The following is a 246,358-nucleotide window of genomic DNA, read 5'->3' as shown; positions in this document are numbered from 1 at the left end:
GCGGTGGGGCCCACGCGGTGCGCGGCGCTGCTCAGCCCTCGGCCCGCGCCATGGCCGCCCCGGCTGCCGCAGCCCAGCCGCCGCGGAGCCCAGGCTTGTCCCCAGCCGGGATGTCCCTGCCGTGCCGTCCCTGCCGTGCCGCTGTGCCTGGCCGCCAGCACATCCCCACCGCAGGGCTGCTCAGGGTGCCATTCCATAGGAGGGGCCCATCTGCCCTGGAACCAGCTCACATCTGGGCCACAGCTGACCCTGGGGACCAGAAGTGCCCTCTGGAGCCTCCTTTGCCCTCTCGCCCCCCGGCTGGGCTGTTACCTTGCAGGGGACCGCCTGGGCTGTGTCCCCCTGGTGCAGGGCAGCTGTTTGTCCCATGGGATCTGTCAGACACGGCCAGCCCCGGTGCCTGTCACCGGGCACAGGGCACAGGGGTGTCCCTGCCAGCGGCTCTGCCACCAAATGTGTCCTCAGCTGTTCCACGGGACGCTGTATATCCAATCCCTGCCAAATGTGCCGGGCCACTGGGAATAAAGCACGTTGCTGGTGTAAATCCATTTCCCACCGGCGAGGGGGTCGCAAATGGCTTCAAAGCTGAGCATTTAGACCAAAAAAAGCTCAGGGCGCGCAGTCAGGGGGCAAAGGCTCAGACATGGCTTCAGAAGCTGGCCCCAGCCTTGCCTCTGGGTGAGGCTCGCTGATGGCCGCTCGCAGCCAGCAGGGATTTAGCAGGAATTCCCCAACTGCAGCCTCAAAGCCGCAGACCGAGCCATCCAGAGATGCCACCCAGTAGCATCCATTACAGCACCCAGTAGTCCCAGCGCCAGGGCCACCGGAAGCAGCTGGCTGCCTTCTTAGAGGGATGAGCATCCTACAGCACATGCAGAGTGAGGGTGATCCAGGTCCTTCCAGACTTCCCTTTGCAGAAACCCTGTGTGCACAGTGGGTCCTGCCAAGAGACACGCGGGTAAGGAGACAGTGATGGGTACCGGCTATCTTCAGGTTGGTTTGGATTTGGGATCCCCCACCCCATTTCCCTGCCTCCAGAGTTCCCCTCTCACTTCATGCTTTGGTGGGACATTGGAGAACACTTCTACCTACTGCCTGAATTGTGTTCAGCACAACCTGGGCCTGAAATGTGGCCCCAGGGCAAATAATAACAACGTGATGGGGCTGCAGCCGGTGTGCGGTGCCCAGGGTGGCTCAGGACACCTTGCTTGCCTCTGCTTTCTGGGTGAGGCCCCCACAGCCTCTTTGCCATAATAAAACCTAGTTCTGGGTTTGGCTGGGCGATCCCTGCCTGCATGGGAAAGCCCACAGCCAGGCCACCGTGGGACTGGGGCTCACCCTGTATCACGCCCTGACCACCCCCCTCCATCCCCGCACACCCAGTCCACAGCTTCTGGGGCTTGAGCGCCAATTCCTGCAAAGGGAGTGGTTTGCCATGTAGTTTCTCTGCCCAGCCTCGAAGCCCACAAGCTGTACATCTCCTCCAGGGTTTTACAGGCTGTCCGGCAGCCTGGACCGGCGGAGGCTGGGCAGGGCAGTGCGGGATGCGTCAGAGCTGCTGTCGGCCGGCTGAGCCCGTGCGGAGGCAAACCGCTCCTCAAAAAGTCAGTGCAAAACTATTTGTGACTCTCAGTTCTTTATAAACACAGGCAGTATAGAGCAGCCCCCCCGTGACAGCCACCGTCCCCACCCTGGGCAGGGCACAGCCCTCCTGCAGGGGCTGCTGGGGGCCCCCCATGCCCTCCGCTGTGGGTGACCTGGGGAAGCTGGCTGGTGTTTAGCAGGATTTAAAAGTGGAAGGTGGAGGGATGGGACTGAGCCAAGCTGAAAGATGCGTCCTGCTCTCTGCTGAGAAACCTGCTGCCTCAGGACAGGCACTGGCCCTGCTGTCATCACACCCTGGTCTGGATGATGCCATCTCCCTGCCCAGCCTGGAGGAACGTCCTGGGCAAGGGAAGCCCCTGCCAAAGCCAGGCTGGGCATCACAGCCCTTCTGCAGCCAGCAGGAGCTACCTGGGGGGGCTGTAGACAGGACCCTGTTGCCCACACAGCTCCCAGATGCCCTCCTGCCAGTGCTGGGTGTCTGACGGACACCGGCAGGAGCAAGCTGCAGTAAGCCTGCCTGCGTGATGGGCTCCCCTCCATCAGGATCCAGCCCCATGGGGGTGTCCCAGCTCGCACCAAGGGGGCCACAGAGGCAGTTTTTAGCGGAGTCCTGGCACACAAACCTCAACAGCCCCGAAGCCCTGGTTTTCCCAGTCACTGCCGGACCGTTGTTACCCTTTGCCAGTAGTCTCACTTCAAAAGCCCCTAGCCCTGCCCTGAAGAGATCACCACCCCCACCAGACTCCCTGGCAAAGTATCAGCATCTCTGCTGAGGCCCCCATTAGCACCAACTGGGCTGCACGTTCCCATGCGTGAAGGGCCACCAGAGCATTGCCCCACGCCCTGCAGAGCCCAGATGTGTGCACACTTGTCACCAGGGTCTGGCATTGAAGTGGCATTGGGTAGCACAGAGGGACCTCGTCCCCGGGGAGCAGGGACGTGTCCCCGGGGAGCAGGGACGTGTCGGCTGGTCCACAGAACCGAGGTGCCTTCATCGCTGCAGGCAGGGGACAAGCGGGGCCGTGCCTGGCAGCTGGCACCAAGGACCTGCCTCTGCTCTCCCAGGCAGACTCGAGTGATGTTTAACCAGCCCGCAGACACACGGAACCTCTGTTTGCTGTTTAGGGCTGTGGATCCCACTGAGCTGATGGGAGAGGGAGAGTGTTCGCACAGATTTACAGAGCGGTTGGCTGTTAAAGTGACAGCTTCCCTGCCTGCCACTACCCCGTCCCTGGTCCCTGAGACACTCCTGGGTGCTGTGGCACCCAGCCCCGCACCTTCCCCAGAAGCCTTGAGCCCTCCAAAAGTAATACAAAGCGATGTGCTGCTTGGGTCGTTCATAACTCAGTTAACCAGCCAGAGAGAAGCCATCACTGCCCTTCTGTCCCCCTTCCATGTAAGCCCAGTGAGGTGGCTTAGCGTGATGGCCAAAGCTCCCTCCACCCTGCTTCATGTGACTAATGCATTGAAGGCCTTTGCTGTTGTTTTAGGACTGGGTTTAAGGATACTACAGGGTGGCAGTAGCCTGGTTTGCAGCACTAAATCTGTCTGCTTGTGGACATCCCCTGGTCTTGACTGGGGTGGGAGAGAAGGGAAACCACCCCACGGAGGAGGCACGACACAGAGGTCCCCACGGCCAGTTGCCTCCTGACCCAGCCCAGGGCACACTGCCAACATGCACTGCTTGTGTCCAGCCGTCCCACACACGTCCCCGCTGCAGTGTCACACTTGTCCATCCCACACTGTCACCTGCCTGCTCTGGCATCCTCGCAGCCCAGTACCTGTTGGGGGAAGGTGCACATGTGCGTGCATGGGGAAACCTCCCATCCTCTACGATTACCGACAAGGGACTGGGAGCCAGGTGTGCAGCCTGGTCTCCACAGCACACAAAGCAAGTTCCCTGCCCCAAGCACCCAAGCAGTGGAATCCAGCAACACTGGATCCAGTCACTGTCCAGTTCTGGGCTCCCCAGTTCAAGAGAGACAGGGAACTACTGGAGAGGGTCCAGCAGAAAGCTACAAAGATGGCTGGAGGACCGGGTGAGCATCTCCATTATGAGGACAGGCTGAGCGAGCTGGGCCTGTGTAGCCTGGAGAAGAGAAGACTGAGGGGATCTTAATCCATGCCTACAAATACCTTTAAGGACAAGTGTCAAGAGGATGGGGCCAGGCTCTTCTCAGCGGTACTCAGTGACAGGACAAGGGGCAACGGGCACAAACTGCAGCACAGGAAGTTCCAGCTGAATATGAGGAAGAACTTCTGTACCTTGAGGGTGACAGAGCACTGGGACAGGCTGTGGAGTCTCCTCTGGAGATGTTCAAAACCCACCTGGACGTGACTCTCTGCGACCTGCTGTAGGTGAACTTGCTTTAGGAGGGGGCTGGAGTAGGTGATCTCTGGAGGTCCCTTCCAACCCCAACCATTCTGATTCTGTGACACCCACGTCCCACACTGGCAGCTGGGAACAGGGCTGCGATGGTGTGCTGGATGCACAGGTGGTGATGCCCTTGTTGGCCCCTTGGGACAGCTTTGCCCTTGTGCGATGGATGCACAACTGGGGCGCCTCCTCAGGCAAAAATTCTGGGCCTTCTCCCTTCCTCCGCAAACCTAAAGCATGGGGCAAAGCAGATATTGAGAGCTGGCCAAGGGGGACTGCGGGGGGGGGGGGGGCGATGGAGGGGAGCTCCGCTTTGGCCCAGGGCAAACCCAGGGTGGAATGACCCAATCTTGAGTTTGAGTGGCCAAATCCAGAGTCGCACAGCTAGCCATGGAGCGGGGGTGATGCTACAGGGCTCGCTGCCTTGGCTGGCCTCGGGGTGCAGGTGGGTGCCAGCGAGCATGGCAGTGGGTCCAGCAGCTGCAGGGCTGGAGCCCGGGGAGCCGGGACGGGGCTGGTGCGGTTCCCTGCCTAGTGGGGTTTCTTTCTATGCAAATGCCTGGGAGCAGCTGCCCTGCCGGCGTGACTCATTTCCTGCTCTTGTGTCACATTCTGGTCAAGCCAGTTTGGCAAACGCTTTCTTCTCTCCCTCCCCGGCTTCTCCTCCTTCTTTCCCCCACTGCTGAGGGCTGGGATGTGTATTCACTCAGCCCCTGGCAGGATGAGGCAGGATTTTCAGGAAACTGCGTCAAAGCCACAAAACCTCCATATATATATATATATATATATATATATATATATACACACCAAAAAACCTCCAACCAAACAAAAACCCCAGCACAATTTAATTTTTTTCTTTTTTTTCTGAGCACGAGGGAGACTGGTGGCCAGACGGGCTCCTCCACTCTTCCCCCCGCTGGGGCAGCTGCTTCCCCTGAGATGGGATGGGACTCGGCAGAAAAGCTGTAAAAGTTTGCTGGGCAGCCAAGGGGAAAAAACCATGAAGCTTGGTCTAATTTTACCCTCTGCTGCCAGTGGGAGAGGTGTTGCTGGAGCCGGGCTTTAACAGGGAATGGATGGTGTGAGCATCTGGGGGAGCCACCAGCCCTGGGGTTCACCTGGCATCTCATATTCTTTTGGCAACATTCTGGGGCAGCCTCGCTGCTGCACCCTGAAAAATGAACTGGCTAGGGTGAAACTCATTTGTCTTAGCGGGACTGGGAAGGGATGGTAGCCAACACCAGCAGACCCCAGTGTGGTGGGCCTCCCACCATCGGTTGGGGCAGGGGAAGGTGGTGCCAGGAGCAAACCCTCCAGCTGCTCCCATGGCCCCACCCCGGCTGGTGCTGCCCTAAGCCCAGGCTGTGCTGCAGGTAGAAAAGTCACTTTTTGAGGCATTTCCCAGCTGGTCTGTGTTGTAGCCTCAAGGCCAGGATTTACAGCTTCTTGGGTGGCCATGCAAACCCTCCTGCCCCAAGGCTATTGCTTTGCTGTTCCTCTGTCCTCTTGCTTCGCTGCTCCTCTGTCCCCCCGGGTGCAGGGTCCCGCACACGCACCCCTCACTGCCCGCAAGGCCAGGGCAGAAAGCAGCAGCCCCTTGCCCCGAGCCTGTGGCCACTGATGACCCCACTTCTCCCTCTGCGCCAGCCCTTTCCCCTGTGCATCCAGCTCTGGCACAGCATCCCGCACCCACCGTAGCTGGGCATCTCCCTGGGGGAAAGACAGCGCAGCCCGCACTGCCAGCCCGGCGACACACTTGGGCACACAAAGCTGCCAGCCCTAGATCTGTTGGTAGGAGGCTGAGGATGGGAGCAGGGTGTGATCCCACCACCTCCATTCCCACTCCCAGTTCAGTTCAGCTGCCCTCCCACCAGAAGGCCCCTGTGGTCCCTGCCCGGGGCCAAGGTGTAACCTTCGCAATCTTCACTCTGGAGCAATTTCTCAGCTGCCTGCTTCCTCTTCCGCATGCTCCCAGCAATTAAAGCTGGCTGCAGCCAAATGACCCAGTGCCACATGCATGCTAAAAAGCCCCCTGCCAGGCAGCTACCGAGCTTTCCTTTGAAAGGCAAAGCATCCGCCGCTGCCGTGCCCTCTGTGACCCCCAAACCCACAGCCCCCAAGCTCAGCAGCACTGCTGAACCCCGGCTCGGTGCAGCCAGGGGAAACTGAGGCAGGGGCTCACTCCAGAGCTGCAACCTGTGCACCCACCACTCCCGGGGCTCTCCTCCCTCTCCAAAAGCCTAAAGGTCTGTTTGCCCACAGCAAAGGGAAGAACATGAGGGTATTGGTGTAAATTGGGTCAAGGAAGCATTGCTAGTAAACTGTCACTCCTGGTTGTGTAATGGGAACAATTACGGCTTGAGGTCTTGTTAAGACATCAGGAAGGAAAACACATCTGTCTGGGGGTAGGCGGAGTGTGATGGCAATCGAAAAACGAGGGTCCAGTTGACAGAAGGATGAAGCTGCCTTCACTTCTAGAGGTGTTCCCAATCCCATCCTGGTGGGTCTGAAGCCTGGGGCTTGGATTGACTCCTGTGCAGGGGGACGCAGGGAATGGGTTCCCAGCTCTTCCTGTGCTCTGCTTCTTCCCCCAGGCACCAGGGCACCAGGGCCTCAAAGCAGCCAGTTTTAACCCTTCTGAAATCCCTGGTCCCTGATCCACCCTCCTGAGCTCAGCACTTGGCGCCCAGTGTTCCCCCACAGCCCACCCCTGGGGTCCGATGGGGACCCGTGGGTGGCAGGACCAGTGCTGGGCTCTGCCAGGCAAGCCTGGGAGAAGTGCCTGAGCTCTTCCCACCTGTGCAGCTGCTGGTGGCCCTCCTGTCCCCAGGGGGCTGCCAGGCTTCCCTCGCTGCCCACCACCTCGTGCTGCCCACTGCACTGCTGGGCAGCAAACGCCTCTCTGCCCATCCCTCCCTGCTGCCGGGGTGGCCTTGAGCCCACCGGGCAGGTCCCTCCCAGGGTCTCCAGAGGGATGCTCAGGCACTGCTGGAGATCACCCAGAGCCTGGCCAAAATAAACCCAGGGCTCCCCGTGAGCAAAACCCCAGGGTGCTGCCAAATGTGGGGTGGGGGCCCCCTCCATTGTGCCAGGCTCCTGGCGTGCCACCGAGGGGCCGGGACAGCCAGCAGCCAGAGTTAGCCTTTAACCGCTCAAAATGTGGCACGGAGGGAGGGGAAATTCTTGAGGCTTCTATTAACAAAAGAAGAGTCATACTTTACGTTCAGTCCCACTTACAGCTTATGAATGATTCTGCATCTTTTAATAAATGGTTAATCAAGTGTTAGAGTCCAAACAAGTTGATGGGTTGCTTATTACCACATTCTATAACCTTTTATGAATGCCTTCTGTCGATGTACTTATAAACATCCATACCACGTACTTCTCGTGTCTTGACATGTTGGTCACATCTGTTCAAAGTTTATTAACTCTTGAGCTGCTCACTAAGGGCAGCCGGCAGGGATACCCCTGGTTATCTGCGTTCATCTATGTGGCTCAGAAGGCACACCTGCGGGGGAGGCACCGGCCAAGGGGCGAGGGGTGCATCCCCCTTCATCCCAAAGAGGTTAGAAGCCAGTGGGATGCAGCAGCATCCAAAATAAGTCGGCAGCAGGGTGCTGCTCTCACGACTGGGTTTTTTTTGCCACCAGGACAAACAGCCAAGGGAAGTCGGTGGCAGATTCTTCCTCTCTTGAAGTCATCAAGCTGAGACAGGACGTCGTCCCGGACTGCCCGCTTCAATCAAAACCACAAGTTACTGGGCTCAACGTGAGAGGAGTTGGGTGAAATTCTCTGGCCTGCGAACACGGGAGGTCTAACGGGATGATTTAATGGGCTCTTCTGGCCTGGAAACCCACGGAAACATCTTTGGCTGTCACTGTTCATGTGCAGCCGAAACCCCCCTCGCATCACGTTGCGAATAATGAAATGAAACTCTCAATAAGCTGAATAATCAGAAAACAATTTTCCAATAAAAGCGTCCCCTGAAATCTCCTTTTAAGGCAAGGACTGGGATTCCCACCGCCGAGTGTGTTCCTGACGCCTCGCGTTATTGTTCAGCGCCTGCACCGGGGCAGGCAGGCTGCCACCCCCCCCACCCCCCACCCCCCGTGCCCTCAGGGATGCTCCCCGTGATGCAGCCCAGCCAGCCCCCCTGCTTCTGAGCCCTTTTTGCCTTTATTTTCCCTCTTCTGCTGGATGCTTTGGATAATTTTCCTGCTCAAAAAGCAAGCAGGGAGTACAAGGTGCCACAGCCCCACGTTCGCCCCAGTGTTTTTCACAGCCTGAGAAGGGATTTGTGCATTGAGCAGACGGGGACGGTCCCAGTCCAGCGGGAATCTGGGTCTCCCCACTCGACTTGGCTTTGGACACTCCTGGAGATTTTTTTAATATCTAACAGTGCTTTTCCCTTTGCTCCCTGCCCCCCAGCCCCTCTGGAGCAGGTACCCTACCGGCACGGAGCAGCCTGACTCGCTGCCCTCCGGTGGGTTATTTGTGGCTGGAGTGTGCAAGGTCTGAAATGTGAGTGATGGAAAAGGGCATTAAAAATACTTTTCCCCTTGGAAAAACACAACCAAACCCGAAGTACAGTTTTTTGGAAAGCTGCTGGGGCAACGGCTGCTGCCTGAAACGCCGCCGCTGCCAGCGCATGCCTGCAGCAGGTGACCAGTGCGGGGACCAAGGGAACAGAGCCCACACCAGCCATGCTGCCGTAGCCTGTCTCCTGCACTGCTTCAATTAGCGCGAGCGATGAGGTGTCGGGGAAAGGTAAGGCCATTTTTTTCTCCCATGCAAACTCTGCCTGACAGCGGGAACAGGTGCTCTGAAAGCTGTTTGGAGAAGACAGAGCTTCTGGGCGTGCTGTGGGCTCCTCGGCAGGGAGCTGGGGCATGCAGGGGGCTCCCCTGCAGCGCTTCTTCCACCTCTGCCAGGGCCTGGATGCCTGTGTGGACGGCGAGGCTGTGGTTTGCAGTGGGGTGAGGATGCTTGCTGGCTCCCCGCTATCCCTGGAGCTTGGCCATGGGGCTGGGGGGGCTTGTCCTGTGCAGGGGAGGGGAGGCAGCAGGGCCTGGACCAGCCTGGCTGCTTTGGGCCCCGCTCTAGTTACGGCTTGACCATGGGGCCCTCAGGAGCACGGGGCATTAATGTGTCAGGCCCTGTGCACTGGGCTGTGCTGGAAGCCTTCTCCCTGCACCGAGGTGTGCTGCTGCAGCCAGCTGTGCCATCAACACTGGCTGGGCAAAACAGCAAACAGTAGAGAAATGAGGGGAAAAGAAGGAGAAAAGAAAAATCTAAAGGGGCCTGGTGTGCCAGTCCCCCAGGAGCCCACGTTTCTGGGTGCTGCATGACACATCCTTGTGGTCCAGATGGGCTGAAGCATGGAGAGCCCCTCCCTTGCATGAATACACCATCCCACCATAGGCTGGGGAACATGCCATGGGCTGGGGGACACGCCGTGGGAAGGGACATGCTGCAGAGGTGATGCTATTGGAGGGTGTTTGGGGGTCAGGACCATCCCTGGGTGCCCAAGTCCAGCACAACCAGCAGCCATGTCATCTCTGCCCTGGGTGGGCAGGGAGCACTGTGGAAGCCGGAGCCCCTGGCTGTGGGGGCTGCCTCCTTGTCCCACCTGTGGGGACCCCTCTCACCTTCCCCTCCTGCCCTGCAGGTACACCCTTTCCCCATCAATGTTCCCAGGTGCCGCCATTCACTTTTCAGATGGGAAATGAGCCCCAGCCCTCCCTCCACACTCCAAAAAACCTCCAAAACCAAGCGAGGAGAGAAATAAACAAACAAATCCCTTCCCTCTCCTGGCTTGGCATCTGCTTGCAGCCCTTCCATTATTAATTAGAGAAGCTTCCGGCATTATTAGCAACAAACCGCTCCTAATGAAGTTCAGAGCCGCAGATCCAGGAGGGGCTCCCAGACACGGCTTTTCAGAAACCTTAATTAAATTCACTGCCCGAAGGTGCTTTTGGCTGGGGTGGCGGCAGAGCGGTGAGGCTGCCCAGGCCAGGCACAGCACGCTGGTGGTGGGGCTTGGGGTGCAGGGTGCCATCAGGAGAGGGGCACCCCGCTGTGCTACAGCCCCAGGGACACCTGGTTCCCTCCAGGTTTGGGGCTGAACAGAGGGATGCAAAGGGGGTGCTGCCTGGCCACTGCAGGGATGGCAGAAGTGGATCATTTAATTCATGATTTAAATTAACCGAGTGGCTGGCAGGGAGGGTTCCCAGCACTGCGTGAGCAGCAGGGTCCCTGGCCGGTCCCAGCTCCACCATCCTTGCTGGGATGTCCTGGTGGGGCAGCCCTGTGCTTGCAAATGCTTCAAGGCTTGGGAAGGCAAAGGGGCATGGGGGGTCTTGGGCCAGGGGTCCAGCTGTGGGCGGCCGCTCATCCCCCAAACCCCTGCCCGGGTAAACAGCCTCGCTGGGGATCCCAGTTGACTGTCAAGGTTTCCTCAAGTGACACGATGACACCCAGCCAAGCTATGGCCATGTCCCCTTCAGCACATCCAGCATGGGTTGCTCTGCACCAGTGCTCGGAGACCCCACTGCTTTACCCTGGGGCAGGGACCGTTCAGGCCTGGATACGCTGCGGGAGAGGTTCTCCAGGTTCTCCGGGAAAGGATGGTTTTCACCCCCCACTTCAAAAGAAAACAAATGCTCACGGGAATGCTTTCTGCTGATTGCTTCCCTTTCAGTGCAGGGAGGGCTGAGATAACACCCTCAAAGAGCAAGCGCAAAATCTGCCCAAAGCTGGATTTTGGCTTCCCACGCATCCTTTCCCTTCCCTGTCACCCCCCCTCTGCACACAGGTATCTTCCCTGCCCCACCCCCTCCCCCCCCAAGATATTCCACCCTTTCTCTCTGACCTTAAAGGAATTTATTACCGAGGAGTGTAAAACGATTACTGCAAAATCGTTCTGCGTTACTGGGAAATCATTGCAACATTAGCTCAGTAATGTTTTTTCATAAGTGTTTGCTGTGTCTCTTCTCCGACATATTCAGTCTCCACGCGCACGTCCACACCCCCGCAAATCCCGCTGAAGCCAAGAGGCGCTTGGCAGAAGATGGGAGCATGGACCTGACCCAGCACTCACCCCGGCTCCCTCCTTCCCATGCTGGCAGATGAGGTTGCCATCCCTCGGCCGTGTCCTCGGCCCCACGTAGAAGCTCTCCCCATCCCCGCTTGTCCAAACGGCACGGAAAACCCCGGCTGCCAGGGCACTCGGGCTGCCTTAGCTCAAGGGGTTTCACCAGCAGATGCTCGTGAAGGATCCCGCACCTGGCAGGGCCCAGGCATTTTGATGACTTCTTCCTGGGAAAAGGAAGATCCTCGGGAGGTCTGGGCAACAGATTCTGCTCCCCGGGGCTGGGGGAGAAGGTGCTGATGAGGAGAAGCGGGGCTGAGCAGGAGGCAGGCCAGGCAGTCCTGCTGCCTGCAGAGAAGGACACTGACAGTTCTGCAAATACGTTTAATGAACTTAGAATACACGAAAGGAAAAAAAAACGTTTAGTGATTCACAAAAATATTACAAAAAGTCACGTGCAGGCGAAACACACCCAGCACTGCAATAACAATGTAAGAATTTACATTAGAAACTAATATAAAATATTTAAAAACCTCTGCTAGTTTAGCTTTCCATTTGTTTTTTGTCTTTTATAAAAAAAAAAAGGAGGAGGCGAAGGGGAAGAAAGGCCATCTACAAGGTACTGATACAGCGGCTGCAGAAATGTGGGCTCCTTCCAGCCCTGTCGGTAGCATCCTCGGGCTCCTCGCTTGACATGACCCTGCACACGCAGACTGTACATGTACACACACACACACACGCACACACACACACACACACAGCTGAACTACAGAAAGGTTCACCTCTGGGCTGCCAGGGCAGCCCCAGTGGTCAGGGTTTGCTGTGGTTCTGCTCGCCCCACACGTCCCCTGCTCTGGGAAGCTTGCCTTTGCTCTAGGATTTGCAGAAACCATCCAGCATACAAAACAAGTAGTGTCTCCAGTGGGTGGCAAAACCTCCATCCCTTTAAAAAAAAAAAAAAAAGGGAAAAGCCGGTGTGCCCAACCTGGGCTGGATGAGAAGGGTTTTGAATGGCTAACCCTGGGTTTGGAGCATGACCGCGGCCAAACCTGGGAGCACTGGGACTCCAGGGCCAGGTGGGTGCAAGCAGCACCCTGGCATGGGGGCCAGGGCACCAGTACAAGCCCCCAGCAGGACACCGCCTGCTTCCACCGGGCTGCAAAGTGCCGCTTCAGGGAAAGCCAAAAGCCAAGACAAAAGGGCCCGGAGCCCCCCAGCCTGCGATCAGTCACTGCTGGGACGCCAGGGCCACTCACACCCACCTCCCCTTCCTCCGCCCCACGCGGGTTTTGCAGCCCGCTTGCTGTTGCAGGAGGAACAACGCAGGAGCTTCGTCGCCAGCACCACATGGTCCTCCTGCGCCCATCCTGCCCGCAGCATTGTCAACACATGTCTTGTTTATGTAGGACCTACCACACACGGCGACAGCTCGGTCCCTCCCACCCTCGCCGCTTGTGCAGCCGAGGGTTTCCGGAGCCGCACTTTCGCTGCAGTTGGGCCCCAGGGAAAGGAACAAAGGAGCCATTTTCATCTCCAGCCTCGCCGGGAGCAGAGGGAGAAGGCGAGAAAAAAGACCAGTGTTTGCAAAACACAACAATCGGCAGGAAATCTTCCTCTGGCTTTTCAAGGCTGGTTTTTTTTTTCTTTTTCTCTCTCTTCCTCTTTTTAAAGAGGGGAGGCACGGCGTCAGGACAGTTTAAAACCAACCAGGCACTGGGGCAGCCACATCTGCCACGTGCAGCACGCTCTGGGCTGATGTTTCTCTCCTGCTAACGGGGCCCTACGAGCCGAACGATGAACGATGCCGCGGTCTTTCAGCGAAAGGGAAGGGGCTACCTTCATGGCAGACTAGAAATGATGTTTCTGAACTGATGTGCCGCTTAGGATGATTTTATGGTCTGTCAGTGATTTTAGGGAAACAGAATCATAGTAGGAATGAAGAGGTGGTGACGCACAATACACGACAGGTTCACTGCCTGAGAGAGACAGATCGACATGGGGCTGCGTTTAGAACACATCTGCAACCTCAGGCTTATTCTCCATTTGAAATTTTGGACTCGTGTCAAACACAAGGTTGTGTTATTTTTTTAGAAGAAAAGAGAACAAGCAGACACTGCACAACAGAAACAAATGTTATAAAAATAGTAGGCTGCTACAGAGCTCGTTAAAAACTGCCACGGTCCCAGAGACCTAAATCCACCTTTAAAATCTTGGGAGGTGAACCCCACTGGCAAACGTGCATCCCAAGATTGTTTTGGATACAGTTTGGCTGCTGTGCAGGCTGGCGTTTATCGATAGGGACAGACACGCAGAACGGGATTTCTAGTCGCTCGACATTTCATCTGCCCTTGCAGCTTCACTCACAGGGAGAATTAAGGCATAATACATACTCTAAACAGAGTGCAGTCACATAGAGGACCAAGTTCCCGGCAGGTGGAAGGGCTCTCCTGGTGCTGGACCCCCTCCTCACCTGGCCGTGGTGCCACAGGGGCTGAAGCCCCGGCCTTGGGGAAAATCAGACACGGACCTGAGGGCCTGCTCTAGCCTGAAGGTGTGAGGATCGCCTCTCCCCACCCGACGCGATGCTGCCTTGCGCCCCGCCAGATACAAGCCAGCAAAGCGGGTCATGGACCCAGATGCCTGCCTAGGAGGGAGGAGGCATCAGGGCAGATTAAACAGACGCGCAGCCGTGATCCCACACCAACCGGCCACCTAACCCAGCGTCCTGCGAAGCGTGCAGGCAGCCAAATGTTTTCCAGGGAAGCATCTGAGAAAGGTTTTTGTGAGAAGCTGGGGGGACATTTTATGTAGGGAACGGATGGTGGTAAAGCAACAAAGCTCGCTCAGTGACCAGCCTGGAGGTTCTCACGAGGGGGTAGCGGAGCACAAGCTCCACTCTCCACCCCACAGTAATTAGAATAACAAATGAGACTGAAGCAGCCACATTGCCACTCCCCATCTTTGACTCAACCTCAGACGCAGCTAAGGCAGCCATTTGCAGTCTCTACCATCAGCGACAGGTCCAGGCCAGAGCGCGTGAACATGCACCGGGATGCGCATGGCCGGCTATTTGCACCCGTGCAGGACCTCAGCAGGTCTTGGCATGGAAATGAGAACTTGCCTGCAGGGACTGCACGCCGTGCTGAGGCCCTGATGAGTCTCACTTTGGTTTCTAGCTTCCCTGCACCCACGTCAGCTCCCTTTGTAGTGCCTGAGATGCATAAGGACTGTGCTGCCCCGAACCAGCCTGAGCTGTGGGAGCAGGAGGGAGGCTGCTAACCTGCTCCCCCACCACACAACCTCTCCCCAGCAATCTGTCCCCTGCAAGCCAAGCACTGCTTTCAACTGGGTTTTCTTTTTAAAAGCTACACCCCCTAAATATTTCTACTGGTTGCAGATGAAAAACACAACCCCCACTTCTTCAAAGACCATTTGATGACCTGATGATGTAATTTCAGAAGTTATCCAAGGGCAACTGAATATTTGAAGTGAAGAGCTTGGGAATATCATTTCAAATCACTGCTGGCAAATCTATGTGCAGTAAAACCAATATATCACCATCCTCAAAGACATTATACACAGCAGGCACCACCTATGAGCCACTGAAAATATCACTGTAGGTCACACCAGCTACAAGACTGCTCTGCTCAGATCATATCCCACATACTTTAATACTGAAACTATACAATCCTTCTCCTGTTTTTAATCATGAGTTGAGAGGGAGAGTAGTCCTGGCTTCTGGGTCTTCTCTTGTTTCAGAACTGCTGTCACATGTTGGATTTTCGAGGCATTGTGGGTCTGTCATAAGGCTCTTCATCTTTGGAAATATCCTATCAACCTGCATTGCAAGATTTCTCCAGGAGGATGAAAATCTGTACTCGCTGCTTCTAAACTGCATTCATTTCCATCCCGATTACTATCTTTTGCCAACACAAGCCTCAGGTTTTGGTTTCATACAATCCTGCTTCAGGCCTACACAATCCAGAAAAAATCAGCACCACTGGATGGACGTACCATCTCAGCAGGTCTGGGCTAAAAAATTACTGTGGCGTTTATTAACACTGATGCATTTCCCTTTTTTAAACTACTTGCTCGCTAAAATGCAAAGGTTTCTTTGCCATTTCCTTCACACACAGGCATGTCCTCTTGCCCGAAGATGAAAACATCCAAACTTGAGATCTCATTTACTTGCCAATGAGTAAGCCTTTGGCACAGTTGCAAACTTGATGTGAATCAGGGGAGGGAAGGTCCTGTGGGTGCACAGCTCTTCACAATACTGAGGAACATTCAACTTTCTTATTCTTAGATAACTGTTGAGAGGCAGCGACATGACCTCGGAGCTTAAGGGCTGACTTTCACCAGTTTCTCTCTTATAGCTGGTCTAACAATAAGACAGATATTTCTATTTTAACAGTAATTTGTGTAATATTTTTCCCCTTAACTAAATACGATTTAATTTCCTTCCCTTCAAACCTTCCCCTCAATTGTTATCTGGCTACCAGCAAAGATCTATGAGAATGTGTCTAAGAAATAGAGATTTCTGGCATGCCACCTGTTCATAACTCAAATACACAGAACTATATATAAATACATGACATGGAACAAAAATACACACACACACAAGGATACTGGGTGGATTTTCAAATGCATTCAGCGTGCTCCCTCTGAAGTCAATGAAAACCCAACCCAGAGCGTCTGATGAGAGTAAATATGGTGAGGAAAACAAACACATGAGAAAGGCAGAACTGGAGCACAAGCAAGCTTGGAGGAGGTGCCTTCCCTGCATACAGCACCACATCCCTGCTGCGAAGGCTCGAAGAGTTCGTAGAGCAGGAGGTCCTAAGCTTTCCAGATGTGTGCTGGAGCCCAGAGAGGGTCTGATGGATTTCTTTGCCCCGTGCTGATCTCTGCAGGAACAGCAACAATTGACCTTCCAAATGTCCCTTTTCTCCACTAAGATGCGGATTTTAAGCTCCTTTTAATGAGAGTTAGCATCTGGAAACAAGGAAGAGCAGCCAGCATCGTGGCAATGGGCCAGCTCTGCTGCAGACACCCCCAGCAAGCTCATACGAGAGCAGTCCATGGGCTACTGTTGGTGGATGGCTTTGGGACAAAATTGTAGTTGTTGTCCTTGCCTTTTTCCCGATTGCCACAATTGTCTGTTTGTTCATGATCTTGCGGTGCGACACTTGGGAACGTCGTATTTGATGCTGGACTGGTACATTTTCATGCTGCTTTCTCGCCCACGCTGTCCCCTGCATATACATCTACAGTGCAGAAGGGATGCTTAGTGCTAACCAGGACAATGAAAACTGGCCAAGAGATCCCACGGATGAATGCAGTCTGCCACAGCACAGAAATCACTCTGGCTGGCACATGCAGATATCTGAAAGTTTGTTCTTTCGCAGCAGGATTTTAAGATGATCCTCTGAGTTCAGACAAAATGACAAACTCATTTACATGTAAATTGCTTTCGTAGCTTTGCAGAAAGGAAGGTTCTGCCGAGCAGTGTTGGACCCTGCATTTGGCCTGCCTTAAAATTATAATATAACAACAATTATAATAATACAAATACTACTTTGTACACAAAGCACGCCCTCCCCTGCAAACCCTGGCATGCTTCGGTAGGTCCTACAGCCCTCTAGTCAATAATCACCCTCTCTGCACAGAGAGACATTGAGTGACTTGCCTGAGGCCACAGAAGAATTCTGTAGCAAGTCCAAGGAAAGCTTTGTGGCTCCTAGCTCTGCTTCTTGACCAACATTAACCAGCCTCAAATATATGCAAAAAACATCAAAGCTGACTGAGCCAGGAAGAAATTAAATCAGAAAACAAACAAAAAAACAACCCTGGGGTACTGTGAGGCCTCCTTGGACTTTGCTGTTTGATCAGGGGAGTGAAGTGTTAAAAGCTTTTGTTATACTTGTATTACGATCACAGAGCAAACTGCACATAAATCGCCAAGTTATCTTGTAGGTAGAAAGGGGTGGAAGGAAAGCTGCACCTCCCCCGACAAGGAGTGAAGAGCTGTCACCAAAAGACAATGGGCAGAGGAAGGCTGGGAAATATGCATCAGAAACAACCTGCAACAGCAGCAGGGGGTAAAGCCTGCGGTGCTTTGCTGCAGTATATCCAGGGGGGCCAGCATCTTGATGCAGAGACACAACCTGACCCTGCAGAGACAGTCTCCTCCGCACACCACGTTTTGCTCCAAGGAGGAAGCCACAGGGATCTAGAGAGAGGGTCTTTTCAAACTGATTTTCATGCCCTACAGTTCAAATCTATCTGAAAGGAGGGATGTAAGCAACAAGAGCCACCACAGAGAGGCCAGAGGGGAAAATGGAGCTGCACTAGGGCACAACCCTGCTGGAACAGGGAGAATAGTTGGCTTTACTGAGGCTGAATCTCCTCTCTGCTACACTAGGGCAGCAGAGATCTCCATTTCATATGCTTTCAAGCAGCCCTCTGGATCCTGCAGAGCTGCTGAAGTTGTCCCTGTGAACAAATGGTCCTTTCTAGCTTCTCAGATTCTGTACAATAGCAAGGAAAAAATACTTGACAGTATCTCTTTAAAGATAAACACACTGTAAACAGGAGATCTCCCCCGCCCCAGTAGCTTTCTTCCTCCTGCCTGTGCAAAACCAGAGGTTGCGACCTTCCCTGGGGTTCAGGCACAAGGACAGGATGCGCGAGAATAAAGTTGCCTCTGTTTGCAGCGATACCATAGCTAATAGCACCAAGACCAACACTTAAAACATGCCTAATTTGAGGGCAGGGAGGATCTGGGTTTGTTTTTCTTGACTGAACTAGAAAGTTCATCTTTAAATCTGTTCGGCTTCAAGCATGTGAGCTTTTGGCCTCCTTTAAACAGGGGAAATACCATTCCGTTTCTGAAAAGAAAAAAAAAATAGCACATGGAAGAACAGTTCTGCAGTCAGTAAAAGTTTGGCTAACAAAAGGACTCCAGAGTCACGTAAAGAACATTTAATCCATGGATTATAGGCTCGCACCTGGCAGAAATGCATGTGTAAATACAGGCGTGCAGAGCGTCTACACCCTGGGCTAAGGCAGAGGGGAGTTCTGTAGCTAGGAGAGAGAAAGGATTCTTACTACTAATTTTCATAGTTAAATATTTCTCACTCACACTCACACATACGCAGGCTGTTCCCAGAGAGCTCAGCCTTGGGAAGGATAAAGGAAAGGGCTCAGTTCGGTCTGGGCTGGTGCTGAGTAGCTCCTCTTCTGTTTGCAGTGGTTGTACAGCAAACTTTTATTTGCAGGCAGAGTTTTTACTGCATTAATTATCCTGTGAGTCACTGGGTAATGGACAGTAACTTGGCTCTCCCAGTCGTTAGAAGGGTGTAATTCAGCTCTAATGCAACGGGTTGTCGAACACGGCATCTGGCAAGATGGAAACTTTCAGTTTCTTTTCAGGCCAGCTGTACTCCTTTGGAAGTTTAAACTGTAAGACAGTGAAAAGAACCAGTTAATGTGTATCTCTGCAACCTGCACAGAAAACCCAAAATCATCACAAAGGCAGGCAGCCCCATGTTATTATTATTTTTTAAAACAAGAGGCCACCAAGAAAACATTTCCCCATCAGTATGTTTTGGACAGCAGTGGACATTAGATAATGTGGCCTGTGCCTCAGCTGCCAAAGTAAAGTTCTGAGCTTTCAGCTCAAGTGCTGTTTATTTCATCAGACAGATTCTGGAGGGTTTCTATCCCCATCACCATTTCCTCTCCCCAACCTCTCTGGAAGTTTGCAGCTGAACTATCTCCCCTCCTACCTGACCACGTCCCTTTCCTTTCACCTACTCCGGCCCCCAGAGCCCCCATTTGCTTTCAAGGGAAACTTACGGCAGCTTTCAAACTCTTGCTTGTGCGGGGTGGGATGTACGTGAGCTAGCATGGCCCTGCCGGGTGACAGGCTTGCAAAGGGCCATCACCTGTGGGAGGGCAAACTGTGCTGCCCTGGCTGGGGAAAGCCAGCGTGCCTGAACAGCGCTTCTGCTCCAGCCCTGCCCATCATTGGTACAAAGGCTTTGCAGAGCGCCCATACAATGCCTCACATTCACACAGGCACTCGGCTGCCCCGGCTGTTTTGCAAACATTGATTGAAGCACACAGAATGGAGATTTTTTTGCCCCAGTCTGGTTTACACAGCACTGTCTCTGGCCAATGTTTCCCAAACAAGGCAAGTGTACTGGTCCCATCCTGATGTCACTCCAGGGTACGCTGCCTTAGGCTGGGAAGTCACCTCAACATCTCTGATGCCAAACGCAACCATGTAGGGACAGAGCTTCAAGGAACCTTACCGCCAACCCTTTTCACAGCCGCATTTGACCAGGGCCCATGCATTCATATAGATCTCTCAAAAAAAAAGCTCTGGGGAGGGAGGTGGGAGGTGGAATCTCTTAGGCTACAAATTTGCCCCATCCACAGCTGAATGGCAACCAGTTCTGCATGAGCATTTCACACAATCCCAGTGCCCAGCCTGAGGCTCCAAAACACACAGGGGACAGCTCTGTAAGGCAGTCTGCAGGATCATTTTGCTTTTAAAACTCTGCTGCACCCACAGTGTAGCACCGTGTGACACTGCGAGTCCCTGTGGGAGGGATGGGACTCCCAGGGAGGAATCTCACCAGGATCCCATACCACCAGTGACAATCTGACCTGGAAGCAGCTAAATCAGAATGGTTACAGATACAGTGGTCCTCTCCCAAGAGAGTCCTCAGACCAAGGCCAGCAGTGCCATAAGCTTCCTAGGGGCTATGTGAATTAGAGAGTTGGTGGAAGCGGACGGTGACCTGTGCGTCATCTATCTTTATCCAATTACTTGTTTTTCTTCCCCTAAGCGCCCCTAATGCACACCCAACGGCAGGTTCCCAGTAAAGGAGATGCCCGCCAGCTGCCTGCTCCACAGAAAGGATGGCTCTAATGTGAATTTGCTCCTGACCTTGCTCTGTTTGCAGCTGTGTATGAGGGTTACCTGCAGCTGGCACCCACTGACCCTAGTATGTCGGGTTGGAGGTTCAGGGTCTGACCCATGACCCAGGCATGGCAGGAGGATCCTCCAGGATAGCAGCTACCATAAACTCCCACTCTTTCTCCTCTAGGAAACATAAACAGCCCAAGTCCTACTTATGGTTGTTTTTTTTTAAACTCAAACCCCGGGTATAGCTTGCACCATATAATCTGGTGGCCCTGCACTGCCCAGGGGATTCTTCTGCGTTCAGTGTCCAGGGTATGTGAAAAACATGCTAAAGATATTCAGACAGATCATTTCACTGAATTTCATTTAACACAGGTGGCTCTTTATGCAGCGAACTGTCCTTGCAGTGCTTCATTCTACCACATGAATATCAGCAGCAGTGGTTAGGGTTGCTGAGGAACGCCTTCAGTTGGCCCAAACCAGGGTCCTGCAAGTTACAAATCCTTGGAGGAATCTGGATGCTGAAAGATCACATTTCATCTCAAGTATTTTCCTTTTTATAAACAGGAGTGGTTCCAAAGCAATCCTCTTGGAGAAGCCATCCTTTGCATTTATTTGTTTTTCACTCTTTAATTTAGAAAAGTCACAGTAACTCAGAACCAAATGCCCAGTCCCTGTGCCAGGAGCTGCCATGCTCATTGCCTCTGCCTCTCAGTGGAAAGTGAAGGACTATGAGGCATCCAAAGCCTTAACTAAAGGGCCTTCAAACCAAAGTGCTCCTGGGCTTCCATGTCGCTAGCAAAAATGAGCTTTGGATTAGGTTTAACTGGATAAAAGCTGGCCTGAAAGTCACTGCACAGCCAGCAGCATGCTCCCCTCACTCACACAGAGAAGAACACCCTGGCATTAAATCAACTCTGGATTAAACAATTAGAGCCCTGAGATTTTCCTGGGGGGAGGGGAGCAGGGTGAGCGATGGGAGGGCTGCTCTACAAGCCAAGGAAAGTTTCTTTAGAGTCTGCAGGGAGCTGTAAAAAATGGGATTAAAAATATTACATGTCATTTCTGCCACTGCTCTTTGAAGTCAAGCAGAGTATTTATATGGCATGCATGGGAGACAGGGTGTTAAATGTTCCCCAGGAAGAGATCACATGGCAGGGGGAAGTTTAGTACTGTACAGCAAAGCTTTATAAAGCTCCCTTGGCTGCTGCTATAACACTTCCAGGCTGGTGATGGTCCTTTGCACACCACGCAGAGGCGGCAGGTGAAGGCCAAGTAGCAGATGTGCAAAAGCCCCTGCCTGCCCCCCAAACCAAAAAAAGGAGGCCTCTACAATAGATTGTTCAGCACTAAATGTGTTGCCACCCCTTTCAGCCTTTCTGAAAGCAGGGAAGGTGTGTGCCTGGAGCTGCTGCCGAGGACACTATGCATGGCATGGAAGAAACCCCACCACCTGGCCCAGACACTACTGCTTTGATCCAGGGCACTCAGATACCATGTTGGGAAAGACACTGATGGAAAGGAAATAGAGAGTTTCCCTTAATATCCATCCCTGCCCTGTTTATACTGCAATCCCTCCTCTCAGTGCCTCAGTTCACAGCAGATGTGAAAGTTTAGCAAGGCCTTGAGTCTACAGGGCAGGGCTTCAGCCTGTGAGTGGAGGGGAGGATCAAAGGCAAGCTGCAGGATGGGCTGAGCTCTATGGGACAGTACATGGGAGATATGGGAATGACGCAGCCTTACTTCCTCTGGAGAATTCAGATCTTCTAAATCTTCCAGCATTCTCTCTACAAACTCTTCAGTCAATAGGATCTGCAAAGGAAATACAGTAGTTTACGCCTTTACACTGCTAGTTTTAGCTAAGTGCCAAGAAACAGAATGACTTCTGCAGAAAGCAGACTGTACCATCTCACTCCTTCCCCTGTGCCCTTCTTTCCTGCAATACAAAGGTTTGAGGGCAAGGAGCTCCCAACTTTGCCTCCCATCCCAACCACTGAAAAAAAATTATACAGCAATCTTTTTGACCCTCAATTATCCTCCTCTGTCTAAAATTAGAGGCTTGGCTTTAGACAGTGTGGGGAAGGAGAAAAAGGGGTCAAGATAACAACTGTTGGAGAGACAGTGGGAGACAGCCACTTTCATCTGATCCACTGAAGTTAAACTCACAGTTTAATCAGGAAACAACAGCGCAGGGAGAGCCTGAGACCTGTCCAGAGCCGGTGCTCCGGGCACGGGGAGGGCTCTGACCCAAGCGCAGCACATCGTTCAGATGAAGCGCATGCTGGGTATGGCAGATGCTCCCAGAGGTGCCCGCAATAGGCACCTCCACACTGTACTGCACATGACCATCTCGCACACTTGCGCTGGGAAAAATTCTGGCTCATCTCAAGGTCAGGTTAAAAAGCATGAAGTGGCCAAGGAAAGCAGCTGCCAACAGGTCAAAATTCCCAGCTGAGGGCCACGGCCCTGGTTCCATGGAGCCCCCCAAGTCACACATACCAGAGACACTGGGGGGGAAACTAGCCCCAGGAATTCAAGGGGAGGAACTCCCACCCTCTTTAAAAAAGCACGTGATAGCCAAAAGCAAACACATCCTGCCTCTCTTCACAACAGCCATAAAGGCCAGAGCTCTAGGCAGGCCAGCTGGCTTGGCACGGGAGCAGAGACGGTAGTGTGGGACCAGGCAAACATCCCCACACAGTGAGGGGGCCTTGGAGCAGCATTCCTGGGAGTTAGGTTGCAGCAGTATCATGTGGATTATTCCCATTTCAACCTACAGGTTTGTTTCTTACCCCCTGCTCCTTCTTTCCTTCCTTCACTCCATCACTTCATCTGTCTCTGGCATTGCTTTCCATTCTGAAACAACCACCATTTCCACGCCCCCTTTCTCACCCTTCCCCGTTCTCCCCAGCCGTGAGGGTCTGTGCTCCCTCCCAGAGAAGGGAGCGCTCCAGCACCAAACACTGATGGAGCTAAGTGCCCACTGATGGAGCTAAGCCCCACTGCTCTCCACTGTCCCACCTCCATGCAGGAAACCACCTTCCATCCCCACCAGCTCCTTGGTACCAGTAACACCAGTGGGGAGTGAATGACCACAGGGATGCCGTGGGCTGTTTGGCAAGTGGAAGCCTCTGGGCTCCATTTTGGTAACACACGAGCAGGGCTATTGGACAGAAAGAGAAAGGGAAGCCTCTCGTCTCCCTTTCTTCCTTTGGTTGGCAAGAAAAGAGATCCGAAAACACCAAATCCAGATCCAAGAGCTACCAGGTGCCTGCAGTTCTCTCCTCTTCAACCTTGCCACACTGCTGCCACTGCACACAGACTTCCCAGAGGAGCAGGGAACTGCAGTCTCCCCTTTCCACCACATTCCCGTCTTCACTTAGCTTCAACCTGCAGCAGGCTTCCAGGCCAGGGTTTACGGCTGAGCTGCTCAGCATGGATGCAGGCACCTCCATCAGGCCTTTCTGATGGAGCCTGAAAAAAACCTGCTTCAGCTAGGAGCCAGAAGCTTGCTGCTTTGGACAGGACTCTGCAACCTGGCACCAATCTGCAGACTGGCAAGCTGAGAAACATTGCACTGAAACACGCAGTACCACCGCAAACTACTGCAGTCTCCTTGCAGGAGCCTGTAACTATTCTGCCTGTTGAACTGGAGGCACTCGTTTGTTGACTGTTTGCAGGAGGAGGAAGCCGTTTGTCCGTGTTGGAGGCAGGAGGGCAACCCGATCGCTCAGCTCAGGAGGAAGAGCTGGGTGGGGAGCTGGGGCTCTGCACCGAGCAGATCGCTTTCTGCGGAGGTGCAGCCTGCAATGGGGTGAGGGAATGAAAACAATTTGGCAGACATCAAAATCTACAGAACAGCCGGAAAAAGGAGGAGGAATTGGTATTCACAGCAATCAGGCAAGGAGGAAATGAATATTCAGCCATCCGCGGATGAGCAAAAATGCCAGAGGTTGGGACGGGTGACAGAGCAGGAATGAGGAGCCACAGCTTTGGCAGGGGAACTAGAAGACAAGCACAGCAGGAAGACCCCTGGGTGCTCCCAAGGTGCCAGAGGCAGGAGAGAAATGGGAACCATGTGTGCGAGGCAGCCAGCTGCTCTGAGGCTGGAGGAAAACAAGACAGGGTATGCAGGGGTAAACAGCAAAGGGTGGAGAGAGAGAAAAGGGAGATAGGTCAGGTCCTGGCTAAACCACAGACTCCCAGAGTAGGAGCAAACCTACATGGAGCACTGTGGCTAGCATTAACCTGGGGTGCAACCCTCTGAGATTGCTGAAGCCCATCTGCAGCTCACTGCCCCCTCTCAGTGAATTTTAGTAATCCAGCTGAAAAAAAAACCAAATTCCACTGATGCAGTGAGCTGAACTGGCTCCCTAAAGGGTCTGACAAGTGGAGTATGACAGGGGTCCACAGCTCAGCTGTCTTGTGGACTGTGTGGGATCAAAGCACTGGCAGTCTGCTCTATGCAGCGCACTGAAAAAATATTGCAGTGCCATTCTGTAAGCCCTGCATAGATAGTTAACTTTGCTGGAGGGCAGGCATCACAGGCTGCAATGACAAACTGCTGCAGTGACATTCACACAGTGTGTCACTCAGAGCCCATCCTTAACAGCCCGAGTCAGAAAAAACCCACCCCAAACCCTACCACCCCATGCTGGTGGGGAGAGCTGCTCTCCTTCCTGGAGAAGAAGAGAGTCTCCGAAGCACAGGTGTAACCAAACAGCCGTGTCCCTCAGCACAGGAATCCAGCACTCTTGAGCTCTCCCAAGGATACAGAGGCAAGGCATGTGTCCACAGCACACCAACAGCTGAAGAGGGCTTAGAAGCAGGAAGTACTGTCATCCTTGAATTTGCATGTAGACAAGATTTCCCCTCTTAAAAGTTGCCTAATCAAAATGGCTCAAGAGCATACAGCCCTGTGCTCATAGATCAGGCTGCCACCCCCACCTGCAATCAGCAAAACCACCTGCACGCTGGTCAGTGAGTCTTTGCTCCTACGGAGAAGGATGAGAATAAATCCAATCCCGTCTCAGCTCCCCTCACTCACAATATTTCAGGTTTCCAGTTCTTGTAGCGTGCCTGCTCCTGCACAGTATGATACCCCATTACATTAACACACACACATTATATGTGCATGATATTAAAGGTGACATTCCCAGCAAATAAACATGACAGACTGCCATTGCTTTAGGCACCTAATTTAATTTCCTCTGGGATTTAAATGTTAGAAGCTCAAATTAAACAAATAGGCTCCGTTCACTTTATATTTCAGACCTGAATCTAGAGTTTTTCTCCGATGCTGTTAACTGATCTTATCAACAGGACACTGCACAAAGATCACAATGATGAAGCAGCTTATTCCCTTCCCAAAGGAAAACAGAGCCCTGCTGTTGTGCTGCAGCCATGGGAAAAGCCAATGCAATCTGGAGGGCAAATGAAACCATCCCACGTGCACTGAACAGGCCTTTTCTCCCATGAAATCTCTCGGCGGTGCTGAGGAAGCAAAGGAGCTTTCCCGAGCATCAGCGGGCATCCAAGGTGCCACAGCAGCCGGGTGCTCGCAGTGCTGTGTTTTCACAGCTCTGCACAAACACTCTCGCTGGCCCAGCCTGCCGAAGCTAGTTATAGGGTGTAGCTGTCTTTGTAATGGCTGTTTGCAGTACGAACAGGGAACGGCCTTGCCAGCCAGCTGCGGGTATCTGAAACATCTCCTTCAGCGCTGCATGGTCCTGCTCGCACCAGGATCATCCTGACCTGACCCAGAGAGGACCAGACACGTGCTATCCCTTCGCTAGCAGATCTAGATTCCATTTTCTGTGTGCTTTGTGGCTGTTAGTCATGCTGCAGATGCCTGGAAGATGATGGCTAGCCAAAAGATAAGCCCTGTTTTCTATCACAAGTACCTACCACACAACCGGGGTCCGAAGTCTGGGTTCTCACCACCTGACTAACAGCTGCATGTGTCCAGACATGTTACAAAATACCAGGCTAGGCTGTTTTATTCAGGTGGACGCGTTCAGGGAACACATGGGCTGCATGCATGATGTCTCCCTCTCGTGGCAAATCTCACCTGAGCTTGCTGAAACCTTGCCTACAGGGCTCACCTACGGATCAACTGAAGGAGCTTGTGTTGAAGCTTTCAGTGTTGAAGCTTTCACACCCGCAGATAGTTGAGAAGCCTGTATTGTGACTTGTTACAGGTATGCGGCCGCAAGTGTATGAGAACAGGCGAGATCTAAAAATGCACACAAGGTCATGGGGCTCCAGAGTAGTTCGGCTGACTGTGAAAGCAACTGGTGCTTAGTAAAACATTAAATAGATACCAACCACAGTTAACACCCCATCTCTTACTATAGGGTTCAATACGAGACCGTGAAGGTTGAAATTCTTAGCTCAGGAAAGGCTCGCTGGGGCCAGAGGTCACACTGATGTTGAAAGACTGGCACAGCTGGCAACTCTTTGATCAAGGAAGACCACCAGAAGCTGAGCTAGGAATTGAGCTGCAGCTCTGTCCAACTTCAGGAAACATGCTTTATCCAGGGCAAGACACATGCGATTGGCCAAGGGACAATGAAGCAGGGGTGCTTTTACCGATAATACCCAATTTTCTTGCCTACCTAGAAACAAACCAATCCCACACTTTGCCCCAGTGCTTTGTTTGCATTAAACACTGCCACTTGCTTTTCTAGCAGGTTTGTCAAAGAAAGGAAACCATGGTTTATTAGTTCTGGACTTAGTACAGAGCTGGCTTGTATGGCTCAGCCAGAGAAGGTGGGGACACATAGCAATAAACCCCTGTGTAACCATACCAACCCTTCTAAGAAGGGGTTCATCCATCCAGGTGCTATGCCTGGAATGGGTGGAGCAGCTGTACCCTAAGCCATCTTATGTCATCTGTTACATCTGCAAATATCCAGCAACTTTAAGAAGCCCTTTGGTCTGAAAATGTTTCAGCTTAATTCCTGTTGACAGCACAGCACAAAGTGAAGTTAAAGTGCGTCAGCATTTCTCACTGAAATTAAACATTACCAGTAAAACCCCCTGATGAATCATGCTTTGTGCCACAAGCGTCCCCCAGCCCATGTCTCTGCTCTCCCCTTGGCTTGGCCTTCTCTGCGCTGCTTTGCTTTGATTGCAAGTGGTTCAGGGCAGAGGCCCTGTCGCTGCATCCTTCTACGTCACACCCAGCCCTGACACTGCCTGAAGAGGCCACCTTCAGAGAAGCGCCTGAGTCCACCACAGTCCACCGCAGCTCTCATTACAGCCTCAGAGGTATCAGTATTGCAACAAACACCTTTGATGGGAAATTCCACTGTTGCTCCTCCAGGAGACTCACAATCCTCCTTGTAAAGGAACAACATCCACTCACGGATGCCTCAGGGACCCTGTTGCTTCACACCACCATGTTACAATCCCAGAAGAGGAAGTATATGATGACACTGAAAGATTTTGACCTTGTGGGATCCCTCCATGACATTCCCAACTACAAGGCTGATACTGGGGACCTGGGCTTCTCAGAGCCAAGACTGAGAAGAGCCGCTGTCTTTGCAGACAGGTCTGCATGGAGTGAACACGTAAAGTTTGGCTCAGTTGGTGAGAGGGCTGACAAGGGAGCCAAGACAACAGGCAGTACTAATTCTTTCAGAGTGAAAAAGCAGAGGAAGAACAGGCATTTCAGTGAATGCTCCAAGTGGGTGGAAAAAATCCTCCACAAAGCAGCCAAAATGTAGTTTGAGTAGCAAGGGAGGGGCATTAGGTGGCAGGATAGTCAGCCGGCTTAAGAAGGATGAAAGAACTTGACTCATGCAAAAACTAGCCTGGACAAAGTACTAGAGAACATGCTGCAGGAGAGCTGATACGGGGAGGATCGTGACGACCTGATGGGACATTTCTACCCTAGTTTAAGTTTCTTCCAGTGTCTCATTCAGCAGTGGGGAAGAAGAACACAAAGGGATAATGCAGCAAGGTTTTGGGAAGCATTTGGGGAAGACAATAAACTTACTGGAAAAGTGTTAGCTTAGATTTCCTAGACCTGCCCAAGAATTTGTGGGAAGCCACCCAAAAGATTCTGAAAAAGGTCTTCTTGAGGTAGATGCATAAAAACGCTTTGGAGAAGAGCAGGTTGTAGTTGTACGTGACTTCAGCCAGTTTGTGGGTGTTGTCCTTAAGCTCACTGTGCTAGGCGTAACACATCTATTCAAGTTTGGGGAGACCCAAAAATCAATCCCTATCTGTTCAAGAGAGGACTGGACCCATAGCTGCCACTTACAAGCACACATCTCAAGCATCAGAGTAGCTCATTCAAACGTTGCTTTGAACCTCTGCTGCTGCCATTATGCCAATGTGCATAAATGATTTAACATGTGGTATAGCAGAGAGAAGAACCAGATGTGCTCATTTCCAGGGGAATGTCCTAACTCTACCGGAACAGAGTCATTCTCTTGTGCTCTCTGTCTCTGTGACTAATTCAGTGTTTATATGATGTGGAACAACTCCAATTGGATGAGCTGAGGAAGAACCAAAATATAGTTGTGGTGCCCATAAAGCCAAGAAGTAGAAACAGGGGTTCAAATAAAAAGAAAGAAATAAAATATGAGTTTCTCATACCCTACATGAGTGCTTTATCCCTCAAAATTCATTAGAGAAGGCAAAACTTCTAACAACTCCAGCTCCGTTCTACAAAACTAGATTTTTTTTTTCTTTTCTGTTTTTATTGAAGAAAACCTATTTCTGGTTTCATTCAGCACAAAAGATTTTTTTTTCAGCTTTTCGTCTCTTAAAGGCTTTTGTTTCAGCAAGAAAAACTGAAAATATTTAAAGATTGCGCTCAGTTTGATCTTCTTTCCCAGATTTTTCACTTAGGTTGCCAAACCAAAAGAATGGATCATCTCCCATGACCCTGCTCACAGTAGTCCCCCGCCTCTGCTGCAACTGCCAGCATAGATAGTGCATGTTGATAGTTCATGAACGCTGGATGCTTCCCACAGCCTCCATGTACCTATCCTGCCTACAGGCACATTTAACATTTTCTATGAGCAGTGTGACCTTGCTGTCCTAAGCCTCAACTTATTTTTCCATGCTGGATGCCTTGGTTTTGGTGGGGTTTTTTGTTTAAAGGTTTTTAGAGGAAAAACAATCAGGTTATCCCAGAGAGGTTTTTTGAAAAAAATAATTTTTTGACAGTACTAACAAATGAGTACGATCATTTTGTTGCAAAGCACAAGAACTACCCTTATGAGGAACGTGATGGAGATTAGCAAAAAAGTGCTCTGGAGGTCAAGGGAAAGTCTTTCTCCTGATTGTGAAAATGCTTTGCCAAGTCAGAAGCCTCTGAAAGTCACTGTTTGTCCACTGCCTTTCAGAGAAAGGCAGAAAGATGTACTGAAGAGCTGTTCTTCATAGAGCATGTCCCAGCCTAAGGCAGCTCTGCCTTAGGGCAGAGGCAAACACAGGGCAGAGGCAGCTAAGGAGCAGTTTTCCCTCTGATCATTCTTCTGAGTGGCAAGGATTGCTATGGCACCAGGCACATCAGGACTAAAGGCAGGGAAACTCTCCAGCACTCAGCGTTTCTGCTGGAAGTCAGGCCGTGTGGAGGAGGAGGAGAAGGAATCTGCAAACTTAAATGAAGGGGAGGAGAGGAAAGCAGAGACGGGCCAGGATGAGGGGAAGACGGAGACACAGAAGAACAGGATGGAGGGCAGATCAGAGGCCAAAGCTGGAGGCAACACAAAGGGCAGGGAGACTGGAGGAGAACCTCATTTCCACAGCTCCAGCATCCACATGCTTTCTGCTGGACATCGCAAATCTACTGGCACAGGAGGTGAGCAGTGTCCTCCAGCAGCAGCTAGTGCCAGAGGATAATACCCCACCACTGCCGTGAGCTCCTCACCTCATGCAGAGACACGGACCTTGTGCTGAGAATCGGAGGGTGCCAACTGCAAATGAACCATAGCCTCCATCTGCCTAACAGGATTCGTCCTGAAACCGAGTAAATTACCTGGAAAAAACCCTCTACACTTAAGAGATCAGTGACATCAGGCATATAAAGCTTTGGAAATGGCTGCACAGAGATTGTCTGTGCCATGCTAATTTGGCCCCAGCGTACGTCTGCCTCACGAAACAAATCTGTAATCACAGGATCGCCTGCAGTTTTTCTCCCACAAGACCTCTGCCCCGCTCAGTCCTCAGGACGGTTCTGCTCACTGAATGCAGCATTAGTCATCATTTCTTTTCATTATCATTCAAGTTGTTTCCCTGTTCCCTCCTACTCTCTTCCCCTTTATTTAGTATGCTCCATCCAACTACTGCCAGCATGGATTACACTGGAAGTACCTAATCTTACTGTCCTTACCACTCTCACAGCCTCTGACGTGCTCAGCCTCACACTTCTGTGAAGCAGGGAAGCACTCCTCTCTGTGCAGCAGATGGGGGAGGGAGGCTAAAAGAAGCTAAGAGACTTAACAAAGTCACAGAGAAAATCAGCAAGAGTAGGGAGCTGAACATGGGTTTTCGACTCCCAGGCTGACCTCCCACCCCAGAGAGATCCCTTCTCTCTCCTGACCTGCAAGAACAAATTTTAATCTCTTCCTGAAACTGTTTCTGGTGTTCATCTGTGGAGCTGGAATACTTGGCAAGCACTGAATTAATCTTCACAGGATGACTGGAAGAAGGTTGTCCTGAACAGACATGGGAAAATGAATGAAGACAAAATTGAATCTGAATGTCTACTTCTCGCAGGTGACCATCTTGAGACTTGCAGGTCCCTGTTTTCCAGCCTGTTCAGACCTTGCAGGGCACAGGGGTAACCACTGAGGAATTCCTCCCTGCCTCCTCCTGCCACTGGGAACACAGATCAGACCTCAGGCTTTGAGCTGGGCATCCAGAACATGAAGAACACAAACTCAGTTGCCATGCGAGAACATTTTAGCTCAAGACTCTCAAACAGCATTGAGAAGGAACAGAGTAGTAGAGGCAGGAACGGGATCCAGTTCTCCAGGGCAATATTTAACAGGCTTTGCTATAGGGCTATTGTGATTTTTCTGCAATGACCTGCCTCATTCATTACACACCACCTAATTTTGACAAAGTGGGAATCCTATAGGCAAGAGTCTACTTTACTCCACACTCTTGATTCATCCCCCAAACACATTGCATCTGCGCACTGAATGAGGCAGGCATGCTTTGTAAAAAGTATGTACGATGCTTCAATTAGATGTAGTATAAATACACGTGTGTAACAGGGGCAAGGCTAAAGTGCAGAGATACTTCTTAAATTGTGTGCTAGAATTTGCAGTTAACAAGGACTCTCTAGGTTTGTTTTTACTGCACTGTATTGGCTCATATGTCAGAGTCTGCAACAATATCTGATGCATAACATGTACGTTGCACATGATCAAAGACTTGAGTGTCATCTTCTTCCCTAGAACAATGACTGCCTAAAGCAGCAGGAGCAGAAATTATCTAAAGGTAATGTTAAACAAACCTCCTTCTCCCCTCTGGGGAGAGTAAGCAGCCCAGGTGAGCAAGGTAGGAGGGGAGAACAGTCTGCTTTGTGCTAGACGGGCAGAGAGCTCCACATAAAAGCAGAGGAGCTTTGCAGAAGCATGTCCTGACTCCCATCACTGGAGACTTAATGATGGTAATTCCCAAAGGATGATGCATGCTGACAGGCTTTGACACAAACTACCCCAGGATAATATTAATATGTATTAAAGGCTCAGGCAACTTTATTGGGATGGGCTTGATCAGTTACACATTTCAACAGAGCATCTCAATCATCTGCTGGAACCTCAGTAAGGGAGGGAGGGAGGGAGAACACACACATAACCTCACCTTGCTTTGGGTAGGTTTTAGAGACAAATAAGGTTGATCTGTGATGAACTGCACGCTTGGCACAGCTCAGATGTTGGACCAAGAACCTTGGACACTTCACCACGAATATGAATGTAATTGTGGGGCAGTTAATGTCAGAGTCTGTCTGCATGATCAGCAACCTCAACCCTCCAACATGTGGCCAGACACATCCTGCGCAGCCCTTCTTTGTGCATCTGGAACATCTGCTCCTTGGAAAGGAGAGGAGAGGTGCCTAGCAGGCAGTGTGGGGGCTCTGCTGTCACAGCACTGGGGGAAGGGGAGTGGAAGAAAGAACTGTGGAAGCCTTTGATCACGTGTAATGTTAATGCAAGTGTTACACATCAGAGACTTTGCCACGGTAACTAGCATATAAACAGGAGTCTAGTGTTAACAAGGAGGACTTCTTGAATATGTTTGTACATTTCTGAGTCAAAGCAATTTCCCTATTCAACAATACATGACACTGTGGAAGAAGTTCAGAAACAAACCAGCCTGACATGCTTAGACCTTTAATAGAATTTAGCTTCTTAGAACTAATTAAATGTTACTTAAATAAAAAAAATATATCCAAGTACTTGGGAAAGGTGCCAATTTGACAGCTCTGGAGAATGAAATAATCTAATCATCCCCAGAGCATGGGCAGCAGCAGGACAGGCTTCCCCTACTAACATGCCTTGAACGTGACCTGGAAAGACTGTTGATAGAAATGGGGCGTACAATCTCTGTGGTCTAATGACTCCTTGCCTTTTCTGCTGAGACTGCTAAAACGGCTCCCGCCGAGTACCAGCTGCGGTGGTGATACAGACACCTGCCTGGTAGGAACGGCACTGGGACCTGCCAAACTCCTGTCAGCTGCTAACCCTTCACTGGAGCCCACTGACTCTCAACTCACTGTTCAGCCTGGGCAGCGGGGGCTGACAGACTGTGCAGCAGCTCTCTGGCCTGTCCCACCCTGGACATGCTCCACTCCAGCCCACGAGATGTAAACAGGAGGTACTGTGTTTAGTCTGCAGGTTTGGGCTTTCACTGCACCAAAGCTCAGGCTCAAGAGAAGTCAGTCTCTGGCTGCTGCAGAGTTGAGGCCAGGATTTTTCAGGCTCTTATTTCTCCTGTAAGATAGGGAAAAAGTCCACAGGAGGAGATGCCTGCCATCTCTCTTCCTCTCCATGGTCCCTCCATTTACTTGTCTTTGCAACAAGCCCCTGCATTGCAGTGATCTGTTTTCAGCCACCAACTCTCCCTGGAGCTCATCGCTGTGCCTGGGGTCCCAAGCGAGGGAGGAGGCAAATCCTCTCTGGGCCTTGCTGTGAAAGCTTTGCAGGGCTTGCCAACTCAGCCAGCCCAGGCCGCAAGGGACTAAACCAAACACAGCTCGCCTCCTTGGAAATTTTATGCACCACAACTGCTTTAGTTCTGGAAAGCAAAGCCACATGAACCTCCCTCCTCTGCTCCCAACACCACAAGGGACTGCTGAGCACGGATCAAGCCTCCCATTGCATACTAAGCCAAGAGCCTCAGACACGCCCACGTGTATCTCACACAACCGGGTGCTCCTCCTGTTGTCCCAAGCTGCTTTTAGCCTCCCTTCCTCCCCCACCCAGTCTGTCCTTCATTCTTGTCACAGGACAGGGCAGGAGCCAGCAGCAGAGCCAGTCCTATATGCTGACCTGTGTAGGAGATAAGCAAGGGAACTTGCTTCTCCTTACCACTCAGAGGCCAGCAATTCTTCACCTTTCCCTCTCACCTACTCCAAAAACCTTCTATCGTATTCAGCAACAAAGTAACAGGCATAGAAGCATCCAGATTCTTAAGGGTTAACTTGTCTGAATGGCGACCTAATTATTGCCATTCTTCACTGTTTAGAGGCTACCTGACTACTCTACACATCAATACATTTGGAGATGCGATGTAAATGCAAACAAACCTATTATGTTTGGAGTTAATACAGTCACAAGATCCTGTGTATCATGTGTTGGCAAGCATAGGAACCAACAGCAAATGACCCACCCTTAAACCTGACCCTTTGCTGTTAATCATTACAGGAGTGTTGCGCTTTCCAGTCAGTACAATCAAAGCATGCAAGCTCTTTGAAAATCCCTCCATGAGATGATTCTAGCCAAGATCAGCTCCTTTACAAGTCATACAGATTTCAAGGTATGATGTCCTCCAGACGTATGAACAGGGGCAGTGGAATGCCTTGAAAAAAGTCACTGGAAGGTTAACTGCAACACTGCAACGCTAAAATGAACCCCTGCCTTCGAAACAGAGGGGAAGGCAGGAGTGCCCCTGTAATAGTGAAGGCAGAGACGTAGTGCATGCATATAGTGCATCACTGCTCCACAGGGCTGACTCTCAACACCAGGCAGATGGGGAGTTTCCAAGGAAAATCTGTGATACAGAAAAAATCTGGGTGCAGAAAATGTGTGGGTGCTTCAGACATCAGCTTTTGTCAAAGAATCAATAGGAAAGAGCTAACACTGAGAGAAGCAGTGCTCTCTGCGCTGCTCTCCTGTTAGGGATGATGTAAAACTGAGATCTTGGCTCTGTAGGATCACAGCCCCACAGCTTTTAAGTTTTTCCGCCCTGGCTCCATTCTTGTTTAGGTCATTCCACTCTGCCTCCCCAAATTCCCTTCTGGAAGAAATCAAGAGTAAATACAGCCTGTAAAGTGTTTGCTGACTCCAGGAAATGGACACTACTGTATTCACAGATGATTTTTTGAACTTTCCAGCCACTGTTTATCAATTTGAGTTCCATTAATATAAATAGTAACAGTTCACCATTACTTTTTGAGTCCGTAATTACTGAAAATATTACGCAAGAGCTATGAGAGATGTTGCAGCAGAAAACACAGGTTTGTTACACTTTTAAACCACATAAGCCCTTAGCAGGATTATTTTTAGGACACAGTAAAGGAAGAAGAGGGAGAAAAAGGAAGAAGGCTCTCTCACTTGTAACCAAGGTCCATGTGCTGCATAAGGGTGCTCTTCTGTAGCAAAGGCTCCTTCTACTCCCGTTGATACAAACGTGATTGCTGTATCCCCTGTAATACTTTTATATGTAAAGTGCCGTCCATGTAACAGCCTTCCCCTGGGGAATAAAACATGCATGAATTGAGAGGGTGTGAGCAGCGTTCAACAGAATGATGAAGATATATCGCTACAGCTTCTGCCATCAGCATGGGAAACCATTTTGAAGGCAGCAACGATTCATTTTTCAGGAATATACAATTTGCTCCACAAAACAGGTCACAAGCCTCCTTCTGAGGCAGGGAGTACCTCCTTATCTCCCCCCTTAATCTCAGGGCCTTGTTATAGAACTAGAACGTATCTAAAGCCCACTGCATGTCTATCCCCATGATGAGATGCCTATGTATGTATGGGCAGGGGACTGCCAGGCTTTCAGTAAGATGAAAACTGCAGAAGAGAATCCAGACTCCACATCACAGAACCCTTTAGGTTGGAAAGGACCTGTAACGTCACTGAGTCCAACAGTTAACCTAACACTGCCAAGCCCACTACTAAACTACATCCCTCTCCCACTTTGAGGCGATCACATGTTGGCAGATCTTTATTCTGACCATGGAGTGCTGGATTCCAGTGGCTCCTCCACAGCTGTGACTCTGCTCCTCATCCTTCATGGTCACGAGTGACCATATGGCTTCAGAAGCAGCAGCACAGTATTAAAAAACGTGAAAATTTTCAAAAGCCTACAAGAGAATGTGAAGATGCATTTCTAAGCAGGCTCATTGGTGGGGCCAAACTTACCTACCGTGACAATACCTAGTAATCCACTGCCCTGGAGCTTGACAAATGTAACCTGTGTTACTTAAACAAATGCTAAAAATATGGGTACATGAGCATCTATGGTATCATTTCCCTTTTTCTTCGCTCAGTGATTTACATAGGGAAAATCATGGCTCTGGTATTTAGGCTCTGAGCATGTGTGACATGCATGCATGGCCTCCAACATACAAGGAGGAAAACTTCAGGTAAGATACACAGCGCTTAACAGAGTCACAGTTGCTTGACGAGTTACTGCTGGTCAGCTGAGCTGTGGTAACTGATCAGGACAGACTGTTCACATGTTTGTGATATAAAATAAAATGTGTTCATGTTAATTATTCCATTGGTTTCTCAACAGGCACAGGCAAGTATGCACCCGTTGCTGCTAACTCTGATACTACAGACGTAACTCATTAAGCTAAAGTAACTCAATCACCTACAATCATTTGTCTCTACCCCGTAGTTCATTTTTATGTTAAGGACTACAACATTTGCCACAGGTATTTTTAGAAACAGTGCTGACTGAAATTGTAGAAACCTAGAAACGTAACTTACAGTGGTATGCACAGCCTGAACCTTCAAAAGACAATGTGTTGAGAATACAAGCAATGTTTTGCCCCTTCAGTCATACAGGGGATGTAATTTGTCTAAAAAATGTACTTGCATGCATAAAGTGACTGCAAACAGACTTTGCACAACTACTTGTGTCTGAGTCCATAAGACAGAATTAACAACTTAAGGGATTTCTATGACAAAGTACATTAAGACATCCCTTTGTTATCACAGAGTTGCCAGTATTAGGCTAATAAAAAAAATCCCTATACTAACCCTGTCCTGTTTCAGCACTCAAAATACACTGGAGGACATAAAAAGAATGGGAAACAATCTTACCATGATGAACACACATGCAAAGAATCATCTGTTTCTAATGTGTTTTGGCAAAATATCTCAGCTCTGGCCTTTAAAGACCCATTGCATGCATGTCTGTACGGTGAAACAATGCCACAAGGCAAAAGTGGCACGTTAAACGCAAGCTGAGGGGAGGACAGCTTCACTTACCTTAGACAGAGGGGAATGAGTGCTCCGGACTCCTGGTTAAATTTCAGGTGTACACTCTCCAGCTGCCTCGTGCGGATTAGCTCATGAGGAATGATAGCTGCTGAGCTCTCGCTTTCTAAACTGTCCTTACGGCTTCTAAGAAAAGAGGCAAAATACATGTATTCAGGATCCCAGTGCTGTGTGCGATTTCTGCTGCATTTCAGAGTGATTGTGCAAATATTGAAGGACATGGGAGCAAACTGTTATGAAGACTCATCTGAGTTTTCATCACCCCTACAGACACAGTCTCCCTCAGACTACCAGTCCCAGCATGCAGCTCTTCACCTTGATTTATCGACCTAGGATCTGAATTTGTGCACACACATGGTGCATCCCTTCCCTGCATACAAGAAATACAAATTCTGTAAAGAACTGGAGCAAAACAACACTCTCAAAAACCCCAAAGCACTATAAAATGGCTTGGAAGAATTACCAAGTGAGCCCCCCCTCCCGCTTTTGCTTTACCTTAGGATTCTTTAGGCAGTGGTCTGCAGGGAAGAGTTGTCCAGTCCCCTGTGCCCTTGCCTGAATATCTTTGAGGTCTGAAGCATCTCTACAATTGCCTTCACATGATTTCTTTGCATGGTTCAACTTAAAGGTTTTGAGAACCCTCTGCTTCCACCAGCATCAAGTGCAACAGCCAAAAGATAGACTCTACATGTGATGAGTAGGGCATCCCCAAACTGTTTTCCTTTTTAAGTGGGGCTGCTTTAGGACAGTGCAGTTTTGCTTTCTTATTAATTCAATTCTGCAAGACCAGCAGAAAGCTACAACTAAAGGTTATGTTGTTACAGGATTAGGAACTTCACCAGACAGAATCCTCTAGACAATCAAATGGTATATCTCAAAATACTTGACCATAAACACTTTATATGTTCAAAGAGCATCAGCATGATCCCTTAACTGATAGTCCAGAACAAAGAATAAAGCAGGGTGGTGGTGGTGGGTGGTTTATGATTTTTGCAGATGACATGAACTGATGTGATGCGTCTGATACATGATTTATATTTTTGTCACCTGGTGTTCCATGTGAACTTAACAGAGGTAAGACTTTGATAAGAGTTTCTATAGTGCAGAATCACCAGAGGAGAGGAACAGGGAAAGCAGGAGGGAACTGAAAGATGCCACATTGCAATGTTCCATTGTGCCAGACAGACCAAAAGCCAAACAAGGTTATTGGCCTGTGGTTCCATTTGGGAACACTGTTAAAACAAGCCTGGATCCTTCCTCCACCCAAGTGGAACCACCTCTAATGTACATGTGGAAATGATTGTAAAGAAACAGCTTGACCCTCGTGAGCTGACTTAGATCACACATCTATGTGATCTTACATTTGGGTGCTCTCCCAAAATTACTCCCATCCACCATACACAGAGTAATACAGTTCAGTGTGGCATTGCTTCTGCCAGGTCACCGAGTCCCAGGTGAACCTTTCAGCCAGGCTGCTGAGCTGCCCACTCTAAAATGAGGATACAAGATAAACTCTGGTGTCTCACAGTGCCTTTCTCCAAATACTCTGCACGGCCATGTCAGAGACATGCAGGAAAAAAAATCTGAGCAGCTCAGCTCTCTGCAAGGCAAAAACTGTAAAATGCATCCCATGTTCTGCCTTAGCAGTGCACAAAAGCAATAATGGACCCAGCAAGGACACAGCAGGTCAGGATACAGCTTGTGCTCGGGGTGGGCTGATGGCCTGACAGTCAGCAGAGTGTCAGTCTAGCAGGTTAACCCTGAAACAAAGACACAACATGCTTTGTAGTCTATAGGTGGCATTTAAAGGTATGCTTAATCTACTTCAGCAAACATTTTACAGCACTTTATAGGTGGGGTCTTCAAAGAGTGGAGTGGGCCAGCATTTTGCAGGCTGATTACCTGAGAAGTGCAGTTACAGTTGATTAATGATCAGTTGACCTTAAGCTAAGCTTTGCCTCAACTTCCTTATCAGATCTTATATACACAGTGAGCTGTGGGAAAGTCAGCCTGTGGTCTACAGCTTCCAATCATTCATTTATCAATCCCTACCAAAAGGGTCAGCCATTAGCAACGCATGATTTTCAAACAGGCCATAAGCTTGCACTCTTAAATGCAGTTCCAGAGTTTATGCACCCTGAGGCAGATCAGGAGTTTTACAGCAACATTACTGCTACAGACAAGAGACTACCCTTCTCACCTGGACTGCCTAAAGTGTGCTGGGCATGTCCCATAACACAGCCTCCCAGGCAACTGCTGCTGTAGGATCATGCTTTGGAAGGACAGACAGCCACAGGACAGTTCCCTACACCCCTGGGCTCCAAATCCCCTCCCCCCGCCCCGAGCTGAAGGTGGGTTTTTAGATTTCCACCACGCTAGCCAGTAGAGCTGCTAGCACAATGGAGTTGAAGTCCAGAGGGGAAACAGCCTCCGGTTGTTAATGCAATAATAGGAATGACGACAATATTCTGGAGACAAGGGGCAAAGCTTTCTAAGTCTTATTAAAAACAGCAAATGCTGTTTGTCATTACACGCTCAAGAGAAGATGTTGACTAATGTGTAACTATCAAACGGAACTGTCATGACTTTAAGGCTGTCAATAATTATGTCTTCACGTTAATAAGTAACCAGCCCTTCTGTCAAAAAGGTGAAGGAGTGAAGCAAAATGGTAGTTAATACTTTGAATGACATGGAAGTATTAATCCTTTCCACAAAACTTTTCCAAAATAGTCACAGTCTCAGTGTTTCTTGTTTTACTTTTGCGGAGCTCACACAATTTCAGCTATTTAAACTTAAGGGCAACACTCCAACAGCAGAAACCAAATAAACTTCAATCTAAGCTATACTTTTCTGAACAAGAGTTGTGTGTTGTGGACTGCATGTAACACATCAAGAGGCCACAGTGCCATCACTTTCAGACTCTAGAACACAGAATCATAGCAGGTCTCAAGTTGGAAGCATGACACACGGACTCGGCAAGACCCATTAAAATTCTCTCTTTGGGAATGGAAATCCAGGAGCTGACCCTTCTCAAGAGTGATGGCCCCGATGAAGGGTCAGCAGGACTTCTAGGTTGTTATTAATAAAAAGTTCATGTCATAACACACATTGTGATCCACAGCTTGTAGTTTTCAGCCTCAGAAGAAAATGTAGAAAATGCTTGCTTTCTAACACTTACCATCCCTGGTTTTACAACTGTCAGTTACCCATAAGCCTTTGCTTCTTCCACCCCATCACCAAATAAATCAGCAGCATAAGCCAGTGGAGTTTTACTTGTTATGACTAAGATCTAGCTATCATGTAAAATGTTGCAAACTTTGTCTATTCCATATTTAATACTTCATCCAACCCACACAAAAAATTTCATATTTCTCAGTGTCCAGAAAAAACAAGTCTGCAAAATCCAGGGCTGCTGCATTAGGAAAGGCAGTAGATTTAAATGGAAGCAGCATGCCGGAAATGCCCCAGTTTAAGGACTGCACATCTCGTGTTTTGTGAAACTGGAGGGGAGTTGGAGGAGATTAAAGCGCATTTCCCTCTGATTGGGAGCTTGTGGGAGGTGTAAACGTGGGCAGTTGTCAGATTAATTCTTTAGATGATTACATTCTTTTTGTTTCTTTAAAGCTGTTTGTAGTTGGGTTTGATGTCTCCTGTTCTGGGCAAGTGTATTGCTGCAGTTACCAAGGTGACTTTAGCTGACTTTCAACTATTTTTTCCAGCTTCGGTTTCTACCAGTAGTCTGCTTCTGGGTGGAGAAGAGAAGGAGGAAATTCTGTTTGTTGGGGTTTTTTTTTGGTTTTTTTTTTTAAATATTGTTAAATCTTATTAATGCTGATTAACAGTCCATGGACTTAACCAAAGCTGTATTTGAATTTTTTTTTTTTTTTTTTAATTTTGGAGAGAGAGGGATGGTCAAACTATTGCAAAGGTATCCAATGTGGCCTGCAGCTTCCCCAGACTTCTGTCAATAGGGAGAAAGGGCCCAAGGAGACTACACATCCCAGCGTGCTATGCTCCTTCTCAAGGTGAGCAGCTGCACGCTGGAACCTGTAGCCTCCTGGGGGCCCCCTCTGTATTAAAGATGAGGGTAGCTGCAACCTGCTTAATTTTATGCCAATTAGCAGCAGCCCATGGGGAACCTGGAAAATGGCCAATGCAATCAATGGGTTGCACAAAGTTTGGACGTAGCCTCCTTATAAGTCATGTTCATAGCAATCTCTTCTCAAGCAAGCGCTGGCAGTTATTTTACAGGATTCAAGAATATCCAGGTTGATCAGATTAAGAAAGGTTTATTTATTCTTGCATTTGCGTTGTGCTTTATGATCAGAGTGCTTGAGATCGCATGGATCTGTCACGGAAGGAGGTCTCTGTTCCCTTCCAAGCTTTGTTGCTGACATGGAGCATAATTTTGCTGTATTTCCAAGTTACTCTCCCAGGTACCAAAATCACAAAGGAGACACTGTTGGAAGCTGGCCAAGGCAGGGGCTCTTTGTAGGACTGGGTGCCCACTGCATCATTAACCTGAGTTACAGTCACTGCTCCTTGCTTCCTCAGTACCAAACCCAGCACCGTGAGTTTGCAAATGCAAACAATTAGTAAAAGCTGACAGAGCCGGGAGAGAAAGGTCAGAGCACTTTTTTCCCCTCCTCCTTTCTTCCCTTCCCAACTGTGGCTATTCCAAACCTCCCCAACTCCCTAATGAAGATATGGTCAAAGATCACTTAAATGCCGGCAATCTTCCAGCGTCTTTCCCACAGTTTCCCCTGAAGGGCAAACCAGCAGTTGTGGGAAAGAGCCCTAAGCGTCTTGGCACACAGAGTTATGGCACACGTCACAGACAGACAGAGGCAAGTGCAGAAATGAGGAGGACACAGTTACACAGTTCCTGCTGTGGTCACACTGCGACAAGGCTAGCCTGAGTGCTCATCAACCTGGTTAAACTGGATGGTGAAGATGTTCTGTGCCCATTTCCCAGCACAGAAGGGCTCCAAGGACAATGCCAGAAGCAAAAATCTTCTTGCCACTCACATACCTCTTGGAAAGCTGCATAATAACTACTGTCAGTGCTTGCAGGGGCCAGACTGTTCCAGACCTGCTGCTGAACTGGGATTGAGAGACTTAGGCTGTGCTACTGGCACCCTGCAGACACATGAGCAAAGTCAAACAACTCGCTTATATTTCAGGTTCCCCGTCTGTAAAACTGAGACATTTTTCCATGTAGGGGTGTTGCAAGGATTAAGTCAATGTTTGCAAAGCACTTTTGGATTCTTAGATGGGGAAAGCTATGCAGAAGTGCAAATTATTAGCATGGTGACCGCTCTGCACTTCTACTGACACTGGTTTTCCAGACATTTACTGTTCTAGTTCACAGGCTCGTCACCCAGCACTCAGCCTCATGCTGAGAGGCGCTCCCTGAAGTATACTGCCTCCCCCCAACCAGCATTCCTTACTCAAGCAAGACACCACTGAATGGCGTCTCGATGAGAGAGCATGCCTAAATAAGCAGGACTGGATTGGAAACTTACTGCTTAGTGGTTGCAGAAACAGAAAGTCGAGCCAGAACTAGACAGTTTCAGAGAATGCTGAAATGCTCCCCTTTATGTAAAAGTTTGCCTCCAAGAATTGAAGACAGGAAACCAGCTACAGACAACAGCTCCCCTCCGCCCAAGTAAAGCAGCAATCAAAACCCAGCGGAACTGGGAGAAGCAAAGTGCGGACTCGCCTCAAAGCAAATCCTACATCTTGCTATTACCGTCAGAACTTCCTCAGAAATGCTGCTCAGATGGAGCTTGTTAATGTGCATTAACCCAAAGCTACTCACTGAAAGCAGAAATCAGCTTGCCCTATTTACCAAGTCAGAGGAACTACATGGGCAGTGGACTCCAGTCCTGGAAGTGGTGCCACTGTTAGTCATGCGCTCCAAACGAGGCACACCGTGTGACAGCCCGGGGTTATCCTAGGAGGACTTGGTGACACAACTCCTCCCTCTTCCCACAAGGGAAGGGCAACAACCTGAGATGTTCAGGGTGCAGTGCAGCACAAGGTCACAGTCAGGCCAGTCCTGCCAGCCCCACCTGCCGGAGGGTTGTTCCCTGCTCCATTTGCCAGGAACCTGCCTTCATTTCCCCGCACAGCTGGAAACTGTTCAGGGCTGGATGGAATTAGCACATGGGCACAGAGCTACCATATGTTCAGGTTTCCCTAGACTCAACCTGTCTGCCTGGAAATTGAATGCAGATAGGATTTGAAGTCTCTGGGGCATCTGTTGTGGGTCCCTGGGCAAACGACCATGCACGATGGCACCAGCACATGCACAGTTACTGGGGAGATCCTAGTCAGAAATACGGGAATCAGGCATGTTGAACCACACCACTTTACCCTTCTTGAAAAGGGAGAGAGCAATAAACAGCACAGACATGCTGGAAAAGCCATGTCAAAGTAACACAGCCTTGGGAGACCTTTTCTACCACTCAAGCCTCAACTTAAGACACTGGGGATGTGTGTGGGCATTACTTGAATCCTGGCACAATGAAATGTAGCAATTACCAATAATTTTAGTCTCAACGGGTGCAGTAATGCAGTGTGCTAGCTCTGGGTTTCTACTCCGTATCTCAGCTCACAGGAGCAGTAGAATGGTCTGAATCAGCCAAGGGGCAGAAAAACATAACTTTCAGCAATGCTGCGTGATCAAAGGGACCCTTGAGGGGTGCAAAAGGTCAAGAACTCCCCTATCCCAACCCTGGCGCTTGCTGCAACTGTGGCAAATTAACCCCTCTGTCCTCATCTGTAAAGTGGAGATACTACTCATCCACCTCACAGGAGAGCACTGAGCTAATTCCCAAGGACAGCCAAAGACTTGGCCCCAGAACTTATTAGATTAAGAAATTAAATAGCGAATGTAGCAAGGTCCACAAGCGTCACTGAACTTTGACATCTGGAGCTTCCAGCCCACTGGGGTCTTAGCAGCAGTGTTTAGTCTGACATCTAAATGTTGCCTGTGGGTAACAGCTCATCACATACAACAAGAGTGAATCTGCACAGTTCAGGAGACTGGGAGCCTTGCCCTTCGGTCTGTCTGAGCAGCCCCTACTAAGCTGATGGGTTCTAAGAAATAAATAACGTGCCACTGTAAAGTACATTTGTATTCATACACGCCTCATTTTTCCAAGCAGTAATTGAGAGTATTATATTACCTATGGTCAAAATGATTAGTCATGTTTCCAAAGATTAATTTACATGTTCTTTTGTTTAATGCATATGAACTGATTTAATGGCTGCTTATGAACTGAGCTAACAGTCATTTTGAGAAACAGATGTCCACTGCAGTTTTAAGCATTAAGAGTGCTTTTATTCATATTCTTAGGAGAAAAAGGGCTACACAGTCTACAGTAATAACACTAATGAGTCAAAGTACTACAGCTGCCCACAGGGTTTTGACAGAAACCAGCTTTTTCTCAAAGGAATTTTTTTTTTAGGACTCTGGGACAGTGAACAACTGGTAATATGCATGCTTAACATGTAAGTATGTGCTTTGCTGGAGCCACAACACTGAATCAAGCCCTATCTGCAACCAAACAATGTGAGGCTTTTGTGTAAGTGCTGAAAACTGTAACTACACAAAGACAGGGAAATCTGTATGGAATCTAGATTCTCCACATTTCATACAAATAAATATTCAAAAGTTTGAGTGTTTCTGATACTATCTTGTGATTCTGAATGCAGAACAGGTTGTCTGCTTTAAACCCTGATAGATTATTGTGTGTGGGTGGTAGGGTTAGGACAAAAGAAAGGGAAGAAAGCTACTAGGAAAGCAGTCAGTGGCTGCAAATCAATGGTAAATAAACAGCACATTCCTCTCCTGCACAAAGCCATTAGAGCCTGTGTCAGACTTCAACATCCTAATGTCAGCTGGGTGCAAATTTGACAGCCTGGGGTTCTGCAGTGCTCCCTATGGAAAGTAGTTTTGGAACAATCTGCCATGCCCCAACAGAGTGTTTCTGTCAAGTTCCTAAGAATGCACCAGTTATTCACAGGACCCTTGCAACAAACCACAGGTTTGATGTTTTATGGTCTGGTGTGTACAGTGCAGGATATGATTACACACAAGCCTGCTTCCCATCAGCCAGCACCTCGTAATCATTAATGTATTTATCCTTGTAGTGCCTCAAGAAGATGACATTGTTATTAGTCCCATTTTACAGATTCAGAACTGAAGCTCAATAACTAAATGACCTGCCTTCAATTACACAAGATTTACAGTGAAGGACAGAACTGAGTCCCAACCCTACCAGGCCCAAGCAAGGGTTGCACCAGAAGAACTGTATCCATATGCAGAGCTGTCCATCTCAGCTGCTTGTAATCTGATGAAGTGACTGTATCTGTACTAGGTTTTGTGCTTTTTATGTCTCAGCCTTTGCCACTGCAATTACAGTAGGGAATATGGATGTAGATATATTACTACACGCAAAAGCTGAACGCCTAAGTTACATCCCTCCACAGCAGCTGCAGACAAGAGTCTCCAGATCATGCTCACGTACTTAATAGCACATTGAGCAACTTTGCTGAAATGCCTAAGACATGCTGAGACAGGGTATTAAGAAAGGCTGAGACCTAGGAAGATCTTCCTCTTCTGCTTCGTCTATACCACACTGGGCTGGAAAATATGTTGACTGATAAGTTTTAACCTCAGTAAGGGTAATCATCAGGTTTGATTTAAGTACCAGTTAGTTAGAGGCTGCGAGTAAACACTGCTTTCCAGCACGAACCACCCCTCTCAGTATGATCAATGCATTGAACAAGTCCCGCTGTATCTGCTACATGAACTGGAGAACAGATGCCACTGCACAAGTAGAAAAAGACCTTTTCCAAACTCCTCTCAAAGTAGTCAGTAAGATGGATGAAGAAAGTATTACGACACACTGCTGTTTTAAGTTGAGGGGATCTCCTCTGTCCCTCTGATACTAATTATCACCAAAGTAATGCTGGCAAGGATACACAGCTTGCTCTCCTTAACTGAACTGCTATTATGGAGACACAGGCTAGCTATCAGTTGCCACAGTGGTAACCATGGACCTCAGAGAAACGTGTTGATCTTCCAGGAGGCAAATACTGGGAATTTCTACTGCTCAGGCTTCATGAAGCGTGGGCGGGTGGGCAGCTGCTACAGGTAAGAGATTTGCAACAAAGAGCACTGTTATGGATATGATGCTCTGAATTTGACCTGCCTTCCTCTCTGTCTCAGAACAGTTAAAAACCCAGGTAAATATTTGTGTGCTTCATCTTAGACCTCTGCTAACCTTTCACCGCTCTGTCTTGAGTGTATCTCTGTTTATCTTACCCTGAATAACATAAAGCTTTCTTATCTAAGCAACAACTGCCTCCCAGCATTAAGGCTTACCCATCAGCTGCCTCCCTGAACTGATGCACACCCCAAATGTTTCTGGTCATCCCTAAACACTGTGAACTCAGAGCTTTTACTGGGCATGCAGATTCATGCAGGAGCCCAATATCTGTGAAAAATCCCGCTCAATCCTTTTGAGCCTTCCACGGCTGGATATGATTTGTGCAGATCAGATGGTATAGTTTTATTTTTTTAGTGGGGCTAATGGGACCAACCTTCAGACAGGGAAGTACTACTCAAAATCTGAGTCAGGTCAGAATCTGGCTGTTTATAATTACTATATAGCAAAAGCAAGATTATTCCTAAAGCAATAATAAAGCCACTTAAGATATGCACCAATACTTCATCTTACTTATAAGTATACAGCATCAGCAATTGAGATAATACTTTCCCCTAAGGATTAGGCAACTCAGAAATGTTCATATATAAGGTTCATCAGAAGTCACACACTAAACGGAACAAGAAAGGACATGAGGGTGCTAACCAAATATGAGGAATATTTTTCTCATGAAATGCTTGAAACAAGAAAGAAACAGGAATTAAAACAGAGCAGGATGCTGTCCCTGTCTGGCGCTACAGGAAAGAACTGATGTCATTATTGTCTTTACTCTGGGAACAAGAAAGCAAAAACGTTCATTGGAGACAAGGAAACCAAAGAAAACACGAAGAGGAAAGTGTGCAGCAAAGATGCATATTATCATTTAGATGAAAACATTAAAATGATGGGAAGACATATAACTAGCAACTGAAATAAGCCTAAGAAGGGATGGGGAGAAACCCGAAAAGATAGAAGTGCAGATAATACAGATGGCTTGAAACTACAGGTAATTTCCTACAGATTCACTGAAAAAGTAACTTTAAAAAATAATTAAAAAAAAAAAAAAATCAACATTTTAACCAAAAGGTTTGTAATTATGAGCTTGAAAACAAAATGCTCAGGGAAAAAATATTGGCAAACGCCTCTATGCCACCTAGCTCTTTGGGTACCATAGCACTGTTCACTGCAGTACATTTTACTGGGCTCAGACCAGTCTGATTTAAAGAACTGTACACCATGAACAGTGGGTTCTACAGAACACAGTCAGAGCCACTCTGTGTTAGCAAGGTTAGTCCAAAACCCTTCTAAAAATCTGCCCTCCTGAGTATTAGCCCATCAACCCAACCTGAACAACTCTTCTCCCTCTCTCCTTGTGCCTTGCAAGTATTTGCTGCTAGCCTTCCTTTCCCCATGCCAAGTTTTTTCCCACCAAGCTTTAACTTTGCTTTCCATGCTGAGCTCTGCAGCCTCCCTCTGTCCACCGTCTGAGTGTGCAGGGTGAAACTTACGGTGCTCGGTCATGGTTCAACCCGTTCTGTCTTTGTGCATTTATTGGAGGTAGAACAGGTTTGCTGTTAATCTCAAGCCCTCTCCGCAAAGTCTCCCTGATTTGCTCTGTATCTGCAAAGAGAATTTTTTTAAACATGATTTAGAGTCCCCAGAAACATCACAGACACAAGAAGATGTCAAACTTTTTTTTTTTCTTTCTGTTTTTGTGGTGCGTTTCATGTAAACCCTTCAGAAATCAATGAAGAGATGCTAAAGGTGACTTCTTAACAGCTCTTCCTGCATCTTTATAGAGTTATTTCACTTTATAAAGTTAGCTTGAATTCTCTTGGTTTGGGTTGTGATGTTATGTCAGACAAGGAGAGCTGGAACATTTGGTACCAAGCCCTCCCAATGAGGAAATTCTGAGTAGTTTTGTGTCCTTTCATAAATGAGGTGTTTGCTCTTTCTGCAGCTCTCACAGAACCTCCTGACACTTCCAGCCTTTCCGCTGGAAATCACTTTTCCCATTAGGCATAACAGGAATTTGTTCCTTTACGGAATGAGTGCAAGGAGGTTCCCAAGTTTTTGCAAATCTGTTGATTAATTTACAACAAGATGCACAAAAGAAAGGGATTTTATGCAGGGCAAACTCTAGCCTCAAGCTCACATTTGAAAATAAACTGCAAATTATGCAGTTCAGATGCAGTCTTTTAATTTTTTCATTTTTCTCTAAAGTCTAACAGCCAAATACTTTAATAGGATGCTTTCCTACCTTTCTTACAAGTTTCCTCATCGTTTTTTGAGAAATGTGGGAATCAGGTAGAGAAAAATATATCCAAATGGTTTCAAAATCTTTTGAAGGATATGCAAATATCACCGTGTACACCTGTCTTGCTCTTTTCATTTGCAGAGCTTAGGGAAAATAGCCTTTTTAGATACAACGCAGTTCAAAACATTTGCACAGATGCCAGAAGGAACTGTATATGCATTTAAGTATTTTTTTACCATGGACACAAAACCAAGAAAGACACCGTTCCTGTGGTAACCATCGTGAAATCCAGAAAATCTCAAGCCCTCAAATTTTACATTGCTTCACCCATTTGAAAGGTAACACACATAATTTCAAGCATATGTAATGGCTGTGACATCTGTACCGTGAGATGGCATCTCACTGCAAAGTAGAACTCCACCATATTTAATTTCTTTTTTCCAAAGTTCCGTACCTGCAAGAATCACTTGAATTCAGCTACAGCAACATGCAGTGTCAGTCCAACTTGCCACCCAAGAAGTGACAATGTTAGTAAGGAAACACAGCCTGGGAAAATGCAGTTGCTTCACCTTGCAGGTGTTCACAGTCCTACTTTCACCCAGTGCTCCGTTTAACTTTGCAGATTTAGATTAGAAATAGCCTAAAAACTGGAAGAAGCGTTTAGACAAAACAAGAAGGAAGATCTCTTTTCTTCTCTTCTGCTTTCCTCAAGGAGGCCACACCAAAATTCATTTCACTCCCCTGAGACATACTGAGCCTTCCAGTAAATGTGGCGTTTGTTATGAACCCCAGGATGCTGCATGACTCAGCCTGCTGCCCAGACCCATCAGAAAACAAGCCAAAAGGCCACAACAGTGACTCGGCCCAAGACCTCATACCTTTTCCAGAGAGCCGCCGTGGCTGGGTCCCAATGCAAATGCTCCTGCTGTCTTCATCATCCTCTGGGGGTCGGCTGAGATCATCCCAGGCACATTTGGCACTCACTCCACTCAGGTTTGAGCCATCTGTCTCAATCCCTTTATCGACTCTTTCCTGCTTGAAAAGATCCAAAACCCCAAGACTTTTTTGGGCGTAGCTTGAACCTGAGCTGGAACCCACGGCTCAACCCAACCTTCGGCAGTTCCTGCATATCCTCCCCTCGCAGCCAGTTTCCGCTCTCTGGCCCCTGGGCTTCGATGTATCAGCTAAGAGTGACTGCACACTGAGCCAAATCAGGGAGCTGGTACAAACTGGAACCAACCCTTTCCACAGCAGGTCAGTCCAAACGCCTGCCCCTTCCCTGCTGCTTCACTACATGGCCCTGTCAGGCACAAAGCAGGGAACGAGAAAGGTGGAAATCAATGGTCTAGGGTATGAAGGGTTCTTTCAGCGTTAGCTCCAATTTACATCAATTCTAAGTATTTATGACACTACATTATACACTCTTGCAAGAAGCACAGCTTGGCAGTCTACCTATTCTATGTCGATGATAAAAAAATCTCTCAATAACTAAACTTAAGTTCTCTTTGCAAGCTTACCAAGGAGTCCCACAACGAAAACAGCTCACAGAGAGACTCATTCACCAGAGTTCATAATTTGCAAACTGGCCAGCCAGCCGCTGCTTTTCAGTGTGCTGGGGTGTTCAGTGAAGGACAAACATGCAAGGAGACACAAGCCTGTTCACAATGTCAAAGATTTTGCATAGCTTTATCAGCAAAATACACAAACTCCGTCCCTTGCAAGTTGGACTTTCCAAGCATGTAACCACCGTTTGGGTCTCAGAAGGTGTTACACATCAACCACAAGTAGCTGGATGCTCTCAGACACCATGCATTTTCTCAAGGACACGTGCATGTGTCACCAACAAGACTGCCCTGCTACAGCCGAAACTCCCACAGGACACCTACCCGCCCGGGGAACTGGCAGTAGTCTGAATTTTCACCTATGTCCCACAAGGGGGTGATGTTGAGCTGAACAGACTCAGGACTAAGTACACCAAGGAAGGGCTGCTCTTCCTGCTGGCACCTCTTCCCTGGCACCAAAGCAACCAGGTTCGTTTTCCCCTCTTCTGAAGGGGTGTCACTTCTGGTACCGCTCAGTGGCACCAGCAAGATCTCCATCTCATGCATACATCTGGGTCACGTCAAAATAGGTGGTAAGTCCCACCGCTTGCGGGAAAAGAAACTTTGAAGATTTGAGGGAAGAGCAGAGCTGTGTTACGCACAACAGGAGCATCTCTCTCTGCTCATTATTACTACCCTCCAGTTTGACCTTGCCACTGGAGTCAAGAGACAGTGGGAGCATCCAGTGCTGTGCAAAATCCGTTCCCTAAGCAGCATTTTCTAAGCTAAACCCCACATACATTCCTCTCCTTGCCCAGCTGTGCATGCTGTGCCCTAGAAAGAGTATTGCCCGTTCTTGTGACCATTCAAGAGAGGATTTGGGCAGCTCAAAGATAAGCACAAGCACTCAGGGTGTGGTTGCACAGCAGTTTTAAATTGATGTAATTTGCAGTGGTTGTAGTTCCACCCTCTTCCATGTGCTCCTACCCCTTCCCTCGAGCCAACTCCTTTTATTTTTTTTTTCAGCTGGATCACCTCCCTAAACTGGCTGTTTGTCCCAACAGCAGAGAGCTTGTGGCTGGGGGCAGGACCAGAGCAGTCCTGACTTGGATTTAAGCATTCAAGAGACTGCCTTCCTTCTGCCTCTCCCCCTGAAAGGCTGCTCCTCGTTGGGATCTTTGTCATCAGGGGAAACTGGCTTCTATGAAAACGTAATGGGAAAATCTGAGCAATAATAAATCTGCTGGGATTTTCTTTTGTTATATCCTAAACATAAAATTAGTTGTTTCACCCAGAAATAGGAGTTGTGGAAAAAGAAATAAAAATACATCCGATCCTACATATGCAAACAATGCTCTAAGAGAGATTTAGCACGTGTCTCCTTTGGGAGCCCTCCGTGGCGCTCTGTGAGGACCCAAATAAGCTGGCATGGGGAGGCATAGCTCGTCAGCAGAGTTATTTTTCACCGGCATGGGAGAGCCACCAAACTTGCCCTTGAGCTGGGAGAAGAGTCCAGAGGGCAGAGGGTCTGGCGGGATGTGCTTCTCCATCCGTGCAGCCAGGGCCCCTGCTCACAGGCACAGTCAGGGCCTCTGGACAGTGCACAGAGCCTTGGGGAGGGGGAGAGGGACTCATCATCTGCATCTCAGCTGGTTTGCAAAGCACTTCCTCAGGGGAAGAAGTGCTGCTCTGTTGACTCCCTTGGAGATCAAGGGGGGCTGATGGAAACGAGCTGGCCTAAGGCAGCCTAATTTACATGCCTGTTTTATAACATTTGCAAGTATTGATGCTGAAGGGGGGGCAAAAACCCAACAAAAATCTAACCAGTGCAGACTTTCTGCTGGGACAATGCACAGCTTCACCCCATCTTTAGCCAGCAAAGATGTGCCTGGGCTGAGGGGCTGTTGTTCTTCCTCCCTTGAAAGGGCAGCCTGAGCAGGAGGTTGGAGGAGCCCAGGGCAAAGGAGGTTCAGTTTTTTCCTTCCTCAAAGAAAGGATGTTTCTGTCCCATTTTCCTCACAGCATGTGGGAGGGATGCTCTGAGGCTCTTATAAGTCATTGATCCCTTTCTAAACACGCCAGAGCACTGCAGCGTGACCCACAGAGCAGCAACCACAACTCAGGAAATTCAAATCAGCTTTATTCTCTTTTGAGATATCTGCTAAAACAGAAGCAAAGCACTGAGAATCAGCATAGAGCTGGGGACCAACAGGGATTGTTTGACAGTGCTGCCAGGGAAATCTGAATGGCCTACAGGGAAGCCTGGCTGAACAGAAAACAGCCAGCATTGCCACAGTGTTAATTGCCGACATCCTGGGATGACATCTTAGTTGGGAGACATTCTCAGCAACTCCGAACAGAAAGTACAGCTGCTGCTGCCAGGGCTGGGCTTAGGCCTCAACCAATTCCCACAAGAGACAATGCAGCTCAAAACAAGCTCTGCCCGCTTCCCAGACAGGCAACGTGCTTGCCTGCTCCCAGGAAAGTCATCCATTTTCTCTGCCTGCTCCCTCCACCTATCTTCCACTGCTGCCTCACAGCTCTCACACACCCTGAACCACCACCAAGAAAATGCCAAGCGAATGACACTTGATCCTTTTGCCACTAAGCAGAGCAGGAGGCGCATGAGATGGCTGAGCCCAGCCCAGCACAGCCTAGCTCGCTGCACTCGGCAAAGGCTCTTTGCGGGACTCAGCACCGCAGCAGGTTTTGCCCTGTGAATCCCCAGGGGCTGCGGCAGCAGAGCAGGAAGGAGGTACACACACACACACACACCCTGCGCATACGCACTGCTGCAAGGGCAGGAGAGAACAGAAACAGAAATGTCTTCAATGTGAGAAAGTCTGGAAAGACCACAGACACAGCAGCTTTCTGTGGCAGGACACACTGGTGAGGCAGAGGTACTCTTTTATTTGCCTTAACTTGCCTTGGCTGACTCAGATTCCAGTAAGCTGAGCTACTTTTCATTTACAGTAAATTGAAAACTCTGTTGTCATTAGGAATCACCAGTGTGCTGAACAGAAACACCTCCAGGAGGGGAGAGGGCAAAATTTTGAAGAGCCTAAAAACTTCATAGGACTTGCCGTTGTATTAGTTCCCACATTGTGGGACATTTGTGGAACATTTTGTGTGTGTGTGTGTCTCTCTCTCAGACTGCAGTTATTTCAGATGAACACATCCTTAAAAACAGTAAAAGTAGAATTTGGGTTTGTTCTTAAGCTTTCAAAATAAAAGATGCTGTAAGGCAACTGAGGGTAATCAGATGCAGACACACAGACCATAAGCAAATGCAATAGCTTGTACAAAACGTGCACACATGCACGTGCCCTACCAGGCTAAGCCATAACTTCTCTGTTAAAGGCAAATACTCAGTGATTCACTGCAACTAGGTCAGCACCACACTGGATTTGCCTGGCAACCACGTACTCTAGTACCATAACTCTGCTGAAGGGATGGAGAACTGTCTCCCAAACGCACAGATCAGCAGTAGCCCAGGGGACAGTAACCCCTCCCCATAAAAGTCCTATTGTGATCTTTAAACTTCAGAATTTAATCTGAACTCTGAACAAGAAGATTTAATATATCTTCCTGCATGGATTATTAATAATTGCATGAGATACTTTTGACTTCCTATTATTTCTCAGACCACACTCACTACTTGGCCTCAAGTGACATCCTACAGGAGTGAGCTACACTGTCACATTTGCTGTGAAAAAGATACTAGTTAATTGGTTTTGAGTTTTCTGCAAGTTATATCTCCTTATGTTTGCATATAAAACAAAGGAGGAATTTCCTGATCTCTAAATCTTGTACTGTTCTATGTTCTTTTATCTTCTATTTTCCTCCTTTCTAAAATATGCATTTCAAATCTTGTCAATTTGTCTCACATGTGAGATTCTGTTTTCCTGGTCTCCCTTCTCTAACTTCCTATAGCTGCCATCCACCTGGGGACGGACACGTGCATTCTTGAACAACTTCTGAGAGGGCAAAGGGAATCTCTAAGAGTTTTCCAGGATTACGGCAAATGTTGAGGAGATCTCAGCAACTTCACAGAAAATAGAACTGGTTTATACCATTAAACTGATTCTCTCTGGCTACTATAAAAGACATGACATTTTATAAACTGAAGGCATACTTGCAGATGTGGGTCAATCTCGAATATTGTCTCTCCTCTTCGCATATCTGTTATCAACCAGGGGCCTCCAGCTCTACAAAGAAAGAAAGGTAATGAACCAAACAAGCACTTTAGCTAGTGCTCCCCCCAACAGAATCCTCAGAGTGGGCTTTTACTGGAAGAAAGCACAAGAGTTTAAAACAAGCCTAGAAGGCCCTCTGTGTTGTGTGCACATCCCATAGCATGCATTTCTCCTTTTCATTTCCCAAATACATAATGAAAGCCCCTCCATGACCCAGCTGTTACCTGCCTAGTGTCTGGCACCAGCAGGTCTTGCAAAGCAGTCAGGATGGACACAGACTATCATCCCCTGTGCGGACCCACTTCATACAAGACTGAACTGGGTTTTAATCTTAAAGGTAACTGAGCTGGGACTGAGCAGTCCAGTGTAGCCTAGGCCTAAGAAAGATGGGCAAGGTATGGGGTCAAGACTTATACCTCTATTACACATCTAAAGATGTGCAGGGTCCCAATGGGACTGCACTTTCTGCTGAAATCTGAAGTCGTGTTCAGTACCATAAAAAGCTTATTGCCCTGATAAATATTCTCACAACAGATGTTTTGTCCAGTTGGTCCTTAATAGCCAAATACTCAGATAGTTCAAGGAAATCTTTGTTTTCATTAGCAATAGAAGTCAGAATGGTCAAGATGTTTCCCAACAAAGGTGACAGAAAACAGATTACTGTGAAGATGAACTACTTGGAGACTTGACTTTGGGTCACACTGCAGGCAGACTGCAAAAGTCAGCCTTAGATGCTGCTTTTCATTTGAAGTAAAAATTGAAGTATTTTGGAATTGCCATTAAAATGTTCTTATTTTTCCACAAGATACTTTGTTATTGCAGTCAAAAGCCTCCTCCCTCTGGCCTTGTCTGGGTTACAGTCTCCTAAAGCCTGTGTATTGGGAGCAATAAAAGTTAATATTTTACAGTTTTTCAGATGCATCGCTAGCCACTCTTTTTTCACATCACTTTGGAAGCTGTTAATTATTAACGGCAGAGGTGTGACCTGCTTCAGTTTCTCACTGGGATGCAAATGACTTTGACTCTGACTCCATATCACCGGCTTAGTAGTTTGCAGCTTTGCCTTCAAATCAGGTACGTTTGGGTTTCATTTTATCCTTGGAAAGGTGCTTGTACCACAGCACAAAAGCCAAAACCCAAGAACAGACTAAGGATTGGGTGTTGTATCTGTATTGACTTAAGAGTAGCCAAGGGAGCTGCAGGCAGTGTTTACTGGGGTCCCAGAAACAAAGCTTGCAGCTGGACAAATTCACTCACTCTAGGGCATTCACATGAATTATCTGCACTTGTGCCTAAAAGGGAAAAGTTCAAGTTTAGGAAGTCCAGCAGCAAAGGTTCTTCCAAATAATCAATCAATTAAAGGCCACTGTGACACTAGAGAGTGTACTACTGTGCCCAGGGAACACATACTCAGAACCATTTTGTTTTAAAAAAATAATAATCTTCTGAGCTACAATCACACTGCAATAACTTGCACTAAACATAAGAGAAAAAAGTTTAGCTGCAGCTTGATGGCAAATAAAGCATCAATATACCATTTAACGTTTAAACCCCATCTCCTCCTTCACCCAATGACATCTTTGTTTTGCCATGGGAGCAAGAACAAAGAACTTCACTTGCATGAACACTCCTGTTGCAAACTGGCCCACCAAGAGCGGGGCCAGCCTGATAGTGATGTTATCATTTTCAGAGAGCACCCAAGCTTTGCTAGGTACTGTCAGAGCCTCTCCCTTCCTTTCTTTTCAACTACAGAGAGAGGACACCGGTAACAGTTATCCCAGCTCTCTCAGAAGAACCAATGAGAAAAGACTACAGGCATAAGAGGAAGGAAATCAAGCTGTCTAGATCTCATGCTCTTTCACTCTGAACATGTGGACTTCCACATGCATTAATTTGCCATCTAAATGTCTGTGCATGAGAACAGATTTGTAATGAATTCCCATCTCTTGCTACAGCATAGGATTAAATAAATTCCATCAACAAGTCAAAGACTGTTAATAAAAATAAACAATTGAATTGTTCTCTATGGGAATGCTCCCCTATATGGGCTATATGAGCACTTACACTGGGACAGTTCGAAGCAGTTCCAAGATCCCTTGCCCATTCCACTGCTGAGCTGCATGTAGTTCCTCAGTGCAAACCCCAACAATCTGAAATAAATGAAAACAGAGAAACTAAACTGGATGAGAACCGTGCAAGAACTGTACAGAAAATGTACCATGCAGTGCTGGATCAAACAGTACAGATACAAAGCATAATTTGTTTAAACTAACTAGATGAATGGGGACAAATTGAGTATGAGACAACAGAGATTCTGCAATTCCTTATGCTTTCTCTCTACACTTACCACATGAAGTTCCCTAGTCATGTAACATTTAATCTTGCACAGCATGTGTGAACTAACTATGAGGAGGGCATGGTGACAAATGAGGGTTTACTGACAATCCACTAGTTTGTTCTCACTTTCAATCTAGTCCGCACAAGACAGGACAAGTTAGGGTCTAAGCACATGTAAAAGATTGCTCTGTTAGCCAACTGCTAGGAGCAAATGCAATATTGCACCCGCAATTTCAGTCAGGCAAGGGACTCGCTGCCACAAGGGAGTGCTTTGGTGCTCATAAATCCTTGACCAACTCAGTTTGCTGACTGGTTACATCTCACCTGGCACCATAAAGTAAAGCTGCTTATGCATGGCATAATCCACTCATCACTGCAGGCAACTGCAGACTTTTGCCTTCCTGTATAAGGCAGGAGGTGTTTGCTTTTCAGGATAGGAGCTGCCCCACTGAGCAATACCAGATGTCTGTCTCACAGCAGCTGAGATCAGCTCCTTCTAATGAAGGGGTGAAACACCCCTCCAGCTGATAGAGGAAGGCAGTTTCTTTCTGATCCATCAACCACTGGTTTGTGCCTTGGAGCACAATGATTCACTCTTTGGCATGAAAAATTATTTTAGCCATGGCCTTCTATTTTCTTCCTCGATACTCTAAATAAACCTTTTACAATGACACTGAATTTTTGGTCAAAATCTGTTGTGGTTTAACCCCAGCCAGCAACAAAGTACTATGCAGCCACTCGCTCACTCCCCACTCCCTGCTGGATGACGAGAAAAAGGTAAAACCCATGGGTTGAGATAAGAACAGTTAAATAATGGAAGTAAAAGATAATAATAACAATAATGATGAAAACGACAGAGAGAGAAAGTAATAAAGCCCAAGAAAAAACAAGTGATTCACAATGTAATTGCTCACCACCTGCTGACCAATGCCCAGTGATCAGCCCCTCCTTGCCAACTCCCCCCAGCAGATGTACTGAGCGTGATGTTCTATGGTATGGAATATCCCTTTGGCTAGTTTGGGTCAGCTGTCCTGGCTGTGTCCCCTCCCAACTTCTTGTGCACCTGCTCACTAGCAAAGAAAAGTCCTTGACTTAAAAGTAAGCACTACTTAAGAACTAAAACATCAGTGTGTTATCAACAATATTCTCACACTAAATCCAAGACACAGCACTGTACCAGCTACTAGGAAGAAAATTAACTGTATCCCAGCCAAAACCAGGACATCTGTCCAACTGATGTTTTATCAGAAAAGAGGAAACCTGAAAACTAAGTGCTGAAGAGCAGCAAGCAGAAGTGCAGCATGTGCCTTTGCCGCAAGCACATACCTGCACTGATAGAGATCTGCATGGAAAATAACCAACATCAGCGCATACCCAGCTCTGCACACCCTGCCTCCCCTGCCCCTTGCAGAGCTCATTTTCTCAGGACCCAGCCCTTGGAGATGCACTTCATCCCCACCCATGTCCCAGGCTTCCTCCATGAACAGCCAGAATTACCCTCGCTTCAGGACACCCCTCCCTGGGCCTTCACTCACTAATTACAAACAAACAGCAAGACTCTAAACAGGAAATCATATTTTGTGTTCATGCTTTTCTTTTTGCAATCATTTATCCTCAAGGGTCAAAATAAATCCATAACAACAAGCATCAAACAAAGGGGAAAAACAAGTCAGTCGTCTGTGTTGTGAAAGATTAGAGGCCAAAAGCCTCAGCATGTAAAAAGTTGACTGTCTTTTAAACCAGATCAGCTTGGCACAGAAGAGACATGGACTAATGCAGCACTAACTGGGGAGTCAGCCAGGAATCACCTAGCTTAGCTTGGCTCTCTGTCTCCCCTTCCAGGTCCTACAACTCACCTTTCACTGATTAATCCCACACCCATCTCTTTTTTTATTGGTAGAACCAGACTTTTAGGCACCTCAGAAAATTCAGGAAAGCCTTTGCTCTTGCACAGCTGTTGCCTTATACAGGTCTGTGGTAATGGAGCTTCCTCTTAATGTTGCAACTACAGCCAAGGACAAATGGAAGCAACTTGAAGCTTAAATTGTAAAATACAGACACTTGCATTTTCCCACAGGATGGAAGCTTTTCCACGGAGCAGGGAGAAATCAGCAGTTGGCATAAACTATGCCAGCTCTTCCACTAAGGTTATTAACTCCACATGAAATTTAAATATATCCAAAGCAGCCCATGTCTAAGAGACATTACTGAGGAGGGCGGCTTTGGGAAAGCAAGTAAAGCTGTTTGGCTAAGGAAGCTCCCTTCACTGAACAGTAGGGTTAAATTGCAAGGGATTTTAAAAAATATTTCTTTTGCAAACCAAACCTCAACCTTTCTTAACCAGTAGGTCAGTGCAGGAAAACTCACTTAGCCTCTAAAGAATCTCTGAGTCAATGCTGCAAGCTACATTTCTGCCATTAAATAATGCTAAAGCAACTCCGAGTCCTGCTCCAAACTCTTTTTTTCCTGGAACTCAAACCAGTGGATTACTTACCAATACTGCCACAGAATTAATTTGAATTTAGCTTTACATTACCTTTCAAAAGTGTTTCTCTCAGCTGCTTCCCCTATGTTCATATTTGAAATTTCAGAGCAGTAATGTAATATTCAACTCCAGGTCTGTTTTGGGGTGTAAACCTTCTCCCCATCAGATAGACCTCTATCTTGAGAACTGAGGGCGTCACTGCTCAATCCTCGTAAAATGCTTACTGAATACCTCCAGAGTAACAACTCAAAGATGAGATCCATGGCAATGAAATAAGGAAGAAAGGCGGAAGACAGGATAATAAGTACCTGACTTAGCAAAGCTAAATGAAATGTAATGTTAGCCACATTCCGTGCCCAGGAAGTGACAGTCAGAGCCACCATTGCTGGGTCATACCTGTAGAAAAGTAACAACCCCAAAAGGAGTCTGCACTGGCTGCATCTGAGGGTCTTCTGTCAGTAACATATGCTGGATTCTAGATTCACTGTTGTCCAAAGGGCTGTGCCACGATACATGGTCACCGCTGCAGAAGGTGTTTTCTGCAAGGAAGAGAAGCAAGAAATATTTAGTCCATAAAGTCTGCTAGAATATTCTGTTACCATCTGCTCCTGACCGCTGTCAGGCAGGGACCTCTGGTCTGGACCAAAACAGTCACTTGAGGCTATTCACAGTGACTGCCTCCAGCCAGCTCTGCTGAGTCTCCAAGGCAGCGGAAGCCCCTGAAGCAGGAAAGGAATCTCATTGAGCCATCTCAATTCTGACTTAAAAATTGCCCACACTGGAGTCCTGTGGCAAAAAATTATGTCCTGCTTTGATATTAATTCCAACACAGGAATAACAACAAATAAAATTAGCTTGTGTCTCATTTACTACTAGTCTTGTTTTGCGAGAAGGCACAGAGAGCCAACAGGCCATACTGGATGCCTATGGGACAGCAATTCATACCTAATGCAGCTCTGATTTGCCACAGAGAAAAAGATTCTGAAATGTGAATTAAACACAAATAATAGTCTAGTATATCTAATAAAAATCCAGTCCGCTGTCCAACTTGTCATGGTCTAAGTCAAAGTCACTTTCTCTCCCAGTTACCTGGTGGCTCTGGTGCAGAATTATAATTATTATGTTTCTTCTTTCCCAAACAATGAGAAAACCAGTAGGCTATAAATATCACTCCATGTCAGAATAGACTGCATCAAAACAAAGAGCCAGAAATTACCCTTCCTTCTTCACAACTGTAAGTATTCGTTTCTTTTCCTCCTCTCTTACTTAGAAAGACAAACCCCACGGATAATCCCATGTTCCACAGCTGGTGCGTGCCAGAAAGCACACCGGAACTCATCTGTTTGTTGCTGCCCCATCACAGGAGAGGCTAATGCTTGCTTTCTGAGTGAGCTAAAAGTAAAACAACCATGACCATTTTTACACCAATTAACGCATGCTTCATTTGCACACAGCTCCTACAGCATGCGTGCAATAACACTGCCTAGCTGACTGCCTTGTCCTCTGGTCTTGTGCTTGTCCCAGTCCAGGTAGAGCTTTTATAGCACATATAAATAACCAGCCCAGAATCCCTATTCTGCCTTCTGACATAGGTGTAGGGTCCCAGGGATGAACCAAGTACTGCTGGCCTGCTTCCAAAGTCAGTGGCAAGCACAGTACCCCTTCTCCCTGATGAAGGCAGCCTGGGCTGCTGTATTCACCATGGTCTCTCCCAAGGTCACGGTTTCAGGAGGGTGGGAAGGAAGGCCTTGTCCACCGGAGGACGACTAGGACCTTCCACTCCAGACCAGAAAATATTAGTGGTTACTTGAGTTGCTACCTGTTGAGACTGGAGCATCTCATGTGACACAGGGCAGGCTCAAATTCAGAGGACTGCTCTCCTGTGCCCCGCAGCTATGACCATATGTGGTCCTGGATATATCTTCACCTAACCTTACCACATCACCTTCCAAATCCACGTCATAGGACACCTCTTAAATGACTATCTATAGGGCTTATCTGAGAATTATTGAACAGGCAGCTTCTGCAGCAGCAAGAGAGAAACCACACTTGCCAGTAATTGCAGCTTTGTCCCCAGTCACATTAAAAAACAGACACTGAGGAATCAGGTCCTTGCACGCCACTCACTGTGCATCAGCACCAGCACAACCATGTGCACGTACTCTTGTCCAGCAGCAACTGCAGGATGCTTCAGGGGAGCCATCAGTGGCAGGCAGGTAAACTAATGAGAGTTATCTTCCAGTTGCTTAATCTCGCAGTTGGTTAAAAATACTCTCAGTCACCTCACTGAGGAGCTAACTCATGCTCACCCGTCTATGGGATTAATGCAGGGCGTCCTGGGCAACTCGTCGTTTCTCCACCAGGTGTCCCCATTGGCGTGTGTTTGAATATTCATTGTATATGTTTCTTTCAGATGGATTTTTTGGACAGCTCATTTGATTAAGAATTAAAATAAACTCCGAATACCATAAGGAACTTGGTCCAAAAAAGGAGGCATGTAACAGAAGTGTTGTGATAAGTAAGGGAATGTTTTCCTTAGTTAAAATTAGGAAAGAAAGACAACAGCAAATGCAAATTGCTTGAAAGAGTTTATCGTTACGTACACTAAATTACACGCTTTCAGTTCTGCAACTAAAAGGAGTGGTTCAGATATTCCTTTACGTTTAGAGTTGGGGAAAGAGAAGCAGAAAGAAATAAAAAACTTTTTTTTTTTTAAGTATTAAAACTGGATTAAATGAACAGCACTTAGAATGTTGTGAAGGAACTTGTGGTATTTTCCAGGTTAGGCAAAATGTGGCTGATCAATTTTTTCTTTAAATGATAAAAGCCTTTCAGTCACAGTTTTCAGGAATTAAACAAAGCCACAAAGAGCTTATTCTTGGGCCCTGTCTTTATACCACAACATTTTGCCCATCAAATGCTCACACAATTCTATGCTGATCGATCCCTGCGTTTTACTGCTGGTGCTGCTTCTCCTGGGAAAGCCCAGCCAGTTTCAGAGCAGGTTTTCAAATGCAAATGTCTCTGCTGGAAACCCACCTGTTTTTGTCCATGTGAACACTGAACACTTAGAAAATCTCCCTCTCCTTTGCACGTGCACGAACACCACAAAAATTCACACTCAAATCACAACATTTTTTCCTGAAATAAAATGAAGCTGAATTAAAACCTGTAAGAGTGCAAGAAATTCTGAATTACCGCCTGGAACTCAGCTTTTTGCTTGCTGCATTGTAGTCTATGTGGAATGTAAGATCAGCTCTTGTAGAAAGACCATTGCAGCACTGGGGACAGCTTGAATTGCCAGACTTGTAGCCACAGAAGCTGAGAAATTACAGAAACAAAGGACTAAACCACTTTCTCTTGCCTCATGCTGGAAACAGGAACCACCACCCTCTCTTCCCACCTTTCACACTTATATTTACAAAACAAGAAAATCAAAATCTTTCTAAGCATTTAAGTTTTAAACAATGCTTTAGCCAGAAAATCCTAAAGTTTTCATAACTGGTTCCTCTAAAGTAAATTTATAGATTTGTGGCTTTTACAAATCTTGAATTAGAACATAAAACATCCAGATAAATCCTCAAAATCATCACAGCACAGATGGATGTGAGAAGTCTCCTGTGATTTCTGCACCTTTCTACCATATGCAGTGCTGTCAATAACACACTTTGTACAACCTGCCTTTCATCCACAAACTTGTACGATGTGCTACTATTTCCTACATGTACAGATGTATTTCCATAAAACCAAGAGATGAGCAGGCACAGGGCACATGCACTCACCTCGTACACAAGGAGCACAAACACCTTCCAAGGAGCAACACACTTCAGTCAGATATGCCTAAAGACAGCTCTTTCTTCCCCAAAATACACCTCTGTATCTTCCATACCATGTGGACTAACTGGAGAAGCAGCCTGTCATCTTCACACTAAGTCCTGAGATCTCTGTTTTGCACTGCTAGGAACCAAGGATGGGACTAGGACCTTCAGTGATAATGATGCCGATATGGGGGTGTCAACAATTCACAAATTTATAGCCATACCTCTCAGTACACATTGTGATGCCTACTGCAGAAATCAAATGAGAGACTTAAGCTCAAAACTGGAAGCTGTATATGAAATAGATGAAATAAAACTTATATATTAAATACTTGAAAATACAGACATGAAAATAGGAATAAACAAACATGTAGAAGAAATATTTTATGTAAAAATAAAAGATTACAGGAAGATGTTTACGTCCATGGAGCACTGGCCCAGTCTGACAGGACTCACTGTTACAAGAATCCCAAAACAATTTCTCAGTTTAGGCCAAAACATGACTCCTCTTTCAGATAAGCACAGAACATTCCTTCGCAAATTATCTGTTTAGTAAACCACTAAGTTTACAGCATCAGCAACAAAGCTGGTTCTGCAAAGATCACATCACAACACTGATGCTGTCCTGGGCCCTCACAGATTTGGGAACAGCCTCTGCCTCTAACCAAGCCCACTAACAGCAACTATTGATCTAACACTTTTCACTCCCAACAAGCTCTGCTGACAACCCTTTTGACTAGCTGTAATGATGGGCCTATTAGCACATTGTTGCAAAGTTTTCTTACTGGTTTTGAAACACAACAGATGTTACAGAAGTCCTTTTGCACTGTATTTCTTAAGAAGACAAAATGCATTTGCATCCAGGAAAAGGTGAGATGGTTTTCAGCAGTAGCTGTGAAAAATCATGGGCTTCTACTGGACAAGCACCTTCTCTACCATAATAAGACGGCAGCAATCAGTTTGGGAGCAGCAAATACCAGGACTCACGTGTGATCTGCTGCTGCAAACACTTCTGCCCCTTTGAACTTTTTACCCTACTCCATAGCAAAGTCAACAAGAGATGTGAAATGTCCATGGAAATAATGTTATATAATAGGAGGAGTTTGATGTATTCGTAACAACTACCAAGTGTCAAACCAGCTCAGGTTTCCATGCTCAGGAGTAAGTTTGGAGAAGACTTCTATGGGTGCTCTCTTCCTTGTGAGTGTGCACATTGTGAATGGACTCCTCATTGCTTAAGGAGGAAGGAGCTCTCACTAAAGCTTTTACTGCAGCTATGGCATGCACAGGAGGACCCCACCTAGGTTCACTTGTGTCTAAGGTCAATGTGACACATCAATGTGACTTTTCACCGCCACAAGGGGCACACTCAGCATTTTTACTCACCTGGTCATTTTTACAATCCTTCAAAAACCATGTCTCTCCAAGAGCCCCACCACTCTGTTAAGTCTGTTTGACACTGGCCAACAGGTTCAAACACCATAAGGGTAGCACAGTCAGTCTTCTAGGCACGAGAACAGCATGATTGCATAAGCTTTGTTTCCTTAGGTGAGCACAGCAAAAATGACAGTCATCAGAAAAAGTTACCAGGACCTCACCAGGGAACTGCCAAACCCACAGGACAGATGGCAAGGTACAGAAATGATCTAGCCATCAACAGGAGGAATCAGACAGCAAAGGAACTGAAATAAAGTATGTTAAAAAATTAAATCCAAATTCTTTTAGTGTATGGATAAATCAGCAAACCTGCAGGAGTAAAGTAAGACTCTGATTTACTGCATACAAGCTGATTGACAATGCTGTTGAATACTTCTGCCTTTTAGTAAACCTTGGGTGGTTACATGTTCCCTCCATGGAAGGAAGAGCTAAGCTACCCGACCTGCCTAAGGATAAATACATATCCTTCAGTAGCTACCATGGGTGCACTGGATGTGTTGTAAATACACAGGCCTGCTTGGAGTAACCTGTTGGACACTTGCACCCTTCCTGCTTGGGACACTAACAGGACTTAAACCTAACACAGCAAGGGGACCCCTCCTCACAGGTTTGAAACTGGTTCTTTTTCTGCAAGTTTGTGTTTTAGCAAAAACTCTTTTTTTCCTTTCTGTTAGGGAATGCTGATTCTATGAAATAAAACTGCTTCATAGGGAGGTACTGATTTCAAAAGAAGGAGGAAAACATTAGAACATTGTATTTCAGACTTACAGTTCTATTTCATAATTTATAATAGCAAATCTGAAGCCTCTCTCTAGCTCTACAAAAAAGAGAAGTCTCTAAATTTCCCACAGACCAGCTTACGTACCATTCTATTATGCAAAAGCAGCATCTATAAGACAGTTAGACCAGACCACTCTGTTAAACTCCCCATATTTTGAAGTCTTTAAAATGTTATTATCCATTTTCTTTCACAGCCCACATAAAGCAGGTTAGGTTCCTTCACGCAGTTGCAACTCAGCTGTGCAATCTCTCCTAACTTTACTATCCAACTGTTCTATAATGAGAACTGGGGAAATGACTGGGAGGGAACCATTCCACTATAGACTAGTAAATTTTCTTTGTGTGACATTGCTCATGTATTTTCTTGGAATGCATTTCCTCCCCCCCCCCCTATTTAATTTAACTAAATACTGCTAATGCCTACAGAAATAAAACCAAGTCATATTCTTGCCCTCAAGACGTTTTATAAACAGTGTAATGCATGCAACCTAGGCTCAAGAGGTGTTGCCCAGCTCTACAGAGAAACACACATACTTCCCAGTGTATTTTCAATTTCTTTTTTAAACTTGCCAGTTTCATATGTATGGGATCCTGCCAAGAGCCCTTACTCCCCTGGCTAGCCACTGCGAGTAACTTGAAAAGGACAAGCAAACAGAGACACCTACTAGGAGCTAAGAGAGCTCCATCCAAAAGGTGGCTCCAGGCTGAATCTGGGTCAGGTTACATCTCCAGTGAGCTTGCTATCCTGCACCCAGAGCAGATGGGAAATAGCTCTTCAGGCATCTGGGAGTCAAATATCTTCTCTGACACATGCATAGGGGACTGTATGGAGGAAAACAAGTTGCTGATGCTATTCCATCAGCAAGGAGACAGCAAGGGAACTTGAAATCTATCTCTTGTCCATACATGGCCTGGCATACAGTCAGTCCCCAGACTGAGTCTGGCTCTGGGGCAGTTCAGACTACATCAACCTGGTCCATCCAAAGGCCAGAAACTCCTCCCTTCTGACGTGGTCACACCATGCAATTCTTTATCTAGATTTTCAAATTGGAGGAATAGATTTGTAGCTGACCATTCCTCTGTATCTCTTCTAAGAGCCCTCGGAATACCAGCTAAAATCTGCAACAGAGAGGTTAAACTGTTCTGACTAGCCAGCCAGATAAATCCATCTGGACAGTGGGTTACAGGTTATGAGCTGATACTGCACAGAGTGGGCTTCTCCTACTAAGTGCATTAACTACTAAGCGTGCTTGGGTTTGGGAAAACAGCTACTCTGCTGCACTCATATCCTTCAAAACCAAGTTTCTGTGTTCCTCTCTTGTTTCTGCAGAAAGCCAGAACATCATTACAAGGTCGCTTTATTTTGGGATATGTGCAAGTTGATGCTGAAAGAAACAATCCTGCTTGTCCCCCAGAGAAAGCAGTGGCTACCTGGATCACCCTCTTGAGCCAGTACTGTTGCCTAGCTATGCTAGCATGCTTGGCACGTTTCTTCTAGCACACTTGGCACGTCTCTGCTAGCTTGGTCTAAAAAAATAAGTTCAACAAATTTGCAAAAGTGTGTGGCACTGGGGATGCTGGCATGCAAACAAGATGACCACATCCCTCACACAAGCCAGACCTACATTAACCTCATCACTCAGGTGCTTGAAAACTCACTGCTCTAAGGGGTACAAACCTGCATTTTGTGTTAGACTGTGAGACCTCAGGTAAACTGCAGGCAGCGAGTCACAGATGTCAGCCCACATAACTCAGAGATTCTGTATTTGAGGGCAAAGCAAAGAAGGATTTTGACTCCATGACTTATGGGAGCAGGAATGTTAAAAAGGCCCCCAGTGAGTTCCTGACCAGCATGACAGTGATGCAGCCAGACATTTAAATTGAATGCAGCTTATCCGATACTTACAGAAACAATGTAATTTACTGCATTGCTATTACACCATGCATGGTCTGTATAATTTATTATATAAATGTATTTTGTCCAACACTTTTAATATTCAGTCTGGCTTTGTTAAAAAAAAGGTAATCTGGCAATCTGTCACAAATAAGCTTTGATGCTGGTTTTCAGTACCCTTTTGCAGACTGAACGGCTAGAATTGAGAGAAACTAGGGCAGATGCAGAGTCCAACTCTGAATATTAGCTATATTTTTCACCGGAGCTACTTAATATATTTCTAACTAGCTCAGTAACAGATATAAGCATGCATACAAATACATAGCTATAATAAATTGATGCAAAAGCAAAATATGAAAATCACGTCTAAAAGTCTCAAAGTAATACTGTTATTGCAACTCATTATATAGACGTGAATTCTAAAAAACAGAGTGTAAAGAAAAATACTTTGCTCAGGCTCATTTGCCAGCCACATTAAATTTAAGATAATCTCAGGATAATCAAATTAATGCTAAATTCAGTCTGTCTGCTTAGTTTCCTAATCTACAAAGAACTGCACACATGGATTGGTAAAGGGGAAAACCAATGGTGATATAATCTGTGGGGCCCGCTGGCAGTTAGTTTATAATTTCATTTTCAAGTCAAGCTGAACGTGCTTTAAGAATATAAAGTCAGTAAAATCCAAGCCATGACAGATTTGCACTACCATTAGAAAAAAGTCTTTCCTCCCTGTTTTTCTTTTTCAGTTCAGTTTTGCTGCTCCTCAGTCTCCCATCTGGGAAACAGGAACTGCCCCAGTCTGGGCATTCGAACAAGGTGCAAATTCACAGGGTGCTGCTGCCTGCTGCAGACATGCAACACAGACAAGATGCCTCAGGATGAATTAAATCCCTGGAGTACAATTAAACAATAGCTCCACTGCAGGGATTCAAATTGGGTTTTTAGAAACTAGGGGCCTAGGCAAAAGGTTCTTTCTGAAAAAACAAACAACTATGTAGAAAACACAGTTTATCAGTACTGTAAGGACTGTTTGACCTCTGAGGTATAAAGACAGTTGCGAAAGCAGTAGCACGATGCAGATTTTTTTTTAAAAAATCAATCAGCAGGTTGAAAATACAAAGTTGATTATTGCACAGCTCCAGGGTGTTAAGTCTGGAAAATTAATGAGCCTCACAAAAGATCCCCATTAACTTATGCAAGCATATATAAACTTATTTGATCATTGAAGTCCCCTAGACTGAAAGCCTGATGAAAGGCCTCCCATGCCTTCCCACGGTGCATCAGCAACAAGCCAACTCGATTCCTCACTCCTCCGCGCCCTGCTCAGAGCTGTCACTCACCCCTACTGGCAGTGGGACTGTGGAAAATGTGTCTCACTGTACTGCAGCTTCCACTGATGGGAATTGCAAATGCTGCTTTTCTTATCACAAAGTAGATCCCAGGCACCCGGATGCCTTATGTGACATTGCAGAGTGTAATATTTTGGACAAAAAACAAATGCTAAAATGCAATCATACAATAATCAGTTTGGTTCTCAGGCTCCTCTACCTCTTCTGTTTTCCAGGACATTTCTTTCCATCCATTACACATCCACACGTCTGGCTTGCTCCTTCTCTCTGCCCATCTCTACACACGTATATAATTTCCATGACTGCAGCCTCCGAGAATTTCTCACGCAGGCTCCCAGCGAGTGACTCCCGTGCCCAGGGCACGCTCCCACCCTCTGCGAGCAGTGGGCCCCCTGTCCTCTCCCTGACTCCATACAGCCTGCTCCTCCAGCCACCTCCTCCCACGCTTCCTCTCCTTCCCACTTCATTCAGCTCCTCCACATCTGCTCCTTACAGCCTTCTCCAGCCCTCAGAGTCAGCAGGCAGAGTCAGGAGCTGGCCCATCTATTGTGTTTGGCATCCCCTCGGCATCCAGAGCTGCCCGGGGCAGGATGCATCTCCCGCCTTGCTCTTGCAACAACACAGTTCTCACATATCTACAAATGTATCTGCATGGCTCCCTTCCACAGGGAGGGAAGGCTGGAGGAAGGCACAGCAGCATGAAAGGACTTACCTGGCATTGCTGAATATGATGGAGAAAGAAAATAAACACAGATGTGAGTTGCTCCTCCACAGCCCCACAAAACTCTCCTGCTCCAAGCTCTTGCTCCTCTACACTCAGACCCATCACCCTTGGGTGCTGCAGGGCTGGGCTGCTTTTGCCTCCTCCAATGGGCAAGTAAGACAATGTTGCCCTTGCCCTCTTCATCCCCCAGCCCAGCAACCACAAGGCAGCAGGAGTGATGCACTTGCCAAACCCTGAGTTCCAGGAAAGGCAAGAGACCCTTCCACCTCTGTCCAGCTGCACTGCCACCAAGTTTCTGCATCCTTCACCTGAACAAGACATGTTTTACAGCTCCCCTTTCAAAGGATGGTATGTCTTCAATAGTTTCAGAAACCAAATAGCCTCAGGATGGGGTGGAGGCCCAAGATTGAGAAAGGATGCTATACAGCAGGATCTCCTGTCAGATAAGGACTCAGCTCAAAATAGGTATTTAATGACAGTTTATTTACAGATTATGTGGTCCCACGTGACCAATCTGAAGAGATACTTGCCTTCCATTTAAAAACCCTATCCTGTGTTATGGCACGTGAAAACCAGAATGTTTTACATTTACCTGAATGTTTCCCAGCTGGATGCAACTAGAAAAAAAGACCTGTGCCCACAGCATTTAGCAACCTTGCGATGTCCTAAGTGACGGAAAAGAACGGCAGCAGGAGAGAAAAACTTTTTTCTTGTTGTTGGACCTCCTACATACTTGCACACGTGCAAGCCAGAGTCAGACGGATGCTTAGATGGACACAGGAGCACCATAAGACGGTACAGCCACTTGTGATCTTCCCCTAGATACCTATCTATGAGACGCTTCTGTTGAAGAGCTTTCAAGAAGCCTGAAAGGGAAGTGAAGACAATATCCTCCTCTGAAGGACCCAAAGATGACACGTACAACTTCTTTTAATAGCCTTCACAGCATAGACATCTGACAGACTGCTAGACTGCACTAAAGTGTCCCTTTGAGCAAAAACTATTCAAGAATGGGCACACGGCCTGAGAGAAAATACCTATGGAGTTATCACTCCATAATCTCTTCAGAAAAGTGTTCTAGTTACCTAGGCATTAGTTTTGGGGCTTATAAAGGACAGGAAGGTCAGGGGTCTTTGAGAGATCACTGTCACATTTTTCTCAGTGGTTGATTATTTTCCTTTAATTTTTCAGGAATTTAAAGTTTGCACAGGCCAAACTTTTGTTTTACTTTGGCAAAGCAGGAGGCCGAAGGGCAGGAAACAGAGGAACTTCGTATTCACACATATTTGTGTAAAATACTAGTTAGGCATTAAGCTCTACGTGCAAGAGAAACACACAAACAGTCCAAGAGCTACATTTATGGTTCAAATGCAAAATGGCCAGCCTGTTTATGGAGCACCATTTGAAACACCATCCGAAGTGTTCTGAGATGATTCCTTTAAGCCCCTGATTTTAAACCAAAAAGCAGGATTCCACTTTCCATAGGCTCTGGGCTGCCTGCAGCCTTTCAATATACTCTCCCAGTTTCTCTTCCCCACCAAGAACAAAACACTTCCCCTGCTGTGCCCATTTGCTGCCTCCTGGCTGAGCAGGCTGCTGCAAAGGATCTTTGCATCTGAGGCTGTCAGAAGATGGTCTGTAATGAGCTCCACTTACTGCCACTCTTGCAGGCAGAATGGGTTAGTCAGAAAGCACAGTTTGAGCACCACTAGCTGCACAGATCTTCAATAGAAAGTGTAAGAAGGTAGATATGTAACAGTGAACCCAACTTCCAGCTCAGTCCACTCCTGCAGTTTCATCTAAAATACACTTGGCAGCTGTCAAGGGAAAAAACAGTCCTTTTCACAAGGCTACTCACTACGTGTAACCTTCCAACTCTTCTCTATGCATCCTAAACAATTGCACACAGGCAGTGAGAGAGGATGCTCCTGCAAGTGCAGAACAATCCCTCTGTGTTGTGGCTTTCAGCTCCTCGATAGGAGGAGGCAACTCTGTTCTGTGCTGAAGCTTTTAACTATTAAAGCGGCTGCTTCCGTTTCCCAGGAAAGGCTCGGTGGGACAAAGACCTCGCATATAACATGCCAAAGGACCTCACACCAGCAGGAGGGGGAGTTTTCTGCCTTCCCTGAGCGGTTTGCTTTGTCTTGCATTCTTCCTTCAGTACAGGGGACAGAGTCTTTGTCCGAGGCTGGGCTGACCATATGCAGCTTGTCCCCCGCATCCTATCCCAGGAGTCAAACGCTGCTCTTAACAAGGCCTGCTGGTCCCCAGCCTGCTGGCTCCTCCTCACGCTCCTGAAGCAGGGAGGCTCTGGGTAGGATGGAGAGGATTCCTGCAGAGTGTTAGCTCCCCTCCGCTTTGGGCAGAAAACATTAGCAAGATCAGTTCTGATCTTGAATAGTGGCCACTCAGGACAAATACCTGCTAGGGGCCAGCATCCAAGCATCCCAGGGTATGGAGCTGGCTGGCTGTCCTACCACTTTGACTGTTGCAGCAGCCTTGCACAGAGATGCATCAGTTTCCTCTGGGTCTCCATGCCTGTTTCTTTCCTTCCTCTCCCAGTGGCAGCCCACATGCAGTACGAGGGCTAAAACAACTTGTGCGTTTATAAAAGCAATTGCCTATCAGATTTACAAGTGTTGCTGTTCTGTCCATCCCTGACATTTGGGAACAGCCTCAGGGCATCAAAGCACAGACAGAAGATGGATCTTCCACACACACACCCCTTTTTTTTTTTAATTATTTTTTTCTTCTTTTACTTTTTTAAAATAAACCAACTGAATGAACTGTACTGAACAGCTGAAAAGCAATGAGCCAAGTTCAGTTCCCAGGCAGGAACAGGACATGAGTTGACAGAATTAAAAGGGACAGCACCAGTTGAAATCTAGCCAACTCAAACTGGGCCTAAACCTACTTTATCTAAATTGCAGTAGCAGCTAAAAACAAACCTTCTCTTTCAGGCAGTGCTGAGATCCCCCACTTACTGCCTAGAAATACTATGCAATCTGTAAAGTAGTCTGGGGAAGACAGCTTTCCTTCTATTTCAACAAAGTCTCTTATAATGAACAAAGACTTTCTGTGCCTCTGCTCCTGGCACAAAGTCTTTCCATGCCTTAGTATCAACCTACGCTTCAGGGCTGGAGAAGGTCAGAGACCTATTCTCAGCTGAGAGCCTAGAAGTCAGAGAGACAATAGTGGCTTCCACAGCAAGGCACAGGAAGTACCCAGCCTGACCCAGGAGTCCAGGCAAACTGCAGAAGAGACAAAAAGCCCAAACTCTGTGAGGTTAGGGAGGAAGAGAAGAAAAGGTTTTAGGTTTTGCTATATAGCTAGTTCGCTGACAATGTAAGCCATAGACTCTTCATCCTCCAAGTCCAATGAGAATACAGGTGTCCTTGTCCTGGGTTCCCAGTCATGCTTTCCTACTGCTGAACTGCAGACTAGGAGGAAGCTTGGAGGAGCCTCATGTCCAGTCCAGGTTCACACCACCAGTGCTGAGAAAACAAAGGCAATGTCACACAGCAGTGATGCTGGTCCCCTCCTCTCAAGTTCCTGAAAACACATCCAGTGCTTTTTAAACCTGGCTAGAGGGTTGCAGGGGATTTTCTATCATTGCAGCAAAATGAATGTTGTGAAGAAGAGATTCTCTGGTGTGGCACAATGTCCTAGCAAGTCCCAAACAAAGGCCAGGGAAATGCTACCCACCAAAACCAGTAAGAGCTAAATAACTGCCAGCTTGTCCAATCAGCAGCTGAGGAAGTGACAATACTCCAAGGCAAAGAGCAGGACTGAGCCTGGCACTGGGGTGCCTCCAGTATTGCAAAGGGGCAACATCCTGCCTGTTCTAGACAGAAGGAGAAGTGAAGTGAATTTAATCAGCCAAAATCTAAGGTCACGCAACTCCATTTATGCTGCAAGGAAGGAGGGCAATAGGGGTGCACCACCCATGTGGTGACATAACAACACTCAGTAGCATCCACAGCTGTATTTCTGCTCTATGCCCTCAGCTGGTTTACTGCCCATACTTGAAGCCACTCTGAGCAAGGTAGGACGGGCCACAAGGTGCATACTACTTCACAGCCTAGGAAGCCTCAGCTATGGCCAGGGTCACTGCAAAGTTCCTCTCTAACAACTGGCAAGCCTGTGCCTTGACATGCAGAAGCAAAATGGAGCTGGGTGTGCTTTCCTGCCTCACAAGTGCAACTAAAACCATTGGACTCTGAAGGTCCCAAAAATTACAGTCATACAGACAAATATTATCAAGCTTTGCAAGTGTGCAGGGAGGAAGTACATTAATTTCATCTAGGGAACCCAGAAGCACTTCTGCACACTGACCTATGCACAAGTCTCAGTGTCACCAGTGCCAAGACCTGTCCTCCCCCCATCCTTTCCTAGTGAAAGGCTCCCTCCACCAAAAAGCCTGGATGTTGCAGACTGTCAGTATTGCTATGCTTATTCCCTAAAGACAGACCCCTGCTAGGGGTTAGCAAGACCGCCTTAACATTAAAAGCAGGCACTGGAAGTTTACACTTTCTTTGAGAGGGGGAAAAGAAGAGCTATAATAACATCTTTCAATGAGTTCTGCTGGGCCAAACCCAGAACAGTCACAGAAAAAACCAAAACAGATTAGAGAGAAAAGTTTGATGCCAAAGACTAAACAGCAAGAAGGCTTCTTGAGGCTTGCCTGAAAGTTGTTATGTCAGGAAAGTGGATAGGTGTCTAGCTGCCCCATCCTTCAAGCATACTCAAAGAAAAAAAAACACATAAAGCCACATTGCAATGCTAATGTCTCTCCTCCAAGAGCTCAGATGCATGATCAGGTCAGTGTGGGTTTTAACTGCACGCACAGGCTGAGGTGGCATAAGGCAAGCTGTCGTCTCTTGTGCTGAGTTTCCTGCAACTGGCACTGCCTCATACATGAGGCACACGCAGACAAAGTGAACAGAACTGCTATAGCAGGATGAGCCTCATCTGGCAGGACACACAACAGGCATCCAGCTTTGGGCAGGGCAGGGTGATGAAACAGTGCCAGCAAGCAAATTCCAACCCTTGAGCATCCCCAGCAGCAACAGCATCAAGACTGTAAGAGTAAATCTGGTCCCAGCTTCAGTATTTTCTCTGCATAACCCTGGGACAGTATTTCAAGAGAAGATGCATTTATGTGCCTATAAAATGCCTCCTCTTAGAGTCATCCTTTCTGCAGACAAAAACATTTTCCATGAGGTCTCTTCAGTGTTGCCTGTCTGATCGACAGCTTTGCAGACAGATGCTTCTCTCCGGATTACTAGTAGTGCTGCATAAGCTTTATTTGCGATCTACAGGGGAGAGTAAAAAGTGCCAGGTCCATCTGCAACCAGCACTTTGCTGCAATGCCTATCAGGACAATTTACAAGAGTTGCATTTGGTAATTCCCTTCCCAACAACTTCAGAGCCCTCAGCCAGCTCCAGGGGAAGCCAGCAACAGGTTGGAGACTGAAGCACGAGCTCAAGAGCTGCCTGTTGTGCCCAGCACGTCAGCCAACCACTCTGCACACAAGCAAATGGTTTGTTTTATCAGCCAGCATGTCTTTTGGTACCAGCCATAGCACGCACATCTCAGCTGGAAGCTAGATGTCACAAGGCTGGCTTGGGAGATGGGGAGGGGGGGATGGGAAATATTGGGGAGGTGAGCTCATAGGCAGCAGTATGGGGAGATGTGGTGGTGTGGGACATAGAGGGGCTAGCACACAAAGACGTAAAGGACCAGGCCTGATCTGTGCTGCTGCTCACAGAACATCTTGTTTTATGGGAAATGTCTAAAAGGAATTAGGCTAAAACCCAACCAATTTCTCATGGACCACTGAATAACTATCAGATGATGAGAGCTTTTGGCCCTGACAAACTGGGGTTAAATTGGAACCAGTGACTTAATGTTTCCATACCCCTTTGCAGAATAAAGGCATGCAGCCTCCGTGCTTGGTTGAGTCCTGTTCACCTACAGCAATTTACTATGCTACAGTTTCAGTGTTTGCACAGCAGAGTTCACTACATAACAGGTTCTGTTGAAATGAAGTCAATGTTGATTTATATTTCTTTGTGGAGCTAAAAAACACAGTTAATCCCCCCTATTTTTAATCTAAAATCCTGGAATACTACAGAGGAGCCAGGGCCAGCTCTACACTGGAAACTGGTCAATATTACAAACAGATGATAGAAAAAATATATGTATTTTACAGAGCCATAGCAACCAGAAAAGAACAATAAATCAGACTGGGGTTGAAAAAAAAAGAAAAAAAAAAGGCACAGTTAGGGAAATACATATATGAATTACTGGGAGATTTTATTTGGCTTTAGTCATCCTACTGGGAAAAAATAAACACTGTTTTACAAACAAGCTACACAAGCCTCATTTGTATTCAGGGAAGCAAGGAGTTTGGTTTGGGTTTTTGTTTTTCTTTTTTTGGTTTAGGTTTTTTTTCCTTTTTACCCACAGAAATTGGCCTGTGTCGAGAATGTTTGAGAACATGTTGGCAAGGAAAGAGTCACTGAGGCTACAACACTGAAGCTTTCTGGACTTCAGAAGATCCGAAGATGAGGCATAGTGGTTATGTCAGGGCAGCAGGTGTCAAGGTATCTGCTGGCTTAATGGCTACAGGTCTGTAACCCCAGTCAAACCACTTAATCCCACTGAGTCCCATTTATTTTCAGTGTAAAAGTTATACTGCCTGTCAAATGCAAAGTGCCTCTGTGGCTCAGACTAACTTGAATCAGATCAAAACTGCTGAATAAGAAGAGTGCATCTATACTTGCAGTCCTTACAACTCCTGTAATCACTTCTGTTTAAAAAAGGGGGAAACTGCAGCATGCAGAGTTGGCATAATGGCCCCAAACTGATGCACTGGGCAAACGTGCACATAGGCAGGAACAGTGTACATGCTTCCTCAAACTACAGACAAGCTGTTAGGCCAGTAATTTCTACCTGAGAAAACGCATGACAGGTCAGAAATAACTAAGGCAGGCTAGACATACCTTTGGGCTTGCTTTTCAGCCTGGCTGCTGAAGGCTTGTGTAGCTCTGCTGCCTTGGACACTTGCACACATCAGTCAGAACCATCCTCCCTTCCAGTAACTTTGGGAAATTGGCCCATGGACTTGAATCATGACAGAGGACGGAAGTTCACTAATACTAAGTTCCTGCAGGTTTCACAGAAATAACTAAAGGACAAAAGAAGATATTTCATATCTTACCCTCTGAAAAGGGAATCCTTCACCATGACAGTGCAGATGGGGCAGACGTGCCAAGAGAGGTGTTTGTAGGGAGAAAAACACCCCAACACAACAAATCAGCTATAGCTAATTTGGTCATCATTTTGACACGTTATCAACATGTATAACTAACTCATCATGTACCTGCTGGAATTAGTTCTGTCCAATACACTTTTCAAAAGTATAATAAATTTTCTAAGGAATAATTCATATAAGTAAGTTTCTCCTGAAATAATCATCTGCGTCTTGCCTGCTTACTTCCTTCACTTGTACACATTGTTTTGCAGTCCCCAAGACAAAAACAGCTTCCTACTACTGATTAGACAACGGTTAAATATTAAAACTCAACTTTTAAATTAGCTGAGACTTCAAATTCACATTTAAATATCTTTTAGTGCATTCATAATCAGGAGACTATGAAAAATGATAAACTACGTATTTATGGAACCACAGAAAATTATGTTTAGAAGACCTGAAGAGGACACCTAGTCAGTCAAGACATATTTATAATGCAAAGGAGACTACGAAGGCTCCTATGCCGCCCTTACCTAAGGGAAGGATCAACTCTTCCTCACAAATATCCATGAAGAATAGTTTGACCTATTCTCAAAAGTATGCAGCAATGGGGAATCTGCAACTATTTCAGTACTTCACCACACATCATTTGAAACAACAAACTCTAAACCTACCTTACAGAAATTGTAATAGACAGGCCTCTCATATCCCCAGTAGGCACACAAAAAAGGTATTACTTTATTACCTACAGCAACCTTTTTCATATTTCTCACATCTTCCTTCCATCTTCTTTTCCCTCCTCCACAGGTCACATTATGGACCTTTGGGTCATCCTTACTACTCTCCTCCAGACTCTCCAACTGGGATGCATCTGACTTGGAAGTCTTTTGCTCAAAATGAGATACAACGCTCTCCCTTTCTCTTCAAGGTGTTGCCAGCAGTGTAGGATCCTATCATATGCAATATACAGAACACTTCTATTTATATATCAGAATAATTTCACTTTATCTCTGAGCATGAAGAGCGTGTTGGTTTAGCTCATTGGTGACTAACTCTGAATAATTTTATTCCGCTTTCAGAAGTGCTGCATTTCCCCAACTGGTAATTGCACATTGGATTATTCCTGTGCAAGCACAAGACCTCGTACCTGTTGCACCAACCTGACCTTACTGCACATCTCAGGCAACTTCTGTTATTTGCAAAGGTTGTTCTGAATTTCAGCCCTCTGTGCCATAATGCTTTGCTGTGTCTGCAGATTTCATCAGGATACTTTGCATTTCATCATCCCAGTCAATACCAAATTGCATGAGCTCTAGGACAGATTTTAGAGGCATACAAGCTCTACACATCTTTTGTGGTTGATGACTAGACATTGACAATTACTCAGAGTCTAAATATCCAACAAGTATTGCACCTCTCTTTCTCTAGTTTTTATCAAGATTGCATTTCCTCAGCTCACTCACATACTTGCTGGGACAATGTCAAAAGTCTCACTAGTATCAAGGTAACTAACATTCACTGCTTCCATGGTGTCTGTTACTTCACCACAATTAGTCTGTTCAGATTTATTCTTGATAAATCCCTGCTGGAACATCCATTATTCCCTGTGTGCCTTCCAGATGGTCTGTTTTTCCTAGCAGTTTCTTAAGACCTGAATTCCGACTGACCAATTAGAAACCTCAAGTTTTTTCATTTCTGGGGTTTGTTTTGATTTTGTTGGGGTTTTTGGGTTGGAGGTGATGAACAGCATTTGCTATTTTCCAACCTTCTGTAATGGTACCTGTGCCCTCTGCAACAGTGTGGGTTCAGACTGCTCAGGCTGATGTGTTCTGGGGTAAATGTTACCAAGCTCAGCCAACCTACGAACCTCAAATTCATGGATGTTGTCTTAATACTTGTGAAGCTAGTTTCACTTGATAGTTTCCTACCACAATTCATGCATTGCAGAGAATATAACCATGACATGCTATACCATCCTCTTTAGGCTCTATGCTTGACTAGTTTTTCCTGACAGTTTCTCCAAACCTGTACCTTATGGCTGTAGCTGGTTTTTTTTCGGGCCAAGAAACATGAAAGCAACAAGAACTCACACAACACATTTGTTTCCATGCTACACCATGTACTGTCCTCACAGTGCGTATCAGGTAGGTCCTTGAAAACAATCTAACTTTACCGTAGAGAGAGAAAAAAAGCCCAGATTTTAATTTCAGGAAAACACAAACCATAGCCTCGCTATACTGATCAAGTGTTGTACCTAAAGAGTTAACAATTGTAATAAGCTCGGCATCAGCTTTCTGTAGGAAGAGCAAGTGAGGAGCATTTCTTCCTTTTCATTTGAATTGAAGTATAAATTTGCTCTACCATGAAATATTCCCAGTACACTCACGAACCATGACAGGCTAAGGTCACTGACTTGTGCCAAGTTTCTTTTTCAAGGTTTGCAGGTTTGGGTTTTTTTTAAAACTAAAAATAACAGAGTTGGAATTTGTGGTCATGGTCAAACAGTGATAAAATTAAGACCAGATAAAGCCACAAATAAAATTTTTTGAGACTTGCAAGCTTGGTTTTGTTGAAGGAGGGGAAGTACTGCCATTTAATCAAAAGCACAAAGCATCAAGTGTTTGCTACAGTGAACAGAGAAGCCAAGGCTCAAAGGTCTGAAATTCAATGCAGAAGACTGCTTTTCTAAAGCACAGCCACAAGGCAGGAGAGATGGAAACTAAAGGAACGCAACGTTCATTTGTCTAGAAGTGTTTGTTACAAAAATACATCACTTGCAACGAGACATGCTTTGCAACTGCAGTACACAGTAATAATATTTAGGACAGCAGTAGTTGCTAGATGAGTCTTCAACTCAGTCATCACCATCTGAAAATGCTCAGGCTCAGCAGGATTATAACTACACCTTACTCTCCCCCAACTTCAACCAGACCCAGCAAAGCACATCTATGATAACCAAAAAGTTGGCTTGTTATTCAAGAGATAAGAATTTAGCTCCTAGCATAGCTTTCAAAGTAAACAGTCTTTTGACATGTGAAAATGCTTGGAGCCTATCCAAAAAGTTCCTGCCAGTTTAATGCTTTTTCTTGCTTCTTGTTCAGAGTGGATTCATAAGCATTACTTAAGTTGTTCTGGTTCATCAAATGTTTTTAAGGCTATTTTGGAGTATTAAAGAGACTTCACAGATTTTTTTTAAACAACTGAAGAGGACCACATTAAGGTACACACATCCCAGTCAAACAATGGTTATCGTTGTTGGATTTGATAAATGCTGCAAGAGGCACAGTCAGAAAGAACCTGAGCAAAACCCTTTCATCATGTAAAACAGTGCTGTCGTGCCACATCCTGCCTAATGCCCAACGGGCTTCAGAAGAATCACATCTTCAAACACTTCACAGTTTTAAAGTTTTAACATCTGACCAGAGAAGCCCTGTAAAAGACCAAGGGAAAAACACAACAGCAGCAGCTCATCTGGCTTTGCAGAGTGAGCAGGTTAGACTGCGGGAAATCCTGTCAGGCAGAAAAATCAGTGCCTGATTACACAGGTGTGATGTAAGGGAGAACATGGGAATTGCTCTGGAGACTGCCTGCCTAAGAGGGCAGCTCACAGGAGTAAAGCAAAGCAAAACAGGACATGTAGCAGAAGGACTGGGAACTCTGCAGAGCAATGAAGTGAGCAAGCTTACACTAAATTAGAACATTACCTCATTTAGCTATGGTCAACTGGTATTGCCCTGAGATCAAGAAGAAACATGACAGTGTGCGCCCCATTACAAGTCTTACTTTTAAATACATTATCCTGTCAGGATTAATCTAATGTCTATGATTAGCCAGAAGATTTTAGCCCGAGAAAGTTTTTATTCAAAAGAGACAAGAGATAAACAAGTTTGTACCAAATAAAACTAGAGCTTTATCACCTGCTGCCAACAGCATACAGTTTCTCTTTATACAGGGCAAGGATTGGTTGGTAATACTTGGTGACAGCACACAGCTGTTTGCTGAAGGGCATGAAGCTGTATGGAAAAAATTAAAAAATCCATATTTTAAGGGGCCTCTGGAGTCCAGCCTCCTATTTGAAATGAAGCCATCACCAATGCTAGATCAGGGCCGTTGTAAGCTTTGTTGAGCTAATTCCTGAACTTTTTCAGGAACAGAGACCCACCTCTCTTATAAACTGTTCCCTGTCCCTTGCTGTCCACCTTATGAGTAAATTTTCCCTGAAGCCCTTCCAGAACCTCCCGGACTACAATTCAGATCTGTAGCTCCTTGGTGTATTATCTAGGGCTTGACCCCACAATCTTCTAACTACCCTTCCAACAGCTGTAGGCTCCTGTTAGATCACACTGCACCTTCTCTTCATAGGCTAAACCAGCCCTGCTCCCCCCAGCTCTCCTCATAGCCCACATGTTCTAGGACCCCAACCACCTTGGACTCTTCTCTCCTGTTTTTCAGCATCTCTTAAACCAGGAGGCCCAAGACAGTAATATAAGTGAGGCCTTCCCAGCGCCATGCCAAAGAAGTAGTAACTTCCCTCAATCTGCTGCTCATGCTCTTCCTAAGGTAACCCAGCATGTGGTCTGCATATTGCATGATGAGCATAACATTGGCTCATATTTAATTTCATATTCAAAGAAAGAAGTCAATTTATGACTCATATACTGGTTTATTTATTAACGTAAATTGAGAGTCAAACACCCAGAGGCTAGAATCCATTAACATGTATTTTGAGTAGTGCCTTTAAAGAGTCATGGTGGATAGAAAGTCAAAACCAGCACGGATAAGCAGAAGATAATACTGGAGGCCCTTAGAAGTTCGTGCCAGACTGATATGCATGGCCACAACCACTCTTTCCAGTGTAAAAACAGTTCATTGGCTTCGAGGTCAGAAAGATGAGACTACATTAGTGCAGGAACCAAACAAGGAAAGTCTCTGCTCTGAGTGCCATCTTAGTCACTGAGAGGTTTGTCCTAAAGTACCCTACCAAATCCCATTTCACTCTGCAGACCTCCTCTCACCCATGAAAAGGGCTAGATAAAAAAGCAATCGCTATAGAGGCTGCTTGACGTGCAAACAGAAGGCACCAAAATACTCTGTTAAAGACACTGTTATGAGAACCTACACTGGGCTAGAAAATTTAAAAGGCTCCAAGAGGAGTTTTATATAAAAGTTAACATATAACATGTTGTATGCTATTTTATATCTAAGAGGGAGACTTTAGACTCAGATGTTTTCCTTAGACCCTGCAGTCAATACATAGAAAATGCAAGTATGAATTAATCGCTGCATGGTCAATATAAAAAAGCTACTGTACAATATAATTTAGGCAGGACAGGAACCTCAGACTATGGCAAAAATTATGAGTCATGTGGATTAGACGCTTAAGGGTGGCAAAAATCAAGATAGAAAGGTGAGCCCAAATTTAGATGACAACTGGGGAAGACAGCTACACAGCAAAGGTTACCCAGAAAATGCCTGTGTCATTTTAAACTGCAACAAGAGATACTCCCAGTATAAAGACAAGCAATAATCTGTGCTGGCATTGGTCTCTGTCAGTATTTACAAAAAATACCCCACAAGAGTTGCCACTGTCTCAGAGATTTGTCAGAGAGGTTAGCAGAGCAATTCCTATTTTCACCCAGACCTCTCTCCTTTGAGAGTCAGCCAGCTGACTGAAAACCAGCAATAGAATCAGAAGTTTCTGAGCAATTTATTAACTAGTAGGAGCAAGTACCAAATGTTACAAATTTGATAATCATTGATTTAGAAGGTACTTTGCCTGTAAAGGACCTCAAAGTAGGTTAAAAAAAGTTCTTCAAATATTGTAATTCACATCTTGTGATGCTGGGGAGTGCTTTTCAAGTATGTTATGCACTCAACCATTCCACCAGTCTTCACATGCTCACACTACAAAGTAATATTCAATCTACTGCTATAAACAAAACCTGGACAGGGCAATGCAAGAGGACATTGTGTAGGCACCCTAGTTCCCAGTTTTCTGGTAAGTCCCCATCCGCATTAATGATTCCCAACTGTTAATTCCTTAGCCTTCCCACTCTTGGAATCCCTTATGACTTACATTTTCTCATCTCAGCAACTTCTTGTTTACATACATTGCTGCAGCTCAACTGCAGAGACCATAGGAAGAGATTTGCTTGTGAAGGGACTGCAACTTTTTTTTGAAGTTACAGCCTTTCTACTGATGGTGCTCCTCTGCCATTTCAGGATAAGCAAATGAGGTTTTCTTACTGAGAGGAGGCAAAACAAACACCACAGGAAAGCAATAAAGAACCATGGGGCAGGCTTCCAATGGGTTAATAACTGTTCTGTATCTTCAGCTTTTCAATACTAGGGATTCGGAGTTACCTGACAAGCAGTTGGGTTTTGTCCCTAGCAAGCTGGGCTGATAGAAGGAACACACTCTTTTGGGTTCCCACACAAAGATAATTCCCAAGATTTGACTGAGCACTGATGAGACAAGTGTCTTGCAGTATAACAGATGTGGCCCTTCACAGTGAGAGCAGCAAAAAGCAAGGCAGTGTATTGAACCCTGCAGTACCTGACTGGAAGACATATCTGGCTAAACCTTGCATTAACTCTGCTGGCCAGGTAGGTGGTGCCGACTCCCCCGTTTCTCTCTTTAGTCGAAATGTCAGCTCAAAGCCAAAGCCACTTGGTCCATCTGTTCCTGTAAACCTGGAGGAAACGAAAAATAAAAAGTCATGACATACGTGTAACCAGAGCAGGCTTCAAGATTAGGACCATGGAAAAAGGACGAATGTTCTCCTCATAGAAAAGAGAAGTTCAGAAATTATCTTATTTAGGTCTACTGTAGCTCGAATGGCATAACATTGTTAGGTTAGCTGATGTAATACAACTTCAAAGATAATTATCATAGCAGTGTTTTCAGTCAGAATAACGCAGCCTTGGAACCATGACTTCTTTCCTGGGACCAGTGGGATTTTCAGCAACCTGAATTTATTTTTAAAACGTCATTGTAAGTTTTGCACTGATAGCTAAATGGGAATACCAAAGAAAGTGCGTAACAGAAAATGTTATTCCACCCTTGTGAATTCAAATTTCTACACATTGAGAAGTGGGATGCAACTAAAGTACTGGGTAGTAGGTTTCTGGGTTGAAACAGCTGAATATTTTGATGTACAGCACAGAATTTCTGCTTTGCAGATAGTCAGCAGGGGAGAGGGAAACAAGAAGATACAGGAAGAAAGTTAATAACCTCTCACACAATGCACTAATTCTTACTTTGCTTCAACATATGCCTGCACTTATTCTCCTTGCATATCTAAGAGGACGACAGTGGAATAGCATTGAATATGACAACTACTGTTAAAGAAGCAGTAGTTTGGCAGTATCCTCATTCGACAGAGATAAGTGCCAGTTTATTTGGTTTGGTCAGATAGGGTCTACCCAGGAGAATAAAGTCATAATTGAAGTATCAAGGCTGTAAGAAAAAGGAGTAAATAAGGGATACTACATACTACTCTTGCCTTCAACAAAACTAGTCCTTGAGAATCCTTTCTTCTTATCTTTATACATACAGGAAATTTCCTGTTCCAAGTCCCCAACAGCTAAAAATGCCACATTTGCCTGTGGAAAATGAGAAACCTCCTAGACAAATATGTAAACTTGCAAATTTGAAAGAAGCTGGGGACACCTGTGTCCTTTTCACCACCATCATCACATCCCTTACTCATTTGCTGTGCCTGTTCCACAAAGGCAAAGGAAAAAAGGAAGGATTTACAGTAAGCATAAAGACACTTTACAGAAGCTTCCATAAACTAATATTGTTCTGTAAGTTCAAATGTCCAACACCTGCAGCTATTGGCAAATTCTCTGGAGAAACTTTGCAAACGTCTTGGATGCTGGTACCTTGCTAGCACATACGAAGGATACAATGTACAAAGCGTTAATGTACTACTACTAAAAACAGTCAAACAGAGCAGTCAGGAAAGTAATTAGAGCACTTTCCATTTGAAAAACACAGCTCACCAGCAGCATGGTGACCAGCTCCAAGTGTTGGAAGGATTGTCCTGTTAGTAAGGAATTTGAAGCAGAAATGCTTTACAGTGACCCTGCCTTATGGCACGTGTTAAAACTGATCAGACTTAAGCATTGATGCAACTCCTTCATCATGCAATGTAACTTTATTTGAGGATTCTTCAAGGAAAGTTTGCTTGCTGTAGACTTTCAAAATATGTAATGAAAGTAGTTAAGAAATGTACCCAAGGACAGAACTACACTATGGGACAGCCCAAAGAGAGAACAATGGCAGTTATAATACAGCAGTCAAAAAATGCCTCGGCTTTACAGTAAGACAATGATCTGACATAGAGCATGTGCAGGAAGGAAACCTCAGAATTAGTATTTTGTAGCTGTGCATGGCCCCAGGTACATACACTGAAAGTTGCAACACAGCGTTAAGTTTTCTGTGCTAACAGATCTGCATATTTCACATTGGTTGGTTTACACCTTGGTTTTGCTGAGCCCTGCAGTTTGGAGTGAAAGTTTCTTTTAAACACCCAACAAATCCTAAGAAGGGGAGGGAAATAATATTTAAAATCTGTGATTGAGAACAAGAGAGTAGGTATTGAAAGTCAGTCAGACATTGGCAATAAACAGGAGTAAACAATACAGCAAATAAAGGCTTTATTTCATTAGTGTGAAAATATACAAAGCATGTCCGCTTCTGTTTCTCTCCATATTACCTTCAACAAACACTGATGAGAATTATATACTACAGAAGCAAATTCTCCATGAATAGAGCAGAAAACACATTTCAGAATGGTCAACTGGTGGACATAAAACCTCTTTCAGGTAACAAGTGTACCTTTAAGCAACAAGTCAAATAATGACATTTGGCTCTTAAACAAAACAAGAGCTTACTGAATAACCAGGCAGCCAGGGAGTAGAATCTGGATGTGCAGTAAAACCTGTATTCTGCAATCAGCATGCAGGTCTACCAAAGAGACTGATAGAGGATGGTGATAGCCTCACAAATGCAAAGTTGTACTTTGTACGTTCAGCACCCCTGTAGTGTTTTAGTAGTTTCACATACCAGTTAGCAAAGGAAAAACAGAAATATTTCTTAAGGGAGAAACAAAAACACTTCAAAGTGGGGAGTTTTCAAGGACTGATGCCAGAGAAAAGCATACACCAGAAACTGAAAGATGTTATGAATGGGTCAATTTTAGGAAAGATCAAAGGTAACAAAAAGCCTTCAAGCTGATCTTTCAGTCAAAATTTTTGGAAAGTAAGATGGCTCCCTATTGAATTTCCTCCTTTCAAGGCCGTTCTGAAACAACACAGCTTTACTTCTAATATGCATTGAGCTAGAGTTTAGTGTTTGGGGTTTTTTTCAACTCCACAGATATCTCTGCTTCCCAGAAATAACTGCTTAAAAGACGACCGCACATACTTTACATTGATCCCTATGCAAGTTACTGAGTAACAGAAGTGTTCAGGTGAGTATCAACAAAATTTAAAGCAAGATGAGCATTTAGGAGAACACTGCTGGTCAGCAACATATCAGTAGTTGCAAAGCAGTAAAACTGACAGGTAATATTACTTACATGAGTTTTTTCGTATGTTAATGAAAGAAACTCTAAAACAGAGAAGAACTACTAGAAAATGAATAGAATAAAAGATAAAGAAACAAGCAGTAAGTTACTTCCCTTCTAAGATTTAAAAAAAATCTCCGAAGAATCCAAATATGTATTTTCTAAAAAAAAAAAAACCACACTCAAAAAATGCAGCAGCACACAATGCTTATAATTCTCAAATTCTTAACAGTTAAATCTTAGAAAAAACTATTTCCTTATAAGACACTAGTATTTAAAGATTAGACTTAAAATGGTTTTGAGTAGTTTTGAGAGTCACAGGTTGCTGAAATAGACTGAGTTGTTACAATGAAAATTTAAATACATTCAATTCACCTGTATTGTGCAGCTTCTCCCAGGTCTATAGTGTCTTTGATCTATTTAATTTTAGGTTGGTAATTTGTTTTTGGAGAAACTGTGACACGTGGCTTTTAATGCTTGAGATTATTTAAGAAATCCTTTATGTTTAAGTCAGACAAGTCTTTTATAGGAAGAAATGTTAATAATCAGAATGTGATTAGGATAGTAATTTTCAGTTAACATTTTTGCCAAAGCTTTTGCTTTTATTCTTCAAAAAAAGTCTTGTATTTGAAAGTAAGTTGAATATAGTTTCAACAGCTACCACAAAATTTCGCTCAGTGAGCAACGGACCATAATCCAGGACCAGAGCTCCTGGCCAAAGTCTGGAGGATGTACATGACAATGGAGGCAGACATGAGCTTCAGGAACTAAATAAACCCGTAACCTTGCCACATGCCTCTGACCCTTGGTCTAACAAAAATCACAGAGAATAATCCAGTAGCCACGTTGTACAGCCTGGCTTCTCTTACAGAACTAGGGAGTGAGTGCTTACACTGGCCCCAATTCCAAAATTTGTGAGGATAAGTGCATTAAGAATGCATTAGTCCACTTGTGGAGAGGAGATTAACAGCCACAGCCAATAAACACGTGGGAAATAACTTTGCCCAGTAAGAAGCCCAAGACCTCCAGACACACATACCATACGAATGGAAGACCAAGAAAATGGCTTTTCAGCCCCCACAAGGATAAAGAAAGCCCTTCCTTATATCTGGGCTGTAAACTGCTGCTCATTCCCCCTATTAACTGTGTCCATTTTTGTTAAAGGCCTTACCAACAACACAAAAGATGCACCTATCATAATCAAGAAACCTACACATGATCAGGGAGCTAATAAGTGAGATTTGGCATAAACAAGTTAATTTATACCAAGATGTTTCACTACTTCCCTGTGGAAACGCTGGATTCCCATGTCAGCCTCCTCCTGCAGGGTACGTCCCCACTGCTTAGGGGTTATCTTAGGAGGCTGCTGAGGAACTGGACAAAACAAGAATCACAGGCTTGTAGATGTTCAAACTCATGCTCCTTTCCACAAGTTCCCAATTTTCAACAAACTTCCAGAAAAGTCAATCACCTTCAGCCAGCCACAGTCAACCAACAAGCTAAAAAAACCCCACAAGGTAGTTCCAGAAGAGACAGACTGAAATAGCACAATTTTCCACAGAAAATTGGATGGAGGGGTGAGGATAGCCCATAGATGGAAGAAGTCCTGCTAAAGCACACAGAAGCCAGGTTTGCTCATGCCCTCTCCTACAGACTCCCCCAAGTTCACTGCTTCCTGCACCTGTACTAACTTGTTCCCTTTCAAGCGGGCAGCAAAGCCTCCTCAACAGGTTATTCTGACCTCAACTCCTGTGTCAACTGCAGAGGTAACACATTTTTCTTACACACTTTTAGTTCTACAGAAGCAAGATTCTGGCACTACTGGGGGTTGAGTTTTTTTGTTGCGCAAGTGAGGTGGGGACTGGGGGGTGGTTTTGGGGTAGGGTTTTTTGGTTGTGCTTTGGTTGTTTGCTTTGCTGTTTGTTTGTTTTTTTTTTTAAATCTGAAGGTGATTAATTCAGACTACAGCCTATTTAGAAGAAAGGCCTTGGAGCTCAGTTCAGCATCTCAACACTTAAGTGCTTTGCAGGTCATTTCTTCAGCAAAACAACTACAATACAGCAGTCCAAAAGTGCCTCAGCTTTACAGTAAGACAGTGATCTGAAATGAAGCATGTGCAGAAAGGAAACCTCAGAATTAGTATTTTGTATCTGTGCATGGCCCCAGGTACATAAACTGAAAGCTGCAACACAGCACTAAGTTTCTGTGCTAACAGATCTGTGTATTTCACATAAGTTGGTTTATGCTTTGGTTCTGCTGGACCCTGCAGTTTTGAGTGAAAGTTTCTTTTAAACATCCCTAAACTGCTAAGAAGGAAACAAAATACATCCATATTTTGCCCCAAAACTAAAGATACTAAGTATAAGGAGACAGCATAGATTGTATTACACCCACCACTGCTTTGCCCCCTCCAACACAAAGGCACATCACCTTTATAGCCAATCCCATGGCAAAGCAGTCATTCAAGTTTTCACAAAAACAAACACTGATGAAGAAATTCCTGGCTTGCTGCATGCCCACATGGCACACATCAGATAGTTTTATATTATGACTACAGCAGTAATGGAAGGCTCTGGTGTCTGCCAAGTCAAATCCAACCCTATATTTAATATTAAAACCTTATTTTGTCGCATGAACAAAAATAAACCTTTTGAAAGCCAAGGTCATATATTACATGCCATTCTTTGGGTTAAAGCTCCCTTTATCTGTTCAGCAAATCAGCTCAGCAGAACAGACCACATTGCAGCACTAAGCATACCCTGAAGGACCCTGGCTTGTTCCTTTAATGAGGTAAGAGTTTCACTGATCACGATATTTAGTTCCAGCAAAAGAATCCAAAGAAATAGAGGCCCCTTTATTTACAGAGCCATGTGGCTGGGCCCCCCAAGCCCCCTGCCACCCCATGCTCTGCCAGGCCCTCTCCTGAAGCCACACACAGAGAACTGAAAAGCTGCTCCCCTCCACAGCAAAGTACCCAGGGCGTTTTTCACATCAAATAACCCAGCTTAAGAGGATCAAAAGCCAAACTAGCCTTTTGCTTTAAAAGTAGCTCTGAAAACCAGAGGCTTTTCAGTTTAAATCAAAGCTATTTGCCAAAGCATTTTCATTCTCACTTTTGCAAGGAATGAGAAAGTTTGCCTCACTGCAGTGCAAAATGGCTGTATTTCTGAAATTCTGTTTTTGAAAGCTACACAGCTCTGGACAAGGAGCAGAGTGTATGAGGTGTTTATTTTTTGAGAGTTTAAGAGTATGTGTATATAAATATATTAGGTGAACCAATCCCTGAAAATGGGAATTTACGCAGGGAAATGCTGGCCCTACACCACGATTATTTCAGCCAGGGAACAAGAAGAAAGCTCTTTCAGGGTATTTGGGATAGTTAGGACTGCACTTTCAGAAGTCACAGCTCCACTCCCAGTAGCTCCAGGGAGGTAAAACAGGTCTCTTCTGGGAAGCCAGGGCAGGCTCACAGTAGTCTGGACTGACTGGAGCTGAAGGCTGAAGCTGGGACCATCAACCACTACTTTTGTGAAGCCACTTAAGATGCCTTTTGCTTCAACTCCCTAATTGCATTTCCCCACATCTACAAAGACAAAGCTTCCTGCTCTGCTGCTGGTGAGCTGCTCTGATACCATTTTGAAGACTGCAGAAATACAGTATCACTATATTTCTAAGCCTGGCATCAGGAGGAGCTGCTGTTAATTTCCATCAGAAAGCAGTTTTAATTCTATCCCCCATGTCCATTCTCACACCCAAAAAACTCACAGTAACTGCCAGCCCATAGCTTTTGGTACTCCAGATCAGCCTATCAGGCCATTTTATAAATTTGAGAAGGTGGTTAATCCAAGCTGATGGGCAGTGCCCATCATTCTGCTTGATCAGACCAAAGTATTTGAAGGCCCAACGCTCACTAGTGTTTTAAGTCTGCATAGCTAGTAACCATCCCAGAAGATTTTTCTATTAGCAACACAGAGACCTGTTGTAGCAAAAAGCATCAGGTCATTAAGTACCAATGATTGAGCAAATCAAGTCATATATAATTACCTTTTCACTGCTCACGTCACCTTACAAACAAGCAACACAAACAGTGGTCTCCTGTCTAAAACCCAAGGAGAAGACCTCAGCAGCCTCTTAACAGCCATTAACATCTTAGTTATCTCCATCTCCTGGGAAGGACACCTGGCAAGAGCTGATGTGCCCCAAATAAGATTATGCAGAGTCAGTTTTCTGAATTCAAGCTCTGGGTGCATTACACAATGTTCTCCCACCATAAGCAAGTGACACTCAGATTCCAGAGCTTGGGGGGGGATGGGGACACGGGACACACAATAGAAAGAGGGAAGGGAGGGGGGAGGGGGTGGGTCGGGAAGAAGTGACGCTACCTAGTGCTTCCAGCATTTTGCCTAACAGGAATATTATTTTTTTTTAGTACAGCTGTCAAACAACATAAAAGTCTCATACAAGAGCCCTGATAGCATGCTGGGACACTCCTGTGAAGCAATTTCAGAAGAAAATAGGCACAGCAACCTCCCTACATGAAAGGCTTAAAAAGTGTCCAGGAAAATTATTTCAGCCAAAATCCACCTGCTCACTCACATATTCTCCTGGGTTGTCTCCTGGCATTGAAAAAAGCAACAATTTTAAAGAAAACCCCATAAAAATATCAGAGAGAAGCAGGGGGTGGTTATCTGGACATCAGATGGTTATCTCTTCAGACAGGAAATTCCAGGAGCTCTCACCACCCCAAACCTGCAAGCAGAGTCTTAATGGACTCATTTCTAACTTGGTTCAAGAATAAGTTTCACGCCTAAGCAGTGCAATTACAAATGCAGAAAGAACACATGCTCAAAGATCTCTGTTCATATAAAATTAAGGTCAGAAAGCAAGTGACACACACATGGTGCTCGAGAAATCGGTCTATGGCTATGACCAAAGCTGTCACTTAGAGCTTGCTCTTGCAGTACATTACATCAAATGTGTAAGCCATCAACCAAATGCAAAATCTTTCTAAGAACAGCAACTTAAATTGTTGTTAGAGAATTTTTCCAATATCTAAATCCAAACAGCTGCAGAGGCACTCGCTCTACAGTTATTTGGAGGTGGGTTTCTCAGCTTTCCAAAACTTGAGATAGACCTGAGTAAAAATTGTGAATCTATTTGTGCTGGCCAGTATGAAAATGCAACTGTGCTTCATTAAGCTACCATTCAGCAAGTGAACTGCTGTTATGGGGCAGAAGGGGAAGAGGAGACTCCAATTTAAGTTTCGCTCACACATACACAACCTGAATTGCACACATTTTACTATTCAGCTTCTTCAGAACTCAGCTGGTGACAATCTTGCCCCTGAAGTCTGGAGATTCATAGTTTAGGTTTTGTTTTTTTAAAAATTGTTTCTGTAAATAATGGATGTTGATTCAACGGATAAATGATTTTTCCTCTAAAACTTCAGACTACAGAATCAAGTCAACCGTACTCCTAACTCTGCAGACACAACTGTCTCATGACAGAGAGTCACTTGAACTACTGATAACACAGCAAGGGTTTCCAGCAGCTTTAGACACAAACAGCATGGGAATTGTTTTGTGCATTTTGTAGACCTGACAGACTGGCCACTTTTTACACACCTAAATCAGTCAGGCATGTGAGAAGCACTTGGCACCTCAGCACGACTAAAATGTGTCCACACCACAGTCACCTACAACACACAAGGAAAGGCTGGGCACTGCGTTTGTTCAGCCTTACCAAAAGAAGGCTAAAAGGAGGGGGGGATCTTATTGCTCAACTACCTATTGGTAGAGCAAAGGGAGGACAGAGCCAGGCATTTCTCAGAGATGCACAGCAAAATGACAAAAGTAGATTCTAGTTATGGGTATCTGGAAATCTTTTTCACATGACAGTCATCAAGCCCTGGAACAGGATCCAGCGAGGCTGTGGAAGTTGGCCCTCTGAGTAGGCATCAACCAGAAACTTTCAGAGGTCCCTTTCAGCCCAAGTGATCCTATGAAGCATCACAGCCAAGAACGCAGGTATGAACTTACACTACAGGTACTCTGTGTCCAAACCCAAGTTGGCAGGACCCACAGCTGGTAATTCACAAACATGAGTTAAACTCATTTAGACAGAAGTAGTTACTATACTCCGCTCCTGCCCAGCCCCATGGGAAACAGCTCCTGAGCTATGCTCTCTCCAGCCTAGCATGCTAAAGTAAACCACCATCAGTTTTCAGGTCATTTTAATGTGCTGGGCTGCAAGTTAAGGCAGTTTAGGAGTTGCTTCTTGGAGGTTCAGTTGTCCATGCCATGAAAGTAGTAGCATCTGGAAGAAGGATAGGATCCCATTTAGCTGCTGGAGGTTAATTACTTTGAGCGTTAGAGGCTTGGAAGCATTGCTGTCTCATTCTGGAGAGCACCAAGATACAGTCATACATGTATGGATAATACACGTAGAATAAGGGCAAAAGGCTGTAACGGCCCTGTTGATGCCAAAGGGATCTATCTGCTTCATCATTAACACTGAGTCAAGAAACTGCACAACACTTCTGAAGTCCTAAAACAGCATCAGGGTGACCTAAGTTTGAATCTCGTCTGTTACAAACTTCCCATCCTCCTCAAGAAGTTACTTAGGAATTTACTTCTTAGATGTAAAATAATGATATTTCCCTGCTTCAAAGAGTAATGTGGCACACTCATCATATAGGAAATGCTTATATACTCCATCTATCGAGGTCACAAAAGCTGGGAAATTAACTCCACATTCTGCACAGCATGGACAAATAACTGAACATGGGAAATGACTAAAACAACAAAATATGAAACAGAAGGTTGCATGGGATGTGTCACTCTCTACTCCAGCAAAAACTGTCCACGCAAGGGCAGTTTACTTTTTATTTTCTCTGTTTTATGGTGTATGGATGTAGCAATACCAGTAGGTGATGGTTTGATCTCTCATTAGTCATAACTAAACCGACAAGAACAAACCATTCCATCTTCATGATTCCCAAAACACGTATTAAAAAACCTACATGAAATCAAGTGACTAGAGAACTGGCCATGATTTTCAGCTTGAGGGCTCACACGTTTCTCCACAGAGCCACCCAGGCCTCCCACCTCACAGCCAGCAGAACCCATCCCAACCCAGCTGATGGGTCTCTGAGGACAGGTTCTCAATGACCACCTGCAGCACGCTGCAAGCACAGTGAGCACTGCAAGCAGGGCTGCGCTTCTTGGCACCACAGGGAAAGTGCAGACAGTCTCACTGCAATTGCTCGGGAAGTTGCAGCAGAGTTGCATCATCTTAATGCCCACTGAAAGGCTCTGGAAAGAACAGCCAGGTGTACAATAAGGATTTACTGTTGCATTCACAGAACAAGGGGCAGGGAATAGTGAAAAAGAGAACTTGCCAAGATCTGTACTTTAACATTTTACTGAAGCTGTCTATTCACGCTGCACTTTAGAGCTACTCATCCTTCACTTCTACAAGGTCCAGCAGATCAGTGCTCTCATTTGACCAGAGCTGGAGGTGATTCCGCAAACAAAGCACACTGTCACTGCGCTATACAGTGCACTAGGGAAGACCACCTTTCATCTGCACACAGATCCCATTTCATATTGGGACTGAATCCTTGGCTCTGATACACTGATCTTTGCATAGCCTGCAGGGAATGGTAATACAGCTCCAAAACTTCACCCAAGGGCTCAGCTGCAACCTCATCAAGCAAAAGAACATAACCAAAGGGCCAGTTCAAGAAAGCATGGCTAGGAAGGACAGTATTGCTGTGCTGGGAAAAGGGCATCGACTTTTCTTGCAGTGTCTGCTGGCTCCTGCCTAGCTCTGACTGTGGAAAGTTCTGCAGCTGCTGGGAGGAACCTATTCGCATAACAAAAGCAGCTTTCAAAAGCAGTATGGGAGGGTGGAAAGAAAAAGAGAAAAACCCAGAGCTAGAAGCTAAGTGACAGCTACAGTTAGTTTTTTCAGCATTGCCTGAAGTTTCAGGCAAGCATCAGGGCTCCAGTATGTTACATAGAACATAAACGTGTCTTCCATTACTTCCCTGCTGGCTAAAGAACATATGTTACAAAAAAATCATGCAAGAAACAACTAAAGTAAAGCACACCCTCAAGCACATTTTTAGGATGCTCATACAATTAAGTTCTCAGCTGTACAATAAATGAGCTTGAGGCATATAAGGTATTTTTGGAGCTTTTAGAAGCCTGACCTTCGATGGATTTCAAGCAGGGTTTAGGCAGTCAAATATGTTTGCTGGATCTGGGATTCAATCCCTGATCTTTCACTTCCTTAGATGTGGAAATAAAGACAACACTTCCTTACTTGCTAAGCTGTTACATAGTCTCATTTCATTGCAAAGGGTACACTCAAAAACTTACAGATGAGCACCTTAAGAGATCTTAAGCAATTAAACAGGCAGGGAAAAGCCCTTGGAGTTCAAGCTGTAATTCCAGGGAAAAGAAAAAAGCACCAAACTGCTGGTGAAAGACTCCCAAAAGGGAAACATGAGACAGCTGCGATGAAAAGTCTACTACATATATTTATTTTAAATCTGCCTTTAAGTGCTAAGCTTCTCCTACAGGACTATCATTCCTTTGAAGCATTGGAAACTTTCAGAGGTAGGAATCATAGGCTGATATTTTTGATCTATAGAAATAAACACCTGGCTTGTCAATGTTACACTGCCTCCATCCATTTAAGACAAAATCTGAAAGGATAAAATAAATCTTGGCCTCTTTAAATCAAACAAAGGAAGAAAGACAGCATCATTCCCCTCCTTTATTTCAGTGGGTCCAGGCTTGCCCCTAAAGATTTTAATGGTGGCAAAATAGTTTTGTCTCTCCACCAACCACTTCAGTTATGGAAACTGCAAAATGGCTCAGCTTCTCTTACAAACAGAAGTTGGGAGAGACCTGTCAACTTACAGCATATTTCAGTACTGCTTACTTTTTAGTACAGTAAGCACAAACACGCTCCTCTCATTCCTGATCACTTTAGGAGGAATAATCTACCCAGTAAAACACAGAGTTCAGCATACAGCTCATCACAGCCACTCTGCTACAGAAATCCCCATCTACCTCTGAACACTAAATTCTTTGCTTTTCTGCTTAATGTTACTCTTCTGGGTAAAAAAGAATTCAAGGCCCAGAGACATATTATTTTTGCGTAATAAAGTTATACATATGGATTCAACTTAGCTAGGAAATGTCAACTTAAGGCTTGTCTTCATGAGGAAATTTACTGTAACTAGCCTACCAGTATAATTATATTGCTGTAGTTCTACTGGTAAAATTCCCCTGTTGAGCCTTATTCGTAACAACAGCTGCCTTTATGGTTTATTTTTGTCAACCATGCCAAAAAAGGCCCCTGCTCCAGAAAGGCCACAACAATTCACAGGGGAGGAGGGGAAGGAGTTATGCCAGTGCAACTGGAGTGGTAGAAAGAATAACAGTATAGAAATGGCAGTATTTCTCTATACTAATGATTTGTTACCAAAAAAAAATAATAAATAAGAAATGCTGTGAGAAAACTATACTGTACATCAGATATCATAGCAGGTAAGGTATGTACCACTTTTATGCCACATTTCATAGCTTTAGTAAAGTTCCCCAAGTCAGACACTGCTATGCATCAGCCCCTCCATGTGCACCTTTTTGTTCTTGCCTTCTCCCCAGCTGCACACTCTTTCCCCCATTCCCTTACAGGAGTGATGCTTCCCAGCCCAGCAACTGTCCCGGGCCCCTTGGACAGAGCACTGACCCTCCAAAACAATTGGGTGTTAAAAGACTAGCCCCTCTGGTTTACAGTTTGCATCTCAGGGACAAGGGACAGCTGAAAAGCAAACAGCACTCTTTGCAAAAGAGATTTTAAAACAATTGTCCTTCACTTCGGCAGTGCAAGAATGCTAAGCTAAACAAAACAATGAGCCATCTGTGCACTCTTCCCTTGTCTCTATCCTCTAGGCTTAAATCAGAGCTCCCCAAGAATGGCAGAATCCCCCTTCGCCTCTGCCCGCCCTGTTTACATCCTGCAAAAAAAGTTTTCTGGCCTTTTTTTTTTTCTTTTTCTTCTTGTTTTTAAGAGCCCTTGCAAAATCTTCCTTTAAACCTCAGCCCTTTGTCAGGTGGTATTCCACCTACCCAGCTTTGTCAAGTGATCAAAAAATGCCTTCTACCAGACTATCCATTCCTTGTTTACCATCCCTGGAGGCAGAGTAGCACTCAGGAGCCCTGGCTGCCCCTTTGTCCAAGGAAGGGAATATCATCTGAATGGGAGACCACCAAAGATTTGCAGTCCTCCTTTGTTAGCCTGGTGTCACTGCCTACTGGGACTTCATTCAAAATTGAGATGACAGTTAGGTAATTGCCATGGAGTTTCTAGCTTACGAGAGAAAAATATCAATAGCTCAACTTTTCAAATAAATTCGGTAATTTGTGGTTGCCAATTGTAGAAACACAGCCTACTCTAGTGTTGTCTCCAAGCTGCATGCTCAAATATCAAGTTACCTTGTTGGAGCAGGATGATGTGGAACTTAAAACCATCACAACAGTTAACCCAGCAATGTTTTTAAATTCAGAAGCAAAGAATTCTGAATCCCTATATCATGATTTAAAGCAGACAGGATGTGAGGGATGAACCATTAACTGATCCTGATTTGGAATTGTTTACCGATAGTAGTAGCTTTGTATGAGACGGAAGATGGATGGCCAGATAGGCAGTGGTTCCCACTGCACAGGTGGTAAAGGCTGAGGCTCTACCCATCAATACATCACCAAATATGCATTTGGGATAGTCCATGCACATGGGGCTATCTGGAAGGAAAGAGGACTGTTGTTGGCCCAAGGATCACCTATTAAATACATGGAAGAAATTCTTAATAATGCATTGCAAAGCACATCAATTTAGACAAACTGCAGGAAACGTGGGTAATCAATTGGCTGATAAAACTGCGGAGGAGGTGGCTGAACAAAGCATCCTTGCATCAGTGCCAGTAAAACAGGTACAGCTGCCAATTTTGAAGCCAAATAATAGTGAGGCAGATCAACAATTGGCATCGCTGTTAAAAGCAACCATAAACAGAGAGGGCTAGAGGGCTAGTTAATAATCCCCACAAAACAAGTTATTGTTCCGTCACAACTAATGACCGGGATTGTAGAAAAGAGACATGAAGAAACACATTGGGGTAGCGAGGCCATGATCTCTAGTCTTCAAAATTTATTGTGTAGGAATGACTGGAATAGTAAAGTTTGTAATAGCAAAGTGTCCCATTTGTTTAAAAAGAATCCTGTGAACAGGAAAAGACCACCCCCAGGGACCACTAAGCGGGAAATTCACCCGGAGGCTACTGACAAGTTGATTTTCCTGAACTACCAGGACAAAATGGGTATAGGTGTACCTTGGTATTGATTGATACCTTCTCGGGATGACCGGAAGTTTTCCCCTGTCACACTAACAAAGAGGAGTAATTAAGGTATCACTCACAGAAATAATACCAAGGTTCAAGGTACCAATAGGTATATACTCTGATCAGGGTCCACATTTTGTAGATCAGAATTAGGCAATTTAGGTGAAACTTGCAGAAAAAATCACTCTGAAAAATACGACTTAAATAAATGAGACTTATAAGAAAATTAATAAATCTCAAAGAGGGGGAAGGTTACAGAAGAGTTAAGGTTTAATCTTAAGAACTTAGAAGTAGTCATGCAACCTAGGATTGAACAGTTAGTGTTAAGGTACCTTGATTGTTTGAAACTAATCTTTGTATGCTTGTAAGCAATAAATTCAGGTTCTAACAAAGAGGTACCCCTGGAGGATGAAGGAAAACTGGCCCAAGGCCAGCAATTCCAGGCCAAAAAAAGAGTAAGAGACTGAGATGACCTAGTTTAAGACCATATATGGGGACTACAAAGGAGAACTCTAGTCAGCTGAATAGAGGACTGCATGAGTTTGCAGACTCTCAAGACCACTGAAGACCCCGGCTCTGGACAACTGAGCATGTGTGAGTGGGAGGGAGAATATTATAATTAGTATTGGGTAATCTCATTAATATGTATGTATTTTCTGGGACATTTTTTTAATATGTATACATGTACTGCATAAAAAGAGCTACCTGAGAGAAGGATGCTATCCACATTAGGTGGAGCGATCCCCCACGCAGCCAGCACCACAATAAATAACACCTGCTTCTTAATACTACACTGGCATTACAGAGCTTTATTCCCAGATTTCAGTGACTGTTTCTGGTGACCCAGCTGGGACCTTGCCTCTGAGCCTCATTGACTCCATGATCAACCAGTCTCCAGCCAGCACCAAGGAATTTCTCAGGGAGAGTCTCGACCATGGACTGTTTGGGGCTCAGGGCAAGATCCCTGCGTGAATACCTTTAAGGCATTATTTTTTTCTGGTTCTGGTTATTCAGGTATGAAGACTGTTAAGGAGTTGTATTCCCAGATTTCGGTGACACTAGTACTAGTCAGGAAGGCTTGCGCCCAATGCTGAATCTGTGTTAACAAAAAAAAGGGGATTAGGTATGAATAACAGCATTCAGATGCATCTCTTCAAACATTCATTTTGTTACTATCATTATTCCAGGCAGCAAAGGGATAAAAAAAAAAAAGACAAGCCTCCTTTGATCTCACAGCCAGAATGGCCACACAGCACAAAAAATGCTTTTACCTTCACGTCCCACTGGAAAAAAAAAAATTATCTTTTAATTTTTGCTTTTTAGAACATCCCTAAACAGACCTTTATCACGTAAAACAATCTTTCACTAGAAGACCCAGCTTTGATCCCCAGTCACTCCTCTTCCCAGCAGGCTGAACTCGCTGGGAGAGCAGAGCCTCCAAGCTCTCCCACATCATTCAGCACTAACCCAGCTGGGAGATGACAGTAAGGAAGCCCTGTCTCAGGCCAGCTCTTCTCCCATAAGCCAAGGTCATGAGTCCTGCTGACAAAAAAAAAAATCATCCAGTTTGAACACTATGCCCCTTCCCCTGCATGGCAGCAAGAGGCTCATCTTACCGGGATGCAAGTGCAGATGCACTACTAAACAAGAAGCAGGGCTTGTCTTCAGTAACGCTCAGTTATAAACCCACTTCCAATCTTTTTCCTTTTTTTCTTATTGAAAACAGTCCTTCTTGTAAATTCAACTACCGTGCTTTAACATTGAAAAATTTCCTTCAATGCTTAAAAAAATTTCCAAATCTAGCACAGTTCAAGCATGCTCTTGTCCCACAACCTCCGCATTCAAACAAAGACAGACCACAGCACGAAGTGGACTTCTCTCTGTAGGTGGCCTACATCTTTCACATTGTTAACGATGCTAACTACCTCCAACAAATGACATTTGGAAGCCAAGTGCACTCTGCCTGGGAGGAGGGGGAAAAAAGATTTCCCCATGGTGACCATAGCTTCAAGGGAGGTCTGCCCCCAGCAGAGAAACACAAGTCTTAGTTCTGGTGCACTGCATGAGTCATTGGAGGGACACCATCAACAGAGCATGTAAATAGGCATGACACTTGATTTAACTGGTTTTTCACCTGGGAAATAAGAGAATCAAACCTTACATGATCAGATCACACTTGTGCATGTGCTTCTTTAAAATGTCCCCACAATTTCTGAACTCATTGGTCAAATTCAATCAAGTACTTCAAAGAAAGTTGTCCCCTGTCCTGGTTTCAGCTGGGATAAGGTTAATTTTCTTCTTAGTAGCTAGTGCAGGGTTGTGTTTTAGATTTGGTGTGAGAAGGATGTTGATAACACACTGACGTTTTTAGTTGTTGCTAGGTAATGTTTATACTAAGTCAAGGACTTTTTAGTTTCTCAGGCCCTGCCAGCAAGAAGGCTGGAGGGGCACAAGAAATTGGGAGGGGATACAGCTAGGACAGCTGACCTGAACTAGCCATAGAGGTATTCCATACACATCGTGCTCAGAACACTCAGTATATAAACCCAGAGGGGGAGGTTTGCTAGGGCTTGCTGATCACTGCTCAGGGACTGGCTGAGCATTGGTCAGCGGGTGGCAAGCAATTGTGTTGTACATCACTTGTTTTCTTTTCTCTCTTCCCTTTGGATTTTGTTCATCTCCTCTTCTCCTTTTTATTCTAACTATTATTAGGTTTATTTTATTTAAATTATTAAATTGTTCTTATCTCAACCCTCAAGTTTTACATTCCTTCCCAATTCTCCTCCCCATCCCTCTGGGTGTTGAGGGGGAGTGAGCAAGCAGCTGTGTGGTACCAGCTGAAATTAAACCATGACATCCCAAAACGCCACATTCTACAAAGCAGGCAGAAACAAACAGCCAGACAGAAGAGAAGGATCTACAGGCACTCCCCAGTAAGCAAGTTTCACTAAAAGCACAACTTATTTCTAGACATCAGAGAATCCACACTGGTGAGACTCGTTAAAAGTATCCTCGTTTTGGGGAAAGCTCAGCTTAATTCCTATCTTTAGAGACATGAAAAAAAAAATCCAACCACAAGACAAATCCATTAAAAACCAGATCTTATTGCCCCCCTGCAGCTAAACTACTTATTTCAACTCTGATGGATACTCAAATAAGCTATGATTAAAAGGACATACCTTTTGTCACGTAACTCCCTACTTCTGTGGCCTCTCCCTTCCCACTCTGCCACGAATATGCTTCTCCCCTCTCCCTCAGAAAAAACACCAACTGGAGGAATAAGCATTGCATTTGAGGTCAACCTTTGATAGACAAACAAGAGACCTAGGAAGAAAAAGAAGTTCAGAGTATGGTGTCCATCTTGGACTCTCCCTCCTCCAAGGTCTAGCTCTTGTACCTCCTTCCCAAACCGATGCTTACCGATGTCCTCTTCCGTGTCACTCCCTTTAGCTGGGGCAGATGTTTTGCCACCAGCAACATTTCTTCAATGCACTGGCTAAAGTTCAGTTCCCACAGATGAAACATGGCAACACGAAGGAAGTTATGGATACCTGGAACAAGCTCCTCAGGGTGACCGTAAATCCCCAGAATTTCACTGTTCTCATGGCTGTTCCCTACAACCAACCCATCAAAGTCACACCTCACAGAAGTCTGACCCAGGAACAGATCCACTATTTCCTGATCCTCAGTTTGAAGATATGTCCCCAAATTTCAGCCTCACTTCCCTCTTCCATGTCTGAAGTAGCTACCACACAGCCAGCCCTGACACAGCAGGTGTCCTTTAACTTCAGAGCTAATAGCCTAGTGAAGCAAAATTAGGATGAGGAAGGCAGGGTTTGCATTTAAGAAAATTCCCAGGTTCCTCTGTGTCTGAAGTATGCCTCAACAGCACACTTGAAAGAAACTGGATACCATGAAAGGTGGAAGAAAACCTTGGGTTTTAAATAATTTTCCTTGAATTCCAGGCTCAACTCCCAAACTGAATTGATTTGATCTTTCATCTCTCCAAGGCAGACATGCTGAACTCTACAAAATCTTACCTGAAATATGCATCCACAACAACCATCACCCCTCTCTAATTTACTATCTTCCCAAAGGCCCCTTATTTTATTGCATTTTCATGAAAACAAAGAGGGGCAGAGTCAGTCTCTACCATTTTAAAAGCATTCAACGTCACCTTGGAGTTGGGTGTAATATTTCAGCGGTGCTTTAAGCATGTGGTTTATAAAGCACTTAGGGACCCATTAAATACCAAAATTTAAGGCTAAAGGCTGGCAAGCCGAGGGCAGTGAACTTTCAGATTTATGAAAGGCTACAAAACTAAGAGGCCACTGAAGTGACAGCTGTCAGCACCACTCCATCCTACATTCATGCAGGCTCAAAGGAGAAGCCAGCACGCACTCAAAAGAAAGAGAACACTGGTTCCAACTTTGAGCCTATTTTCTAAATACTCTTTTCAAACTCCTTTCATACTTGGAAAAAGCCTTCCAGAAAACATCCACCCCTCTGCAAGCCCTGTGTTTGTTACCTGATCTAGTTTTGCGCTCCTTTTTCTTCCTCCCAGCTCTAACAAGCATCCTTGCCCTTTTACAAGTTAAGGTCATTCAGAGGATCTATACAAGCAAGCAGAACACAAGCTGGACTGGAGATCTTGAAAGCCTCACGCTTACCCTCACCTTTAATAGGGAGGCACCACCCACAGAGACAACACGTTATCCCGGCATGCACTGCTCCCTCCTGATCCAAATGGTAAGTAGCACAAATCAAAAGGACCGCAGCAAGTTGGAACCTGTTGTCTCCGCGGGTGGTACCCTGCATCTGTATTAGAGATGAAGGCAGCTGTAATCTCTTCGGTTTTATGCAAATGGCGTGCTGGCTTTGCCTCCTGGCTAGCTGCCAGAGGAAGGGAAAAAAACCCAAAAAACCCAACACACCACAAAACCCACCACCCTTGTCAATATGAAGTTTGTGTAGATCAGGAAACCCAATTATTGGAATTTACATAAAAAGCTAAATATCAAAACACAGTTAGCTTGTTTCTTTTCAGGATGTGGGAAGGCCACAAATAAAAATCTTATCTTTTAACCTACCCATAATTTAAGCTTTGCTTTCTATTGTGTCTCTGAATTACAGCCTTGTGATTTTAATACAAATAAGACCATTCAAGGGTTTCAGAAATTCTATCACATCATGGTCCTCATTTTCCATGCACTTTTTAAACTGTTAACAAAAAGGGTGAAAACTCTACAGGAACAGTTAACTGGAGATTCAGCCTTGGCCTTACAGTGAACTGGAGACGGAAATCAGTCTGGTGAAAACACACATTGCTTCCTACAGCTCCCTGGACAGCCCTGCAGCTCCCTGTGCCAGCAGAGTCCAAGGCTGGAGCACGCCGTGGTACTGCAGTAGCTGAAGCTGGCATTGCCGCTGATGGAGCCCAAGCCCAGCTACACTTGCTGATGCTGCCTTCCTCAGGCATCCGTTCCCCACGCAGGTAGAAGTCACCAGCATGTCTGGACACTGCGGGAAGGATCAGGTGCCTGTGCCTTGGCCCTGCTGATGGTCTGGCAGCAGAGCACGAATCTGCAGTTGCCAGCTAAGGCACTACACCTTGTGCAGATGCACAGGGACATGTTCCTTGCTGCCGACATTGCTGTGGGGAAGTAGCTGCCAGCAAAGGCTGAAGAAGGGTGCAGGACCTGTTTCCTCTCCCGCAACTGCACCAGCCAGATGCTCCCTGCCAGTATGCTACACATGCACTCGTCACTGCAGTGCAGAATCTCTTCAGAAAGCCAGAACAGTCCAAAAAAAGGCTCTACTCTAACCCTGCTGAATAGATTCAAGAAGTTACACATTGGTTTTGATTTTAAAGTAGATAAAATTAAAAATGGAGCATAACTTGTAAAAATGTCTCGGAAAAGTTTCTGCTGCTACTTAAGTTGTGCAACATGCTCGACTGCAAAGACTTATTTCCATGCAAGCAGCTTGGCATGAAATCCCACTGAAAGGCCTGCGGTTCCCTAACGCTGTCATGACGTCATGATTTAGGATTTTTTAAGAGCGATCAGCCCAGCACAGCTGGTGTCATGGTTGCCATTATACCATGAAACACTGAGTGGTTTTAAGTGAAAAAGGTTTCCCTGCTTGAAATTCTTAGATTTCTTCCATCTTATTCTGTGGACTCTTAAAGCCAGACCAGTTCTGTAAGCAGAGTATAGCTGATATTTAAGCAGAGCAGGAAATAGTGCTGCTTTAACCGAAAATAAATCTGTCAACAAGGAGGCACAGGGAGAGCTCCACTTCAGACTTTTCAGGTTCTTATTAAAAAATATAAATTAAAGTCAACATTTTCACATTACTTGCTACATCTGTTTGCTATTCTATTATAAATAAAAATACAGGGGCCTCCAGTTCAGCATTATTTCACTCAAAAAAATATATCAAAAAATGTTTTTCTTTTAATACTGCATTACAACCGGTCTAGATTGTACTGTATTACTAGAAGAGGTCCACAAGAAATAAGTTATACATTACCCGAAGTCAAGCTGGGAGATTAAAAAGACCTTTGGCAGTGTACTAACCTTGCTGTCCTTCATCCTTTAGAAGGGGAAGGATATGGAAGCACATTCCTACTGTAGGAACCTTGCTGACTGTCATAAGCAGATCCAGCTCTGCACTCATTGCAGAAAGAGTTGGGAAACCAAAAACTTCACAAACTCACTCCTAATCTCCAGAAGCCAGGGCAGTTTAGCAGATTTCAGTGCCACACCAGCTTTAAAGGAAATCTTCCAAAGATTTAAATAATTCCCCTATCACCCCGTGCTCCTGCCAACCATCCCACAACATGCTTTACCTGGGACAGCAGAATCCCAAAGTCCTTCAAGCAAAGAGACCAATACCCATTTTCTTAAACAAAAGCTTTATTAAATTCCCTCCCAGAAAACAAGGGGCTCCTGAGCACACAGGAAAACCATTACATTCCTGCAGCATGCAGCCAGTGCTGGTCTAGTGATGTGTCATTCACAAGGCAGTCATGTTTCAAGAGTAGTTAGCAAACAGCAACTGCTGTTGGGAGCAAGAATTACTGGTGAGTGCTCAGCACCTTTGAAATCTTCTTTCTGCCTGTGTCCAGTGCTCACCTGCCAGGTGATAACTTTGGGCTCAATGTTTAAGGTTTTGACAGCTTTACCACATGTGTAATTGTATATTAAGACTTTTTGCCACAAAGACAGAGCCAGCCTTCTCGACAGCACGTGTAGCATTAAGTTTTGTAGCTCCAAGAATGAGGCCAAAATAAAGGTGACGGACTGCAGACAGCTGAACATCTCAGGGTGACTGACAAAGAGGCACCCCACCATGGAGCTAGGAACACTGTTCCAGCCATACAGAGAGAAGGAAAACACACATGTATACCGAGGGCATGGAGGTCATTTTGATGGTTCTGAGCAGGCCTGTGCTCAGGAGGTTCCAGCAAACATCCCCAAAGCAGCACAGCAGCAAGGGCTCACTATTTGCTTGCAGTGTCCAGCCGCAGCAGCCTCCAGCAGCACGGTGCCAGGGCCAGCCAAGACACACCGGCTCTCTAGGCCTCCTTCCCTGCTCACATACACACACAGGGCACTCAGGGACTTCAGACCTCCCAGAGCATGGTGCAGGCTTTGGTCCTGCTTCACTCAATAGGCCTTGGAAATTGCCTGCAGCCTAGAGCTAGAGATGGGGGTTTAATTCCTGTGCCCTGCAACCAGCAAAAGGCATATTCCATTATCTCAATCCAAATTTCCAGACCAAATCATATGACAATATGAAGAGTTAGGAGGTCTCAAACCAGAAAGTTATTTCAAGTTGTGACATTCCACCTGTGCGATACTTTCACTCCTGTAGTGGAAAGCTTAGGGGTGGAGAACAACAAGTTTTTGGTCTAGCAGACAGGTTTTTAGGAGTGAGAAGGCAGAGCATGTGCCAGGGCCAAGGAGGCTGTCTCCTTGCATAATTTGCTTCTTCATTCATAAAAACACATCACCCTTCATGTCTTCAGCTGAGAACCTCACGTCTACTCCCTGCTCTCACTGGAAACCATCAGGAGAGAGTGTGAGCAAATAGAAGACTCTCACCATGGGAAAACCTCATACTGGCAAGTCACCACAGAAAGGAAGTCAGCACAGAACTTACTCCCTCCAAAATTAATCCCATCAAAACAAGGTGGGCAAACACACATCACTTAATCTTGGCAACCTCCGATTTTCAGTGGCAGAGATTAAACACCATGATCTGAGAACAAAGGCACCACCGCAAAGACCAGCATATCCATGGTAGGGTCTCTTGTGGAAGCGAGGAAAGGAAGCCTTCAACTTCATTTCTTCCACTTGCCTTACCTTTCCTCTGCCCCAGCAAATAATGACTGGAATTTGTTGTTAGCACATGTGCTAGACATGTTAGATGCTGATGCTGCTTACCTAATCTAATACAAAATGCCTGCTAAAGACCATCTATACCAAGAAGCTAAGATAATAATTTAATTACTGGAGAAAAGACAGTAAAATAATTAGAATTTTATCCTTCTGTTACACAAACTGGCACTTTATACAGCAGTCACCGGGGTGGTAGTCTGCTGACAGTTACACTGCTGTGCCAGCAATAGGAAAAATGCCCTTATAGCAGTTTTCCAGAGGAAGGCATTTAACATGCACAGGGAGGGGTCAGGATTTAAGTGTATGACCATAACAGACTACCAAGAGTGAAAAACACAAGAAATTCAGTTAAAAAAAATAATCCTAACCAGTTAAAAGAAACTAAAAAAAAAGGAGAAAACCACTCAACACTGACACGGAAATATATTGCATTCAAAGCTTGCAGAGGGGAACATAGTAATTCTTCCACATCCAAGAACAGGCATACATCACCCCTTGTGAGACCAGGGCTATGGTATTCTCAGCAGAAAACCAGCTGTTCAAATAATATGAACAGCAGGACAGGGTTTTACCCATGCTCCCCCAAAATGCAACACAAAACACAACACAGCAACAGAACTTAAATGACACTTACTCATGTACTCTGTTGTCTCCATACAAGTCGCTTAACCCAAAGCTGACGTAGTGCCAGTGCTCAGGAACATTAAGCGCTGGGTTTCCCAGGTTTCTGTACATGCTAACATAGTCCAGAGGGTCGGGTCCTCCCAACCTGCATCACAAACAGAAAAATTATTAGCCAAGTTAGTTTATTCAAGACAAATGGGATGTCTCCACAGGTGTTACAAGGGCCTGTACAAAGACCTGTTTTAAAACATAGCTAGTGACAAAAATTAGATTACCATGTTCAAGTTACTTCTAAAAAAACAAATTTTAAAAAAATTATGAGAAAGGTTGGGTTAAGTCCAGAAAGCTTCAAGCACTGTAAGGCAAAACGCATGTGTGCAACATACTATCATGTTTTTAACGTTAAAGCATAAAAACCTCTGGAAAAGCACATTAAACCTTCCACAAAACACAAAGAAAATTGGAAAATTGTACCAGTAAAAGAGCAATAGCTATATCTGCACTGTAAGCTCTTAATTCAGTCCAGAGTCACATACCTCAATCAAAATAAAACACCAATGCTGTTCCTCAAAGCAGAATTTGAGATGACTAAGTTTTAAGGAGAGTAATCTATACTTCTGAACATAGACATGACAGTTAAAACAGTGGAGGAGAAAAACATTGATTCAGAAAAATTAGTACCAGAACTTGTAAAATACACTACCTACATTAATCTAGAATGAGTAAAAAGCATCATTGCACCCTCTGCTTCAACATTAGAACAAGTTCCTTAAAGGAATATTACTTGTAAGCCAATGCAGCACAGCCAGCCTATGTTAAGCAGCAATCACAAAAACGTGCAGCCACCCTTCCCATTACAAGGCACAAGGAAACGAAGCTAGTGTGCCATCAGAGCACAGCACACTTCTGCTGCTCGCCATCCTGTCTGCCCACACAAAGGCAGGTCATTGCTCACTGTTAGCCCTGTCAATCATAGAACACCTACCACAAGCATTTACAGAATAGCTTAACTTGAGTGAGCAGTTTAACTGCTTCCTGCCGCCAACTGACTTTTTCAAGTAAAATACTCTCAACTGCTCCAAACAAGAAAATCCAAACTAAGATAACCCTGTTCACTCACACCACTTATTACACACCAATTCCCTACATCTGCATTGTCTGTTCAGACCCTGACTCTAACATCTGCAGGTTGCCCAGAGGAAGATGTTAGAGTCGGAGTCTGACTAGCCCGGAGGGTTTGTGTATCATCATTACACTTGCCACAACTGCTGCACAAAAAGCATTTGAGCACCTCAGTTTTGTTCCTTGGTTAAAGTACCACTGCTCTTACATCAAACACTGGCAGGCTTGGCAAGAAATACTTTCTCAGCATCTAGCCTGCTCATCAGACTCTTGTGGCACCCTCCAATACCACTGCTCCATGCCTCCTGGAAGTGTTTGTGCTTCAGATGTGGAGATCCATACTTTGTGTTACCAAGGAAGTTCTGGGATGATCAAACACCAGAGCTTAATTGCAATTATCCCACTGAAGGCCAGCACCCTTCTCAGAGTCCCATCTAGCAGTACAGAGCAAAAAATGCTCACAAGCATTTTGATTCTAAGGTATGAGTGTAACCAGGCTGCTGGTAGTAAAGTCAGAGTTACACCCACCGGCTTCAGAAAACAGGCAATCTGTGCATAAGAGGTTTAACCCTGAGCTAGCACAATTACCCCTAGATCACATTTTCTTGAAGTTCATTTAGGAAAGACCCTTAAGACGACAGGGTTTTTCAGAGCTGGGGTAGGTAGCATTGCAGAACAGAGGTGCTGAAAAGTCACTTTGCAATTCTGCACCGGCCTCACTACAGAGCTACAGCACCTGAACACCTCCTCCACAAGAGACTCTCCAGAGAAGCAGTCACCATGGCTGGACAGATGGATCCAGCCCTAGCTGGCAGCTCATCGGCCTGGCAAGAGGCCAGCCAGAACCCAGTCAAGTCGACACTTGTAAAATAGTCCTTTCCACAGGGTGAGCTCTGAGGAGAGTTAATGCACATGGGGACTACCTGAGTTTATCACCTGCAGGGAAGATGGTGCCAAGAAGGGCCATGAGAACAGGTCTCCTTTTGTCTCCAGAAAGCACCTACATGCACTGATGCAGATTTCTAGTGACAGTGATACACTATTTGAAATCCTCTGCTCACCTCCTGCTGCCCAACCATATCAAGTCTGTACAAAGTAACGTATCAGCTTGTTGTATTAAAAGCTCTGTGGACTCTCTCCACAACTGTACTGTGCTGTTTCTCTCCTACTGCTGCAGGGAAGAAAAAAAAAAAAACCACCGCAGAGCTGGGTTATCTCAGTGACTTTCCCTAAGACAGCTTCCCTCCTCTTAAGTCACGTAAGACCACCACAGTGGCTCTAGGTAGCTCCGGCTTCCCAGCGGGACAGTCAAGGATGTAGTCCAGGATACCAGGGCAGGACAGAGGCAGCAAGCATCCCACCCCCAGTAACAGCACAGAGGTCCACTGGAGAGGGCTGGTCAGAATTATGCAGCCTTCTTGTATGACAAGCAGCATCTTTATGGCATAAAAGGCAAACTGGCGAGCAAGCACAGGGAACACATGTTAGGCCCTGGCATGGAACAGTCTGGTCCTCAGTGGCAGCCTGGGAAAACCCCTTCTCAAAGTCTAGCAATAGCTTGAAGCACTCAGGAAAAAAAAAGTTCCCCCTCTGACATACCCCATCTCCACCTGTTCCCTCGCACTGGCACCAGGTCACACTGAAGGCTGAGATCTCAGCAACAGAAACCCATTCAGGTGGCTGTGTTCAGAGTGTGGCACCAACATCCCAGCCAGTGCTCAGGATTCCCATGGCAGTAACTCCCAAATCAGTGATGGAAGCAGCCAGGTGGAAGCAATTCCCTCACCCCTGATCAGCAGCAGTGAACAGCAGCAGCCACACAATTATTACCTGTCTGGGAAAACTCCGGAGCAAGGGAGGTCAATACGTGGACCAGCAAACCAGTGTGGGAGATAAGCAAGTGGTCAGAGCAGATGTGTAGGATTTGCAACGAAGGGAAAACACCTCTACCTGCTAAGCAACAAGCATCTCACACGAAACCTGCTTCCAGACTGGGTTTAGTAACACCTTAGATGTCAAACAATTCACACTGCTGACACAGGCACTTTGACACTGACAACACACAAGACAAACCCTTATATTGCCCTTGTTCAGGACAGGGACTGACTCTGTGAGTATGCTGTTCTCCAGGGCTACTCAAACATATTCATCAGGCTTGATGCATGCAGTGAGCAAGTCCTGCCTAGACCGCACCACGTGAGCCAGATACCTCTCCCTCACTCCTGCCAGCAACCCCACACATCCCTCCAAAGGCCAAGCCTCCCCAGGGACCCAGGGCACTGTGCTACCCAGAAGGCAGCTGCAATGTGGCACCAGCCGGCTCTGGGGAGCCAAGCTCTGTCCTGCTCAGAGCAGACCCAGCCAGAGTTTAAACCCACTGGTTTACACGCTGCATGACAACTCAGACAGTCTTTACTCCCCGAGAAATTTGGTAGGCTTCGAAGAGAGTCAGACAAAAAGCCTGCAGCAGTGACTAATTAAATTTTGAAAAATACACATCCAAGCCACATACCTATCTCAAAATCGCTGCAATTGCAGGAGCATCCAGCACTAGCTTTAAACCAGCTACCTGGAGCACAGCTAATAACATACCCATGACAATAATGCTCAGCAAAGGCTAGTCAGCACAGATGTTTTATCCAGTTTCGGTGGCAGGTTTCGCTGCTGGTGGAGCACCGCTAATGCCTGCTGAGGTACATCCTCCCGCCCACAGCTACAGTTGCAGGGTTCGACCTTGTATCGCAATCTACATATCAGTACATGCATTCACACAAAGAGCTGGAAGCGTTGGAGGATTTTATTAGGAAGAGCCCAACTTCAAAGCCAGAGGTACAGTACAAATTTGTTACATTCTCTATTCATGGAGCTCATTCAGGAGCAAGAAGGGCAGCCTCGGGGGAAACCGGGTATTTGCATCTCCACCAAGATTCTTCTTTTCACTGATGTTAAGAGTACTCTGAAGTTTCTAAGGAAGGAGAAACCCAAAGAGGGCAGAGAGGAAACAGCTGCACAGTGGGGGAAAAAAATTGGAAAATTCCCAATCCATTCACCCTGAAAAGTCCTTACTGGACTGTTTGTACTCACTTCCCAGCAGCTGACAACAGGACTGCTTTTCACTGCTACCTTTTGACAGCCCTTCAGTAGTAGTCTGTGATTCCCAAGCAGCTGCAGACCACAGGTCAGTGCACTGGTTTTTGAGTACATGGCCCAAATTCAAGACAGGTGATGAAAAACCAACAGTCCAGCCTGAATACTGCCTATTTCAAAGCCTGTCACCAAGGAAAGGACAAATTTGTTTTTTCACCAGCAATTCTACACATCAAGATATTTTACTTAGAGATATTCAACCATGTTTTAAAAATAAAAGCAGATACTGGATACCAACAGCAAGAACTCCTTCTCAGCACATGGCCTTTATAAATACAGCCAGGAACTCTTCCAAGAAGTTCCGATTGCTATCACAAACTCCCTCCCAATATATGCAAATAGCATTTTAAAAAAAGACTAGTTCTATTAAATAATCCACATAGCTAAACCACCTCATTTAACAGGTATCTGGTTCTGCAGATTCTCCAACATCACAAATTAAGGATCTGCTCTGTCGTGCAAGCCAAAGAATACAACTTCAGCTTCCGGACCAAAAAAAAATTGCTGTCAACCATAGAGAAACTGATACATATAATCAAAAGCTGATTAGTGTTACAATATTTCTCCTAAGGCAGGGAACTTTGTTCAGCGATTTCCTCTTCTAATCTGAACCAACTACTAGCTGGCAGCTCAGGCAGAGGAGGACAGACTAGCAGAGAGTGAGCGGTGGCAGAATTCATTCTACCAGACTTGACAAAACCAAGCTCCAAGTTTCACTTAACAAAGGGAGAGAAAGTACCTGTAGTGTCCACGTAGGGTCCACCTTGCACAAGAATTTCCTGCACAGGACAGCAGTAAGAAGCTCATCTCCAATTTCTACGAGTGAAGCTCTCAGCTCTCGCTGCTGGCTGAGCTGACAGTCAGAAGAACTGCTAAGTGGAAAATGTCAGGATAAACACACCTTCACATTACTTCTTACTTGCAACCAGCCATCACTGCCAATAGTAGTTTTTCTAGTGATTGAGCTCAATTGCAGTCAAGTCATCATCAGCTCTTAAGCGAAGAAGCAGCAAGATTTCTTCCCGAACAAAGGTCTCTGCCATTCTTCATTATAGACCTAAATTTCCCTCCATCCCACACACATCATCCTAGTGTGTACTGTTTTAAGTTGCTGATGGAAAAGATGTGCTAACTCCCAAATCAAGGTGACTGGAAATTCTAAAATTAGAAACAGGTGTAAAACCAGACTGATCAGACCACCACCAAAGTACTGCAATACTGACCCACACAGATGATTAAGAAGTTATTTGTATTTTGAGGTCTCAGATTTGCAACATCTTATCTCAGCTCACTCTATCAGTTTAAGTATAAAACAACTTTAAGTAATAAGGGTTAGCAGGCATATTTCTTGCTACAAACATGTAAAAAAACAACACTTCTTTGGAAGACAACAGCAACAGTTTAATTGTCAGAGCAGAACACAGGAAGGATGTTATTTTGCTATTGCTCGGGACTCAATCAGATAGAGACATACAGGTTAAAATGAACTCTGTAAAGAAATTGAGCGTTTGTTAAACTTCTTCCAAATGCTGGAGTAGGGACTGGTCAATAACAGGTACAGTAAACACTCAGGCATGACCTGATCATGTTCCTTAGGCCCAGAAGATGGGTCTGAGCAGCAAAGCGGCAGTGAAAAGCAAAAGGAACTCAACTTTGCACAGGGCTAGATGATAGACATTTATCTCGATTGCTAAACATCCCAGTACTTCCTTCATGCCACTCTCCCACATAAACAACTGCTGTTACTGGTGTCAGACACTGTGTCAGCAGAGATGGTAAAGCAGCAGATTTGCAGTCTGTGATAACAAATGGCTACGCAAGGGCAAAAGAAGCTGGCTCTGCCCCATGGGTTTTATGGGTATACACACAACACGCATCGTTAAGGATGGAGGCTAGAACGCAGGTTCACTCTGGTCGGTACTGGTGATACTCGAACCCCAAGCTCCAGGCCAGAAGACAGGGCTCGTGCCTCCTGTCCAGGAGGAGAAGCTCCAGCCCCCTACCTTCTGTGGGAACCCTCCACGGAGTAACACACACTCCTTTTTCCCATGGCCTGCCCCAGCCAAGGCCTGCATCAGTCATCCCTCACTCAGGAAAGCTCCAAATCATCCCAGAAACTCCAACACATCCTCCTGCATCCCTCCCTAGACCCTTCCTCCTATTGGCAGCATATCCTTCCCAGGAACCCCCCCAAATACACCTCCCAGACACTCAATTGAATTCCCAGTGCCTCCTCTCCCTGACCCACCACACATCCCCAAACCTCCTGCATCTCATCACAAACTCAGCATGCAACCCCCAGTTCCTCTCACCTCGCTGCAACCCTCCACAAGCCCCACTGTCCCCCCCACAAGCCCCTCCCAATACCACTAGGCCTCCCTCGCTCTACTGCTCCCCCAAAGCCCTCTCGGCCCCACACAAGGCCCCTGCTCCCCAGTGCCCCACACAAGGCCCTGATCCTAGTGCTTCCGCCCAGCCTCAATGCTCCCGCCCCAGCCCCTCACAGGGCCCTCGGCCCCACTGCTCCCAGCCCCTCACAGGGCCCTCGGCCCCACTGCTCCCCCCCCCAGCCCCTCACAGGGCCCTCGGCCCCACTGCTCCCCCCCCCCCAGCCCCTCACAGGGCCCTCGGCCCCACTGCTCCCCCCCCCCCAGCCCCTCACAGGGCCCTCGGCCCCACTGCTCCCCCCCCCCCAGCCCCTCACAGGGCCCTCGGCCCCACTGCTCCCCCCCCCAGCCCCTCACAGGGCCCTCGGCCCCACTGCTCCCCCCCCCCAGCCCCTCACAGGGCCCTCGGCCCCACTGCTCCCCCCCCCCAGCCCCTCACAGGGCCCTCGGCCCCACTGCTCCCCCCCCCCCAGCCCCTCACAGGGCCCTCGGCCCCACTGCTCCCCCCCCCCAGCCCCTCACAGGGCCCTCGGCCCCACTGCTCCCCCCCCCCAGCCCCTCACAGGGCCCTCGGCCCCACTGCTCCCCCCCCCCCCGCCCCTCACAGGCCCCGGCCCCACTGCTCCCCCCCCCCCAGCCCCTCACAGGGCCCTCGGCCCCACTGCTCCCCCCCCCCCACAGCCCCCCCCACTGCTACCCCCCCCAGCCCTCACAGGCCCCTCGGCCCCACTGCTCCCCCCCCCCAGCCCCTCACAGGGCCCTCGGCCCCACTGCTCCCCCCCCCAGCCCCTCACAAGGGCCCTCGGCCCCACTGCTCCCCCACCCAGCCCCTCACAGGCCCTCGGCCCCACTGCTCCCCCCCCCCAGCCCCTCACAGGGCCCTCGGCCCCACTGCTCCCCCCCCCCAGCCCCTCACAGGGCCCTCGGCCCCACTGCTCCCCCCCCCCACAGCCCCTCACAGGGCCCTCGGCCCCCACTGCTCCCCCCCCCCCAGCCCCTCACAGGGCCCTCGGCCCCACTGCTCCCCCCCCTCAGCCCCTCACAGGGCCCTCGGCCCCACTGCTCCCCCCCCCAGCCCCTCACAGGGCCCCCGCCCCTCTCCAGGCCGCAGCCCCGACCGCCTCACCAGTACTTGAGGATGGCGGTGACCTGGAGCGGGTTGGGCTGGTCGGGGTAGAGGCGGCGGCACTCGCCGTAGATACCGTGCAGCCCCGGCGGGAAGAGCGACGGGAAAGAGCCGGAGCCAGAGCCGGACCCCGAGCCTGAACCCGGCCCGCCAGCGGGGGGAGCCCCGCCAGGCCGCACGCCCTCCATGTCCCGGGGACGGCGCGGCGGAGGCGGCTGGTCCCAGCGCTGCACGGCCCGCTCCGCTCCCGGCCCGACGCGCGCCCGGCCCGGCCCGGCCCAAGCGGCGCGGCGGTGCGTTGCGGGAGGAGGGGGCGGGCCCCGCTGCCTTGGCGACGCTGAGTGACACGGAAGTTCCACCAATGGCGACGCGCGGCGAGGAGGCCGGCCACGCCTCTTCCCCCCCTCCACGCCACGCCGCGAGCGCGCCCTCTAGCGGCAGCGGCGGGGCCCCGCGTTAAGCGGGGCGAAGGGCGAGGGCGGGTCCCCGCGAGGAGCGGAGGGGAGCGCGGGGTGCAGGGGGTCCCGCGGGCGTGAGGGGGGGCCTGGGGGGGCAGGAGGGTACCGGCACCTGGGTGGGCCTGAGGGAAGAAGACGGGTCGCCGTGGGGCAGGGTGAGGGGCAGCAGGCGGGCAGGGGGCCCGGCTGGCGGGAGGCCAGGGGCCGAGGCCTGGTGGGCGCCTGCCCTGGCCCCGGCTCGGCCAGGGTGCTTACAGCGGGGCAGGGCCCGGCCCGGGGCAGCTCCCCGGCCGCAGACGCCCCCTGCCTCGGCGCTCCAGCCCATGCACCGTTACCTGAAGAAGTGGGACTGTGAATTGCAGCGGATCGGGAGCTGCTTCTGTCTGACTTGGGCTGTCTGCGCAGCAGGGCCCGGGCCAGCTGGGCGTGAGGCTGGGCACTCACCTCGGTGCTGTTCATAACCCCGTGGTTCTGTGGGACCATAGCTGTGCTCCAAGACATGGCCAGCTAATAGTCTTACAACCCTTGACTACTGCTCTTACAGCTCTTGCTCCTGCTATCTTTGTACCTTCTCCAGTCTTTGCTGTGCCTTTATGCACCTTCCCATATCTGTGGGTACCTCAGAGGCAGCTGTGAAGCCATGCAAGTAGGTGGAAGTTCAAGGGCTGTCTGGTCAAGGATCTTAGCTTGTGTACTAAGCACACTGAAGATCTGGATCATTTCTGAGTTGCAACTACATCTGTGGTCATGTGAAGCTTTGTATGCATGTGTGGGCCAGCATGTGCTCAACAGTACTACAGGTTTTTGCTAGAGCAGTGTCCTGCTTTTTAATCAGCAGAGAGGAAAAAATCTATAAAGTGCTGAAAGGACAGGGTAAGTACTCCTGCTTGTTGCATTTCTCATTTAAATAGCTGAAAGTTTATTCTAAAACCAATATTCACAATGTACCTTTTAGATCGCATATAGTCAAGAAGCTGACAAGCAGACAAATGACTCTCTACTGAGAAAGGAGGTGAGCAGTCAGTATTCTCATGAATCATTGCTTCCCACAACGAACAATATTTCACTCCTGCCATTATTGTGACATACTTTTTGTGACATCTGCCCAAGAAATCAGTTACAGTCCACTGAGAAGGTAAATATAACAGTCACATATGAAATGTTGTATTGGCTGAATACACACATAATGAGTCTCTCCTGACATTTACTGAGATGATACAATACAGGTCTTGAAATAATTGAAACCCATCCATCCTGTTATACAAAACCCCCCTTTTTTACACTAGGTGAATGGTGAAAAACATTAAAGATAAATACCTGAGATGAGACTACCTGCTTGGGCTAAAGGTAGAAACTGCAGAAGAGAAGTCCCAGTGTCTGCATGAAAGATGTAAGACAAGACAGGTGAGCTCTGAATCAGTCTTTGTGTATGCTTACTGGCACTGACGTTCATTTTAACTAATTTCAAGACCCAGTACTGTTGCTCAGTTTCAAGCAACCATATCATTTTAACATCTTTTTCAGTCATCGATCATCCAAAGCGCTTTTAGAACATGTAGCAAACGGAAAACAACACAGAGTGTGCTGTTTTATGTTAGAATGCCTACTATGTGCGTGTTCTTTGTACAGAAACTTCTTTTCTCTTTGCCACACCTCAAAAAACGCAGAGAAACAAGGCAATACTCAGACAGAACAGATGCGGCATGACTGGTGCTCTGTAGAGATGATCCCATGAAACGATGGGACAGTACAACACTTTCATTAGTGATAGATTCCCTCTGAAGAAGGTGTTGTGATCATCTCTTCTCTTTCCCTATCAGAAGAATTGGGGGTGGGGGGTGGAAGTCTATTAAACAGGAAACCAGCAAATCGAAATCTAGCGGGTTTTGGTGGAAGCGCACAGGCTCTGGAACACAACACCCACACGGCACCGGGGTTTCACGCTGAAGAGGCCGTTTACAGGCCGGAGGTGCTCCCGCAGCCGGGCCTTTTCCGCACTACGCCTCCCGGCATGCCCCGCTCCCGGCGCGCCTTCCCGGCAAGCGCCGCGCGGGGCCCGCACTACACTTCCCAGCAGGCACTGCAGGCAGAGGAATACATCACCCATGCCGCTGCGCGCCGCCGTTCTGCGCATGCGCCGCCGAGGGCTGGGCTGTTGCTCCCTGACGGGTGGCTGCGGCGGGTCCTCGCCATGGAGTCCTACGACGTGATAGCGAACCAGCCCGTCGTGATAGACAACGTGAGTGCGGGCGGCCGCGCGTCCCTGGAGCTGGGAGGGCGGGAAGGGTTCGCGGGCCGCAATCCCTTTGTCATCGGGGACGGCCGCGCCCCGCCCGCCGCCCCCCCCCCCCTCGCCGGCTGGGCCGCCGCCTCGGGCCCTCGTACAGCGCCGTACGCTGCGTCCTCGCGGGCAGCCGCTGGGGCGGGGCTGCCGCGGATCGGCGCGCCGCGATTGGCTGCGGTGTCTGCCTGTCATCCGCCGGAGGGCTGCTGCCCCTCGCTGGTGGGGAGCGGCCCCCGCCACCGCCGAGATGCCTGTTGGCTGGGAGGGGCGGGGCGACCCCATTGGCTGGGGCGGCTGTCAGTCAGTGGGGGCAACCCGCCGTTACCTGCCGGAGAGGGGCGCCTCCCGCCCCGGTCTCGCGGGGTGTACCTGTGCTGATTGGCGGCTAGATCTGTCCGTCAGGTGGGGCTGCGCCCCCGCCTCGCGGCCCCGCCTTGTCCCTCTTTGTGCCTGGGGGACAATGGGGGCTGCTGGGCCTGGCTTTGGCCAGACTCCCAGCATGCTCTGGGGCAGGCCTTGGCCAGGCTCCCGGCATGCTCCGAGGGGGTCTGCGCTTCTCAGCTGGACCATGCTGGAGATGGTTCCCTGAGGCCAACACCCCCGGTCACGGGCCCAGTGAAAGGGGGACAGTCACCCCCAGTACCAGCCACCTGTACCCGGCGCATCCAGCCCAGCAGTCACAGCGAGGGAGTGCCGGCACCCAAGGCATGGACTCCGGTGCTGAAGCCTGCAGGAGGCCGAGCTCCTGAAGGGAATGCTCCCAACGTGGGTTGCATCAGCGTAATTTGACAGTGGGGTGTGGTGTTGCAGATGGCAGCTCATAGCTGATAATGCTTCTCATTGGCTCCAAGCAGACCTTCAACCTGCGTGGGTAATGCCTCAGTCTGAGATGAGTGAGAGCGATTGCATGCCTTGGTGAGGTACTTCTGGATCCAGTTCTGATTAGGTCTGTCCATGCTGGCCTCCCGAGAGAGAGGACCATCCAGCAAGGGGTGGGGAGTATATCTTGGAGGGAACCTCCTTCAGTGTTGAGTCACAGATTCATGCTCCTCCCTTCTGACTTACATTGCCAGCAATTCAGATTTTGTTGTTTCGAAGGGTCAGTGTTGCATTGCCTTCTTTCTCCATAATCTTAATTTCTGCTGAATCTTTTTGCCATGTGACATACGGACGTGCTAGCCTAGCACTTTTCAATGTATTACTTTTTTTTTTTTTTTTCTCCCATAAGCTGAATGATGGTCAGTCTTCTGAGACCAAGCCAATTATTCTTCTGACCTCTTCTTTGTTATTGATCCCAGTTTCTTCTTTGCAGCCTGAGCTCTCTGATACAGTTTTGGTTTTGTTTCTTCCCCTGGAATCACAGCAGAGAGACTTAAGTTAGACATTGAAGGAAAATATCTAACGGATATTTGAATTGACTATGTGGAGAAAAACATGTTATCTTCTTTATTTGAGACGTTAAAGAATAAGTTACGTTGATTGTTCTTACAAATGACTGGAGTAGCACTGCCCCTGTTGTGGCATCACATGATCAGCTAACCATTAAAGTTATTTCCAGGCACTCTGAGGATGACTTTGTTGTGTTGTAGTCATGTAATAGCAGCCTATATCTAATTTCAGCATATCCTGTCATTATTTAGCATAATGATTACCATCGCTGCTTCAGACCTGAGGAAGGGCTCGTGTGCCAGCAACTGACTGTCTCTTTTCTCGTTTTATCAGCTGGCCTTCATAAAAGCTAATTCTTCTTCTTGCCTCTCTGATAAATTAGCCCCCCCCACCCCATCCCCTGCCTGAACAAGAAGCAGAATGAAGCAGTTGTTGTGACATCTGCCTTTAATGCTGGCAGCCGAAGAGCCTTGTCGGTGACACTGCATTTTTGGTACTCTTCTGAGTTCATGCAGGATGGGAAGTGGAGCTGCACAGAGCAGGTACTGCTGTTCCTGCTGCCTCATTCCTGCATTTCCTCAGAGCGCTGCAGACACCTTTTCAAGGCTGTATGCTATCCTGTCTTACTCTCATGTGTGCTTATGTATGGGATGGTGGGGAGGGGAAATGAGATACTGATCTAGTGAACAAGCCAGACATACCGCCCCTGTGCCCAGTCCCAGTATCTCCCTGCCCTGCTCTGGATTCTTGGAGCCTTCCAAAAGGGCATTAAAATATATTGCTAAAAACTCAACAAGGAGGGGTTTTTTCCTCTTACCAAACAGTATGCTCAGCTGCATGTTTTCTGTAAGGGGAATGTTGTAATACATGGTGAGAGGTTGGAGCTGTACCTCAGCACACCCTTAATACTCTTCATTGTCTAATAAGTAATTTTCAAGAGTTGTGTTCCCATCTTGCACTCCAGAAAGCTCTCCCTGAAATAAATGCTCTGGAAGCCCTGATGAACACAATGTACATGTAAATAGACAGAATGGTTCAGCTGTGGCCTAATCCATTGAATTGTCTCTGTTTACATAAAATAGGAGAAAATTTGGCTTTGTAGTCTTAAGTGATGGCATTTTAAACAGCTGAGCTGTCAGTAAGGACCGTTCTGTCTTTGGTTTGTTCTTGGTCTTATAAAATGTATATCTAATAAAATAGTTTTACAACAATACAAAATGTGCACTCCCCATAAAAAGTACTACATGGCAGATGGACTGTTGGTGATTTCCATTTAAATTTGAGTCCTAAATGCATCAAGATGAATGAATCAATAACCGACTAGCTGCAGAGCTAGCAGAAGAGGCATGTTCAGTTACTTCAAGGTACTCACAAGAATTTTCCATGACAATCTTCCTTGACCTTGACATTTGACATGGTTTTTCTTTCTTCTTTTATTCTTTTGCTCAGATTAAAGAAACAAACCAAATAAAACATCGTGAAAGCCCAGCCAGGATATTTACTGGTGGAAGGACGTTAACATCTAAATTTTTTTTAATAAGAGCTTGTTAGCAGAAGTGAGGATGCATGGTTTGTTCCTTATTTGAAACAAAGATGAAAAAACAGGTCTTTACTCTAAATCTTCTGAATCACCCAGAGTTATTTCAAAATTTAAACCTTTTCCTCTCATTGTATAGGAATCTCAGACTGGTCTGTAATAAATAGATTTACTCAGTGCACACATAACTTCAAAGAAGTAAAATGTTTTTAAGAATAATTGAATAGGTCAGAAAGTGCTGTCAGGTCTTTGTACTGCGGAGATAGCAAACAGCTGTGCTTGCTTTATTCCCAGGCACTTGGAAGCACAACTGTGTTGAAGTCCCATCCTACCAGCACATTCAAAACAGTCATTTGTCTTTGACTTCAGCTAGGAGTTCTGAACTACTGACACGTTCGGTTAACTTTGAACTTCAGTATGTAAATCTTAAAATGCATAACTTGCTGGGAATCTCACTAGGATACACTGGGTAATTTTTGGCCTGGCATAAGACAGTTTCGATCTCTGTGTTAAAATAAGAACATCATTGTTCTCCTGAAACCACTTGCCAGCAGCAGACTGTGCTAGAGGCAAGATCAGTCATTATCTTGAATAAAATATTAAATAAGCACAATATTCTGATGTAGTTTTATGTTACTGTGTTTGATTCAGCTCCTTTGCTACAAAGATGGTATTATTTCACAGGTACAGAGTTGTTTATAAGCTATAATAAGGAAAATCAACAATAGTTTAGTTTTATTCCTTCCTTGGCTTTGAAGTGAATAGCCAGAAGAGAGTCTGTCTAAAGGGAGGTCTTTTTAACACTTCACAGGCCACTTTGTCACACTGGTACCTGTTAGTGCAGACCTTGGGATGCAACTGGAGCCGAGTCCCTCTTGCCCAGAGGGAGTAGTCCTGCCCCAGTGCCAGCTCTGGTGTACTCCTTGAGCCAGCCCGGCTGCAGGTGTTTTGTCAGGAGACAAGGATTCAAGTAATCTACTTTCTATACATTTTATAACTAACTAGGTCTGGTTTGCAGGGTGTTCCTGATAATCATGTCTTACAGATGCATCCTGGCAAATCTGACTGGCAGTTTTAAGGCAGGAGTGCCCCAGCCCTCATGGCAGATCACACACGCTCTGTGCAAAGCCCAGCACCTTAGCTGAAACTGCTGATGAAAGTAGTTTGGGAATAAGGCACTAGACTCTGAACTGGAGAGGCTGGAGCCACCCCACATTCTTTTCTGCTGAGCCTGCTCTGGCTGGTAACCTCCGGCACTGGAACGGGGCAGGCAGCTGGGACGGCAGTACCAGAAACCACTGTAGCCAGAGCTTGTCTGTCTGGCAGAGTCTCGAGCAACTCATTTGGCCTCAGCCTCTGAGTGAAAGTGGTGATGCTGACCTACGCAGAGGTGGCAGGGAGGGAAAAGTGGTGGAGGAGTTGTGTCACTGCTCATTTTAAAATGCTCTGGGCAGCCAAAATGTCTTTTTGGCCTCAGAAACAGCAGTCCTGCTGCAGAGCTCTTGAGTGTGAACAGGCGCTTCACAGGTCACAGGTTTCGTTGCAAACTCACATGCTTTGCTCCCAGTATGGAGTAAAGCAGAACTGCACCTCTTTCTGCAGAAGAGCTTGCTCCCATGATAGTCTAGGATTACCAGTGAAACAGCTTATCTGGGGAGCTTCTATGAAAATCTGCTCCTTAGCAAAACTTGGGTGTTTCTGCAAGCTGCTCATTGTTTCAAGATGTCATTCCCTTATGCAGGGAGATGAAATGGAGGAGGGGAAGGAGTCAGCATGGATCCGAGTTGATGATGGGGTTCCCAGGATACTTCTGGATGATACCGACAGGAACAGGAGCTGCGGGGCCAGATGCCCAGCACTGACTCCCTGCCAGGGCCTCCCTGTGGCTGGTTCTACCCACTCTGTGTTTGCTGCTTGTGCTGTTTAGAATGTTGCAGAAGGCTTTTTGGATTTGTGCCTCTCTGACTGCCATACCTAATCTCTTCTTCCTTGTCCCTTCTAAACAAGCCCTATCCTGTCAGCCGCTCTTCCTGCCTCCAGCCTTTCCCCCTGCAGTCTGACTGGCACCTTTGTTCTTTCCAGACACCAGTCTGGGTTTGTTTCCAGTGTCTTTTCTGACCACATTTCTGTGACATGCCTCCTTAGCATTAGTTTATCCATCACCTGACGTTCTTTTCCCTAGTGTCTGCTCCAACCTGTTTCACACAGTCCTTGCCTACTCCTTTCTCTGACTTTACCCACCTTGCTCCATCCTTTCCAAATCTTCTTCTGAGAGGCCTACAGCTTTCATCCTCCCTCTTTTAGCAGTGGCCCCTGAAGCTGGCAGGGTTCACATGCTCTTGCTTGGCTTTCTGGAGTGCTTTCTTCAACCCAGAGGGTATTTGAGATTGATAGAAAACTGCAGAGCTTAGATTTAGCCTCCTGCACCCCTAGCAATAGCACAGGGTATAAAGATAACTGCCTGTATAGAGTGGCACTTGGGTGTGTACCCAGAGCAGCACAAGGACCCTCCGGGTGCCCCTCTGTGCTTGTGCCATGTGTGATGTGTTGCTGCCAGGGAGCGTGCCAGTTACTCCCCTCTAGTGACCAAGCTGGCCTGCTGGCACCTTCCCATCCCCAACCCTGCCTGGAGCATCGGTCCATGGGGAGCTTTATTCCTAGTAAAAAGGAGAGGATTCGGCACTGCCGATGTACTTTGCTACTCCTTTAAAACTTGCAAAGATGACTGAATGAATGATAAGCTCATTTATTTATCTGTTGCTTCCACAGGGCTCGGGTGTGATTAAAGCGGGTTTTGCAGGCGATCAAATACCGAAATACTGCTTTCCAAACTAGTAAGTATTCTGCTGGTCTTGGTAAGTCCTTAGTACTGTGTACCAGTTCTTTGATACATAAATGGGAAGAATCGTTCAGTTTTGTAATTGAAGAAATGAGTTATTCTTTTTTTGCCTGCTGCACAGAAGCATCAGGGAGAGGAGATCTCTGCTATTAAGTACTATGAGATTTTCTGGGGGGACGCATCATAAAAGATGACATCACTTTGTCACGCTTAACACCCAGCCAAAGCTGTAAGATGCTTTAGTCGTGAGGCATGAGGAAAAGGACCAGGAAAAAGACAAAGCTGGGAGGAGAGGTGTGAAGACCTCTATATTTCTTTGAAATGTGGCCTGATGTCTTGATTCCTGCTAAACTTCCTTGGAAGTTTTCTGAGAGTTTTACTGGAAAGGGGACTGCTGGATCAGGAACTCTGCACGGTCACTGGCTTTTATTTTCAGTGGGTTGGGTTTTTAATGAGTATATTTGTGTTCTGAGCAATGTGCTCTGTATGGTGAGGTGGGCATGGGACTGCAAGTGTCTAATCTGAGGTCAGGCAACACTATGTGGATCTATCTGCTCAGACCATTGCTCAGTCTAGCCACATCCACCCCAGGCACTGTTGGAACAAAGAAGTCCTGAATCATCAGGGAAAGTATGGCCAGACTCAGCTGGCTTATATCCTGCCAATTCTGTCTACGATCTGTTCCCTTCACTGCTGATTCTGAGATTATCTTGGACCAAACCTGGAGCTGTCTGCACCTGGTAGTGCCCCCAGGCTCCCCTATTGCTTTAGAAAGTACTGGTTAGGACAGAGGGGAACACAAAGTAATTAATCCTTCTGTGTGGCTGAGTGCTCTCCTCTAGAAGCATTTATACTCTTGCCTCTGTTCTAGTGTGGGGAGACCAAAGCATGTTCGTGTTATGGCTGGTGCTTTAGAAGGGGACATTTTCATAGGTCCAAAGGCAGAGGTAAGAAAACCTATATACTGCGTTTCTCCATATATCTCTGCATGCTGCTGTAAGGAGGGGTTGTAGCGCTTGTGCTTAAAAGGGCTGTGGCTCCTTGGTATCTGCATACAGATCTGAAGAGCAGAATGGATTGTCACTCCTAACTTACTGCAGACCATTTTCCCCAAGTCCTCCTATATCTTCTTTTTTTTTCTAGGCTACTTCTAGGTCTGTATGGTTACATCCCCATCTCTTTGACTGGGAACTTTAGAAACGGACCCTGCTTGGTTGCCTTTTATCTCCCTGGTGTGGGCAAGAACCTGGCTTTCCACAGTCCTGCTTTTGTCAGCATGCGTCCTATGGTCTCACATTTCTTGTGAGCCCTCTGAACTACATTGCCCAATACCACCCCGTTATGCTTTATATCATGACTGAGCTGGTAGAACAAAGTACCATTTTGATAGGTGTCTGTATGTTGGCTTGAAAAGCATTAGGATGGAATGTGCTCTGCAAACGCCAGACTTTCCTACTTGGTATAAAAAGGCCTTGTTTCATCTTGTGAATAGATGTTTGTGATTAATGTTCGGGGTTTGCCCTATATGTTAGAGATAAGTTGTCTTTTAGTGGAATCCAAAGTAAGTGAGTTTGACATTAAATCATAGTGTTCGGAAATGTGATTGATTGAGTCTCTGACAGGTATGCTTTGTTGCCCTTTCTATTTGCTCAGGAGCACAGAGGTCTCCTCACGATCCGATACCCAATGGAGCATGGCATAGTGAAGGACTGGAATGACATGGAGCGCATTTGGCAGTATGTGTATTCAAAAGACCAGCTTCAGACATTCTCGGAGGAGGTGAGATACTGCATTACGGAATGGCACAGGTGTCATTCAGTGTGTGTATTAACACTGGGAGCCTGGGAACTCCAGGAAAGATTTGGGACTTTTCCTTTGCTTTTCCTTCTAAATCTGTCTGTTGTTAAATTAGGATCTTTCACATCCCAGGAGATAACTGCACAAGAAGTGTCTAAGCAGAATTCTTCCCCAGATCTGATGTTCTGGCCTGATTAAAAATCTGACTTTCAGCATTTGTTATTCACACTGTCTTAATGATTCTGCTCTAGGCCAAGTGCTGCTAACTTTTCCTGTTCTGCTTGGGCAACAGGCATATCCACTCAGCAGTCCCATGATTTGAACTGAGGAAGGAGAAAACCACAATTCCATGGTCTGGAAAGAGCTGACCAAAAATTATTAAATGACTGAGAGCAATAAGTTATATAAGTGGAGCAGGAATATTTCTGCCCGCTCATGCCAAAACTGTAGGCCTTCACCCTTTCTTAGGGTCTGTGTATTTTGGCTAATCTGGCTGACTTTTGGTGGAGAGTCATCTTGTTCATCCTTCATGGGGTAGGGTTGCTCACATAGTAGATTTCCTAACACTTAATAACTAGACCAGAACCTTCCTGGTTTTCCAACTTAATACAGGTTATTCACAGTCTAATACAGCTCAGTAGCTGAAATTACTCCCTCCTACTTGTCCTCTTGCACCAGTGGTTCCTAAACTGAAAAAATAAACAGAAAATTTCACGAACGCATGTCTAGCTGCCTCCTGGTTATTGCAGCACAGCTTCTTCTTTTCTTTACCAGCATCCTGTGCTGCTGACAGAAGCACCCCTAAACCCACGCAAGAACAGAGAGCGTGCTGCTGAGGTGTTTTTTGAGACCTTCAATGTGCCAGCACTATTCATCTCCATGCAAGCTGTGCTTAGCCTGTAAGTGCCATTCATCTTTGATCTGTGCTTGTGAAATGCTGCCGTGAAAACCATTTTTCACAAACCAAAAAAACCCTGTGGAAGACCACACTGGTGTCAGACTTACCCCCTTTTCAAGCAAGAACTGAAACTCAATTTTAATTTTTGTAATAAAGAGTTTATGGGAATTTGCTGAACTATGATGAGAGCTAGGGTTTTTTGGGTTTTTTTAGCCCCTGCTCATGTGAAATCTCTGCTCCCTGAGTTGACGCTGGATGTGCTGCATGCTTGTGGTCACTTTGAATTGCCTGTTCTGACTTGATTGTTTGCCCCTTTGCTAGCTACGCAACTGGGAGGACTACAGGAGTGGTGCTGGACTCCGGGGATGGTGTTACCCATGCGGTTCCCATCTATGAAGGCTTTGCCATGCCTCACTCCATCATGCGGATTGACGTTGCTGGCCGTGATGTTTCACGCTTCCTGCGCCTCTATCTCCGAAAGGAAGGCTATGACTTCCACACAACCTCTGAGTTTGAGATTGTCAAGACCATCAAGGAGGTGATTTATTGTCTGTTTCTGTGTTTGTCCAAGAAGAGATTTCTGCCCAAGGGAGGTTGTGGCTTTTGAAATCTAGTAGGAAGTGCTGGCCCACCTAGCTCCACACCTCATTCCTTTATCTACCCGAGGGATGTTGGGGCCATTAAGATAATGAAAGGACTGGAGCATCTCTCATAGGAGGAAAGGCTGAGAGAGCTGGGACTGTTGAGCTGCGAGAAGAAGTTTGGGAAGGATTTCATCAATGTGTAGAAATTTCTGAAGGGAGGGTGCAAAGAAAACAGAGCAAGGCTCATTTCCAGTGACAGGATAAGATGCACAAACAGAGGTTCTGTCTGAACATAACTTTTCTGCTGTGAGGGCAACCAAGCACTGGCACAAGTTGTCCAGAGAGTTGTGGAGTCTCCATCTTTGGTGATACTTAAAAGCCATCTGGACATGGTCCTGAGCAACCTGCTGTAGGTGACATTGCTTGAATAAGGGGGTGGACAAGATGACCTCCAGGGGTCCCTTGCAACCTCAGTCATCCTGTATTCTGGGAGACATATAGTCAGGGTTGCGTCTAATCCCTATTGAGAGGCTGTTAACGTGGAGATGAAGACAGGCTGGTGGTTCAGAATCTGTTTTGTTTATCTGTGCTGCAGTTTCTCAAGAGTCTCATACCTTTCACTAGTGTTTGTTTACCCTTCAGGGTAAGGGTCTCTGAAGTCTGTGGCAGGTAGGGAACACAAGTGGGATATTGCAAGTTGCTCCCCCTTACCCTTGTGAAAGAATTCACTCACAGCATTCACGTTTACAAAAGGTTCCCCTCTTCGTAGAGTCTGCAGTGTTTAATGACCTTAGAGGTATGCACCAGTTGGGAAAGGCGTGATTAAGGTCACTCGCAAAGCAGTTACCTTGGCTTCTGTTGTGGGCCAAGGGAGGAGGACAGAGGTGGGACGGAGGGTAGCTCGGAGCTGGTGACTGCTCACAGCATGATGCACACATGGATGAGTTGCGATCTTGATTTCAGCAAGGCTGTGTGACACTTGCGGTTGCCTGCACATCTGTACCTTCAGTACATGGTGTCAGTTCTCAGGGCAGTGCTGGCTGTGGTTGCTGTGGCTGATGCCTGGCAGTTGCTGCCATGCTGCGGGCCCCATCACAAGCTGTGGTTGCCACAGGTAGCACTGGGCTGAGTCAGCAGCCCGTGCTAGGGCTTCAGAGTGTTAAGCTATTCTTGAGCCTGTGACCTACCGGCAAAGAACCATAGTGGAAATCATGCGCTTGCTCTGCATGGCTGTAGGTCAGCATGGCTGGGCTGAGGGAGCAGGGCTTGTACTTCATGTCGCGGTACAGCTGAATGGCTTCTACCTGTTACCCAGAGCAGGAGACTTCACAGGACTGTAGGTTTTAGCTACTCTGTTCTACAAGTACTGATTGCTGAATGACAGAAAAAGCTGATTTGTAAAAATACTGCAGCACCTGTAGACCAGAAGATCTAGCGATCGGAGGCTTGCTGGAGAACTCTGTTTCAGAAGCAGCCTGTTCTGTACCAAGCGTCAGTTGCAGTGCAATTGCAGTGGCCTTACAGAACGGAAAAGAGTCTTGTATGCCTCATAAATGGCCAAGGCTCCCTTTGCATTTTGGGTGGTGAAACTATTAAAAGATGTTGTGCTGACTATTAAACACAACACCTTGCACCAGTACAGTCTCTTCTCTGGACTATACACTTAGGGAACAAAGAGCAGGGGAAAGTGAGCCAAGTCCTACTTTGCATACTGACTGTCCTCACCAGTGAGATTGCTGAAGAAGGGAGGAAAGAACCTGATGTTTGCTCTCCGACCTATACCTTTTGCTTTAAGATTAATTTTAGCTGCAGAAAGTGTTGCAGATTTCTAGGATATATGTGCTTGGAATAGCAGTGAGGTTTCTGTGATGTTGGTGCCATTTGTCACTTGATTTGCAAATCTGAGGGGTTGAGTGTGGCTTCTTAACGTTTGCAGCTTTCTTGCCTCTGGAAAAGTTTGGATTAGCAGCCTGAAGGCACTGTGGCAAGCACAAAGCTGAGATCCTGTACGTGGGAGTTTCTCAGTCGCAAAAGCTGCTTATGATCTATTGGAGTCTGTCTGAATTGAGTTGGGCTTTGGTTTTTTTTAAGAGGAAAAAAACTGGGGAAGAAATTTGGAGATGTTGAAAAGTCTAGAGGAGAAATTGCCTTAAAAGGGGAACCCTTAATACCTACTTCAGTGGGATCATTGTTCTCTGTGTTTTGGTTTACTGTGAGGATGGTCAAATACCCTCAGGTTGCCCAGAGAGGTTTGTAGATTCTCCATCTGTGGAGATACTCCAGACATGGCTGGGCATGGTGTTGGGCAGCCTGCTCTAGCTGACCCTGCCTGAGCAGGGGGTTGGACTAGAGGATCTCAAGAGGCCCCTTCAAACCTGAATGTTTCTGTGATTCTGTTTAGATAACTTTTTTTTAATCCTCAAATTATGACCATTTGGAATAACAAAGCTTACTGTGGAATCAAAAATATGGGGTGCTGGAGCAGTTTGAAGAGTCAGAGTATTTTGTTGCCTGTAAGTTTAAATGTAGGTGGGCAATAGGAAATGAGCAGCTTAATCGTATTAAGAAATTTTTGCTGTTAGCTATTAGCTGTTGTTTACCCTGTTGAAATGCAATGGTGGACTTTCTTTGCACTCCTAATCCATTGTGAGTTACCTGAACCCACCTGTATACAGGGTTAATGTCACAAAAGGTGTTTCAGGTGCTTGTTTTACTTTGCCCTAGGTAGTTGGGAAGTGCTCGCAGGATAGTTACCCCATCTGTGCTAGAGGGAGGTAACTTCTAAGCAGTGAGAAAGAGCTGGAAGCAAGAGGTGAGCAGCAGCTAGAGGGGGTGTAAGCATCCGTGATGTCTCTAATCATCACACGGAGCTGTAGCATGAATAGGTATTTTACCTGATGCAAACCCAAAAGGTTTTTTCTCCAGCAAAAAGTACTGTTGAAATTGGTCTCCCCAAAGGGATACATGGATTTTGATTGTTGGTAAGAAAAGTATTTTATTGGAGGCAATTTAATGTTTACCCTTTTCATCTTCTTCTCCCTGACTGTTTCCTCTGCAGCGTGCCTGCTACCTGTCAATAAACCCCCAGAAGGATGAGACTCTGGAGACCGAGAAGGCTCAGTACTACCTGCCAGATGGAAGCACTATTGAGGTTTGTAAGGACCACCCTCAGAGGATGCCTGAAGTGAAGCACAGGGTTTCTTTCCAGAATAGCTTTCCGTCTAAAGACGGGAAATGTAATGTGGTGGTAGGTGAGAGGGAATAACTTTAAAAGAGCAGAACTCATTCCAGGCTGTTGACTGGGCACTAGAATTTTTAGGGGAAGAAAAGATTGTTAGGAACCTCACAACTACTACTAGAATCCTGGGTAAGGATGCAGCATGACCATGGGGGCTCTGAGCTGTTTGAGTGCAGGCTCTGATCTAGCAAATCTTTATGGAGATCAGGTACGAGTGTGGGTAGTTATCAGCTCACTAAATTCAGCAGTGGTTTTGTATGTGGCTTTTGTCCTGCCTAGAGGGGCCGAAACAATTGCTTTGAAGAGTGAGTTTGGACTGCTCCTCAAAGACTGAGCCCCTTATGGAATGCTTGAAGGAAGGGAAATACAGGTCTTGGTTCCAGCGCCAGGGATGGATCTGCTGCTCCCTTTTCTGCCTGCTGTATGGGGCTGAGCAAGCTTCAATCTCTTTAATCTGCAAAGGGAAATAGAGCCTTTTCCAGCAGCAGTATGCCAGACTGGCATTCACTTGGGAGCTGGTGATGCAGCGTGAATGTCCAGGAAACTTTGTTACTCTGAAAGTTTCACCTAAGAAAGGCCCAAACTGCAGGCAGTGAACAGAGCCACACTTAGCTCCCTTCCCCTCTGTACTAACTTCTTCCCTTGCAGATTGGCCCTGCCCGTTTTCGAGCCCCGGAGCTGCTGTTCCGGCCAGACCTGATAGGGGAGGAATGTGAAGGACTCCACGAGGTGCTTGTTTTTGCCATTCAAAAATCAGACATGGACCTGAGGCGAACGCTGTTCTCCAACATCGTGCTGTCTGGAGGCTCCACGCTTTTCAAAGGTTCATGCCTCTCCTCTTTTGGTGGGCTGTGACATACATGGTGTCTTGCTTCCTTCTTGTGTGGAAACCGGAAAGATAACCTAGATCGCGCTCAAACTTGTCCTGTGGGGTGAGGGCTGTGGGAACTCTGCTCTCTCAGGGCGGGTTACTGTCTCATTTTCTGTGTCCTGGTCATACCCTTCTAGATACGCAAGACGCCTGGGCCCTTGTACATCACTTTCTGGGCTTGAAGGGCTTTGATGTTTTCCTCCTATCACTCTGTCTGTGTCAGGACTGAATCGCTGCATTCATTCCTGCTGCTGTAGTTCAGGGTGGTACTAAAAGGCTCTTGCACACCAGAGACCTCAGGTGATGCGAGTCCAGCAGCTGTGGTACTGCATGAAGCATCAGCTATGTATATGCAAAAAGCTTTCTACCCATCCCCTCAGGGCTCTGTTGGTCCCCATCAGCTTAAAGACATCCTCTGCCAGAACCTGTCACCCTGTTACCCACAGGTGGAGATCTCCAGATAGATCCTTGTCTTCCTGTTCAAACCCAGCTCCCCTGTACAAATGGGCTGGGCACAGGAGGAATGCCCAGGGAAGGAAGTGGTCCTAGCTGGAAATCTTGTTTGCTCGTCTCAAGTTGCTGCTGGAGGGATAGAGCCTGTTGTGCCAGTGTCTGAGGTCTCCGAGTGAGACAAAATCGCGTTGCCTCGCTGACTGTGTTCTGTGTCTGTCCAAACTGGTCTCTCTGTGAGATCTGGAGTGGGATATTTGAATAGGATTGCATGGGACATGTCCACATAGTTAGTAGATGGAACTTGGGATTTTGCTGAGGGCTCACACTACACATTTTCTGTCTTGTGTAGGCTTTGGTGACAGGCTGTTGAGTGAAGTGAAGAAACTAGCTCCGAAGGACGTCAAAATAAGGGTAGGAGCAATCTCTTCTGTGTTTATCATGTACTACGTGTGTTGTTCTGTGGCCTTTAAAGAACCATGCTGAGAGTGCAGCTGCCATTTGCTTCAAACCAGAAATTACTTACCTGAGACAGCCCAGCAGTATTTGCTGTTGTGATGAAAACCTGTTTGGTTTCATCACTGAGAAGGTGCCTCCTCTGACACTTGACCCCTGTCCAGGACCCTGGACCACAGCGGCTGTTTTGGCAGAGGCTGTTGGGTGCCTTTTTGGTAGGAGAGATCACACCCGTGTTTGCTGCTGTTAGCTGTAGTGAAATGGGAGCAGCGTGCCAGGAGGAGCAGAGTGGAGCTTGGGAAGGTACTGACTGATTCTGTCTTTCTCCCAGATATCGGCTCCTCAGGAGAGATTGTATTCCACATGGATTGGGTACGTACTGCACACTGACACGTCTCGCTGTGGGATGAGGGCCGGGGAGTCACAGCCTGTTAGCCCTCACACTGTTGTCCCTTCTGGTCCGGCGCATCAGGAGGGTTTCGCTGTTCAGCTGCTTGATGCTCAGCATGTTACTGGAGCAGGAATCAGAGGGTCGTTTGGGAGGGGGCGGCTGGCGCCAGGCTCTGTAATGCCAGCACCTTCCAGGCTAACAGGAGAGGAAGTGACTGTCTAGAGTGTTTCTGTTGTGGATAACTGGGAGCCTCAGCACCTTTCTGACCTGGGGAAGTGTCTAGCAACAGAAACAGCTCTCCCCTGCAGGGATATAATGAGAGTGCCCCCGGATTTTCCTTTAACCCATAACGTGCCTGTCTCTCCCCAGTGGCTCTATCCTGGCCTCACTGGACACCTTTAAGAAAATGTGGGTTTCGAAAAAGGAATATGAAGAAGACGGAGCTCGTGCCATCCACCGAAAGACCTTCTAGCCCTGGGACCTGTCCTCAGTCTCCTTGAAGACTCACTTCAGTTCTAAACTCGCTTTTCTGAGTCCGAGTGTCTGAGAGCTGCCTGTGTGTGTGTGTGTGCGCCAGCATGCCCCGATGTCACTGAGCAAAGACAACAGCAGCAGGAGGGTTGTATTAGTACTACTAACTTCTTATTTTTTTATTTTATTTTTGTTGTGGTTTTTTTTTAATGGAAAGGAGAACATACCAATCTGAATTTCTCCAAAATGGCTCATTCCTTTTTCATTTCAGTCCCTTAATTTCTGTATCGCAATCACGTTTGTCACTGTAAAACAAACAAGCAAGCAAAAACAAAGGGAACAGCTTATAGAAACTGCCTAGCAAGCCAGAAGGGAACCAACCACTGCAGACTGCTCGTGCAGGCTTTCGTCAGCCCAGCTGCGATGCCTGGATCATCTGGAAACATAGCTGAGGCCCCATAGCTACTTTCTTCCTCAGCAGTGTCTTCACCATCAGTAGGTTTTGGAAGTTGTTTTTAATACATTTTTTATTAAGAGAAAGCACATTCTCAACAGTTAAGCCCATTTGCCCCCACTGGTTTTGGTGTGTGAGTGTGCGTATGTGTGCGTAACTTCTTAGCCTGATGTGTGGGTCTGCACCACAGCTGGAGAAGTTGGTGATAGGACTTAGTTTGTATTGCATGGAGTAGAACAAAGCAAATCTAATCAGCTGTCGTTGTACTAGACGGTTACTCTCTCGTACCTTGTTTTAAATACCTTTTCTCCTCTGGAAGCAAGTGCCCTGGAATGGGGGTGAAGGCACTTGTGTGTTCCCCTTCAACCTGCCAAGATTTACAGTGCTGAGTTCTCATGTTCTTTCTCTGTAAAGAGTCCAGGCTGTTTCCCTCCTTCCTGCCACGTCAGGGCAAAGGGAGCATGTGTTTGCAGCCAGGCATAACTCTTGTGTACTTTATCCATTCTGGGGCAAAATAATAATTGGAAAGGTGCATTGTAATGTAAGAATTGTTTTATTTATTGAAATGTCTGAAGATATCTCAAATACTGACCACAGCACCTGGGAATTACGCTTTGGGTCTTCTTTGAATGCCAGCTGTCTATTGTTTGATGTTGACACTGCATACAGCACACACGCTTAGCCGAATGGCCAGCCAGCCCTGCGACACCACCCAGTAACTGCTCTTTAGGGAGTATGGCTGTTCTCGATGAATATGCTAAATGAGAGGACGATAAACTACCAGGACGTTGGTGTGAGCAGCAGGTTTGCGAGCAGGAAGCTGTTGCAATGGCTGTCTTCTACTGTACAGCATATGCCTTTCCGCTCCCCTGGCGGCTCCTTTGCCATGGCGTAAAGCTCTTGCCTCGTAAAAGCTCTACTGCTTTTACAGCCACGGGCAGGCCTACAGACCTGCTTGTGTTGGGGCATGCCACCGTTTCCCCTTGAAGTTTTTCTTACGCATTATTTGGTGCTCTCTTGGGTTTTTTTCCCCTTGTTAATTTTCTGCCGTACCTGGCAGTAGCAGTGGAGCTGGAGTTGCTCGGTGGCAGTTCCTCCGTTCCCCTCCCCCTGTTCGTTGCCATGCATCACCGCGGGGTCACTCTCAAGCGCAGAGGTGGGGTGAGAGCTGGAGGGCTGCTGCATTGCCCCAGCCGAGATGAATGTAAGCAGCGTGTTGTACCTGTGGGAACCATGATCTCAGGGCTCACCACTGGGCTTGGAGAGGCTGTAGGCAGGTGTGGTAGCGGTTTCTTCCCAGCTGAGGCCACGTGGTTCTTCACCTACCCCACTCAGAGCAGACTGTTTTTGAAGCAAGAACCTGTCAGGTAGAGAAGAGCCAACAATGCTCAGCCTTCTGCTGGAAAATCGGTTGCATTCTTGCTGGTGTGCTGCAGTATGCAGAGGGGAAGCAGCAAAACCCCTCAGTTCAGTTACCACATGCCCCAGGCAGTGCCAGTGCTCCTCCCTCCCCCCGCAGCCCCTCTGCTGGCCTTGCAGAAGCAGCAGTGCTCCATTTTGTAACCTGCAGTGACCGGACAGAAAGGTGCCGTCACCAATCTAGCATTTGTTTGATCTGCCTGACTGTTCCCTTGCACACTGTCCAAACCATGTTGCCTGGTGGTGCCCAGCATACTTAAATAAAGTCATTCATATACAACCCTCAAGTCTCCTGGCCTCATCTTCCCATATTTGCAATTTTAAGGAGGTAACTTGTGTTCTTCTCTTGCCTGCGCAGAATCGTTGCTGGCCAGTCTGCAAGGAGACACCATCTGTGGTCTAGGATTGCATTCCTGGGCTGCAGCCGTGGTCTGCACCGGTGGTGTCCAAAGCTACTCTCAGCAACTGTTACCTCCCTTTGTCGCTGCAGACAGGTGGAGGGCAGCCCTGGCTGAGCAAGGGTGATGGGAGCAACGCCACTGTCATCATGAGACAAGCTGGTGCCCGCCCAGGCGCTGACGGAGAACTAACACAGCAAGCTTTGCTGCCAAGGTGGGCAGGGAGGCACGGGAAGGCGGCACAGGCCTGTGACTGCCCCCAGCAGCAGCTGGGGAAGGAACGAGACAGGCCAGCCCGCAGGGCCTTCCAAAGCAGTAGGGGAACTGGCTTTGTCTCCCCAAAAAGGCCGGTGGCACACCAGCCCGCTCATCCCCTCTGCCCCTACAGAAACAGGGCCAAGCCCCAGCACAGTTTTGGTGGAGGGGAGCAGTCCCCTTTTCCCCTCTACAGCCACAGTTGCGCCCCTCCAGGACCACGTGAACCTAGCCAGTTAAGATCCACCAGCTAGCAAAAAAAAAAATATTGAAAAAAAAAAATCACCCAGCAATATAGAAAAGATCATCTTTAATTTATGAAATGAAGAATCATTCTCAAACTTTGTTAGAAGTCACACAAATAACTTATGATTGAACCATGAAGAGCTACAGAAGCCTCACGGCAGGAATGTCTTGGTTCAAGACAGAAGGCAGCCGCGTCCTGAGGCAAGATGGCAGGTTTGTGGGCCGAGACCCCAGAGGGAACCTGGCACTAACAAAGAACAGCACATCCCTAAACACGCAACAGCTCTCAGAGGCTGCCTGCACGCCCCCTCCTGTGGGCACGCACAGGGGCAGAGCTCTGCTTTGGCACATCTCTCCTGCCTGACCCCAAATGCGCTGCAGGAAGGGGGAAGGCACTCCCTCACCTCAGGGATACCTTTGGTGACTACCTGCCCTGACAGCTCCCAGCCAAAACCGCGGAGATCAAACCACCCGCTCTCTTCCTTCGGTCCATGGCTCAGCAGCCAGATGAGGTGATCAAACTCGGGCACCCTTTCAAGCAGAGAGGAGCTGAGGTGCCTGCCTTTCCCCACAAAGGTAAAAATCTCAACGCTGTGACTACCCACCCTTTCAGACAGGCTCAGAAGAGGAACGGAAGGCACAAAAGCAAAACCTGGTGCCTCCTCCAGGCTGTGCTCTCCCCTTGCAAGAGGGGAAGGCACCAGGCTGCCTCACTTGGTCACCTGCCACGGCCCTGGGCAGGGAGGCACTTCCATCAGCTTGGTTCAGGATTGGTTCCCTGACCTCAGCCCCGTAGCCCCAGCCAGCACAGCAGCGTGACAGTGCTGACTGGAAGGGGCTGTGCAGGGGAGAGGAGGCTTAAACACGGGTGACAGGGTGCAGATGAGATGTTCCAGCTCAAGGCTCTGAGCCCAGTTCAAGGCCATTGCCTTTTCCCAGCCCAGCAACTACCCAGTCCCTCTGTAAGGCCACGAAGGAGGGAGCCTCAGCATAAAACCAGCATGGCCAGAAGACCCTGGGAACAAGAAATGCCTAAAAGCAGATTTGGTCCAAGAACCACAGCACTGTATGTGGGAGGGGTTGTGCCAGCTACTGGGAAAGGCCTTCAGGGTCCTCACCCCTGCTCCTGCTGTCCTGCAATCGCTGCCTCGGTCACTTGGTCCCTCAGGAGCCCCCCCCGACTCCACTCCCCAAAGCTGCAGGGCTCCAGCTAGGAGGAACTCCCTGTGCGGTCTCCTCCTGCCCAGGCAGAGGCCGACATGTCTCTACCACACACTGCAACCCAGCACCTCCCTGCTGGGGTGAGGAGCCCTCTGCTCCCTGCGACAGGCCAGGATAAAACGTTCTTGCTCCTGTGGCCAAGCAATCTATCCCCAGCCCCTCACATGCTGAACTTCTCTGCCTTCCCCAGCAACCACCTCCTGGAATGAGTAAACATTGGCATTACAGCATTTCACAGTTGATCTGTAAACATCGGGCTTTCTCAGCCCGCCATCCCTGGTGCTTAGCCTGCAGTCCTGCACCAGCCTGGAACCAGCAACACCCCGGGGAATCAGGCACCCCCCTAGATCGTTTTGACCTCTGGTGCTTGGCCTTGCATCAGGCTTTGGCGCTGAGCCTTCACCCTCTGGAGACGCTTCCCGTGCAAGCTGAACTGAGACCAGCTGAGGAGCTGCAGCAGCGCACATGTGATGGGTACGAAGACGAGGAGGTAAAAGCAGCCCTGTCGAAGAGTTGGCTCCAAGGCTGCGGCAGACTCTAGCTTTGGCTGGGCACTCACCACGTTGCTCAAGGGGTTGCGCTGGAAGATGTCATAGCCTGGTGTCAGAGAAGAGTTTGTGAGACTGAGGACAGTGGGGATGAACCCTCCCTCATCCATTCTCTCTGAGTGACTGGCCTTGGAGATGCAGAGACCAGGCACAGCTTAGCAACTGCAAGAGCCCTCTGCACCCACCCAGGGCACAGGACGTGGTGGAGGACACTGAACTCACAAGTCTGCCCTCTCCTGCCCCACTGCTTTCCCCAGGAGCATCCTTACCTGTGTACGCACAGAGCAGCCAGGTGCCAATCAGAGGGGCAAAGGTCTGGCCCGGCTTGGTGACCAGAGCCACCATCCCAAAGAGCAGCGCTGAGGCTGCCTGCTTCCTACGGTTCAGGACTAGATCCTCATCCACCAAGTCAGTGACTACCAGGTTGAGCAACTTACAGGTCCCCTCCGTGAACACCCGGTTGCTGCAGAACAACAGGCAAAGTACAAAGAGGGACATCAAGAAATGACAGGAGTAGGTGGGAGATCAGAGAACATTGAGAACGGTTCCCTCACATTTAAAATAAGAATTTCAGAAGCCCTGGTTACAGGAGGGGAACACTCTAGCAATAAGCTTTGTGGTACACAAGCAATGCCTTGACCTGCCACACAGACAGGCCTGAGTACAGGACATGCTGGCCCAGTGGCTAACGGGCAGCTGCAGCACACACTGGGGGCTATCACCTCAGGCAGGCTGCCGAGGAGAGGAGCTTGGCTCAGCAGCTGGGAAAGGCTGCTGCAGGCTGCTGCCAGCCCTTGGGTCTCTGTCCTCCTGAGCACAGCCAGCCGATTTGGCAGCGATCCATCCCATGCTTGGATGCTATGAGAGCTGGAAGCCACATGGCTTCTGTGTGACCCTAGCTACTGTTCCCTGCCTGCCACTCCTTCGTAAAACAGAGACAAGTCATTTCCCTTCCCAGGTGGCAGGGGAAGCAAGTGCTGCCTGCCTGCCTGCCTACCTGGCAATGAAGATGCAGAGCAGATACACCTGATCAGGTCCTGCCAGGAGCATGACAACACTGAGAGCCAGCTTCAGGAAGAAGAGTCCTCGCACCACAGCATAAACCCCACAGCGGCGGCAGAGGGACAGGAAGTAGAGGTTGTTGAGATGAGGGGCAATGTAGGAAACGCCTGAGAAGCAACAGAGGCACAAACAGCTTGAGGGACTTTCAGTATCCACCATGCACCCAGGACCAATACTGAGAGAGAAAACAAGGCTGGCTATTGCCAGCAGGGCTGTTGGGGACACAGTACAGAATAGCCCCTGTGCACATACAGAAGGCTGCAGCAGATTTACTCAGTGGCTTTGTGGCACAGCACACACTCTTCCTACAGAGGGAGGCCACCTTCTGTCAGCCTCGTGGGCAGGAAGGAACAAAAGACTTTGCCATTGTCACGCAAGGACTGCAACTCAGCCCTGGAGGAGAAATAAGAGGGACAGGACAGTGTGACCAGACCTGGCCACATAGAACCCTCCCAGGGTAATTCTAGGACCACTGCCCACAAATCTGTGGCAGCCCAGAAATGGTCACAGAGGGAAAGGGATTAAATTCAGGGCTGCAGTCTCTGCTGCATCCTGGGGACACTATCTGGCAGCCACTAATGTCAGAGCAATACCTCCATGGAGTCTAGGCCAGAGTCCAGCACACTGGTCTTGCCTTCACTAGAAAAGGCTCCAGGTTACTGCTGCGCCCAGGAAGGATGACTTGGAGGTCCCAGGGAAGCATGTGGGGCGTGTGCATGTGTGAATCTTACAGCCCAGAGACCAACATGTGAGCACACCTCTCACCAGACAGAGTCTGGGAAAAGTGAATCAAGACTCAGGCCAGGTCCTAACCCAGCTGCTCCCTCCAGTCCCACCTGAGACTCACCAAGCAGGAAGGATCCAGTCGAGACAGATATCTGGTCTGACAGCAGGTGCTCCAGGAACAGAGGGAAGAAGTTGCTGTTAAAGTGGCAGTGAAAAACCTGTGAAGGCAGCATGCAGATGAGCTGGTCAGCAGAACAGCAGTAAGAGAGAACAGAAAAAGCTAACAGCCCTCTGGGCTCTGTTATCCTAAGAGCCCTGTGCCAGGGGACCATGCAGGGCGGGCCTGGGGTACTTCAGCAGAGCAAGAGCTTGGCTGCGGAGATCACAACACTATAGGCTGAGACTGCAAAGCTGCAACACCACCAGCTATGCCCACTGCCTGCCTGGAGTCAGTACTGCTTCCCAGCTGCCCAGGCACCTGCTCAGCACACCGTGCTGCTGGCGCAGGCAGGGCAAGGAGGTGACAGCAGTGACCACAAAGCCTTGGAGGAGGCAGTGGCACAGCAGGAGGGAGAAGGCAGCTGTCTGAGGACACGGATAAGGCAAACAAAAAGCCCTGAACGCAAAGATGCAGATGAGCATCAAAAGCCTGCCTGAGGGGAACTGAGGGATCCCCAGAGAGATGAGAGTTGTGACTGCAGCGCACAATGCTGGGCAGGTTGCCGGCATTTGGTAGTAATCACTGAAAAGGATGAAGAACAGAAATGGCAAAAGCTAGCTGGGAGGTGGATCCAGCTGGACAGTGAGAACAGTGATGTGAGCCTCGGGAAAGCAGAACGGAGGAGCCTGTGCTGACAGCCACGCCAGCAAACTGCACTCCTGAACTCGCTCCCACCATGAGGTCAGGCCTTGCGCTTCTGCACCCCAGATGGGCTGCACAGAGCTCAGCCAGCCCCCGTAATCCAGCCTACGCTGCAGACAGAGGAAGGAGCACCCCACAGCTTAGGAAGTATCCTTGAGTCACAAGCAGGGAGAGTGGCTACCAGCTGCTGAATCAGCCAGCATGTGCAGGAGGCTCCAAGAAAGAAATGGGTGCTGGACGCACCTCTGCCCTTCCTGGGGAACTCACATACTGCTGAATCGCCAGAACAGCCAGAGCCAGTGCTCACCCCCTGAATCACATCACTGCTGTGCCTACCTGGATGAGGTTCATGCAGACAAACCAGAGGAAGTTGCGGTGACGGGAGAGCTGCTGGAGATACTCTGCTAGGGTGATCCTCTTCTCCTGGGGGACAGAGAGTTTCTCAATGCACAGCCTAAACAGAGAGGAGGGGAAAAAAAGCAACCGTAAATCCCTCACACCAAGCAGCAGAGAGCCCCCAGCTCTCCCTGTATAGATGTAGAGCTGTCTCCCCTCAGCTCCCATCCCAACCTTCCCCCTCCCTGGGCCAAGTCAAACCAGCAGAATCTACAACATTTGCTTATTGCTAGCAAGAAGAACAGGCAACAGGTCTTCCAAAGAACGTCTGTCTTCTGAATCCAAAATTTGGATTTCTGTCCATAAAAGCATTCTCCTCTTATTAGCCATTTCACTACGCATACGCTCCCCTTTCAGATCCTGTGGTTAGCTCACCTGGCAGATCTCATGAGGATCTGCTGTGTTACTACAGCACAATGCTGGCAGCTCATAACAAGAGACAAGTGAGGCAGCCCAAGGAAAAGCAAGAGAGCTGAACGGGGAAAACCAGCTGCATCGTGGCCTACCAACAGCCCAACCACTATCAGGTAGCTAAAGCCAGCAAAAGGGTAAGAGACATTCGTTTGTCCAGCTCCATAGGAAATGGGCAGCAAGGTGGTCTCATGCTCAAGCAGGAATGCTTTCATAAGCTGTTTCTGACATTTTGCCACTCACAGACCTCACTGGGTGCTCTAGATATTAACTCATTTCATGTTCCAAACACTGGATGGCCACACAGCAGGTCAAGGCTCTGCCTCCAGTTTGGGCCAGGGGTGTCACAATACAGTTTTGTCCTATTCTCAGAGGGCCTTAGAAGCCAGTGTGACAGAGGTGATTCTGAAAAGTGTATCAACAGACAAGAACCACAGATGATTAGCAAAAGTCTGCCTCGTCCTGGATCTTCCCACACATTTAGTTTGCCGCGGTGCATAACAGAACTCTACAGATCTATGCCAGGCGTTTGGCCCTGGTGCAGAATTGGTGACACTTACTCTTTTAGGGTTGATTCCTCATCCCATTTCACTTTCCCATCAGCCTCAAACCGCTGGCGGAGCAGCTGTGTGGACAGGGTAAAACCAGTGATGGAGCAGAGGGCCAGCACGATGCAAAATATGCGAAAGGAAAAGAAGTCCTCTTTGTTCCACACTGCGTAGGACATGAAGACAGAGAGGGAGCCTATGGCACTGAAGAGGGAGCAGTAGAAGTTGAGGCTAGTCCTGTCTTTTGCTGAAACAGCCAGGTCTGCGAGCAAGGCGTTGTGATGGAGGTCAACCATGGTGAGAAAGCTGTCGTACATGCAAAGGCAAAGAAGGAACTGCAAACCGGGATGAGCCCAGGCAACCCAGAAAGCCAGGAAAGAGATGGCAAAGAGGGGGCCATTGTGGCTTAGCACTCTGAGCCTCTTCAGAACTACTTTGGGGGAGGAAATCTCTGCTCCTGGCCTGCAACAGAAGACAAAAACTTCAGACACCTGGACAAAACCCTGCATGTATTCTCCCTCTCAAGGAAGTCTTTTAAGTGGCGTACACATAAACGCAGCTTTTGCTCATGCAACAAGCACCCACATCGGGTATCTTCTCAGCTAATATGTGACTACACTGTAACTATGTGTTTAAGAAGGCCAAAAAACATGAAGGGATTTTTTGCTCTCCAGAGCAAGTCTCTTCCTGATAGTGCTGCACTGCCTGTGCTTCGCACAATACAAATTATTTCAATGAGTACTTGAAGTTTTCACTAGTTGCAGGAAGCCACACCGTGATTTCCATTAAAAGCCTGACATAAATACATGAGAAATGCTAATGGCCAACAGTCATCCACGACCCAAGGAGTTTGGGAACAACTGGTCTGAGGTATTCCACATAGAAAAAATTGTCTTTTCCCCCCCTGTGTCTACCAAACGATGTACAGACACTCTCCAACACCCCACGAAGAGGCTTGCTCATACAGCAGGGTCTTGAGATTTCAGACACCCATATTTTAGGTTCTGTACCATTCATGATGTTAAGGATTAGGGTCATGTCAACCGGATAGATGTGTGACTTCCTTTACACAGCCAGGTACTGAAATAACGTGCAAAGAGCACTGAACTTCAAAGAGAGGTATTTAATAGTTCCGTGCCCCAGAAACCATTCTCACACTATCATTTTAAAGCTGCCAATTTCAGAACCTCTCCCCCCGAGACTAAACAACTTCCCAGCCTCTACTGGAAGTGGAATTTAACTTACTGCTGTGCGCTAAGGAACACTCGGTCACTCAGCCAGCCAAACAGAGGGTCATTGAGGCTGTTCCAGATCAGAAACACTGTCTGGGAAAGAAAGCAGGACAGTGAAACAAATCACAGGACAAGTCCCACAAGGACACGGTTCTGTTACTGAAGCAAGCAGTGTTGAGCTGACATGGTGAACCAGCAGGAACCACCCCAGCACACCTTCCCTGTCCCACCACTGTTCTAGGACTCCTCTGTCTGGAGCAACTGTCATATTAACACAACAAGGCCAGTGGTTTTCCCTGCTTGTGAAACACCCCAACACCCCCAGAGGAAAGGCAGTCTTAAGAACAAAGTCTCTGGGGCTTCTCTCCTACTTTGTTCTATCTTTATACAAGCAGGCAAAACTGAAAAGCCCAAGTTAACACTCAGAAGGCTCCCCCCTTGCTCCCTCTCCAAAGGGGAATGCTGCTGTTAAAACTAACACTCTTCACACTTCTGGCAAGGAGCAGTCTTGGTTTCACAATTACTTACTCAAGAGGGCAAAGGCCTATGGAAAAGACTAACCTCTCCTATCCAAAAGGACAGTTTATCAATCTTGTAAACAGAGACAAAGGTGTCCACGTAGTACAGGAGGAACACGTTGTGCAAAATGGAAACAAACAGCGACAGGGACCCGTAGATCACTGCAGTGGGCCAATGAAAAAGACAAGCCAACAGCCGCAACCCCATGTTGGTGCAGTCGGTGTTCAGCTCTCTTGATCACCTCCATGTCAGATGGGATGTCTTCTCCCAACACCTGCTACATCTTTGTTGGGGCCAATCCATTGTTGCTCCTGCAGAAGAGAAAAAACAAAATGAAACCAGGTTCAGTTTCTTGAATGAACTAAAGTTGAATCAAATTAATTGGTAAATCTTCGCCTGCAGAGATCAGAATTCACATTGCTTTGAGGAGCTGTTCAAAAGTGGATTGGAGGGGATTTAAGAGAAAGGCTGTCTGCTGCACTAAAGGTGTTTCATTAAGCTGAGGCCAGGCTGCGGCTCCCAGGGTACAGGAGACCCTGGTGAGCAGGTTGCCCTGTCCTTTACCCTGTAATGGTCTTTGTTATCCAGCAAGCAGCGAATTAGCTCCTTACAGCTCTTTAAAGGCAAGGTCACAAGAGGAATCCAGCTAGACAGCTGTAAACAAAGTAGCCTTCAGAAAACACACCTAGTCACTGACATTTTTAGGTAGCAGTGTAAATTTTTAGGCAAATAAGAATGACAACAGCTGTGATGTAATCCCACACGTGCATACTGCTTTCCCCAGGCAGTCACAGCTGAGCACACCTGGGGCTCAGACAGGAGTTATTTATGGCAAGCAGTGTTGCTGCTTTGTGGCATGAAAGAGTCATGACCAGAACATGATGGCATGCAATAGACATGCTGCCATCGTGCGATAAAGGCAACTCAGCAGCTCTTCAGCTCGTCTTGGTGCAGCTTGAATTTTAGGATCAAGTCTCTGAAATAAAGATGCTTTGGTCTGGACAGCAATACGTATGGAAAGAAAACAAGCAGAAACATCAGCCTGTTAGCAGAACAAGTTGCTGTATGTTCACAAGGGGCTGAGGTGTGAGGGGAGGACTCCTCACAACAGCACTGACTGGAGATCACAGCCAGGAGGCAGGACCACCATCCCTCCACGATGCACTCTATAGTGCCTTTCAGGCTGGGCCCCCTCTCACACACAAGTTGCTACAAAGGCAAAACACAAGGCACCTCTTCAGAGGCACTCAAGTATCTGGTGAGATGTTAAGTCAGTGTAAGTCAGTGTAAGTCAGCTTCTCCAGCCCATGCCATCATAAGAAAGCTTGTTCACAGCATATGCACGACGGGTGACAACAAGGTCGCTATCTTAACACTCAAAAGCAAGATAAAGGGTGGGAAGTCACTCCCATTTCAGTCCTCCAGGGTTCCGCACTCACCCGACTCAGATGCATCGTGGGGACTTCACCAGGCAGGATAAGAATGAGCACAGCAGAAACGGGAAACTACGCACCAAGCCAGCCTCCTCCGGCTTGCAACATCAGCTACACCAAGTCCAAGCTGAAGATCAAGGGGGAGAATAATCAACTGGGTACGAAACCTGATGAAACACCAGTCCCATTCAGCATTTCCCAGAAGCCGTGAGTCTGACCACTTCTAGGCAAGATTAGAAAAACAAAAATAACTGTCTGCTCTGCCTAGCCCAAGGAATTCCTTGTAAAAGAGCTGGAACAGCATTTGTTCCAATCAATTACATCACTGGATTGAAACTGCACATCGGCTCCACTCCCAGCCAAAGCACTAGACCTCAACTGGATCCAACTGCAGAGCCCTCGTGGAGCTAAGCATTCTGCATCCGCACCATGCCAAACCCCACAGCCAAATAAAAGGAAGACACTGCTCAGAGAGGAATTCAGCCAGACAATGAACTTCCATAGGTGTAATTGAAGACAGACAAGCCTCAAAGGGAAATTGCATGTTGTATGGTCATGAATTGAAAAGGAATCAAGAATTTGTGATGTATAAAGATAAAGGTTAGGAAGAAGGGAGAGCTAAGCCAACTGACCCACGGATGAGTCCTCTGTCTCTCACCAAGAGCCTTCTACAGAGGACTGGATCAAGGTCAGACGAAGCCACCAGAGTGCTGGGCACCCTCGTGCATGGGATGGAGAACAAGCAGACAGCACCATTTTGCACCACATGAAACCTCAGCGTATCCAGACCTTGACCACTGCGTGCACACCTAACCTCGCTACAAACTTCCCAAGACACAGAAATGAGGTAGACCAAAGAAGGGCAACTAACCTGAGCAAGGGACTGGGGCAGCTGCCTGCTAAGGAAAGACTAAACAGTGGGGACTCTTCACGCAGAGAGGAAAGGCACGTGAAGGGGGACACAAGCGAGGTGCCCTGCTAGGGCAATTCTTAACCTGGGAGTTGACTTTGCTAACCAAAGCCTATTTGAAAGCAAAGCCTGCTCAGGGCTTGGTCCTTAGCGCTGCACTTTACACTGTACCCATCCAAACGATGCTTCACTCAGCGCACGTTGCACAAACCACAGCTGAAGTTTCCAGAGACACCTCATCATTTATATGCCGAAGCGCTGTTTAAAGAAGGTGCAGTTCCACTTCCTCCTTCTCCCTTGTCACTCCCTCACAGATGTGCAACCCTTCCAGCCAGCTGACGTTTCTAAGTGATTTCACTTTGCTGGGATAATTGTTAGGTCATTTTATATGTATTTTCTCTCCCCTCCCCATCTGCAAATGCGCAGATGAAAAGAAAAAAAAAATCATAGCTGTCCATAAAAAGTAGATTTTGCTTCTACATCCAAAGCTCTGCCGTTATTTAAACTTGCCACACTGGTATTTTCATAACCTTTTCCTTGGGATGGAGAATTACTCATGGAGTATGTCAGAACTTGTCAACATTAGGCTTTAAGTAGTAATGGGAAAATGAGCTGCAGGAGGGAATAGCTATCATTCATTCATGCTGAACTTCTAACGCACAGTCATAAAGCAACAAGCTCATAAATTAGAAAGCAACTAGCCTTTATTTGAGAAACTTCCACCTCCGCATATGACATCTGGCTTCTGACAGTGACGTTTGCAGATCGTATCTTTTTGAGAAGGACATTTGAATACTGGCTACCAGGAAAGCACTGCTTTTGTTTGAGAGTGCTGGCGTATAGTGCCTGGAAACACACCACAGTTTGGGGCTCGCACATCTGCTCTAACTTCCTAGCCAGCTCACAGCTGGATTCACCAGTCATTGTGTCCCATGGCAATTCAGCAACCCTCTGGCCTTACAACAAGGCTGAGGTCAGTTGTACTGAGTTGGCAGCAGAGCCATATATGTGAGTCTTGGCCTGAGCCAGTCTTTTAAGCAGGGCCAGATGATTCCTATATGCAGAAGCTGCCATCCAGGAACCTGAAACAGTCATCTGCAGACATGACTGCAGTAACTGGATGACTCTCCCGTCCATTCTCCACTATGTGGGTAATGCAAGCTGGAATATCCCAAGTAATACTTCGGGATACATCTAAGTTTGCTCCAGTTGTGACTACACTGCCTCTGCTACATGTTATGGATTTTCAGTGGCTTACTAGCTAAAGCAGAGGGCCAGACAGATATACCAGCACTGTGTCTCTGCATCTGCAACACAATAAATCCATCAGCTGGATCAACCACCCAAGAGGGGACTATTTCTACACATTTGTCATGGCCAGACAGGACTGGGCTGCTGGCAGTCCAGCCTCCTTCACAGGGAAGCTGGGCTGGAGCTGCACCCATGAAAGAGCTGATGCCCCATGACCCAGCACAGCACAGCACCTGATGCTGGGCACGTCAATTTCTCCCAGACCCTGTAAGTGACATTCTCAGCCAGCAGAAAGTCATGGATGTCTTCTCTGGCCACACTTACCTGTCAGTGACAAGTCTGTTTTGTGGGCACAAACCAGGTTCTGCACACTCCTTCCCACCCCACACACGGTATCCCAGGAGGCCTCCAAAGCACAGACACCTCAGAGGGTCCTGACCCCACGGAGCTACTTAAGATTCTGGCAGGACTCTGTTCAGTAAAAAGTGGAATCCCCCCACAGAGCTATTTCACCGAACCAAAGCGAAAAGTCTCCCCTTAAACAAAACAAAGTCTCAAAATCCTATTCCTAACACAGGAAAGCTCCTACCTAGACACATAATCCACAAAATTTAGGCTCCTCTGACCAAAATTGGATCCTGTGCGCTCTCTTAGAGGTGAATATCTCTCCAAGACTCAGTTTTTCCACCATACTACTGAAATCCTAATGCCATGTTTCCTCAGATAATCCACTTGCTAACGGAGAGTCTCGAGGGAACACCACACACCGTCCCACGTGAAACATTAACAAACTCTCCAACAGCAGACTCCCAGGAGCCTGGTATCTGAACAGTAAAGCAATGAAGCCTTTGAAAACCCGATACCACCTGGATCAGGCAAGGAAACATACCACTTCGAGGAGGCCATGAGGGCGTTTCCCGGTATTGTTTACCAATCCAACAATCACAGATGTCTCAGTATTATAAGAGGTTTGGTAACACCCTTCTTATTACAGGCAATCAGGTGCTTCCGTCACTCCTGCAGAGTTCACACACGTAAACAGAACTGCCACATATACAGCAATTAATATCTTGAACCAGCTGGTAGTTTCTGTGGAGCTGTGTTCCAGCTGAGCAATCTTGTTAAATCAGATCTCATTCCCTAATGAGATTACAAGGTTCGTTAATAGAGGTAACGAGGTAGATCTCATAGTCTCGGAACTTGGTAAGGCATTTAACTTAACAGCACGTGACACCCCTTTTCTAAACAATTCATCGTTTTACAGTGTAAGGAATGTATGTTAGCTGTATTAAAAAATTGGTTCTCCACGATGCTACTGTCAATATAAACTCTAATCCTGTAGTGGACTTCACAGCCCTGGTATGGGAACCATTGCCAGGTAATTCTGGCCTCAAATTATAGATTTGGAAGTATATATGAAACCCTTATTGAAAACAACCAGCAAGAGTGGAACCACAGAAGCTAGAAGGTGGGATTACTACACAGATACTACCCGTTCTTCTTAAGCCTTAATAGGAAGCACCCGGTGAGAAGCACTTACTACTCTGCCGAAGTACAGCAACTGGGAGTTTTGCTACACCTCTCCATCTTCTCACCAGGGAGACTTTTCACCTACAAACCTTTCCCCAGCACCCCTGCTTCAGCCACAAGCCCACACACTGCTAACCAAAGGGCTGAAGGAAGCCCAGCTCCCAAGGCCACCAGAGAGCTCTGTGGCGTTTCAGCTTGAAGAACACAGCGCCAGGTCACAGCTAGAGCACCTGGCGTCCCGTGTGCGGGAGGGCATGCAGGGCGCCCGGCCATGCCTGCCAAGCGAGGCCAGAGCTGGGGACGCCACTTCCCCGGGCACTGAGAGGACGAGCCCAAGCAGAGGTGCCACCGCCGTCCGCAGGGTCCCTCCGTGTTAAGGGGAAGCCTAACAGCCCCGGCAGAGGAAGGGGCAGCCAGGCAGGGGCACTGCCACCCTTGCGCGGCGGGCTCCCGCTCCGGCTCCGTCGCGGTGGAGAGCCTGCTTGGGGTTGTGCTGTGAGGTGACAGGAAGGTGTGACAGGGACATGGCGACCACAGCTCCGCTCCACACCTCCAGGCAGGGTGGGGCAGTACCAGGGCCCCCTCTCAGGGTCCCGGCGCCAGACCCCGACCCGCTCCAGAGAGGGCGAGAGCAGAGGCCACGGCTCACGGGCAGGGACAGCAGGGAGGGAGGGACGAATGGCACCCCCCGGGCCCGCGCGGGCCCGTCCGGAGTGCCGGGGGGAGGCACACGCCAGAGCTCTACCAGTGCCGGAGGGGGGGAACCCCGCACGGGCGGCCCACGCCGCGGGGGTGGATCCCCACCCCACCCGGACGGCCCCGCTGCGCTGAGGGAGGGGCTCCCCCATCCCGCCCGGGCGGCCCTGCTGCAGGCAGGGAGACAAACCCTAGCCAGCACCGGGGCGGCAGAGGCACGGCACCGCACCCGTCCCCTCAGCGCCTCCTACCTGCGTCCGTTACCGGCGCTGCCCTCCCCGCTCCGCCGCCGAACGGCAGGTCTGCGCACGCGCACCTAGCGGCCTCCCGCCCCCGCCCCGCGGCCATCTTGCGTCCTGGCAAGCGAAGCCGCCCCCTCCCGGCCGCCATCTCGCGTGAGGTCACCTCGCGGGGAAGCAGCTGAACACCGCCCCGGTGCCCTCCGCCGCCTCGTTTGCATTAGCCCCGCCCCGCCTGCCAGGTGGCGCGGCAGGGGCGGGCTCGCTGCGACCCTTCTAGCCGGAGCGGGCTGGCTGCTCTATGATCTACCCGGCTCGCGGGGCGCCCGTCGCCATAGGAACGTTGGCGGGCCCGGGGCAGCCGGTCGGCCGGGCCAGGCCGGACCCTCACCACCCACGCCAAGGCGGGCAGCGAAGGTGCCCGGCAGTGGACAGACTGCTGTGGGGCCTGACAGCCCGCTCACCGGCATCGCGGGGCCGGAGGAGAGCGGCGCTGGGAAGCCCGAGGTGCCCGCCGGGGGAGGTAGCTGGGCGCTGGGCTTGTGGCGCCTTTTCACCTTAAACACCTCGAACTGCTCCGAGGGAGCCTCAAAAGAGCGTTGTGCCAAGCTGCAAAATGACTAAGGAAGCAAAACGATGAATGTGGTAACACAGGGGGCAGGTAGTCTTCCCCCTAATCCATCAAATGCCATGCTTGTCTCCCAGGCCATAGTCATCAGCTACTTACACTTTTCTCCCAGGATTTGTTTACGTTACATCCCATATAGTTCAAAAATAGAGACTGTTGTTGTCCTTTAAGCGCTCTCTTTGGACCTTTCTCTCAAAGAAATAACTCCTGTTTTCAGCATATTTATCGCCTTCCACCTCTTACCACGACAGTTGTTCTCATCCAAGTATTCACTAACTTCATCAGGGAAAACTGAGGCAAAAGCCAGTTCTTATGTTCAGAAAAGGATCATTCCACCCTACTGATACCGGAGGAATTTTACTAGTGTGCTTAACTGTAAATGTTGCAGCTATGTATCCATGACATGGCCTAGATGCACAACACCGTTATTACATAGTTCAGCTACTAGTAGAATACTGCACTGTATAGTTTAGCTACTAAGTAGAACAGAACCTGTCTGAAATCAAGACATGAGCCCAGAGTGCTGAACCAGAGCCAGAAGAAGGTGATGAAAAGAAGAGGATAAAGAAGATGAAGATGTCCCAAATAACCACCAGAGGACCTCCGACCCGTTAGGCCACACATGCATAGTAAGAGTGTAGATACGATAAGTAGTTCATGGAACTGTAATGCATATGCTAATAGTTTCTCAGAAATGTCATTAATATGTATAGATTTGCCACATAAAGATAAACAGTGAACAAAGCTGATGTGCACAGTGGACAGAACTTATGCCCTGTGCATCCAGCACTGAAAATAAAAAATGGCTGCATTCTAACACTCTTAACTGGGTACTAGAGAGTTTTGTCTCTCATTTTTTGGTATCAGTACTACCTCCTCATGTTTTTGTGTATTAGACTTACTAATGGCTTCCTACATTGGTCATTTTTATAAGTCCATAGAACAGGTTTTATAATTAAAGAGTGATTTGTAGGTATTTAACATCAGCGATTGAAATTACCTGCAGCAGAGCAAAGCACTAAGCATCCCTAAGGAGTGTGCTCTGCTGCAGCAGCTGTGCTGAGCAATGATGAACTGACCTTGCAGATCCTGTCACCCTTTTTAAAACTGGGTGGGGATTTGTATCTGTAAAGGCTCGTAATGGTGCAGGTGTTTACAATAAGGTAATGCTGATGGGAGCCATTTGTATGGCTTCTTAAGTACAACCTACTGAATAAGCCACAAATACTAGCTTTGCTGTTGGTAGCTGAGTATGAGCAAGGAGTTTATGGGACTAAAACAAAGAAGCAGTAGGGTTTGTTTCTGAAGTACTCTGTGGTGGGCTACTTTAAAGTTTACAAGTTTTCTTTAAGTGTTAAAAACAGCATTTTGCTGCTTTGAGAAACAGCCTGAAGTTTTGGTGAGTGTTTTTGAGGTTTTTCTGGGCTGGCTTAGCATGCTGACTTTAGCTGTTCTTTTACCTGTGCCTTTCATCCTTGTGATGCCTAAGTCTTTACGTTCAAGTTCTATTTTTTCTCTATAAGGCAATCTGACTAGCTAAGACATGGACCTTTTACTAGCTTTAGTATTCTTGTCTGTAGGCAGTTGGACTTAAAGTTCCCTGTTTGAACATGCAATGTAATTGCTGAAAGAATGAGCTGCCTGTTGTTTTTCTTGACTACAAGGGCATGTTCAGACAGGTAACTGCAGCCCTGGCTACTACAGGAAAGCCTCTGCAAGGTGTAATTTGGTATCTTAGTGCATCTCCTAGCTCTGCTGATGTCACCAAGATACATCAGTGAAAAGAAACTGTAGAAAGCATGTTACCTTCTTAAGATCATGTTGTGTATCCTGTTCCTCCTTACTCCTCAGTTAAGTGAAGGCATCATCTTCATTGGCTTTCCCTGTGATGTGAGTACATGCACACCAAGCAAATGTCCGTTTTCTGCACTTACGACTAAAGACTGGTTATGCTGTAATGTTTTACTAGCTACAGTAGCAAAGCAATACTAGTGCTAGCTTAAATGTTTGTAGTAGCAATGTACAGCTGAGGTATTTTGCACTCTGCTTGGCTTTTTGAAAACACCAGTACTTAAATCCCTCTGGAGGTGGTGTCTTCTTCACCCTGGCATATCTGCTGTCTTATGTAATAGATGTGAGTCCACGTATAGCATGCTGATTCATGTCAGCTCTAGCCTGTAACTTTTTCCTAGAATCACCTGTTTGTGAGAGATACTAATGTAAATTGTTATTGTTGTGTGATGATAGGTTTTAAACTTTTAGTTCAGAAAAAAATGGCATAGAAAGGCTTCTCTGAGTGATTGTGTTCTTGGAAATACAAGATTGCCTTTTGAGTCCCATTTAAAAAGAAAAATCAATAGCGTTATTTGTGAGCTATGTTCTGTATTGTCTAAAGACCATAACAGAAGGTAGTTCTATTTTTTTAACTTATTACAGAGTTATAGATCAGCAGATGCTGCAGCTGTTTGCCGTGAGGGATGCAACAAGAGCGGTATTTCCATGGGTAATTCTAGCTCAGATGGTTGAACTTAAGCTAGAAATAATGTGTATTGCTGTTATATCAGAAAACATTCCTTTTACGCTAAAGGAATGATATATAATATAACCCCAAAGTCGGGATAATCTCTTTCCCACCCTGTCACAGTGTTTGGGGTGTTTATCCCATGGGAAGTGCATAAGAAGTTATGCCTTCCTCACTTCTAAACATGCATCCTTGTTGCAGGATGCACCGGAATGGGACACAAGTGTATTTTAAACGCAAGTAGCTAAAATGCAAATGTTTGCTGTGGCGTTGGATGCTAGTGTGTGTCAACAGAGCAAACCCACTGTAGGCATGAAGTCTCTCTGGAGAACCAGGCTATGTAACCAGCTAAGGCCTTTGCAGAACACCAGGAGACTCTCCCAAGAGCACTTCAAGGGCAAAGACTTCTATTCAAGCAGTTGAAGAGAGTGGGATGCTGTGAAAGCACAAAAACAGTGTGCAAAACGTGTTGCTCTGCCATGTGCAAACTTGTGCAAGATAAGAAAGTGCCTGTATGTAACTAGAGCTGGGCAGAGGAATCAAGGCTAAGGTAGAATGTTTTGTCTTGGAGTGTGTGAAGTAAGCAATGCATAACCAGGAGGAAACAGATAACTATAGGGTGTCTGAAGCAGCTCTTGCAGGGTAGAACCTTGCAAGGCTATCCACACCATAGCAGTAGTAACAGGTAAGGCGGAGATTGCCTAGGTAATGGTATCAGAAACACCAGACTTGGTTATGGATGTAGCAAAACTGAGACCAATAGGGAAGAAGTAATTAGGGTTGGATTGTCTATTTGGGAGGAGACTGGAGGAAGGGAGGCATGAGCATGGGAAAAAAAAAAGTGCATCTTGAAATGAAAGAGTAAGATAGGAAATGAGACAAAAGAATGAAAGTGGGAGCAGCTGACTGCAGGAGTGCAGACATCCACTGATGGTAGTGAAGCCTGAGGACCCGGATCCACTGGGATGCTGGAAAGATGCTCTGTAGACAACCTGCTGGACTCTCCATCAGGTCTGTGTTGGAAAGACTTGGTGTGGGAGGGCAGAGCAAAGAGGGATGAGCTTGCACCCTAGTATTAAGTGGTATGGGAGGGAAAGGTGACACACCTGTAACTCAGTAGCAGTTTTGTGTGGTTCATAAGACTTGATTAGTAGCTTCATAGTCATGCACAAAATGATACAAATAACGATGAGATACTAGTGGTGTGTTAATGAGGTTATTGATCATTCAGTTGACCTATTGGTGTGATTGATTGATAAGTTAGTCTGAGTCAGTTGTCTCAAGACTGCAATCTGAAGGGGAACAGCTGGGTGGGGGAAGTGACAGCTGGGGGCTGGTCTGGGATCTCCTATTTGGAAGCTTGAGCTAACTGATACTGAGATTTCTTTAAAGAGTGTGTGTGGATAGCGGTGATGGATATCAGATGAACTGTTAAGTGAGAGTAGGAGTGGGTCTGGTTGTGCAGGCTGTGTTTAAACACGGAGGGGGATCCTTGGGACTCTAAATGCTATGAAGTGCAGATTAAAATATGCTTGATTATTGAAAAAAGTAGCGCCTGGGTGTAGAGCTATGTCTGGAAAAGGGTTTGTGTGAGGAAAAAGGTGGTGGCTGTTTGTATGAGGAAAAAGGGCTGACTGGGATCCTGAGACATGGGGCACAGATTTGAACCTCTGGTGAGGTTCTGATGTGAAGGGTGCCTACAGCGGTTGCTAGGAAGAAAACACTGATGGTGGGAGCTTTAATACAGCAGAAGTTAGGCCATGCTGAAAGGGGGGCATATCGAGGAAGGAGAAAGCTTGGAGCGTGTCCAAAATCTAGACTGTGGTGCAGCAGACGGGGAGAGGCTGAAGGGGTGACAGTGTCAGAATTACCTTGGCAAGAGGCAGGGGTGGCTTCCAAAGACTTTCCTGCTGATGCAGTGTCCCTGCGGTAACACTCACCATGTTTTATTCTTGGCAATGCAGCTGTTTTAGACCTGCAGTGATATCCAGCAGCTGCAGTGAGAATAGGAGTGGCTGCTCCAAACCTCTCTGTCAGCACTGAGTTGTATTTTGACCACTATTTGAACAATTATGCAAGGGGGTGGTTTTTAGATCATCAGAGTCAAGTAAAGACTTGCTTTGCAATAGCTAGGGCTTTTCCTGGTGTTTTGACCTCGTACAGAGTCTGGGCTTTGCACAGACTTCAGAAATAAATGCCAGACCCATGCTAGATTTCAGCGCTTTCTGGGAATGCTGCTTTGAATAGCTGAAACAGATATACTCCCTCTTCAGAGGGCCTATATAAGGGGTGACTGACTGTAATAAGCATTAACTGCTACTTCTGCAGTTATCAGTGCCAGCTGGAGCTCTTTTCTTCATGATGCACTAGTAACAGCAGAGTTCAGAGGGAGAAGGATGAGGACTGGAGTCTTCTGGCTTAAACTAAATCCTTCCTCTTGGCTGAGCCGAAGGGGTTGTTCATGGTGCAAGACCCAGGAGTAATTCTGAGCCCACCTCTTGGAGGGGAGCATCAAGTGTGGTACGTTTTGTATGAATGTTCTCTCATTAAGGTGGCAGCTTGTTCTTCCCATGGGGAGGGAGTTGGTGTGTCTGAGGTCCTCTAGGCTGGCCATCCCAAAAGGGACTCTGATATCAGCTGTGCTCATGATATCTTTTCACTTGGCTTAAGCAGCTGTAAGAATTTGGATAGTGAAGTAGCTGCTGATGGAAAGGTCCCTTCTGTGGTGTGGGAGGAAGAACTGGGGGAGCTCCTCAGACTGGATGAGTGGTGTGGGAAGGAGAGGAGGCTGCTTGCTGGCCTTCCTCCAGTGCCAGTTGCTCCTCTGGCACATTGAGTGATACAAACAACCTTCTTCCTGGCTGAAGAGCCTTGTAGACCAGCATTTTTTGCATTCTGCAAAGCCTACATACAGGTGCCCTGCCACTCAGGGCTGTTCCAGGCTCCTCAACTCTGCTCACAGAGCTAAATTTTTTGTTAGACAGCTTCAGAGATTAGTGGGTGAAGGAACTGGCCCAGTCTAGAAACTTGTCCTGCTGCCAAAGTGAGGGTGTCACCACTTAGCTGCTGCTTCTGTCCAGCTCTGCACCCCAGGGGCAAGTAGGGTGGCCCACAGCCATCTCCATCTGTCTGCTGCCCTGTGCTGCTGCTTTCTTTGATTCCATCAAAATTGCTTTTGTATTTACCTTTTACTAAAAACATACAAAACTATCTGGGTTGGTGGAGTTTTCCTGTTCCTACTAATCTCTCTCTCAAACCCTTTCCACCTTGTAGCTTTACCGCTCTATGGAGAGCCATTAAGCTTTCATTCAAAGTACTCTTCTCTGCAAAGATCTTTTCTTTCTCATGGCTATTTTCAAGGAGCTTTCAGTATGGGTTATCTTCCTTTATACTGCTAGACAGCACAAGGGAGCATGGCAAATAGCCTCACCCCTTTCTGAGAAGCAGAGGCTGCATACTCTGCCTCACCAAACTTTCAGTCTAGAGCGACCTAATAGAGGATCAGTGTAAGGAGACACTGGTATGTAATAGCTGTCCAGCTCCCAGTATGCAGTGCCAGCTCTGCCTGTAGGAAGCAGGTAATGGCGCTCCATGCACTGTGGCTTTACAGAAAACTAATTGCATACAGAAATCGGTGACCATGGTGACACTCGGGGCTCAAGACTGAAGCAGAAATGCTCCTCCTGAGCTGGCCTGCTGTGGGAGCTGGTAGGGTGCTGCCCTCAATCACACTGTGCTCTGTGCTGCTGGAAGAGTCACAGGGGTGCAGTGGGTGAGCAGCAGTGGGGCAGAAATGGCCCCATTTCACCTCAGCCCACCACACAGCACTTGCTCCTTTTTTTTTTTTTTTTTTAGATGCCACGAGAGCTTGTCTCTTCCAAGAAGTCAGGCCTCCCCTGAGGTTGTAGTGGGCTTTGCCCAGCAAATGGGAGGCTGGACCCATTCTCTGCAGTCCTGGTCTGTCTTGCTGAGATTTGGCTACTGCCTTGTGGCACCTTGTACTAGGCATAATGTAGTAACCTCTTGTGGAAGTATTTAACACTCCTTGGAGTGCTTTGCTAGGACAGTGTGGGTTTGCTCTCTTCTTGGAGAGTACAGCAAAAATTCATGGTGCTGTATTATCTTGGGGGTGTAGAGGTGGGTGAAAAATCCAAAAGTGCTTCCATGATTAAGAATCTGCTCCCCTAGATAAAAATTAAGGCCTGAAAGGATCCAGATTGTAATGAGCTATTGCACTTTCCTTGAATTCCTGTGTTGTTGCCAGGCTCATCTGGCTGAGAGAAAGCATCCCCTTAAGGAAGTCAGCCAAGTGCCACTGTCCTAAGGATCAGTACTGGTGGCAGAGGATCAAAGCTATTGTGTTGTACAGCTCTCCCACCTCCCCAAGAAGCATAAGCATGTGGGACTCTGACAACAGAACTGTGAAAGACAAACCTTAGCTTGATGAGTATGTTCCGTTTTAACCTCTCTCTTCCAGAAGAGTCCTTGAAGTTTCGGTTTTTTCCAAGGGAGGACCTTGCCAAGGCCTTGTCAGATGGCAACAGTTTTGCAGTATCTGTTCAAAATGGGGAGACTAACTGGAAATAACTCATGACTTCTTCATCCCCTTGTTTAGGGGAAAATACTGCTTTTGCAGTATTCATCCCTGTCTGTCTGGGAGTTGCTACAGAGCAATGGCAACAGACCTGTGGTTTTTGTGGGGTGGGGAGAAGAACAGGGCAGGAAGAAAGCCAGAAAGAAGAGTCTGAGAGTTTGGGTGCTGGAACAGTAGAGAGGAAAAGGTAACTTAACAGGATCTCCCCATTCTCTTTGTTTGGGAGCTGATCATAGGGCAATGGCATGAGGCCAGAATAGTCTTGGCCATCTATTTTACTCAGTCTCAACCATGTTCTCTCCTGTGGGTTCAATGTCTCTGCAGTTGTGTTGGCTTTCAGTATGCTGGAACTGTTGGTCTTTGTGAAACAGAGATAGGTATGTCTGGCTACCTGTCCAGACATATCAGAAATACTTGCACGACTTCTGCATGTTGGATACTGTGGTACATCTTGTATGTTGGTCTGTGCCCATGCTACAGTCAGGCTTGTTTTAAAATCTCTCGTAGAGTATGTGCAGTCTGGCGTAGACTTGAATATTCACACTTTGCTCTGTTTTCTGCAGCTCACAGTGTTTTTTGTGCTCCATGAGTAGCTGAACAGAAAGCTCCCCAAATGCTAAGCTAGCCTGTGTGACAGTAAAGCTCCACGTATCTGAGACATGTGCAGCAAAACCATGTTATTCTGTAATGCTGGCAAGGTGATTTCTGCTGCTTTAGATGCTAGAAAAGCCCTACCAGCCTTGGGCATTTCTGTATTAACTAGTGGTGGATTCATCACCTGTAGTAACTGCATAATAGCAGTGAAACAGGATCTCTTTTATACTTGAGCTGTCAAGTGTACTCTCTGGTTTTGTGTTGCAAACATTGCTTGATTGCTCCATAGCAACTCTGTCTGGGTCAGCTGGTGCTGTATCAAGTATTTTTGGAGCTGTGGTGTCAGTCTCCTTGACCTGCACCAAGATGTGTGAGGAGAGAAGCCCTGCCAGATGGCTGGGCAGTAGGCGAGGGAATTGCTGGAGTAGGCTCTGGCAAGCCTCGGAAGAGTCTGAGGTATCATGTTCTCACCAAGCAGAGATGACTGTCTCATTTCAGCTGGCTGTGACCTTCTTAGGAGCTTTTTTCTTTTTTTTTTTTTAACCCTTTTTCAGCAAGGTCAAAACTGCTGGAAAGGCTTGAAGGGAGAGGCTGGCTTGTTTCTTGCTGTGGCCTTTCTTACTGGGTTGGCTGCTTGGAGCTGTAGTCGCCAGCTGGGAGCAACCAGTGCCCTGGCTAGGGTGGCTTGGCTCTCAGGCACAGCAATGGTGCCCACACACCCACTCTTTCAGTCTGTGCCACCAACAAGCTGGTGTATATTGATGACTGTCAGTGGATCTCAGGACCGGGGAGGCATTTAGGAGAGCTCAGCTCAAGCTTTGAGGACTGTTTTGCCCTTTTCTGTTCAGGACATCCAGGTGCCAAGCAACAGATGAGGTGATTTTTCCCATGTGACATAGTAGAGCTTGAAACTGGAGCAAGGGAAGAAAGTGGGTGGTAGCCTGAAGAGACAGGTCAGCCAGGATCCCCTCTCTGCTTCTAGTCTGACAGCTGCTCGTGGAGAGAGAGATGGAGGCTGTTGGATGTTTACCTCCAAAGCCAGGGCAGCCTCTGGCTGCTGGCACTGGAGAGACAAGAAGTAGGCGCTGATGAAGAGGAAAGGGAGAAGAGATAGGGTTGGACCCTTTCCTCAAGGGGTATCACTAGGTAATGTTGATGGCTGGGGGTTGGTTTTCTTAAGCATCTGGCTTTTGATGCTTTCCAGCCATCAGATGGCCTAACAGAAGATCACCCTCCTGGCAAACCCAGTTTTCCCTGAAGCACTGCCTGTTCTCACTTCCCAGTAAGCTTGATAAGGCAAGGATCAGGCAAGCTGGTACCGATGCTGTCAAAACCCTTTCCTGCTGTAGACTTGCATTTGTCACACTCTAGCTCGGCTCTACAGAGTCCAGCAAGGCTTTGGTCCAGCTGTGGTCTCCCAACGCCTGCCTCTGGAAGCCGAAGCAGCCTGAAGGTCAATATGAACAACAAGCACTGGTGTAATTCTGGTGTGAACCATGTTGTCAGTCCCTGGGAGCACACACAAGGCTGCAGCTCTGGAGGGGCAGGGCAGAAGCCTTGTGCCTCCTGCATAGCAAAACCTTGTTGCAACACACCTAATGATTCAGAGCGGCATAGTGCCCTGCAAGCCAGGAACTGGGATTCAGCCCCTTGTGCTTGAGAAGGTAAGCCAGTGTCAGGGCAATCCTGAGAGCTCTGGTGCTCAGGCACAGGGGGAGAGCTCTGTGCTGGGGAGCTGGTGGGGACAGGGCAGCACCAGGCAGCTGTGCAGCAGAGCCTGGGAAAGGCAAAGCCAGTTGGAGCCCAGCCACCAAGCCAAGGCTCACCCTGCCGGACTGCCAGCTTCCTCCCGGTCTCTGAAGTATTGTCTACGCTGTGTCAGCTGTCAACACTCTCCTCCTGGGTGATCTGTTTCCAGGGGAATGTCTTCACTTCTGTCGTTGTGTGTGACAGTGTTGGCCTGGCGTGTTCCCGGCCCTGCTTAATCCGCATCTCGTCCCATCCCTCTGTCCCTCATCCCCCCTCCCTGCTATCTCTTCAGTTTGCTTCCTCTTCTGGGCCATCGTGCCTGGCTGAGCCACCAGCTTGTTCCCCTTATCTTTCTCCAGTGCAAAATCAAAGCAATTAATAGCTCTGCTCAGGCTGCCTCAGTGCTAAAACCTGAGTGATTGAGACAGCCTATTGCCCCTTCTGTGACTACAGGGAAGAGTTGGGAGCACTGATGCTGCCAGCTGAAGCACAAGGTGCTACAGCAAATGGTAGATGGGCTGGCCATCTGTAGCTTTTGCGTGAGGGCAGGTCATCAACTAGATAACAGCTTCTCCAGAGCTGTCCTAAACTGGCATGAAGCAGCACACTGATGCAGCAGCAGAGGTAAAAGCTGGGTTTGCTTTGTTCCACTCAATGGATGCAACAGCTGCATGTTCTCTGTGGAGACCACTTACTCTGAAACACAAAGGATCCATGGAAATGATCCTGTGGATCTCAATAGGGATGTGGGGTTGAAGTGGATTAAAACAGGCACTTAGCCTCTTCTTAAAAACTAGTCTGTCTATTCAATTTATCCACCTCATGCTGCCATTGATATATAATACCCCTCTGGATTTTTGCGGTGGTTCTGAGCAAGTTAGGCAGGCAGGGTGTTTGGGAACTAGCTTTTTGTGTCCTTTCAATAAAGGTCTAATGAATTATGCTTAAACAGGATGCAGTGGTGCCCCTTGCTGCAGGGGGCTCAGCTCTAAATCTCTTTAGTGGCCAGGCAAACTTGGGAAGAAATGTTCAGGAGCTCTTGGGCACAGAGAGGCACTCAGCCCTGACCTTGCCTGGTGAGTGCCTGAGAGCTATGCTGTACGTTGGAACCTGGGCTAAATGCAGGAAATGGCACAGTGCCTGCTCTCCTCCTCCCCACCTGCTAGGGAGCTGGGGGGACCTCGGCCAAACCTATTCAAGCTTGCTTGCTTTATTTTGCTTGAAGCTGTTCAAGCCTTTTTTGTAATGGCCTTAAGTGAAGTAGGTTGTGAACTTTCCCCCCTCTTCACCCTTTCTTTTTCCTCCTGTTTGTGGAGGTGATGGTTATGATGCGGTTTGGCTCCTATGCTGCAAATCTTGGTTAAGGGTACTGCCTGGTCTTGTCTGAATCTAGTGCTGTTCACCTGTGCAGGGGGTAGACTTCTAGCTCTGCACCCATGGCAAAAGCAGGCTTGACCTAGTGCAGATTACAAACCTCAAGGGACAGGAACAACTTGTGCTGGCTGAAAAAATAAAAACCTTCATTGTGTAGTACCCAGCATTGCTTGTGACAGGCAAGTTTTTTTGGAGACTGCCAAATTTCCTGTTAAGCTGGAGGAAAGCACTGAACTGAGGGAAGAATTTCATCTTCTTGATCAACACTTGTGTGAGAGGCAGCTCTGTATTTAAGGCTGGAGCAAAAAGAGCCTACGGGATCTGAAGCTGGGGGCGGGAACCAAATGCAAAAAACTTGCTGCCTTTACTTTTCTGTGCATGATCTTTTCCTGTCTCTGGTAGTAAACTCTTTTTAAAAAAAACTCATGCTATGTACAGCTTCCTTTCCTGCCCTTGAGGAGAGGATAATGAGTCATGGTAGGACATAGCTTAATGCCCTAGAGTATGCTTGGATCATCTGGTGAGGGCAGGCTAGCAACAAATTCAGCTGTAGGTCAAAGTTGCTCAAGGTAAATGCATGCTTAAATATGAATGGTAACTACTGAGACCAAAATGAGATTCCTTTACACAAGAACTCATCAGAGGAAATGTAGATGTGCCTGGATCTTGCTCTAGAACAGTAGGCACAAGTCTTGCTTGCTTCTCAGAGTAGAAGCAGGGCTTTAGGAGCATGGGGAGAGTCAAGGACAGTTGAAGATTGTTTTTATCTCCTTGTCTGGACAGAATGGCACTGAAATAATTGCAGCAGAGCTGGGCTATGTCCTCTTTCTTTGCCTGCTTGCTTTATTTCTGGGCTTCTTTCACTTGTGCTTGCCTTCCCCGTTTTTATGCCTGCTCAAGGGTCTCTGGCTTTTTGCAATCTGTCTTGCTGCCTCTCAGCAGTACAAAGATGTGTCATGAGGATATGAGGCCACCTCTTCTACCCTCAGTGGTGTTTTTATGCCATATTGTTTCCATCCTAACTCTGAGGTCTGGGTGGGTTAAATGAGGAGTCCTGCTGAGCAGCTAAAAGGCAGTTACTGGCAATGTAGCTGTGTTTGTGGCCTGTTCCTGGGGCAGGAACATGTTCTGTTAATTTGTTGGTAGTTAGCTTACAGTGCTAGGCCTATTTCCTTATTCAACCTGGCTCTGGAATGTGTATAACCCATGTAAATCTTCTATCTTTCCCTCTTGCCCTCATAGCTTTTGAGACTCATCAACCACTCTGGAGAAACGTCCTTTATGTGAAACCCCAGCTCCTGTACCATGTACCAGTCTGGCTTTGTGCCACGGGAGTATTACCCAGCCATGATCCCACCTTCTGCCTGCACCTACGCACCGCTGCAGACTGGAAGAGCTGACGATGTGACCAGCTCTGTGATATTCCCTCCCATCCACATGCACAACTTCTACAGCCGACCCATCACCTTTGTGGTGGACCAGAACAGCTACCCTGACTATGTGGGAGGTCAGGTGGAGTATCATCATCTCTACAGTGCCTCTAATCCCTACTTCCGTCCATACTACACCTGGCACTCACCTCCCATGGTCCCCATTCCTTTCTACAATCCCTATGCCAACTATAATCCCTGTGTTGCCTACCAGAGGTCAGATCAATATCGAGACATATGGCCAGAAGGCTTCATGATGAGAGGGGAGCTACAGTGGGGGAAGCTCAGAAAAGTGTTTGGACCAAGGAAAGACCTCCCAAAATTTGTAAAGGATGATCTCCGGAGGGTTTATGGCACCTACCCACGGACCAGCGTCTCCATAACCTACCGGAAAGGGGAGTTCTTGGTTAAGGGAGACCCCAAGGTAGGAGAGCAGGAATATGTAGTGGAAAAAGTCATCCAGCCAGCTCTGACCCCCAGTGCCAGCGAGGCAGATGATAATAGCAGTGAGGACCAGAACTGTAAGAAGAAGAAGAAGAAACTGAGATATTGATATAGTTAGTTACCCACTGGACAGATGGTCCAGAGCCCTTGTGGGAGCCTGTTGGCAGCTGCTCTTGGTGCAGCTGGAAAGCAGCATAAGCAAGCGATGCCACCATTCCTGTTAGCTTCTAACTGATCACCATCCTCCACAAGTTTACAGCAGCTTTACCCTATTTGATGCACAATGCACATCCTGTGAAGAAACCACATGGCACTTGTCTGTCTGTCGGATCAGCTCTTTGGTTCTGGTTTTGAAATGAACATTTGATTTCCACTGGTTTGGTTGAGTGGTCATGGTCTGGTGTGGGGATTTCCAGGCAGCCACCCTTGATTAGAGAAGATGGGCCTCTACCTACCCTGTCCAAGGGAAGGTCCTGGAAGCTGGCTCCCTTCCTGGCACTCAGTTAAGGAGACTAAAATGGGATTTCCTCCAGGCTGGGGGCAGTACAGGTCCCAGAGGAGAGAGGGGTTCTTGAGCACTGTGAAGAGCAATTGGCTGCATATCTTGTCACTGTTGTTTATGACCATATCGTTGTGCTTGATCACTGTGTGATGCCTGTACACAGGACTTCCCTGTGTGCTGTCAGAAGATCCTGGTGTCCCCATCCTCCTATGCTGGGTAACCTGGTGTTCAGTCCTTCTGGCCACATGTCCTTGTTGAAATTGCTGCTTGAAGCCCTGTTCTGGGTCTGACTCAGCTCTGGTTGGAGGTGCTGGCTCTCTGGCAAAGTTACTGGAAGTGTGTGAAGCACAGTACTGCCACAGCTTGGCCTTTTGGAAGGGTGGACTTCAGAGTTGTGCTGGAAACCTGGAGGGTTGTGAGGGGCTGGGTCTGACCTGCTTGCAAACTTCTTTCTTTTAAATTATTATAAATAAACAAAAAAAAACACATGCAAATGCTTGTATTCCTATTTTTTAGTTACCTGACAGCAGTGTCTCCTGCTGAAATCTGATCTGTCACCTTTTTGCAAAGTTAGGTATGACTTCTGACATGGTTCTTGCCCAGCTGTGGTGGGTTATTCTGCTTGGCAGTACCTTGTCTTGTTCCAGTTTGTTGCCTGATGGCTTCCTTTTTGCAGGTGAACAAGGACTTTGAGCATCCAAGAGAAAGAGGGGACCTGCTCTGTTCCCCCATAGCCCCCCCTGCTATGCCACATGGGAGAAAGGCCGCCTAATGCAGGAGGGAACTCTGTGTTCCCAACCTGCCTAGCAATGGAGAGGGCCTGTGAAGGTGAACTTGGAGGCTCTTGGTGGTTCTGGATTGCTATAAAGTCAAAGCAAGTGGATTTGTTTTTTTAATTAATGCAATAATTTTTGTTTGTTTAAGCAATTGCCGGAGTGTCTCAGCAACTATCTGGATTTCCCCTTCCACAATCAGCTTCTTGGAAATGGGTTAACTCTGTTGCCAAATAAAGCTGCGGGAGGACTGAACCAGAAAAACTGCTGCAGAAGCCTCAGAACAAGCTGATGCTCCTTGGCTGTGTTGCAAGTTGTGGTTGTGGGATGTACTGTATGGAGCAGAAAAGGCCTTCATTAACAACCAGTGGCTAATGAGATATGCCTTTGGTTACCCAGTACAGGAAAAATGCAGGGATTCCCGTCTTTTTTTATCATTATTATTGTTCTTCCTTATCTAAGCAGGGCATCCTGCCCAGGTAGAATGTGCAGTTAGAAGTTTGCTGTCCTGGCCTGTGGCAGCCTTGCTGCAGCACTGGCATTTGCACTCCCTGTCCTCCCAGCAGCAGCAGCTGTTCCTATAGGCAGTGGCTCACGCAGTGAACCTGAGGTTCATGCACTGGACCCTTATGCGGACAGTGCAGTGCTCTGATGGGGCGCTGGAAGGAGTTTCTTCCCCATCCCCTACAGCTGGCGCAGGGCGCAGCTGGGCTGTCAGAGCTGGGTGCCACCTGCCATGGGAAGGGGCTGCTTTAGGTGAGATCCTGGAGCAGGTGCAAACCAGCTCTTCTAGGCAAGGTGAGGGGAAGCATGGGGTTTGCCCTACGGTGATGATTGGACGCTACATAAATTATTAGGACTTACATAATAATTTATCCTAAATGCCACTCCTCCAGCCCATAAATTCCTGGTGGCAGCTTTGTACCATGTTATAGTGGAAAATGTTCCCAAAACTCAGGGTAGGCAGCCAAGGTCTCCTAGAGGTAAACAATAGATGGGTGGAAGGACAGCCTGTTGCATCCACAAAAACTTTCTCCAAATTCCTGTCTCTGCTGGGGACATCTGCGGGGAGAGAGCGGGCATAACCCTTAACTTTACTCATCCTGTCCTGTTTATCTTTTCCAAAGTTTTGTTTGGTTTTGCTGCCCAGACTCTGAATAGGAGATTGCTGGGCACACCCAGGCTGTTGTTCTGACAAAGTATTTTTAGCGGAGGCTTACAATCGCATGCAGTACATCAGGAGGCAGAAACATATTTATTTTCTCAAGTGCCATTTCACTTTCAGACCGAAGAAAACATTTTGTAGTGGGCTTTTTTGTTCCCTTGAGGGAAAGCCTGCCACAATCAACGATTGCCTCAAGCAGGGCTCTGAACACAGGGTTTCCCATGGTGGCTGTAACTCACCTCCATTCCTACTCTGGTGCCTGTGCAGGAGCAAAGATTTTTACAGTTCTTGCAGGAACAGCTAACAGTTGCACTCTCTTCCTGAAGATTTGAGGCTCATTTGCTGCCCAGCTGCAGAACTGAATCCATAGGGCATTTTTGGAGGCTTTAACGCCTATGGAATTCAGTTCTCAGAGCCAAGCAGCCAGTGCGAGTCAGCTTCCCCTGGCCCCAGCCAGCTCCAGCTCCATCTGCAAGGGGGGAAAAATAGCACAGAGCTCATCATGTCACTGACACAGTGCAGGCACTGAGCTGACACAGATTTTTTGCAACTGGGAGCTCCTGCAAGGAGAGGACTCTGGCACCTCTTGCTCTCATCCCAGAAGCAGCACACGCAGCCACAGCTTTCCTTGGAAACTGCTCAAGTCAGCTGCTATTTTTTTCCACTGCTTCCACGTATCACCCTGTTGTTCAGAGCCACTGCAAAGCTTCAGGTCAGCCCTGAGCTCTGCAAACCTGCTGGAGCTGTAAGGGAAATACCATTTCTTCCAGTTGGGGCTGGTATTCAGAGGTGTGTTGGGAATCCCACCTACATATTCGCTCTGTGTGCAAGTGGTAACATATCCCTCACTCTAAACTGCTCTTCCTCTGCATGTGGATCTGAGAAAGGGGTGCAGTCATGCTGGGGTGGTGGGGCACTCCTGGGCACTGGCCCTCTCTTCCATTCATACTGAAACCAGTGCTCGTGGGAACCCCTTGAACTGGGAGGCAACAGTTGATGGATGGAAATGGTTTGTGCAGCAGGTGGTACTGCAGGTGGACCATGAGGTGCAGGGGACCTTGCCCATTTGGGACTGGGAAGGGACAGAGGGTAATCCTGCAGCTTAAAATGAAGCAGTGCAAGGCCTTTTGCAGGCAGCTCAGAGAGCAGATCCAGGGAGGGACTGGTCTTGGTATGGGCCAAGGTGGCGCATGCTGATGCATCCCACAACTACACGTGCCCTTTGCTGCCCACTGCCCCTGCGCTCTGGTTTGGGCTGCAAAGCTCATGTGCGTAGAGGGGCAGACTCGGGGGGACACATGGGGACCCCTGTGAGCCGCTGTGGAGATTGCTGCCAGCAGATTTGGGCAGCCTCAGTCCTCAGCAGGAGTTCAAACCCATGAACTGAGCAGGTAGCTGAAAGGCAGGGAGAGGCTTTTTCTTGGCTTGGCAATAGTCTGACAGAGGTGTCACACACAGGTGTCACCACAGTTGTGGTGACAGTGGCTCAGGATGGCTTAGCCCTTTGCCCGTATGCTGGCAGTGCAGGAGGGGAGCCCTTGGGTCTGAAGGATCAGCAGAAGAGACGGGAAATGACACACACCACTTTGGAGCATGGGCAAAGATTTCAATGGGGGAAGCACCGAGCAACTGTCGGTGGGGAGCTAACTCCATGATTGCTCAACAGCTGGCCTGGAGCTCTATTTTAATCCATCTGTGGGGAATCCAAGTTCAGCTAGGGCAGTGTGAACTCACCATCCTGATGAATGCCCCGAAGGAGCCAAGTCTTGTTGCAAAAGCCATAGGGTCCCAGGCTGCAGGTCCCAGCGCCAGCACAGCCTGGGTAGCACATGCAGCGGTGCTGCAGGGGCTACCTGGAGGAGCAGAAGCAGAGGGAGATGGGGTAAAGCAGAGCCTTACACCAGGGTCATCCCACCCTGCAGCAGGTGGTCGGGGTCAAAGAAGTGGCTCAGGGACCTGGCTGTGCACCATGCTGTTTTTCAGACCATTAGCGAGTGGCAGAGAGGTTTCAATGGCTCTGAGCCCCGTGAGCTCAGAAAAGTGGGGTGATCTCCCCCTCCTCCTCCTCCCCCCACTCTGCAGGCAGGCTCCTGTGGCAGGGAGCAGGGCAGGAAGGCAGCCTGCCAGAGATGCTACAGCTATTTAAACACATGGAAATCCTTTGTGCTTCATTCTTTAAGCTGTACAACTCTTCTCCAAGGCATTTACCCCAAAAGACTTGAAGGATCACTGCTGTTCAAAGTGCCAGCTACCCACCTTCAGCCCTTGGCCACTGAGCAACCGATGCTTTCAGGAACTGAAAGGTGGAGGTGAGGGAAAAGCCTTCCTCCCCATCTTCCTCCGTGGTTTGCAAAGAAAGGGGAAGGGTTTCAAGCAAATAGGCAGGTGAGCAGGATGGGGGTCAACCCTGACAAACCCTCCCTGATGGTGCTCCGGGGTCATCCCCTTCCCTCACTCCATGGCCCCAGGGAAGTGACATGAGTGTGGGGGCTGCATGAGACAGCTCAGCAGTTGCCTGGCATGGGTCTTATGGGGGCTGGGACTGGGGCAGCCCCATCGCCCATGCATGGGGGGCAATTTGACCTGGGTGTGATGGGAAGCCCACGGGGGCCAGGCTGGGAAAGGAGGGCTCAAAATGCAAACTTGGACAAGCTCCAACTCTTCTTTCACTCCTGGCTGTTCCTGCAAGCAACGTCCCCATGACATGGCATCCACAGCACCCCTGGGATCCAGGGGCCCTGAGAGCAGGGAGTGACGTGGGCTCTCCCTGGGGCATGGCACTGCAGGCAGCCATGGGGTGCAGGAGGCTGTGACCCCCCTCCAGCGGTGCTGGGCTCCTGCTCCTGCACAGTGGGCAAAGGGATGGCTCTACCCAACCTCCTGCGTCTAGACCCATCCCTTCTTGTGAGAGTGGGTGTTTCCATGATGTTTTCAGGATGCTCATGCAGGTTCCTATGCGCTGTGTGTGCTGGGCACATCTCCACCTCTGGGCTCTGTCTTTGCTCCTTGGCATTCCCATCTCCAGCTTTGCCCCACGTTCCTGCACCAGGCTGGGCTAGGGCTGGATTTGGCCCTGTGTCTTTGGGGGTATCCCTGGCCCCTGGTCTTCACTGGAGCAGGGTGCTGGGTAATGCCAGGGAGGGCAGGGAGGAATGGAGATGTGGGAGCCATCTGGGTGCTGGGTATTTTGTTGGTGTGGAGGTGCCCTGCCCTGGCTTGATCCTGTGTTTTCCCGAGGACCTGTCAGGATACAGCCCTGAGCTCAGCCCCAGGGAGGATTGCATCAGCCCAGCTGCCTGCTGTGCAGGTGGGGTGTTTGTAACCCCACTGCCTTTTGCCTTCCCTGACTCTGGAGCAGGATCCCATGGCACCCTGCACTACTTAAATCCTCCTCTCTGCCTGGCTTGGGACATACGGGATCCCCATGCTGGTTCTGGTACAACCTCTTCTGATGCTGGCTGTCCTGGGCTTGTCCTGCCTCTGGGAGAGCTCAGGATGTGAGAACCTGGTGTTGATCCCAGCAGCCAGGTGACAGCTTGTTGAAGCTGACAGATGTGCCCAGGAGTGGGTACCAGGGAAAAGATGGGCTCCAGCACAGAAGCCAAAAAGTTGAAAGCTCCTCAAGGCTCCTGATCTCAGCCCGAAAATGCTGGTGAGTTGAGAAATACCCCAGGCATGTGGGTGCCTAGTAGGACACTGCTGCTGCTGCTGCTGCTGCTGCTGCTGCTGCTGCTGCTGCTGCTGCTGCTGCTGCTGCTGCTGCTGCTGCTGCTGCTGTGGGGTTTTCTGTGTTGCAGTGAGTTAACCTGCAGCCCCTCACAGCCTCTGCTCCTGGGGCAAGAGGCTCCAAGGCCTCACAGCAGCAAGCAGCCAGCTGGGAGCTGGGGGCAGCCAGGCCCTGGAGGGGACCCATGGAGGCACCCATGGGCTCCTCGAGCTGCTGTGAGAGCCACCCCAGGGAGGCATCCCCCTAGCCCTGCGTATCCAGCACCCACCTCTCCATGAGGCTGTGTGAGGCACACTTTGCCTTCCCTGCAAACTCCATTTCCTTTCTCTGCAATGCGTAGGGGAAATACTATCAGCAAAAACAAAATACCCGTGCTGAGCAGCCTGGCCTGTCCCTGGGAGGACAGCAGAGATGGCTGCAGGAGCACACTTCCCCACGGCAAGGCAAGTCGTTTTGGAGATGCTAATGTACGGCCAACCCCACCACCCAGACAGCAGCACCACAGCAGTGCAGCCCCATCCTTCACTCCTGGGGGAGGCAAAGCACAAGCAGCTGCTGCAGGAGGGGATGTGGCTGCCTGGCCAGGACCACCAGGTACCGCCACTGCTCGGCAGTTACCCATTTATTGCTTTACATGTCAAAAAAAGCAGCAATGCCCTCCTTTAGGTGTTATTAGCTAATTAGCCCAGGAGTTACGGATTAGCCAGGACATGTCTGGGGCCAAGCAGCAGAGTCGTGTGGGTGCTGCGCAGCCACCCACACCACGCTGGCATGGTGGCCAGGGTGTTAATCCAGGGGGTTTCACTTTGTCTTCCCAGGAAGTCTGCAGGAACAGTTAGGTGCCTCCCACCCTTTAAAATACTAGCAAAATGAGTCCAATTTTGCAAATTGCCAAAAAAGCCAGGGATAGAAGTGAAGGTGCTCATGCCCCACGCGTGGGGTCTGGCATCTCCTTTCCCACTTCCCGCAGCCAGGAGTGAGTGCATTGCCATCGCCATGAGACGTCAGCGTGTCCCCGCTGAGAGCCACCCTCCGCAGCGCCCGGGCTGTGGCTCCTCGGGGAGAGCAGCAGCAAAGGGATCACCCCACACGCAGCCACACCGACCCCCTGCTCCGGCACAGACCCTCCCGCAGCGGCAGCGTGACCCCGGCACTCACCCAGCAGCTCCGGCTCCCGTTGAGGCGAGTCTGCGAGTCCTGGGGCCGCAGGCACTGTTAAATATTGCAGCCGACTTACTCACTTCTCTTCCTGGACGGCAGTGTGCAGAGTTTCCACCCACTTCTTTCACCTTTGGTTTCCAGGCTTTCTGAGAAAAGGGGAAGCTGTGGGAGGGAGCGACCGGCATCCCTGTATCCCGTGCCAGAGCTGAGGCCCCCAGCAGCCTCAGCAGCCCAGGAAGGGGTGGATGCTGGAGAGGGGGCTGCTTTCCCAGGAAACTGCAGCATGCCCCGTGCTGGGCTGCAGCACCCTGTGACCCTTCTGGGTTGGGGGCATTTTCCTCCCCAGCCGAGCAGAGGGTGTGCCTGAGCGCTCCCTCCCTGGCACAGGCTGGAGGGTGACCGGCCGACTGGCTCAGTCTCCCTCTTTGGGAGAGACACCCCCCCCAGGACTCAGATGCATCCTGAACTCACCCTGCCAAAGCCCATCCACCTCCTCCTTTAACGCGGTGCCTCTGCAAGTGGTGCCAGCACCAGGGTTGGGGCCACCTCCACGCGGCTGACACCCGTGGTGAGTTCTGTCTGTCCTCAGCCTGCAGAGCCTCGCCAGCAGCAGGTGCTGCCTGTGGGCCTGGCAGCATTGCCGGCCAGCGCTCACTCAGCAGCGTGCCCATCGGCACCACAGGGGGCTGGTTGTCCTCCCCTGGGACATCGACAGATGATGCCCTCTGGGACATTATGGCTGGGCAGTTAGCCCCTGCAGGTACCACCGGCTCTGGTGGGGTAAGCACATCCCTTAAGGTCCCATTCACCAGCACTCTGTTCCCATCCTTTTCCCCCAGTGCCACTGAATGCCTGACCGTTGTTTTTGCTCAGAAATGATGTCAGGTCCCCTGGGGTTCCCCTCCGCTGGTGGTTTAGAAATGAGAGTCTGGGGCCCTGGTGCAGGCTGTGTCACTGAGCTGGTAGCAGGGCAAGTGCTGCTGCTCTTCCTGCACCACAGCGAACAAATCAATAAATAAATTGGCAAATAAATAGATAGTGGGATGGTGAGATGCCTTGGCATGTCTGTCTGCCTGCACCACCCTTGCCTGGGCTCGAGAGCTGCCCCGCAGGTTTAGGTAACATTTACAGAGTGGTTTTGTCTCTTGGGGTCTGCTGTGTGCTTCTGGGGCAGGAAGCACCTGGAAGGCTGCTCTGTGGAGGTGGCCAAGCTGGACCTGCAGATTTATCCACACAAGCCCCTAAACCAGCTGGCATCACCAGTTCGGGGCCTCGGGGTGTATTTTTGGGTGGCCACACGTGTGCTTGGCTGCATGCTCCAGCTCTGCGTGGCTGCTGCTCTCTGCCCCACATCTCCATCGCGGCAGGACCAGACGGGAACTTTGGCATGTGAATCAGTGAGCTGAAATATCTCCTATTTCTCAAGGCTGGGCCGCCCTCCCACCCGCAGCAGATCCCACCTGGGCATGACACTGCTTATGATCACCCACCACTCCCTCCCCAGAGCCATCGCCCCAGCTGCTGGGGTTCTCCTGGCTCTTTCCTCACTAGCAGCTGCCCAGCTGGCTGCTCAGCCTGCCCCAGAGCAGCGCTGCAGCATCGGGGCTGTGTCACTGATGTCCCCATCAGGGATAAGGTCTGGCCAAACCCCTCGTTCCTCCTCCTTGCTGGGTTTGAGTGCACTTTAATGACCTCAGACATCCCTCCAACTGCTGCTCCTGATGCCTTCCCTGGGATGAGGCTTGCCTCCAAAAGGGTTTTCACTCTTCCTAGTACCACAGCTGGCCCTAGCCACTGCTTTGTGCCACCCCCTTTGGCACGCAGGTGCCTCAGCCACCTGCACAGCTAGGCTGGCAGGGCTCTGCACGCCTCTGCCCGCCGAGAGGGGTCCGGCCGGTGTGCTTCTGACTTGGAAAAGTGCTGAGAAACAGGAGAAGCAGGCACAAGAGAGACACAAGAGGGGCAAACAAGGGGGCCACTGCAGGCCTGACACCAGGGGGATGGGCTGCAAGCAAGGCAGCAGGGCAGCTCTGACCCTGCATGGCTGGGAGGAAGAGGGTATGCAGCTTTACCAGCTCCTACTGTGCAGGCTGTGGGAAGAAGAAGAGGGGGAGGAAGAGGAGGAGGAGTGTGCTCGGAGTTGGGGTGACCACCCAGGTCCCAGTTTTTGTGGGTCTCCTGGGCAGAGGTGGGTGAGCAGAAGCAGATCCTGGGGCTCACCTTGCAGCGCATGGGACCCATCTCTTCCCTGTGACTAGAGCAGCCGAGACTCGACACCTTCCCCAGTTGCCATTTCTCCAGATTCCCCCTGTTTCCCCTCAGCTGAGGGCAGCGGGTGTGAGCAGGGAGCAGCCTGGCTCAGCTCCCTGCGGAAGCGCGGCAGCTCAGTGTTTATCGGGGGAAGCTGGAGCTTCCTGCAGCCTCGCTGGGCAGGCACGGGGGTTTCCCCTGGGGGGGTCCCATGGGGGGACAGCCCACCACAGGGCTGGGGTTTCACCCTGGGGGAAGAAAATCGACCTTCCAGCTCTGGGGAGGGGGCAGAGGAAGAGATGGCAGCTGGGTTTTCCTGCCCAACCAAAGAAATCCAGTTAAACCCAAACACCTTTGAGCTCCTGTGACTGCAGGAAAAGCTAGCCGGCAGGACCAAGGTGCATTTTAGGGCTCAGAAATTAACCAGCAATTAAACACCTCACAGTGTTACTGCTCTGGCCTTAAGGGAAGAGCTGACGTGTTTTCCGAGTGCCTGAGCCCTGCAGTACTGTGGGGTTTTGGACAAAAGCTGATGCAGCTGTCAAGTTCCCCGGGGATGACACCTTGAAAGGCCACCAGTGACATGGCTGCAGCCTGTGGGACTGTCCCAGCGGCCAGCCACAGCCTCTGGGGCTGGCGCGGGACAAGAGCTTCCCCAGCTCCAGCACTGGCTGAGATGGATCCCTTCCTGGGAGGCTGCTCTGGGATGCAGCCCCAGGCTGTGCACAGCAGGGAGGCTCTGGCTGGGGTGGCTGCAACGTGGCAGTGGTTGCTCAGCTCTTTAGCAGACTCTAGAGAAGCCCGGAGGAGAGCCCAGATCCAGGCTTGTGCCCAGCCAGCACCAGCTGCCCCTCTCCAGGCAAAGCTACTCTCCAGTGTAGACTCACAGGTGTCTAACAGAGAGCTAATCACAACTTGAGCCTTAGCTGAGGCTCAGCCCATCTCCAGACCCAGCCCTCTAAACATCAGGCTCTGTGTGATTCAGTGCCTGGCTCTTGTGCTTCTGTCCTTTTCTCTCTCCTCTAAGCCAGCAAACTGCCTGTGAGCCCCTGTTCCTCCACTGAGAAATGCAATACACAGGGGAAGACACATCTTTCAGCTTTGCCCTTGGGATGAAAGATGTGGTGTTTGGGGCTGTTTGGGCTCAGCAGGTGCTTTTCCTTCTGTGAAACCGTGACCGCACAAGGCCAGAGATGCCCTCACCGAAAGAGCCGAGCAGCCTGGGCTCATCTGTGGAGCCAGATCCCTTGAAACTCGGTTGCGGGGAGGGAGCTCAGAGCCAGGGAAGCAGGACAGGCAGTTCGGTTGGTGCTCAGCCTGCTCTTGTCCCCTCCATTCGGGATGCCATCCACACTCATGCACAGAGAGCCCAGAGGCACCTGCCCGCAGCCCCTATCACACTGAGGGGTCCTGCAGGATGGGCTGTTTCTGCAGCGTTTGCAGATGCACTCAAGACTCCACAGCCCCGAGGATGCCTGTGCCAAGAACTGCTGCCCACCAGGCCCTGCTCCGGGTGTTTGCACGGCTGTGGAGGAGCTCAGCCCTGGTTACAGCCATCAGTGAACCTCCCGTTGCAAAGGCATGGCCAGCAGTAGGTATTTTCCTGCTGTGGGGACTTGTTCTCTCCCCTGCAGAGCTTTCTGTATGCAGCCAGGGTTTCACTCAGGCTGTGTCTCTCTGAGCTCGGGCTCCCCCTCCACCTGCCTGGCTATTTTTATCCCATGACAGGTTTTCACATCCTTTGAGACTTTCTGCCCTCTGGCCACGTGGATAGAAATTGGGTGAGATTTCATAAATTACCAGGACAGGGGAGAAATGGAAATGAAGGGGGGATATGCATAGAAGTTTGGCTGGCACAACCACCAGAGATGGCATTTACTCCTCTGGAGCAACTCCTTCTGCCCCCAAAGAGATGCTGAAGGCAGCATGTACCCCACACAGCTCCCCACTCATTGTGCTCCAGCAGCACAACCAGTCCCCTCTGCACTGATGGCCCCAGAGGAAGCGTGGCTGGGGTGGGAAGGGAGTTTCTCGGGTTGTTTTTCCCCTCAAGGTTCCTGTTTCCCCTCCAGCCCCGGTCCATGGATGCCAGCAGCCCTCCCCATCCCCATGTAGCTTTGTAGAGGAAGCAAAACGGATGGTTGGGGCTGAAGGAGCCCAGGAGATGGAGCAGGGCTGAAGAGCAGGGGGTGCAGGGATGCAGGGGTGACACCTTGTCCTGCTGCCGGCACAGCCGATGCCTGCCAGCAGCCCTGAAGCTCTTTGGGAGCCAAATCTCTGGTGGGGAAGGGAGGAAAACCGCAGGGCTGAGTCACTCCTCTGAAGGCATTTTTATCTGGGTAAGTTCCAGTCGAGCCCCCTCCTGCTACTTCTGCACGGGGCATCACGGGAGGCTTACAGGAACAGCCGCATCCTTTCCCCCCAGAACGGAGGCCCCCTGGCCCAGCCACACTCGGCCAGTGGCCGGGCAGCATCTGCCGCCAGCTCCGGCGGGTTTCCATCGGAAGGCTTCCCAGCAGGGAAAGCTGTGCTGGTGAAGCAGAAGTGAGAGCAAAGGCGAGCAGGGCTGCAGGAAAACCGAGCCTTTTACCAGAAATGGCGAAGTGGGGTGCTGCCTCTCAGCATCCCCCAAGGCAGGCAGGTGATGCTCCTCCAAGCTTTGCATTAGCAAACAGGGCAGGATTTGGGGTGACAGTCTGCAGGTGGTGGCCCCAGCCCAGTGAATGCTGCTCTGGGGATTTAGGCTAGCAGAGGAATGGATTAAGAGGAAGGTACAGGGCTGAGAGTGCTCCGAATGCTGCCCCAGCACCCCCAGAAGCTGATGTTTTCAGCAGGGGTGGTGGAGGGCTTGGAGGAAAGGTGGCAGGGCTGGAGTTTCCTACTGGTGGAGGGCTGGCAGGGGTAGAAGAGCCACCTCGAAGGTCACAGGGTGGAAACAGCTTCCCCAGGAATGCAAGTGCCACAAAAGGATGCCTAAGGGCTCAGCATTTATGTCCCCTCAGAAGTGTCTGGGGCAGCTTCTCCCTGCACGCTGCACCCAGAGCTGACTTTTCCCCAAGGTTTAAATCCCCCCTGGATGGGCAAAACCATATTCCTGCTTGAAAAGAGCTTTGTCAGGGTCAGGCGCTGTGCGTGGCTGAGCAGGATGGGTCCCGGGGTGGGTGCCAGCCCAGGGTTGGGCTCAGGCATCTCAGGGTGAGATCAGTGCCCATGTCCAGATCTGGGACCCACTGCACAGTGCTGGAGCTCTGTGCGCCATCCCGGCGCGTGGCCTGGGGCTGCCACTGCCTGGGGCATCGCCTGGGGCTGGGGCTGGGCATGGTGCTGAGGGGGACCTCCCCACTGACTGCACCCATGCTGGGATATCGGGTGGGTGGCCCCAGACCCTCCTAGCTCTCCTGACAAGGATGCTCCTGCCTGACCCAGGTCTCATCTGAGAGGGGATGGAGCTTTGCAGAGGGATTTTGGGTTACGGACCATGTTACATGTAATGGGAAGTTTTTGCCTGGTGTAGGGCGGGCATCATGCCAGATCCTGCACTGCTCCATGCCCACAGATGCACAATATGGAACGCCAAGGGAAATGTCAGCTCATCTCTAAGTAATTCCTTTCAGCTAGCCTTGCAATTAGTCCCTTGGAAGGAAAATAAAGATTTTGGGCTTAGCCAGCACTTCTCTTTGCAGACAGTGCCCTCATCTTGTAACTAGGGCACAGGAGGAGGCAGGAGATGGCTAGCTTTTAGCTAGCATCAAGCATTTCATGGACAGCATGAGGCAGACATGATGAGTCTGCTGTGATGCTGGGCTCCCCAGGCGGGCTGGTCTCCTGCCGGGGTGGGGAAGGGAGCCTGCAGGGACTGAGTGGGCAGCGAGGGGTGCACGACGCACAGCAGCTTGCCTGCATCCAGTGGCCTCGCCTGGGGCATGCTGGAGCTTTCTTTTCTCTCTACATCCCATAAGCGTTGTGCAGGTGTGCATGGACCACAGGTTTGCTCCTGCACTCGTGCTTTGCAGCAGGACAGGTTGTGAGGATGTGGAGAAGGAGGTGCGGAGGTGTGGCTCCCCAAGCCAGGAATCGGTGCTGTGTTGTTCCCGGAAATCCAGCTGGGATCCACCCACTGTTTACAGAGGAAAGTGCAGTGAATCATCTGTGTGGGGAAGGACAACACACCAAACTTGGGCCTTTTTAAGATTTCCAGGCAAGCGAAAGCTGCCAGGAAAGCACCTGACTAGGAAGCAGACCCAGTTCAGCTGCCCCAATGCCCTGGGAATGGGTGCGGGGGCTGGCTCTGCATGGAGGGGTCTGTGTCTTGGGACTGGGCACCTTGTTTCTTCCCCAGCTCAATAAATATGGCTAAACACATCGTAGCTGGCAGTAGTAGCACTTTACTCGCCACAGGCCAGCCCCGGGAGGGGGCCCAACGTGCAATTTGCCAGGCAGATGTCCTGGCTAGCAGGGAAGAGGTGACACTTGGAAACAAATGCTTTTCTGTAGGCATGGGAGTACAAAAGGATCGGTCTGGATATAGGTTTGCTATAGCCAGGACCAGGCTGCTATAGCTGCCTGAGCACAGGGGCGCAGAGCCCTTGGAGATGGCCTGGAGTGCTCCACCTGGCCTCCAGAAGGACATGGGTCTGCCGGGGTTCTCTGATGTCTCTGCCAGCCCCCTGAGCTGCCTCAGGTACCCTCTGATGCTAAGCAGATGCTCAGGCAGCTAAATTGAACCCTCAGCATCACACATGACAAAAGGTTACTTCCATCTGCAATAAATGACAGATGAGGAAAGGTTGCTGCATCTGCAAAGAGCTGCGTTACCTTCCAGCTGCAACAGCTGGAGCAACCACTCTCCCCATGGATGTGGCTTTAAACCAAGCTGCCCAGTGCTGAGACCTGTGTGCTGTGCCCCCAGGGCTGCAGCAGAAGGGGAAAGTGACACTGGATTCATTGAGCACCTGGAGAGCATTTGGGGAGGGGTCTGGGCATCATTAGTGGGAGATGGGGAGGGCAAACTGCAGGCACCTGTGCTCAGCAAATAAAGGTCATGACAGGCAAGCTTAACAACTTGCTGCTGGATTTCTGGTGTGGCTCTGGGGGATGATGGGTGTCTCCCAGAGTGGTGCTCTGGGGTCTTTGGAAAGTTGCTAGGAGCGGAAAGTGGAGGTAAGTGGGGATGGAAGGGGAAAAGACCCCTAAACCCCAGCTGGGACTCTAAGCAGGGGTGGTAATAGCCGCGGAGTGCAGCACTGATGCCACCCTGGCTGCTAATCCAGTTTTGGGCCCCTTTGGGGCTAGTGTGATTATATCTGCCAGAGAGGGCAGGATCAGCTGGATTACGTGCAGGGTGCTGAAGCGCAGCAGTAGGAAAGCTGGAGCAGAGACCCTGAGAAAGCCTGGGCTTCTTTACATCCCAAGCCAGAGCTGATGCACCAAGTGAAGGGGAAATGTTCAGCACTGATGACTGAGTTAGAGGAATTGGAAAAAATTGTGGGTTGATGAAGATGTTACACCTGCATTTGTGTTGAAGGGCATTCAGCCCTGCATGCTAGGAGAAGATTTGTGGCTGGATGGAGCTGGAACAGCTGAAGGTGCAGAAGACGAGAGCTCCTGGGCAGACCCTGCACGTGATGGGTGCAAGCTGAAAACCAAAAAGTTAGAATTAAAAACCCCAAACCAAAACGTGCCGTGGGCCTCAGGGTGCAAAGCCACTGACCTGCTGCCCATCAAGAGCGGCCTGAGGAGCGACAGGCTCTCCTTATGGCAGAGAGGCAGAAAGCTGTGGTGGCTCTGCAGGGACGTGGCCACTGGTGTTAGTAACGTGGCTGGAAGTGGGCACTAGAGGGCTGCACGCTCACACTATTGCACCCAGAGGTGTCCACAGCCTGGTCTGGGAACACGGATGAACTTTCTACCAGACTCTGTGACCAGCGAGAGGAGTGAATAACTCTGAGGAAATGGCAATTACCCACTACGTGGCCGAGGTGGTGATTTTTCTTCATTTTAATTGGATTTCTCCCAAGCTCTGCTGCTGCCTAGGCAAACTTACAAGGTGAAAGGAAGCAAGTTGTGTGTGGGCTTGATGCTAAGGGGTGTGTGCTGAGCTTGCCCAGTTCTCTTAGCCCTTGGAAGCCCCTGCTTCCCCAGAAAGCTGTGTCCTTGGCAGAAGCAGTGGGCTCCTTGGGTTGATTATTGTAAAGAAGCAGTGGCCGGGGATGGTGAAAGCATGGCTGATCCTGCCTCAGGTCTGGGTGATCCACTGGGTTTCTTCCTAACATGGATTTCTAGCATTTCTAACATGGCAGCACTGGAAAGGTGGGAAATTAAGGTGCACTTACTCAGAGTCATCTACCTTAAGTAATTTTGGAGCAATGTTTACATGACTTATGTCCACTTTTTTAACCCATTTCTGGCCTTTCTGTTCCCCTGCAGGAGGTCCCTGCTGCTTTGGGTCAGCTGTGGCCCCCTTCACCCCATATACAAGCTCTTGCATGGTTATTTGCTATACTGAGACCTTCTGGGAGCTTCCACCTTGGTGCAATTCTTCTGCATTTTGCTCTAAACCTTTCAGTGTGCCCATACTCTTGTAGGTGGACCTGTGCTGGCATCCTGGGTGTCTTCTATGCAACATGAAAGATTGGCTGCAGCTTGAGCACCCTGTGAGAAGTCATCTCCAGATCCCGCATGAAAGCCCATGTTGGCAAGTTTGAGACCATACAGCCTCATCCCATCTTCAGTGGAGCCCTGTGCTCCCATCAACGGCTGTCCTGGGCCAGGAGCAGACCATGGAAATCCTGGTGTTTTCATTAATGCACCTCAAGGTATGTGAGATGGTTGCTTTTAGCTGGGTGGACACTGTCTCTGGGTCATTTTTCAGCTCTGCACTGATGAAAGCAGAGGATGAAAATGCTCCCCTTAATACCTGCTTTTGCCCTCACTGTGTAATAAGTACTGAAAGCATCCCAGTCTTCCCTCCTTTAAGCCAGGGCTGTTAAAGGGTTTGTTTCTTGTTTCCTTTTGAGTGTCCTGGCCAGGGTACTATTATCATATGGCATGAACAGCAGAAAATGAATATTTTCAATTTCATTGTACCGTCAGCACAGGCTCATTGAGTGCACAAGGAATGCTAAATCAGGTTTGCTTGCTCTTGTATCAGACTGGATAATCATACTTACTGGCTCTTTGAAAACTGAAGCTTTCAGTTTCTGTCCAGGTTAAGGACTTGCATCTCTGATCTACACTTCAGTGATCTGTAATGGAAAAACAGGCCAGTTGCTTTGGAATCCACTTGTGCATTGAACCCTTAGGGTTAGCATAATTTTCCTGTCGCCTGAAAATAAATCTTGAGTGTTGTGTTTGCAAAGGCTTTTCTGAGCTTAATAGCTTTCTCTTAGCAGTGTTCGACTTGCACCACTCTTCTGATGAGAATAAACCCATCCTTTTTGCTTGTTACAGAGCCTTCATGAAAAGTGGAGCAATGGGGGAAGTATAAGGGCAAGCACCCTGAACCCTGTGCAAACAAGTGTCGGTGTGTCACTGCAGGTGTCATCATTGAGTTGACTGTGCTGGGAGAGTGTAGCTGTGTCAGGTGGGAGCAAGTGTTTAAGACTGGTGTTTTCTTACTGCCTGGTAGATGAATAGTGATGTGGCTTTATAGAGGTACTTTGCTGCTTTCCTGTGACATGGTGATTGTATTGACTTGGCAACACTGGTGTTGGTGGGCAGGAGGGAATCTGTGCACATCCCTCAAAGCTAAGTTACCTGGGAGATGGACTGATGTAACTTAATGGGAGCGGTACTGGGACATGATTACCCTTTCAGGCAGAAGGCATTTAATTTTGCTAGGTGAAAACTCTGATAAATCTATTTAAATCAAACACAGATAGATCAATAAATTGCCCAAATTTGTGTGCAATATTTGAAGTAGATGGAGCAATATTTGAAGTGGATGGAGTTCTAATAATGTTTGTAATGAGAATATTTTGCTAAGACAACTTGAAAGGTCACTGTGATCCAAAAGAGGCTGTTAACAGTAATTAGCAGCATATGACTGAGGCTTAACCGCTGGAATGGAGTACCCAAGGTACTGGCTGTGTAGGGCTGTAGGCAAATGTTAGGCATGCTGGAGTTTGGAAAAAACCACATTTGTCAAAAGGCTGTTCAGACCTTTCCCAAGTTGCCTGTACCTGCTGCCTGTTGGCTACCTCACCCCACCAGCGGAGTGATGGGATAATAATGGGGGTGGGGGTGGGTATTGCTGGTCAGGATTTGCTTTTTAAGAGTTTTTTACTAATATCAGTAAGAAATAAGAGGTAGAGTTAGTGTTTTTCTGCCAAAGAAAACATTCTTGGTTTTGTGTGGTGGTTGAAGTGGGACCCAAAAAGTGCTAAGTGCTTGTGGGTTCTTTGTCTAATCTAACTGTCAAGCTAAAAGGAAACTACAAAAAAGTTTTGTAGTAAAAGGGATAATGGGGTATGTAGGACACCCAGGACCTGTTTTGTCTGGGATGATTGCTTGTGTGGAGCAGGAGGGTAGAGTACCTGAACTTGCCTTATGTCCTGGAATAAGAAAAACAGGGGTTGGGAGCTGGATGTGAAATGGGCCGACATGTGGCTTTGAACATGCAGCAGGCTGCTGTGTGTGGATGTGGCAGTCAGCAGTGGAACACCCCACGTGGGACTAAATACCAGCTGCCAGCGGGTGCTCTGCAGGCACAGGACGTGTGTGCACGTGAATGCAAAAGAAACTCTTTATTTCTTATTTTGGAGTTCGGCTCTGCAGAACAGGCAGAGACTATTAGACCCCATAGACTGACCTCCCATCTTTCACAGGCCATGCAATTTCTTTGTTTCTCTTGACATTAGCCCACTGATTCATGCTAAAGTACATACTTTTGCAAAAAAGACAGATCTGAAGACATCAGGAAATGAGAAAACCAACATTTCCCCTGATAATTTGTTGTACTAGTTAACCACTGGCGCTTTTTTCCTGTTATTTCTCATTTCATTCTGTCTGGTTTCTGATCCTAAACTTTTGTTCCTGTTATAGATATCAGCAGTAAATTAAAATGCTCTCTAGAATAGTACCTGCTTTCTTTTTGTTTCAGAATGTGGGGTATGGTAATTAAATATCTTCACTTTGTCTTTGTTTGGCAGAAGGCTGGGGTTTGGTTCCTGCTGGGGGAAAAGAAAATCACATGCTGGTTCATACCCTTCCTCTCACACCCATGTGTATGCAGCAGGGCAGAGAACTGGTTCTGGTGAAATATATAAACTTGCTTCTTGTTGCCTCTGAGTTATTTTCCATTTGCAGTCTGCTTGCCACAGGGCTGTATGGATGTCTGGTGGTGTGGTGCTGAGCCCAGCACAGCGAGGAGGAGGCTAGAAGTGTTCCAGGTGGGATGCTATTGCACCAAAGCCCTTTGCTGAGGGATGCTTTTCCAGTCCTCAAAAGAAAAGCAGAAGGTTGCTCTGTTTGGCCAGTGCCTAACACAATCAGCCTTGTCTGCACTGCGATGTAAGAACCGCAAAACAGTTATCAATAATAATGAAGCATTTAAGTTTTCTTGAGTGTATGAGAGTGAAAAATGCCTTCCTTGCCTACAAGAAAATGGTTTTCCTTCTTTGCTTTTAAAGGGCCGTAGCTGCTGGCTGGAGGGCAGAAATAAGGGAAGAGCAAGCGCGCGCTGCAAATGTGTACCCTGTTCCTTTTGAAGGGCTTTGCTGATAGGAAGAGGGAACATACACAAACACTTTGAGATAAATATTTCTGCCAGGATGCACCCAACGGAGGCAAAGGTGAATTAACTTACGGAAACTCAGTTACATTAAAGCACATATGAGCTGGAGCTGTTGGTGGGAAAATGCAGAAAGATCTTTGTTTCTGTACCCGTACTCATTTCAGTCAAAACAATCTGGGCTAGCAAAAACTCAGTTTAATAAGCCAGGAAAAGCTACTCTGAGGGAAGTGGGTGAAGGTGTGCGCACAGTGTTAGGGTGGGAGAGCTGAGGCAGTGGCAGCCTGGAGCAGAGAGCAGTGACCTGTCTTGTACAGCCCTGTCTGATAGGGAACATGGATGAAACTGATTGAGTTGATTAGAGTCTTATCTTTACAAGTTAAACTCTTGCCTAAGAAGGAATTAAAGGGAATTCTTTTGGCCCAGCTGAGGGAAGTATAAGAATACCTGCTAGGTTATAACCTTTTCTTCCATTTTTGTGGCCCATTTAATGAAGCTGTAAATGTTTCATGTTCAACTCTACCATCTCATAGTACTAACATAGGAAATGTTTTCTAGGTGAGTTTATGCTGCATCATGCTTTTATATTTTAAAAATCCTCAATTTCAAGACTATTATATGAAAAAGGTTGTAAAGAGCCTCTGACTTCTATGTAAAGAAGATAATGAAAGTATTAATAAAGTTAACTATAAACTGGGGCTTTCACAAAATATAAAGTTAAAGGCTGAGCTCCAAACCATTTAATTAGCAGAGATGATATTCAGATAATCAAACTCAGCTAGCCTGTTGAAAATACTTAGAAATGGAGCTTCTAAGGATTAAAATGACATCGTGGGGTTTAGGTCACTCATACTTCCCAAGGTTTATTTTGAAACTGCACCGGTTTGTCTTAGCTCAGGGTTTGACCTGTGGATCAGTACAGACTGTTTGTGTAGATGAGAGTCAACAGTTCATCAAGTGGCAGATAAGCTACCGAGAAAAAGACCTATGGGTGTCCCAGGGTGGGTCTCAAGTGTAACTCTGAAACTAGACAGAACCAGGTTTGGTTGGAAGTAGGATGCTGTAGTAGAGGCAGCCTGTTTCAGTAGTGCCCAGAGTGATGAAAACATGAAGGGGTTGTGATGTGTGTGTATGTGAATATATGACACCACACCAATTATCTCTCTCTAGCCAAGCTGGGGATACTAAATGTAGGAATTGAATAGTAAAGAGAAGCAGGTGAAGAATTGTTCCAAGAAAAATTGATTTTTGTTTTTAATTTCCTGAGATAACATACCTAAAGGTCCTTGTGGAGAAATGACTTCTTGCAAGACCATTGGCAATTCTCCTGAAGTCCTGGAGCACCAGGAGGCAGAACTGCAGCCAGCTGCCCAACTGCTGCTGCAGTCATAAGAGAAACACACTAAAACTTCAATATTGCTTTGTTTTCAACCCAGACAGAAGGTGGTGCAAGGCCCTGGTGTTGGCTTGTTAGGCTGGTTAGCTTGCTATGAGAACTGCCTGTGTGAAGCAGAGCTTGGGACTAGGTGCTATTTGTTATGATTCCTGCTTTAAGCGTGAGATAACAGCAAAGGCTTTGAAAATACAGTCATGGGTTGAAAGCAGAGAGAACCACGAGCAACTTATTCATCATTGATTATTGACAAAATGGAACCTTGAGAGCTGGGAAAAGATTGCTTTTGCCTTAAGAAAGGAAGAAGCTGCTTAGCAAATGGGAGAGGGGAATAAACCCCCGTAGGGGTGTGACAAGAGCATGTGCCAGAGTAACCTCCCTTTTCTGGGAGCCTTGTGCCACTCTGTCCCGAGGCAGAGACCAAGGGCTGGCCACTAGCTAGAAATTCAACAGGTTTGGATGGGTAAGATCTCCAGTTTGCCCTGGGCGAGAAGGAGGGTGCCTGCTTCAGTTTTGACTGTCCTCGTTGAAGAGCTCTGGGGCCTGGAAACACCTATGACAGCCCATCACAGGTCCTAGCTGCCAGTACTGACTGCAGTGTCAGCTCCACGGTACTGCATGCTTGCAGCTAACTTGGGATAAAGGACTGACTGATCTGAATATATGCTAATCATGTGGATCATCACTGGGGCTTGGACTAGGTGATCTTCAAGGGTCCCTTCCAACCCATTCTATGATTCTGCATTTAAGAACTAACATGTAGTGATGTTCACTAGCGTGAGAATTACTGGCATGGGGAGTGTTGTCAATGAATGATAATACAGTAATGTTCTTTTAAACCTTAAAGTTGGTATGCCTTGTCAGTCTAAGCCCTCCTGTCACAGTGATCTCTAATTCCCTGGTGGATATGTGTATGTTCAGTTGCAACCACACGTCTGCAGTTGCTCATCAGCACACACTTGACTCAAGCACATGCTGCATCCTGCCCAACGGGAGGGTGAAACATAAGAGTTTGGAAGGAACTAGGGACAACAATTACAATGATAAAGGAAGTGAGGCTTCGTTACTTCAGCTACTCCAGGCATACTTGGCTTGTATCAGAGTTTTGGGGTATTTTTTATTTTGCTGCCTACTGAACACAGCATTTCTAGCAGAAAGTGCTAGAAGCAGTTCTGGGCATATATTCTGTTTGCTAAGTGTTTGTATGGAGGCAGCTGCCTCCATATTTCTTCCAAATCCTGTCTCTGATAGGTGTCACCTGAGACTTAAGTATGCATATACTCTTCCACTGTTTGGCTTTAGTTTTTGCTGTGCCTGCAGGTATCTAACACTTGCAAAAAGCAGACAGACTTCTTTGAATGCTGCATTGCATTTAGCTGCCCGATTACTCTGTGACTTGGTCACTAGGAGTGTATTTACACATAATTGCTATAAAGTATGACTCCAACTACCATAAATACACTGAAACCACTTTCAAACTACCAAGCTTAGAAATCCCTAAGAACATAGCCCTGCAGAACAGAATTTGGCGAGGTATATCTGCCTATGTGAGCAGGTACCATGTATGTTTAGGTACCTGTATGTCTTCTCATGCAGACTGCAAAACTGACATGAGCGGTTTTTGCTTAATTGCACTGGTTCCTGCCCATCTGTATCTATATTGTGCTCACTTGTACTTAGGTGAGTTACTAAGGGCTTGTTTCTAGAAGAGAAGGATTTATTGGCTAAAGTTTTACAGGATCCTGTCTGGTGTCCAAGGGCATTCCATGTTTTCATTCAGAGTCCATATAATGGCAAAAAAGGTATACTTACTTTGTTTGTGGAGTATGTTTGCTAAACTGTTGTGAATTTGGGAGAGATGGTGAGCACTGGAGAACAGAACTGGAGTTAAAAAGTTATCTTGAGAAGCAGTCTCAGGAAAGCAATAAGGGATGGTGCAAAGGATTGCAGTGGGTTAAAGTAATAAGCTGCAAGACTCTCACCTGGAGAAAGACTGTTCAGCCACAGCTCTGCCAGAAATTATCTGCAGGTTATAGCAAATTGCAACTATATGTGAGGGGGGAGGAAAAAAAAATCCCTCCTCTTGTATGAGCAGGATTATCCTGCAGATAAGGGGATAGATATTTTTGTTCTATGTGGGGCTGCCATGGGAGTGCTGTACACAGGTTTGCACTTTGTTCTTTAGGAAAGCTGTGAATCACTCGAGGGAATTCAGAGGATAGCAATTAGTGGTGTGCTACACCAATATCTGGTATTTCTTAGGTGGAAATTGTTCTAGATAACCCTGTATGCTGCCCAGTTTTGTGCATTTCTAGCAGTGATTTGGCTTTAGAAACAAGAAAAAGCTTATGACTCATCTCAGCTATCTGATATGGGCCAGTGTGAGGGAGCTCGCTGGAGTGCTAGACTGGGAGGGTGTAGAAAAACGTACAAGACTCCAGGAAGATGAGGTGTATGCTGCACTCACTGTCCTATGCCTGTAAAAAAATCCTGAAAAATTTATGTAATGAGATTTAATGTAAATCTTTAGGAAAGGAGAAGTTTAGTTTTTAAAAAAACCCACTTATTTTGCTCACTCATCATATATTTCACTCACATTTTTACACCCATGGGTTCCAAGACTTGTCAAAGCTCCCAAGGATCACTTGTGTAACACTAAGGATGAGATGTTAGGTGTCAAATCTTTGCTCTGTCTTTTGGGTTCCTCTTGATCATGCTAAATATAGTTTGAACTGGTTTGAACCAATTTTTGGAAGATCTTTTATTCCCTCAAGTCAGAATGTTATTCCAGTTAATTTTTTTCCCTAAGGATCTTTCTTCTTTCTCTGTAAGTCTTAGACAAGGTGGCTGCCCATTGTCTTTGTCTTATTTTGAGTATCCTTCTGGCCAGTTTGCCTTCCTATTAGGACAGCAGAAAGCAATAGTGTATACAAGGTGACACAACCTTGTCACCATCCTCCTGTTATCTGAGCACAGGTCTCCTGGTGAGTTGTTTCTGCTGTGGCCTTATCAGAGCACAGGCTTCATGATGTAACCATCTCATCTGTCAATATTTTGGTCTGATCACTGTTGATAACGTTCTTGGTTGTCAATGCAAGCTGTTCTTCTAGCCCTTACTCCTTCTAGCCCTAGGTTTTGCTGGTGCCTTCCTTCATAATCCACACTAGTATTGGTCCTACAAGTCTTTGCATTTCTATGTGAACACCAGCCTTCCTGGAACAGGTAGATGGTGGTGTATTGTGATCTGTAGCGTTTTGTAGGTGACATGACTGTTAGAACTGGTGTAGGAGGAAGCAGTCCCTTCACAGGTTGCCCACAAAGCTTTCTGCCACCCTGGCATTTGTCATAAAACGGAGGGACTTTGGATTAACACAAATGCAAGCTGTAGTGCTAAACTGATGTTGGCTTTGCCAACAGTTTGCTAAGTTTCCTTAACGAATCATTCTACTAGAGTAATTATGTTTGTTTTTTGAAAGCCAGCTGGTATTCCAGGCATATTTGTGATACCAGCAACAGAAATAAAACAACCCCACAACACTTCCTTGTTACCAGCACAGATCTCAACAGCCCATCTGGTTAATTTTTTGGCTTGACCTATTTTTCTAACTCTTTTCTTCTAACTCTTTTCTTCTTTACTCAATACCTGTTCCTCTCACCAAGCCATGATGATGTCATCCACTAGGCTTTTTCCTCACTAAAGTGACAACTGTTGTTTCCAGCTTCTAGGTGAAATGGCTGGTCCTGCAGACTTAGCTGGTTACTAAAGAAAAAGTCCTTTAAAAAAGATTTGCTAGTACTGGCCACTTTTTATATATCAGCCTCCACTTGTTCACTCACAGGTGTGGAACTTAATAATAGTAGTAAGGCAGTGTAAGGGGTTTTACTGGCTTGGTTTTGAAATCTAACAGTGCTTGCTCATTTGGCTGGACGTCAAATGTCCTGTCTCTGCTTACTTCTGATAGAGGCTGTGACTCTTATTCTCCTGTCCCAGCAGGCATTTCCCAATTAATTATTTTGAAGGTTGAGCAGCCCCCAATTTCATTAGATCTCTTAATTGGCAAAGAAAGATATGGGAAGCTGATGCAGGGATTCCTTCAATCTTTGCAAAAGAGATATTTTTTCTAAGAGTTTGGTCACAGCATAATGTGTAAGTGAAAGAGGAGAGAGGTCTGGCAACTTGGTTAGCTAACTGAAGTTACCAACTAAAATTTCTGTAGCATGTTATGCTGAAAGCAATGTGTTCAAGTTGTGGAGAAAAAGCCAGAGAAACTTTGCTACATTGCCAAAGGCAAACCCTTTTCGCTGACTGCTAGGAGTGGGTTGCCTCATGCTTATTTTTGTTTTGTTTGACCTTTGTGTCAAGACTGATTAATCTTTGCAGAAACAATACCAGTGATTAATAGGATGTTTGCCAAGAATATAGCACTGCTCTTCTCCAGGAGACAGCCTCCATAGAAAGGGATCAGCAAGGACAGGAATTGGCTTTGGTAAATATTAATATAATAGATGTCTGCTGAAGAAGCCATGGGTGAAGGCTATTTCCATTTTTAATTTACTTAAGCTGTAAACCAGGCTATTTCTAGTGGTCATGACAAAGGAATTTTGTGTATGTGGTTATACAGGCCTTGCCTATGAAGTTGGAGAGTCTTGGCACTCACAACTTTGAAAGGCTGGGATAATTAAATGGTAGGGTATAGGAGAAGTAGAACAGGTGGAACTTAACTGACCTAGATTGAAGTTTTCCATGAAAATGATTGTGGGAATGGGTACGCATGTCAGGAAAACTATTACTGTGTGTTAAAGGTGTAAGCAAACTATGTAGTGACTAGTAAATGTATATTAATGTAGTAGAATGAAGGTATGCAGAGCCGTGGCAGATGATACTTTCTGCACAATGTGTCCCTTTGCACTGATGTGTCAATGCCGCCAGCTTTTTGTCCAGTCAAAAAATGGAACTAGTGTGCTAGTTGAGGTCCTGGCTAGAGATGCCATTTGTGGCGAATGAAGAGACGGGATGTAGCTTGATGCAAGCAAGATGTCGATTTATTAGTGATTCTTTTACCTTTATAGAAGTTTCTACCTTTACATGTTACACACTGATTGGTTAAATCTTAAGTGAACTACATGCTTAAGATTGGTTATCTTCTAAGGATCATCATTTAAACAATAGGTACCGATTAGTCTATCTTTTCTTAGCAACAATCTCTATTCTAAGATTAGGGGTTTTTTTCTTACTTGACTTTAGTGATTAACAAAGTTCCTCATCAGCACTATCGTTCCCTTATTTTGCTGTAAGTCCCTCTTTGTCCTGCTGTATATCCCTCTTTGTCCGTCTGGTTGTCATCTCAACCGCTATGGCTCAAGAGTCTGCTGTTAACTCGTTCCTTTGTTCCCAGGGCTTATGCCCTACAAGTTCTAACACGTCTCCATTCATCAGGCTAACAGTGCTCGGACTCTTGTCCTTGAGGCCTTGCCCAAAAGCCAGTTCCTTGGGTGAAGTAGGCTCTGAAAGAAGAGGAAATAGCTCACAATCTTGAGATACAAAAGCTCTGCATTGATGAAACTATTATTGTAGTTGAAACTGGTACCATAAATATTCTCTCCAGAGGTTCACCTAAATGAAAGTGCAATCTTCTGCTCTGTGAGTTTCATGTCAGGATATCAGTGTTTGCTTGGTAAAGGAGGTATACATTTTTTCCTGGAACGCTTAGTAGGGATCTTGCTGAGCATCTGGTTTGATAACATCTGGGAATTAGTGAGGCGAGGTTCTCCAGAAGGATGGAAGAAAAGGAAACTGAAAATGCCAGAGAATGTCTGTATCTGAACTGTACTATAATTTGCGGTTGTGCTGAAACCACACAGCAAATTGGTGGTGAAGGGAACAAAGAGCAGCTGAGGCAGGCACAGCCAGGAAGCTGGGTCTGGAGGTACGTAGCTCAGACATGTTCATGTGAGCTGCAACTATGCTTCTAGCTATATGCTCAGGTATACGCTTCAGTCAAGGAAGTCAGCCTAAGCCTAAAGAAAACATTCTGTTTTCATGAATAAGAGTTTTTCTACTTAAAGAAAAACCAAAAACCAAACAAAACCCAACCAAACAAAATAAAAACCAACTGCATAGCACTCAGCAGTCCCCTTTACATTTGCAGTGCAAAGAGTAATGGCTGCCTGTATTAGAACACTTCTACATGAGTGTGAGTTTTACCTCTTCCACCAGCTTCACAACTTTTCTCTGCGTTCTCCCAGGAAAAACAATGAGAATTTTCTAAATGTTTCCCGTCTTTAGTCATTCCTTGCCATATATGCCTTCAAGTCTGTCACCTGTTTTCTATTACTTCCTATCTTTCCTCATATGTGCCACATAAAGTGATATATAATTGGATGCTGAGACAGAGCTTGTCTTTGCTTCCAGTGCCTCCCTCTGCTATTGTATGGGTAAACCAAAGCAATGCTGTGAAGGATAGGAAACCTCATTATTATAGCTGTTTAGTTGAAATAAGGGGAAATGTGAAAGCATGACTAATAAGCACCTGAGTAACAGATTAATGTGCAAGTATCTGCAGCTGTCAGACATAACACTGTCCAAAACCACCTGTAGTAGTACATGATAGTGTCTGAATGTAGCACTGGAATATGTGGCATGAACTGCTAGTAGCTAAGCATTAGATATATAGCTTGAAAGCAAGATTAATGCCTGCAGAATGAAAATGATGGGGGGAAAAGTGTGGTAGAAGATAACTGCAAGCAGAAAAATACATCATATAATGTATATGGAATTACTTAAATGTCTATAATGGACAATGATGGATGAGAATCTTTGGGTTTGAGGTGCAGGAGAGTTGAGCTCCCCACAAAGCGCATCATTGTATTGCCAACAGACAATGTAGTGATTCCTGCTACTGAAATAAAGGAAATGCATGTCTGGAGTGGTGGCAGCCTGAGCTTTGTGGGTAAGCAGTGTTCTGGAAGATCCAAGTTTGGAGACGGATTTGGGAATTTGTGCTGCAAACCATGACCAACTGTGTTCATAGTGGTTGGTGGGAGAGAGCTGCCTGTGCTGTCCCTGGCAGGACACAGCCTACAGTGCACCTGGAGCACGTGAGTCTCAAAACCCCTGCCTGAGTTTGAACAGACTCTGTAGGTACATCTAGATGTGTACTGATGGAGAAATAGTTACCAGGAAACAGGAGGCTGAAGAGAGGAAAAATACATGCTGAGAGGCAGTGTGAGAAGTATCCCTGGATCAGGTCAGCTCCAGAGCCAAGAGGTTTTACTGGATCCCAGGTCATACTACACCAGGCCACCAGCACACACACAATCAACAACAGGTCATGTAATTCAGGCCACATCTAAGAAGGGGGTGGTGGCTATATGCTGACAAAGATTACAGGATTGCATGTGCATCTGCCTGGATAGTTGCCTGTTATTAAGAAGTCTACTATAACAGTTTAATAAAACATACTGTAATAAATATTGGTTGACCTGTTTCTCCACAAATTTGATCCCGGGTCAGGGAGAAGGCAATTTACAACTCCAAGGGAAGAGGACTTATGACAATACCTGTCTTTGCCCTTACCTGTCACTTCCCTGTGGTTCCTTAGAGAAATCTTCCCTTTGCAGCCTCACTGCTTGTTCTGTTCTTGTACTTAATGTTCTAGGAGAGTTTCATGGTCCTTTGCCACCTCAGGTAACTGTCTCCTCTTTTTCACTCTGATTCCCTTGAGGTAGCACAAGGTCAATGATTTTTAATGACTTATACTTTGTCCCTTTGGTGAGGTCAGGCATATTAAAACAAGGTGGAAATGAACACACACGTTAATGAGGTCCCCAGCATTTCAAAGATTGTGGTTAGGGTAAGTATTTCATATGGAGCTTTGAAACAGTCATGTTATAGAATGGATGCAGGTTCGTGGCTTAAAATGGCCATCCATGTGCAATGCCCTGCACGTCATACGCTACTAGACCTGGCAACACAGAGCTTCCCCCTTCGTTCAGATCAGGGCTGCAAATCACCCCCGGGAAAACTATTCTTTTCACAGCTTGTTTGAAGAGGAAGTTTGAGTTATGGGTGAACAGAAATTATAGTCTGTTCTGACTGCTGAGGGTGGCCTCATGGCTGTGAATGTCTGATGGCCCATATACCTAAACATACTTCTCCAACAAGTGATCTGCTGGCTCGCTGTGCATCGGCCATGCGTGTGGCAAAGGAGCCACCAGAGTGGCCAATGCGGAAGAGCCTAACACAGGTGGTGGTGGCAGCAGTTTTTAGGAGGGATGGAAGCTGGAATGTGTGGCTAAAAAGGTTTCTTCTGCCAGGGGAGCAGATGTCTCCACAGAATCCATTGGGTGAGGGATCTACTGGGGGAAGGAACAACCGTTCTCCTTTTCTACAGGTAAATCTGAGGTGTTAACTATCTCTGTGGCTCCTGAAATTGAAAGCAAACAAAAACTGTTCAGGAATCTGATGTGGTTTTTTTTACAGTACGATTTCAGCTACCATTTGAAGACTTCAGAAATAGCTTCTAGTGTTAAAGTATGGTAATTATGTGGTGATGGGTGGTTTTCTAGAAGAAAGTCTGAAAGTACTAATGTATTCAAATGAAAATTGGACAATCCTAAAGTCCAGCTATGCTTTCAAAACCTAAAGGCAATTTCTTCACATACCAGAAATAGTGCTTTGATTTTGCCACCTCTGTTTCTTTGACAAAAGCATATTTGCCCTTTCAGATTCAGGACATTTAACTGTATTTAGAACATCTACATTAAAATATTTTAATAAAGATCACATGGGTGTGACTAAGGTTCAGATGTTGGTGGGCTGTGGCCAAATCATAGTTCTTCATCATGATGTAGCTGCGCTGCGGGCAACTCGTTTCCCTGTGGATACTTGCAGCCTTGCCTCTTTGGGATACTTCCTGCTTTTGCTTGAAAATAAAAGTATGAGTCATTCCGGAAGGCACTTAAGGAACAGATGAAATAAATAGCAAAGAATGACTTGCACAATACTCCAACTATACTTCCAGGTCTACTTGTAAAACTATCATTTGCACTTTTTCAAAGTTTCTGGTTAGTTGTAGGTGCTCAGACTGCATGATGGGAAGGATTAACAGAAATGAAAGTCAATAGCACGGGATTGGGCAGGAGGCAAATGATTTTCCAACTTCTCTGAAGTGTCTTCTAACTTTCGCTTAATTTGTAGCAAGGGAATTGTAAGCAGTGAAGTACTCCCAAATTGTTAGGGAAAGTAAGTTTCCCTCTTGGTAATAATTAATATCTATGGTGGTAAGAGTTACTCTAAAATAAGTTTAAAAAGTAGTTTATTATAATTACTTACTGAAAGCTATACTTGTGTGCCTAATGACTGCTGTTGCCTATTTATTTGAAATTAGGGCCTGCTGTAGGGCATGTATTATTTTAAACAGAATGTGTGTATACACAGCTCTCCTGCTTGGGCGAAAAAAACCCAGCTAAACAAACAAGCTGATACCATTACAGCTGTTGCACCTTTTCTTTACTTGCCCTGCCGTGCTCAGTGCTGCAGTTCCATACCTTCTGCAGTGACTGTATTTCAGACACTTGCCATAAGCAGGTTATTATAAGCCAAGTCATTACTTAGTTGCCATAAGCAGGTTATTATAAGCCAAGTCATTACTTAGTTGCCATAAGCAGGTTATTATAAGCCAAGTCATTACTTGTATCCTTGCTGTCTGCTCCTTATGATAAACAGCTTCACCTTGCCTTCACCAACGCTGGACCTGGACTTTCTCTTGAAGCTGCTTGGTGTCTGCATTTTCTGCAAACTTACTAATGCATTCTGTACCTGACAGCCTTGTCTTTTGTAACTGTTTATGTCTGCAGATAATGTAACTGTAAAAATGCCTCGAGGTCTACTGCAGTTTTGCAGGATTAAAGTATTAACCTGAAAGGTAAAGCAAATGTTTAGATTTCTTTCATTTCATCTGCCTCTTCAATGTGACATAAAATATTTCTGGAAATCCTGGCTAACACTGGGTATGAAACTTTGCTTTAATGATTTATTAGGCAGCAATTCAAATACACTATTGTCTTTTCAAGAAAATCTATATGACAGCAAGTCCAACTGCTCTTCATTTGCTGCTCAAGGATGTTACAGGAAGCATAAATGTGGATTGATTTACTGTTGTGTATGGTGGGTCTTGAAGTGTGTTGTCAAACAGTGGGATGCCTTCCTGGTAGGTTTCTTACAAACTCGATAGTTATAGATGGTCCTGGAGGCAGAGAGCTTGGAGATGAAGACAGAATGTGTGTAGGATGGGTTAAAGCACGAAGGAGGCAAAGGTACGTGATGTGGTAGCAGCCAATGTTTTGGTGTTTTTTGAGGTTGGGTTTAAGACATAAATTACGTGGATGAAGGCTTTTAAAAAACAGACTGAGGGATGGGGCAGGCTGAAAGGGTGTGGATGGAGTAGAGTATGTGGCATGCTGGGACACTTCAGATGCTCAAAAATCAGTTTCTTATTTTGACTTGTGCTTTCAGTTTTGCATTACTGTTACTTCTGTTCTGCGGACTTTCCCTGAACCAGCTTACTGGTAGGGTACTGAAAGAGACCATCACATGGGTTACTCCCTTTGATTAGACTGAACCATCTCCTGCTGTTTCTGGATTGAAGAAAAACATTAGGAAAAGAATGGCCTTGGTTATTCCACTCTTGGGCAAAGTGCGGTACAAAACCTCAAACAAAATCCCCACCAAAACCCAGCCAAACAGATTTCAGCACAAACTGTCCCGATAACCCAACAGTGCCCTGGAGGTTATCTTATTTTTGCAGACTGAGGGCAAGAACTAGCTTCAGCTGCCCTGTGCCTGCCTTTAACTGTTACAGCAACAACTGTGGAGATGATTTGGTACTGCTGGAGGCTAATTATGTAAATTTTCACAAACATTACAGATACTGGGGTTCTCTTAAGCTTGCAAATCTGGTTCTTCAGGTTGTCTAGTCCAGGTTTTTAAATATATAAAGTGTGGAGCACATAGGGCAATCACACAAAGGATGCATTTTTAAGGGTGAGGTGGGGTGTAGAGTAAGGTATAGAGCAAAGCTCATACAGCAGGCTGTGGCTGGGAGGGCACAGACCTGCATGCCGTTTTGGTGGCAACGTGGGTGAATTCATAAAAAGTTACTCCCTTCCCAGCTTTTTAGCTTCCCCAACAGCCACAACTCTGTCAAGCACCCACGGGGGTGGATGTGCAGCCCGGACCTTCTCACAGACGCAGCACAATGCCCGTGGGCTGCAGCTCCGCGGCTGCCCCCGGCCCTTCCCTCGCAGGACCTGCCGCCCCGCGGGGAGGCTGCCAGCCGCGCGCGCTGGGCACCCCGCGGCTGCCAGGGGCCGGAACTGGGCGGCGCCTCGCGCTCGAGCCGGGGTGGGGCCCGCTCCGCGCGCGCCAATCAGCGAGCGGGAATGGGGTGGGTGGTGCGGGAGCGAGGCGCCAAACAGCCCTTCCTCCTCCGGCGCGGGAGGACGCCCCGGCAGCCTCTTCGCTCCGCAGCCAATCGCAACCGCGCTCCGTCTCCCCGTCCCGCCCCTGGCCGCAGTGAACCAACGGGAAGCGCTACTCCTTCAGGCGCTCAGCCAATCAGTGACCGAGCAGAATAAAATCTATCTTCACCGCCTCCTGCCCACTGCCCCTGGGGCGGGGGTCGCTCCGGCCAGCGGCCTGTCCTATGGTGCCGGCAGCGGTCGGTCTCTCCGTTCTCCGCCGCCGCCCAGGGTCAACCGAGCAACTCACGTCATGACCCGGCCGCTCGGCGTGGGCGTGCCGTTGCCGAGCCCGCCCGTCACTAGGTCCCGACGCCATTTTACGCCGGCGGCCGCAGCTACAGAAGCAGCCCGGGGCTTCAGGTACCGGCGGGGAGCGGCTGAGGGGCGGACGTGGGCGGGGGAGGTGGCTGCGGCCGCTGCCAGGTCCCGTCGCTGGCCGGCGGGGCGCCCCTCGTCTCCCGGCATGCACTGTGTCTCCCGGGGCAGAGGGGCGCTCCCGCCGTGGCTTGCCCCGCGCCGCGCCCGGGTCGGGGGGCCGCTCTGCGGGTGGCCGGTGGCTGCGGGGGCCTCACGGTGCTGTTCCCAGCTCTGGCCTCTCGGCCCTGGGCACGGCGGGCAGATGGGGGTGTGAGAGCATCAGGGAGCACGGCGGGGTGCCAGCTGCACCTGCACTGGCGCCCCTGGGGGTCCCAGCCCTGAGGCGCTGGCCGTTGCTTTCCTACGCTGATGGTAGTTGGCTGGCTCAGGCGAAAGGGGCGCGATAGCCAGGCAATCTGATGGCATATAAAGAACTGAAGAAAGTGTCTAGCTAAGTACTGACTGGCACCCTCAGCAGAACATTCAGATTCATGAGTTTTTCCCATGTGTACCCACATGTCCTCCCATCTTATGTCTCGCTGATTGTTAGCAAGTCTACCTGTAGAGTTAGGCGGGCTTCAGCAGCTCAGCTCTAAAGAGAGAACTTCAGTTGTCACTGGTTCAGCTTTCAGGCCTGTTCCAGCTGTGAACTGTGCTGCTAACGGTGCTGGAGAGCAAAGCCTCCAATGAGGCAGTGGCAGTTGGTGACAGAGTTTAGATATGGTGAACCTGTCTAGTAACTAGAAATCTGAATTCTGCCAGAGACTCAATGAGGTTTTGTAGGGGCTGCTGAGTTAAGTAAGTTTTGTTTCTTGCAGTATGAAGCAAGTTGTAATTTTCTTATGCCATTATCAGCACCTTACTTTGTTCGTTTCAGGGGATCCTCTTTTTTGATAGCACTGATATTTGAAAGAAAGGAAGAAGGTGGAATTTCAGTTCCTCTTCTGTGTTGCTTCTTGCACAAAGTGAAACTATTTTGTGTTTTGGTTTTGCTGCAGACATCTAAAAGACCTAGTGAGGTTTTAGGTGTGACTTTCTGTTCTGGGTTTTGTTGTTTGTTTTGAATTTTTACAGTGCTTTTCAAGATGCTTCATTTTGTCAAAGATGCAGTAACGTTTTGTAGTTTACTCCTAGGTTGCGTGGCTTTGCTTTCTTTGAGCTATTACAAGTGTTTCCATCATAGATTTTTAAAAGTATAGTTTTTATCCAGTCAGAGATAACAACTGGTATGACTAAATACTAGTCACTTTTAAAAAGTACTCAGGGGTTTCTCTTTCTCAAACAAGTAAAGAATTTCCTCCCTTCTTCCGTTGCAGGTTGTGCCCTTAATTTTGAAAGAACTGGAAGATCTGTTAGGTGCATCTCCTGGATGTGTAGCTATTTTTCTTTTGTCAAGTGAGATGATGTATTTCTGGGTTTAGCCTTTTTTGATTTTTGAGCAGTCTTCCTGGTGTCTGAGTTAAGATGAGATTTCACAAAAAATGGTGGAATAATTTTTAGTGGTGATAAATATGTTTTGCTGAATGTATATTTTGTCAACAAAGATACATTTTGTGTAAAAAGAGTGAAAACCAGTAATTATTGTTGCTTCATCAGTTCTTCATTCTTTTAGGGATGATTATTTGACCTCTTACTAAAACAATAGTGGAAATTCTCCTTTGATTCATTTGTGAACAGTTGTGATCCTGTTCACACAGGACAATCACATGGGAGTTTTGTACTTTAATATGTATGATAAGCAGGTTGAAAGGCCCACTACTTTCTCATGTTCCTCCTTGTACTGTATGGTATGCTTTCTTTCCCCCCCCCCCCTTGTTTTTGTTTGAAAATTCTAGTACACTTACTTGTCCGAGATACGATACAGCACTTGAGAAATTATTCTTTTGTTTTAGTTGGACAGTTCCTATCCCTTGCACTTCCAAAAAGCAGAATTACAACTGTGAAGTAGAAAATGTTAATGGCTAAGCACTTCAAAATAAATAGTGTAAGACAAATCACTCTCCATTGAAGTTAAACTTTTATTCCAGGGAGGAAAAAAAAAGGGCTTTTTTTTTTCTTTTTTAGCAGCAGTGCCTCCGTTCTTTCAGTTATGTGCAAGGCTTTGTGTAATTATGGAACAAACAATAATTTCATTACAAAGCTCTCGCATTTAGAATAAAACAGCAACAAGATAAAACAATGAGATAGTGGGTGTGGGAGGGAGATAAGCAGTCATTTGAAATCTGTGGAAAGGCTGTGGAAAGAAGGAAGAACATGAGCAGAAGACTTTGGTTTTGGTTTGCCTTCAAGATTCAAGTGCAGATGGGAATCTGAGAGGTAGCTGAAGATGAGATTTGGACTGCCAACAGTGGTTGGTTTGCAGATGGGACTTCAACCTGGAAGGAAGAAGTACAGTTGCTTAGTGAGGAAAATAGAAGGGTTTTGAAAAGATAGGCGGTGCAGAAAGCTGTGGGTATGGGATGATTTTGCAGCTGGGAGAGCAGTCGCAAGCATGAAGGAATGCAAGGCAGAGAGCGCCTTGCTGTGAGAAGGTGAGGTCAGGGTGTCAAGAGTGAGAGGTAGTCTAGGGCAGAAAGACTAAACCATCAACAGATAAACTTACAATTTAGCCTTTTGATTCTTCTGTTGAACTGAAATTTGGGGACCCTGTTGCTTCTGCGTGTGGGAAGAATGGATGTATTTTGGCCTATGTCAAACTAAGCTGGGACAGGTTGGAGGCAAGTAGTCCTTGACAAGTAATTTTTCTGCCCTGTTTGTTAGCCCGAAAGACAGTTTTACACAGTTGGCTTTTCACTGAGTTACAGTATTCTCATACATTATTACTTGTCGGTAACCGGATTAAAGAAATGTCACTGCATTATAAACAGCTTTTTATATGTGTAGATGCTAAAAATGCAGAAGCCATGTCAGAAAATGTGAAAGTGAAAGTAACAAGCTAATGGAAACATTCAAAATTAAATCCAAGTTTAGTTTGAGCAAGTGAACAGTGGGTTCTTCTGGTCTGAACTTCAGAAATAGTTATTGAGTCTGTGAAAGTACAGTCTTGTATGGATGCTTGAATATGTTGGCTTAGAAACTGGGATAAGTAAGTTTTGCCTTTGTAATCGCCGTTACGCAGACAGTAATGATACAGCTTTGCACTGGAAGGCACAGAAAGATTACAGAAGACAGAAGAAGGTTGTAAACAAATCTGTATTACTGCTTTCTCACTCCAATATCTTGTTGGAACTTGAAGAGGCACTTCCAAAACAGGCATAAATACAGCCTTGAAGCCACATACTTGCCATGTGGGAGAAGGTGAAGATAACAAGTTCATAGTTCTTGGTGTATTTTAATGTCCAAGTTGTATATTACTCGGACAATCTGCCCATTTTTAGAAGTGGCATTTTCTCAGAGAAATGCCTTGGTATTTTTATGTCCCAATTATTATTGCCAGAGAAGATACCTCTTATTTAAAGCTGTTAATTAGCTTTGTATGTGTTAAAATAAGATGGTTGTAGACTGCTGTTTCTGTTGGAAGCCAGAAGATGCCCATAGTGTGTGCACGGAGGGAGGCCACTGATGTCTGTTTTGTTAAGGGGCAGTGCTGGTACAAGTTCCTACTGAGAAGTCTGGTAATAGTGCAGATCAGGATTTGCATCTGTCCTAGTTTTGGCTGGGATAGAGTTAATTTTTTTCTTAGTAGCTGATGCAGTGCTGTATTTTGGATTTAGTAGGGGAATAATGTTGATAACACACTGATGTTTTTAGTTGTTGCTAAGTAATGTTTATACTAAGTTAAGGACTTTTCAATCTCTCAGCTCCTGCCAGTGAAAAAACTGGAGTGGCATAAGAAACTGGGAGGGGATGTAGCCAGGACAGCTGACCCAAACTAACCAAAGAGATATTCCATATCATAGGACATCATGCTGAGTATATAAACTGGGGAGAGTTGGCCAGGGCCTGCCGATCGCTGCTCAGGGACTGCCCTGGCATTGGTCAGCGGGTGGTAAGCAATTGTATTATGTACTGGTTTGGTTTTTTTTTTCCTTCCCTTTGGATTTTATTCTCTCCTCTTCCCTCTCCTTTGCATTATTATTATTGTTGTTGTTATTATTAAATTATTACATTGTTCTTATCTGAGCCCTCAAGTTTTACCCCCACCCCCGATTTGCATCCCCATCCCACTGGAGGGGAGCAGGGGAGTGAGTGAGTGGGTGTGTGGTATGTAGTTGCTGGCTGGGATTAAACCATGACACCATCCCATCCTGGCACCAAATGTGTGAAAAAAAGCAGCAGAAGTACACAAAGAGTTCTGGAGAACAACAAGAAAGTTACAGGATTAGTTGAACCTTACAACTTGCAGGTGGAACTTTGTGGTTAGACCTGACTGCAATTAATAATCCATTGAAGAGAGTTTGGTCACTGTGGTATTGATAATGATAAGGCTAGCTGCTTACCACTGTAACACTTTGGGGGGAAAAAAATTTACAGTAGGAGTTACCAGCTCCAAGTGTTGATAGTGGAGATGGGGAGGTTATTAACAGTCTCACGTAAGGTACTGTTAAGGTCTCATCTGGGATACTGAATACAGGTGAGGTCAGTCCCATTTAAAAAAGCATAGTTTAAGCTAGAAGGATGGTTAAGACTTTACTAGGATGATAAGGGAAACAGTTTGAGTGAAGAAACTTGACAGGTTGGTTGGCTTCACTAGCCAAGCAGAGTGAAAGCTGGAAGGCAATGAGGATGATAGTGCTTTCTTTGATCTATCGGTGAGCGATCGGAAATAAGAGCTGCTGACGTTAAAACAAAATATGTAGAAATAAATTACAGCATTTTATGAATATTTACTGTATGGGCATTTAGGTATTGTTCATTTGAAAAGATAAAGTTATGTTTTCCCTTCAGAAAGCAGACCACTGCAGAGTTCTTCAAACCAGTTTTAAACCAAGGTAAATATTTTAAATGAAGATATTTAAATTAATTTTAATTATATAAGTGTGCAGAAGTATAGTCCAATCTCTTTCCAAATTGGAGCAGCAGCATAATGAGTATAGCTTACTAAATATGTCAAAATGCACACATTTAATTTTTTTTTATAAGAATCTAACTGAAATAACTTTATATTAAAATTAATTTATTTAAATAGTGATGTAATTAATATTTAAAATTACTGTCTCATGCTTAAGCTATATTTTTATAACCACTGAAGCTGTAGCATAGATTGTACAATTCTTTTATATGAAATAAATGCCATGGCACTAGCAAAACTAAATGATTAAGTAAATTAATTTTGGAGTGTGTGTGTGAGAGAGAGAAGATATCAAGTAATACAGTCTATTAAGGGTGTGTCCATGTGTCCAGTATTGTGGTTGTGAATAATTGGTCTTTATTTTTCTCTCTTAGACCTTGGCCATAAAGACAGTATTGTGCTGTGTTCACCAGACAGAGGAAATGTAAAAGATGCAGGAATTGGACTGTCAGTTTTATGCACTGAACGTTTTGAAAAGAAAATATCTTCTTCAAAGAAGGTCAGAAGAAAAAAGATGCCAGACCAAACACCAAACACAGGTTCTGTGATAGATGCCTTTCGGAGAGTAAAGGAGGAAAAGGACAGCGTAAACATTTTAGAGGATGACAGAGCATGCAAAGCACTGGATTCATTATACCCAAAAGTTGTGATTCAAAGACTCCTTATTACTGCAGGGTCTCACAACTGTTTCTTAGCCAAAAAGGATAAAACTATCAAGTCTGAAGAAGGAAGAAATAAGAAGTGTCTGGGTGTAACAAGAGTACCATTGTCTTGTGGAAATAGTTGGGAACAGAAAACTGACTGTATGGATCTAGAAGACAGTAGTTCAGACTCTGACAAATGGGTTTCAGAAGCTGATACTCTAAAAGCCTGTGCTAGAAATAATGGCACCGTGAACAACGTATCTCCCTGCCAAAACCCAGGTCTTCCCATGAAATTGTCCTGCACTCCAACTGACTCTGAATGTAGGTTGTCACTGGAAACTCTCCACAGAGAAAGGAAGCGGAAGAAACATATAATGAAACAATCTAAGCCACACCCTGTAAAGCCATTCTCAGGAACAAGTGTATCACATCAGGTGTGTTTAAAAGGGTCATTAAAGGTGGAAATCAATGACCTGTTGCACATGTGTTTTGGTTTTTTTTCTGTTTCAATGTAGGATGAAATTCTTGGTGCTGGCTTTTTCAGGTGTAACAAAAATGTATCCTCTTTTGCTATTCCTTTGTAAATTTTAGATCATGCTTGGGTAATCTGGTTCTTAACTATTTTACAATAAATGAGAAATCCTGGTTTAAAAGCAGGGGAGATATTCTGAGATAGATTGCAAGCGTGGAAATGCGATGGAGCTTTAAATTGTGTAGAAAAGAATATTTTTATCTTAAATGTCTTATGACCTTGTGTTTTCTTACAATGTGGTGTAGGGAACAACCTGGCAAATTTCTGCTGGTTAGAAGTTGCAGTTAGTAGAAGTTCAGATTTACGCATTTAAGCCACAGTATTTAGATAGAGGTGGGAGTGGTCCTAGTAAGTATGTAGTATTTCATTACAGGTTGAATTACATTCACTTTTGTACAACCAAGAAAACCCTTTAAAAGGTTGCTGGTTACTTGCAACGATGATCATTATGTTTGCCTCCATAATGTGCAATGAATGGAACAAAAAAGATTGTTTAGCTTGTGTTTCCTTTTCTCCTTAGCACCTGTTCCTCTATTTGCTTGTCTGTGTCTTCTGTCATTTTGTTACTTTAAATTCCTAATGACTTGTTTGAGGAAAGTCAGCTGGACTATGTTGCCATATAGCCCAGGGGCACAAGTGGCTAATGGCCCTAAAAGTGGAGAGATTTACAACAGGAAGCTAATCTGAAGAAAAGATGTAAAATTCAGATTGCGGAGAGTCTTTTTGTTGAGATCTTTGCAGCTGTGTGTTAAGTTTGTCTTGAAATTTAAGTATATTACCATATTTCTGTGTGTGTGTGTAACTAGGTCTGGATTCAGCACTTTGCTCAAGATATCAACAACCTGGTTTTAAAAAGTATGTGATTAACTTTTTTATTTTCTCCGTCTTTATTTTTAGGGAAATGAACGTCCTTTAAGAAAAGTACCACATTCTTGTCCAAGGGAGACTGCCTCAGGTAGAAGCAGTACTTATAATATGGAATTAATTAAACAATCAGTTTCATCACTTATTGTCTCTTTTCAGTGGCTGTTTTCCTGTTTTCTCTCAAAAAAATATTACTGCTGTATAGTGAAGGTTATTTCTAATATATGGCAAGCTTGAAGAGGTTTAAAAGTAATTTGGGATTTTAATGAAAATTGTTACAGATTGTAACTTAATTAGATGTCATTATGTTTCTTTGTCTTAAGTTCTTAATCCCTGATTATTTTTATGGTTTCCCTTGCATTTTGGAACATCCACATTCACTGTGGTGGTTAAGAAATTTTGCCTTTCAGCTTAATCCAAAAAGAACTTTCTTGTTGAACTGAACGCTAAAGTTTAGCTGCCATTCTTTGGGTTTTTGTCCTTTTTAACCACATAATTTTGTTCTGCAGTAGGTAGAACTGAATATAACACGACTAGAAGCTTGAGCTAGGTCAGTGGGATGATTAAAAAAAAAAAAAAAAAAGAGGGATGACCCAAACCAAGGAGAGTATTCCCATGTTGTGGGTCCCTGGCTGTGTAAACCTGTCAGACTCTCTGCCACTGTGCTTCACTTTCCGCTTGTGCTAGCAGTGGGACTTCGCCAGTGCTTTTTGGAGCTGATCTGGCTGAAAATTGAGTTGGGAAGTTCTCAGCCACATCAGCTCCATGAAGTAGTTTGCCATGAAGTGTCCAGGTGCTGATGCCAGCTGAAGGCAGGAAGCAGAAAAACATGGTGAGGAGGGCAGACTGGTATCGTAGAACCATAGACTGAAAATGGATTTCTTTCTATTCCAGATTTTTTTTTTATGACCACTCTTAAAATTACTGCAGTATTTTCAAAATACTTTTCATGCTTTCATTATTTATAACCATAATTGGTAATTACAGAAATTTTCTTCCAGTCCCATACCTCAACTGGGCTATTGTCTGTTTCCAAAGACTGGTTAATTCTAGTGTATAGGAAAAGTGTTTTATGGTGGCTACTGAGCTGCTTTAAAGCAAAGGATTTAATTTCTAAGTTAGTTACAATGATAACAGCGCAGTATCAGCTAAATCTTAGTTGTGGTTCACTTTGTTCAAGCAGAATGGAAGTATTGTAGTTTCTGATAAAAATTTCTGTCATAGTTGACTTAAATATAAAAGTTAGGGTTTCTTTTAAACATGACAACAGTGGTGTGCTTTTTTCTTAAACACTTCATAGATGACACCTCTCAGCCAAAGCAGGTTTCAAAACATCAGGGGTCTTCAAATGCACTGAGAACATCATCTGAGATGGCCGCTGGTAGGCAGAAGAGGCAATCTATTCCTTCACACTGCCTTAGATCTAAGATGTGTTTTGGGCAATCCAAACAAATAGACTTTCCTGGGAAAAAAAGACATGCTACCGTAAGTATGGATACACACAGTTCAAATCAATCTAAAGTATCAGGTTTGAATGACCCTGCTTTTAGTAGATCATCTGCAAAATGCAAAAATAAGAAGTCTGACTTTGTAAAAAGTATTTTAAAGTCTACTTGTGGTGATGTTCTGCAAATAAAGGAGGCTGCTGCTCTACCTAGACGTGACTCTACTTTTCCAGAGGAATACCTCAATTCAAGTGATGAAAATGAGAAAAATAATTGCTCCGCTGTAGGCTTGTCATCTTCATATTCTGTACGCACTCCTGGTAAAAATAACCAGACTTCTGTTGTGGATACCAAAGAGAATCAATTGCAGGTGGCTAACTCATACTGTTTCTTGGAAAAGTCCCTTCCTTTTTCTCAGGAAATAAGTACTGTGTTGCCTTCTCTCCACCACTTAACACAAACAAAAGGTGTGAAATCTCATCTCCAGAATGCTAGCTTCTCTCAGGTATTGGATGCTAAGAAAGAGCAAGATGGGAAAATACCAGAAAGACATGCATGTAATAAAGCTTACAATATTCAGTCCAGAAAAAGTTTTTTGAAAACAAAATACACGACTTCAGAAGATGCTTCTGATTCTTGTTTAGTGGAAGGCTCTAGGAAGCTTGTACTCTCAGAAGAGACTGGTGAAAGTGTTCCGCATTTGTTGCCTTTTAAAGAAGGGTGTATGGACAGCGGCCATATGTCCTCACGACTGTCAGGAGAGGTAAAGGCTCGAAGCACCTGTACAAACAACTCCAAGCTGAATGCAAGATCAATAATCAGCTTTGATAGTGAAGATGACAGTTTGGAATGCAGTCTAGCTGATGTAGATGATGATGAAGAAGTAGCATTCGTGTCACTGCAACAAATTCTCTCTTCAAGTCCCAAGCCACAGACAGGAACGGAAGAATTTTGTGTTGACAGCTCTTCTCAGGACACCGTGAATCCATTACTGAATCTTCATGTAAGTGGCTAAAAAAACCCAAAAAAAGTATTGCATCAGCTTTGTTATGTTGTATTTTTTATATGATTTAAAAAATTATTTATAATGCATGAAAACTGAAGAGTTACTTGCCTGCAAAACTGGATACTCATCTGAAGAGTCCTATGCTGTACAGTGCAAGGTAGTCAGAGAAAGGGTGTGCTGCTTACTGTGCTTGTCCTTGGAGTGTTTGAAAGATGGTTTGTGCAGCTGGCTTGCATTAGCCACAGGCTCTTCAGTGGCTTTTAGGAATTCCGGTTTTGCCCTCCTCTGCCCTCCCCTAAAGAAAAAGGCAGGAGGTTACATTTAAAAGATGTGTGGGGTCTAATGTTTTCATTTTCCTGATCAGGTAATATTTTTGAGTTGAGGGTAACTAGAGGAAATTAACCTAGATGTTGAGACATCTGTATGTTAGACCAGTCATATATCCTTGTCACAGTCTGTGATTGTCCGAAATCTGTACAAGTTCTCGATCTGTGATGTTTTCTTTGATGCTGAATTTCATGGAAATTGAAAGTATTTTAGAAAGGATTTCAAAAAACTGAATTGCTTCTGTTCACAAAGGATAGATGAAGTGTTTAAATCCCAGTTTACAGAATATTGTGATGAATTGATGTGTGTTTTTAAGTTAGCCTATTTGTTCAACGAGAGCTTGTCAAATAAGTATAGTAATTTTGAAGTTTTATTGTGATATAGTGTTTATTTAGGAAAGTCCTGCAGTAAGGACTAATGTGGCATTCCTGACAAAGGTTGGAAATGCCTGCATTTGAATAAAAAGATTGTTGTGCTGAGTCTGGCTGGGTTGGGGTTTGGTTTCTTCATAACAGCTGTATGGTGGTGTGTGTTTTGGACAATAGCAGTGTCGATAAGAGAGTAGTCTGCTGGCCATTGGGAGCAGTACTTGCACAGTGTCAAGGCTTTCTCTTCCTGTTCTGCCCCTGCAGCGAGTAGGCCAGAGTGAACAAAAGCTGGGGGAACAGAGCTTGAACAGCTGTAGATAACCAAAGGGGTATATTCCATGCAACATAGTGTCATGACCAAGCAGGGGGAGTGAGTCTGGCATGTAGCCATTACTTGGCGTCTGTCTGGGCATCCTTCTACTTGTGGGAGGTTCTGAGTGATTGCCTTTGCATCGCTTTTTTTCTTTTCCCCCTTACCGCCTCTTTCTTAGCTTATTACACTCTCTTTATCTTGACCCATGAGGTTTCTTGCTTTTGCTCTTCTTATTCACTCCCCCCCACCACTGGGTGGGGAATGAACAAGCTGTGTGGTGCTTAGCTGTTGGCTGGGGTCAGCCCACTGCTGTTTTCTACAGCAGAAAACAAATAGGAGAATACCCATATAAATACTCTCATCCTCCTCTCCTCTATTTAAAAATCCCTGAAACAGTTCATTTGTTGACTGAGTTACTGTCTCCGTAGGCAGATGTTGAACAGCCATAATTATTTTATCTGTCCTTATGATTCATTATGCAGACACGTTATAGATCAGACTTCTGTGGTTACATACGTATTCCACAATCTTAACCAACATGTCTATGTAATTAATGGTTAAAACTGGCAAACAGATGCAGCCTAGATCAAATGTTTGTGGAACATGTGTGTGACCAGAACATTTGGCCTGTCTTGTTTCCGCATAATCAATGGCCAAATAAAACAGTTAAGAACTGAACCAAAATTTCCATGACTGTGTTTTGCATATGCTAGCATTCTTCTCCTGTCTTGTAAGAAAGTACATACGTGTATGTGCACATTGCTATAAAGTCTTGATTCCTCAGTTGTTCAACAGTCATTTTAGAGATATAAAACAGATATAAATTAAGGTAAGAGGTCTTCAGCTTTCCCACAGGATTTCCCAGACAAAGATGTGCTGATTGTTACATTTGAAAGCTACATCTGATTACCAAAAACTAATGCTGTATTAACTGGGTGTTTTATTAGCAGGTGAATACTAAATTCTTAAACTAACTTCTCTTACCTTTGGGTGATAGAAAATGCCCAGTGAGAGGGTATGCTCTTACTGAATTGTGTTCTCTTAAAACAAAGGAGGTCATAGGAGGAAGCTTTGTCACTTGTAAGAGGTTTGCAGTTTAAGAAGGCATGTCAGAAGGGCACTGCTTGTCTAAAGAACTGAATCATGGCCATAAATGATTTCAAAGCTGTGTTGTCTGCTTGTAGCTGAATAAAATGCTGGCTACTGAAAAATAAACTAATTTTCTAGCAGATAAGACTTTCTTTGTGAGTTGTTTGGGTTTTAATTCTATTTATTAGCTTCTTAATTTGGGTTTATATTAGGATTTTTTTTGGAAGCTTTGTTTTGTCTGATGATTTTGGAGGTGATTTAGCAAATAGTGGTGCTTTGCCCTCTAGGGACTCCTGAAAGTAACAAAGAAGTACTAAATCATTCTTGGAATTTCTTGTCTCATGCACGAGAATCCCTTGGATGGTAATAAAAAGCTGTGAGGTAGAATAATTCTAATGCTAATGCTCTTTGTGAAGGTTAGCTGGAGGTCAGCCCCAGGGAGAGAAGCAGAGACTTGCTTTGCTGTTCAGATCCATCGTGAAGCAGTTATTTCTAAATTAATCACCAAGAGATTGTTGACCGTTATACAAAATTGTCAAAGGACTGAGAAACCTAAACTGTTAATTGCCCTGTTTTTCAGGATCTCCTTTGAGTTTTTAACTTTGGGTAAAACATCATTAAAATTTGAAGTTTGTATTTTGATTATATTCATTGTCTAATACTGAACAAATTGATAGCTTGTGGTATTTTTTAAAATTTCATACTATTTCATTTACAGCTTTCCAAGCCTTCTGTTGTTAGCCAGGTGTCATATGTGAACAGCTTGGAACATCTCTTGAAGGAGAAAGAAGAATCAAAAAGGTTTGTTTCTAAAAGCTGCTTTGAAAGATTTGGGATGGAGTTGCAGAAGCTTAAGTTTACTGATGGAGTTTGGGTAGCAGCAAGCTGTGCTTTGCCTGCTCATGCCACCAACATACATCTGACAGGACCTACAAGTGCAGCTTAACTGTAAAAGCTGAATGACAAACTCCTTCCAAGTGGTAATGGGCGATTTGTGATACATCTGTCTGCCCCTCAAAAGCCAGACTAAATTCACTCATGCCTTCGTTATAGGTCACTGAGCCAGCTAGCAGCTGCCGGTCCAGCATGAAACAGTACCATTATGTGGGCTGACTGTGCTAGTTTCTTCAAAGGCATTTGTAGCTCAGTTTTGGTTTCCAAAGTTTGTGTAGCCTGTTGGTATCTGAGTACTTACACACAGTTCAGTGAACAGAACTAATGAGTGTTCTTGCGAGGGATCTTTTGGGCAGAAAGTGACAAGTGGTGGCGGTGGGTATGTTTGTGTCATTTAAGTGTTTTAAAGCATTTGACCCTAGTAACTATGGGCTGACTGACTATGGAGTAGTGAACAACTCTTATAACTACTACCATTTAACAAATAAAATACTAGTATGAAATCTAAAACAAAGTTTTTAAAAAATCAAACATAAGATTGAAAGTTTTGTGCAATTACAAAAAAATATGTCAGAAGTTGGTGGAGTGTGTTTGTTGCTGACGAACGAGTGATTGATTGTGCTGTTGGAAATTCATGGAATCCACTTTGTTTCTTGGAATTGCAAGATGTTTGGTTTTTTGCACCAGCACAACATCTCTCATGCTTTTGCCTTGCTAATTGGCTACTGACTCCTGGCGTCATATTCCACGCTGAAATTTTGTTGTCTTCTGTTGTAAATACTAAATGGTGATGATATGTTCTGCCACTACTGTTATTTCAGGGTAGATGAACTAGAAAGATGGTTACAGGAAGACATGCAAGGAAAGGAAGCTGATTCTTTGGATGGAGAACATGAGGATGCCAGTGGAGATGAAGATCTCTCAGAAGAACACAGGTCCTTCCAACTCCAAACCCAATTAAATCTCGTTCTTAACTTTTTTTAGTCTTTTTTCCTAATCTCTCTCTTTCCATCCATTGTTGTTAATACGCTTACTGTGAACCATTTTTATTGTCTTTTGGGGTTGAGTGGATTTTCTCCAATATTACTGTATTCTAACAATTCAGCTTTCACTTCAGGCTGATGTGTTCATCATCTGAAAATAACTGTCTCAACCAACAAATAGCCTCTCAGTGTTAAATTAACAAAAGCAATTTTGAATTTTACAGGGCGATTATAAAGAGATTTTCAGTAGTAGCTCATGCCATACCTGACTACCCCCCTGGAGAAGATATATTTGATTTTTCAACCTCTGGGAAAATCTTCAATCAGCATAACCTTGACTTGAGGAATTTTCACTTCATCCCTCAAAATCCTATAGAAAGGCTCCTTCTTAAGTAAGAATATCCTCTTTGCTCTGTTGTGTTTACTTGTATGATTTTCTGCAATGTTAGCAGTTTTTAAGATCAAATAGTATCTTTGCATACAGATGATCTCTGTCTTACTAAGTAGGCAAGACTGGAATTCTTCATGCCAGGTTAGCTTTAGAGAACGATGAATTCTTAATTGAATCTTCCTTCTTTCCTCCTCTGTAATTCTTGAAAAACATCTTAAATGAGACATAAGGGGAAAAAAAAAGGTGTTCTGGCCTCTTCCATATTTCTACTATGTTGGCCTGTTATTGGTAATCTGACCACTTTGTGGAAGCTAAATGCAGAAGTGAAATGTTAGGAGAAAGAAGAAACAAAAGCTTAACTATTCCAAGACAGAAAGAGGACCTTGTGGTGAATGATTTGTGACCTACTAATGTTGCATTATGTCTGCTGAAAGACTGTTGCGTGTTTCAGTCCTGAATTGGCCTGGGACTTAGGGCTCCACCTAATGAGGATTGTGGAAAGTCCGGATTTCTGACATCTGTTAGATTCAGTCACTGAGCTAACAGTGTGTCTGTGTGTATATAAACAACTGTTCTGTAACTCATAGGGATTTGTATTGCATATTTATGAGGCCGTCAGACTACAAATAACTGGGCAAATTCTTGCCTAATACCACAAGTGAAAATCCTGAAAAATTTTGGTTATTTCAGTTGGCATTTTACTGCAAACTTGCATCAATGAAACTGAGAGAATTCATTTAATCTTAAAGGATTTTGTATACATGTGTATGTGCTATTGTGTGTGTGAAGGTGAGGAGGATGGCTCCTTATCTCTTGAGGAAGTGGTGTTTGTGATATGTCCTTTGGTTTCAGGCCACTCTGTTAACATGTTATGAAGATCACAAGGTTATAAGCTTCAAAAGTATCTTGTAAATCAGTGACTGGAGGAATGAGAATTAAATTAATTATCTCTTGCATAAGGCAATTACGATTTAATTGCTTATGCATTCTGCCCAGTTGGCACAGCTGGCATGTACTGGCTGCCCAGTTAGCATGTGGATGTCTTCCTAGCTCCTTACTCAGAGGGTATATGGAGAAGTTAGGACACATCTCTCAGCAGAGCTACCTGTTTTAGCAGATACTGGGAATAGAGGAGACTAAAGGGGTATGTGGGAAACCAGGTAACAGTAATTCAGCTGTTTATAACATACCTGATTTTCTAAAGAAGACTAAAGCTAAAATAAATCGGTAATAAAAATGACATATTTTCTGTTCTTCCAACAGCTACGTTTTGCACCCCACAAATTTGCACAATGAGATTAAATTGTTTCATTTTAATTGCTTTAGTTTGCCCCCGGATTCTTTGTTTAAAAGGTTATTTCAAAAATTTCAAAATTTTTCTCTGTTTTTCTAAAAGTGTTGGTAAATTTATTGGACAGTTAAAAATCTTATTCACTGATCTCACTGAGCATAACATCCTGTGTAGACAGGCATAGTGGTGTAAATCAGTGTTTGTTTGAAGCTGGTTTTCTCTAATAATATGGATGTTTCCAAATTATGTAGTATGGCGGTCTGGAGAAAAAGATAGTTGTTGTAAATAAAAAAGGGTTAATTTCTGTAGTATTTCATACACGTAAAAGCATAACAATAACATCTCTTTTGGATGTTTAGATCTTTGGTTGCTGTTGATGATGGTTTGAGGAATGGGGAAGTTCTTAGGCTTTTGTGAAGATGCTGGTTCAACCACTAATTAATTTTTCTCCTCTTTCCCCACCCCATCTTTGTCTTACAGTTCTGGTGTAACACAGCAGCTTTCTTTAGCTATTAGTGGTTTTCTAAGTTCTGCTTACAGTTGTATCTTGTGTCCCATACCAATTCTAAAGTGGCTTTTCCAGGTAAGACTATACTATTCATGCAGTTATACGCCATCCAAGTATAATACTCTTCCTGGAAGCCAGTTGTGGCAGGAATATACAGAATAACTTTGTGAATCCGTTGCATTAGATTAACAACTTCTAAATAAAGAAAAAAAAATTCTTTCTGTTCTCCAGTCTGAAATACTTTGATTGTCACTGGGAGTGAGACACTAGGGATAGCTTTTTATCCACACTTTGACTGCAAAGCTGCCAGTCCCTGTCCATCTTGATACATGTTACTGCATTTGAAAAAGGCGTGGTACATGCTAGGTGAGAAGAGACTGCAGGTTGTAAGTGTGAGCCAAATCACAAGCAAATGTTTATTTTATTTCCTTCCACCCTTTTAAAAAAAAAGTACACACTGCAGTATGCAAAAGTGCAAAAATACCATTTCTGCATATATTGCCTTCTAAATCGTTAGAGGTAGCTGTATTATCACATAATGTTAATTTTGAAAAGGTCGATACACATTGTGGCTCAGGAAAAGTCTGGAGTCATTCTCAAAGACAATATGGTGGCTGCCTGCTTTCTAGATTGCTTTGGTTTGCCCTCAGACTCTTTGTTTAAAAGTTGGGTTTTTTTAATTTCAAAATTTTATATTATCCCCAGGAATTAAATAAATCCCCAGGAAGTTTACATTGTTCTCTTACAAAAAAATGCCCCTCTCCAGTCTCCACTCCATTACTATTTGCCTCATTCTAACTATGCCTGAAACAAAAAAGAAAGCTGGTCCGCCTGTGAAATTGCAGCCTGGGCCTGTGGACTGGCTTTCTGCTTTTGCCAAAAGGGAAATATTTTGCTCCTCCGTGTTCTTGCCTCCAGGCAGTAAAGCATTGCCTCCCACCAACCGCTCTGTGAGCCCTGGTGTTCCTCTAGTAAGGAGGGAAGTGTGAGCCAGTTCAGCTCACTTACAGAGCAGGAAACTCTCCAGCACTTGAGGGAGAAAAGGAGATTTTTGCTGGGTTAGCGAAGTGCTAGAGGAAACCTGAACTGCGCTTCATAGTCATGTTCTGTGAAAAACTAAGAATTCATTGTTTTGGTTTAGTATTGCATATGTTCAACTTGCCCATCACCAGAAAAGGTTGCCGTTAACTCTTTTGCCCCCGCTCCTCATCAAGGAGTTTAATTTGGTCACAGATGCAAACGAGTTCCAAAGGGATATATGATATTTCCATTCTGTTAACCCTTGGTACCCTCTTATGAACCAACAGGCTCAACATGGGGTTACAGCATTATGATATTGCAAATAATTGATTTTAAAGTATTCATAGTATCTGTGCACTGCTTGAAATGATCAATATTCACAGTACTCTGTTCTCCTTGGTGTATCTTGCTTTAGAGGCTTTGCAGTTGGTTTCTTTTCTGTTACTGTTTCTTACTTTATTTTACCAGAGTTGGTTTCTTTTTTTTAATTAAAAGAAAATTGATGCCATCATGCAACTTGGTGTTTTGACATGTAGTTTCTTGTCTCTCCACAGATGATGTCTGTTCATCCTGACTATTGTGTTTCCACCCAGATTTTAGACAGACTGATGGAGATAACACTAAAAAATGGTAAGTATTTGAAGGATGGAAAACTGACCACTTGAATGAAGGCATTTCCCTTCTGTTAAGTATAGAAGGGTATTGGGGAAGAAGTAAAAGGCTTTGGCTCTGTTCTGTTATTCTGGCATGAATTTAGGCTCTTCAGTTACGTAATGCACAAATAATAGGAGTTGGTCTTCACTGAGTGTGTGCAAGCTCTACCACAGGATATGGTCCTGGCATGTATTTGCAAAGCAGTGCATCTGTACAGAGCCTTTTAAATTCACTTATGTTATTTCACAAACAGAATTGACCTGAAGAGGAGCCCAGTCTGCTCAAAAGTTTACTGTCCTTTGCATCTTTCACTTTGGAAGACACAGACATTAATTTCATAGCTTAAGGACTACAAGATGTTTTTCACCTCATCATACCCAGTGTGTAGCACTGCATGGTTTGCTTTCCAGATAAATGGCAAAAGCAAAAAGACTCATACACCTGCACAAAAACACTTCCAAGGATCTGCTTCAATCCACAGTCCTGCTCATGCCTTATGTATTTTGCCTTCCTTCATCTATACTCTCCAGTACTTCTCCAGTATGAGTTCCTTCATTCTCCATGTCATCACTTGATTCAGATCCATCCGAAGTCAGTAATTCATTTAAGCCTGCCAGTTAGCATCATTAAAGTAATGTAGTTCTCTTGAAGTACTTGCTCAAGTCTATCCAAATTGTATGCCATATTTTGAATCTCGTTTGAAACCAGACTGTGAGCTGTTATGAGAGGGAATGTAGCCTCCTTTATTTTGTGCTTTGCTGGCATTAGGCTTGGTTCTGAATGAACAGTTCAAGGTGGTAGAACTGACGCAGAGTGCAGAGCTTATTTATTACCCTTAAAAGGAACTAATGCTAAAAACTAAATTTAAAACTAATCCATTCCATGTCTTTTACTTGTAGCTTCCATCAGTGATGAACAGTCTAAACCATGGATTCCTTCGTTAGCTGATGTGTCAACAGTTTTTGTCAATATGGGTGTTGCGTTTCGATCTCTCTTTCCATTGCAGCATCTTCAGCCCAACTTTAACGAGCGTGATATTTTGTAAGTGTTTTTATTTTGATATTTATTGCTTAGATCCTGTGAAAGCAAGCCCTGTGTTCAGAATATAGAATCAGAAGGTTCTTCTTTATTTTCCCTGCCTTCCATCAAGCCATACTCTTTAAATTCTCAGCTCAGTATAATTGAGTAAGCAAGCCAGAACTTCAAACAATGCCTGCCAGGTAGGGATTCAGCAAACCAGAGCATTGTCCTTTGTCCTGCACCTTCCTAATGCAGGTTTACAAGAATTCTTGCCTAAACAGCTGGGCAGAATTAGAAGTAATTTTGCTTACAAGTTGAGATAGATATGTGTGCTCTGCAGCTGAGGACTGTTTTGATTTGAAGGCACTGTGAAACATGCAGGGGGGTTTTTTTCCTTCAGTTTGGTGCAAATAAGCCTTTATGGGCTTTTAAATTGATGATTTATTGCTTAGATTAGTGTCTCTTCTATTAGAAGTCAGATGCAAGAAACAGTGGGTAAACAACAGCCAAGAGGAGACCTAACCTCTGCTGGTCCAGCCTTCTCCAGTCTACCAGAAAACAATTTAATTAATGTCATTAAGGTGAGAAAACTCCAGTTAGTGTGGGAGAGGTTTTTATCTGGGGGGGTGCATGCTTTGGTTTGGTTTGGTTTGGTTTGTTGGGGGTTTGGTTATGGAGGTTTGGGGTTTTTTTGCTTGGCTTTGATTGTATTGGGGGGGTTGATGGTTTTTTTGTTTGTGTTTTGGGTTTTTTTGTTGACTGGTTTTTTGTTTGTTTGGGGTTTTTTTTTGTTGGGTTTTTTTTTTTTTTTTTTTGCAAAAACCCTGCTGTCTGAATGTAGTCCTGGGCATGTTTTGTGAGTAGGTGCTATCCTGGGGGTTTCAGCTTCACATTCAGCAAAGGTTATTGCAGGCTTGTCGCAAACTTTAGTTTCCTGACTTCCATTGGCTTCACTCACAGCTGCGCAGTTCTGCTGCCTCCCTTTTCTAGCTGTGACTAGCAGTGGGAAGGGGAAGGGCGGTTGATGTTGGGTGGTTTTTTTTTTTTTCTGCCTCAGTGTGTTAGTGCAGCTCTCGATGTGCAGTCGGTCCCTGTGCCGCACTGGGTGAATGAGGTGGGAGCTCAAGGAGGGCAGGTGCAGCTGTGACTGTTCTGTGAAGTGAGCTGTTAAGATGCATGCACTGTGTCCCGTGAGACCATAGGGTGAATGGGTGCTGATCACACTTCACAGGCTAGTTCTCTGTGAATAAAGGCTGTATGGGAAAAATACTGACTATAACTGATTTCCCAGTTCCTTCTAGAAGTACTTGAATCATCCTAGCATCGTTTCTTCAGAGATTTTAAACTATAAAATCACTTAGTTCACAAGTAAGCATTCAGAGCATCTCCACTAGAGGCAGAATACACATCCTTTGATTCATTTATGTTCTCATTTATACATATATATATTAAAAAAAAAAAAAAAAAGAAAAAAAAGCACAGCTACTGGGAGGTGGGGAAACATTACAAGTGTTGCAAGAACTATATATCATTTGAGGTACATTTTGATGTGAGGGTGGAAAACAAGTTCTCATCACACTTCAAGCTAAACGAATTTCAGGTTTTAATGCTTTTTATTTCTTTTGAAGTTTCTAGGTTTCTGTACAACAGTAATTCAAGGTGGATATACTGATCAAGAAATATTGCTGCTGCTTCTCTTGCTATTTAAAATAAGCTTGGAGAAACAGTTAAAGCGAATTCCTTTGATAGATTTTCAGTGCCTTTTCATAAAGCTTCTGATAAGTATAAAAGACTGGGATACAAAGGTAACTTCCTAATTAATTACCATGTACTAGGTTCATGAAACTGCAACTGACTTTTCAAGAAAGTTCTGTTTTGAAGTTTTAATTTTTTCTTGATGTATCAGAAAAATACTGGTTGAAAATCTAATATGAACAAATTGAGAGCTTTTGGATTTGTGTGAGATTTAGGAGGTGGGTTGGGTATACTGAGAGGGTTTTGTTGCGTGACATTATGCTTTCCTGTCCTCTTCTGCAAGGGGACTGTGGTATTGAACTTAACCTTATATTTACTAAAATAGCTGTATGTTTAATATGGCGCTCTGAAAATATGAAGAAATGATTGCACTAAACTGATAAAATGTCATTAAAAGCAATCTGATCTCAACTATTCTACTGTAAAATGGTATTTAGCAGACTTAACTACCGGTGGAATGCAGAAATATCTTTATGCACATCGTTTCTTATTAGATCAGTTTCTTTTAACATTTATGCTGTGTATGTTTCTAGAGAGTAGATGTGTACTTCTTTGCAAATAAAACAAATGCCCACCATATCTGTTCTTCAGCATCACAATTGTTGTTCTTTTAAAGATGCCTGAGCTGTGCCTGGCAGTGAGTGAACTCTCCAGTCATCACCATAATCTCCTATGGCTAGTTCAGCTGGTGCCTAGCTGGATAGTGTGTGGACGGTAATACAACATCAGAAATATGTAGCATCATTAACAGCTGATTTATTTGTATAAGCTCGGGTCTGATAAATGCAATATATATTACATGCCTTAAAAAAAAAAAAAAAGGGTGTGTGTGGGTTCTTATATGTTACAGATGTATATGCAGATCTTGGTGTGTGTATATATAGCTACTTGATCACCTGTGCTGCGTAAAAGGATTGTTTTACATTTTATGTGTGGCTTTCTGGGCTGCAGACTTCCTGGTACCCTATAGTAAAGACTTAATGACTTCAGTTTCTGACACCCATCATGTACTCTGAATTCTTGTCTGAATGACCAAACCCTAAATTTTCTTTGGGCGATTCATGGCTGCTTTTTTAAGTGTCAGTCTGTTGCAAGTTCTGTGTCTTTGAAATGGCTAAATTGTTATGTATTTGAGTGAGGAGAGTGTATTGGGTCCTCAATTTCAGGGTGGGAGGCAAGCCTGTAGCAGTGTATACTTGTACAGAAGAAAAGCTGCAATGAGATAAGGGTACTTACATTTTACTAGCCTCTTTACTAGTTTAATAGCACCTACATTCAGAAAATCCAGTTTAATAGTTGCAGGCAAGTTTATGTCTAGGGAAGCCATGAATACCTCATATACTTTATAGAAACTGGATTTAAGAAATTCTCTGGGAAAGAAATTTTTTTAATTGTTTTTCAGGGAAGTAAGAAGACGTCTTAGCCTAGTGATCATTTCAAAGCTTCTTCATAAAAAGCACATAGAAATACCTGATGACAGTGACAAGCAGGTACTGCACGTATGTGTTGTGTGTGTATAATTTGAAAGTTTAGAAAACTTACGTATTATTGTTTGTTTTAATACTGTAAGCCTATTTTTGAGAACCTTGCAAAATGACCAGTTGGTAGGTTTTGGTTTAGATTAGTGTTTGAAGTATATTTGCACATGTGTAACCTGCACGTTCTGCAGCTTGTAAGTACAGTATTGTTTTTGTGTCTAACCATTCATTTTTGACACTGGAAAGAGGTCTACGCTTCTTTTTTCAATCTTCCTTTTGTGTTCACATAGAGTCACTCTGTTTTCATAGGGCTGATCTTTTCCTGAGGCAATGTACAAAGACTTCAGTTTGTGAATAGTCAAAAATTACCCAAAGCATGAAAACTTGCAGTTCAATTAAAAATCCCTTTTTATATTCTTGTCTTAGTGGGCAAATAATATTGTAATGGCACTCAGCTTCCAATTTTCAGTTGCCAGTAAACCAGACCAATTTATTAATGTTTGTATCTATAGATGTCTCTTCTGCATCAGTTTCTGGTGTACATGAAACCTTCTAATTTACTAAAGAAGATGAGAGAAGGACTGGAGCAGCAGAATGCCAGTGAAGACCACCTTCATACGGAACTAGAACAGGAGGTATATAGCTCATAGTGCTCTTTTGCATTTGTATTTTTATGCATCTCCTAACATTTTGAGAATATTTCTTTTAATTTCTGTTAACTGGGGAGGGTTCTGTACATGGAACTGTACATATTTCGCTGTGCATCTGTATAATTAAAATATTACTCATGTTTAATTTTAATTGTAGTCATGGAGGAAGGAAAGAAGCAGCATGTGACAGAGGAAGCTGTATTAGGCTGTTTTACGAACAGGGAAATAGATTTTCTGAATGGTTAAGTCACGTTGATGTCTTGAGTTCCTGTCTTCTGTAATCAGAGGACCATCCTCCCTCACTTCTGATGTAATCAATGGAAACTGATGCTGAGCCAGACCTTCACCTGCAGGCTTCAGAAAGACATTTATGAATCTTTTATGAATCTTTTCTCATAGAAAAGTATTAGAAAGATTTAGTATTTCCATCCATCTAAAAATTGAATATTGGTTCGGTGGTTATTTGAGTCTGTCATGGAGCCTCCTAGCAAGTACTTTGATCTGGATGTAGATGATAGGAAAATAAAGCAAACTACCAAATTTAATTTTCAGTAATTAAAATACATAAGGCTTCGTAGGTTACTTGAGTAACTTAAAAGTTTCAAAATGTCTCTAATATATGAATGTACTGTTTCAAATTAGTTGTTTAGGCAGATGGGTAGACATCCTTGTCCAGTGATCTGGCTATTGGAGGTATCATTCCAGAAAGCAAAGATAGTATTGTATCTGTGTATGAAGTGTTATGATTGTGCTTTGACTACTAAAGTTCTTTTGATTTCTCTCCAGGCATACTACCTAATCTACATCCTCCTTCATCTAGTCAGTGAAGCTAGTTTCTTTGATGTTGTAAATTCTAATCAAAGGGTAAGTAACTTCAGTGGGTAGATCTTTGGGTTTTAAAAGACTATTTATCATGCGCACTTGGTCTATTTTGGTAAGAGCTATCATGTGATAGAAGGTCACCAGTGGATAGTAGCACTGGGGGAAACTTTGTTCTGCGGTGGAGTAAATGCAGAAGAGCTTTCTCTGTATTTCCTGCAGAGAAAGAAACCTCCTGCATTTCTGCAAATGAAACGACCTCAAAACATGAGGCTATGGATCAACAAGCATTTATTTTGTTAATCTTTCTCAGAAAGTAACTGCAGATTAACTCAACACAGAAATTCTAAGAAATCCAATGAACCTGTGAACTTCTGGAGTTGAAATTTTTCAGTCTAGAAGAAAACTACTTTGAAAATATCCAGTAAAGTATGTTCAAACACATCACAGTTTTCTGTGCTGGAGTACAGCTGTGCAGCAAATGAAAGCTTGGATGGCCTTTCTTCTGTTCTCTGTGCCATGTGATGTGAACATCTGTTAAGTAGTACCTTCTGCTTAGCTTAGCTTTTCAGTAATCCCACGCAGGTATCTGTGGTCATTTGCTGTGAGTTGCTTGCTGCAAGGTGTTTGTATACACCTTCTACCCTGTGGATTCACTCTTGGCTTTTAAGAAATCTGTCATGTGAACTGTCTGAGAGAGTTAAAACAGTAATGCTTGGTTACATTTTGTGGCATAAGTGTCTCAGTTTCCTACTCAATGCAAAAAGACAATCATAGAGCATACTATGAAACAGAATAGCGAAGAAAATAACTCCATTGTGATGATCTTTTGAGATTTGATTTTTACAACTGCCTTCCTGAATATTGGTGGAGAACTTGATCTTTTCTATGTACGTTTTTTAATGTCCCTGTATTTCTTAATGAAGAAAGAGTCTATTATTCACTGACCTGTTAGCCATCAAGTGGCAAGAGGGGTGTGGCTGAATATTATGCAGGCTAGACTTTGAACTATTCCACTTTTGATCCTCTTCCAGTTAAATGGGTTAAATTGTCATGGTCTTGAGACACCAGCAAATGTTTGTAAGTAGAATTTCAGCATGCCTCACCTGTTCTGAAGAGTGGAGCCTCTTTGCAGCTGTTCAGTGAGGGATTGAAAACAGGAATTTTATGAAGAAATTGACAGAATATGAAAGATCTTGGGAGTCATTATCAAGAGATTGTGAAGTTGCAAAAGCAATCAGAAATTTAGAGAGAAATAAAAAATCAGTGCCTAATCTTGGATATGTTTTACCCACTCAGCCAATTCCTACGAAAGAAAATTACCTGAGACATCATTACTGAAAAGATTATTTTTAGCTATTGTAACTTCAAACTTTTTTTTGCTGATGAAAGAACTGAACGGCACTGCACTTGCTACTTCATGGACCGAAAGGATTTACAAATTAGCCACAAGGAACTTTGAAATTTGTGATGTATAGCTCTGCTATACTTTAAAACTATTTTTTAAAGCTTTTAGACCTGGTTTACCAGCTGCGTACCAGCAACTGATAGGGGATCTTGTGATCTTGTTTTCTTTCATTTCCCCCTTCCTTACTGTATGTTTCTGAGAAAAATTCAAACTGAAGCATATAATTTTAAAGTTGAAATAATGTTTGAAGGAAGCTTTTAGTTTTGACATCGACGATTTAAATAGGTGTACGCTTTTGTCTTTATTTAGCAGCACTTACTGAAGCTTTGTGGTGCCTTAGATAAGCACATAAAATGTGATATTAGGGAAGATGCAAGGCTGTTTTATCGAACTAAGGTAAGACATGTAAGTTGAGGTTTTGTTTGTTTTGGGGTGGTGTTTAGTGTTTTTGATGTGTGTTGTTCCTCATCCCAGCCCTGGAACTAAGAGTTCCTCATGGGTTTGTTTTTTTGTTTTGTTTCACTGCACTATGTCTTTGCATGTACATAAATATATGCTCATTTTAATGCACTGAAAATACTCTGTTTGCAAACAACAGGACTCTTTAACAACTGTAAAATGTGATCTTGCATGTGTGTCTGTTTTATTTTCAAATTAATGAGTTGGTTAAAAATGTCGATTTAAGCCAACAGTATATGTGATATAGCATCAAGCTTGGATAATTGCGTTTCATTTGCGTTGCGGTGTGGGGCTTACTAACCATAGTCCTAATTTTGTGATTTTCATGCTTTGCATGCTGTTGTAGCAAGCCAAATTAGACCAGTGGTAAAGTGACCAACCTCAACTTTGAAAAGCCTTGCTGCTTCAGCTTTAAATCAAAGTTACGGTCATGTGCATCCTTACTTCTCCAGAAGACTTTTCTTTTTGGATCAGCCAGATTAGTAGACCATGGATCCTTTTAACAAGTCAGTTACTCTTGCCTTGGATTTTTGTATCTTGAGTCACTTTCACTTTTGTTTCTATTGCCCATGCACTGAGTGGGGAAAATTGTATGTTTTTCCCCGTCGCTTCATTTGTGTTATAGTACAGTGACTTCCAGAGGACGCCACTATGCTGGGGTTTAACACAGCACGTGAAGCAAATCTCAGTTCTGAATGGCTTGGATTAAACACCTGCTTATGATTGGTTATGAAAGCAGTTTGATGTATAAGAAATTCATTTCAGAAGCAGACAGTGCTGCATATTTGGCTTTTCTGATTGCAGTTGCAGGAACCTTTTCTAGGTACAATCAGACTTGTCTAACAACCCTAACTCACCCGAAGGATGAGGTGGGTGTTTGAAGGCCAGAGGCTTGTGTGCTGATTCCAGACACTTAACATGGGGAGTCATGTGCCTCTAATTTGTTTGTGTGGAGTATATGACTTTGAATTCAGAGTCCCAAATTACAGCGAGCTGGTTGGAGTTGAGGTGGTGATACTTTGTGACAGTTTGTAAAATTGTTCTGTCCCAGTAAACCTTGGGTGTTGGGTTATCAGGGGGTGTATGGGCTTGGGGAGATAGGGGGTATGATTTTTGGCTTTTTAACATAAATGGCTAAACTAATCAATCTGAATTTGCAGGTAAAAGACTTAGTTGCTAGGATATATGGCAAATGGCAAGATATGATACAAACCACTTGGCCTACTCAGGTACTGTAATGAAACCTTTTTTCCTCTTTTCATATTGCAGTGTGCATTTAACTCAATTTTTTAGCATTTGAAAATAGCATATTCTTTTAAAAATATTTTTTTTCTTCATAAACGGCACGGCTGTGGAATACACTTAGATGTATTAGAATAAATTTTAATGAAAATTTTTGCTTTGCTGGATTAAATAAAACCACGATTTCATATTTATCCTTAAAAGTGCTGCTTTTGTAAATGGCTCGCATAATACACTAAAATGCTAGTACTGCATCAAGTCACAAGGCCTGTCTCTGGTTATAGTTATTAGCAGATGCTTCGAAAAGGATTCTGGGGCAGGAACACAGTGATGGGCTTCCTGCTGTGGTCTGGTAGTGTGTGACTTTTAGACTGTTTAAGTCCAAGGCTTTATCAACATATGTTTAATGGCTCTTGATAACTGCTCCCCCTTTGAATGTGTCGAATTTCATGCAACGATTAAGAAAAGCCTTTCATGTTCTGTAAAAGTATGCAGTAGTAAATAATGTCGGGGTTAGTCTCTCATTAATACTTGCCTTTGTGATAACTAGCTGGTCATGGTGGAATAGATGGATAATTTCTGCTGGTGGAATAGGTGAATAAGTGGATAATATCCAGAGTTCAGAGCTGTTTCTTCCAGTCTAAGGTTGTAGGGTTTCTTTTGTAATGTGATTAGACCAACTGTTTGAGTCATGTCTTGGAATATAAAGCTACCTGTCTTGGAAAAGCTGAGCTTTCCAGTGATGTAGAACATGACTTGCATAAAACTTAAATTATACATATATGCTTACTATTGATTTCAGTTAAAAACTGCATAATCAGTCATTTGCCTATGAAGACTATTAATTGCTCCCAGCAACATGCAAAAAAGACACAGTTTGTAGTGTGTGTGATGTTTCGGGGGGGGGGTGGGATTAGTAACACGTGGCTGCAGAAGCCACTCAGCAGCTGATGAAAGCTGGTAATGATGCAGCTCTTTCAGAGTTGTTTTTTCAGAGATATTTGGGGTTGATTCATGTGTAGAGCAACTGGCAAGTGTTTCCATATAAAATTCTAGCATCTTGCATCTTGCAACACATTGTGGCAATCTAAAGCTAAGCATTTGCCTGCTCTTCTGTCATGGGTTTTCTGACTTGTTTACTGTTTTGTTTTTATTCTTTAGGGAAAACTGCATGACTTCTGGGAGCCAGATTCATAAAATCTTGCCTAGTTCAGGGAAAGTAACAGCAAAAATTCTGAAAAAGAATGAATGGAGCTTCACCTTGGTCGGAACGGAAGAAATCAGTCAGCTGAGTTAGAACTTGAGCTTGATTCAGGCAATTACTAGAAACACAAGAATCTACTTTATTTAACATTGCTTTTGTTACAAATACACTACTTCTGAAAAACTGAAGTGGGTAAACTGGAAAAAAAACCAAACCAACCATTTCTATAGCCCTGTCTGAATTGGCTAGAAATATTTTATCATATTGAAAGCTGAGGGAAGTTTTCTCGTTTCCATTGTTAATCACAAGACATATTTGCAAACCTAAAGTATTTGTTCTGTTGCCAGCACACACCTGCAAGCATTGTTTTAGGATGTCTGGGAAAGAACTGCCCCGTGACATGGAATGTGAGTTCAGAAATAGTGTTAGACCTCCCACATTGCAAGCAGGTGAGGAAGTGGTTCAGAACTGGGCTGAATAACAGAATTGCCTGCACATGGTAATCTGCAAAGCAGAATTGGTATGATAATCCAATATCTCTAAAAAATACAAAATACAGCAGTTGCATGGGAACAAGTGATGGCTGTCATGTTTACTTGACAGTGGGGAAAAAAGGTTAAGAGCAATTGTGGCCTAACAGGTTAAGTGGATCCCTTTTTGCTCTGTGGTTTTATCAAATTAAAAAATGGAATTTATTAGTGATGCATTCATTTTAACTTATTCCTCATCTTAAGGCACCAATTTATTTATGCAGTGAAGGTGACTAGGAAGTGTTTCTGTAAGACCCAAGTTATAAATGAGCTCTTGTTATACCAGTAGTATTGTTGTACTGCTCCTGAAGAGGCAAACTTATCTATATTTGTTATCTAGCTTCAGCATTTTCTCTAAATGGAGAAAATACTAATGTTAAAATCTCAGTTCAGTGAAGATTTGAGAAGATTAGCATTTGGGCCACCTATATAAAAACTGTGAAAGCCATATGAGGTCTGAATTCCTTTGTGTGAAGTCTTACTGCTTGTACAATATATGCACAAACCTCCAAGAGCTGTTTGTGAAATAATCAAAGGAAGATGTGATCTCCTTTTGTGCTTTCTGTGCAAATGCCATCATTTAAATCTTACACTGTGGTTTGTCTGTAGGATTTGTCTATATATTAAGAGAAAATTAAGATATCGACTAGAAGCACCAACTGGGGTTCCCATAACAAGCAAGATTTTTAATAATATCAACATGTGCGTTTTATAATACTGTGTCCTTTTAATTTTTGTAGATTACTCTGTCTTCCTTTGTATAAATTCCTTACAGCTTTCCAAAATGAGAATGTAAAATAAAGCTGAAAAAAACCCAAAACCAGAACCTTCACGTTTAAGTACCTTTATTGCATATAAAGGAACTGCTATGAAATGGACACATTTTATAAGGAAGGTATTTGCCAATTCATACTAAATGTTTTGTCTTTCATTTCAAGTGTTAGAGAGTTAGCTTAAAACTGCAGCATCTCTGTGCCCTTCACAGAATAAACAGCTTATCCTTGTTCAAACAAAAGTTATGCTTGTGGCATTGTTCGGGAGTGGGAGGGAGAGAGAATCCCTTTTTTAAAATCTCAATGTGTTATTTAAAATTTGGAAGAATCTACCTCAAAGTGTATCTTTGTTCGGCAAAAGCACTGCTTTACCCTAAAAAAAATAAGTGTTATACAGGTATGGCAATGCCATCCTTGGCTCTGTCTGTCTTTGATAGTATGTCAACCTTCCCTCTGGTAGCGGTTACTTACTCTGTTGAATGAATTGTATGTAATTTTATGAATGTTTATATTTTTTCTCACTAATGTTGTATAAAGTTTAAAAAAATAGCAGGACTTTACTGTAATGTAATGTGTATATATTTTCTTGCCTTGTAAAGTTGAAGTTGCTGTCCTGTATATTTTCAAGAAGGGGAGGGGGTTAGATGAACAGCTTTTGTACTGCAGTTAAAAGCACACTGAAACTGCTGAGGTTTTTTTCCAGATGGAATAACCACTTTGATATTAACTTTTATTTAATAGAATAATGAAAAAATAAAACCAGATATGCTTTTCTAATTAAATGTCCCTGGACAAAATGGGCATGCCTCAGCTCTGTTTCACGAAAAAATGGCTGCAGGTCCTATTTTGGTCTTACAGCACATGTTGTAATTCTTAGGTTCACAGCTGATTAGCTTACTATAAATGGAGGAAGTCTTGAAATCATTCTTAGCTCAGCCAGTCCTGTGTTTCATGCTTAATGCCTGTGTATACATTCTGGCGTTTTCCCTCTGTTCCCTTCCTGCTTTGTGTGGACTCTTCTTCCATCTATTTTATAACTTGAGTAATAATTCCCCAGTTGCTTAAGTCTAGACATGGATTGAGTTGGAGCTCATCGGTATCCTTACAGAGATGATCCCAAAGCATTGCTGCAGTCTTTACACGGGACTGCTGAGCTGAGCACTGCTTCAGGACTCCTGGAAAAGAAATAGCAAACCTGCTGTTGTGTTTTGCAGACTCATTTACTGGCCCCCAGCCAGAAGTTACACGCATTGGAAAAGGCTGTTTGCACAGTAAATGTCTTAACTGCTTTAGTTGTCTTCAGATAAGCATTTTGCACTGAGGTTTATCTTTTGATATTATGTTGGCTATATTAAGAGCCACGTTATCTCATTTCATGTGAAATTAGGTGCACTTTATTGCAGTAATCACAGACAAAATATTAAAGGCTGACTATAAAATATACATTGGCTCTTTGCCCTTTTTTTAAATTATTTATTTTCTGACAGGCCTCTGTATGGCTTAAAAAAAAAAAAAAAAAGCAGCTTCTTGAAATCTGCCAGTGAAACTATTCAGTCTCTCATATTCTCACTGTTCCTGTTGTGGAACTTGGTAATGGATGGGAATTTCAGAAGTGATTAATGACTTGCAGGTAGGTCTGGCTGAAGGTCGGCAGGACACGTACGCTTCACTGATGCAGCGGCTGCAGGAACTCTCTGAAGTCCCCAAAGCTGATAGTTGAGTTGAGGATGTCTTTGGGAAAGGCAGATGACTGGAACAAATACCTGAAGTGTGCTGTTATCATTGGTGGAGCAGCTGGTGAGATTGCTGTGTGATAGGATTTTAAGAGATAGGATTTTTACAGTGTGTACGAAGACCTTGTTTCGATGAGGGATGGCTACTGCAGTGTTAAATTTCATGACCACAGGCAAGCCAGGTCTGTCTCCATCAAAAGTGCCAGCGCTTAGCACGGCCCAGCAGCCAGCTCGGGGCTCGGAGATGGCATAGCCCAGGGTGGACACGGGGCACGTGGGCTGTGAGAGAGACGGCGCTCTCCTGGGGATTCAGCCAAGGGTACTTGGGTAATAAACAGGATTCTTCTGCTGACCCAGTCACTAGCAGGAGTACTTGAAGCTACAGTATTAGTGCTGGTCCTGTATGTTTGAGTTTCTTCTTTCCCAGGAAAACTCTATGTATAACATAATATCCCTAGCTGGGGTTTTTGCTTTGGTTTTTTTGTTTTTCCTTCCATTGGCTTCTAGAATTTGTGTGGCTTTGTGTTCCACTGGAAGGGACAAGTCAGGAAGGGTGCTGCTGGGGGTGACCCTCCTGGTTCTACTGGAGGCTCGTGCCTTGGGCTTATGAGCTTTGAGAAACTTCTTGCCCATGGTTGCCCAGTGGGAAACAGCCCACTGTGCCAGAGGGCAGCCCTTGGCACTAGTGTATTGGTGCTTTTTTCTGCATCCTGAAAAAAAAAAAAAAAGGCTCTCGGGTCTGGCTGATGTGGGGCAGAGAAGAGGCCTGATGAGTTTGCAGAAGTGTAGGCAGCTGCTGTGGGATCCTCCCTGAGAGCTCCGAAGGAGCTGCTGGGAGAGGTCAGGCAATCATTAGTGGATTTAGCTCATTCCTTGGAGTTGAAGTTATCAGAATGCTCTTAATGACATTCAGATTGCCATTTTCCCATCTTCGTGCCCCCGGGCTGTGAAATACTTTGATGTTTTGCCTTGTGCATGTTTTGCCAGCTTTACAGGTGGGGCCTCTTCTTACCCAACCTTGAAAGGGGCTTCCAGTGCTGGGGCATGGTGTGGGCTGCCATGGGGAGAATCCTAGAGAAAGTAAATTCCTCGAAGGGCTTCTCCTTGCGGAGGTGCGTTTGGTTTTGTCTGCTGCTTTTTTCAGCCAGTGCTTCCTTGCCTTTGCAGTAATGAAACTGAAAGAATATTTTAGCTGGTAAGTATCAAAAGCAGGGCTGGCTGAGGAGGGAAGAAAAACATTCACAACTTCCTATCTTGGTATTTTGGTCTGAATGCCAAAAGCTGGTCCCCATATTTGCAGACTGCTGGTTAAGATGGATTTTCAGGTGACTTTTAAGTGGCATTTGGGTATGTTGTACTTTTTTGAATGCTTCCCTTGTCTCTGCTTGGTGAACTGTTGCTGCTGTTTCATCTTCTTCGGCTTCCCAGCTGCCTCCCACTTCCCTATAGGGAGGTCATAAGGGACGGTATGGAAACTAGATGAAAGACTGGAATTGTTCCCTTCATTGTCATCAAGGCGTCTTTGCCGTCAGCCTGGGGGGAGACCTAAAGCTTTTCAAGGCAGGTTTGGCCCGTATGGTGTGTCGGGGAGGGCTCCTGGCCACAGGATACAGGGCCGCTTTCACACATCCTTCTCCTGGTGCTTCCCTTTGGGTTTGCATTCACTGCTGCAGCTGCCTGAAGCTGGGCAAGAGCTGCTCCTTCCTTCTCACGGAGAAAAGCAGAAAGGGTAAACAGATTTTTGCTGCTTTTGTGCTGCCGGGTGAGTCCTTCACCTGGGCAATGTGAGTGGGGGCTTGGCTTGCAGGCTCCATGGCTTTGCCTCTGGGTCTCGGGCTCTCTTCTGTCGAAAACCTGCTTGGAGTTGAAAGTCCTGGCTGTCGGGACTCTGACAGGAGCGGGGGTCACTTTTCCGGGCTGGCCACCAGGCTGTGGCTGAAACAATAGCTTAAAGCTGCCAGGTTCGGTAGTGGGGAGGGGATGGATAGGCATTAAGGCTCATGCTTTATTCACGCTGCAGGCTTTTATAAAGGCAGCATAAATCATGCAGGGCAGTTGTGAGCTCTTCAGACACATCATTCAGCCTCTCGGAAGTATTGATCTGCATGCTGGAAACTGAACTGTCCCCTTCACCCTAACCCGAGCTGTGGGAGAGGCCTGGCAGGTGAGGATGCCGAGATGCTGTACTGCATATCAGCTCTGCTGCCTGCCTCCCCTGTGTACTAACCTATTTTTTTTTTTTAGTATTTCGGGCTCCAGCATTGTTATGATAAGGTTTGCACAGCACAACGTGGTTTTCCCTCCAGTTGATTTTTCTCTTATTAGCCCATTTTTTCTCTTGCCCTCATTCTGTTTTTCCCCGCAGTATGCAAACACCGTTTGCTGAGAAACTGTGTCAGCCTTCCTCGTAATTAAGAGTCTGGCAGGAGCCAGCGCAACAGTCATTTTGGAGATGACGCGTCCAGTTTGGAGCTGACGGTAAGCTGGGATGCTGCAGCAGGGGCTCGATGCTGGGGACGCGGGGATGTTCTCTGGCTGAGTGGGGCAGGGAGACCCACGAGGAGCCCAGCGCAGGAGCAGTGAGTACCCTGGATACATCTCAGGTGGGGTATTTAAACTGTGTGCTCTTAAAAAGCAGCTCCAGGAACATTAAATTCTAGGTTGTATCACAGGTTTAGCCCTTTGGGAGGGAATCTGCATGTGTGTGTATAAGACAGGAACAAATTGCATTGGCCCTAAGTCGGCCACATCTCTCCTGCTCAGAAATAGTTGTAACGTTGGAAAGCAGGGTGGAGAGCTCGCCAATCAGATGGCCTAAAAACGGGTAAATAGAAGTTATTCTTGGCACTCAGTAATTTCGCTTCGGATTTTGTAGTTCTTTTATTAGCAGGAACGCTCAAAGCAAACAAAAGGAGACAGGAGCTGGGGATTTGCTTGCCTCAGGAGGTTGTGGATGCTAAAACCTTAGAGGTTCAAAGAGTGTTTCACGGCAGAAAATCCATCAGGGTCTATGAAATCAAGGCAGCCATCCCTGGCTGAGAAAGCTTCAGGCTGCTGATCCCTGGAGGGTGGAGCGTGTGGTGGGGAGATATCTCGGGCGTCTGTCCTGCCCGTGTACCCTCTGCAAGACGCCAGGATTTTGGTCCACTGTGGTGGGCTTGCCTGTATGCTTTATGCGAATTTATGTGAATTCATGAAAAATGTGAATTTCATGTCACATTGTCTTATGGTTTCCAAACTGTCTGTCGCATCCACAATTGCGTCTCTCCTCCTCCTCCCGAGACAGAAGTTGCTGCCGAAGGTGCTTCTGGCCCTTGCTCTGAAGGAGCCTAGAAAGGTGTATGGGATCAGATGTCTCATATGGCTGAAGAAAACCCACTGACTTTTTTTGATCTTCCTAATGACACTGCAAGTGAGACTAGGAAAACAAGTTGTGTGGTTCAGGAGCTCCAGCAAAACACAGTAACACCCAACCAACCACATGCCAAAGCTGACCTCCTTCCTCTCCCACCCCATCCACAGATGCTTTCAGCTAGGGAGAAATAAAAATAAGAGCATATGAGGAGATATAAAAAAAAAAAAATCCTTTGTGGTACTGGCAGAACAGAATTCAGCATTTTCCCTCTGGTTGCTGTGTCAGATTTGCCTCTTGGGGGCAACCTCGCCCTGCTCCAGCTGGGAGCGCGGCTCCTGTCACTGCAAAGGCAAAAGGGAAAGCAACATGCTTGGGAGGCGATGACTCACCGCGCATCTCTCATCTCTCGCTGCCTTTGCATTATCAGATCGGTTTTGGCAATCGAGGTCATTATTTGCTGAAAGGATTTAAGGAAAGCCATCGGGGCTGGCTGTTCACGGCCTTTCAGAAATGATGTGATCGGTTCTTGAAGGTCCCTTCCCAGGCTTGGAATCCTTCAAAGTTTTTCCTGCCCTGCTGATCTTCACAGAGAGGAGGGTGGCATGGAAGGACATGTGTCTTGTGGTTCTTGTTTGATGGATAAAGCGTAAATCTGTGCAAGGAAAATTTACAGTGATCTCCCTGCTCTTGTTTTGCCCGGGTTCCCTTGGGCTATCACTAAGCCTATCAGATAGTGCTGTGGTTGCTCTGGCTGGCAGGTAGGGGAGAGAGCAAACTTACTGCTCCAGCTCTGGTTTAGCCCCATGTTCCTGAGCAGGTGTCTCATACAAACCCCATCCATAAATAACCATTTGCAATTATTTAAAGGGTGTTGAGGTATACAGTGGAATAAAAGGAGTATTATTCACGCTGTGTGCTGTGGTTCCTAATGGTACTTTACATGCTGATACGACCTACAAAGCTTGTGGTTTTGTGCCTGCAGTCCTCTGATGTTCTTACCCTGAGGGTCAGAAACGACAAGAATAAATGATCGTGATGGGTGTCTTGCAAATCTCGGCTCCCTCACCTTGGAAGTGTCCTTGCAAGGGCGCAGCTGGGTGACATTGCTGGCGAGGCGGAGGGGGAGGCAGCATGCTTGTCCGGCTGTGGGAGGCAAACAGGGTGGCCTTCGCCTGAGTTGTGAGGGCAGATCGATTTATCCACATTCCTGTTTCACCTTCTCCCCGAAGTGCAGGGATGTGGCTGGGGCTGGATAAGGGGTGCTGGCCCAAGCCCAACGCTCATAGGACTCCCCCAGGAAAACGCCAGCAGAGGAGGCTGGAGTGAGTGGGGTTAAACACAGACTCTGAAGCGTAGGGACTACCCTGAAGAGGGGTGCAGGATGGTGCAGCCTGTTTCTGCCCTGCCCGAGGAAGGACTGAGTCAGCCCTGCTGGGACAGCAGCTCCTGGCTCCAGCCAGCCTGGATGCTCGGACGCAGCGCCCGCAGCTCATTAACCCAGCCCTCCGGCAGCCACCGGCTGGCCTTGACACTGCCCTTAATAGCTCCCTCTTCTTTTTTCTCTCTTTCTTTCTTCCACACACACCCCCCCTTAATAAAGGTAAATTAGCTATATGGATATGTAGGAACATGAATCAAAGGAATTCAGCTGACTCTCAAATGTACCATTTGTACAGAGATGTGCTAAAGCACCAGGATGTGATGGATGCAGTCTGCTCAGAAAACACCTAAGGACAAAAGCTGCTTGTAAGGCATCTCACTGCAGCTTCCCAAAATCTGATTGCGTAGGGGAAGCAAGAATAAAAAAATAAAAAAAATCAACAAAAACCCAAGTTCTGGAATACATTAACTCAGTCGAACAGTGCAGGGAGAAGGTACCAGCAAAAAGCAGATTATTTCTTGAAGGCTGCAGAGAAATTTCACTGACTTGGAGCTTCAGAGCAAGGCTGGCTACACTTAGAAGAGTTATGTTTCACCTGAAATATTTAACATTGGCCATTTGAAATGCTCTGTGTATCTAAAGAGCCCATCAAAAATCTACTTATGAGGAGATGTTAGAGGAACCTTGGGCTCAGGCCATGCTTTTGATGGGTTAACCCAGAAGTCTGATTAAAAAAAAAAAAAAGCAAAAAGCATGGGAAGGAAGGATAAGACTCTGGCCTCTGTCACAGAGAATCAAAAATTACCACATAATGAATGCCGGGCTGCTTCTGGGACATGTGCTGATGGATCTGTTGTTAGGAGGGAGATGTTTCCATGGCAAAACCATCATCCTAAATGGCACTGTAACTCAGCAGAGATGTGGTGGTGGTGGCCCCGGGGACTGTCTTCCTGGTCCATTCTGAGCATCCTTCCAGGGGAGGTGGGAGTGTGATGGCAGGGGACATCAGGGCAGCTCGCGGTGATGCTCCCCGTGCTGCTGCTGCAGTGCCAGGGCTCTGTTGGCAAGGCTGTCAGCTCAGCTTTTTTCAGTCCTTTCCAACTTTAAAAGAATACAACAACAAAAGGCAAGCTTGAAATAGCTCATTTTATCTCTGCAGACAAATAACTTGCTTTGAGCATCATTGTCACTCAGGCTAAATTACTTTTAGATGTTTTTAATGACCGGGTAACATTTTTCAGCTGCTCATTCTGCAGCACCCTGCTGGGGGACAGTCCATCTGTAAAGACCAAGGACTCAGATAGCGTGGTTGTTCTTACTGACATGTGTTTGGCTTTATTATTTGATATGTGATTCCCTCTGGTAGCGATGTTTTCAGCTAAATTTACAGCTACAAGCTCTTTTCTTTACATAAGGGGATCCATTTCCAAACAGGGCTGCGAGGCTGGCTATGTGTGGAGCAGCAGGAGGTCAGGGATGTAGCGGAGAAACTCTGGGACATTCAAGGTGACAGTCCAAATCCCATCTGCGTTAAGGTTGACATTACCATAGGGCTGGAGGGATTTTAACCCGTCATTTGTTACCCCTGCCTTTCATTTCACTTGTAATGCACAGCACGGAGAGCTGTGACTTGCAAAATGATCCCAACAGGGACATGGTTTGCAACATCAGCCACGCAGGTCTCCCAAATCCCTCTTTCCAAGGCAGGCACAGCTTTTGCATTCATTCCCGAAGGCAGCTTTTAAGCCACTTGCCTTCGCCATCTCCAGGTTTTGCACTGCTTCTAAGAGATGTATTTTTAAATCCAAGCTCATAAATTTTGGAAGCTCCTCTCCTTCCCCCACCCCCTCGCCCCTATCAAAGTGTCAGAGCTGAAGAAAAACTGTGAGTGATGGATGCCCCCGGCTCTGCTTGCCAGTGCTCTGCCTGGGGGGGTGGGGGTGTTATTTACTGTGCTGCTCGGGTTATTTCTTCTTTGATGGCAGCGATCGCAGCACTGGGGTTTGGTGCCTGGGAAGGAGAAGCAGGCTGCCCATGGGCCAGCCGAGCTTTGGGCTGGAGCAGGCAGGGCTGGGGAGAGGTCGCTTGAGCGTGGGGGCTTAGATGGCCGAAAGGCGAAGCCATGGGAACATGGATTCTGGCTGAAGCTTGGCCCAGAGGGTGGATGCTGGGAGCCATGACACCCTCCTGGCTTTAGTTCTTCGGGGTGCGGGTTACCTCCCCACAACAGCACCTCTTAAAAGCCACCAGTGTTGTGCCAGCCCCCGTGCAGCCCTAGGGACGCGTGTTGCTGCTCTCGGCAGTGTGCAGCCGGGACCCAATCTGCCGTGCAGGGGAAAACACAGAGGGCTGTGCCCCAGCCACAGGAACAGAGAGAGAAACCACTGTGCTCCCTGGCCAGGCTGGACCCTGCCCGCTTTTGCTGGGAGCAGCTGGGATGACGAGCAGAGGGGCTGCTGGTGTCCAGCTGAGCCAGCCACTTCTCCTGGGGCTGGAGCTGTGGCTCTGCCCCTTACCCACCTACAGCCTCCTTGGTCCTGCTTCTGCCCCAGAGCCAGGACAAGACTCGGTGTCAAGCCCCAAAACGCCACTCTTGCCTTCCCATGGGATTCCCAGTGGCTGCCGGCATTTGCCCCCCGTGCTGCAGGAGCATCCTGAAGCAGACCTGCCCAGTTGAAAGGCAGGTCAGGAGCCCGCCCTCCTGCAGTCTCGCCAGCCCTTCCCCACAGGTGCGCTGCCGACAGATCCCAAGCCAGGGAGATGCGTTCCACTGGCTCTGAGAGGTTTTCAGACGAGCAAACCAAACCCCGCCGGCTCCCCGTGCGAGTGCCTGTCCTCCGTGAACTCCCGCGTGTCTCTCGCAGCCGGGCTTGTGGGAACAGATCAGAGGCTGCTGTGACTCAGCTGCTTCTCCCCTGAGAAAATCCACCCTGGCACCACGCTTGGCTCTGCGGCTGGGGCTGCCAGCACCTGGCAGCCTTCATCAACAAATGGCCTTGGGCAAAACATCCCAATTTCCACCGCCAAACACTTACAGGGGAGAAATCCAACATCTGATCTTGTGGGAAGTCAGGGCAGCAGCTCCGCTGCTGTACTGAGCTGGGGAGAAAAGTCCCATCCCTGCCCGAAACGGAGGCTGGAGCGGCTGCAGCATAGGCTGGCTGTCCAGCTGCCTCACGGCCTGCCCCTGCCTTTTTCCAGCTCGTTATAACTTTCTCAGACAAATTCTTCTGCAATTGTAATTTTCCCTGCTGGCTCTCAGCCCGAAGAAACAGTGGTTTGCAAAGTTTACTCAATGACTTGAAGGGAAGAGGCTCCCGAGCCTTTCATGCTCTCTGCCCGCTGGAATATTTTTTTTCCCTGGGGCTAATCTGCAGAGCATCACACTTGGCTTGACGAGCCCATGATGCTCTCAAGAAACAAAGCCAAGCCTGGTGAGCATGCACTCAGCTGCTGGGAAGCCCTGAGTGCCACTGCCAGGCTCCAGGCATCACCGGTGGGTCTTTTCTGCTCCTCTGCTTCACGCAGCGCTGCCAGCCGGGAGTCTGGGCAGGCTGGTCCTGGGGTGGGCAGAGGGGACCGCTAAGGTGGCAGATGCTGGAGGAGTGAGACTGACCCCATGGTGTGGGGCCGGAGTGCTCCCCACTGGGCTTCTCTTCCACGGAGACAGGCAAAGCAGCAGTGCCGTGTCACAGCATAGCTGAGGGATGGAGGGAAAGGCTGGTTTGCTCCTGGGCAGCCCCGCAGCCCAGGGAAAGGCTGGTTTGCTCGTTGTTGCTTTCTCATGTCGAAAGGGAAAGGTACCTGGTTTTCCGCTGGTGGTTTTGACATGATAACGCCCCTTGGCATGGTGTGGGCTGGCACGGCTTTAGCATGAGATTCGCGACTCTTTTGCAGGTTTCATAAATCCCCAGCTGCTGGAGTGCCGTGATTTTGTAACTCCCAGCTGGCTTTCAAACCGGTCCGGAGAGCAGCTTGAAATGGTGGGCTGCCTGCTGCCCCTCAAACAGCAGAGGCTGGCAAACCAAATCCCAGGGACTGGGGGTTCATTGCTTTTCTGGCTTGAGGCGAGGGAAAGGCAGGCTGCAGGCACTGCCAGGGAGGAGCCAGACCTGCCCCGGGAAGGCTGCAGACCCTGGTCAGCCCCATGGGTTTGATAGGCACCAACACCCTGTCAGTGCTGCCACCCCAGAACTGAGGGCTTTGTGACACCCTCTGGCATGGTGTGCACCCCTGTCAGCGTATTTCCAATTTAATGCTGCCTGTTACTTGATCCTGCTAAGCTGTTTGTATTTATGCTGCTGTGATCCATAATGAAACCCTCTTCCCAGTCAAACCTGGTTTCCAGCGGTGGGAGCAGGAACACACAGCAGCAGGGAGGGCAGGGGTCTCCTGCCAGTCACCTGGGACACCCCCATGCACAGGGCATCCCCTATGGTCCTGGCCATGCAGGATGAACTTGAGAGGGGGCAAGGGAACTGGAGGCGATGGAGCCTGGGGGCTGGCATGTTTCAGGGCTGCAGGCAGGGTGGGGGTCCCTTGGGGCTCAGGGTGGCTGAGCTACAACCAAATCAGACAACGCTTTATGCCCAACAGAGCCTGAGGCACAGCAGTGTCGTGCACTAAGCGACTTTATGCATGTCTTGTGCTGCAGCTGGGTCCCTCACATCCCTGCAGGAAGGCTGCAGGCTGGCGGTGGCTGGAGCGATGCCTTTGGCTGGGGGACTGGCAGGGAGTACCTGGCAGTGCTGCTGCCCTGGGCGCTGAGCTGCAACCTGAGTGCATGCAGGTCACCAGCTCCCAGCCTCGGGGTGAGTGCAGCATGTGTGCTTGGAGAGCTGATCCGTGCTAATCCCATCAATATTTCACGGCGTTGTGGCCCTGTTATAATTCCTCACATCAGCTGGGATGCCAGCTGGGACAGGGGTGCGGTGCCAAGTGAAACACGAGGCTGCTGCAGCTTTGCCCTTGCTCCTTGGGCATCGGAGGGGTGAAAGGGGCTGGCTGCGGGCATTTCTACCTGCTGCTGTGCATAGGGTTACCTGGCAGAGATGGGTGAACCCAAACAAGCTGGCTGAGTGTGGGCAGCGTGGGCATCCACCTGGCTTTGCTGTGTGCTGGAGTGGTGGGTCTGTGCTGTGATGGGCAGCTGCCAACACCGGCAAAGGGCAGCTGACCCTGGCGTGGACAAGGCTGTGACATGGGCTAGACCTGCTCTGCCCACTCCTCTTTCCATGGGACACAGTGTTTAAGCGACAACAAGAAGAAATTAAACAGTAACCAGATTCTGGGCTGGTGATCAGCACACTAAAGCATCTCCTTTTCCTAAGGGCTGTTTGGATCGAGGGGGAAGAGAGTGTTAGGGATAAAATCTTGCATGGTAGTTTCCCAAGGTGCAGTGGCACAACCTGAAGGGCCCCCTGCTCTTGGCCATCCCCTGGGCTGGGACAGGAGCTGCAGGGCTGCTCAGACGGAAAATTTCCCTTCCAGTGCCTTGCTGGCCCTGGGCTGAAGTTGGGGCACAAGCAAGACCTCCCCTCGCAGCAGCACAGCTCTGCGGGGCAGGGGGACACGGGCACAGGAGGGGGCTGGGGCTGCTCCTGTCTGCATCCTGCCCTGGCTCCTGGGAAGGCCATGCCAGTAAGAGCAAGGCCCTGGCCTTCAACCTTGTGGGGCTCTAAATTCCTTCAGATAATCTCACGGGGGCAGCAGAGCAGGCGAAGGCTCTGAAAATAGATCTGTTTCCAGCTGCTGATGACTTGTGTTAATTAATTAAAGCCTTGCAAGCTCGGGCCTGTAAATACGCAGTGCCGAGTGCGCCAGGTTCTGCTTGCTCTTCACTAATTACCCCACTGCGAGGCCAGGAGCTAATGCAGCTCCAATTTGTGCTGGCTTCAGCTTGCAGCCACGTGGGAGGATGCCTGCCTGTGGTGCCCATGCAGGCAGGGAGTATGGGACGTGCACAGTGCCCTGGAGAGGGAGGGAGCCTGGGGCAGCTCTGTCTCAGCCCTGGAAACCCCTTCCCCAGCGCTCGAGGACCAGTTCTCCCCATAACTGGCCCCGCAGCTTCCAGCTGTGCTGGCTGCTGCTGAGGTAGGGGATGGGGTTCAAAGTGGATGTGGCGGACTAGCCACCTCACAGCACCCAAACCCCCCATCCCTGGGTAAGACAGGCTGGCCAAAAGCATCCCTGCCTCGCAGGCAGTGCCTGCTGCTTCAGCCTGTCCTTCTGCTGCCCACGCAGCGCTCTGGGTCCGGCTGGTCAGGGCTGCAGGTGAGCCTGGCTCCCGGTGCGTGGGCATCCTGCTTCCGCAGGGTGGGTGGAGAGGCGAGGTGCGGCGAGGCGTGGAGGAGATGCTGGGATTTTGCCCAAGGACAGGAGGAAATGGTAATTAGCCTCTGGAGCATACAGCAGGTGAAGGCAGGAGGTGGGTAGTGTATCTGCTCTGCTCTCCTGGGGAGCTTGGGAATGGGGACAGGGAATGGGTCCTGACATCTTGTGCCAGGCAATGGTGGGTGCTTGGTGAGTGTGCACGAGGGTGACAGGAGCCACCCCATCCACAGGAGCACCCAGACGGGTCCCCCCTTAGCTGAGACCCCTCAGTGCATGAGGACTGGGGGGATTCAAGCCTCTGCTGCTCCCCCTCCAACAGACGGTGTTTTTAGGAGACAGGACCCAGGCAGTCAGAGGCCTTGAGAGCGGCATGTTTGCCAGGCTCCCCATGGGAGCACCCTGCCACCCTTACTGATCCTAAAAGGTCCAAGTGGTGGTGAAAGCTCAGCCGGGGCTGACCCTCATCCCCAGACAATGCCCAGCAACTTCAGTGTGACCTGCTCAGCACCGAGCCCTGCCGCAGGTCTGGCTCCAGCTCTGCGGGGTGTGCGGTCAGGGTGGCCCTTGTCCGCTTCCCAGAGACCTCACCCCTCGTGGGGGTCAGGATGGAGTGGAGGGGATGAGCCAGCACCCCGGGTGCTGGTGCTGGGACTGAGCGCAGTGTGGCTTTGTAACCACGGGCTGGCAGCCCCAGGCCACCCTGCCAGCTTCAGGAGCTGGAATTCAGCGTGCGCAGGTACAGCATCTCTTCCCCTCTCACTCCAGCTGATTTCCAATTACCCTAGATCCAACCTGCTGATTGCATCCAGCGCTCAGGGTTTTGCTTTCGGGAGGCTTGCCACCGCCTGGTGAGGAGCCAGGGCTGGCCAGGTGCTGAAAGCTTGCAAAAGCAAAGCAAACACAGGCCTGAACCTGGCAGCTCCTGCCTGTAGGGAGGAGCCACAGAAGCCACCCAGGACAAAAAGGCTCCACACAGGGCCCTGGAGGAGCCATTACCTGCCCCTGTTCCCAAACAAGCTGCCACCACGGGGAAATGCAGAGTGCATGGGGAGGCACGGGCTGGCAGGGGGGACAGGATGGGGTACGGTGCCTCGCTCAGGTGTGCGAAGTGGGGTGCGAGGGGCGGGCTTGGGGATCGAGGGGGCTTGGTGGTAGCGGTGTGATGACACGGCGTGTGCTGTGTTGGCAGCGCAGAACAATGCTTATCTGCATTCGGTAAAGCTTCCTCACAGCTACAAGCCCAAACCAAGGGCTTAAGCGCAGGCTCACGCGTGAACGCGAACCCCCCAGCCCACCCCACGTGTCGGTGCCGCCCGTCCCTGGGGGGGAATGGGGGGTGGGGGTGTCTCTGCCTGTCGTGGCTCTGCTGCGGGAAACGCTGCCACCTGCCCCCCGGCGTTTGCTGGCCTGGGGTGACCCACTCGCTTCCCCCCCGCGCCGCCCCTGCCCCCCCACCCCCACCCACCCCCCCGAACCCCACCCCGGGGCCCCACGCCGGCGGCCGGGCGGCGTGCGGTGCGGCTGTGCGGCCGGCAGGGGGCGGGGCGGCGCGGGCGGCGCGGCTCGGCACGGCACGGCACGGCACGGCACGGCGGGGCTGCGCACAGCCGGGCTGCGCCGGACCGGACCGTGCCGCGCCGCCGAGCCGCACCGCACCGCACCAGGCAAGTGCCGGGGGGACGCGAGCGGGGACAGCCGCCGGGCCGGGTCCGCAGGCAGGGCCGGGGCTGGGCGCCGTGTCCACAGGCAGGATCCAGAGCTGGATCCGGTTGCTGGGTCCGGGCGCTGCCAGGCGGGGCTGGATGCCGAGTCCGCAGGCCGGAGCCGCGGGTGCTGGGTTTGGGGTGCTGGGTCTCAGTGCGGGTCCGCAGGCGAGACTGTGGTGCTGGGTGCGGGCGCTGAGTCCCTTGGCTGGGGCTGCGTCTGCAGGCAGGATCTGTGGTGCTGGATCCGGGTGCTGAGTCCGCAGGCAGGATTGGGGGTGCTGGGTGCGGGTGCTGCGTGCACAGCAGGGCCTGGGGTGCTGGGCGCGCAGGCAGGGTCCAGCGAAGGAGGGGCAGGGGTCTGACCTGCTGGGGTCGAAGTGCTGGGGGTGATGCCTTGGGGGCAGGACTGAGGGGGATTCGGGGGGGTCTGATGTAGGTGACGATTTGGGGGTGACAAGCTGGAGCGGAGGTGGGGCTATGCAGGACCCAGTGACAGTGCAGGTGGCTTTTTGGGGGACAGGTGTGGGGTGAGGCGGGGCTGGGGGACATGGCGAGGGTGTGAGGAAAGACAGTGGTGGGCATTACAGCCAGCTGGGGCCCCAGCTCCTGGAGGAGGGCTAGATACAGCCCCTCCCCTCCCCAGCAGGTCGGGGGGATGGGGGCAGCTGGGGTTAGTGTTTGGGGAGGTTGAGCATTACCTGGGGGCAGCGGGTGTTTCAGTTGGCTGGGACGAGGTGCTAAACCAATGCAGGTGGTGCAGTGCAATCCCTGCCTCCCCCCTCCTCCCTTTCGGGAAACTGGGGGGGGGGCGGCACGGGACGTGACTTATCTGAGCCCTGATTCTTGGGATTCATCTCCGTGGGGTGCATGGCTGTGGGGCTGGCGGATGCCCCCAGGCAGAGGGGGACCGGCTTGTCCTGGGGGCTTCTCTGCACAGGGCTTTGCGCCGCATCTCCCTGCCGATCCAAGGTAGAAGGGACCTGCTGTGCAGCCGGGCAGGACCGGGATTTGGGGCTCTCTCTGCCCTCCCCGTCAGTGCCCAGGTGGGCCAGTGGCTTGTGCCTGGCCTTTAAAATCGAGAGTGGGAGGGGGAGCCATGAAAGGGCTGTTCAGGTGCCAAGAAAAACAGTCTCCAAAGACAAAGAGACTGCCCAAAATGGACGAGGAGTGCAGATTCCCCCGGAGGCAGGGAAATTATTAATAACAGTGATGGCATTTCTTGTGCTAGCTGGCCTCCCACCACGGGTGCAGGCTGCTTTGCCTCCCTCCGCGGTGGGCGCAGGCTGGGACCCTCGGCCTGAGCCCCGGTCCCTGGTGGGATGGCTGGAGCGATGCTGCACACCTGTCCAGCTGGACACGTCTCTGCTTCATCTCGCTTTGGCCGCTCTGCCAGGAGGGATGAAGGGCAGGGTGCTCCCCCCCCCCCCCCCCAGCATGCCGAGATTCCTATCTTGACTTTGTTTTTGTGTTGCAACCGGAGGCGAAAAAAAACACCAAAACCCCAACAACCCTTTCGGTTCCTGCAGCTTTGTGTGGTAGGCTTGCTCTCCCCCCCTGCCTCTTCCAACATGCATTTGAACCTTTCACCACTTTCCCCACCAGGAATGCAGCAGGTTTGCTGGAGCCGGGGCGTTTATTCAGCAAATCTGGCAGGTCGTGTGCGGGGAAGAAGCATCCAGGTGCGCTCGGCAGGGCCAGCGAGGGGGGGCTGTGCTGGCACCCTGTGCAGGAGGGCAGCAGTGGGTGCGGTGGAGACGCAGTGCCAGCCTTGCCTGGCTGCCTGTGGGGAATTTCCGCCCCCCCCCCCCCCGCCCCGTGCTTGCCCGCTGGCTCCACTTGGCATCCTGATGGGACTTGTTGAGGAGCGGCCCATGTGATGGATGGTTTGGTGAGGGGGAGCTGCTCCCAGGGCACCCGCTGCCTCTTGGGGAGGTGGGGGACAGTCCCCCCTGAGTTTTTGATGTTCACCTGCTGTGAAAGCCCCCTGGCAGTGGCCGGCTGCTGCTATGGGTGCTGGCCAGGTGCCTGTGCCTGTTCAAAGGTGAGAGCTCTCTGTCCTGCTGGCACGTCAGGAGGAAATGCTGCTGCCACCGTCCCTCCCCACCTGGCTGTGCTGCCGCTGCTGGTGGTGATTTACACGCACGCACGAGGGCTTTGACTTAGCAAGGTCATCACCAAACCCATCCCCTTCTTCCTCCTGGGGCCCAAGCTCCGCTATCCAGAGACAAGGGAAGCCAAGGGTTTCAGGCACCATGTTACTGCCTGGTGCGGGGGCCGGGATGCAGCTTGGCAATTCGGGGTGTGCTCCGGGTTGTGCTTTTCTTGTTGCTCAAAGTTCCCCCCAGGGACAGCCCCATCTCCGTTACCTGATGGAGGGCTCTCATTTGACTGTTGCAAAGCCCAGCCCATGTAAATAAGGTGGGGAGCTGATTTTGGGGCAGCAAAGCTGGTGGTATGCAAATGGCTGTGGGAAAGGCCAGGCGCTACTGCTTTGCACCATGCAGTTTTGAATGCAGAGTTCAATATCAAATTGGGTTTGACCCCATATTTGAGCCTTTATTGGAGGGAAAGCGAAGGAAACAAGAAGAGTTTGTTAAAGATGGAAGCCATAAACTGCTTCCGTCATCTGGTTTTGCTGAACTTTTGAAAAGAAAACAGTTTATCTTTGGAATAAATAAAAGAGAGAGGGACAGGCTTGTGGTAGAAAGCTCCGCGTTCATGCCGGGTGAGCTGGGTTGTGCTCCAGCTCTTGCCCCCCCTTCCGAGGGGACCCCAGGTTGTGTGAGATTCCTGAGCCTCAGTTTCCCCTCAGGGAAGGGGGATGGTGGGAACCGCCGATGGTAGGAATCCCGGGCATTGCCAAAAATGTCTTTGAACCTCATACCTGGCTTTGGAAAAAAAATGGAAGACAAACCGGCTCTGAACAAACACCCGAGTTAATTCCTTGTCTGGCATTGTATGAGCCCAGTGAAATGAAACACGGTGCAGCCATGGGGATGAGCAAATGGATTCAAATGTATAAAAAAGCCCCAAAATCTCCTGGTTCTGAAATGTCACTTTACGTTTAGGGTTGGGATTTTTTCTTCTTTTCTTTCTAATTGTTCCTGGGAATTTAATTCTACAATTATTTTCCTACTTCTGCCGTGGAGACAGCGTGCTTCAGCCACAAAGCCTTTGAAGGCTGAACTGCAGATCGCATCTGGTGCTGAGCCACTTGGATGCGAACGCCCCCTCGCTGGGGAGCTGGGCTGTGGTATGGAAGGCTGTCTGTCCAGCTGTCCGCCTGTCTGTCTGGGCTGCTGAGGGGCTGCCGGCAAGCCAAGGCAGGAAAGGATGGAGAATGTTGGGGTTTTTGGGGTGACATTGCTAGCACCAAGCGTGCCTCCTCGCTGCAGTGGAGGAGGTGGGAGCCGTGGGGGGTTGCAGCCCGCATTCCAGGGCTTGGTGGCCATACTCTGCCTCCCCCGTGGCCTGAACGTGAGGGCAGGCTGGTGGCAGGTGAAGTCAATAAGGCCACCATGTCTCAGCATCATCCAGTTTCACTTCCCGGTTACTGCGCAGCCCCTGGCTGAGTTCTCAGGCTGCGAGGTTGGCCCAGGGCTGCTGCCGTGGGGTTTCTGCAGGGGGGAGATGTGCTGTGTGGGAAGGAGAAGCTGCAGGGACTGTGTCCTCACTGCTGGCTTGTAAGAGCTAAACAGCCTCTGGCACGCAGGGAATTGCTCCTGTGAGGAAAGATTTGCAGCTCAGCCCGGGGATGCTGAGTCCAGGCTGGCTGGGGCATCCCTTGGTGCTCTTGATCCCGCCACCAAGCTGCAGGGGTTTGCCCTTCAGCCCCCCCTCCCTGCACCCTTCCCTCCCAGGCCAGCTCTGAGCAAGGCTTCTGGGGCAGTGGAGCCAGACCAGGAACTGTTTCAACTAACAGCCAGTGTTGGTGGGTTTTCCATACGGATGGGGAGCGGAGGAGCGCTCTGTTGTGTCATCCCGGGCAGTGTGCTCTTGCTGTCCACTTGCGGTGTGCTCAGAACTGCCGGAGCGGAGCCGTCCCTGTGCCTGGCGTGCAGCTGCACAGGCCAGAGCAGCGTTCCTTGTTTTATCAGTTGGGTTTTTCTGGGTGAGTTTGGGTGAGAATGTCAGGAGAGCTCGACGGGGACTTGGCAGTGAGCTCTGTCAGTGCCTGGCAGCCCCTTTGAACCTCCTGCTCCACACCAGACCCAACCTGATGGAGAAGAGGAACGAGTTCTTGTAAGATCAGTGAAAACAGGGAGCTGGGGAGAAGCTAAAATGCCCCAATCCCTGCAGCCAGGCAGGGGGCAACTGTGGCTGGTCCCTGCCCCTCGCTGGGCGAGCGGCATCCCCTGGGGGGGTGCTGCAGGGAGATGAAGATAAAGGCACAGTGCTGGGGCACTGCAGATCTCTCAGAAATTGGGCTGTTGTTAGTTTTACTGCTGATGGATCAGCTTGTCTTTTCAGGGATGTTTAGATGTCTGGCTCCCGTCCGCATCGGTGCCCCTTAACTTGGCCCACATCCCTGGCTGGCTCCGCTCGCTCTCACATCCGTCACTTTGCTCCTCCATGTGCCTCCCCCCTGCTGTGACGTTGGTGGGATCAGAGCTGGGCACTCTCCTCTCGGCAGCGGATGGCAGCTGTGCCATGCCAAGGAAATTTTGAGCCGGTTCCCATGGCCCAGGGTGCCTGCTGCCTGCCCCCCGGCTCCATGGCGGCTGTGCTGTGTGTGGGGGCTTCACGGCTGGAGAGGGCAGGGTCTTCCTGGAGAGGAGATGATGTTGCTGCTCTCCCTCCCCTCCTCTGTGCTCGAATCCAAATTTGGGTAAAGGAGGGATATATCTGCTTCCCAAATCACTGAAGCTCTCAGTGCGTGTCTGCTGAAGCGCCTCAGGGTCAAGCATGGTTTTGTTTAAAGAAAGCAACTAAAATAAACTCCGCGAGGGGCTCCCGGGAGGTCACAGTGCTCCTTCCCTCCCCGTCCCTAGCCCCCAAACCCAGCATGGCTCCCCTCTTCCTGGAGGGCTTTCGGCAACTTAGCATATTTTTCTTGCTGTTGTTGACAAAAATCCTGGCTGGTTGAGAAATATCTGTGCAGCAGCACCAGCCCAGTCCCACGGGTCAAATCCTGCCCCTGCAAATCTCTGCCGGGAAGGGTGGCTTGTCCTAGGCTGGCCTTTGGGGATGCTGCCAGGGGTGACCCATCACCTTGGAGGGCGTGAGGCCATGAGCAAGCCCCTGTGATGGACAGATGGATGGCTGGACACCACGGGCTCAGGGTGGACCCGATGTGTTGTCACTTGCTGTTTGGGCTCTGCGGCAGAAGCAAAGTGCTGGAAGTTCGTCAGGGGCTGAATTAAAGTTGCCTGGCAACCTCCATCCCTGCTCCTCTTCCCGCATCTCGCAGGATTTTCTGCCTAAGGTTTGCAGGCTCCGGGGAAGGGAGGCCCATAACACGCTGCGCTCGCAGCCGGGCAGGGGCCAGGTTGCCTCTCGCTGCATGGCTGCTTTCGTGTCATTCCTTGGCTCCTTCCCATGCCTGGGAGCCAGCAGCTTTCCCTCCCTCATCCCCCAGAGCAGGTGCCTTTCCCCTCGAGCCCCTGGGCACTGGGAATGGGTCGGGCTGTTTTCGGCTGAACCCGAGGGCAGGTCCTGGGGGTCCCTGGCGGGGTGAAAGGGTGCTGGGGCAGTGGGAACGTGGCTGGGGGAGCCAAGGGAGACAGTGGGGTTGTGTGCTGGTTTTGGCCCCCATGAGTGAAGCTGGATTGGCTGTGTGGGGTCTGGAGTGCCTGTGCCAGGCTGCTGTGAAAAAGCAAGGTGTAAACCATGTCTTCTGGTGCAGTCTTTGCTGGGAATTTTGTTAAGGCTGTTTTGCAACCCCGTTACCCCAAGGAGACCTGCAGGAAACCCTGCCCTCCCTGGGAAGCCAGCAGGTTGCTTGTAGGAGTGCACAGTGCCAAGGGGGACAGCCCATGGGGAGGGGAGAAGGGTCCAGCAGCCATCCTAGTAGCCTGCTTGGGCTTTACTAGAGCTTGGTGGAGCAACCACAAGCTGTCCACGGAGTAGTGGGATGGGGAAGCGTCCAATCCCACTTTGCAAATCTCTGTCCCGCCATCCAGGATGGTTGCTGGGGGTGAGCCGGAGAAGGGCTGCTCCCACTCAGTGTTTCCATTCTTTCTCCCAGGTTCCCTTTAAATTAAAGAGCTGGCGTTGTTTTCAGCTGTGCTGCCAAGGAAACAACGTGGGGGGCCCATAAGACCCCAGCTGAGGTCCCTCCATGTTTGCCAGCCCCACGGACAGCGCAGTTTCCCTGCATCGCAGCTTCTCTGCATCGCAGCTTGTGGCCACCTCTTGGTCCCAGGTTTTGCTGCCTCGTGGCCAGCTGGAAGTGGCCACCATGGCTAGCAGAAGCTCCCAGTGCAGCGGCCATTGAGGGGTGCAGCAGCTTTGACTGGTTTCTTTGGCCGGATCCAGGCTGGCGAGACCTGCCGCCTGGGAAATTCACTCATCAAAAGCTTTTTGTGCCTCCCGAGACGCTGGTCGTGGGGATTTTAAGGAGGTGCCGACTGGGCCGGCTCGTTTGGGTGTGCTGTGCCGGCCGGGTGCCGGTGGGAGGCTGAGGCCAGCACAGTCATGCTGGCACAGCTTCCGCTGTGACCCAGTAAACCCAGTCAGACCTGACCGGGGCTTGCTGGCTCCCCTGCACACTCACGCATGCCTGCACGCCTCCACCACCCTGCTGCTTCCCTGGTGTTCCCTGCGGACCAGCAAACCTGTCCTGCCGGCGGCGGGAGCTGAGGCTGGGGTCGGGCTTGCCTGGCTCCATGCTGGGAGCCGTGGCTGCATCCCGCAGGAGCACCAATAGCCAGCAGTGGAAGGGTGGGCTTTGGCCCCCATGGACGTTGCACATTGCAGTTAAAGCGTCTGGTTCCTGGCTTCACCCCACCCTTGTGGCGGCCATCGGCCCCATGGCCAGATCCTGCCTCCACCACCCTTCTCCTACAGCATCGCTCGCTGGGGCGGGAGCTGGGGCCTGATTCCAGGTCCTGTGTCGGCCCCCCTTGCTCTGGGAAGTAGGTGAGGTGCCAAGGGGCTTGGGAGCTCACTCCTGGGGATGGGATAGGCTTTTCTGGGCAGTTTTTCTCTAAACCTCAGAGTTCATTGGAGCTGCTGCTGCTTTTCAGCCTCTTCCTCTCCCACTTTTGTGTCCCTCCTCCAGAGAAAACTCTCTGTGGCTCTTCCCCATGGAAGTGCTGGGCTTGAGCAATCCAGCCACCCCCAGCTCAACTGGACCCACAGACCAAAACCTCCTCTGCCTCCTGTCCCAGCCCTTGTCTTCACACAGCGCTTTGAATTTGCACCCTGCCAAGGGGGAAGTGATGGGTTTGGGGGTGCTGGGTGCAGCTGCAGCCTGGGGTGATGCTCTGATCAGGATGCAGAAACCAAGGATGGTTTCGGTACCTTGCTCTTTCTCCCCCACTCTATGAAAAATAAAAAATAAATAAAAAAATAGGGAAGCTCAGCACAGCCCTTCCCTTCAAGTAAAATATTAACTGGCTCTTACAGCTAACTGATTAAATGTCCTTTAGGACAAAGCTACATCTGATCTTGGGTGAAGTAGCCTTTGGAAATGGGTGTAGCTGCTGCCCTGGAAAAAGGGAAGGACCCAGCCCTGGCAGCAGGGGAGGCTGCTCCCTGCTGCCCCTGCCCAGCTAGGAACCCGGCACAGCCACAGCGCTGCAGCTTGATTTATTATTTTTTGCCCCCTGTGCTGGCTGAGTGCTCATGCTGGTTAAATGTTAGCTGGGGCTGGCTCACAGGGCGGCACTTGCCCTGCAGTAAGCACCATCCCTGCCTCCCTGCCCGGCCACACTCCCAGTTCCAGTCCCTGTGATGGCCAGAGCTGGGCAGTAGGCAAAGTTCAGGGCTTGTTTGTTCAGGGGAGATAAGGCGAGGATGCCTGGGAGCACGCAGGCGGCTTGCAGGGCTGTTATTCATTTATTAGACAGTGTTGTTTGCCTTGTCATAAGAAGGTTTTTCCTCCCTTCTGCTTTCCCAGCCCAGGTGCACTGCGGCTCTCATGGCTTGTGCATGATTCTGGGCTCGTGATCCCTTGTAGAGTCCTGAGGAAGGGTCACGACAGCTGCCTGGGTGTCCCCTGTCCTGCTGGCAGGGTGGTGAGGCATCAGCGTGGGGCTGGCCGGAGCACTTTTGGGTGCTTTGGTGCTCCAGATGCGACCCTGCTGCTTGCTTTGTCCAAAAAACTTGGTGGTTTTGGCTCGTGCTAGACATGGTGCCACTAAAGCAACTTCTCACTGACCTCCATCCCCACTCATCTGCTTTGCATCGCCCTGTCAGGCCCATCACTCACAGGCAGACCTTCGGTCCAGACAGGGCTTGTCCCAGGAACAGGAGTTAGTTGAAGGGAGGACACCCCAGGTCACCATCCTCTGCTTCCCGGGGAGCTCAGCCCTGCGTGCAGCACCCTGCCTGCACCCGGCATTGGGTGCTCTGTGCTGGACCAGTGTCTGGGGGGTAGGGAGGCAGGAGGGAGCAGGGGGGAACATCTTCCCCCAGCCCCATTCCTGGGTGGGGCAGCAGCCAGTGCAGGTGCAAGGTCTGGGTCTGACCCCCCCCAAAGAGAACAGCGGTTTAGTGCACACTCCAGGACTATGGCTGGATCCCACATCTGGCCTCTTGCTTCCCTTTTCAGCCCCAAAACCCTTTTCACTTTCATTTCACTTTGGGTTTACCTCCCCTCTGCCTGAGACCCGGCAAGGTATTTGCTTCAGGGAAACTGTCTGCAGCAAGCATGTTTGAACAGCTTCTCTACAGGGCCAGGTATTTGGTTTATATAGATAGAGATATATATTTCAACCCCTCTAAGCAGACGTACAGGTGCTGGTTGTGTATGGGGAGCTCTCCTGCTCAGAGGTGGCCAGGTGTCTCCTTCCTCCTGCAAAACGACCTGGTGGCTTCCCCTGATGCAGCTGGGAGAGGTGGGGTGTTATGTGGGAGGCATAGGATGCATGAAAGCAAGAGCCAAGGTAGATGCTGAGCTTCAAGGCAGCCTGGGATGAAAAAGAAACTGTAATTTTGTGGAAAAACACTGGAGGGAAAAACTGTACTCCCCTGAAAAGACTTCACCTGGAAAGGTGAAGATGCCAAGTGGCTTCTGTATGGGTTTTCCTTCTCGCTGCATCGCTGTGTGCCTGAAGCATCCTTCCCCCACACCTGTGTCTTCAGGAATCTCGTCATTTTAGGAGGGGTAGAACTTTGGGGACAAGTATCTTGTGTGGCAGGGGATGGCCAGCTGTGCTTTTGAGGAGGAGTGGAGCCCGTGGGCTCCCTGGGACCCCCCCCACCTGTCCTGCCACAGCCCAGGGCTAGGGGGGCTTGGCCCTGAGCCCTGCTCTTTGCTTTTGGGG

General features: G+C 47.3%; 5 protein-coding genes and 1 long non-coding RNA gene across 16 annotated transcripts; 4 read left to right on the top strand and 2 right to left on the bottom strand.

The window, feature by feature from the left end:
• The first annotated feature begins 8,515 nt into the window (after positions 1-8,515).
• LOC119154143 lies at positions 8,516-12,035 on the top strand. Its single transcript, XR_005106346.1, has 2 exons — positions 8,516-8,749; positions 10,990-12,035. It is a non-coding gene; the product is annotated as an uncharacterized LOC119154143 (long non-coding RNA).
• A 687-nt stretch (positions 12,036-12,722) lies between these two features.
• SUFU (SUFU negative regulator of hedgehog signaling) lies at positions 12,723-114,728 on the bottom strand. 5 transcript variants are annotated; one of them, XM_037401403.1, is made up of 13 exons: positions 113,808-113,896; positions 111,034-111,166; positions 106,036-106,170; positions 82,565-82,701; positions 59,144-59,286; positions 55,990-56,075; positions 53,865-53,937; positions 49,067-49,223; positions 47,440-47,551; positions 36,705-36,839; positions 34,812-34,950; positions 21,751-21,819; positions 12,723-18,534 (listed from the first exon to the last, which is right to left on the bottom strand). In XM_037401403.1, exons 2-13 carry the CDS (start codon positions 111,099-111,101, stop codon positions 18,445-18,447), a joined length of 1,344 nt encoding a protein of 447 aa, XP_037257300.1. In that variant the 5' UTR covers positions 111,102-111,166; positions 113,808-113,896; the 3' UTR covers positions 12,723-18,444. The 5 variants fall into 5 exon arrangements, with proteins under 5 accessions (XP_037257300.1, XP_037257301.1, XP_037257302.1 ...); XM_037401404.1 differs by having other exon boundaries at positions 111,034-111,163; positions 113,808-113,887; XM_037401405.1 differs by lacking the exons at positions 111,034-111,166; positions 113,808-113,896 and adding an exon at positions 114,710-114,728.
• A 1,638-nt stretch (positions 114,729-116,366) lies between these two features.
• On the top strand, positions 116,367-132,534 carry ACTR1A (actin related protein 1A). 2 transcript variants are annotated; one of them, XM_037399452.1, is made up of 11 exons: positions 116,367-116,504; positions 122,245-122,309; positions 123,186-123,261; positions 123,968-124,093; positions 124,886-125,010; positions 125,331-125,547; positions 128,652-128,744; positions 129,480-129,654; positions 130,505-130,566; positions 130,940-130,980; positions 131,369-132,534. In XM_037399452.1, the coding sequence occupies exons 1-11, from the start codon at positions 116,457-116,459 to the stop codon at positions 131,469-131,471; spliced, it is 1,131 nt and encodes a 376-aa protein (XP_037255349.1). In that variant the 5' UTR covers positions 116,367-116,456; the 3' UTR covers positions 131,472-132,534. The 2 variants fall into 2 exon arrangements, with proteins under 2 accessions (XP_037255349.1, XP_037255350.1); XM_037399453.1 differs by lacking the exon at positions 123,186-123,261 and having other exon boundaries at positions 116,462-116,504.
• Positions 131,670-147,919, bottom strand: MFSD13A (major facilitator superfamily domain containing 13A). Of its 2 annotated transcripts, XM_037399451.1 has the most exons (10): positions 147,839-147,909; positions 143,207-143,327; positions 141,810-142,078; positions 141,262-141,341; positions 140,029-140,478; positions 138,998-139,115; positions 137,921-138,017; positions 137,009-137,180; positions 136,281-136,474; positions 135,505-136,060 (listed from the first exon to the last, which is right to left on the bottom strand). In XM_037399451.1, the coding sequence occupies exons 3-10, from the start codon at positions 141,972-141,974 to the stop codon at positions 135,807-135,809; spliced, it is 1,530 nt and encodes a 509-aa protein (XP_037255348.1). In that variant the 5' UTR covers positions 141,975-142,078; positions 143,207-143,327; positions 147,839-147,909; the 3' UTR covers positions 135,505-135,806. The 2 variants fall into 2 exon arrangements, with proteins under 2 accessions (XP_037255347.1, XP_037255348.1); XM_037399450.1 differs by lacking the exon at positions 143,207-143,327 and having other exon boundaries at positions 131,670-136,060; positions 147,839-147,919.
• A 176-nt stretch (positions 147,920-148,095) lies between these two features.
• On the top strand, positions 148,096-162,082 carry C9H10orf95 (chromosome 9 C10orf95 homolog). Its single transcript, XM_037398960.1, has 2 exons — positions 148,096-149,083; positions 160,529-162,082. The coding sequence occupies exon 2, from the start codon at positions 160,592-160,594 to the stop codon at positions 161,267-161,269; it is 678 nt and encodes a 225-aa protein (XP_037254857.1). The 5' UTR covers positions 148,096-149,083; positions 160,529-160,591; the 3' UTR covers positions 161,270-162,082.
• Positions 162,083-193,480: 31,398 nt separating this feature from the next.
• On the top strand, positions 193,481-223,862 carry SLF2 (SMC5-SMC6 complex localization factor 2). 5 transcript variants are annotated; one of them, XM_037399287.1, is made up of 20 exons: positions 193,481-193,744; positions 198,629-198,672; positions 199,127-199,830; positions 200,826-200,883; positions 202,093-203,240; positions 206,059-206,141; positions 207,056-207,169; positions 207,442-207,609; positions 209,380-209,482; positions 210,982-211,057; positions 211,981-212,122; positions 212,574-212,682; positions 213,730-213,906; positions 214,473-214,570; positions 215,259-215,346; positions 215,847-215,969; positions 216,771-216,848; positions 218,524-218,607; positions 219,831-219,899; positions 221,074-223,862. In XM_037399287.1, the coding sequence occupies exons 1-20, from the start codon at positions 193,635-193,637 to the stop codon at positions 221,107-221,109; spliced, it is 3,612 nt and encodes a 1,203-aa protein (XP_037255184.1). In that variant the 5' UTR covers positions 193,481-193,634; the 3' UTR covers positions 221,110-223,862. The 5 variants fall into 5 exon arrangements, with proteins under 5 accessions (XP_037255184.1, XP_037255182.1, XP_037255183.1 ...); XM_037399285.1 differs by having other exon boundaries at positions 218,524-218,616; XM_037399286.1 differs by having other exon boundaries at positions 218,521-218,607.
• Positions 223,863-246,358: the final 22,496 nt, after the last annotated feature.

Source organism: Falco rusticolus, chromosome 9 (assembly GCF_015220075.1).
Source record: "Falco rusticolus isolate bFalRus1 chromosome 9, bFalRus1.pri, whole genome shotgun sequence".
Classification (NCBI taxonomy): domain Eukaryota; kingdom Metazoa; phylum Chordata; class Aves; order Falconiformes; family Falconidae; genus Falco; species Falco rusticolus.
This window is presented reverse-complemented; position numbering and strand designations above follow the sequence as displayed.

Excerpts from the sequence above, each read along its gene's own strand:
- SUFU (XM_037401401.1), bottom strand. The coding sequence starts at position 113,995 with ATGGAGGGCGTGCGGCCTGGCGGGGCTCCCCCCGCTGGCGGGCCGGGT. Across the intron at positions 47,552-49,066 it reads ACGGCGGCTCTCTGGAAAAG|ATACAGAGCAAATCAGGGAG; the intron begins GTATGAGGTCTT and ends TTCTCTTTGCAG. Across the intron at positions 36,840-47,439 it reads TTGAACCATGACCGAGCACC|AAGCCGTAAGGACAGTTTAG; the intron begins GTAAGTTTCACC and ends CTCTTTTCTTAG.
- ACTR1A (XM_037399452.1), top strand. The coding sequence starts at position 116,457 with ATGGAGTCCTACGACGTGATAGCGAACCAGCCCGTCGTGATAGACAAC. Across the intron at positions 124,094-124,885 it reads TTCAGACATTCTCGGAGGAG|CATCCTGTGCTGCTGACAGA; the intron begins GTGAGATACTGC and ends TTTCTTTACCAG. Across the intron at positions 130,567-130,939 it reads CGAAGGACGTCAAAATAAGG|ATATCGGCTCCTCAGGAGAG; the intron begins GTAGGAGCAATC and ends TCTTTCTCCCAG.
- MFSD13A (XM_037399450.1), bottom strand. The coding sequence starts at position 141,974 with ATGGGGTTGCGGCTGTTGGCTTGTCTTTTTCATTGGCCCACTGCAGTG. Across the intron at positions 139,116-140,028 it reads GAGGAATCAACCCTAAAAGA|GCTGTGCATTGAGAAACTCT; the intron begins GTAAGTGTCACC and ends CTCTCTGTTTAG. Across the intron at positions 136,475-137,008 it reads CTCTGCATCTTCATTGCCAG|CAACCGGGTGTTCACGGAGG; the intron begins GTAGGCAGGCAG and ends GTTGTTCTGCAG.
- C9H10orf95 (XM_037398960.1), top strand. The coding sequence starts at position 160,592 with ATGTACCAGTCTGGCTTTGTGCCACGGGAGTATTACCCAGCCATGATC.
- SLF2 (XM_037399284.1), top strand. The coding sequence starts at position 193,635 with ATGACCCGGCCGCTCGGCGTGGGCGTGCCGTTGCCGAGCCCGCCCGTC. Across the intron at positions 211,058-211,980 it reads GGAGATAACACTAAAAAATG|CTTCCATCAGTGATGAACAG; the intron begins GTAAGTATTTGA and ends TTTTACTTGTAG. Across the intron at positions 216,849-218,520 it reads TTGTAAATTCTAATCAAAGG|CAGCACTTACTGAAGCTTTG; the intron begins GTAAGTAACTTC and ends GTCTTTATTTAG.